The sequence below is a fragment of the Balaenoptera ricei genome, chromosome 4 (genome assembly GCF_028023285.1).
Source record: "Balaenoptera ricei isolate mBalRic1 chromosome 4, mBalRic1.hap2, whole genome shotgun sequence".
Lineage (NCBI taxonomy): Eukaryota > Metazoa > Chordata > Mammalia > Artiodactyla > Balaenopteridae > Balaenoptera > Balaenoptera ricei.
The window spans coordinates 62,392,281-62,644,767 of record NC_082642.1 but is presented as its reverse complement, the minus strand read 5'-3'; the positions used below and the strand labels follow the sequence as shown (position 1 = coordinate 62,644,767).

Here is a 252,487-nt window from a genome sequence, read left to right as displayed (position 1 = left end):
TCTTGTAGCACACCCATGAAACAAAGTGCAAGGGTGAAATGGGCCCACTCCCAACAATGTGGATTTTTCTGTTGCACATCCGGATGCCACCAGCCCGGAAGTGCTTTGTTCCTTTTCTCCCCAACCCCTCTGCTTGACTGTCCTCATCTGAAACTTGCAAGTTGCTGAGCTTAAACTCATTCTCATTTTACATACAAACACCACCTTCATTTTTGCCAGTGAGTTTAAGTTTAGTATTTAGAAAACCGCATAAGATTTTTCCCCCCAAAGGCTGCTGATTCAGCAGGGCATTTTTCCTTTTGAAAGGCAAAACCATTCTGAGTGAAAGTTCTCCTAAAGATGATTTGTTTTTTCTTAGCCTTATAAGTTCTGTCATCGTCTGCATTTTTCTCAGCATAAAAGGCTCCCTCCTGCCTTTCCCTTTTATTTATTGTCTGCTGTACTAACAATAGTTTTTTTGGTAGCAGGGCAATTTCTTACCTTCTGACTTCTTGCTGGTCAACACAACTCTCCACTTTGGCATGTTACATTTGGGAATGAAATATTAATATATGAGACTAGGCAGTGTTTCAAGGAAGATAAAGTAAGGAAATAACACGTATCTGATAATTTTCTCATGATATGGAAAAGGAAAAGTGTGTGTGTGTGTGCATGCGTGCACGTGTGCACTTATGTTGGAATGGGATGGGAGTAATTTATTTATTTTCATGGGTCATCCATACAGTATCTATGAGGTGACTTGTGTATCTTTGCAAGCCTGGGGCAGTGCTCTTCCTCAGTCAAATGAAACTTAGCAATTCAACTGGTGGCTGAAGAAAAAACCTGAAAAATGCAAAGAAATTGAAATGAGGGAAGTCAAGTGAGATGTAGAAGAAAGAGTTTGTGGAAAGGAGCCAGATTTCTACCACCAAGAATCTCTGTGCTTAACGAATATCTCAACATTTCTGCAGGCGAGTAGCTGAGTTCTTCATGTTTATAAATGAGATACTCAAGGATTTAATGATTAAGAAAGAGAAAAAAACAGGTAGGCAGTGCCATGCTTACCATATGAGACTAGGGCACATCGCCTTTCTCCCTGGTCTTTCCTCTCCAGTGACAACAACCAAATCTGACATTGTGGTGGTATTTTATTTAAGTCCTGCGAAAAGCAGAGACAAATCGTGATCGTTTAAGTTCTCTGAGGTCATTTTGATATATCTCAGTCTTCCTTACCCTTTGCTCTTCAAAAGAAAAGGGCACAAAAAATTTGCTAATGTAATTTTTCCAATTAAAGTGTTCATTGACAAAACTTTAAGACTTTAGTGTATCATGATCGTTGTGTTTATTTTGCAAGGACTTTGTCATTTGCACACTCTCAGTCATAAATCATAAATATTTATAACATGCCCAGGCATTCATGGCCTGTTTCAACAAAACAAAACAAAACAAAATGAGCTACTACTTCTTAAGATAGGTCCCATCTAGGTATAAAAATATAACAAAATTCTCTAGGTTTGTGAATCTCAATTTTACCTACCTTTTGAAAGTTATGAGTCCATTTGGATACCACTTTGATATATAAATAAATACACACACACACACACACACACACACACACACAATATTTCTTTTCTATACACATAAAACACATTTCAAATGTGACCTAATTAAGATTTTCATGGAACTTCCTAATGGCATATTTTTTCAAATTTTGGTTTGTGATCTATCTGCATCAGAATTATCTAGATCAGGGCTTCCTAAACTCTGTGTGATGAAGGTCCTTTTTTTCCTTAATCTGTGGAGGACTGACATTTTTGTTCTATGCTCTGCGCAATGAGACAAGTTCACTAATCGTGGGGATTGGGTGTTGCAGCAATGTCAGGTGGTTCAGAAAGTTTCTAGTCCCTTCCTCTCATTATCTGTGCTTCTTTCTTCCAGTACTGGTAACAAACAGTTTGCTAGTTCACACTGGTCCTTTGAGTCACACCGAATTAGCAGGTTTGGGAAAGTCCTAAGTAGTCAGGTCCTCATGAGATGAGCCTTAGAGAGTGACTAAGCCCCGGGTGATATGAATGCACTCTAAAGTTTAAGTACTATTGCATTCAGATAAATCTAGATATTGTCATTGCTCTTAATCACAAACCCAGGGAACCTAATAACAATTATAATAGTTTATAGAGCAAAAGGATTTGTAACAGGGAATTTGCTGCACAGCCAAGCACATGGTCTCTCTGCCGCAGCCACTTTAACTCTCTAACAGTGTCCAGGCACTGCATTTATCTTGTATCATCTGAAGACCCCTATTCTCTCTGTCCGTTAGACACATTTGGTCTTTTTTTTCTTCCTTGTCTTTCAAAGCATTGCATGGGATGATTCATCTGTCCCGTTTCTGCATTTCTTTTATTTATTTTTCCCTGCTAATTCTGGATATTAGCCTGGCTCTAAGTTCAACCTTATCTCTGTTGTATATTTTGACACATACTTTCTCCTTCAGTGATTTTATCCATCGTGGTGACTTCCCTGTATCCCCTCTATATGAACAATCTTAGTTTCTCCAATTTTTTTTTTTGAGGAGATTTAACTTTATTTTTTTTAATGTTTTAATTTTTATTATTTATTTCTTTATTTGGTTGCACTGGGTCTTAGTTGCAGCAGGCAGGCTCCTTAGTTGCAGCTCACCGGCTCCTTAGTTGTGGCATGTGAACTCTTAGTTGTGGCATGCATGTGGGATCTAGTTCCCTGACCAGGGATCGAACCCGGGCCCCCTGCACTGGGAGTGCGGAGTCTTAACCACTGTACCACCAGGGAAGTCCCACTAGTTTCTCCAATTTTAATCCAGTGTTCTTTCCACTATTTCACTCTACCTATAAGATTATCATCCTTAAAACTCTTTTTTTCCTCTCATTTCTATCTCTGCCAACGCTAACAGCCTTCTGCCTCATGCCTTGAAAATGGCCACATGAGCTACTTTCCATACAATTCCCTTACATGTCATTCAGGTACACTTTAAAGTGAATGTTGTCCCCTGGATTTGTGTACCGTAGTAGTCCCCGTTCTTTCAATCACTCAAGTTTACAGTCATGCAGACAGACTTTGTTTCCAGGGTCATTTATTTATTCATTCAACAAGAGAACCCAGTTGGGAGCAGCTGACGTGGACCGGGGAAATGCATCTGTAGCAGTCGGCTCCACTGCATTTAGTGGAGTGTAGAGAGCAAAGCTGGACCTGCGGGCAAGCAGGCCCAGGGTCAGCACACTACATGAGATACATTCAGAGACTGCAGTTTCTCATGGACTAAATTGGGCTCTATTAAGGAGAAATTTTGCCAGAAGAATAAGGAATTCTGTAATCATGCCGCGGCAACTATCTTCCTTTTCAGGTGATCCCTGACGAAGGTATGAAGGAGGCAAAGCAAAACAAAGAAATACCTTATTTTAATTGAGGTTTGGACTCAGGCCTTAAAGTAGAACTTTAATGAGAGTGAATCAAGCAATAAGGCTCCTTATATACCAAGTAAGCCAAACCCTCAAACCAAAGCAGGCCACGTGGCTTTCTCTCTTAATTCCATACTTTTGCCTTCGTGCCTCCAGACTGGTAATTTATGATGTGTGTGGGCCGAAAGGCAAAATGGGCCAGAATCAAATAGAGAGAGATATAAGGAAAAGGAAAAAAAGTGTGCACCCTGATATGGTGAAGCTGGTTTAAGTCGCCTCTTGGGTGAGCCTCAGGCCAGGCCAGTACATGTAGACTTCACAATTATGTGGGAAAGGCAGGATGAGAAGGATGGCAGGGCCATGGTGAGGGAGCAGACGCTGGTGCTCTCCTAGTGCAGCCTGTACTGAGTGGAGGAGAAGGGAGAAGGTGGGACCACGTAAAGCAAGCTGGTGATGTTTTAGCCATTTCAAAGCCTCTTAAAACATGACCCAAGTTGGTCTTCTATACGCTGGAGTTGGGAAAGGAGGTGCAGCTCTTTCTCCATCCCAGAGCAAAGGGGGCCGGGAGAAAAATGAGGCACGGTGCCTGCTCTGAGGAAGCTCAGGGCCACATGTGAATGGAAGAAACCAACACGTAATTTTTCCTATTTCTTTCTACAGTGTCTGGCATGGGTGTGGTATGAGCTCTAAAAATGCCACTCATAGGTTAATTGATGTTGTCATAAAAATAAGAAAGTACAAACCTTACTACTTTTGAACTTTTATTACTGTAGAAGCACATATGTCATGCTCTCCAGACCAAATGTTAACCTGGAATTGGATGCTTTTATTTTCTAGGTATGTCTTTGTCCACATTACTTCGAGCAAAGGTGTCCAGCACATAGCGTCAGTGTGTATCATCACAAAACTCACCAATTACAGTGCTTGCTGCTGTTTCATGTATGCGATCTTGTCTTTCCAACTCTTTGACTGAAAGACCAATGATAGAATACATTACCCTTTGAAACTGAGAAATGAAATATTTCCTGCCATATCAATAAACAAAGGATATCACAGTCATCAACGATTGCAGCCCTCCAATGTGAGGTGAGGAAACTCAGGGCTGAAAAGAATCCCTGCCATCTAGCAGCCATCAGACTGCAGCCACTCCCCCTGGTGAGCCCTGAGGAAACTCAGGATGTGTCAGGATACTGACCCCAGAGAGCTGAGGTGCATATCAGAGGAATGATTTCAGTGAGCCAAGACTCTTGCATCTTCCCATACATAGAAAAGCGCTAAATTCCTTAACTTGAGATAACTGGTTTTCTTCAATTAAGAATAATTTTTGACGTTCCCGACTACCTGTCCTTTGCTGAAAAACTCCTATATATCCTGGCTCCACGGCTCACCTCGAGCAGTTTCTCAGAGTTATCTGAAACGCTCTCTCCAGGGCTGCAGTCTTCATTTTGCCCCCAAAAAACTTAACTCGCAGCTCTCATGTAGTGCATGTATTTTTTTTTAAGTCAACAAAATGTTAAAGGGTATTGATTGTCTCAGCGATACTTAACATTGTATAGGAGTTTGGAGAAAAGTGGCTTAGAAACAGTTTCCTAGGTTTTTATTTCTGATCATAACAATATCCTTGTATTTATTACAGAATACAGATTCTCAGGTCACCTGGAGATTCTGATTCACTAGATCTGATGTGGGGCTAGGAAACTGGAGATTTTAACAAACACCCCAAGTGAGTCTTATGATCAAGAAACACACCTCTAAGGTGTCTCTCACTCTAATATTCTATAATTCTATTGTAATCACCTGCACCATGAGGAATGTATCTTTAATGGCTGTATCAGAGTTGACATTGCACTGAAAACAGAAAGGGTGTTCAGTGTTGATTTAATTGTTCATTGATGAACATTTTGACAGACTCCCAGCCTTCAATTCATATGCATAGTTTACAGCCAGTGGTCTTTTGGATAATGACTTGGAAGTGTGAATATGTTGTTAGAAACAAGGTTATTGTGATTTTCAAAACATTTCACAGCTTACAAAGTATTTTCATTATTTGCTCTCTTGAGAACTTCATCACAACCATCATGATGAAGTTGTTAAAGCACTATTATTGATATTTTACAAATGTGAAACTCATGGATGTCAAGAACCTGCCCCTTTTTTACTCAGCTACTACGTATGGAATTAAGATTCAAATTCAGATCTCAGGATTCTTTATGATCTTTCCATGGTGCCAGGCTGCTTTCTAACACTAGTAATCCTGCCTATACTTACTGTATACCCAGCAAAAGAAAATTCACAAACGTATTCCTGCATAAAAAGACCAGTACTACTGGTGAAATCAGCTAGGACCAAAATTGTTAACTATTATATACAAACTGTGAGAACAAAAGCAGAATATTCAAGAACATTATCTTTTCCTAAGAAAGAATTTAGTAATTCCTAACGAATCAAAGAAAATACTTATCTAGAACAGTATGTAAATTCCCATATCTCATCATTTTCCCACTACAATCTTGGCCTTCATTCTTCTAAATGGCATAAGTAGCTGGTGCATTTTTGAGAGGGTTGGGGAATGAACCCTAGGGAGTAAGTGAGAAAATTTTAGTTCTTCCTTCAGAAGATGAATGAATGGAATTGGAGGGATAATTGAGTCACAGGCCAGTTTTCATATGCCTCTATTTCCTCCCATGGCTCAAGACTGAGAACTAACTGAGGCCAAGTCCCCATCTTCTTTGTTCTTCCCTCAGGGTGGTGTTTTCACATGTGATCCTTGGACCATTGCAGGTACCTGTGAAATTCTTGAGATCCACCTCTTATGGCTGAATCAGAATTTCTAAGATTGGGTCCTTGATATTAATGCACACTTAAGTCCGAAATTCTGCCAGAGAGAGATTAACCTGATTGTGTATGCAGGTACAAAAGTTTTTTTGAGAGCTTGTTCCTCAAGAATACGTAAAACTTCTGGCAACTTTCTGTAGCATGTATTAGAATGGATGAACATTAATGAAACCTTGCATATTTGGTGCACGTAGCTCAGAGGATTTGGAATATCAGATGTTTACCTGTCTTTTTTGATGGCAGAAAAAATATGAGTTTGAGAGGTGAAAAGACAGAGCAGCATTTTTTTTTTTACCAAGCCAATTGTTATTTTCTATTTAATCTCATTAATCTGCATATTTTTTGGAAAATAGGCAACTATTTTCTTTGACAGGATTATTAAATTCTAAATTGCATGTGACTTGTATTAGACACAATCAGAAAAGAGAATAATGCCTAAACCAATAATCTCCAAACAATTTCCAGTTGGAATAAAATATTTTTTAGGTCTTCAAATAGCATATATTGCTTAGCCATAAGCTATATGAAGACTGGAGAAAAAGTTAAAAAGACACAGTTGAGAAATACTTCGAAATGTTAAGCTATAGTACAACTCCACCCAATGGATTTCTGCTGAATTTCACTTGTGCTGAGAAACACTATGTTTTTTAGATGCCATCTGAATTTATATTTGATCACAATTATGTGAAAATTAAATGATTAGTGATATGGATAGAGAAAGGGCTGGAAAAAATACATCCAGATATAAACAGATTTGATAAGTGTGGAAAATTTGGAGTGAATATATTTTCTATTTTTAAAAGTTTCTACATCCTCACCTATCTGTCTGTATCTATGTATATTTATGTAAACTTAATAGTGAAAAAGGTCAATAAAATTCACTAAAAGAAACATTTTACAAACTGCTAATGGGCAGTTTTTTGGGGCCCATAGTTTACATGATAAACAGGTTATACTGCTTAGCTCTTACATCATGATTTTAATTGGTTGTGACTTGTAATTCAATAGTTCAATAAAGACAGAAGTGAGGGAATTGCATTTTACTTCCACCTTCTCCATTAATTTGGTTTTCTCTTATAGATAAATAATTTAATATCTCTACTTCAGTTTCCTCTTCAGTGAAATGAGGACAACCACATTAGCTATCTTTTTTTTAACTCATTGCCTTTGACAAATTTTAATATTATTTATTAAACTTTAGCATCAAGAATTAATTGAGGCAATGACTGGAAAGGATTGCAAGTATATGAAGAAAATATTCATTAATATTCTGTAAGGTAGTATCTTTATTTCTTGGAGCAGTTTAGAAATACTAGCAACCTGATACTTTTTGAAAACTAAACCCAAATAAATGATGCTAAAAAAAACCCCCAAGATTGTGATAAAATCAATAAGAATGAATAAAATGAGTGTCAGTGGAGATTCATTTAGTTGAGCATAAGAAATACTTGGATATACTTCTTGAATCAGTTAAAACTTAAGCTGCTACAGTAATCTGATAGACCAGTTCCTGACTATTGTTACAGAAAAATAAATTTTCTACCCCAAGGACAAATCCTTACCACAAAGTTAGATTTAATTTACTTGAGGAGGGAGGAAAATAGTGCTCTATGTCCTTCTATAAAGTTGATTTTCAAAAATTTTATATCAAGTCAGTTATGGAACTTATTAAAATGAAGATTCTAGGAGAGAGATTCAATAAATCCAAGGTGGAGCCCCAAAATCTGTATTGGAAAAAATAAGAAGGACCTGTGGTGATCCTGATGTAAAAGGTCCTCAGAACTTAGTAAAAGAAACACCAGGTCTACAACTTCCTGACTTCATAGTGAATTTTTGTCAATATGCAAATTTTTTTACTCGTTGCCTTTGACAAATTTTAATATTATTTATTAAATCTGGCCATCTGATCCTGAAAATAAAAACTTAAGCTGCTAAAAATAAATTCAAATATAGTGGCTTAAATAGGAAAGAAGTTAGTTTTTCCTTTTATAGAAGAGTCTGTCTGGGGATGGGCATCCAGACTGGAGATTCACTCACATTCTGTTGGTAAGAATTTAGTCATACAGCCACATCTACCTTTTAGAGAGGCTGGGAAATGTAATCCTTAAGTAGTTTACTATATTACCAGGTAAAAGGATTTTTTGTTTTGTTTTGTTTTAGGCTAACTAGCATTCTGCTAGTGATAGTTATATTTAGCTTGGACTCTGAAAGCAGTTGGTGAAATCATTGCATCATCAGATAGAAACCATATCTTACACTTACTCCCTAGGGACTCTTATCTCATCCCATTGCTTTAAATTCCATCCATATGTTGATGACGCCCAAATTTATATTTTCAGCTTTAATCAGTGCTGGAAATATATCAGAGTGTTATAGTGAACAGTTTACTCATCCATCCACTTAAATGTCAAATCAGATAATGGCACCAACACCCATCCAAAATCTAGAAGCCAGATGAGATTTCTCTCCTTCACATGAAGACAATCCCTGACATTTCCATCTTGACTTTCTTCCATTGTAATAGAAACCCTGAGTTTTAGACAGATACCTGGTCTCCCAGATACAGACTATATTTCCAGGTTCCCTCACAGCCAGGTGTTGTCACATGACCAAGCCCTGTTTAATGGGATATAGACGGAAGGCATACATGCAATTTCCAGGTCATGCCCATAAAAGAAGTGGTGGTAAATTGAACTCTCATACTTTCACATAAGTATTTATAGTAACTTTATTTGTAAGAGACAAAAACTAGATACAATTAAATATCCATTAAAAGGTGAGTGTATAAACAAATTGTGGTATATCTATCCAGTGAAATAGTTCTCAGCAACAGAAGGGAACAAATTACTGATACACACATCAACATGGAAAAATTTCAAAACCATTATGCTGAGTGAAAGAAGATTTACACAAAAGAGTACAAACTTTATGTTTATAATAAATTCTAAAAAAGGAAAAATTATTCCACAGTGGAAGATAGCAGATCAGTGGTTGTTTGGGGGTATTAATTGCAAAGAGGCAAGCAGGAACTTTTTGGGGATGATATATATTTTCTCTATCTTGATTTTAGTGGTAATTACATGTACACATTTGTTAAAATTCATTGGCTGTAAACTTAAAATGTGTGTAATCTATTGTATTACATTTTAAGTATATATCTCAATAATTTGGGTGAAAGAAAAGATGACCTTATTTACAGTAGAGACCAAATGGTAACAATTAAAAATCAATCATGTTGAAAAGAAGCACTTAGCAGAACTAGAAATACAAATGGCCATTAGAAAATGTTAAAACTCACTATGAAGTAAATGCAAATTTAAGATTTGCAAATTTTTTTTTTTTTTTTAAGATTTGCAAATTTTTATGATTGTCTCATATGAACTATTAAAAAAACAAACAGACGATTCTGGTTTCTGGTCTGGTGAGCTTCTACTGGCAAGAAGGTTGGAAGTCACCATTCAGTCCTAACAACAAGTAAAAGGCTGAATAAACTGAAAAATCAACAGTGCTTCTTAGATCCACAAGAGAAGTGAGGTCGCAGGGCCAACCACTGCCTCCAAATTATAGAGACCCACAGGCAAAATACAGAGAATCACAACTTTCTGGACCAGAAACATCCTGGGGAACCAGTGCCAGGGTCAAGAAACCTGAACTGTAATTGAAGAATTGAAGGAGGTGCAGTGTAGACAACTTAGAAAGTCAAAAACTCCAGAAGGACCCAGTCATTGGAGGGACCACACACTTTTGTGTGTTTTGCCTCCTGAAATTCTACCACGTTCTCACAGTGAATATTGGAGGAAAACCCTTCATGCTTTTGGCAAGGGGAGGGGAAAATGTTGTTTTTAAATATACCAGAGCTTTCTGTTCTTCTTCAGAAGATCCACCCTTAGGAAAAATTATTTAATCAGAGTCTAACCTGCTGGGGTTTTAGCAGAGCCTAACTGGCCTGGGAGAAGGGAAACACCCAACTCCAGCTTGCTTTAGTCATTCTGTCCCAGCTGAAGGGGAGGTGGAACAACTGAGAAGTATATGGGAAGATCACAGTCCAGAGGCTCAGGCTCACTAAAGGACTGAGACCTAGTCATAAAATGAATATTTCCCCTCTTCCCACACCTTTCAGAACATTACTAAAGGCCTACTTACACCAGTTCCTTTTACCGAGTGCATCATGTCCAGCTATCAGGAAAAACATTACAAGACATACTAAAAGGCAAAAAGCATAGTTCAAGGAGACAAAGCAAGCATCAGAACCAGACCCAGATATGTCAGGGATGTTGGAATTATCAGTTCCGAGGATTTAAAGCATGACTGATATGCTGAGAGCTTTAATGGATAAAGAAGACATCATGCAAGAACAGATGGGCAATGTAAGCAGAGAGATGGATATTCTAAGAAAGAATCAAGGAGAAATGCTAGGAATCAAAAACACTGGGACAGAAATGAAGAATGCCTTTGATAGACTTATTAGTGGACTGCACATGGCTGAAGAAGGAGTCTCTGAACAGGAGGATATCTCAATAAGAACCTCCAAGATTGAAAAACAAATAGATTAAAGCCTAAAAAAACCCAGAATATCCAAGTGCTATGGGACAACTACAGAAGGTGTAACATACATGCACTGGGAATACCAAAAGGAGAAGAAAGAGAGAAATATTTGAAACAATAATGACTGAGAATTTGCCCAAATAAATGTCAGACACCAAACTACAGATCTAGGAAGGTCAGAGAAGATGAAGCAGAATAAATGCCAAAAACTTTACCTAGGCATATCATTCTCAAATTATAAAAAAATCAAATATAAAGAAGCCAGAGGGTGAAACACCTTACCTAGAGAGGAGTAAAGACTGATTTCTGCTTAGAAACCATGTGAGCCAGGAGAGAGTGCAATGAAATATTTAAAGTGTTGAGAAAAAAAAAATCCCACTGACCTAGAATTCTGTAACTTAAGAGTTAACATAGAATTATCCTTCAGGAGGGAAGGAGGAGTAAAGAATATTTCAGATAAACAAAAATTGAGGAATTTGTTTCTAGTAGACTTTCTTGAAAGAAATGTTTTTAAAAAGTTCTTTAGAGAGAAGGAAAATGGTATAGGTCAGAAACAGATCTACACAAAGAAAGGAAGAACACTGGAGAAAGAATAAGTGAAGATAAAAGAAAAACTTTTATGTTTCTTATTCGCAATTGAGCTAACACACAACAGTTTGTTCAAAATGATAATAGCAACAATGTATTCAATATTGTATATATATATATTCATATGTATATATAATGAAGTGAATGATAGCAGTGATATAATGGAGGTGAGGGGAGAATTAGGATTATTTTGTTATTATAAGGTACTCACACTATCTGTGAAGCAGTTTAGTGTTATTTGAAAGTGGACTTGGATTAGTTCTAAATGTATATGATAAATACTAGGACTACAACTAAAAAGCATTTTAAAAAAGGTAAACTAACATACTAAGAGAAGAGAGAAAATGGAATCATGTAAAGTGCTCAATTAAAACCAGAAAAAGTAGAAAAAAGTGGAAGATAAAAATAACAACAAAGAACAAGAGCAAAAAAAAAAAGAAAAAAGTAACAAATTTGTAGACATTAATTTAACTATATCAATAATTATTTGGAATACCAATAGTCTAAATGGACCAATTAAAAGAGTGTCAGCGTGGATCAAAAACCAAAATCCAACTATACATTGTCTAAAAGAAACTCACTTTAAAATAAAGACCCATATACAAAAAACTAAAAGGATGGAGAAATATAAACCATGCTAACACTAATCAAAAGAAAGCAGAAGTAATATTAATTTCAGACAGAGCAGACTTCAGAGCAAGGAAAGTTATCAGGAATAAAGAGGGACATTGCCTTATGATAAAGGGATCAGTTCTCCAAGAAGACATAACAATTCTTAATACTTATATATTATATTTAACAACAGTGTTCAAATATGTGAGGCAAAAACTGGAAGAATGGCAAGCAGAAATATATAAGTTCATTATTATAGTTGGAGACTTCAACACTCCTCTATCGGAAATGGACAAGTCCAAAAGGTAGAAAATCAGTAAGGACAGAGTTGAACTCATCAATGCCATCAATCAACTGGATATAAAGGACATCAATAGACTACTTTATCCAACAAGAGCAGAATATACATTCTTATAAAGCTTACATGGATTTTCACCAAGATAGACCACATTCTAGGCCATAAAACACACAGTAACAAAAAGAATAGAAATCATATAGTGTCTGCTCTCAGATCATAATGAAACTAAACTAGAAATCAATAACAGGATGATTGCTGGAAAGTCTCCAAATACTTGAAGATTAAACAACACACTTCTAAATAACACAAGGGTCAAAGAGGAAATATAAGAGAAATGATAAAATATTTTGAACGAAATAAAAAAGACACAATTTATCAATATTTGTGTGACAGTGAAAGCAGTGCTAAGGGGGAAAATTTATAGTATTGAATACATACATTAGAAGAAAAGATCTAAAATCAATCACCTAAGTTTCTACCTTAGAAAACTAGAAAAATAAGATAAAATTAAATCCAAAGTTAGCAGAAGAAAAGAAATAATAAGAATTAGAGCAGAAATCAATAATATTGAAAACAGGAAATCAATAGAGAAAATAAATGAAACCAATAGCTGGTTCTTTGAAATGATCAATAAAATCAATAAGCCTCTATCCAAGCCACCTAAGGCAAAATGAGAGAACAACTCTATGTCCACAGATTTGATAACCTAGATGAAACTGACTGATTTCTTGAAAGATACAATTTACCAACACATATGAAGAGATAGACTATCTGAACAGGCCTATATCTATTAAATAAACTGAACCAATAATTAATAACCTTTTAAAACAGAAAGCACCAGGCCCAAATGGATACACTGGTGAATTCCACCAAACATTTAAGGAAGGAATTATACCAATCATGTACAATTAATTTCAGAAGATAGAAGCAGAGGGAATACTTCCTAATTCATTCTATGAGGTCAGCATTGCTCTTATAACAAAACCAGAAAAAGACATTACAGGAAAAGAAAACTACAGACCAATATCTCTCATGAACATAGATACGAAAATCCTATCTTCAGGTCCATAAATACTAGGGATCACCCTTTATTCCTCAGCCTCTCATCTAATCAATTCCAAGTCCACTGATGAATTTTTCATATAACTATTGGATCCTTAAACTTTCTTTTAATCGTGCTATCTTGTCGTAGGCCACTAGTATCTGCCTGACTGTAGCAATGGGTTTTTATTCTCCCCTTTGCCAGAGTTGTGTGACTGTCACTTCTTTTCTCCCTCTTCCCCACTTCTCCTAAGTCCCTTTCAAGTTTCAGTAATGTTGGGCATTTTTAAATTCTCTAACTCATCGTGGGGATGTTTGCGTATGCTTTTTTTTCTACCCAGAATACTCCCTAATTTCACCCATTCCCCCAAACCAGTCTGGAGCTCCTACTCAACAATTGGGCCAAAACCAGATAGGGCATCACTTAGGCTAAGAAGCCTTTCTTGAACCTCAACTGTTGGGTTAGTTTCCTTCCTTTGTGCTTCTAGAGTATTATTTCTCATACAGATTTAGTAGTTAATATTCTGAGTTTCTTGTCTGTACCTCCCATCTAAACTGTCTTTTCTGCAAGGACAGAATACAAATCTGTCTTGTTCATCATTGTAGCCATTATTTGTCCAAGTAAATGGGACATAATAGGTCCTCAAGAAGTATTTGGCGAATGTCTACACCTTCATGAAAGCTGGCTACATTAGATGCATATGGTTTTCTGAATTAATGTGAAGATGGATACATAGGTCATGTTAACTCACAGTGGGCATAAGAATGGTAAATCTAGTATATTCTATAGTGGAGAGAGTTGTAACAGCTCCTTTGGAATGTTTTGGGAGCAACTTCTGCAAAAGGTAAGGCTATTATAAAATATTTCACAAAATATGATGAAAAATCTGCCCTTGGGGATCAGAGCTATAGAATAAAGTTGATGAAAGAAATTTACTGTTAGATATCTCATGTCAAACAAACCTTATAACTCTTGTTTTGTGCCTCCCAGCTTGACTGCATAAGAGAAAAAATGCAAATTTTCCGAATGAGGTACAGCTAACAGTGCATAAATCTCAAGAAGACAGTACGATACACTTATTAAAGCTTGGCAAGGATCAAAATGAATGTCTTTTTCTCTGAAATGCCAGCTTTTTTCTTTTTAAGGTTAGCTTTTCCCTAAAGCTACATCAATTATAAATAATTGTCTGCTAGCAAAACTGGCACAGCTACACTTAAAGTAAATAAACTAAGAAATTAAACTGATTCAAAAATAAACAAGAGATTTTACCTTTTTTTTGATAGAATGGCTTCAAAAGAATGCCAAATTACCTTCCTATCTTTGTATATGTAGGAATATTAATTTAAAATTATGAGAGACATAGATTAATGTTCAACCGTTGTTTAAAATAATTCTCTGGGGATCTAACTTTGGACTTGCCTTATACAGGAAGTTACTTTAGTATTACAATTCTGACAGTCATCTTAGTCAAGATTCTTTTTTCTGTACAACTGAAATCAAGCCATGCCCGTTGAAGTAACAAAGGGGAATTTATTTTAAGGATATAAGAGTATATCATGGAACCCAAAGGCTAGAATGTAGCTAGTCCTCAGGAAAGGGAAAGCTTCCATAAAATTCCCTCCCTTCTTCCTTTTTAAAATTCCTTTTGTCCTTTCTTCCGTTTATTTTTTTTTCTTTCTCTAGTTGACATGGCAGAATATTGTTAACCCAAGAATCACCCTCTCAGTTTCAAATATACATTCTCATGAGAAAGAATCTTGTTTGAATTTATTCACGTATTTATGGACCCTGTCCACTAAATCATTACAATGGTGGGCTGGGTAGTGCAGGAAAACATGGCTGCCAAAGCTCACAGATTGTTGCCAGGCAAAGGGAGGGAAATGAGGGGCAGATTATTGGTGCACTATAGGTGTTTATTAATCTCTGGATGGAACCAAGAAATACTAACCTCATATTAAATTAGAGAATGTAGTAAAAAAAAAAAGAAAGAACATAATGTTATATTCAAATAAAGTGTCTTTCTAGTTCACCTGAGTTCTATCTTCATCTACCCTGAACCTGTTTACCTAAGTTGTATGTAGGTGTATTTGTATTGGCAACACATGTTTCAGGGACCAATGCCAGTTCTTTTATTTTTACCACTTATGTAGTCCATGCTTCTCAGCGGTAAATATATGAATGACAGTGAGAATAACTGAGGATCACATTAATAAATTCATTCAGGGTGTCATGCTCATTTGTGAGGACCTTGCAATGAACACTGCTGGATAAAAAAGGCCAAGTATGAGTTTCATATCCATCTATTTTAGCAATGTCGGATGAATGTCTCTCTCAAAACCACTTCCTCCATAGTTTTTAGAAGGCTCCTGGGACGTTTTCAAAACTCCTCCTTTAGCTTTGGTTACTCTCTATATGCTGATGACACTCTAATATACATGGCCAACCCCATCACTTTCCCAACAACTTGACCTATATTTTACTTTTCATTATTTCCAATTGCTATCTCAAAAGTAAAAATTTCAAAACTGAACTCATTTCTGTGCCATCTCTTCAAACCTCACTCTGTGAACTGTTTCCTGTTCTTCGACAACCACGTTTCTTCAGTCTTCAAATCCTGTTGTAGTTTATGAAATCCCTTTGAATCTATTATCTTTGGCCTGTGCCCTCTGCATTGATTTATTCCAGACTCATCATTTCTATCTCAGACTAATATAACCATATTTTAAACGTGTCTCTTTGTCTCCATTTTCTCCTTTGGCTCTATTTTCACATTACCACCAGAATTATCTTTAAAAGATGCTGTTATAAGCATACTGAGATGATTAATTTCTGTTTTAAAAACAATTTTGTAATTTCCATTGTGAACAGTGTAATGTCGAGGTGCTTTTAAATTTGACCCCAGCACAGCTTTTTATCCTATCTCCCTGCCACACATGCTATGTTTGAACCACCCAGAACTTCTGGCCATGCCATACACGTCTTGTTCCCATACTTTGTGAATATAATACTTGCTATATTACATATTAATTATTTGTTATCTCTCACTTCCCTCAATAGACAATGGGTTACTCAAGGGCAGAGATACAGTCTTTGCTCCTATTTGTGTCCCTCTTAGGGCAGTGTCTGCAATAGAGCTGGTGTTGAATAAATGCTGGTTAAAAACACTATGCCCATCCAAAAAGCTTATACATTTATTTTTCAACTGGGAAAGGACTGCACATTGCAGGAAGCAGGAATTTATCATATGCCCTGATGATTTTCCTCCACTTTTGAAACATCAGTGATCATTGCCTTGTGTTATGAAAATTTATTTGCTGAAGAATTCTGTGTCATAGGTGACAGCCAGAAATTACAATGCTGAGAAAAATTATAAAAGGACAATCCCACCTCCTAACTACAAGTTTCTTCTTTTTCCTTTTTAAGTTTAGTCCTTAAGATATATTTAAATATATTTATATCATCCTAATTTACATTTTTGAGAAATCTTTTTGTTATTTTATGTTGCCTCTAAAGCTTGGCTACCCTTGACAATTTGAAAAATCCCATACGTATGTAATAGGACACATAGTCAGTGTCTGTCAGGGCATGAAGAAACTAGATGCTCCATTTCAAAGTAAAGCTAAATTTCAGGACGTGTAAAAGGGAGATGGTGGAAAACCTGTTTTACAATCCTGAACTGACAATCAACTTCTGCCTAAAAAAAAGTTTGAGGAGCCAAGAGTGGAGTGAAGATTGAAAGAGTACTTTTGGCCAGTTTCTGGTCTACCATGTGTCCCATCTCCCTTCAGAAGAGGAAGGCTTGGTACCTACTATCAAAATATAATTTCAATAGTTAAGAACATGATGTTCTATAAATATAGAATTTACATGTTTCTTTTATTCATTAAGGCGGGAACTACCAGGATGGTTTAAGCTGGTTCAAAAATCTAGATGCAAATGATGTGAAAATTGTAGATGAAAAAAACCCCTACCGATTAACATGTAACTTCACAGAAACAGAGCTTTATGATTAGTAAAAGATGATCACACAAAGGTACATTTTCCTAGAGGATAAGATAACCTTTGAGTGGACTCTTAGAGTGTATCTGAAAAGACATGTAGTTATTCCTTTAACTTATTTCCAGGTTTTGGATAATGTCTGTTGACAGTCCCTGACTGTCATTTCAAGCCTGGTAAGATGTACATCAATGGGTCCCTGCAGCTGGGGACACAGTTGGCTGGTTTTTTATTCCATCTGAGGAGTCAGAAGTACAATTGTTAGGCTGGCGGGTTGCTGGTGTTTGAGCCAAAGAGAGGTGACCACGTGGCTGTCCTGCATTCCCACAGCGTGGCAGGGCAAAGGGTGAAAGAGCGTTTCTACAGGTCTGACATGGGACATGCAAAAACGTAAGAGAAAGTGGGTCATTTAAAACTCTCTCCAGGAGGACCACTGATATCCTACAGAGAGAAGTGAGAATGATCACTTGATGCCTAGGGGCTCAATAAGCAAAGGTCTGAGAACGTGCCACCTGCATCCAGAGCAATGCAGGTAAGAAGTCCCCACTGGATGGAGTGGAGTGGTCTTTGGAGAATGGTCTGCTTTAAACACCCGGGAGGCTCATAACCAGGCAAGTTAAGACTGTTCTGTTTTAACCCTCATCCTTTCCTGTGACCCTAACACAGGCAATCAGTAAGACTGAAACATGAATGGATGATGAGGAATGGAAACCCAAGCTTTTCTTAATGTTTGCTTGACTCCAGGCTTCCCTGCATTCCGGAGGCCCAACCACTGTGAAAGAGAACAGCCTTAATGTTAAGTCACATGCAGAGTTTTGACAATTATGTGGGACTGGACATTTGTATTACTCATCTAAGAACTTTTATTACCTGTGAGTGACTAGAAAGTCCTGAGACCAGCCACAGTTTTCCTCCAGGTAGTGCCTACCAAGTACAAAATAAGGTTACTTGATGAGCTGGGCTTGCTTAATGGAAGTGTGTGTGTGTATGTGTGTGTGTGTGTGTGTGTGTATGAGAGAGAGAATGTATCTTTTTAAGCATGATGTTGCAGTTATTTTTTTGAATTCAGTAAGTCTGTGCTCTCAATTTCTTCATGCTTAATTTTTATCTCTTTAAATTGAATATTTCTAGTTCAGAAAACTTACATTCAGATCTTGTCTTCAGACTGACACAATGAAGCATGGATTTGCCCAAACTCTCAGGAATACTGTCCTCCTGATACAGATGTGGTAACCTATTTGCACAATTGCTGGTGTGCCAGTTAAATGCATTCTGCTTCAGCAGAAAGGATATTTTATCTCTAGAGGTGTAACTGTTTCTACATATTTCATTTCATTTTGTCACTAATCATGGTTTTGAAAGACAAGCACTTCCTATTTTTCACTTTAATATGTAACTTGGCATGGGATTATTTTCTGGCTGTGCTTTGTTTTGCATAAGTATGCATAAACTCAGATATTTCCCTAAATATAAGTATGATCATGTCCATTTAAGGCTTCTGAAAAGTGCCAGAATAATTTATACAATATTTTTATGAGTTTAATTTTCTGTTGCGCCAGTCCATGCATTGTAAAAATTCTTTTTGAAGTAAAAAAAGTGCTGTACAGAAGTGATCAGAGTTTTTATGCAGCATACTGCTATTGATTGAGTCAGAATTGAAGTTTGTTTACTGTTCCCTCTGTCTGGAATGTTCCTTGCTCTGACTGCCCCACGTCTTCCTCTACCCCTGCATTCAGAGACCTCTCTGACCATCTAACCTAAACTTGGGCTCAGTTATTTTCTATTTCTTGATCCTTATTCTTCAAAGCCCCTGACCTATAATTATATGTTTGTGTATTGTCTTTCTGCTGGCAGTAAAATATAAGATGGACAGCAGGAGGGGCTATGCTTTCTTCACTGCAGTATTTTCAGAACCTGAAACAGTGGACTCTCAATAAATATTTGTTGAATAAATGAATGAAGGGATGCATACTGGAAATACCATTCCTGATCATTCAAAGAGCACAGCTGTCTGAGAAACACAGTCTTGCACAAGAAACTTCTAGTAGTATTACACATCCACTTGAAAGTTGTCATTGTATTAGATTTAAAGGAAAGACTTGGTGAATTTATAGCATGAACAGTAAGATAACCACCATAGCCTCAAAACCACCATATTTTCCAAATATTTAGCACCTACTCTTGGCCTGGTTTAGTGCCAAAGACTTAACATACATTATTTCATTTACTCTTCCGTGTTACACCATGTGTGAACTAAACGTATCCTTACCTCATTTAACCAATTAAACTGGGTCTTACAGCTTACCTGAGGTCGCACAGTAGGTGAGTTGTGGCAGGACCAGGACTCAAACTCAGGTCTGCCTTCATTTCAAAGCCCAGTCATAACCACATGACTATCATTGTCTTTTCTTATCCATGCTGGTTATAATCTTATATAGCTGACTGCCAAGGGAAAATATTTGATGTGTTCTTAAATGAGTATTGGCAGGCACATTAATGTGGAAAGCAGTGGCGCAAGAGTTAGTGTCTTAACTATAATACTTGAGATTATTAGTCCAGTAACAAGATAGATTCAGTGTGGAGAAGCATAGAAATTTTTTTGACTGACTGATTGCAGAACCAACCAGACATCCTACTCGCAGCATATATAAAAACAGAGATTAAAAACTACAGCTTATTTAAGAAGCCAAAAATAAGTTCACCACAGGTGACACTCTGGAAAAGTTGGAGAAGTGTGAGTTGATATTCTCTCTCTCCCCCCTCTCTTTATCTCTCTCTCAACTCTTAAACTCACATATCCCCATGGGTCCTGTATTTGATACAAGGAAAAGAGAGTTCTAGGCTTGTCAAAGACTTAGATTCTAGTCCTGACTTTGCCTATTGTGACCTTTGATGAGTGACTGAACAGTATGTACGTGGGAGTTCTGAACTACTTGGGTTAATTCTTCTTGCGTCTGCCATTTGCTAGCTTTGTAATTTTGGGTTGTTATTCAAACTTTCTGAAATATGGTAGGGGCTCAGTAAGTGTTAGCCCAGTGTTACCCACTCCAGCACAAAGCTTCTGGCACCTGCCCTTTCCTTCTGTTCCTCTCCTCTCCCTCTTCCTACTTCTCTGCAGGGCTCCCTTGCTCCCTCTGCGGGCCGAGAGCCGCAGTACCAAGCCTTCTGGTTGCTATGGGTACCGAGGTAACGCGGTAACCAAGGAGACAAGGCGGAAGCTCCCGGCAGCTCGCTGCGGCGGGCGACGGTGACGCACACGTCTGGGGGCTCCAGGTGGGTCGTCTGGGGGCTCCAGGTGGGTCGGCTGGGTGCGGTGGCTGCGGGCCTCGCAGTCGGCGTAGCGGGCAGTGCGGCGGGTCTGGGTGGTGCGGGGAGCGGGCCGGAAGGCGGGAAAGGAGACGGGGCCCCAGGGGAGCTGGGGGCGCCGTCCCCGCGGGTGTTTGTTGAGCTCCTGCCTTGTGCCCGCCACAGTGCCAGGCGCTGCAGGAAGCGGCCTAGACTCCCGGAGTTGGGAGTCTTCTTTTTTGCCAAAGAAAAGACTTCCCAGCCCTTGATGCTAATGGAGACATGAACGAGGGTGAACCCTAAACAGTGAAACCTGGGCCTTCGTCACATCACTTGTACCCTTTCTGCAACCCAGCCTTTTCGAATCAAGTCTTTTTGAGTCTTATTTGAAAAATTTGGTGCCCTGACAAACCATCATCACACCTACTTTTGTAGCCTTCTTTCTGCCTGGGTGGCCACATGCATACGCTTCATTCTAGAAGTCCACTCCTCCCTAAAGGTCACGGTGAGGGGCGCCAGATTCCTGAGAAATCTGAAGCTGTGGAAGTTTTTTCTTCTTCCTCCCATCAGCATTCGAGGAGCTTAGATATATTGTGTAAGTTCAGTTATGTATTTTTTATTTGTGGAGTTATCAAGACTCATTAAAAAAAAATCCTATAAAGTTGATGCCTACCCAGGATTAAAAACTATGTAAACTGTATGTTTATGGAAGATGAGAAAACACACACAATGCACACACCTCTACTTCCCTCTAGCACCTTATCTTAGAGGCTACTAGAGGTCTGCCCTGACCTCCCATAATGTTGCCAGTTGTATTACAAATTAATTATTTGAAAGAATCTCAGTCCTTTATTTCCTTCAAAACATTTAATACTTCCTACAATTATTTTATTTACTTTTAATTTTTTTTCCTACTTCCTTCACCAGAGTGTAAGTTTAGTGAGGGTTAGTACTATACCTGTCTGGTTCACCTTGTTCCTCAGTGCTTAACCTGATACCTGGCACATGGAAAAAAGAAAACAAAAAGATTTGTTGAAGTGGGAAAGAGGGTGTGTTTGTTTTAAATTTGTTTTTCATGGAGTTGATTATACAGAAAATTCAAAGCAGTAGAAAAATATTAAATACTAAAACCTAGCACATTATTATTGACAGTACACTATGTGTAGACACTCTACTAATTGCTAGGGATTCAAAGATCAATGGTAGGACTACCCTCAAATATCTGGGATACTTGGGGAAATAACATCTATATAAGCAAAGCAGCAAAAATAACACAAGACAGAATATAGTAGCAAGTGAGTGTAATACACATTATGTCCTTAAAGGAGAGAAGCTCGTTTCTGATGGAAGAAACCTTCATGGTAGAGGTGGCCTTTGAACTGGGCACTGAATAGAATAAAACTCGGTGAGCTGAGAAGTGGAAAATAAAGCATAAGGCATAATGGATAATGGAGAATCTTAAGTACCAAGCTGAGTAGCTGGGTATTTTTTTTTTATAAATTTATTTATTTATTTTTTGTCTGTGTTGGGTCTTCGTTGCTGTGCACCGGCTTCCTCCAGTTGCGGTGAGCGGGGGCTACTCTTCATTGTGGTGCGCGGGCTTCTCATTGTCGTGGCTTCTCTTGTTGCCGAGCATGGGCTCTAGGCGCACAGGCTTCAGTAGTTGTGGCACGTGGGCTCAGTAGTTGTGGCTTGCAGGCTCTAGAGCGCAGGCTCAGTAGTTGTGGCACACGGGCTTAGTTGCTCCGTGGCATGTGGGATCTTCCTGGACCTGGGCTCGAACCTGTGTCCCTTGCATTGACAGGCAGATTCTTAACCACTGCGCCACCAGCGAAGTCCCTGGGTATTTTTTTTTCCTGTGTTTAGGGGGAACTATTTAGAGGCAAAATACAGAGCAATCTGACACTCAAAAGGGTTTCAATGGTGTTTAAATAAATTGCTGTAAAATTTAGAAAATAGTTTTGGTAAAACAGTTCTTACTCTAAATTTCCTTTTTATGATAGGTTAAGAGTATGAAGGGGGGGAGAATATGAATGATATGAATTAGTTATTTTAAGTATGTAGAACAATTTACATTTTAAATCCTAAGAGGAGCTAACAGGACTGAGAATAAAATTGTAATTTCTGGCTTTGTCACCAATCTTGGATGGGTGCCTTAATTTTCCCATGCCTAAAATATTCACAAGAGAGCACCTAGGATAACAGTAGATTGTATGAGAATGGATGGGAGAAATAAACTATAAATATATAAAAGGACTTAGGTTTCTAAAAGGTATGATTTATAAATTTAAAACTTATATTTTTTATAATCATATAAAGTTTTTAGTTGATACAGAATAATAATTATATATTACTTTATTATTGTGCCTTTAAAACTTTGTTAAACTCTAGAAGAGTTTCTTTGAGTCTGACCCAGAGGCTCATTATGTAAAAATAGATGAAATCAGGGCAGCTGTGGGTAAAGCAGAGCCTTGATGCTCCCCTCATTTGCTTCTCAAGGTAGTTTCTAAGGCTGCCCCCTTCTCTAACCCGGAACTCTCTGAAGCCCTTTATAGGCCACGAATCAGAGACCTTTTGTTCAGTATTCTGCAAATTAGGGAGGGGGAGATCCCTACCTTTTTATACTGGATAAACTGAAGCTCAGAGACCCTCTAACACAAAGGTCTTCTGAACTTAAACCCGGTATCTTTTAATATCACTTATCATTTTTATTTTATTTAAATCAATTGTTATTGAAATATAGTTCATTTACAATGTTGTGTTGGTTTCAAGTGTACAGCAAAGTAATTCAGTTATATATATATATATATATATATATATATATATATATATTCTTTTCCATTATAGGTTATTACAAGATATTGAGTAAAGTTCCCTGTGCTATACAGTAGGTCCTTGTTGGTTATCTATTTTGTATATAGTAGTGTGTATATTTTAATCCCAAACTCCTAATTTATCCCTTCCCCCACCCTTTCCCCTTTGGTAACCGCAAGTTTGTTTGCAATGTCTGTGAGTCTATTTCTGTTTTGTAAATAAGTTCATCTGTGTCATTTTTTTAGATTCCACATATAAGCGATATCATATGATATTTGTCTTTCTCTGACTTACTTCACTTAGCATGATAATCTCTAGGTCGATCCATGTTGCTACAAATGGCCTTATTTCATTTTTTTTCAGGGCTGAGTAATATTCCATTGTTATTCTTCATGGAACTACTTATCATTTTTAGTTGGAAATTATCTTAAAAGGATATCTTGCCCCTTGATATTTAAAGCCAAACTTTTTCAGTTGTTCTCAAGGGAACTGGCACATAGAAGGTGAAAAGTGAGTGACTTGGGTACCATTTAGTGCCCTGAAGCAGTGTTTAATTATCAAATATTTTAGTTGGTTGAAAGATTGAATGCAGCCTGGATGTTAATCTCTGATTTACTTTCAGGTTCTATGGTAGGAGAAAATGACATATATTTATTTAGTAGGGCACTCAAGCATAAGATGTTATGCTAAGGACCATGTGTTTACAGTTCTTTCCTTAGATTAAAAAAAAAAAAAAATATATATATATATATATATACACACACACATATATATTTAAAATAAGGATCATATCAGGCAGAGAAACTGTTAAAATTCTTTTATTAATTTAACTATTTTTAATTAAATTCATTTTCATTTAACATTTCTTGCTTAGGCCTTTGATTTCTAAGTACTATGGTAAATACCCATCCCCAAAAGCTTGCTTATTAGACCCCTTGAAAGTGCTAAAGTAAAGAAAAATCCTTATTTATTGGCTTTTAAGTTCTCATCTCTAAGATGATCTGGGTTGTTAGAAGAATCAACTAACCTTAGATAAGTTTTCAGTTATATGAAAACAGTGGTTTCCCAAATATCCCATTCTGCCAATGGTGTGATGGTAAATTCTCTGAGCCTAGGGCAGCTCTTGAATACTTGGAGTTTCTAGATTTATAGAGCATAAATTCCTTGTTTCCATTCTGTTGTGGCAGGCCTTGATGCTTGGGTTGCTTTCCCAAAATGGGAACTTATGTAGAAGGATCATTCAAACCATCATGGGCAGTTCTGGGTCGTATTGTGTGTATGTGTCTGGGGAAGAACAAGCTTGGGGACAAAAATGATGCAGTCTAATAAATCAGGTAACTAGAAAAATTTCCAAATAACTACTGAACTTTTGGTATTCAATTATAAGAAAAAAATTATTGATCAAAGGACACATGGAATTATGAGGTTTGCATAACAGAGAGTATATCTATTTCCATGGTTCCATTAAGTGACTAAAGTTTTGTGCCTTGCTGTTCTTCCTGCTGACATTGTTATATCCTTGCTGTCCCAAGAACGGTGACTAATTCTCTTTTGGTTTCAGGAAAGGAAACAGGCAGAAGAGCGTGACTCACAATTATAATCTTCCTTTTTTTCTTCATGCAAGAAAATTGGCCTTTGTTTGTGGCTTGATAAAACATTTAATTGAGAAGAAGCCTTACTAATTGCATTCAGTGAAGTGAAATGCCCCCTGAATAAGACTATTTATTGGCTAAGTCACATTATCTGCAGAGCTATAAATCTGAATCATCTCATCCTAATGAAATTTACAGATTTTTCTTTCATTCATTTCAGTCCTTGTGTATCAGTTCAGCTTTATGCATAATGTACATACACATATAAAATTGTGTATCTCAATGCATAAATGAAGTTAAGGCAATTTAAGTTATTTTAATTAATCAGACATATTAACTTTGGGGATTCTTTTATTTTATTTTTTGATGATAATGGTAATGATAACATTATGGAACTTTTCACGAAAAACTTACCGACAGTAGATGAGTGTCCAGCAGTTGGATTTCCTGATTTAGATCAAAAAGAGATACATAGACTCTCTGTTACTCTATGTCCTAGAAGTTTTTAAAAGAGGCTTTTTGTAGTCTCTGATAGAAATGAGACAAAGGTTTTACCTACAAAGAAGGGGTAGAAGCAAACCAAATTTTGTTTTTCATTCCTGTGGTATCTTTGGTTTTCTTTGACTCTGATTTTAGCTTTGAGAGACAGGACTTAGTGGTTGAGAAATGCATCTGAGTTAGACGTCTCTCCTAAGTACTTTCTTCTTTCAGAATGTCGCACGGTATTGTCTTTATTTGTGTGGTTTCCCCTTGATTGTGAGTCCTCTGAGGGAAAACACCATGTCTTATTTACCATTGTGACTTCAGTACCCACAATAGGGCTCACAAAGGAGCAGCTAAATAACTGTTGATTGAAGGCACAAATATACTTTGTCCTATGATGCAGCCATTACATTACTTACAGTATAAAATTATTTTGTATAATTCCATTTTGGAATTCTCTTCAGAGAATAAATTGCCTTAGAATTTCCTCTAAGGAATTAAAAATCTACCCTTTCAGGCTAAATCTGATTTCTGGAGGTAGAGTAATTTGAAACTAGATTTGAGTGAACAAAGTAGTTGCTCCTGCTGGCCACCATCATTTTTAGTTTTGAATGAGGTATAGCAAAGTAGATTTGTGTGTTTGTTGGATATATGATGGACTCTGCAGACAGTCTCAAAAGAGGCATTCCAAAAATGTTTTGATCAGTGGTTGCATCATTGGAATTGTAAAATAATCTCCCAGAGATTCGATTCATTCGATAGTGTTGACCTTAATGTCACAGTAGACTTACACTTGATTACTCCTGTTCTGATGTCTTCTCTGCTTAAGTCTTTGAGCATACCTTCTAGGCTTATTTCCTGTTCTTCCTTCTAAAAGTTTCAGTGATTCTCATTAGCTACAGAACACATTCCAAATGCTTTAACTTGGGATTTAATGTCGCCCATTATTGGGCCTCAGCCTACATTTCCAAGTTTACACCGACTTTTCCCCCTCCATTCAAGAGCTGTTTTCTTCTAGCAGTGAGGAAAGTTCATCCCATCCATATCTTTATATATTAGCCCCCCTTCACCTTAAAGCCCCACTTTAAATGCTAGCTAGCTTGAATTCTCTTCTTTTGCTCCCCTCTTATAGCTGTAAGTTTTATAGCCTTTGTGATTCCTACCTTGTTTTATGGCTTTTATATATAGGTCTTATATGCCCTATTTGACTCTACACTATTTGAGCCCAGAGAACAGATCTCCTTGGGCTTTGACTCCTTCATGTCTCTCAGTACAGTGCTGTGCATATAGCAGAGCCTTAATAAATATTTATAGGGGTTATGAGCACATGGGAGCACATATATAAAATGACGGTGTCAAATGGTTTGGGCATTTATGACTATGGACTCTATTATATTGCCTCATATTTAAGAGTGTTTGGAATTTGGAAATTTTTATTCATATAAAAATCTAATAGTTGTGCATGGGATTCAGCAGTTCAGCATTACAGAGTAAATTATTGTAGAACCGTGAGTAATTGGGATACTCAGGAAATAGGGTGTTCTGAATAATTTAATTTTCTGGCTAACTGGGAGTTAGGCAAAAAATCTTTTTTGTTTCATTTCATGTTGAAAAATTCTTTCTAAATATGGTAATTTTTGATCTTAGGCAAAGAGCATCATTAAATTTTTCTTTGATAAATGAGGATACTAGAATGCCTTTGGGTAATTATTGCATACCTTAATTCTCATTTTATATTATCGTATATGTAAAAAAAAAGGTTTTCAAGTTTGGATTGTGTTTCTTTTCACTACCTACCTAGCTTTGGATATTATTTTTGGCTGGGAACAAATACCTGATATATATTGTTATAATCTTAATCATAGAAAGAGCCAGAATATGTGCTCTATTTGTCTTAAGGAATTCATTCTTCACTTTCAATTTCCACAGTCTTTTGCTATATAATTATTGGTAAAATTTTAGTTCCGTCAGATATGTTATAGTTATAACTATATTAGCATATAAATATTTGTATAACAATAATATATTTATCATTTATAATAATTTCTTGTTGTTTTACCATTGATTCGATGTTTTCCCTCATAATGTTTTCTTGTTTAAAAATTTTCCTGAGTTATATGTATTTTCAAATTTGTAACGTTAACCACTTTATGTTGACATAATTCTTTTGCCTTTGTTACTTTTTCAGAAGTTTTCACAAATCACAATAATTTTTAGACAATACTAAGACAGTAATCATGAACACCAAAGATTTTGTGGTTCTTCCATGGGGAAAACCTGGAAATTCTGTAAAGCTAAAATATAAGTAAGTGCATATGTGTTTATTACTTAAATAGAATAGTTGCTAAAGTTTCTGTATCTTATAATTTAAAGTATTCTTTTCCTATGAGGCTGTTTAGAGTTGAAATAAAATATTGTGAATTCTCATCTCCATTTTCTTCACATTGCTCTATTTTAAGAGAGTAGGTTTGAAATATTATAAATCTATAATGGTTTAAAAATGAGGACTAAAAATACTTACGCCACAAGAATCTATGCGAATTGGGTTCATCAACTATTGAAGCAATACAACAGAAAGTTACAAATATTTTTGTAACACTTATACAAAATTAGAAAAGAATCACCCTGAAGAAACTGAAAGAAATTGAAATTTAGGGAGACTGTTAAAGTGAGAGACCTTTAAACAAGGAATAGAAATCACTAACTACCCTTGCACTTTGCATCGTTAAAGGACTTTATGTTGAATTCACCTTTCCCAGGACGGGTACCTTCTGTCCTAGATTGCCTTGGAGATGCATTCGGCCTGAGTCAAGCAATTCTGGGTATCCTAGAAATTTCAGGACATGGTAGGGGTACCAGAAGGTTCAATATACCATTTCCCTTTGAGATCATCTAGAGTCACTGGGAATTCCCAAGGCCTTCCTCTCAAATATGATTCAGGGCCAGCCATCATGGGTTGGGGGCAGACTGTCAATGTTTAATTTTAGTTTCTGAGTTCCCTGATCCAAGTAAATAGTCTTGTGGTTACTCAGTGTCTTCAGAGCTTTCCTAATTCTCCCTTTACTTTTGAGATACTGTGTGGAAAAGCATTTTGTCAACAGGAAAAAGTTATATGGCATTATCATTATTAGGTTTACTAGTTTTTGGTAGGGAGGGGAGCTATCCAATTGCTAGTATTACCAATTTTACTTTTTTAATGCAAAAAGAGAAGGGGCAATGCATTTTGGTGATATGTTTTAAGTCTGTGTGTATATACCTATAAACATTCATCCAACAAACATTTGTTAAGTACACATAGTCTATACACTGTGCTAAGGAACAATGGATACAAAAGAAGAAAGTCACAATCTTTGCCCTCAGGTAGCTTGTGGAGGATGTGAATAAGTAAAATTACACTTTACAAAGCAGTGTGAAACATGGTGTGATATTAAAACACAGGTAGCTATAAGAACATGGCCCAAACTGCTAGGCCAGGGGTGAGGAGGTCTCCAAGCTTTGCCTGAAAGATGCAGTTAGTTGGGTAGTTACTGGGTGAAACTTGTTCCAAGGCACACAGACACATAGTCTGGGGACTTTCAGACATATCCATTTCGCTAAGATTAATAGAACAAAATTGGTGAGAACGGCAATTCATGTAGCTAATAAATTAACTTCTATGCCACACTAAGGAGTTTGGGATTTATCTTGGAGATGAGGGGGAATCACTGTTCCCTGGCCTGCATATCTCCCTGGTCCACCCATGAACCACAACCCATAGAAACTAGGGCGGGAACACCCATTCTATGGTAATTGCTCTGGAGTTTCTTTTCTTGCCCTTTCCTTGTTCCACATCTTTCTTATTTGACGTTGTCTCAACAATTGTCTTAATGTTGTCTTATGTTTTGGTGTTCTCCAATTCCTCTCTACTCTTTTCCAGCCTCCACACTATTTCTGTGGGCTGTTTCTGCCTCTTGGATTTGTTGTGTTGACACGGTCCCTGTGGGATCAACTTTAGTTGCCCTTCTGGCTCTGTGTCTAAGGCTGTCTCCAGGAAGAATCTTTTATTTTGTTCCAGACCCACGGAATTGCACCATCAACTTGACCACTTGGTCAGTAGGCCAGTTGCTTTTTTTTCAGTCGCACCCCCTTCCTCTACCATAGTGGGGACTTTCAAAACATCAAAAGTTTTGTAAGCAAACAAGTGACACAATCACATGTGTGCTTTTGAACTCTTCCTCTGGAGGCCATGTGGAAAGTGTTGTGGGCCACTGAGTCTTTGGGCCACTAATCCTGAACTGTGTCCCCAGCCCACCCCAGAGTGAATTAGTTCAGGAAGTGGCATCACTGGCTTCCTGGTTGCTCCTGGGTTATCTCAGGTTCCTTCCTTGTCCCTTCCTTGGTCAGTCACCTACTTCTGGTCAGTCTCCAAGTCCAGTTAATTCTATTTTCTTATATTTCTCAAATGTTCCCATTTTTCTTTCCACTGTCTCCGTCCTGTCAGACCAGCACAGTCTCTCTGTTATTAGGATTACTGAGATAGTCTCCTAACTGGCTGCCTTGCTCTCAGCCTTACACCCTCTGATTAATATTCCATGATACAGCCAGAGTGATCTTTCTAAAGTGCAAGTATTATCAAGTCTCAGTTCTCTTAAAACCTTTTAAAAATTCTTGTTGCTCATAGAATACAAATCCCAATTCCTCATCATGGCCTACACAGCTCTTCATAATCTGGCCACTGTCCACCTCAGCAGTTCCATTTCTTGCCACTCTCCCCGTCCTGCACTCAATGCCTGGGCACATGGAACTTCTAGTTCCTGGACCCACACATCACTCTTTTCTACTGGTACCCACACTTTTCTTTCTTCCTGGAACACTGCTCTCACCACCTCCCTTTGACTGGCTAAGTCCTTTCATCCCTTGGGACTCAGCTTAGTCTTCACTTCCACCAGGAACTGTTCCTACGGCCCCAGGGGCTGGGTATGTGCCCTTTCTGTGTGCTCAGGTATCTCCCTATACTTCTCCAATGAAAACACCATTATACTATACTTCAATTACCTTCATCCTTGTCTACGTTCCTTTCTATAATGGAAGCTCCATTGGGTCTCACATCCTATCACTTACGACAGTGCTTGTTTGTAGTAGGGGCTGAATTACTCCTTGTGGAACAGATATAATGAAAATAATGCCTGTCTCTCTCAATATCTTCACCAGCTTCTCTGAACGCTCTAGACAGTTTTCGCCTCCTCTCACTTTCCATATATCTTCCTGGACTGTCCACTTGGGGACATATCTTTGGCCCGCTTGCTCTTTGGTGGATTGCTCACCACCTCTCAATTATTTCTCTCTCTTATCTTCATTATTCTTATTTTGGTTCCTTGCCATGGCACACATACCCAAGTAGCCCACACTACTTGATTATAATAAGACACTAATGAAATAACGAAGGAAGAGATTTAAACTCATGATAGAGAATGAAAGCTAGAGAACTAGGTTGGTTTACTTCTATGAAAGAGAGACTCAGTGACTAATGCTGACAAGGGACCAGAATTGTAGAATGAAGAAAATAGCTTGCGTCAAAAGCTTGATGAACTTCAGATATTATTACGAAAGCTCTTGTACAGGAATCTGTAAGGGGGCTCTGCTCTGTCCTCAGAAAGTTTTCTTCTTGTTGCTTTCCTTCAATGGAAACAATAGGTGGTGCTTGGCTCAGTTCCCATTTATCCCTTTGATGGCTCCTGTTCCAAAACCCTTGATAGGTGTTTTCTTCCTAATAGGCTCCAAGCAGGCCCGTCTCTCTCTTTCTCTCTCTCTCTTTCTCTTTTTGTATTATACATACATGGCATAAAGGTAGATATTTATCGAAGTTTTCCAAAGTGATTAATTTAGCAAAAATGTGTATTCTGCCCATACAGAATAGTTATTTTAAACACTATGATTCAAAGTATGAATACTTGAATCCTTTAAAGACAGTATGAAAATTAGAAAATTATTTTTATTTTCTATTTGTGTGTCATGGATATTTGTACATATATAAAGACATAGCTCATGTATAACGTGAATTATGATTTGAGACCTCTAACAATGTAATAAAACAAAAGTTTAAGATTTGAAACGATACCTTGCTTCAGGAGAATATTAATTAAAAGCAAATGCTAACTTTAGAAACCATATTTCAAAGACTACAAAGGAAGTATTTAAAATAGTTTTTCACATATTTATTATTCATAATTTTAATTAAGGGCAAACCATGATATAAACTTATTTTGCCTTTTTTTTTCTTTTTGGGGGGTTTGTTTGTTTACCCCAAATGAACACTTTGCATTTAAATCTTATTCAGAAATGCTCAAGAACTGAGAATGGAGAAAGTACAGTTAGAGTTGGAGAACCAAGAGATGGAAAAGAAACTACAAGAATTCCAAGCAACAAGGGGCAAAGAAAAGGATGAAAAAGGGTGGGTGACATTTTTAGAGGATTTTAGAGGAATAAAATGAATTTTATTATAAACTGAAGTCCTTATGTCAAGAACTATTTTATATATTATTGTCATTCCAATGACTATCTGTCCTGAATGAATCATTTCTGGCTTTTCCTGATGAACAAGCAATACTAAATTTCCCCTCCTTTTTCTATTTGTGTCCCTTTCCTCTGAACCTTATTTGGTCTTACATGTTCTTATTTCTTTTCTTACATTCCTCTTCTGAACCAGTTATAGTCTGGAATGTTGAGGACAGCAATGCAGAACTTGCCTTTTGCTCCCATAAAATTGCCATCAATAGCAGATTGCCAGTTTATGTGTAGGGCATTTTTATTTATTAAAAGACTTTTGGGGGGCGGGGGTTAACATGCACATAGAGAAGAATCATTCAGACCCTCATGTATGTTTGAAATATTTTTAGCAAATGTGCTTTAGCTGAAATTTTATTAATGAGACTTCTCTAATATTATGCTTGCGTATCTGTACTAATTTTACCGAGCATTTTGCTTTGTTGTAAAAATAATACATAAATATAATTAAAATCAAGTATAACTGATAGTTATATAATGAAAATTATCTCTTCTTCACTTTAGGCTAACTCCCAGCCCATTTTGTAGTACCACTTTTAACAATTAAAATGTTTCTTCCCACAAATGTCTTTGTACAAGCCTATGTATATATGTGTTTGAATGTGTGTGTGTGTGTGTGTGTGTGTGTCTGTATGTAGGTTTGTATCTGACATGTCTTTTACATTTTTAAAATGAGTTCATCTATAAAAGTCTGTGGATGGATTACATTCTACTTTTCTACTTGATATATCTTAGTGCTCTTGCCATGTCAGTGCACAGCGATCTCATTCTTTTAGTGGCTGCATAGTATTTCTTTGTGTGGCTATAATAGCATTTATTTTTCAGATCTTTATTAAGTTTTCAGTATTTTGTGATTATATATGCTGCCATGAATATGTTTCTACATATATTTTTGCTTACATATATAAGAGTACCTATGGGATAAATTCCCACCCATGTAATTTTAGGTCAAAGTATATGGCAGTTTACATTTTGGTAGACATTGGAGAATTTCTTTCAAATAGGCTTCAAAAGTGTATAACTTTCTCCTACAGAGAATGAGTGGGCGTATTTCATATGCTTTTGGTGGTACTAAATATTACCAGACTCTTTGTGTATTAAATTTGCTTTTGTTTAGTATTCAAAAATGATGATTATCAAATATCTATGAAGTACCTTCTGAACCATTAAAGAAAATTCAAAGGTTTATTATAGTTTTAGTAGTGTTTATCTTTAGAGATTAACTCTTTGAAAAAGTATTCATGAGCTGTACACACAACCTTTCTAATAACCAGAGTATTGGTTTAATCAAAGTCATCTCAATGTAGTACATCCCAGGTGACCAAGTTTATTCTGTATCTTGCTGCTCTTATCCTAATGATCCAATGGCCAGTTCTCTTTTTTTACTGTGGTTTTTTTGGTTTTTCCTTTTTTTTCTTATTTTTTTAAACCTTCACTAATTTGGATTTAGTTTGGGCTTCTCAGTGGATCATGAATATATCTGTGAATCAGAGTTCCTGAAATCAGCCCCCAAGAGTAAGTTTTCATTAGTTGAGGAACCTTTTCTAGATGTTTTCAAAAATGTTCTAAAGCTTGACTAGGTTTTCAGAATAGTTAAATGCTTTTCTAAGGTCACACAGATAGTAAATGTCACAGCCAGAATGAGAACCTGCCAGTTACTGGTCAGGAAGATGGAAAGTCTGGTTTTCCAATCTTGGTTTTATGATTTATTATTTCTGTGGCTTTGGGCAAGTTTTTCTCTCATTATTGTTTAAAATGGGAATTGGCCTCCCTGCTCTGCTGACTTCAAAAGATTTTGTGAGGCTCAAATAAAAGTGCTTTGAAAACTGTAAAACGAAACAGTTTGCCTTCTTTGCAAGCTCTGTTACCTTTTGCTGTGGGAGCTAATTTGAAGTCTTAATAAGGAATTCATCACATAGTAGATTTGCTGAACTTTGGGGGGTCTTGTTTTGCTTCCTTTTTCTCTTTACATTTGTGAACGCTTAGCTTTTAAAACTGCATGACCATCTGTAAAATTTCCTATAAATCAGTAAAGCTATCTTTAGTCATTGTAAATGTCTAAAAAAATGAAATTCTTCATCTGTGTTTGGACATTTCACTTTTATTCATTTCTTCTCAAAAGTTCCATATATAATAGAGCTATATTTTAGAATTACTGAGGATATTGTGGCATTATTGATATTTCATTTTTATTTTGTGGTGGTCTGTTAAATGTTAACAACTGAATTTCCATTTTCTGAAACAGGGGAAATATATTTGTTTTCATTAAAAGGAGAAATATATTTAGTAATTACATTTTGTCTTCTGTTCATATATATTGAAGGTCAAGTGGATGTCACTGGAAATCTGGACAAGTGGGCAGATTGGGTAATCAATCATGCATGATGTCACAAAATAAAGGAAATGTTATTAAGGTAAGAAAATACCATTTGATTCTTAGGCAGTTTGCTGAGAAGATATAAATTATTTTTTCAGATCTTGCATTCCCTTCCATACTTAAGAACCTCCTATTCTTGTTTTAACAACTTTGCATGTTATTGGATTTCGATTATATTTTATGGGCTAATATGCAACTTTCACTATTCGGATATGTTTTTGTTTTTCATCTGAAAGTTGATTTTTAAAAATTCATCTTCAGGTGAATTTTCTAAACTGAATTTTTCCATTCAGTTCAGTTCTGGTTTTAAGTATGTGAAATAGAACTATGTAGTTCTATATTAAGGTGAAAGCAAAATTATTTGATATAACAAAGGACAGACTTTTTTCTGCCTTTTTATTATATCACATTTATTTAATGTATTTATGTTCTGCTTGAATAATAATTATTCGTAAACTATTGATTCCATATGTGAAGATAGCCAAGGGAAAATGCTTTAAAATTTCCCAGCTATAGAATTGCTTTATCTTTACTGTGTATTGTAAAATATAACATTACATAATATTTAAGGTTAAAGGCAAATGAGTGTCCTTATGTAAAGAAAACTGTTTTGCTTCTGGATTCTTTAGTACAAAATCTGTGACTTTGTAAGTTTTAACTTATATAGCTTTTTCTTTTTTATATACCTATCATTAAACTTTCATTGGGTCAGTTGGCATCTACAGACATCTTGGCACTTCTAACCTTTTTGGCTTAGAAAAGGCATTTTATTCTTTAGTGTCATTCTCTTACTGAGACATGTTTCTTTAATTTTTGTATTAAAAGTTTTATAATCCACTTTGCATTTTTCATTATCTTTCTGAGACAGTGTTCCATACTTTAGATGTTGTTATAAATATAATATATTAAAAGTGCTGACTCTTTGTGATTATTGATTTATTTATTCAATAGCATTTATTAAGTGCCTTCTTTGTCTTATAGTGAATTATCCTTGTTCTCAAGGATATCCTTACCTAATGTAAAAGATGATGCACATATGAAAATATTTATAAGAAAAATCACTGTGTAATTTTTGCCATGTAGTGTATGAATCATTTGTGTTTGGGAAATAATAGTTTAGCTCTACAAATATTTGAGAGTGTACTAGATATATTTGTAAGGAAAAGTGATGAATAAGTCATAATGCCCATTCCCATAAACCTCATAATTGAGGATGAAAGCATGGGGGGTTGGGGAGTTACAGAAGGTGGGAGTAGAAATAAGATTGGGCAGGAGGGTAGGAGGCCTGAATACCAGACTCAGGAGTGTTGACTTTTTCACTGGGTGAATAGAATTCCCTGACAACTTTGAAGCAGGAGAGTAGCAAGTTTAAGATAATGATGTATGATGGTTGATCTTGTTAATATCCAGTGTATTTGAAGTTTATGTAAGTAGAGTATAGAGCAAATGATATTCAAACTCTTTCGATCATGTACCACAGCAATAAAAATAGATTTTGAGAATGGACTTTCTATCTATGAACTTTTAATTTATTTATAAATATAATTTATTTATATACATACTAATTTACTAATATATCATGTTTATTGTAAAACAAAATATGGAAATTAATCAAAGATGATATAAACATGAATAGATGCTTCTTTTCTTCTCTTTGATCTTTTCCTGAGCTCCCTCAGGCATGCATACACGCTACTTTGGAGACCACTGATACAGAAGCATAGAGACTATTTATAAGTCTATTAAAAGGTCAGATGAGAAGAGTCTGAATGAGAACGTAGCAGAAGAGATATAAAGGAAACATGGACCCAAAACACAGTGAGAAAGGAAAAGAAGAAGTCAAATATATAACTGATATTCCAGGATGAATTGCCTAGGAGATAGAATAAATAAAGGAGCTGGAAAAAAAAATTCCGGTGTTTAGATTTAGAGCTAGATAGTTGGCTTCCTCCTTCTCTCCCTCCCTTCTACCCTCCCTCTCTTACTTTCTTTTCCCAGCTTTATTGTATAATTGGCAAGTAAAATTGTAAGTTATTTAAAGTGTACAACACGATGATTTGATATACATATACATTGTGAGTAAATTCCCTCTATCGAGTTAATTAACACATCCATATTTACCTTTTTTTTTAAAATAAAAACATTGAAGTTCTACTCTCTTAGCAAATTTCAAAGATGTTAGAGTTTTGTTTGCATTCTCATGTGTTAGTTGAAGCTGAGAGAGTAAATGTGCTCCCTAAGAATTTATAAAAAGGATAAGAAAGGTGTAAAGGATAAAGGGCAGGTATGAAGGATAAAGCCCAGAGAATATGGAGGCAAAGAGAACTTGAATATTTATTCACTGTCTGCTTTATACCAGTCAACAGTGCTTTTCCTGTTTTATCTCATTAAGTGCTTGTATCACTCTTAAGAGGCAGTTGTTATTTTTTCCAGTTCCACAAATGAAGTAATTTAACATCAAAAAAGTTAAGTAACTTGCTCACGTCAAGGGTCAGGGCCAAGATTTGGAATGCAGGCTTTCAGGCTAGTTCTAAGATAATTTGCCAGCTCTCCAGTCAAGGGAGCCTGAGAAGAGAAATAATGGGAGAAATAGAGTCAAAGTAATGTAATTTCATAGGAGATGAAAGTAAAGGAGGACATTTTTAGAAAAAAAATGGAGAAGTCAACCTTGATTGACGTATTTGTAATGAAAAAGTTAGGTTTAGTTTTAGACCAGTGTTTCTCAACAGGGGGCAGTTTTGTTCCCCAGGAGGCATTTGGCAATGTCTGGACACATTTTTAGTTATCACCACTGAGAGGGATTTTTTTGGCTAATGGTGTGTAGTGGCTACAAGCCAGGGGTGCTGCTGAACATTCTACAATGCACTGGGCAGACCCCACAACAAAGAATTATTTGGCCTAAAATGTCAGTGGTACCAAGAACAAGAAACCCTTTGCTAGACTATATAGATTAAAATCCTGACTCATCTCATTAGCTTTGTGATTTTAGACAAATGATGTAACCTTTCTTGGGCTACTGTTACCGTATTTGTAAACATGCATAACAGTACTTGCTGACTACTTCACAGAGTTTTGAGCAAGGTGTGAGATAATATGTGTGAAACCAATTGTAATATTAACTGAAAATCACATTAAAATGTTTATTTACGGAGAATGAGAATTTTTAAAAACAATAAATTTGATGGTTGGATTGTTATCAGATGTAAAAATATATTTCAAGTGGTTGAAAAAGAAAGGCAGGTGGCAATGAGTAAAGGCTAAAGTTTCAGTAAACGTGAGAACAGAGGATGATCTCTCAAGGCTTTAATAGGATCAAGGAGACTTTATATATATATAATACAAAAATATATAAACAAATACTATATATATAAATACTGTATATATATATATATATATTTAGAATCAGGGGGAAGGTGTGAGCCAATTTGCAGCTGAGGGATAGATTCACTAGTGGAAGAAAGATTGAAGATACAAATGAGAGAGGTGCCAGTTGCTGAGGGCTTTGAAGAGGTAGCTCCTTGAGGAGGGCCTGACCAAGGGAAGGAGGGCACATTTTCTCTGAGACAAGAAAAATGGAAGAGAAAACAGGTGGCAGTAAAGGTACATTTTTAGAGGTTGCTTTTGACAGGCGGTGAGGCAGGAAGCTGTGGAAAAATATTAATAGGAAGACCTTGGCATTCTTAGTAAATTTGAAGGCAAGATCATCTGTTCAGATTAAGGAAAGGAAGTGGGGTGAATCTGAGTTTTTTGGAATGGAGAAGATTTGGAGTAGCCAAATCATGTGAGAATCATGTTTGAGGTTTAGTAGCAAATGAATGAATGGATTGCTGACGAGCCATGAGAGCCCACGGGGCTTATTCAGCATGGATTTGTAGGGGACCCAGTTGCTATTATTTCATCACAATGGTTGGTAGATAATGGGAGGTCTAAGAGGAAGGAGGTAAGGAGATTGTGGTTTGCACTGAGAAACTCTGAGTTTGGGATTTTGAAGGTATGGCCATTCAGATTGCTGCTTAGGCCCAAGGTTTGGTCATAATGGTCAGGTGGCTGAGGAGGCACTTAGACGTTCATAGTAGTCAGCATGTCGGAGGGTTTTCAGCATCAGGATGTCAGGTGAACATGGACAGTAAAGTCTCCACGATCATCACCCAGAAATGTGCTGGAGAGAAATACTGAACAGACTGCTGAGGTTCAGGTGGAAGAGGATCCTGGGTATTGATAAAGGCAATAAGTGGATGGTGGGGACCTTCAGTAGAGGCAGCTTCGCCTAATGGTGAGAGCGGAACAGTATTCTGGAAGCAGCACTGAGGGGCAAACAGGGAGAACATTTTCCTTCTCTCCTGGTGAGTGAAAGGGAGTAGAAGTGGAGCTATTTCCTCTGGAGAGTTCTGTGGAGAAGGTTGTGTGTGAGGAAAGGTGGGTCCAGTTACTGTGAACTTTTGGAAGAGATATTTTAAGGAAATTTTTAAGGCATAAGATAGTTAAAGGACTCTTTAATAAAGGGCTTCATGGAAGGGCAGAGCAGCCTGGACGGAAGGACAAGTAGTGGAGAATGGTAAAGGTTGAGTAGCTAATTGGATTAAGAATGAGGATATTTGAAAAGGTGGCTTGTGGAAGGAGTGTGGGCCCAGCACGGTGGATTAGGACGTTAGTGGCAGGATGGAGGCATTTGTGAATGCCAGGGAGGCCGATGAATACAACATAGTCTGACCCCAAGGGCCCAGATGATATGTCTGTGTGGTAGAGACACTAAGCTGCCCTGACTCCTGATAGGACCCCTTCAGCATCTCCTGGTGGAGTCATAAGTGGGTTAATAAGGTATAGGCTTCAGTATATTGAATTCCTGGTGTTTTATATATACACACATATGCATATCCATATATATGTATCTTTATGGTGTTTGCCTGTGTGTGTGTGTATCCCTGGGCCAGCGCTGCTCCACCCTCATCTCTTTCCCCAACAGATAAAAATCAGACTTAGGAGGAAATTCTATTTGCCTAAAAATAGTAAGCTAGCAGTTTGTTCATTGAAATATTTGTATGCGGTTTGATTCATTTGAAGTAAATATGGCTATATTCATAGAGCAGAAAAATATTATTCACAGTAACAAGAACAAAGTATAACATGTCCCTAATAATGAATTCGTTTTGCTTTGGTATATCCATTCTGCCCAGATAGCCTATAAACGCGTAGATCATGTTGCAATTCAGATGTATCATTAAGGTAATAGTATTGGATAATTTGGTTATAAAAAATAAGATTAAATTATCTGTAACTTGTACAACACTGCCAGTTTAAAAATAACAGTGTGGTTCACATAAAAATTGATTATTTCAATTCTATTTTCTTGTCTGCTGTGTTTGGTACATAGCATCTGAGCAGCTCCTTAAAGAATGGGAACAAACAAATGCCCTTTTGCAGCAAAACCACGAGATTCACTGAAAATAATTAGGCCTAAATTTTCAAAGATGACTGCAGTTGGTACAGCCATAGACATAGAGGCAACCATTGTTCTCATATTCTCATGTACAAATTGGGCAATTGAGCATGCAAATTGAAAATTGAAAATGAGGCATGAATTGACAGTGTGTGTGTAAGTGTGCGCCATGCTCCGTGAATGTCTGTGTACTTCAGATGTTGGTTTTAATAAGACCAAGGCAAGTATGTGCAATTGGCGAGTCTGTTTCTTTTCTTAAACTCTTAAGATCCAAGGATTTTAAGTGATTATTTATTTGAAATACCTATCCATAATTGTTACTTACTCAATTTTTTTGGCTACAACTTGGGAAAGTCAGGGATCACAAATAATATATTTGAAGGTTATGCCTATGACGCTTAAACATGTGGTCCTCTAATTTGGGCAATTAAGATAATAATATTAGCTTCTACAGTTATGTGAGCAGAATAGCTTAGTCAGAATTCAGCTTAGATTCAGTCTACACAAATATTAGGCTTTGTGTGTTTCAGAAAGATCAGAGATAGAAAAGGCTTACTGAGCCTTTACAATATTTGAATGCTAGTGCTTTCCTAAAATCATTTCATGGTGATATGTAATTTTTGTTTAAAGATAATTTGTGACATGTTTTTTTAAGAAACTGGTTTATATATATTTCCCAAATATATTTTTCTTTTATGAATTTTCTCTTGATTTAATTAAAATTCCTATATATGCATTAAAGATCTCCTATTATATTATTCTTTCAAAATGTTTGTTTTGTTCAAGATGCACCGAAATGTTATGGCTTTATAATATTTTTATTAGTAACTTAATTTGAGTTTGTATACCTGACATGCAATATCTCTTTTATTAATACAGCTTTCTGCTGGAAAAGTGAAATTAAAATTACTGAAGGAGCAGCTTCAAGGTAAACAGTTTACCATTATATTATTAGATGCTGAAGGTATAATTTCTTTTTTTTCACATTTGAATTACATAGAAAATTTAAGTGCTAGAACTGTTCACGCAGCATAAAGATTCTAAACCCAAAAATGGTGACTCTTTTTCTTTGATACTCAAAATATATTTTATCTGTATTTTGGGGAGGGGTGCTTATTTTATGTCACAAATCAACTTAGGATATGATCATAATAATAGTATTTTTGAAAAGTGAGAACTTTCATAGCATTGTTCCTTAAACTCTAGGAAGAAAATTTTAGCAGTATAAAATTATAGATTGAAATTTTACTCTGGGAAATTAAAAGAATATTGAAAACTGCTTTATATTTTAATACAGTATTTGAAAATAGCAAAAACCAAAAATAAAATTTGAATTTACAGTAATTCTAAAAGAAATAAGATTTTTAAAATAGAGGATAAACATTTAATTTGGATAGTTAAGATAATTTGATAGAACAAATTATAAAAATATATATAACATTTATTATAGAAGTTGTTCTGTGTGGGCTTTAGTTTGATCCAGAGATGGGGCAGAATGCTATGGGAATTCTATCCAAAGCATAGTTTTTAACATTCTGTAATTTTACATGTCCAGTTCAACTGAGTTTACAGCACAATGGATATGGGTGGATATGTGTGGCCCTGTGGTCACAGTGGGTGGGAGGGGGACTGTGGGCTCCCTAGTCTACTGGGAAGATTAGACTTGGCTACATGCCATTCTTATTGGGCAACTAACATTTATATACTGTTTGAGAATTTAGAAATGTGCATAATTTCCTTTATCAATCAGAAAACTGAACATCGTATTTTAACGTGATTGGTCTTTTTTTTCCCCTTCAGAGCCAGTGAAACAACCATCTAATTATAAAATGGCAAATTCTTCTGAACATGAAAAACCCAAGATAAAAGGGAAGGTTTGTGGGCAGTGTGAGAACAAAGCCGCTCTGCTAGTACGTACACGGGAAGAAGATCAGACTTTCACATGGGCTCATACACCTGTCCCGACTTAACCTGCTTGGTAACCATGTCTTTTCCTTCACGACCGTTACTAAGGGTGAAGTGTGCAGGCTGCCAGAAAAGGCCAATGCTACACGATGCCCTGAATCTCATCCTCTCGTTCTTGTTTAAAGACACCACCTAACTCTTGTCCTCTCTCCCTTGGGTCGTGCCTATCAGCACAAGAACATGCTGCAGTGTTTTCCGAACCAAAACTGGAACAGAAATTCTTCTCTGATCCCCACATCTCCCCCTGTACCCCTTTTAGTAACATTTCTAAAGAGCTGTCTACACTTGCTGTCATCACATTATCTCCTCCCGTTCTCTCTCTCTCTCTCTTTTTTTCTTTTATTGAGGTATAATTTACCTACTGCGAAATGGACAAATCTTAAATGTATACACCGCCATCAAGATAATAGAATACCCCAGAAGGTTCCCTTGTGCCTTTTCCAATTAACTCCCACTACAAAGCCAACTACTATTCTGATTTTTAGCAGCATACATGTAGTGGTGCTAAACCTATTGAAATTTATATAAATGGAATCGTATGGTATGTATTTTTCTGTGTAAGGCTTTGTTGTTTTTCTGTATTCTTGACCCCTTAACGCTGGAGTGCCACAGGGCTTAGTCCTCAGGCCTCTTTTCTAGTCTAAACTGTTTATACTTGTTCTTTAGGTAGTTTCATCTACTCTCTTGGCTTTAAAGCCCATCTTTATTTTGATGGTTCCCAAATTTACCTCTTTAACTCATATCTCTCCCCTGAACTTTCAACTCAGACTGCCTAATCAACACTTCTACTTGGATGTCTAAACAAAATCACTAATTTAATGTGTTCAAAATTCAACTATTAATATTTCCCCATCAAATTTTCTCCCCCCAAGGTCTCCTCATATCAATAAAGGTCAACTCAAACATTGCCTGTCCTGACAGCTCTTTATAAAATAGCAACAGCTGAGATGACTATAGTTTTGTGAAGCTGCCTCCTTCATCTACATAACATTTATCACCCTTTAGTTTATGTTTATTTGTTTATTTTCCACTCCCCTACAATGTAAATTTCATGAGAGTAGGGATTTACTTTTGTTCCCTGCTGTGTGCTCACCACCTTGAATTATGCCTGCAATTTAATAGGTACTCAACAAATGTTTGTTGAATGAGTCATTTCTTTAAAGCGTTTCTGTTATTGAAAACACTGTTATCATTGAAGCTAACTGAAAGGAAGATATCCAATATATTTTGCAATTAAAATATTATACATACCTAGGAAGCAGTTTTCCCCCAAAGAATTTAATGATTATAACTAATGTTTGTGGATCACTATAACTAAGATTTATTACGTTTCAGAGAATTTAGTTATAATCACTTCTGGTTTAAGATTGTATTACTAGCCTTATTTCATGGCAGTTTTAACTGAGCTCAGAGAGTTAGAGTGCTTTAAGTCTAATAAAGCACTAATAATATTAAATGTAAAACCCTGGCTCTTGGTATAATGCTCTTACTTTTACATCATACATCATACTATTTTTCTCCTTACTTGATATGATGGTGGAATTTTAACAAGTTATACCTATCCAGAAAAGTTTAGAAAATATAAACAAATGCTAATATTCCTGAAGTTTGAAGTATGAAAGCTAAAAGGGTCTTAAGGCAGAATTGAATTGTTGGAGTCCACTGTTGATCTGAGAAAGTATTTGCATAGGAGCTATGAGTCAATATTTCTTATTAATCCTCTTCTATGTTGAGCACTTTTTTTTTTTTTAAGTTTTTTTCCCCACAGTTGCATTTTTTTTTAAATTAATTAATTAATTAATTTATTTATTTATTTTTGGCTGTGTTGGGTCTTCGTTTCTGTGCGAGGGCTTTCTCCAGTTGCGGCGAGCAGGGGCCACTCTTCATCGCGGTGCGCGGGCCTCTCACTATTGCGGCCTCTCTTGTTGCGGAGCACAGGCTCCAGACGCGCAGGCTCAGTAGTTGTGGCTCACGGGCCCAGTTGCTCCGCGGCATGTGGGATCTTCCCAGACCAGGGCTCGAACCCGTGTGCCCTGCATTGGCAGGCAGATTCTCAACCACTGCGCCACCAGGGAAGCCCTGAGCACTTTTTAAAGGCCATGGAATTCAAACAATATGGCATATGTAGATAAGATCTGACTTGGAAATAAAGGCTCTGTTTTTCCAGAGAGAAGGAAAAGCAAGCAAATGACATTCCCGGACAGTATAAATGGCATGTGCCTTGGCTGGAAAGCAGATGAGAGTGACGAAGCGTGCAGTGATTACAAAACTGATTTGCCTGAAAACTGTTGTAAATAGAAGTCAGGGTTTAGGCCCTAACCATTCTTAAAGAATTTACGAAGAGTTTAAGAAAAGATGTTCTTTGATTTGAAATGAAAATAATATCCCATGATACTTGTTAAAAGCACAAAAAGTTATTTAAAAATTCAAGCTTGGTAGATGTAATGAACTCTATAGTGTTGAACTCTGAGGTTACCTGGTGTTCTTAGCTTCCATCATTCTAGATGGTCATGCTGACTGGATAATCAGAGTCAACCTTTCTATATCCTATGACAGGACCTTAATCAGGGAAAATTGTACAGGGATGGGAGGTGGGGAGTAAGAGCTTACATTTTGGGGGTTTGAATCTCAGCTTTACCTGTTGTTAGCCATGTGAACTTCAGCAAATGACGTAATTCTTTTGTTTCTGTCTTCTCATTTGTAAAATGGGATAAGACGGGTAACAGTAGTATAACGACCTCAAAGTTATTGAGGATAATGGTTAATGCATGTGAAGTATTTAGCATTGTGCCTAGCGCATTGAGAAGAGATAGTAAATTGTATGCCTTTTGTTTTTGGCACATTTTATATGTGTTGCATTCATATATGTTGGTGGTAAAAATAAAACCCCAAATTTGCAGATTTCTTATTTTTAAAAGAAATTCCAGTGGCTTTAGGCTGCTTCTACATAACAAAAGTGAAATGGATAGTTAAAAATTACATATTAATTTGGCAATTGTGGATAATTTAATTAAACTCAAATGGTTCTGAAGGCTTAGCATAAGTGATCTAGCCTTGAACAAATTAAAAAGATCTTTGCTAAAATAGCACTTTCGTATTCCATCGTCAAAGAAACATCTGTGGTGGAATGGCGTCCTTATCTACATTTTTAGTATGTTCCTGCCAGTTACACAAACTACCTAAAAAGATTTTCCAGTTGGCGGTCATTTTAACCCAATTTAAATCCAAATATGCTTGTATAACAAAATATATAAGCTTACTCTGTGACTCCAGCTTTGATCTTCCGGTATAACATCTGTTTGGCTACTTTCATTGAAAGTCTATTGTTAGCAAATATTTGGCTTAGAATTATATGCTGAAACTGACTCTCAGTCCTCTATATTACATTGTAAAAATGGTGCCGAACATTTATGAGAAATTCGTTAAAATATTAGCTGACATGTTGTAATACATTTTGAAGTCTACGTTAATACAATAATACTTCCATATGTGTATGTGAAATTATAGCTTTTAATTTTGCACTTAAAAATTATGGATTTAGATAATGTTTGTATCATCATTTCTCTAAGAGACTATAGCTCTTGAAACAGGAGTTGAAAGGCTAGGATTAGTTCCCACACTAGGGATAGTATTTATTTTTCTTCCACTAAAATTATAAATCCAGTTCTGTGTAGCTATAATCACATTTGAAAACTACATTTGGATTTTGATAAATACCAGACCATGCAATCATTTGACATTTTGGATTTATTTTATTGCAGATTTTATGAAGGTTTTCTAATAAATGATTAATACTGAAATTAATGGTCAATGATTATTAGTAATGTGGGTCATGGGTAAGAGCTTAAGCTTTGAACTAGACCCTGGGGTTGAAATCCTGGCTCCGTTAGCTGTATGACTGGACAAATTCTCAATCATTATGTTCCTTTGTTGCCTCATCTTCACAATGGAGGTACAATGGTCATGCTAACCTTATGGGGTTATTGTGAGGATTAAATGAGATGGAACATACGAAGCCCTTAGAACAATGAGTAAGTGCTCCCTGAATGTTGTGGATATTGTTATTGTTATTTGACCCTTCCTTTTTAGTTTCATTTTAGCTATATACAACTTCCTACTCTTTTAACCTATTTTTGGAGTATTGTCCTAATCGTTTCATATTTAATAAACATGGCTACATTATTGTAGGTAACTGCATCATCATGTGGGAACTTGCAATACAATTTTTAAAAATTAATGGACTCTTATTGAGTTTTATTTAATTTTTTTTATTGAAGTATAGTTGAGTTACAATGTTGTGTTAATTTCAGGTATACAGCAAAGTGATATATATATATTCTTTTTAAAAAAATTAATTTATTTATTTTTGGCTGTGTTGGGTCTTCGTTTCTGTGCAAGGGCTTTCTCTAGTTGCAGCAAGTGGGCTCCTCATTGCGGTGGCTTCTCTTTGTTGCAGAGCACGGGCTCTAGGTGCACGGGCTTCAGTAGTTGCAGCATGCGGGCTCAGTAGTTGTGGCTCACGGGCCTAGTTGCTCCGTGGCATGTGGGATCTTCCCAGACCAGGGCTCGAACCCGTGTCCCCTACACTGGCAGGCAGATTCTCAACCACTGCGCCACCAGGAAAGCCCTGTATATATATTCTTTTTCAGATTCTTTTCCCTTATAGGTTATTAAAAATATTGAGAATAGTTCTCTGTGCTATACAGTAGGTCCTTGTTGGTTATCTATTTTATATATAGTAGTGTGTATCTGTTAATCCCAAACTCCTAATTTATACCCCCCTAAGTTTAGTCTCCTTTTCTTCATCCAATACACTCTAGTGCCTTCTTACTCCCTGTGTGGTCTGCACCCAGCAGCTGCATGGGCATCACCTGGGAGCTTGTTAGAACGCAGGATCTTGGGTCCCATTCCAGACTTCCCAAACCAGCGTGTGCACTGTAAGGAAATCCCAGGAGATGTGTATGCGTGGTACAGTTTGAGAAGTGTCACTGAATTGCGCATCAGGTCACCAGTGACCCGTACAAGGCAGAAGAACCTGGTTTGTCTCTCCCCAGTCTGCCCCAGCTGCTTTATGCTTATTATACCTCGAGAGAGGGGAGAGGAAGGAGGAGAAGAAGGGTGGCGGGCACCCTAAAGGGAGAGGAAATGAAAGAGAGCTAAAGGGAGTGTGAGCTCCTTGGCACAGACTTTCTGACTGTCTCTCTCCAGGCCTCATGCTTTCTTATTTGTACTACTGGATGTCCTCAACCTAGGCCAGACTCAAGAAAATGGGGGCTACTAACCATTTGCACTAATTTTTATCATATTGTAAAGGGTGTTAGAGTGGCTGTACGTCTGCACAGTAGTAAATACTCTTGCAGTAAAAATTCCATTTCCTTTTCTCAGTTTCACTCTTGCTTGGCACCATCATAGGTAGAGGTATATCACATTTTCCAACTTATCCGCAAATTTAAAGAATGACATTTTAGCACCATAGAGAACTTGCATGACAAATATACACTTGTCTGTAATCATTTCGCCAGTCATAAACATTGCTGACATGTTGATGAAGATCCATCCAGTTTTTTTCTTATACTTTTTTTTCCTTTGAGGAATCTTCTAAGAATGCTTTTAAAATCACATTTTGAGAATCACCAGTGAAGTAGTGCCATTCAAAGAAGACTGTGGGAATTTTTGGAGACAAATAGTATACACATCCTTTGAAACTAATTGTGTCATGTAAATCCATACAGAAAGATAAAAGAACTCATAATGAAATAATTTTGACCCAGAGATATTGCTGTTAATTTTTACCAGGTTAAGAAGTTTGATCTGAGGTTGCCGTTTTTTTAATGATTTATTCAGAAATTGTACATACATACATGCACCTAACACATATATCTAAAACCTACTTACAGCTATTATATTTATTTTGCTATGAGAGTAATTAAAGTTTACAAGTTAATTTTTCTCAGAGTTACATCTTAACTGGGACAAATGTCCTGTTTCCTTGGGCTTCTCAATTCTGCTGACATCTAGGTGTGTAACTGGAGAAGTAAAGATGAGAGCAATGAATTTTTTATGCACATATTTTCTCGAAGTCATATTTTTTAAGATTGTATGATTTTTCAATATCTTTTAAGGTATGCCTTGAATGTGGAGAAGATTATTGTTCAGGATGCTTTGCTAAAATTCATCAGAAGGGGGCACTGAAACTCCATAGAACAACTCTTTTGCAGGTATGACTTTTTAGAACGCTTTACTTGTAGTGTATTTATAAAATGTTTCAACACAAAGACATATAAAACATGTTTAATTATCTAGAATTTAGGATGATTTGCATTAATTTGTAAAATTCTATTATCTACAATCTTTACATATAACTTAAAATTATTTTACTGAATGCTAATCTGGATTTTATTTTGCTGTTTAAACTGTGCTTTAATATAGCTCCTGAAACACTTAGCTTGATTAGAGTTTTTACATTATACATTCTATCTGTGAACTTGACATTTAAAAATTAGACAATATTTTTATCTATTGTGGTTTCAAATGAACACATGATTTAAGTATTATTTCTATCTAGTTTATAAATAGAAATCTCTTGTTTTCTTCTCATGTTTATTTAAAAAAAATTCGTCTTTTATTTGTCCTCCCCCACTATTTTTTAAATAAGCTTATCTCTCAGGTTTCTACTTTTCCTCCTACATATCACAAACTTTTATTTATCCTCATATAGTTGTTGTCTTTTGAAATGCCTAAACTCAAACCCTGTCAGATGGCTTTGAGATTCTAATACTTAAACAATAAATATGGTTAAATATTGATATAACATTATACCAGTTACGTTTGATGATGCATTGTTTTGTCATAGATTTCATTCATTGTGCAGGGTCAGTGCTAGGCAGTGACCCCACACAGATGAATAACCCTAGGATCCTCCTCTTAAGGACCTGGAAATAAAAGTGAGAATCGAGTACCTTGTATAATGGATTGAAGGATTAAATATTATCTTGTAAATTTTAATATTGATATTATCTGTATTTAGATCACTGGTAGACTTCAATCTTTACATGTTGCTTCAACATATACGAATATTGGTAGCTCTCACAGATGCTGATGACCCAAGTCATGATAACCACAAAGCATAAAACTGACCTTACTTTTATCAGTATTTACCGAAGCCTGTTAACTTTTTTTTTTTTAAACAACAGCTCCTGTTTATTTATTTATTTATTTTATTTATTTATTTAATTTATGGCTGTGTTGGGTCTTCGTTTCTGTGCGAGGGCTTTCTCTAGTTGCAGCAAGCGGGGGCCACTCTTCATCACGGTGCGCGGGCCTCTCACTATCGCGGCCTCTCTTGTTGCGGAGCACGGGCTCCAGACGCGCAGGCTCAGTAGTTGTGGCTCACGGGCCTAGTTGCTCCGCGGCATGTGGGATCTTCCCAGACCAGGGCTCGAACCCGTGTCCCCTGCATTGGCAGGCAGATTCTCAACCACTGCGCCACCAGGGAAGCCCAAGTCTGTTAACTTTTGAGTGGCTAGTCAGTGTTTAGAGCCTTCTGGCAGAAGTGATGGAGGGAAAACAAAAAGAAATCCACCAACTACTCCCCTGCCTCAGGAAGTATCCTAAGACCGGACAGTCATAGGAAATGAAAATTAATGTATACAAACGTGAGTGTAATTGCTAATATGCAAATAATATAGAATTTAACTAAAGGAACGCCACTGTAAGGGTAAAGAGTGTAATTATCCCACTGTGAATTCTTGTTAGAATTTTCCATTCAATGATTTATTCAGCACATTTTCTGAATTACTGCTCAGTGAATTTAGGCACTGTGCTAGCTGGTGTGGAGGGTACAAAGAAGAATCAGACATGGCTCCTTCCCTCAACTTCAGTATTTGACCTTCAAGATTTATCTAAGTCTGATTCTCTTTTCTCTCTCCCTTCCTTCCCCTCTCTCTTCCAGACCTCTGTCCCTTTCTGCTTCTCTCAGTCCTTCCCCCCGCCCACATTCAATTTCAAAACACAGTCAAACTTTGCCATGATATGGTTTATTGTAATCCAGAGGCAGATATGACATGGGTCAAATCATGCTTACTAAAAGTAATGTGACATAGCATATGTATAGTAAACATTGAGTGTTTTTCTATTCCATGTTAATGTCATTAAAATGGATATATTCAATATCTTAACATAGAAGAACATGATTTTTGTAAATTATATTCTTATAAAATTCTAAATGTGGAATTGATGCTGAAGTGAGAGAATTAATATTTACTGAGTATAAGCTTCATCTCATCCCAGCATCACATTTTCTAGTTTTGGTTGCAGGGGAGGAAAGGTTGGTAAGCCAGAAATAGTAGAATGGTATTTAAGTTCCTAGTGAATTTCTAATTGTAGAAGATGCATTCATCTCTAGAAATTAACATAAATGAATTTCATAATATGTATACAAATCAAAGAGCATAGCAAGTAATAATGAATCCTTGAGAGTTTTTTTCAAATAGGGGAATTCTCTTATGTATATATTTTAAAGTTAAATAATGATAAATAACTATATATCTTCTATATTTATGTTACTCCTCTGGATTGCCCTCTAGTCTGTGGAGACCAAAGTTGCTACTTGGTGCTATCTTGAGGATTTTCCTGGGAAGTTCATTGTCTGCTGGGGAGGTCAGATTGTGAGGCTGACCCTTAGAAAAGAGCAAACAGAGACCACCTGTATTGGGAGCTAAACATACATGGTTACTACTCTCTTTGTATATGACATCATTTTATGTACCCAGATTGCTAAATAATGAAATACTTTGAAGGAGCTATCTTTTTTTAGATAATTCAAGTAAATTTGACCCTTTATTTTATTCAACTAAAATTTTAAAATAAAAAGAAAGTTATTTTAAAGGTAGCTATTTCAGAATGTATAACCTACTCCTTCCGATCTTAGTAAAGCGTACAGTGGACAGAGTCTCACTATATATTGGTGACTCCTGCCCATTATGTTGACCAGTAGCTGTTAGAGCAGTTAATAGGAGGTCTCAACTAGCTGAAGTAATATGTGTCGCTACACATTCATCCTCAGAGATTTGCTCTTCCGGTTAGTACTTTATTTTTGCTCCTCTATCATGGCCTTATCCATTCTCTGCCATCCCATCTTGAATTTAATCAATTGTCCCATTAGCTATCTGCCATTTTCTTATTATTTCTGTGCACTGTTTAGCCCTTTGTGTTTTTTTTTTTTCAGTCATCTTGCTTTTTTTCTTCTTGTTTCCATCATTCTTCCCTGTGCATTAAGGTAAGGTTCTTGATGCTGTTGTGTCTTGGCCTGATGGCCATTGTTCAGCAGTGAGTGGATACGATACCTCTTTCTCTTTAGCCCTCATTAACCAGCCATAGCATTTTCAGTTTTCCACCACTTTGGTAACTGTCAAAGTCATGAGATTTTTTTTTGTACACCTGTAACTTATATAATATTGTACAGCAACTGTATCTCAATTTAAAAAATACGCAAACTGTGAGGACAAAGAAAAAGAAGTCATGAGATTTTTTTTTTGTTGACTGTTGAATTCATACCTAATCTGAGAAGTTAGAGCAGACATCTTATATCTGAGTATTAAGCATTACTATATAAAAAGCAAGCATTCTAGGCTAATGACTGTTATACTTTATATTATTTAACCTATGTTGGCATTTCTGGTTATTATGAAGAATAGCTTATTTTGAGGGTTGTTAATCATTTCAGCCCCCAGCCTACATACCAGTGAGTCTTTACAAAGTTCACAGTCAGTAGGGACCATTTTGTCCTGGCATATCTTGTTTCATTTAAGAGATAAATCCCTGAAAAATTGAAGACAAACTATTACCATTTCCATGTTGACTAACATAATTTCAAAGGGTCTTTCTTTTGATTTACGATTGATTAATACTTGGAAGTGATTTCAGCACAAGTTTTTGTTTTTGTTTTTAACCTTCTCTAACCTCTGTGAAATAGTTAATTATCTGCAAAATGATGTGTAAATTCGTGAGGGGAATTACTAAAGATGAAAATTCTACTTCTGTATTTAGAATGATTTTCAACACTAAGGGTTAAAACAAAAGGTTTTTTCATTTGGTAAGCCTCACATTGGTGAAAAATAAGGCCTCAATATATCAGGAATTCCTATTTCCTTTTAACAACAAAAGATCAAAGAAGAGACAAAGTTAATCAGAGATAAGGGAAAACGGGGGGTGGGGGGGCGGGGAACAAACAAAAGGCATTTCATTGTGAAGTATGACATGCGCAAGGGGAGACTGGATTAAGAAAATCAATAATAGATTCTGGTATATATATTTTCTTAATTAGAATGGAGATTTTCTTAACTGGAAAGGAGAGACCTTGGGAAGAGGGGTGGTTAGTAATGAGAGAAGAGATAACTAAGGTAGGATTTCTGTGTTTTCTAATATGAGGCATCTATATGCAGCCTCTTCACTTTTTTGTCTACGAAGTAAGGTATACCTACATAAATATGGATTATAAGTGGGAATATTTGTTTGCTTGAACATACCGACAGGAAAATAATTACCAGGCAGAACCTCAGTTATCATAATACTATTTATGCTTTCCGACTTTATGGTAGACTTTTTTCTTTCATTTGACAATGCCCAGTATCAGCTTTTAGGCTCACACTACCATTACTCTGTTAATGTTCAGGATAATACAGTAATTTTAGGCCATAGCTGGTCATTTGGTTAATATCGTGATTGCTTACTTGGATGATCCTAATGTACCCGTTTTAAATGCTGTGTACACACATAATGTAGATGCTATGTGTGCCACCCAGATCTTCCTCTTTAGAAATGAGACACTCACTACCCTAGCTGCCTGGAATGTTGCCTGCATTTGTATCATAGTTGAGTCTCTTCCCTGGAATTGCCTTTGCCCAAAGAGAACTGCCACCTCCAAGCCTACACTCCATCCCTGGAGGCAGCCCATCCTCTGGGCCAATATCTGGTCTATGTTAGGGTACAAATTCCCAGCTACTTCTTGCCTCAATTGGGGACAACTCCAATGGGCCATCACAGCTCCTCCCTTGGGATTGGCAATTGCATCAACTTCAACTCTCTTCTTTGCCCAGTTCTGCTTCCTTCACTCGCCCACAGGTGTTCTTCTCAGAGAACTCCCCAGTAAAAGTCAGGCAGGCAAATCTCAGAATTTGTTTCTTGGCCAACCTGACCTGTGACAATATGTAATTCAGAATGAGATTACAGTATAGATAATTGTTGGCCAGTTTTAGAGTGTACTGCAATTTTTGAAGGGCAATATATAACATCTCTTTCTTCACTTTCCATGTTCTAAACCAATTGAGAAATAGGTATTAGAGTCAGAAGGTAGAAATCAAAATATCAGTTTTATTATTGATACAATCAGAATTGGTGGTTGTAGCATGGGTGTTCAGACAGATCAGCTTCCTGATATTTCCTGGAACTGAACTTTCTGCCCTCCCCCCTGCCCCAATGTTATAGACTTTTCCCTTTGACAGGGCAGGACGTACCCAGAAAAACTCCTTAATGGAGATCTAGACTGGAATACATCCCTCTCTGGACAGGTAGCCCTCGGAGAACCCAGAAAGAGCAGAGGTCAGCACACTCACTTTCTTCTCCCAAAGTCTCACAAATAAGATAGAAATATAAGGATGGGGAGTAAATGTTCCCTCAAAAAGGAATTATCATAAATTCCCATGATTTTAGAGTCCAGGTAATGTCAATATCCTAAAAAATTTATAAATTTGCTATTTATAAATATTAGTGTTACACATAAGAAAAAATAAAATATTTAAAATATATATAAACAATTGAGTACTGGCATGCTTTTCTTTTCTTTCTTAAATATAAATAATTCTGTATGATTCAATATGATTATAACTTTGAACTTCTGTCAAAGGAGTTTTTTTTTTTTTTTTTTTAAAGATTTATTGATTGATTGCTATGTTGGGTCTTCGTTTCTGTGCTAGGGCTTTCTCTAGTTGCGGCAAGCGGGGGCCACTCTTCATCACGGTGCGCGGGCCTCTCACTATCGTGGCCTCTCTTGTTGCGGAGCACAGGCTCCAGACGCGCAGGCTCAGCAGTTGTGGCTCACGGGCCTAGTTGCTCCACGGCATGTGGGATCTTCCCAGACCAGGGCTCGAACCCGTGTCCCCTACATTAGCAGGCAGACTCTCAACCGCTGCGCCACCAGGGAAGCCCAAGGAGTTTTTAAACTATATTGTTATTGACTTTTTACTCTTTTATCTCTTCTGATAAATTTCAAATCTTGTAAGGAGAGGAACTATTTCTGTCATGTTCATCACTGTATTCTTAGTGTCTAACATTGTACCTGGCATGTAAAAATCTCATTTTTGAATGAGTGAAAACATGAATAAATCCTGAATGATATGATCAAGCTCGTGAAATAATTTAAAATTACATTTTAAATGGCAAAGTTTATTTCTCTCTAAATTTTGAAAACCAAAGGTTGGACAATTAAAAGAACATATGGTATGTTAATATGTTATGTTGGTGAGGGGTTAAGAAAAGCTTTTCCTCTTGTGTCTGAGAATTTGACCTTTAGTTAGCTTTCTAGCTCTTTTCCTGGGAAACAGATAAAGGTCCTAATGTCACCTATGTTCCTAGACAACATATTCACGGTAAACATGACTCCTCATTGGCAAATTGCATGTAACGGGAGGACTATAAATACTTGGGGTAAGCCACAGCTCCCTGAACATGGTGAGCTTTGTAGCTGGCACGTGGGCTGTGGGGCTCTGGAAACCTGCAGATGGGGATTGACTCTGGTGGGAAATAAGGCTTCTAAACCAGGTCTGTCCCTCATCTATCTGAGCTGTACTTCTGCGTGAACTATTGCAAGACTCCCAAGAATAATAACTGATGCCGTCCCATTGGTAAACTGTTGTTCCTGTTCTTATCCTTGTGAGCAGACTGTTGCCAAGAGGGGTTTGCTGACAGCCTGGTGAGTCTGAAAGTTTAGTTTACCCAGGTAGACTCCTTGGAGGGCATTGCAATTAAGTCTTTGATTAACCAGAATTTCTAAAGACAGAATGACGGGTTACCCAAAAGATAGATCAAGAGCACTTATAGAGGCATCATAGACAAGAATTTTTTAAAAACAATTTTATTAAGATATAACTCACATACTATACAACGTATCTATTTAAAGTTTATAATTCAATAGATTTTAGTACATTCACGGATATGTTCAACTATCACCACAGTTAATTGTAGAACATTTTTATCACTTCAAAAAGAAACCCTGTACCATTTTGCTACTATTCCCATCCCCCTCTACCATCCTCCCTGCAATCCCCTGGCAACGACTTATCTACTTTCTGTCTCTATGGATTAGCCCATTCTAGATATTTAATATAAATTGAATCATACAATATGTGGTCTTTTTGACTAGCTGCCTTTACTTAGTATAATGTTTTCAAGTTTCATCCATGTTGTGGCATGTATCTGTGCTTCATTTATTTATGGCCAAATAACATTCCATTGTATGGATATATCACATTTTGTTTATCCATTCATTGTCTGATGGACATTTGGCTGTTTCCACCTTTTGGCCATTATGAATAATGCTGCTGTGAATATTTATGGACAGCTTTTTGTGGGCATATGTTTTAATTTTTCGTTGCTATATCTCTAGTAGTGGACTTGCTGGGTTGTATGGTAACTCTAATATTTAATTGTTTGAGGAACTGCCAGAGTGTTTTCCAAAGTGGCTGCTCCATTTCACACCTGTCAACAGAATATGAAAGTTCTGATTTCTCTGTGCCCTAGCCAACAGTTATTAATCTCACTTTTTGACCTAGTGGGCGTGAAGTAGTATCTCATTACGGTTTTCATTTGCATTTTCCCGATTACTAATTATGTTGAACATCTTTTCATGTGCTTATGGCCATTTTATATCTTCCTTGGAGAAATGTTGATAAGGATTTTTGAGAAGACAGTTTCAAAATGTGAGACATATTTTAAATATGGGACATTTTAATAACCTGCACTTCAGTGAAACCATAACTGTGATGATGATATTTTTAGATGCCAGTACTAGGAAAAGCTAGGGAAAGGGAAAAGACTGCATTTGAAAAGTGTGTAGAAAAGTAAGAGCAGGGCTTCTGTTACCACCAGTGAAGAATTGGAAGAACATTAGTGGTTCAGGGAGTATATTACAGAATCAAGTGACAGAGTTACAGATGCAGTGGAGAAGGAAGATGCAGTGCTAGGGTTTAATGCAGAGGTGGCCTGAATTCATCTCAAAGGGAAAAGAGGGTGTTTCTGTAATATTTATGCTAAAAGAATCTTTAAGATAAAACTCATATATGCAAGCTCAGAAGCTTACAGAGATGTTGTGAGGATCTGATTAAATGACAACAAATATAAAAGTATTCTGCTCATAGCAGGTGCTCCATGCATTAGGTTTTATTAGTCAGGATATAGTATTTGTAAAAATTCAATACAGTTCTTAGACCATCTAAATTTAGAATTTAGAAAACAAAGTATTTTAATGATAATGACTCTAAAGAATTAATGAAATGGTTACTTTTGGTTTTAGGGATGTTTTAAAAAGTATTATAGTAATACATATTTTGGAAGACTTGTGAAAATACAGTGAGGTAAAATTTTAGAAAAATACAGACTTCTTCCTTATCCAAATAGAAAATAATAGAAGCTCAATATTAGAGGGGACCATAAAGATCATTAGTCTGAGAACCTGTGACTTGCCAATAGAATATGACAAAGGTCAAGAGGTTTTGCAGATGTAATTATGGTTCCAAATAAGTTGATTTTGAGTTATCAAAAAGGAGCTGATTCTGGGTGGACCTGGCTTAATCACATGACAGCTCTTAAAAGGGAGACCGAGGCCCTCCCTGAGGTCAGAGAGATCCTCTTTTTGGCCTTAAAGAAGTAACCTGCCCTGTAGTGAGAGGGCCTGGGAGAGGGAGAGGGCCACATAGCAAGAAAGTGTGGGCAGCCTCTAGGAACTGATAGCAGCCTCAGGCTGGCAGCAAGCAAGAAAACCAGAACTTCAGTCCTGTAGCCTCAGGAACTGCATTCTGTCAACAACCTTGTGAGCTTGAGAGAACCCCAAACTCAGGAAGGAATGCAGCCTGGCCCACACCTTGCCTGCAGCCTTCTAAGATCTTGAGCAGAGCATCCAGTTAAGCTGGAACTAGACTCTGACTCATGGCACTCATGAGATAATAAATGTGTGTTGTTTAAAAAAAAATCGTTAGTCTAACCACATGTCTGAACCTTTAATCAATCACATTGATGCTGATTATTTGAGGAGTCTTTATAATTTACAGGTGCTACCCATATTATCTTACAGGTTTTTCATGGAGTCTGACAAATTTTACAGTAGTTTTTTCTTTTTTTTTACTATATTTTATGTTCATTGGTATTTATGGGATAAAAATTGTCAATTGTGATGTACTACTTATACATAGTAGTAGCATTACCATGTATAAGAAAACGAATGACAAATTATTGTTATTTATTAGTGAGTTTATTCTGCTATGCCTAAAAATCTGTTATTCAAATCATTGCATATTAAATCATTTGTTCTTCATGTATCTCAAATATGCGTAATTGCTAAAAGCAGCTAACTCATCTGGATGCATTATACATGTAATATTAGTTGAAAACAATAGTAAGTACTTGCCAAGATAATTAATATAGTGCATAATTATATGGCATCAAAACTGCAAATAGAAAGCAGATTGCAGGTGTGAATTTCCTACGTTGTTTTCTTGTTGCTATTCTGGCTCACTTTTAAGATTGCTCTCTAAATAGAATTTTTAATGTTGTAATAAAATTTGAAAGGCTGAGAACACATTTTGTTATTTTTCTTAATATCAAGTGATTTAAAATTTTTGACAATATATTATTTTTTTAGCTATTACATTTATATGCTGTATTGTCTTATTTTTAAATAGTTTAATGGCATTAAGTGTGTTTTATTTTGTTACTCTCACGTTACTTTATGATAGTACTAAATATTGAGTCCAGATTACTTTTATTTGACATTTACTGTCTATTGAATAGTAAATTGCATTTATAATCCGAGGCCTGTGTCCAGGTACTTGCTTATTTTTTTTATTATCCCTTATGTGTCAAGGAGGAATAATAACACATAAATCTTTGATTAATAAAACCTGTGTTCTCCATTAGACCTTTAGAGGAAAGGTAAATCTAAGGGTCCTTTAAGTTCTACTTAAAGTTATACTGAAATGATGCTGGAATAAGCAATAAACTTTAGTCACATGAATTTCACACTTCCAGGATTTGATTCCTAACTAGCTTGCAATAAGTAGTTCTTCATACCATTGACATTTTTGTACTACTCATGCAAATTTCGTATCTGTTTTTAGAAATATAATGAGCAGAACTGGATTTGAAACATGATTCTGTTGTGAGTTTCTCTGCTGCAATTTTCTTTCATCCTATAAATATTTAGTTTTCTCCTGTTTCTTCATGTATTTATATGGGGACTTCTACTCAAACTCTGTTTTTCTTTCTGGTGTCTGCTATATGGAAATTCCTGTCCTTTGTTTCTTTACCTTTCAGCTGGCCTGAAGTTGACTTTTTTCTTTCTTTCTTTTGAGCCTAACAGTAGACAAAAACTTTGGTCAAGTCCTTTATTTATGGATACCTTTTACTTCAACTTTCATGGAAAATTCAGAGTTGGCCCTAAGGTAAAGCCTATTTTTAGGGAATAAATTTGTACTAAGACTATCTGTAAAGGTGGATTCATCAGAAAAGCAAAATAACAATTTGCTCTAAGAATAGAGTATATATTTTAATAATGTGAAAAAATTGAGAGATGAAGCTCCATCTTGATCTCAGAGAGACAGCAGCAGGGTCTTAGTTCCCTGCCCAGGAATCGAACCTGGGTAGCCTGAATGAAAGCCAGGAATCCTAGCCACCAGGGGCTAGAGGCTAGAAGCAAAGTTCCCCTGGCTCTTGCCCCATTTGAAAAATCAATTTCTTAAGGAGGCAAAAACTGTAAAAACAGGTACAAAGTTTATTGTTAGAGACACAGTGCGACATGTGGGGGAGAACACAGAGAAACTGTTTGTTTATTTAAGACAGAAGCAAGGGAGAAATACACACCTGGAGAGAAAGGGTGTGGGCGTCCTCCCTAATGAGGAGGAGTGTAGTAAAGAGATGGTTAAATCATTTGTACAGAGCAGTTTGTCCGGGTCTTTGTTTACCTTTGACCAATTATCTCACTTCTCTTCCCACATCTGACCTGTTCTAGGACACACCCCAACATGCCTGCGCATCGTTTTACCAAGATGGATTCCAGCACAGAGGCTAGTGGGAGGTTTGACAGCACCTATTATGGGGTGGCGCCCCTCCCTTTTGACCCCCAAGGAGCCTTTCTGCACATGTGCAGTCGGGGAGGTCTCCTTGACCTCAAGAGTGGTCATCTTATCTCTTTACTCCAGCAGAGCTCAGCTCCTGTCATTAACTTGGTCCTTGAAGTGTCTAGGGAAAACAAAGCTCCAATTTTACTCCGCTTGACAAATACCATCTGTCCAGCCCAGGGGCCCGTCCACCTCTTACCTCAGTCTTTTTCATTCTTGTTTATTGGGTTAGGATGTTCATAGTTATGTATTTTTATAAATAATTTTTACTCTGCAAAGATAGTTTTACTAGGTGGAAATTTCATGGGCTTATTGCATCTTATTGTAGATACATGATAATTCGAGAAAATTTATCTGCTTGGTATGTTTAGTATTCCTTCTTTTCTATGTAGCTTCCAGCTCAGAGAGATTTAGTCTGGTTTGTTATTGTTGATTTTAGTTAACAGGATCCTTACATTATCATCATGCACTGTATTTAATATATATATATAAATATAAATAGAAATATGCTAGCAAAATAATCTGTGGAGGTTTCTTTGGATAAATATACCTTGAGCAAATGTTTTGATGAGTTTTAATAAAAAAGTATATTTCACTATAAATTAAAGCACAGTTCTTTAGTGTACATGTATTACTGCCGTAACAATATACAATTTCTGAAAAACTTCCCATTCTGGATAATCCCCTACCTATCTAATAGGGCTCCAGGAAAAATTAGGGTTAGGGGAAGGCCACTCAAATCCCATGGCACTTTGTAATCAGAGCCCTAACAAAAACAGTTAACCATCCTTATAAAACCACTGGCACATGTTCCTTGAGGACTTGTGTTTCCTTCTCTATGATATAGGTCCTGGTAGTAATTCACTTCTAATGACATCATATTTGTCAAAATGAAAACTCTGAATCAAACTGTTGCCTCCTTTATTAATCCATTGTTTTAAATCAGAGAGTATCTTTATTACTTCTTTATCTGCACTCACATTTTTTCCAGATAGCTTAACTTAGTGGAATGCATGGTCATTAAAGTCATTAAAGTAGTCTGTACTTGCACTGTGGGGAGGCATTTTTATAGATTTTCAGCTTTTTTTCCCCCTAAGATCTTTATATATTACTAAGATTTTGGCTTTAATTGTGAAACAGCTTGCCCCTGATTGCCTCAAAACAGTAATGTGCTGGAAAAGAAAAACTTAAGAATCAATAAAACTCCATAGTTTTATACTGACATCATTCCCCTATTTACCAATTGCATATGAGTTAATTCACATCAAGGAAACCAGAAAAAACTGTACTTGGGAAAATATTCTCCATATGGGAAGGAAGTGTTTTCTCAAAAGTAAGGCCAAAAAACCTTATATACATAATACACATATATATTTTATATATATATATATATATATATATATATATATATATATACATATATATATATTCCTTTTAAAAAAATTCCATTAGTACATAATTTCATCTTCCTGAAATGATTTTTATAGTTAAAAGCTATCCAAATTCCAACTGTGTTCAACAGTCGTTGTAACCAGTGAATTCATAACGTTTCTTGGGTTCTGTGTATATGTAACACAATTTTTTCTGTGTATGTGTATATGTGTACACCTCTCTCTCTACCTCTATTATCTATTTGCCTAGCAAGTACCAATGAAATAACAAAACTCTTCTACAGGAATTAGAGTTTTCCATTTTTTAAAAAAAAAGTTTATTTATTTATTTATTTATTTTCTTATTAGTCATCCATTTTATACACATCAGTAGAGCTTTCCATTTTTAATACAAGGCTGTGGTTGCAGTAAATCTCTTCTAAAATTTTGCAACTGGAAAATCAGTGAAAGTTAGGACCATGAAAAGAGACATTTCAACATTTTTTTTCAAACTTAGGAAGTAACGTCGGTCTAAATCACGTGTGAACTTCTTTGAGCTGGAACTTCTGGATCGTATAAGGAGGCGTGGTTATGTCAACATGATTATTCATGTTGCTGGATAGCCAGGGTTTGGGATGATGATGATAGAGTTTTGAAGCACTGACACTACCATAAAGTATATCATTTTTCTAACTAAACTAAAACTTTTACTGTTGGACCTTAACTTCTATAAGGTGCCATCCATTCCAAAATGCTATAAAATATCAATCCTCTTTACTTTGATTAATGATACATTGTCAGAGTGATGAATTCTCCTAGAGTGTAATTTGCAAGATAATATCATTCTAGGGAGAAAAAAAAAGTTCAGGTGAGAAGTTAGAACAGTTACCAGATGAAATCCTACCATCATGCAGTGTAGTGAAGGCTGTGGGGGACTCTGGAAGTGCTGGCAGTAAATCACATTCTTTGGCTTTAGTTTAAGCCTCTCTCTTACAGTGAGATATATGATTTACTATGTGCCCTGAAGGCTGTTTTGTTTTGATTTTTAAACATTTTTGGCATGTAGAGAAGTTGCACAGGTAATTTTATTCAATTTTAGTCCCCTCCGCCTCCTATTAGTTGCTACCTATGAGTACTGCTATATGTAAATTTTCATGAAGATGGAAATAAAATTATCTTCGAGTTAAAAAAAATTTTTTTTTATTGTGGTAAAAGATAAAACATACTATTTTAACCATATTTAACTGTACAGTTCAGTGGCACTAAGTACATTCACATTGTTGTGCAACTCTCACCATCATCCATCTCCCGAATTTTTAACCTTCCTGAAAGTGAAACTCTGTCCCCTTTAAACACTAACTTCCCATTCTTCCTCCCCAACCCCACCCCACCCCCACCCCTCGGCCCCTGGCATCAACCAATGTACTTTCTGACTCTATGAATCTGACTATTCTAGGTACCTCGTATAAGTAGAATCAAACAGTATTTGTCTGCACCTAATGTATATTGAAATGTATTTCTAAGGTTAACTTAATAAATGTCCTGCAAACAGATTGTACCTTCTTTTTTTTTTTTTCCTGTGCTATACACATTTACCATTGCAACAAAAGAATAAAATACCTAGGGATAAACCTACCTAAGGAGGCAAAAGACCTGTATGCAGAAAACTACAAGACACTGATGAAAGAAATCAAATATGACACAGATAGATGGAGAGATATACCATGTTCTTTGATTGGAAGAATCAGTATTGTGAAAATGACTATACTACCCAAAGCAATCTACAGATTCAGTGCAATCCCTATCTAATTACCAATGGCATTTTTTACAGAACTAGAACAAAAAGTTTTACAATTTGTATGGAAACACAAAAGACCCCAAATGGCCAAAGCAATCTGGAGAAAGAAAAATGGAGCTGGAGGAATAAGGCTCCCTGACTTCAGACTATACTACAAAGCTACAGTAATCAAGACAGTATGGTACTGGCACAAAAACAGAAATATAGATCAATGGAACAGGATAGAAAGCCCAGAGATAAACCCATGCACCTATGGTCACCCAATCTGTGACAAAGGAAGCAAGAATATACAAGGAGAAAAGACAGTCTCTTCCCAGTGGTGTTGGGAAAACTGGACAGCTACATGTGAAAGAATGAAATTAGGACACTCCCTAACACCATACACAAAAATAAACTCAAAATGGATTAAAGACTTAAATGTAAGGCTGGACAATATAAAACTCTTATTGGAAAACATAGGCAGAACACTCTGACATAAATATTTGAGTTTTAAAATATCTTATAATACATATCAGACAGTGTTATGACACAACATTTATAGTTATCTATTTTAAATATTTTATAACAATAACCTTTACATTCTTGTTCATTGGTTACTTATTACTTAAAATGATAGTTGATATATTTTTAAGTGAAAGATAATGTGTTTTGTGTTGCAAATCTAGATGTGTTCTTCTAAACAAAGACAAAAGGCTGCAGGGATATACACCGAACTGTTAATAGTGGTTACCCCTGAGAAGTAGTATTCATGAATTGGAAGGAACCTCTATTTCTTACTTTTTAGTATGATGGCATGATGATTTATTTTCACTGGGTTTCTGTAATTTTTTTTTAACTGTTGCTAGTGTAAGTCTAGGTCTGTGATACTATTCCTCAATGGGAATCTCTTGAGTGTTTGGGGCAGGAACTTTTCTTGAGGTGGACCATTCCTCACATTTCAGAATATGTATTAAACCTGGTTATCATCCATTAAATGTCAGTAATGCTCTCCAATGCTTGTGAAAACCCAAAACACCTCCCCACATCTTCAGGTTTCCTTGCCTCAATTGGGAAGCACTGATCCTTGCATTAGTTAGGACTCTTTACACTAACTTGGTCAAAAAGAATTTTTTCTTGTTATTAAAGACCTCACAGATGTCTCACTGTATGAGAGTAGGGGTCATGTAGCTGAATCATGGTAAGAACCAGGACTGGATTTTGGAAATTGTTGAAAGACTAGGCAGACTCCTTCTTCCACTTTTATTATTTTTTCCTGTATATCTACCTTTTTTTTCTTGTAATTAACAAATTATGAAGATACATAATAGAGGATCAATGACAGAGAGACCAATGTTGCTTTCTTGATTTCAAATCTAAATCTTCATGAGCTCAACCTGGTGCTCACTTATTGTCCAGTGAACCGTGGCCCAGAGGGCAGAAATATGTTGAGCAGTTGTATTTTCCATGGTGGGGCTGGTGAGGATGAGCACTGCTGTGGGTCAGGAAGAAATTATGATAGAAGGGGACATGACAAGAGACTGTGCATTCACCCTAATACAAGTCTCTGCTGCAGTCAGCCTAGTCTTGTCTATTGTTTTATTTTTTAGTCTAAATTCCTTTTATTGAGGTTTAATTTACACACTCTGAAATTCACATTATAACTGTGCAATTTGATGATTTTTTTTAATAGATCTATTTATTTGTTTATTTTCTGGCTGTGTTGGGTTTGTTTTTCATTGCTGCACACGGGCTTTCTCTAGTTGCCATGAGCGAGGGCTACTCTTCATTGCAGTGCGCAGGCTTCTCATTGCGGTGGCTTCTCTTGTTGTGGAGCATGGGCTCTAGGCGTGTGGGCTTCAGTAGTTGTGGTATGCAGGCTCAGTAGTTGTGGCTTGCGGGCTCTAGAGCGCAGGCTCAGTAGTTGTGGTGCACGGGTTTAGTTGCTCCGCGGCATGTGGGATCTTCCTGGACCAAGGCTCGAACCCGTGTCCCCTGCATTGGCAGGCGGATTCTTAACCGCTGCACCACCAGGGAAATACCAATTCAATGATTTTTAAAGTAAATTTACAAACCTGTGCAATAATCACTACAATTGAGTTTTAGAACATTTCTATTACACCAAAAATTTCCTGGTACTTTTTTGCAATTAATCCTTGCTACCACTTACAGCCCCGGGCAACCACTCCTCCGTTATCTGTTGCTATAGATTTGTCTTTTCTAGAAATTTCATTTAAATGGAATCATTCCTATGCAATCTTTTGTGTCTGACTTCTTTCACTTAGCATAAGATTTCTGAGGTTCTTCCACAGTGTTGCATGTTCATTGTAGTGGTTCATTGCGTTCTAATGATGAATAATATTCCATTCTATGGATATATCATATTTTGTTTATTCAGTCATCAATTGATGGGCATATAGATTTTTTTTTAGACTTTTGGCTGTTAGGATAATGATGCTAGAGATATTTCTTTGTGTACAGGTCCTTGTGAAGACATATTTTTACTGCTCTTGTGTAGGTACCTAGGAGTGGAATTGTTGAGTCCCAAGGTTAGTACTTGTTAACTTTTCAAGAAACTATCAAACTATTTGCCAAAGTATCTGTGCCATTTAACATTTCTTTTTTGTTTTTTTTGGGGGGGCTGTGTTGGGATTTCATTGCTGCGCGCAGGCTTTCTCTAATTGCGGCGAGCGGGGGCTACTCTTCGTTGCGGTGAGTGGGCTTCTCATTGCAGTTGCTTTTCTTGTTGTGGAGCATGGGCTCTAGGGCACGCAGGCTTCAGTAGTTGTGGGACGTCGGCTCAGTAGTTGTGGCTTGCGGGCTCTAGAGCGCAGGCTCAGTAGTTGTGGTGTATGGGCTTAGTTGCTCCACGGCATGTGGGATCTTCCCGGACCACAGCTCGAACCCATGCCCCCTACATTGGCAGGTGGATTCTTAATCACTGCACCACCAGGGAAGTCTGCCATTTTACACTTCTTACCAGTAACATATGAGGGTTTTATTTTCTCCACATTTTTGCCAAAGCTTGGTACTGTCAGTATTTTGCATTATAGCTGTTCTACTATGTGTGTAATGATATCTTATTGTGGTTTTAATTTGCATTTCTCTAATGACTAATGATGTTGTACATCTTTTTATTTTCTTATTAGCCATTTATATATCTTTGGTGAAATGTTTATTCATATCTTTTGACCATTTTAAAATTGGGTTATTTGTCTTTGTGTTATTGAGGTTTGAGTTCTTTATGTATTCTAGATATATGTCTTTATCAGATATATGATTTTCAAATATATTCTCCTAGTCTGTGGCTCAACTTTATTTTTTAATGCAAATTAAAAAATTCAAATTCTAGGTCTTTTACATTTCCATATACATTTTAGAATAAGATTGTCAAGTTTAGGATAAGATTGTCAATTACTACAAAAACAAACAAACAAACACAAAACCTGATGGAATTTTGGTATAGAATATATGACATTCTCAGATCAAATTTCATTGATCAAGTTTCATAACAAAGTCTTCATTTATCTTTCTTTCATGGGTCATGTTTTAAGTGTCATCTTTAAAAATTTTGCCTGATCCAAGGTCCTAAAACTTTTCCCCTACATTTTGTTTCATAAGATTTATAATTTTAGCCCTTGGATTTAGAGCTACAATGCATTTTATTTTGTATATGGTGTGAGGTAAGTGTCTGTAAGTTCATATTTATGCATATTGCCCTCTAATTGGCCCAGTACTATTTGTTACAAAGACTATCATTTCCCACTGAATTTCCTTGGCATCTTTGTTAAAAGTCATTTGAACATAAGGTCTTATTCCTGGACTCTGTATTCTGTTCTTTTGATCTATTTACCTAGCCTTATGCCAATGCTACACTGTCTTGATTACTGTAGCTTTATAAGAAGTTTTGAGATCAGGTGGTATAAGTTCTCCAATTTTTTTCTTCTGTTTAAAATTATTTTGGGTATTCCAGATCATCTACATTCCATATACATTTAAAATTTTTAAATTGTGGTAAAACATACATAACATAAATTCTACCATCTTAATCATTTTTAAGTGTATAACTCAGTATGTTCACGTTATTGTGCAATCAGTCTCCAGAACTTTATCTTGCAAAGCTAAAACTTCATCCCCATTAAACAACATTGTACTTTGTTTCTATGACTTTGACTATTCTAGATACCTAATATAAGTGGAATCATACAATATTTGTCTTTTGGTGACTGACTTATTTCATTTAGCATAATTTTCTCAAGTTCATCCATGTTGTGGCATATCAGTTTTCCTTCTTTTCTAAGGTTGAATAATATTTCACTGTATCTATATACATTTTATTTATCCATTCATCCACTGATGGACACTTGCATTATTTCTACCTCTTGGCTACTGCCAAGAGGTAGAAACAATGCTGCTATAAACATGGGTATGAAAATATCTCTTCAAGATATTTTGGATATGTACCCAGAAATGGAATTGCTGGATCATATGGTAATTCTGTACTTAATTTTTTGAGAAACCCCCATTTTCCATAGCTGCTGCAACATTTTACATTCCAATTAATAGTGCACGAGTGTTCCAATTTCTCCACATCCTCACCAACACTTGTTATCCTCTGTTGTTTTGATAGTAGCTATCTTAACACGTATGAGATGATATCTCACTGTGTCCATATACATAATAGGATAAGTTTGTCAACTGCTACAAAGAAAAATCTTCATGGGATTTTGACAAGGATTTTATGGAGTCCACAAATCAATTTGGAGAAAATTGCCACTTAACAATATTGTCTTTCAGTCTATGAACATGATTTTGTTCCATTTATTTAGATCTTATTTAATTTCCTTTGTCAATGTTTTGTGGTTTTTAGTCTTAAGGTCTTATGCTTTTCTGTTAAATGTTTTCCCAAGTATTTTATTCTTTTTGAAGTTACTGTGTATGTAATTCTTTTCTTAATTTTATTTTCAGGTTGTTCATTGCTAGTATATAGAAATAAAATAGATTTTTGAATGTTGATCCTGAGTCCTGTGACCTTGATGAACTCACTTATTATAATAGTTATTTTTTTACCTTGGGATTTTCTACATAAAAGATTGTATCCTCTACAAATAAAAGTAGTTTTACTTTTTCCTTTCCAACCTAGATACCTTTAATTTCTTTTTCTTGTCTTAATGTGTTAGCTAGAGCTGCCAGTAAATGTTAAAAAGAAGTAGTAAGTGTTTACTTCCTGGCTTTGTTTCTGATTAAGGGCAAAGCATATAGTCTTTCACCGTTAATTCTGATGTTAGTTAATAGGTTTTATTTTAGATGCTCTTATCAGTTTGAGGAAGTTCCTTTGTATTCCCTGTTTGTTGTGTGTGTGTGTGTTTCCTGCTCTTACTGAAATAATCATGCTGTTTGTCCTTTATTAATATGGCTTATTACAGTACTTGATTTTCAGATGTTATGATTGCATTACTGGGGTATAATTTCACTTGGTCATGATGCATAATTTACATGTTGGTGGATTGAATTTGTTAATATTTTGGGAAGGAACTTTGTATCTACATTCATGTGGAATATTAAGCTGTAGATTTGTTTTCCTGAAATGTGGTTATCTACTTTGGTATCAGGGTTGTATTGGCCTTATAAAATTCATTTAGAGCTATTTCCTTCTCTATTTTCTGTAAGTGTTTGTATTGGATTGGTTTAATTTCTTCCTTAAATGTTGGATAGAATTTGCCAGTGAAGCAATCTGAGTCTGGGATTTTTTTCATGGGAAAATGTTCGATTACTAATTCAATTTCTTTACCTTATTATTCTACTTTTCTTCTTTTTCTTGAGTCAATTTTGGTAATTTATGTCTTTCATTGAATTTGTCCATTCAATCTAAGCTGTCCATTTGTTGGCATAAATGTTTCAAATTCCACTATAATCCAGAAATTACTGTAGGTCTATAGCGATGTTTCTTATTTCATTATTGATTTTGTTAATTTGTATTTTACTCTGTTTTTTTTCTTGGTCAGTTTAGCTAAAAGTTTATGAATTTTTAAGTCTTTCCAATTTTAGTTGCCTTGATTTCTTTGCAGTTGTTTTTATTTCATTGATTCTACTCTGATCCTTATTTTGTGAATTCTACCTCCTTTTGGACTTTTTTCTTTTCTTTTTCTACCTTCTTGAAGTGAAGCTTAGATTATGATTTTAGATTTTTCTTCCTTTCCAAAATAGCACTGAAAGCTATAACTGTCACTCTAACCACTGCTTTTACTGCATACCATACATTTCGATATGTTGTGTTTTTATTTCCAGTCAATTTTCTAATTTTCCTAGTGACTTATTTTTCATCCAAAAGTAATTTAGAAATGGGTTGTTCAACTTCTAAATATTTTATTATTTCCCAAAACGATTTGTTCCTGATTTATATATTTTTGTTGAGATCAGAGAACATACTTTCTATGATTTCAATTCTTATGAATTTATTAATACTTATTTTATGTGGAGCATATGTCTGTCTTGGAGAATGTTCCATGTGATCTTGGAAAGAATTCATAATCTGATGTTGTGAGATTGAGGGTTCTTTAAATGTTATTTAGGTCAAGTTACTTGATGTCGTTAAAGTTTTCCATGTCCTTACTGATTTTCTGCCTAGCTGTTTCATTAATTTCTGAGAAGGAGGTATTGAAATTTCTAATGGAACAGCTAGGCAGAAAATCAGTAAGGCCATAATGTTAATGATAGTGCTAATGATGTTGCTATATATGATTTTATGCTTTTAAAAGAAATTAAGAAAATAAAAGAGAAAATAAATACTTAAGCATCTTTTCTATTTACTCATATATTTATGCTTCCAGGCCTCTATCTTTCTTCTGGTAGATTTAATACCTTTCAGCCTTAAAACCTTTCTTTAGTATTTCTTGTAAAGCTGATATGCTAGCCTTAAAACCTTTCTTTAGTATTTCTTGTAAAGCTGATATGCTAGAAATGAATGATCCTCTTTCTGAATATAAAATTATCTTTGGCAGTTTTTCCTTTCAGCACTTTGTATCATTCCACTACCTTCTGGGTCTCCATTTTTTCAGATGTGAAATCAGCTTGTTATTCATACTGATGTAGCGAGTCATTTTTCCCTTTTTCCTTTCAAATTTTTCTATTTGTCTTTGGCTTTCAGTAATTTGATTATGATATGTCTTGGTGTGGATCTCTCTATGTTTATCTTTCTTGGGAGCTGTTGAGCTTTGTGGATTTTTGAAGTGATAATTTTTCATCAAATATGAATATTTGGGGCCCTCATTTCTTCATATTTTTTATGCTCATTTCTCTCCCTCTGATATTTCCACTAAATGTATGTTGGATGCTTGATGCTGTCCCATAAGTCTTTAAAGCTGTGTTCATTTTCTTTAATCTTTTACATTTTTCTTTTCAATTTAAATGATTTATCCTGGTCTGTCTTCAAGTTGATTGACTCTTCTTCCTTTCATTTCAAATCTATTGTTAGTTTATGTAAGTCGTACTTAAGAATTTTCACTTGGGGTTTTTTTGTGATTTCCATTTTTTAATCAGCGCTTATATAGATCTCATTTCCAGGATCATTCCATTAAGTGTTTGTCTGGTCCACTGCTCTTCCCAACTGGGACCAAAACCTCAGGCTGTCAGAACCGAAGGTTTTCCCCATTCATTTATAACCAAATTTTCTAGTTCACTGATAATGCCAGTGTAACTTCAAGACTCTGTCCTCCCTTGGGAATCAGGCACACTCCATGTTCAGCAAGGCCAGTCTTGCCTTAGTAATTGACAGACTTGGGAAGGGACATTTAATATAGGAGTAGCCCCATGCAGTGAAGCCTTACACTTTTACTGTTCTTCATTAATTTCAGCATAGTTTTTCTTGAATAAATATTTCTTAATTTGTTTGCTTTTGGTTGTTTTCCAGAGTTCTGAAATGGTTTTTAACAAATTTATCCAGTTTAGCATTTGTTTTATGGTGATAGAATTATTTACTGACCTCTTCATTATACCGTAGTCAGAGGTCTATTGAATTTGGCAGGAATTCTATTTTCTGGATATTTAAACTATTTATCTTATTTACAGAGAAATAGTATGCTATCGTGATCTAGATAAAATGATAGCAGTCATTTGAATGCAGTTCTTTATGTCATCACTCTGCTAGGTGTTTTTCATAAAAGATATGTATTCACAACAGCCCTGCAAGGTAGAGATTGTCTTCATTTTACAGGTGTAAACATTTAGGCTTAGAGAGGTAAATGATTTTCCCTTTTGTGCTGTTATTAATAGTGCCATTTATTTTGCCTGTGTTGACATTGACTCAGATAGCTTGGGTATAAGGAATGAATGTTCAAATGGAATTTTTAGTCATTTTTATCTCAGTAAGTCAGTTAAATTAGATTCAACCAATATTTCTCAAGTACTTACCAGCATCAAACAATGTTCTAGTTGCAAAGCATGAAGGACAGGGCTGCAGGGAGGAGAATTTTATATATATATGTGTGTGTACACATTTATATATATGACATGGTCCCCTCTCTCAAGGAATCAAGGAATTCATCATCACAAAAGAGAAGGTAGATATTTTCAAACAACTGTAACACAGTTGACTAAGTGTTCTGACATAGTGATTCTCAAACCTTAATGTATGTTAAATTACATATTAAATTGCAGATTCTGATTCAGTGAGTCTGAGTGGGACATAGATTTCATATTTTTAGCAAGTTTTCAGGTGATGGTGATACTGCTGATATATGGATCACACTGAAAAGCAAAGCTCCAGCATAGATGTAAGCTGGGAGTTATAAGAGCACCCAGAAGACGTGAGGTTTTTTTGCTGTGGTTAGTTAAGGAAGAAAACATCATCTCAAGAGGATAAACAATTTGCTCTTGGAGTGATGTCAACATCATGGTAGCATGAGATGCTCTGTTTGTCTCTCTCCTTCAGTCCACAACTAGTAAAACATCCATAACTCAGCAAAGCTTCCTCTGTCCAACACACTAGGATGCCAGAGAGTTCCACACATCTGTACATCTGGAGGTGAGTGGACTGGAACACAAAGAAGAGGCAGAACTGTTGGAACAGCGGAGGTGGTACCCATGATCCCAGCCTGTTGGCCATGGCAGGTGATCCCACAGCCCCAGAGAACCCAGTAGCAGAGCACATAACTCCAGAATCCCAACTGCAGTGGCACCCATGGCCACAGGGGACCAGGCAGCAGTGCTGGCGGCAAGGGCCCACAACCATGGGCCCTCCATCCATGGTGGGTGCCTGTGATTCTGGCCTCCCCCTACCTGTGGCAGTGGCATCCTTGAACCTGACAACCCCAGATGCAGCAGGGGTGCTCATGACCCATGCTACTCTCCCCACAATCCGGGTGACCTTGGATGCGGTGGGGTGCCCACTACCTTGGTGCCCCCAGTGGCAATGCTAGCAGCAGCAGTGACACTGGCACAGCAAGGCATAAGCAACCCCGGAAACCCAAGCAGTGACAACTTGGGTACTGAGGATACCTCTGACAGAGCAGTGGAGGGTGGAAAGTGCCCATTCTCAAACATAGCCAGAGGCAGCTCAGGTAAGAGAAACCAAAAACTTGTGCTGTAGTGCCACCTACTGAAAAACAAAAGAAAGGCTTCTAATATATACCAACTTGTTTAACTGTTAGAATCAAAGCTAAAAAGCTTTATCTAAATAAGACAGGTGTTTGCTACTTCAAATGCGCTGGCGGAGGAACAACTCCTCAAGCACCATGAAAAACCACGATAACACAGTATCACAAAAAGAAAATGACAATTCTCTAGAAATAGAACTTAAAGTCATAGGATAATGCAATCTAACTGATAGAGAATTCAAAATAGCTGTCATGAGGAAACTCAGTGAGTTACAAGAAAACTCAGACAGACCGTTCAAATGAGCTCAGGAATAAAATTAATGAACAGAGGGAATACTTCAGCAAAACTGAAACTCTGAAAAACAGAACAAACAGAAAATCTAGAGCTGAAGAACTCAATAAATGAGATGAAGAAGGCATTAGAAAGCACTGGAAATAGAGACCATATGGAAAAAAGAATTAGTGAACTCAAAGATATAAATATAGAAGTGATTCAGGTAGAAGAGGAGAGAGAACTAAGATCTTTTAAAAATGAAGAAATTCTATGAGAACTATCCAACTCCATTAGGAAAGGCAGCATAAGGATAATGGGTATCCTAGAAGGAGAAAAGAGGGAGAAGGGAGCAGAGAGTTTATTTAAAGAAATAATAGCTGAGAACTTCCCAAATCTGAAGAATCTGGAGATACCAGTCCAGGAAATTAAGAGAACACATTATTATCTCAGTGCAAAAAGACCTTCTCTAAGACACATTATATTAGAACTGTCAAAAGGCAATGATTAAGAATTTTTAAGGCAACCAGGAGAAAAAAGATAGTAACTTACAAAGGAACCCCCATCAGGTTATCAGCAGAAACTCTACATGCCAGAAGAGAGTGGAATGATATTCTCAAAATATTGAAAGATAAAAACTGTCAGCCAAGAATACTCTACCCAGCAAAGTTATTTTTCAGATATGAAGGAGAAATAAAGCATTTACCAGACAAACAAAAGCTGAGGAAGTTCATCACCATTAGACCTGCCTTACCAAAAATGTTGAACAGGGCTCTTCTACCTAAAATCGGAAGGCAAAAGTACACAAAACTTTGAGTAAAATGATAAATAGAATCAGAAAATTGCAACTCTGTTTCAGATTAGGTTGTTAAACAATTATAGCATAGAGGTTAAAGGGGAAAAAGCAGTAAAAATAAGTATAGACACTTCAATTTGGTTACAAACTCACAACATAAAAATGGATAATTTGAGACAACAAAAACATATAAAGGGGAAGAGGACAAGAATGGAACTTAAATAGGCAAATGAAGATAATATGCTATCAGCAGAAAAAGGACTATTTTATCTATGAGACTTTTATATAAACCTCATGGTAACCACAAAACATAAATCTAGAGCAGAGGCATAAAATATAAAACAAGAGGAAACAGTGAAAAACATTGTAGAAAACTACCAAAGTAAAGTGGCAGACAGAAACACAAGGAAAAGGAAACAATGGAGATATAGAGCAACCAGAAAACAAGATAAAATGGCAGTACTAAGTCCTATTCTGTCAATAATCATCCTAAATGTGAATAGATAGAACTCACCAGTCAAAAGACACAGAGTGGCTGGATGGATTAAAGAACAAGAACCAACTCCATGTCGCCTCAGGAGACTCAGCTCTAAAAGCAGACATAAGCTTAAAGTAAAGGGATGGGAGATGATATTCTAAGAAAATGGTAGCCACAGGAAAGTGATTGTAAACATATCAGTTAAAATAAACCTCAAGCTAAAGTAACAAGAGACAAATATGGACATTATATAATGATAAAGGGAACAATTTATCAAGAATATATAACATTTGTTAATATATTTGCACCTAACATAGGAGCACCAAAATATATAAAGCAATTATTAACAGACCTAAAGGGAGGAATTGACAGCAACACAAAAATAGTTAATAGTAGGGAACTTTAACACCCTGCTTACATCAGTGAATAGATCATCCCAGTCAGAAAGTCAACAAGGAAACAGCAACCTTAAATGAAACATTAGACCAGACAAATTTGATAAATTTGTACAGAACATTCCATCCAAATTCAGCACAGTACACATTCTTCTCAAATGCACATGGAACTTTCTCAAGAATAGACCATATGTTTCAGCACAAAACAAATATCAATAAATTTAAGATGATTGAAATCATATCAAGCACCTTTTCTGATGACAGTGGTATGAAAATAGAAATTAATTATAAGAAGAAAGCTGGAAAAGTCACAAATGTATGAAGACTAAACAGCTTGCCAATGAACAACTGTTGGGTCAATGAAGAAGTCAAAGGAGAAATAAAAAAATACCTGAAGACAAATAAAAATGAAAATACAACCTACCAAAATCTATGGGATGCAGCAAAAGTGGTACTATGAGAGAAGTTTGTAGCATTACAGGCCTAACTCGAGAAACAAAAAACCTCTCAAACATTCTAACCTTACACCTAAAGGAACTAGAAAAAGAAGAACAAATGAAGCCCAAAGTCAGTAGAAGAAAGGAAATAATAAAAATCAGAGTGGAAATAAATGAAATAGAGACTTTAGGCAATAGAAAAGATCAATTAAACAGAGCTCATTCTTTGAAAAGATAGAGTTGACAGACTTTAGCTAGATTCACTAAGAAAGAGAGGAGGTTCAGATAAATAAAATTAGAAACAAAAGACTAAAAATTACAATGGATACTACAGAAATACAAAGGATCGTAAGAGAATGTTACAAATAGATATACACCAACAATAGGACAACCTAGCAGAAATGGACAAATTCTTAGAATCTAACAGTCTTCCAAGACTGAATCATGAAAAAATAGAAAATCTGAATAGACCAATCACTAGTAAGGAGATTGTAACAGTAATCACAAACCCTCCAAAAAGCAAAAGTCCAGGGATAGACAGCTTCATGAGTGAATTCTACCAAACGTTCAAAGAAGGTTTAATACCTATCCTTCTCAAACTCTTCCAAAAATTTGAAGAGATGGGAATGTTTATTTCCCTTTGGTTACCTTGTTACCAAAAATCAAACAAGGACAGCACAAAAAAAGAAAATTACAGGCCAATATCTCTGATGAACATAGATGCAAAAATTCACAACAAAATATTAGCAAACCAGATATAATACATTTAAAGGATCATGCACAATGATCAGGTGGAATTTATTCCAGGGATGCAAAAATGATTCAACATTCACAAATCAATCAACATGATACACCACATTAACAAAATGAAAGAGAAAATCAAATAATCATCTCAAAAGATGCAGAAAAAGGACTTGACAATATTCAACACCCATTTATGATAGAAACTCTCAATAGAATGTGTATACAGGTAATATACTTCAAAGTAATAAAGGCCATATATGACAGATTGACAGCTAACATCATACTCAATGATGAAAACCTGAAAGCTATCCCTCTAAGATCAGGAACAAGACAAGGATGCCCACTCTTACTACTCTTATTTAATATAGTATTGGAAGTCCTAGCCGGAGCAATTAGGTAAGAAAAAGAAATAAAAAGCATCTAAATTGGAAAGGAAGAAGTTAAACTGTCACTATTTGTGGATGACATGATTTTATTTACAGAAAACCATAAAGACTTCACTGAAAAGCTATTAGAATAATAAACAAAAACCATAAATTTGCAATCAATATAAAAAAGGTTGTGTTTCTATACACTAGCAACAAATTAGAAGAGAGAAATATTAAAGAAACAATTCATTTACCATTGCAATAAAAAAATAAAATATCTAGGAATAAATTTAACCAAGGAGATGAAAGACCTGTGCATGAAAACTATTAACAATATTGCTGAAAGAAATTGAAGAAGACACAAACAAATGGAAAGATATTCTGCGATCATTGGAAGAATTAACATTGTTAAAAATAACATATGGGTGATATATTTTTCACATACGTAGGAACTTTTAAGTATTATAAAATAGCATGTTATAGTATTGTGGTGAATTTCTAATCTTAATGATTCTGTTAAATTTTACACCTCTTAGTTAGGGGATAGATGGCTTAAGTTTGTTGTATAATTCTATTCTTATAGAATACTTTTAACTTTGTTGCTCAAAAGTTTTGTTTTTTCAAAGTTCATATAGCCCTCCAATTCCCCTCTCTCCTGCAATATGTAGGTGAGATGAGTGAAAGGAGCATCTCTATTCCTCCCTTCAATGTGCTAGTGCTTGGTCAAACATGAAAATAAATAAGCACAATAAATGTAATTAAAAACAAGAACTCAACAATCTAATCTCTGCACACGCAATTGTATATATTAATGTTATATATGAAAGTTGTTAAGAGAGTAAATCCTAAGAGTTCTCATCATAAGGAAAATTTTTTTCCTATTTCTTTAATTTTGTATCTATATGAGATAATGGATGTTCACTAAACTTATTGTGGTAAACATTTCACGATGTATGTAGTTTTGTTTTGTTAAATGGAAGGAACAATGTTCATATCCATTATTAGAGATACAATTTAATAATTTTAAGTTTCAGAAAGTCAAAAGTAAAACACATTTTCTGTGTTAACATAATTCGGTAGGGAAAAGGGATTAGGCTGGAAGAAGGAAGACCTTGATTCTAACTCAGGCCGCAGCGTTTTGTATCCACTTGGCTTTGACCTAAGCTTTATGACCTTGGGTTTTCTTGTCTAAGTAATGGGGATCACAATTCTGTTCACTTTCCTTGTAAAATTCTTTTAAGAATGAGAAAGATAGAGTATACTTATACACTCTAACAACCAAGAAGAGTAATATTTAAATGTAAGGTGTCATGGGAAAAAAAATTCAAATTTATTGGCATTTTATTTATATTGAATTAATGGAATCTTAAGACATTTAGATATAGCATTCCAATTTATCAGTTATTCATGATATTTATCTTATTTTTTAGCACTAAATTTATTTATTTGTTTGTTTTTATTTTTGGCTGTGTTGGGTCCTTGTTGCTGAGCGCAGGCTTTCTCTAGTTGTGGTGAGCGGGGGCTACTCTTCCTTGCGGTGTGTGGGCTTCTCATTGTCGTGGCTTCTCTTGTTGCAGAGCATGGGCTCTAGGCACTCAGGCTTCAGTAGTTGTAGCACGTGGGCTCAGTAGTTGTGGCTTGCAGGCTCTTGAGCGCAGGCTCTGTAGTTGTGGCGCACGGGCTTAGTTGCTCCGCGACATGTGGGATCTTCCCGGGCCAGGGCTCGAACCCGTGTCCCTTACATTGGCAGGCAGATTCTTAACCACCGTGCCACCAGGGAAGCCCACTAAATTTAACTTAAGAATAAAATCATTTTTTTGGCCATTTAAGAGTCTCTTAATATGCTACCTAAAACTGTTATAAAAATTACTGAATCATTGATAGCAAGATTCATTTTAGGACAGAAATAATCTTTGTTCTGTGCTATTTAAATATGTATATATATATATTTGAATGATAATTCTATCTTGATAATTTTATATAAAATACTATTGTTTTTTGATATTTTTTAAAATATAAAATATAAACTGGAAATTTTAACCACCTTTGAAGTCAATAGTACTTTATTCTAGGGAATTTAAAATCAGGTTAAATTGGATTACTTCGCTTAAAAAAATATTTGTTAAAGTGCAGATGTTTCTGGAAAAATGAAACATTACCATTGGCTTAATTTCCTTTTTTTTCTTGATAAATCAAGTTTATTCAGGTTTAATTTATGAACAATAAAATCACACATTATTTCTGTGTCCACATTGTTTAAAAATTGTGGTAAAATACAAAAAATGTAAACATTACCATCTTAACCATTTTTAAGTTCAGCAATGATAAGTATGTTCACATTGTTTTGTAAAATGCACTCCTTTGAAGTGTGCAGCTTGATTAGTTCTGAAAATACATTTCAATACACTTGTGTACCTTCAGTATAAATAAATACGCAGTATTTCTGTCACTCCCCAAATGTTCCTTTGTGCCTCTTTATAATCTCCGCTAACCCCAAACCAAGTAATGTCCTCAAGAAGACAACAGGTGCTGGCAAGGATGTGGTGGAAAGTGAACCCTCATACACTGTTGGTGGGGATGTAAATTGGTGCAGCCACTATGGAAAATAATATGGAGTTTCCTCAAGAAATTAAAAATAGATCTACCATATGATTCAGCAGTTCCAGTTCTGGATATATAGCCAAAGGAAATTAAAACAGGATTTTGAAGAGATAGATACAATCCTGTATAGCATCATTGACAATATCTAAGATATGGAAACAACCTAAATGCCCGTCAATGGATGAATGGATAAAAAAGATGTGGTATATATGCACAATGAAATATCATTCAGCCATGAGAAAGGAGGATATCCTTTTGCCATTTGTGACATCATGGATCGACCTTGAACACATTATGCTAAGTGAGATATGTCAGACAGAGAAAGACAAATACTGTATGATATCCCTTATATGTGGAATCCAAAAAGTCAAACTCATAAAAAACAGCAAAATGGTGTTTACAGGGGATGGGGCCATGAAGGGGATAAGACTGATGTTGTTTAAGGGTACACACTTGCAACAAGTAGTAAATAAGCCATGGAGATCTAATGCACGGTATAATGAGTATAGACAACAATTTTGTATTATAAATATGAATTTCTTTTAAAAATAAGGGCTGCTTAAGTCTGTAGAGGCTTTTGAATGATCTTTGGGAAAATTTGGAGCAGATGCCATAGGTTTGTATATGGACAGCAATATGTGTGCATAGGTCATTTTAGTCATTTGTCATAGATAAATTTATTAATTCATTGTGAAGTAACACTAGTTAATTTGATGTTCACTGATTTATTCCAGAATCAGATTGCAGCGAATCTTAATAGATTTACTAAAGATCATAACTGGAAAATAGTCTTAGCCATTTAAATAGGTAGCTAGATGAAAATTTTAAAATAGGCACATTTTCATGGGAGAGTATAAAATAATCATTTCTGATCCCTGCTGAAGTTTTCCTCTATCTTGAGAACATTTGCTAAGAACATTTGTGGGAGAGTATAAAATAATCATTTCTGATCCCTGCTGAAGTTTTCCTCTATCTTGAGAACATTTGCTAAGAAGTAAGACCTATTACTTGTGTTCCTAATGTCAGGTTTTCATAGAGTCTCTGAAGTGCCTGCATCTTCCCTCTGGAGTTTGTTTGGTTCAAGCTCAGATGGGATCCAGAATCCTTCAGGGTCTCCTTGGGCAAACCAGGCTTATTGCCTATAGGAAGTCCTTTAGAAAATAGGGCCTTCCTGAGATTTGCCTGTTCTTTTCCTGCCACTCTGAAGGCACTTGAAAAGTCTTTTTGAATTCTTGTTTCCCAGTTATTTATTTTAATTCTGTGATTCTCCCTCTCCCATCCCCAACACCTTATTTTTATGTTATTTTGCCATGTGCTATTTGCCAGGCACTGTGGTAGCCATACAAAGATTGAAGAAGGCATGATGTTTTTCTTCTGTGAACTTTTATGGTGTAGACAGACATCAAAAGATGATATCAAATCAATACTGTGTGGGCTGGTAGGGATCTCCTCAGGGTAGGAAGAGGGTGCAGAGAATGGGTGCCTCATGCATCTGTGGGAGGGAGGCAGGGAGAGGTGCCTGGACCCATGGGAGTAACTTGGGGTGAATCTAGAAGGAGAGGTAGGAGTGTGCCCGACAAGGAAGATAATAGAGGAGGGAGGGCCTTCCTGGTAAGTGAAACTCATGAGCAAAGGCATGGCGAAGAGAACAACTGGGAGTTTGCTAGGGCACTTCTGGATGTGCACGTTTGAGTAGTTAATACTTTCTAAAGATGTTTTATCACCAACAAAATACTCATTACTGCTTATTCAGGCTCCCTCTAGATTATATTTAGTTCTTTAGCCATTATGTGCGCAAAATAGCACACTACCTATTTAGGGTCGATATAGTGGAAAGGCTAGGAGTCATTAGAATTATACACACCTGGGGTCACTTCCCAGCTCTGCCACCCACTCACCATGTGACCAAGGGCAAGTTATTTAAACCCTCAAAACTTTCCTTTCCTTATCCCTAAAGCAATGATAAAAAATAGTTATGCTTTAGAGTTGAGGATTAAATAACATGTTTTTAAGATACTTAGGATAGTATGAGCTCAAACTAGCCCTTCAGTAGATGGCAGCTGTCACTATTATATGGTTGATGTAAATGGCAATTTGTATTTTTAAATATTAAATAAAATGCATTGAAGTTTATTAGTCATAGAATAATGAAAACACGATTTAATATATCTAAATTACTTAGGCTGACATATTAGGCTTTTTATTCCTATTTTGTTTATTTATAGGCAAAATCTCAAATATTATCCAATGTATTGGATGTTGCCCATCGGTTTATAAAGAAAGTTGGTCCGGATGAACCCAGAGGGGAGAATTGTTCTACAAAAGGGATTAGTAAAAGTCAGCATAAAACCAAATCTCTTCTTCTTCAGGGGAGCAGCTCTGAGGTAAGCTGAGGAAAATATAGTAGACATTTTCTGTCATACATGATCATGGAAACTGTCATTCATATACTCAACTAGAGCTGTAGAGTTTTGGAGATTATTTGATCACATTGTTGGTTAATATGAATTTGTTTTTTTATTAATCAGAAACACTTTCACTGTAAAAATCCTTTTAAAGAGATTGCTTTGATTTCTCTGGCTACTAGTTTTTTGATGAATGATCCTTTGCTCATATTGCTTTCCAGGCATTTTCACCACATCAGGAAATGAATATTTGGGAGAAATATAGAAAAAAAACCCCACAATGCAATATAACAATTTTATGTTAATCAGGATCTCAGAGAGGCTAAAAATACAAAACCTTGCCAAGTGTTTTAGGTGACAGGCAATTTCACAGTTATTTAAAATCAGATTTATACCAAATTGTGTGGTCATTCAGATTGATTACTGATCCTATGATGTACTAGATAAGCTTTCATCAGCTCATGTTTGTGTTTTAATAATAGACTTGTTGTATTGATTCTTTAGCAAGAAAGAAACTTCCTCAAATTTTGATCCTTGTAATTAATAATCCTCATTCTTTTAGATGCCACTCGCCTTTTCACTGTAGTTCAGAAATAGTAACTTGGCCAGAGTCACACAGCTTGTTACTTTGTGACAGAATCAGTCTTGAACTTCAGTCCCGTGAGTTCCTAACCCTTGCTCAGAGAACATAAAAGGAAACATGCTCTATGGTAGTAGGACCTCTTTACAGCAGAGAAACTATACTTGTATTGTCCAGGAAGGTTAGCAGTTTGGCATGAATTTCACTAATAGACCTGCCAAGGGTGCTTGTGAATAATCACTGAATGAGTTACAGTCTTATTAGAATAATAATGTACTGAGGACCGACTATGTGCCAGACACCATCCTACATATTTTACGTGTATTATCTCTTTTTACCCTTTTAAATTTTTTTCTTTTTTTTTCAGATGAGAAAATAGTGGCAAAGTAGTTTTTTTAAATTGCCCAAGATATCATTGATAGTGGAACTTCAATTTGAACCCAGGCCTTATGACCCCAAATTACCTGCTTTTAACCATTACCCAGAGGCTGTGGTTTTAAAGGTTTCTCCTTCATGCCTGCCATTTTATCTAATTTATCCTACCAATAAAAATAGTGATAAATCAACAGCTAACATTTATTAAACACTGTATGCTAGGCTTAATCCTTTAATTGCTTTATCTTATCCAATAATCACAATAACCATATAAGTTTTACATTATCATTATCTCACTTAACAGATGAGAAAGCCAGAGAGGATTTAAGTAACGAGCTCTACTAGAAAGCTATAGAGCTACTCTTTTGCCTGCTCTTTTAATCCCTAAAATAAATGCTGCCTCTTGTTCCCATCGGTAACTGTGTATGCTGTATAGACCCTCCACCCCTGGTCTTAACGTAAAGCCATTAATTCAGTAGTTTCATCCAGGAATGCACATTAGAATCAACTGGAGAAACATTAGAGAAACACACATGACTGAGTTTAGCATCTCTCTGGGTGGGTCCAGACGTGTGGTTTTAACACCTGCTCAGTCATTCTGGTGAGTAGTCCTGGTTGGGCATGCCTGCTGTCGACCCTCAGGTGTGCACCTGTACACAGTGCACACACTAAAGAGGTACCCCCCTCATATGCTTCGTACTACTCTGTGCTGAGGAGCAGAGGTTCTCCAGCTGCAATAAGCATCAGAATCACTGGGTAAGTTTGTAAAAAATGTGCATTCCTGGCCTGCCACTCAAACTTCGATTTTTTTTTACATCTAGGTTGGGCCCAGGAATCTGATTTTTAATTGGCTTACCAAGCAATTTGAATGCCTGGAAGAGTCAAAATGGTGCTAAAGCCTGATATCTGTCTTAGGACTTTTCTTATGGATTCAAGCCAGTGGATATCCTTGGAAATGGGTGCAGTTCATGAAAGAACTTTCATTTTAGAGACTGAAACCTGGGTCTGAAATCCTGACTCTGGTTTTCTAGCTTTGTAACATCGGGTAGTTTACTTTAACCTTTTGATCCTCTGTTTCCTTTTCTGGACAGTGGGGATATTAAAACATATTTTGTGGGGTATCATGTAGCCTAGAGGGGTAATTGATGCACAGCATTGGATTCCATGTGCTTCTTCAAATTTCCTAGCCCCTGTAGAATCGGGCAGGGTCCTGATGGGCTCTGAGTGGAAGTGACATATGACAGTTCTGAGCTGAAACATTTAAGAGCCAATGTACTATCCTCTGGCTTTTCCCTTTCCTGCCACCGCTGTGTGGAAGCCAAGTATTCCATAGGCATAGCTGTAAAATGCGAATGTCTTATGTCTCTGATTCATTGCTTGGAAAGGAGCTGCCCTGGAAAGCTGCTAGAATCACCAGAATACTTAACTTCTTTTGTATTAAGCACTGAGTTTTCAGTGCATCTTCATGAGTGCAGCATACATATACACACGCATTCACATATTGCTTACTGAATACCTGTAAATACCTTCCCACATACTTCTAAGACTCAGTATTTCCGAACGAAATTCATCATGTCTTCTCCAAAACCTATGGATGTTACTGTTGGTGGCAGCCTCTCTTCTAGCTTTCCAAGCCAGCAGGAACATTTATTTTCTATAGTCATTTCTCTTTCTCCTTTGCATATCCAATCAGTTACCACATCTCATCTTAAAACCGTCTGAAAACTCTTGAATATTTGGTCACTTCTATTCTTATTGCTATTCCAAATACTGAAATTAGCTTTTGCTTAAAGTGCAAAAGGTCTATAAAGTGAAAAGTGCATTTTCTTCTCTCCCCTTCTAGAAGTTAATAATTATTCTACTTTTGTATGTAGGTATTTCTTAACACAAATATTAGTGTGTTGCATACTGCTCTGCAAACATGCTTTTTACACTTAACAGTAGTTTTGTTATCCATATAAGTGTATTCCACAGCCTTCTCATTCTATATAGTGGTTGTAAAATATTCCATTTATTGGCTATAAAATAACTTTTTAACTATGTTTTCTCTGATCAGCATTTATACTGTTTTAATCTTTTGCCAGTATAAACTATAGTAGAAAAAATAATTTTGAAAAATATTGTTTTGCATATATATGAGTATATCCATATGATAAAATCCTAAAATTCTTAGGTGAAGAGGGTTATGCATTTGTAATGTTGATAGATATTGAGAACTGGATATAAATTTTAATTGGTTTCCTTGCATCCAAACTCACTGTTCTCCAATTTCTTTCTCTCCCACACTACTGTGTGGGACTCTTCAGTAGCTACTGGGTGGGACTCTTCAGTAGGTTTGCATTTCCAAGATGTTTAAGTGTAATTTTCTCTGGATGGCAGGCAGGATCCTTTACAATCTGCCCCTACTTGTCTTTCCACCCTTTATATTTTCTCATATCCCACTTTTTACTATAGCAACACAACTGCATACAGTTCCATGCCACTGTGTTCTTTAACTCCATGCCTTAACATATATACCATTCTCTCACTCCGGAATACTGCCCCTGCCACTTTTTGTCCATAGGATCCTTGTTTATCTGAGTTAAATTCCTGCTCTTTGCTCCTATTTCTATTTCTGTGTTTCTGTGTCAACCACTAGCATAGTGTCTGTAGGTTCCAGATGCTTTTTGTTTATACTGAATTTTATATATGCACATATTTAACGATTTTCACTCAGTTGTCCTCTGACAATCTGCCTGGTTTTTCTGCAATTAAGGGCTGAACATAGAGGATTCTACTGTTGTATCTAGAAGATACACAATGGAGATTTAGCAATTTCATCAGTGTAGGTAATCCACATTTGATAATTCAGCATTGGTGCGGAACTTATTTTGCTTTAGATTCCTAATTTGGCTGTTTTCTCTGATTCACTGGATAACTGCCAAATCCTACCTTTATTTTCTTCTGTGTGTTCACAGTGGATCTATATTTTGTACGGAATTCATCCTTTCCCCCCATCATTACATTGAGAAGCAGGCAGTTTTTCATATGCATTCATTAATTTGTCCATTCATTCAGGTAACTTTTAATGAGCACCTACTTTGTGCCAGGCACTACTCTTGGCACTGAGGAAACAGACAACATTCCTGATCCCATTACATTCTAATGGGGAGAGACCAGCAATAAACAAACATGTAGAGTAAATTCACATGGAGATAAGTTATTGAGAGAAAAATAAAGCAGATAAGAGATTGGAAAGTGGAGGAGAAAGGGGCTTTGTTTTTAGGGTCATCAGTAGTGTCATCACCTATTCTCTGAGTAGGTGACATTTGAGCCAAGACCAAATTAAATGAGTGGAATGGCTGTGTGAAGATATGAAAAGGGACCATTCCAGGCATTGGATATAGCTTGCGCAAGGCCCTCGAGTGGAATATGCTTGATGGGTTCCTAGAACTGAAAGAAGATAAGTTTAGCTGGAGCAGGGTGAATGAAGGGGAGAATTAAAGGAAGTGAAGTGAAAGGCAGAGGGGTACAAAGTTGTGTACAGCCTTATAAGTCCTAATAGGAACTGAGGGTTTCACAGAGAGTCATCGGAGGGTTTGGAGCAGGAAGTGACATCAGATTTACATGTTAAGAAACTGTTCTTTCTGCTGTGGGGAGGTTGCAGGGAGCAGGAGACTGGAGAAGTAGAATTAGATACAAGGCTATCACTGCTTTCCAGGGAAAACGCTGGTGGATAACATAATGATAAACCCTCAGTCCTGTAGGCTCTAGTTTTAGTACTTTCTGAAGAGACCGTTTAAAACTGTCAATAGTTTTAAAGAAATCAGTAAAGCACATAAATAAGTTCAACTTAAAAACATTCTATTCTAAGTTTAAAAATAATGTGTGATTCACTATGCTCAGTAGTTAATGCTACCTGTATTGTAAGATACAGAACATTTAGTAAAGCACACTTAGATACACTGTTAATTGTTTTAGGTAGAACTTTCAACAACAAAGAAAGAAGAATGTGCAAATCCAAGAGATAGGCTCTTGTGTGAAGGGCCATTTGTTGAAGAAGCTTCTGCCCAATCCTTTCAAGAAGTTCTAAATCAGTGGAGAACTGGACATCATGATGACAATGAGAAACAGAAGTTACATGCAGCAAAACCAGGTACTGCTTTGTTTTTTTAAATAAAATGAATGCTTTAAAATAAAGCTGAATTTATTTTATCTCCATTCTCTGTGAATATAAATGCAGTGTTCAGAAACACTGAAACATTAGGATAGTAGTTTGATATAACTCTTCAAAGGAGTAGTCACTCTATGACCATTGGTTTAGTGTTTTAATATTTATAAACCCCAGAATTGGGCATTGGGGATATATTTGCCTTTGTTTCTTACGTAAATTCAGGCTGTCAAATGAATAGAGAATTAGATTCTCTCAGCTCCTCTTCTAGCAGAAAGTTTTGTCAGAACAACTATTCCTTTATTGAATTGTAATTACAAGATATAAAACAGGAGGATCTATGAGATGAGAGGAGTAGAGAATTTTCTTATATGTGTCTTGAGAAATATATTTCAAGGACTGCTGTGAAGTTCAGGGGGATAATTAATTTGTCTTTTGTTTTTCTTTCTTTTTGAAGAAATATTTGTTTTTATTTTTCCTTGGTAATTTTCACACCCATATTCTAAACATTAAAGATCTGGATGACCGAAGTGTATAGTGCCTTTTCTTTGTTTCCCAGTACCTTTTGAGGGAAATCATACCTTTAGAAGTATTCAATTTATAAATTTTATTACTCAGAATCTTGTTGAGGCTTCCAATTGCTTTTCATTAAAAATAAAATATTAGATAATAAACTTAAATCATGTAACTTAGTCGACAGCATTCAATTTTATGATTTTTATTTCATTTTTTTTCCAGTGAAGGAACCCTCCTGATTAGTCCTCTTTTGTAACATAGTGTAATTCCTAATGTCAAGATATCACACACCTTATTCCCAATTAAAATCTGATTTTTTACTAAATAATGTTCTCTCTTTCAAATATTTTTCCTACATTTGTTCATGATATGTCAATTTCGTTAACACTTCCAAGACTTTATTTGTATACCCTGTTTTAGTATGTACATCAATATAACTCTCATTGACTATGTTATTTTATGTGCTCTTTTATTTGTGCTTTCACATGTTGATGTATTTTTTACTTTTTTACTCTGAAAGGGATTAAGTGTTCTATAGAAATACCTTTTTGATTGTCCACTTTGAAGACATAGTATTTAAAAATAATAGAAGAACTGATGTGTTGTAGCTTTCCTCTATAGGCTGAAGATTGTGGATAAAGATGCTTAAATGGAATTGAACTGCCTGATTTCAAAGGAATCATGGAAACCTGGAGTGGTAGAGGCCAGATGTTGGCATATAATTATCAAAGTTATAGTGGAAAAATTACCAAAATAAGGGGCAAGGAAGACTAGTAATTAGATTGTTTCAATTCACAGAGATCTGTGGTACTAATTGGAGTACATAAGAATGAACAAGTTTGTATAGACTCCTGTTTTTCCTATCCGAGTAGAAAATTTCCATCCTGATGCACAGAGACCCAACTTGAGTTACCATATTGGGGATTCAGAGTTTATTATAAAGTTCTCAGCCCTAAGCCAGACCACAAACCTGAAGCCCCTTGAGGTAGAGGCTGGGTCCTTTTGCAGCATTTTGTAGTGTGGTCACAGGGTACACTATGAATCTTCCTCTAAGCTTTCACTACAGAACTTATGGCTATTTACCAGGATAAACATGCACTGAGGAAAGGCAATGCCCAGACCTTCAGAGGGGTTATTAGATTCTGGGTCTGAACTGACAGTTAGAGACCCTGGAGACCCTAAGTACCACCGTAATCCACCAGTCAGTCTTAGAGATTTATGGAAGTGGAATGATAGATAGACTCTTGTCTTTATTCTGTCTCATAGTGCATTGGGACTGTGGGACCATTATGTGGTTATTTTCCCAGTCTTGACTCTTGGGAACACATATACTCAGTAACAGGAATAATGCCTATATTGATGGTCTGACCTGTGGCATGAAGGTTGTTGTGGTAGTACGTAAGTAGAAGACCCTAGAACTGTCTCCCTTCCTTACCAATGTCCATGCTAATAAAATACCATGCCAGAAGCAATACCTGGGGATTGCAAAGATTAATGCCAACATCAAAGACCTGAAAGATGCAGGAATACTGCTTTTTATTATATTTCCATTTAACTTACTTATTTGGTACAAAAGCCAATGATCTTGGAAAATGACTACAGATTAAACTTGATCCGATGATGATGATACAGGTCACAGTTGCTTTTCTAGATGTAGTGTCTTTGCTGGAGAAAACCAACACATTCTCCATGACTGGAGGAGGGAGACAGCTATTGACCTAGCCTAGGGGTTGATTTTTCTGTAAAGTGACAGATAGTAAATATTTTAAGCTTTGAGGGCCATTCAGAAGGGCCATACAATTCTGCCACTGTATCATGAAAGACAATATATAAACAAACGAGTGTGACTATTTTCTAATAAAACCTTGTTTATGGATACAAGTTTGAATTTTACATAATTTTCACATGTCACAATATATTATCCTTCTTTTGATTTTTTTCAGCCATTAAAATATGTGGAAACCATTCTTAGCTTGAAAGCCATACAAAAGCAGTGGGCCAGATTTGGCCCAAGGGCTATAGTTTACTGCTCCTTGACATATCAAATGTATTCTTTTCTATTTCTATTAATAAATATAACCAGAGATAGTTTGATAACATATGGCAGAGGTTACAGTATACCCTCACAGTCTTGCTTCAGACCTACATTAACTCTCCAGCTTTCTAGCATTATATAGTCCCAAAGAACCTTGATTGTCTTGCTATTGCACAGAAGATAATGCTTGCCCATTAGATTGATGGCATGATGCTAAGTGGATTTTGTGAACAGGGAGTATCGGTTACAGAATGATTATATTGGTTCCTTTCCATCATGGGTAGGGCAGTAATTTGTCTTCATGGGAAAAGCTACATATTTCAGAAAAGGATTTGCCTTCTCTTCCTGTAGTATATCTGCCAGCAGAAGCTTTATTTGTCACTGTGGTGTCTTACACAATGAGTGTCTTAGATCAAGACACTCATTTTATTATGAAAAAGGTATAGGAATAGGCTCATACTCATGGAATTCACTCATCTTACCATGTGCAGCACTATCCAGCTAGCTTGATAGTTTTGTGGAATGGCCTACTGAAGGTTCAGTATGGGTTCCAGCTGAGAAACAACATCTTGTGAGTTTGGGGTGCTTTTCCTACAAGGGGCTCTGTATTACATGAAACTCCGGCAAAACTTCCATTAAACAGGAAGCTGAGACTACCCACTGCCATTTGGGGCTCATCAGCACTGAGTTAATAGTCAGGAAGGGTCACTGTACCGACCATGTTGTTTGAGCACAAGTATGAAGGAACAATTAGATTGTTATCATACAATAAAGAAAAGATAGACTTCATCTGCAAACCATTCAGTGACATACTTAAATTTTCTGTGTCCAGTAATAATGTTCATTGGAAAAATGTGGCAACCCAGTGAAAAGAGGGCTTCTATGGTCTTGAATCTTTTGAGAAAGATTTTAGTCCTCTACCAGGTAAAAGGGGTTGGCAGACAGTAAGGTAAACAGAATGGGTGATGAGAGAAGGAAACTATGGTAAACAAATCAAAGTAGGCTTCAAAACAAGCTACAAAATGAAGAACCATGGCAGCTATGTTGTATATTGAGTAATTGTTTTTTTTTTTTTCCTCTCTTTTTCCTGATACCTAATATGACACGTAGTACTGGTATCTAACATTTAAATTTAGTTGGGAGTATCACTAAATTGAAATCTCCCTGTGATACATAGTGGCTCTAGAACTTTGTGTTCCCTGTGCTTCAGACATGAGTTAGTTTTGTTTTGTTTTGTTTTGTTTTCAGAGGAAGAGACAGACAGACAAATGGATGCTTAGATGCAAACTAAGTAGACTCTGTCTCTCCAGATCCGTTCTTTCCCATTTCTGCCCTACTCTGTGCCCCTAGAGGTTGATCTTTAGAGGCTGCATCACGTGAACTCCCTTGTTCTCTGGCTTCTGGTTGGGTTTGACCAGTTGGAGACACTAGCAGAACATTGAAGGGTGAGAAGAAAGAGGTAGAGGTATTCACTCTCCCTCTCCTTTATGTGCTGAGATTTTGCAGTTACTGCTTTGTCTGCGTATATCATTAGCTCCACTCATATGACCTTTCATCCACAGCCATTGCTTTCCATGACTACTTACAGCACTTGCCTTACTTTGTCCTCTCAAGCCTAGGGTTGGTAACAGCTCTCCACTATTTTTAGTCTCTGAGTGCTTCAACATCACTTGTTCCCTTAACCTTACCATGATTAAAAATTAGTCCCTTCATTTGATCTTCTTCAAATTACCCCTTTGCGTTTTTTCTTTCCTGTCAGGACCCTGACTGATACAGATAATTAAAAAGGGATTTCTAAGAAGCCAAGGTTCAAGTTGAAGTCTAGAAAATGAGTTGGAGAGTGGAGACAAATTAGAATGTACAGAGGCTCCATGATGAAGAGAGCGTATTGTGTTAATGGAACTGAAGGTAGATGTGCACGGCTGGACCTCAGAGAGCAAGGTTGTAGCACAACAAGCTAGAGAGGAATTACATTTAGTGGCTTGGAAAGACAAGGCTACAAACAAGACAAAGAGTGGCATAGATATAGGAGGAAAGTTGGTAAAGTGTATTATCATCAAAACCCATGGAGGACTGCGTTTTTAAGTAAAGAAATGAGGTCAACAGTGTGGTTGCCATGGAGAAATCATTAAGATGAGGACTTCTGTTGATATAATATGTGATTTTATTTTGCCTCAGAGTATTATAAATGTGATTGTTTATGTGCGTGTATATTATATGTATGTGTGTGCAAACATTTTCCTTTCCCTAAGATATTAAGTAGATAAAAAGAACATTTATAAAATTTATATACCTTATGGAGAAAAACAAAACAATAAGAACTTGTTCTCTTCCTCTTCCCTCCCCTCTAAGTGATTATCACTAGCCTGGATTTGTGTTTTTTCATTCCCTTGATTTCCTTGCAGTTTACTGCATGTGTGTATCTCTAAACAATATATTGTTAAATTTGCATGTATTTAAACATTGTGTAAATGGAAAACTAGTATATGTACACTTTTCCAACTTGTTTAACTTATTCAACATAATTTACTGAGATTTACCCATAAAGATGTGCATAGTTGTATTTCATTCATTTTCCCTGCTTAAGAGTCTTCTGCTTAAAAGTCTTCTTTATATGATTACACCACTGTTTACCTGTTGAAATGTTGATGTTTGTTTAGGTTGATTCCCATTTGGGGTAGAAAGAGGTAGAGGTACTTACTTTTCCTCTCCTTGATGTGCTGAGATTTTGTAGTGACTGCATTCTCTACTCGTGTTACAGAGCTGCACTTAGATGACCTTTTGTCCACACCCCTTGCTTTCAATGACTTCTTACAAACTTCTCCAACTTTGTCCTCTCAAGCCTAGGGTTGGTAACGGCTTTCCATTATTTTTAGTTGCTGAGTGCTTCAACATCACTTATTCCCTTAGCCCTACCCAGCAAACACTGCTGTTTTGAATATTCTTGCATAAGTCTCCTAGTACACATGTGTACACATTTCTAGGTGTCTATTCCTGAGAGCAGAATAGCTGGGTCATAGGGTGTCTGTGTCTTTAACTATACTAGGTAAACCTGAATTTTTTTACCAAAGTATTTGTGTTAGTTTATATTCCTCTCTGCAGTATATAAATGGTTTGGCTGCTTCCCATTATCACCAACACTTTAACTGTCAGGTTTTAAAAATTTTTTCTTGTCTGATAGACATGAAATTGTATATTTCATTTGTGTACCTCATTACAAATGACACTGAGTATGTTTTCCTGTGTTTCTTGGCCATTAGCTTTGAATTTTCAAGTGTTCTAGTCATTTCTGTTATTGATTTCTAACTTGATTACGTTTTAGTGAACTGTAAAATTTCATTTCCTTCAGTGTGAAAGGCAAATACTTACAATGGCCTAGAAGGTTCAATGTAATCTGAAGTCCCTATCTCTGTGATCTCACTTCCTATTACTCTCTCCCTGGTTTGTTCTGTTTCAGCCACACTGGCCTCCTGGCTGTTCCTTAAACACCTTGGGCAAATTTACCTTAAGACTTTTAAAAGCATTGTCTATTAAGGAAAATACGCATCATCCCTTCAATATGAACAATGGGACGTCTTACACAACTTCACACAAAAGGTAGCTAGGGAACCATTAAACAAGGGAGCAAACCAAAACCTCAGTTCCATAGCTTGTGTGGCATTGTTCAGGGAGACGTGACTCATGAATCCATGCGTTCTAGATTTGTTTTCTGTAAGCAATTTGAAACAAAGCTTATCCTGCTGAATGCATTACATAGCTAAAGACTCTCTTTCTAGAAAATATCATTCATCTGTTTGCCAGAAAGTCTAGTTATTAGCATATTCACAAGCAAGTTAACCCAGGCCACCTGCCATCTTTATTTCCTGGGAATGTGCCATTGGTGATGGGAGAAGAGTGAGTCACAGGTCAGCTGCTTCATCTCCTTCCTCCTCATCACCCTTCTAGACTTGGGGGTTATCTCTCAAGCCACAAGTGGCTTTTCTCCATGACCTGGACAGAAAAAAAATTGAGTCCTCATTTTTTTTCCCTTTCAGCTTCCTTGCCGGGAAATATTTTGTTTCCTTATGAAAAGGAGGACTCACAGTGGAGGCCTCTCCTTTTTTCTATGACTTGCTCTTGTCCTTGACTCCTACTCTTTCAGTTCATGCGTTCTGATGGTGGTTCTCAGAACATCCTCCAGTTGCTTTCTTCAACACTGCTCTACACTTCGGGAAGAATACGAGTGGATGACTTACATTCTTTTGGTTTATTTCTATTGCTGGCATTTGGCTGTTTCTAAAAGCTATTTATTAAAGGCTGCAGTATGAGCTTGGGATTATTCTCTAGTTTCAGTCTATAAAAAAATAGTTGTTTCCCTCTTTACTACTTCTCCATCTTCTCCCACATTTTTCCTCCCGTTGTGGTCATTATGGAGAGAGGGCTAATATCTAGGAGGGTGGAGAGACTAGTAACTCTGTATTTATGCTGCTTTCTTTCCCAGAAATCTCCATCAGTTTTAAATATCTTTGAATGGTGGTTTTAATTTAGTAGTACTTCAGAAACATCTTAAGCATCTGGAAGTAAGTTGCCATGTAGATATAAATTCATGAGGACAGTTGGTGCCATGAGGACAGAGAGTGCCAAAATGGCACTCTCCTCCAGGTGCCATTTTGAGTTATTTATTTTCTGTTTCCCATAATGTGTAAATATTATTGTCAGTGGCTCTAACACATACCTTTATGTGTGTGTGCATTTATAGAATATATAATGAATCTATTTGTATTTATCTTTATCGTGTAAAATAATTAGTTGCTTTAAAAAACCTTGTGAATCATAAGATTTTTTTCATTTCAAGAAATTATTGAAGAAAACTATCTATACAGTAATAGAATAAATCACCAATATTTAACACTTTTGCATCATTTAAGCCTAGAACTATTGATTATACAGACAAATATCAAAGCATATTTGCCTCAAAAATGGTGAATTCTATATCTTGAGAGAAGATGTGGTAATTTGCAGACTAGGTTACCTTAATTATGCATATTATGTTTATTTTTATAGACTCATTGGAAGAATGTGAAGTACAAACTAATCTGAGAATTTGGACAGAACCACTTACGATTGAATTTAAAGAAGACAGTCTATCCTACATGGAAAAATTATGGCTTAAAAAACACAGAAGGTATTTTCTGATTTTTTGCATTATAAACAAGAAATGTAAAAGCTATTTACATTCCTTGTGTGACATGCTTTTTTGTAGCAGTGTTATTTATGCACTTCACATTTGCATAAATAATTTTAAAGCGATATTAAATCCCTGTGAAGCTTCTACCGTTCTGATAAGAATTTTAATTCTATTTATATATGTAATGTGTGATTGATTTAGGGTTTGCCTTGAGAAATGGAAATGTGTATGTGGGAAACAAGGCACAAATATGGTATAGAATTTTAAAATAATAGCAAAAATAATGTAATAAATGAAAGCTTACTTTGAAGAGGTAATTTTTGAGGCTGTACTCTTCAGAAACTTTTAAGTTACTTTTTAAGTTACTTTTAAGTTAAGCAGACCTTTGATTTTATAGTTTTATTAATAGTATTCAAATATATTTTATTCAAAGACTTTATCATTAGATGTAGCATTTCATAAATTGTTTAAAAGTTAAATATCAAACCAAAATGATGACTGAGTACATGTTGGAGTCATTCATAATTTTACCATGATGTAAGAACCACATTGGGAGGTACCTTTAAAGGCCATGGGCTCAGTTTGCCCTATAGCAGTGCTACTCACACTTCATTGTGCCTATGAATCAGCTAGAGACTATGGCAAAATACAGATTCTTCTTCAGTAGGCATAGGTGGAGCCTGAGATTTTGCATTTCTGAATTTCTGACAGCTCCCATGTGATACTGCCGTGGATAATGCTAGTCTCTGAACCACATTTTGAGGAGCAGGGTGTTAGAAAACCTGTCTAGAATGTACCTGAGGAGTGGTTTTCGAGCCCTTGCTTCACTTCCAGTCATACAAAACCATCTCCCGAGACGGCCCACTCCATCCTTGGAACATTCTGCCTCCCATGATATCTCCTAGTGAGCTGTAATTTTTTCTGACTAGTTGCTAACTTGGTCCTAATTCTACCAATTAAACCAATACTGAGCAAACTGAATTTCTCCTCTTCATGGTATCCCTTCATACTTTTAAAAATCAGCCCTCATGACTTCCCTGAAGCTTCTGTTTGACAGGTTACCATCTGCCCCCACGCCCCTTCAACTGTTTTTCATGGGCAGATTTCTTTTCTTTTAATTTTTTTTTTTAATTTTGAAATAAGACATGCAATCAAGAGTTACAAAACAAGACGAAGAATTTCCCATGCCGCTCATTCAGCTTTTCTAATGGTAACATCTTATATAATCATAGTGCATGTATTAACACCAAGAAATTAACATTAGTACAATATAACTCACTAAACTACACACTTTATTTGGATTTCACCAGTTTTTTTCACTAAAATCCTTATTCTGTTTCAGGATTCAACTCAGGATCTCACATTGCAGTTTTGTCCTATCTCCTTATCCATTGCAATTCCTCAGTCTTCCCTTGTCTTCATGACCTGGACATGAGTACCTGCTGGGTATTTCATAGAATATACTCAGTGTGGGTCTATCTGGTGTTTTTTCATAATTAGATTGAGGTTGTGCATTTTGAGGAAGAATGCCACAGAGAGGATATACCCTTCTCAGTGCATGATATCACCCGATCATACTATCAGTAGATCTCATCACGAGGATGTTAACCTTGAACACATGGTTAATGTGGTACTCACCAAGGTTCCCTGCTGCAAAACCACTCTTTTCCTTTCATAGTTAACATTGTGGTCTGTTCAAGCTGTCAGAATACCATAGACTGGGTGGCTTATAAACAACACACATTTATTTTTCACAGTTCTTAAGGGTGGGAAGTCCAAGATCAAGGTGCCAGCAGACTTGGTGACTGGAGAGACCCGGCTTCCTGGTTCATAGAGGGCTGTCTTCTCACTTTGTTCTCACGGGGCAGAAGGGGCGAGAGGTCTCTCTTGGGGAGAGACTAATCCCATTCAGAGACTAATCCCTCTGACCTAATCACCTCCCAAAGGCTCACCACCTAATACCATCACCTGGGAGGTTAGAATTTCAACATATGAATTTTGTGGGGACACAAACATTCAGAAGAGAGCTTTCTGCTCCTTGCCCTCTACCAGTTTATGTCCTGCTCACATGCAAAATATGTTCATTCTATCCAATAGCTCCAAAAGTCTTAACTCCTTCCATCATCAACTCAAAATTCTAAAGTCTTAATTCTAAACTCGTATGTAAGTATCATCTAAGTCAGATATGGGTGAAATTCAATGTATGATTCATTCTGAGACAAATTGCTCTCTAACTGTGAACGTATGAAATCAAACATGTTCTGTGCTTCCAAAATACAAAAGTGGGACAGGCATAGGATAGATATTCCCATTCTAAAAGGGAGAAATTGGAAATAAATAGAAGTAACAGGTCCTGAGCAAGTCTGAAACCTAACGAGCCAAATGCTATTAGACCTTAAATCTTGAGAGTATCCTCTGCTGTCCGGGCCCACTGGGATAGAAGCCCCACTTCTGGACACACTGAGGCAGCAGTTGTGCCCCGAGCTTTGCCTGGCAGGGGCTGGGCCCCCAAGGCTCTGGTTGGCTCTGCCCTGTGGCTTTGAGTGGCCCCATTCCTAAGATGGCTCTGAGCTCGGTGACATGCCTGTGACTCCCCTGGGCTTGAATTGTGTGGCTGTTCTAGTCTGGGGTCACAAGGGCAGCCCAGGGATTTACTGGGCTGTTGCTCTAACGGGGGCTCTCTGTGATGGGAGAGATAGCCCTGATGATTTCTGAATTGCCTTCAGGATCATTCTTCCATTGTCTTGGATAATAGGTCATATCTTCTGTTTAGATGGCTAACTGATCTCCCTGTGAGATGATCCTTTGGCCATATACTTCCTATTCTCTCCTGTATAGGTTGTGTCATACTTTTCAATATAAATATAAATAGGCTGAGAATGTTCCAAATCTTTAAGTTTTGCTTCTCTTTTGATTAATTCTGTCTTTAATTCATTTCTCTCTTCCTTGCATTTTGTTATGAGCAGTCATGAGAAACCAGGCCTCTCCAACACTTTGCTTAGAAATTGCCTCAGCCATATGTCTAATTTCATTACTCACAAGTTCTACCTTCCATAAAACACTAGGACAGGAATGCAATTCAGCTAAGTTCTTTGCCACTTTATTAGCAAGGATTGCCTTTCCTCCATTGGATGATAACTTGTTCCTTACTTCCATCTGATACCTCATCAAAATGGCATTTACCATCCATGTTACTAGTGACATTCTATTCAGGATTACTTTGGTATTCTTTAAGACTACTGAAGCTTTTTCTACAGCTCTCTCTTTTTTTTGAGCCCTTACCAGAATTGTCTTTAAAGGTCTATTAATAGCAGTGTAGCCTTTTCCTAGCATGAACTTCAGACCTCTTCCAGCCTTTACTAATTAGCCAGCTCCAAAGCTGCTTTCACATTTTAAGGAATTTTATAGCAGCACCCCACTTCTGGTACCAATCTCTGTCTTTGTCCATTTGGGATGTTATAACAGAATACCATAGACTGGGTGGCTTATAAAAAACAAACATTTATTTCTCAGTGTTCCTGCGGTTAGGAAGTCCCAGATCAAGACACCAGCAGATTCAGAGTCTAGTGATGGCCTGCTTCCTGGTTCGTAGGAGAAATCTTTTCATGGTGTCTTCACAGGGCTCTCATGGGCCTCTTCTATAAAGGTACTAATCCCATGTGGGGACTCTGCCTTCATGACCTAATCACCTCCCAAAGGCCTCATCTCTTAATACCATCACACTGAGTGTTAGAATTTCAACATATGAATTGGGTGGGGGGGGACTTAATCACATCATAGTAATAAATATTTTAGGGGAGATACTTTGAGATGATGCAAAATTCTCTTTTTCTTTAAACTTTCATCTACTAATTGTAGCATTTGTCAGTGGATTTTGCCTGTATCAGTTATTACTCTGCTGCTCTGTTGGGGATTTTCTGTTTCCTCTATTTCTTCTACATTTATTAATTGGAATTCTTCAAGGAAGAATATCTCTTTTCCCACTTTGGTTTATTTATTCAATTGTTTATTTATGTGGACTCATGGATATTTATTTTATTTTGGATTAATATCCAGTACGATTGTTATTTATTTTTTGACTCAAGTTCCTGCTTTGATCATTGAGAGCTCTTTCAGGTTGACTTCTCGCTCCTTTCAATACGTTCTTGCCCTTTTTTGTTTGTTGGTTGGTTTGCGTTGAACATCTCTTTATTTTTCTAGCACCTGAGATGCATTTTCCTGTCCTAACCCGAGAATCATTTTTCCAAGGAAACCTGATTCCTTTTACTGGAGACTGTTATTCAGAAACCAAGATCTCAACTTAGGTGTACACCTTGCTGCTCAGGAGTCACAGATCCTAGGTTTTCTCAGAGAACATCTAGGAGATACATGTATATATACTAACCCAGGATACACACACAACTAAATTTACTTCTGTACCTGTCTACCTGGATATCTATTAAAGTAAACGTGAGTTCATATTCATACATCCAAACCAACATGAAATGGTTCATTTACATTCTCGCTTTGCTTATTTGTGGTTTCTTTCACCTGCAGTGAGAATCCTGGCTCTCAGTATCTATAATATATTTATTAATTTATCACCCTTAATATATGTGTAAAGCAGTTTCAGAATCGCTAACTAATATCACTGTGAGAAACAAATTTACCAATTAGAGTACACTGTGTATAGTGCTTTCTACAGTATCCAGTCAAAATCTTGTTTTCCAAAGTTGCTTAGGCCATGGCACTCATTACTTTCCCATCTCCTTTAGAGTGGTTCTACCATTCTTTGGGGGTATGCCCATATCCTGAGTACTTTTTAAAATTTGAATAAACTTGTGTACAGTTCTATGGGCTTTTGCCAATGCCTAGAGCCATGTGTTCACCACAGTACTGAAGAATACAGTTCCATCACCCCATAATCCTTCATGCTTCCTCTTCTTTTAGTCAACCCTTCTTCCTCAACCCATGGCAACTATTGGTCTGTTTCCATCCTTATACATTTGCCTTTTTCTGAATGTCATGTAAATTAAATCATAAAATATGTAGCTTTTTGCATCCTTCATTTAACAAAATGCATTTAAGATTCAACCATGTTCTAGAGTGAATCAAAGTCTGTTCCTTTTTATGGTAGAGTAGTATTTCATCATCATGGTATATATTTTATCCATTCATCTGTTAAACAACATCCAGCTGGTTTCTAGTTTTGGGCAATTATGACTAAATCTATTATAAACATTTGCATATAGGTTTTTGTTTGAATATAAGTTTTTAATTCCCTGGGTAAATACCTGGACCAGGATGGCTGAGTTATATGGTAAATATATGTTTATCTTGATGAGAAACTGCCAAACTGTTTCCAAAGTGACTGCATAGTTTTGCATTTTTTTCTGCAATGTGTGAGAGTTCTAGTTACTCCACATCCTTGCCAGTGCCTGGTATTCTCAGGTTATTTTTTCTTTTGATGGTTGTTTTAATAGATGTGTAGTTATATCCCATTGTGGTTTACGTGGCAGGGTTTTAAGTTCATACATAGACTATTCTGGTTATTCCTATGTAACTATTGTCCAAGTTGTCTATATCTCTTTTAAAGTATGATGTCCATAACAGTCTTTCAGGTGTGAAACTTAGTAGTGTATATCTGTCAATTGCCTCTTTCTAGCTTAGGAATTAGTACATAAAAGTAATCCCAAGGTCACTTATCTTTTTTAGTGGCTGCCTTTCAAGGCCCTTCACACTGAGTTTCCTATACAGTAAAAGAAGAACACTTTTGTTAAATGACTGACTTCATTTCTGCCTATAATTGTCATATTTTATAAAAGGCTTAACAGGTTTATAAATACATGTTCTATTGCATTTTGTTTTTATATCACTTTTCTGATTTGGATAGTAATGATTTTTGTATTTTACCTGCCAATACGTAAGTGTTGATAGACCTTAATAGCAATCTTAATATCTCCAGTGGTTCTTTTTGTTGTAGTTGAGATAACATTGGTTTATAACATTATATATATGTTTCATGTGTGCAGATTATATTTCACACTGCAACCTGCTCACGACCAAAAGTTTAGTTTCCATTCGTTACTGTACAGTTGAACACCTTCACTCATTTCACCCTCTTCTACTCCCCTTCCCCTCTGGTAACTACTAATCTGTTCTCTGTATTAATGTGTTTGTTTTTGTTTTGTTTTGTTTTGTTTATTTTTGATTTTTTTATATTTCACTTATGAGTGAAATCATTTGTCTTTCTCTGACATTTTTCACTTATACTATCAAGGTCTATCTATGTTGTCACAAATGTCAAGATTTTATGTTTGCTTATAGCTAAGTAGTATTCCATAGTGTGTGTGTGTGTGTGTGTGTGTGTGTTTGTGTGTGTGCGTGTGTGTGTGTATAACCACATCTTTATCCATTCATCTGTTGCTGGGTACTTAGGTTGTTTCCATATCCTGGCTACTGTAAATAAAGCTGCAAAGGGGTACATACATCTTTTCAAATTATTATTTTCATTTTCTTCAGATAAATACCCAGAAATGGAATAGCTAGATCATATGGTAGTTCTATTCTTAATTTTTTGAGGAATCTCCATAATGTTTTCCATAGTGGCTACACCAAATTACATTCCCACCAACAGTGTATTAAGTTAACTTTTCTCCATATCTTCTCCAACATTTGCTATTTCTTATTTTTGTGATGATAGCCATTTCAGCAGGTGTGAGGTGATATCTCATTGTGGTTTTCATTTGCATTTCCCTGATGATTAATGATGTTGAACATCTTTTCATGTGCCTGTTGGTCATCTGTATGTCTTCTTTGGAAAAATGTCTATTCAGATCCTCTGCCGATTTTTAATTGGGTTCTTTGGGCTTTTTGTTGTTGATTTATATATCTTAGATATTATTTAGATATTAGTTCCTTATTAAATATATGATTTGCAAATATCTTCTCTCATTTGGTAGGCTGTCTTTTCATTTTGTTGATGGTCTCCTTTGCTGTGCAGATGCTTTTTAGTTTGATGTAGTCCCACTGGTTTTTTTTCTCTTTTGTTTCTAGTGGGTCTTTTAAATGCTAGGAAAGTTTCATGAAAGAGATCATACAATTTGGATTTAGAGTATTTTAAGGGCGGATATTAAAAATTAGCTGGTATTTCTACTCCAGTTCCCCTACTCTTTTTATTATATGTACTTCTCAGTTCTAGCTGATCATCAGAAGCATGGGGGGAGGTTTTTAGAATGCTGATTTCTCCTCCCAGCCCCAGACAGACCTAAAAATCAGTGTTTTTAAGGATGGGTATGAGACTCTGCATTCAAAAAGATCTTCTCTGGTGATTCTGATGCAAACAGCCTAACACTGATTCACAGAATCAGTTGGTTTCCCCAAATGAATTGGTCAATGCTCAATATATATTTGTTTAAATTTTAAAAGAGGAAAATCTGGTGAGGTAATCCTATTCTAAAGCATTTGTCATCTTTTATTTATGTGGCATGATCTTTTAACAAAGCAGTTGTGCTAGGGTCCCAATCTAGAATGTAGAGTTAGTTTATTGACTAACTAGTTGTTTGTTCATGGACAAATCACTTTAATTCTCTTGGTCCACATTTTATCACCTGAAAAACATTGAGTTTGGAATAAATAATCTAAGGGACCCCTTCAGCTCCAATGCTCTATTAACTGGACTCTCTAAGTCTTTGATTCAGGGCTTTCCTCCTAAAATTAGGTAAGTTTTCACTTCATGAAGGAGTATCTGGATACTAGTACATTTATGTGTATCAGTGATTGAATTTTTAGTACAGTATATCTATGTCAAACTGGAAAGAGGTTTCTGGTGGCCAGATGCCAGTTTGTCTTTGACCTTTACTCTTTAATATTTTCCATCATTTAATTAAATTATGGATGTTAGATGACATGCTCTTCAAAGCTGGATAATATATAAATATTTTGGAATGTTCTGATATATACATTACATATACTGGGGAAATGCACATAGTCACAGTTTGCTAGGAGATCATTAAATTTTTAGTACCTTTGCAAATTGTGAGAGAGGCAATATAGAGTAATGATTAAGAACATGGGCTTAGGGAGGCAGACTGCTTGAGTTCAAATTGTCTTTGCTGCATTTACTACCTGAATGACTGAACAAGCTGGATTACTTCTTTGTGCTTTAATTTTCTCATCAAACTTAGATAATATTAGTGCCTATTTAATATTCCTGTTAAGATTCAGTACCCCAAATTGTTTAGAACATAGCCTGGTACATTTTTTGTATTATTGTCACCAGCTAATATTATTAAGAAGGCCTTGACTTTCATATGGGGACTCCATGAGCATGCATAATCTAGAAGAGCTGTGCGGTTTAAGGGCAGTTAAAAAGTGACTCCCTTCCCCATTGTTTGGGACTATTCTTTGGAACCAAATGCACAAGACCTCTAAGAATTCCTGTGCTTCATTGCCTTGTATGTGAGACAGGCCACATCAGACCTCACTGTTAATTAGATAATAGATGCTACAGCCAGAACACCTCACATTCTTATTGTGGAAGCCTATTTTATCACCCGACTGGCTTGGTGGAAGTTCGGAAAAATGTCTTCAGTTCTCTTAGAACTTATCAACATAATGCCAAGTCTGTGAGATACAACACTCATTTGTAAATTAGCTTTTTAAACAGTGTGATATGTTTCATGGATTCCATGTGTTTTTTTTGCAAAAATACTGAATTCTGTCATAACTTTGATTTTCATCCTAAAGGAAAAACAATAAGATATGAAATTAAAAACCTTGTGTGATGTTAATTTGATTTACAAAATTATTTTAGTGGATTCAGATTATGTTATACAGTTGTACTTTTCTTCTGTGAATTAGAGGTATGGCTATGGTTTTCATTATTAATTTTGTAGACTCACTTGTTTGTGAAATTAATCAAGATCTTGTCTGGAGAAATTTCAGATAATGTACTTTAGGCTTTTAATTGCTACTTTCTTGTTTTGTAGAACTCCACAGGAGCAACTTCAAAACATGCTACTGGACACCTTTATACCTCAGTGTAAAACCAGTAGGAAGGCACAGTGTTCTCAGAATGAAAATGATGAAGATAGTGATGGTTAGTTCAGCCTTGATTAGATATTTTCAAATTTACTATTTCAAATTATATACACTGAGCGTTAATCAGCATCTGCTTTTGGTTTTCTTTACTGTATCGTTCTCAACTGCACTGTGTATACTTTATCTCCAGATCAAAATCATGCACACTCTCCTTGCCATTCTCTAGATTTACTTTGCCTTAGTTTAAATAGTTTCATTTAAAAATCGAATGTTAAGTAAATGTGTATTTTACTTGAACTGGGAAAATTGACAGTATTTATACCTTTGTGTGGATGCACAGGAGAACATTCTTCTTCTGTTGTTGCCTTTGTTATTTGGAGATGAATTATCAGGTAAGGTATATGCTTTGATGATATTATTTTTAATCTTATTTTCTAGTTGAAGATATCAAAATACAACCCCCAGCTCTTTTTCTGCCAGTAGAAGAATTAAACATAGAGAGACCTGAACCATCTCTAAAAATAGTCGAACTGGATGATGTAAGTGCATAATGACCACTCATATTACTTAACAAACAGGAAATTCATAACATACAGTTACAACTACATGTTATTTTCAACAAGATTTCTTGTTGAAATAAATTTACAAGTATATAACAAGTATTATAAATTTACAAGTATTTGAATTTAAATATGCTGACAGGAATACAACCGACTATTATTTTAATGTAGACAGTAAATTTGTGAGCTAAATTGATATTGTGTCATAGTATGGGAGATGAGAAGACGTTTCACTCTTTTAACTTGTAGGAATGTAGTTTAGTGTTTGTTTTATTTAGTTCTCTGTTATCAGGCTTTTTAACAAAGACTATTCTCATTATATGATATTTATTTAATAAAATTTGTATAAATTTAGTTTTTTGAATGTCATTTAATATTTTCTATTTAAAGGAAAAATAGTATTAGATTTAAGGGATTTAGTATAATAATAACTTGAATACAAACACCAGGTAGAATAAGCTGGAGCTAGAGCCAGTCAGAGCTAGAGCTCCAGCCTGGAGGGTTAAGTTGTGATAAACTCAGTGCATTTCTGACTTTCTAGTCCTCTAGTAGCTGAGTATACCCCCTGTCCTCAATGTTGCTCTTACTATGGTTGTCACAGAGAAGGACTACAATGAGGAAGTACCTTTTTAAGTACTACTTTCTTCTTGAGGTTAATAGCTTCTGCTGTGTGTGTGTGTGTGTGTGTGTGTGTGTGTGTGTGTGTCTGTGTGTGTGTATGCCTGGCAACATTTTTATTTCTGCTCTGGATAAATTGAAGATTCTGAACAAATAAGTACATACATGCATGTGTATTTGTGTGTGCTCTTCATTAAATTGTTGATGCATATGGTATGACATGCTGGCCAGAGAATGAAAAACATCTTAGTCACTGATCTACTTGGCACTTAGTAGTTACAAAATAAAACCTAAGTTGTTATATTTGGTTCTGGGTGTGATAGTAGTGATAAATGTACTGACACAGCAAAAGCCCTCAGCAATATCTGTTGAATTTGTTTAGTTCTCCTAGAACTAATGCTCTATGGCATATAGTCAGAGAGCTCATGACATTTCTTTATGAGAAAAAAAATTCTCTAAATATTATGCACAAATTAGCTGGTTAATATATTATAAATTTGTTGAACATACTAATATTATACAACATACGTTTAATAAGACTGATGAAGCAGAATTTGAAGAATCGGGAAATGTCGTGCCTTATAAAGTTGAGTTAGCAGATGCAGACAGTCAACAAAGGTAAGATCTTTCTAATTCATTTTTGATACTTATTAAAAACTCACAAAAAATTAACTATCTCTTGAGAAATTCACAACATAAAAAAAATGTGACTTTAATGTTAGAATATATTTTACTTAAGCCATGTTTAAATTTGGGTACAATATTGCTAATATTTATCAGCATTCAGTAATTAGAAAATTATCTATAATGATATGTTTATACTCTTACCTAATATCTGGATTATTTAATAGATGCTTCTGAATTTAGGAATTTTTATTATTTGAAATGGCCTCCCAAGTCATATATTTCATATGAACTTCCTTACTTTCTCCAAAGATACTCTTTGGATTTTTCTTCAGTTTGTTATGAACCCTAAATAAAAACAGGTACATTAATAAGTTGAGAGACAAGAAAAGCCCCCAAACTATAGATTACTTCCTAGGTAGATTTTACTGTGTGATAAATTAAATAAATGAATTATAATGATTCAGCTTGTAAATTTTTTTTAGAATTTTGTCATTTCCAAATGAAAACTAATATCTAGCTGTATCTGTTAGTAATGCTGAAAATTATTCTAAGTCCTCTTTGCTGTTGAAACTTTAGCTAGGATTTCACATGTTTTGACTACAAAGCATTAAGTTGGGTAAACAGCAGAATGAAGTTCCTGTTAAGTAGACCCTACACCGATTCTTTGTTTATATGTTCAGATCACCTTAGGCCCCTGTCAGCATTTTGGAACAGCAGTGGGCCTAAGTGATGCCCTCAGACCCGAAAAGCCCCACGTTTGGACACATAGACCCAGATATTTAGCAGCAAATGTGCTTTTGGCAGGGGACAACCTTCTGGTCAGTATATGAGGTTTATATGCACTACTATATCCCTAAGGAAATGGATTTCTACTCTCTAACTTGATTCTTTTATATATCTTATCACAAGTCTTTGCTTTGACCTCCATGTTAGACAAGGCAGAGAAAGTTACTGATTATGGTTTGGCAATAGTTTTGCATCTTGGGTTTGGAGGTGCCCATAGAGCTTCTTTTCTAAGAGTCATAAAGCATCGTAAGTGACACAAGAGGACCTTTTTGGTTAAGCATAATCCATGAGTTTTTATGGTGGTACTATGTAGAGCTTACATGAATATCAAGTATTATTAAATATATTATTCCATTCATAGAAAATGTTATTCAATTGTAATTATGCTTGTATATGGTAATCTTCATTAAAATTGAGATATAAAAACCACATAAGGCTTTTGAACTCATAAAGTTCATGATGAACAAATAAAAAGTTTATTTAAGCAATAAAACCTTGATTTCATGAGCTTGATGAGATTGAAAGATAACTCTCCATTTTTAGAAGAAAGACCATGAGAAACCAAACTTATTTCAGAATATTTTTAACAAGAAACTGTCAATTAAAAATTTGTAGTTAAATCAGGTTTGTCCCAGTTGCCTATTTCCTTTAAATTCATAATACTGTTTAGTTACTTGTGGTTTAGAATTTGTCCACAGAACGTTGAAGCAAATATTAAATTAATGTGAATAACCCTATTCGCTTAAATTTTTACTGTATTTATTTTAATAAGCTGGGTCTTTTACCTTTTTTATATATAATTTCTTTCAACTCTTTTCTTTTGCTTGTCCCTAAACATGAAAGTTGCACATTTCATGATTATCAGAATACTTTTCTATATGAAAATGACATCCATCAACATCATATTTTCACCAAGGGAAAAACACACCTCTTACATCTTCATCTGAGCAACAACACTTCTTATTGTAAAGGTAACTCAAAAGGTAACTTTTGTTGTTGTTGCTTAATATTATTAATGGTGAATGTTAGTAACTTAATAAAACCAATAGGTATTACAGTATATAAAAGCTTTGCCTATTTTGCTGTTCATTTTAAACCCAGAAGATTTAGTCCTCAGGAGAAAATTGATTGAAAATACATAATTTTCTATCAAATACTCTTTTTGGTCAATGGACAATGGTATTTGTATTCAGAGGAAAAAGCAGCCGGTATAGGACTACTCTAAAAGTTATTATGGACTAAGCTAGCATTTAAAGGATTACATAGATGGGCTTTTAGTGACAAAAGTCTGATTGGCACTCTTTTGTCCTCCCTCCCTTGCACTAAATCTTTTCCTAAAATATTTAAGTTTGTGTAAAGTTTCACATTAGTGATAAAACCAAAACAAATCATCTGTTTATATATCTACATTGTTATTACTAGTAGTACCCTTGGGATCTATAGATTAGATACTGTGTGCTAATGTCTGGTTTTCATTTCTAGATGCTGAGATCATCATTTAAAGACAGTCATAGCAAAGTATCCTGGCCTGCTAGTCAGATTTTGTTTTCATTTCTGCCTTAAATTGCTGTGTGACCTTGAACATGTCACTTCCTTTCTTAGATCTCACTTTCCGAAACTAAAATATGGGAACTAGATTATTTCTAATCTACTTTTATCTACTTAGGATTTTATTTTATCTACTTAGGATTTTCAGAAAAACCAATAAATATATCTTATGTGAAGAATTTGAGAGATGCCATAGATCATTATTTAAAGTGACTAGTTGTAAAACTGATGATTACCTTCTCATTGGGTAACAGATGGTAGAGAACAATGATTTGTAGTAATCATGCTGGTTTTAACATTTTCAGCTACGAAGCCTCTAAATCATATGACAATGAACTATACCCACATGGGAATTTAGGACTTTACAGAGCTCCAGGTCTAAGCCAGAAGGTATTTTTAACCTACCTGGAGCATGGAGTTCCAATTGCCTTTGGGAAAATGCTGAATACAAATGCCCATTAAGTGTTACTTTAAAGATACTTAATTTATTTGAATAGACTTTATTTTTTAGAGAGCAGTTTTAGGTTCATAGGAAAATTAAGCATGAGGTACAGAGTTCCCATATACCCTCAGACTCCACAAACTCATAGCTTCTTCCACTATCAGCATCCCAAACCAGAGTAGTACAAATTATTTAACAATAATTTGTTAAAATCGATGAACATAGACACATCATTTTTACCCAGAGTCCACAGTTTACATTAGGGTTCACTCTTGGTGTTGTACGTTCTCTGGGTTTGGACAAATGTATAATGACTTGTATCCAACATTATAGAATAATACAAAGTAGTTTCAGTGCCCGAAAAATCCTCTGTGCTCTGTCTTTTCACACAAACTTCCCTGCTAACCCTTGACAACCACCGATCTTTTTACTGTCTCCAGTTTTGCCTTTTCCAGAATGTCATATAGCTGAAATCATACAATAGTCATTTCAGATTGGCTTCTTTTACTTAATAATATGTATTTAAAGGTGCCCCCATGTGTTTTCATGGCTTGGATAGCTCACTTCTTTTTAGCGCTGAATAATATTCCATTGTCTGGATGTACCACAATTTATTTATACATTCACTTATTAAAAGACATCTTGGTTGCTTTCAAGTTTTGGCAATTATGAATAAAGCTGTTATAAAAATCCATGTTTGAGTTTTTGTTTGGACATAAGTTTTTAACTCATTTCAGTAAATACCAAGGAGCACAATTGTTGGTAAGAGTATGATTAATTTTGTAAGAAACCACCAAACTGTCTTTCAGATTGACTTTACTACTTTTCATTCCCACCAACAGCGAATGAGTCTTCCTGTTTTCCAAACCCTTGCCAATATTTGGCATTGTCAGTGCTTTGGATTTTTGCCATCCTAATAATTGTATAGTGGTATCTCGTTTTAATTTGAAATTCTCTAATGATGTATGATGTTGAGCATCTTTTCATATGCCTATTTGCCATCTATATCTTCTTTGATGAGGTATCTGTTAAGGCCTTTTGCCCATTTTTTAATTGGGTTGTCTGTTGAAAATTTTAGAGTTCTTTTGTATATTTTGGATAATAGTATTTTATGTATGTATTTTGCAAATATTTTCTCCAAATATGTGGCTTGTCTTCTCATTCTCTTAGCAGTGTCTTTCACAGAACAGAAGTTTTTAATTTTAATGAAGTCCAGCTTATCAATTATTTTTTTCACGGATCCTGCCTTTTGTGTTGTAATTTAAAATGTCATTACCATAACCAAGATTATCTGGATTTTCTCCTATCTTCTAGGATTTTTATAGTTTTGCATTTTACATTTAGGTTTATCATTCATTTTGAGTTAATTTTTGTGAAGAGTTTAAAGTCTGTGTCCAGATTTATTTGGGGATGTGTGGATGTCCACTTGTTCCAACACCATTTGTTGAAAAGACTATCTTTTCTCCACTGTATTGCTTTTACTTTTTTGTCAAGGATCAGTTGACTATATTTAAGTGAATCTGTTTATGGTTTCTCCATTCTGTTCCATTGATCTATTTTTATATTTTTGCTAATACCACTTTGTCTTGATTACTATAGCTGTGTGATAATTTTCAAAGTTGTATAGTGTCAATCCTCTGACTTTGTTCTTTTCCTTCAATATTGTGTTGCCTATTCTGGGTCTTTTACCTCTCCATATAAGTTTTAAAATCACTTTGTCAATATATACAAAATAACTTGCTGGGATTTTGATTGGAATTGCATTGAATCTTTAGATGAAATTGGGAAGAACTGACATCTTGACAAATTGAGTCTTCTTATCCATGAATGTGAACTAGCCCTTCACTTATTTAGTTTTTTGATTTCTTTCATCAGAGATGTCTAGTTTTCCTCATGTAGATCTTACATTTTTTTTAGATTTATACCTAAGTATTTCAATTTTTTGTGTGCTAATGTAAATGGTATTGTGTTATTAATTTTAAATTCCACTTGTTCATGTTGGTGTGTAGGAAAGCAATTGACTTTTGTATGTTGACCTTGTATCCTGCAACCGTTCAATAATCACTTAGTAATTCCAGAAGTTTTTGGTCAACTCTTTTGGATCTGTACATAGACAATCATCTAATCTGTGAACAAAATCAGATTTATTTCTTCCTTCCCAATCTGTATACCTTTTACTTCCTTTTCTTGTCTTATTGCATTAGCTAGGGCTTCCATTACAATGTTGAAAAGAAGTGGTAAGAGTGGACATCTTTATCTCATTCCTGATATTAGAGATAAAGCTTTTAGTTTCTTATCATTAATTATGATACTAACTGTAGTTTTTTTTTTTTTTTTAGGTAGACTTTATTAAGTTGAGGAAATTCCCCTTTATTTATAGTATGCTGAGAGTTTTTATCATGAATGAGTGTTGGATTTTGTTGAATGCTTTTTCTGTATCTATTGATATGATCCTGTGATTTTTCTTCTTTATCCTGTTGATGTGACAGGTTAGAATAATTGATTTTTGAATGTTGAACCAAGACATCTATTTTTTATGACTTAAAAGGGTTTCTAATGAGACTAAATTAAATCATATCTGTACTTTCTGCATTGCATTTTAAACATTATTAAGAGGCTGTGTTCTCATCTTTTTAGCAGCAATAAATCCTAATAATGGAATTTTACAATCTTGCAAAAATATTGTAGAGGTTCGTTGTAGACATTTATACATAGGAAATGGCAGATCTTTCCACAAAAATATTAGATTCAGATAATTTCTTTTCAAGTTCAGTAGGAAAGTACAGCATTACCATGAAAGTTTCATTAAATTGAATAGCTTTTATAAAGTTTTTCTATAAAATATTTCTCTGACATACAACTTATTGCATTTCTCACAGTACTTGTGCAATTTAAGAGGTGATATTGGAAGTGGAAGTTCTAAGTACTGTGTGCAATTGCTGAATTGTATAAACATTTGGTTGCAACAAGTAAGTCCTTTGGGCTGTAAGGCAGAGTTTGTATCACTGGAGACTATTTTAGTCATAGCCTCTACTATTTTCACAGTCTATTTATAGAGATAAGACATGTATATTGGAAAGAGAGTAAGGGATAATCAGATGAAGCTGTATTCAGTCTGGATAAATATATGTGTGTGTATGTGTGTGTGTGTGTGTGTGAGATAATGAAAGCAATATGGTACAAAGCTTTTTAAAGAAGTTTTATTCTTAAGAAAATCTAGAACAATGTTTCATAATCCTGGATGCACATTATAATCACCTGGAGAATTTGGTGGAGGGGGAAGAAAACAAAAAACAGTGCTTAAGTCCCGCTGTCAGTGTTTGATTTAATAGGTTTGGGGTCAGGCCCATACGCTGACAGTTTTAAAGAGTACCTTCAGATAATTCCATTGTACAGCCAGGTTGAAAACCAGTGATCTAAACCAAGTGATTTTTAAAAGCAGACATAATGAGGTGGGTGACTAATATAATCTTGCTCATTTTGTAGATTTTCAGAGGCAGGTGTCCCAACTTAAACATTTCTGTGCCCCTAAATGCTGCTGTTCTTTCATCTGGCAGATTTCCCTTTGCCCTCTCCTCATCACTAGTCATGCTAAGCAAAAGAGGTAAAATGTGGGAAATGAGGTTCCCTCTGTATTATTTCTCATAAATTGCTGATATAAAACTTGAGTGGGAGAGAGGGTAGGAAAGTGAGAATTGAACCACAGGCTGAAATGAAAATTTGCATCAATTTCAAGATTGCATTACAAAACAATATCTTGTCTCCCTTCATTACTCTAAATAATTTAGGCTTGAATATATATATATAATTATCATTTATGAACACAAGCCATGTAAAAGTATTTTAACACTGAGAACTCAGTAAAGAAACATTGGTTAAAAAAATAGTGTTTAATGATAAAGGTTTATAGCACAGAACTTTTGGTTAGTGAACAGTTTAATCAATTTATTTGTTTATATTTATTTATTTAACTTTTGTAAATATGTGTTTTCAACAGCAGGAGCTTCAAGTGCAGATTTTGGTGACATTGTGAATCCTGATGCTTTCTCTCCTGCTGTTGAAAAATTAGAGGAAAACAGCTTTTTTGAGAGAAATTTCAAAGAGGACAGCATAGATATAGAAAGTAGTCAAAAGTACGACGATTCCTGCATATTACTTGAGAGCAAGGATTCTTTGCCAAGTACAGATTTAGAAAAAGCCTCCATTAAGGGGAAATTATCTCAAGAGGACAAGGAATTCTTGGAATTTAGCAATCTGCATGAGAGGCCAAACTCTGAAGATTCTAAAACTACAAAGTCACCACTGGTAAATATCTATTACGTTTATTGTATTAAAAATTGTATAATAAACATAAAAAATTCATATTGACACAATATATTCTTAAATGTTACTTCCTATTGAATTTAAAATGTGCGACCTTATAGTTGAAGAGTAACTCACTTGGGAAAGAATATAAATGACTTGCAGAACAAATTCTAATATGGTAAATGCCATTGTAACGAATGATTTTCTATGACAAATACTTTAAGACCCACCTCATGCACCATAGTAAGAGTGCTGTTACTTTTCTAAATGAAATTCATTATTATGAATAATTTACTGTAATAAATCCTTTCTAGCTTTCTACTCTATAGTCACTGGTTAAAATGAAAAAAAAAAATGCAGTTTTGTAGATAAAACCAGTTTTTGTGGCTTAATGTAAATATAAGGTTGAAAAGGTAATTCTTCAGGAATATGGCTAATAAAGAAATAGGGGTGTAGTTTTTGTTTCTTCTTAGAGAAAAAAAGATAAAGCAGTTCATTATTGCATTATTGCCAAATTTAAAAACTATATTTGAATCTCTGTTCTAGGTACTAAAAATCTTAAGTAATTATGATTATTAATAATAAGTTATTTAGAAATTGGACAAGTCAAATGTTAAATTATTTGGAAATTGAGGAAGTCAAGCACTTTACCAAGACTTTACAGTCATTTGTAATGAATCTCCATGGTGCCTAAACTGAAGGTGGGACCAAAAAAGTTGAAGAATGAATATTGAGTTGCTGCTACTTCTGCTTAGGGGTTTGGATTTCTATGCCCACTTAGTGACAGGTCTTTTTCCTTTTCAAAGTGAGGAATTAGAACTGAGACCTCTGCAAAAACCTTAGATCCCTAAAAGTCTGCTCAGTCTCTGAAGGAATACACAAGGAGACTTACTCACAGGTACAACAAGATGAAAGGAAACTGATTTCTGCAGGGGATCTGGCCCAAGTCAATAAATATCTTATCTGAAAAATGGAAATCTTGGGCTTTAATCCAGCTTCGGTTTAGAGTTTGAATGTACATTTCTTACTTGGAATCTGCAAGCCAATAAATTAACACTAATGTTGATCCATGTCTATTGATGCCCTGATGTATCTGGCAAAAGTAAACCCCAATCCCTTCTAGAAAGACATTCCCACAATTTAGCCAATAACAGATTCCCCAAATCAACGCCCACGGCAGCTGAGCTTCTCCCTTTCCCCCAGTGAAGAAAACAATTAATCATAGAATGAAGTTCTGCAAACAGAACAAACAAGGACTCTGATTTTCCAGTTTCCACAGGGCATCATGCAGAGGGCTAGGTGACACCTGCACATGCTGTGTGCTGTGTTATAAGAGAGGAATTCTGAGCATATAGAACCCAGTTCTTTTATTCTGGGTGTCAGCCTGCCTGACCTCTGCCCTGGGGTGGACATTGTTTTCTGTAACCTAATAAAAGACATTTGGCAAAAGTCACCGATACATAATCTGTGGTAATTCACATAATGGAAAGCAATGTAACAATTAAAATGAATGAAACATAACTACTTTTATTAACGTGGATACATCTCAAAAATGTGATGTTAAAATTTAAATATGAAAGGATACATAGAGTATATATAAGTCTGATAGCATTTTTGGAAACATTTAAGATAATTGGAACTTTTTATGGATACACTCAGATGAAATAATAGTCAAAAACTTACATTGTAATAGTGTATGTCAACTTCAATACAATAATACAATAAATTCTACTTATAAATTCTAATATATATATTTTTGGTATAGATATTTGAAGCAAGTCTTTTAAATTACTGATATTGTGTGAGAAAGTTATATTATGTGTTGTACATATCTATATATTTAAAGTATTTCATCATTAAAATTGAAATGTTAAAAAACTACTAATAATTTTGATCTCTTATACTACTATTGTAAAAAAAATAAGTGGTAAATGATTATATCATAGAACCACAGTGCTTTACACTTAGTGGTAGAATCTACTTTCTTTTCATCCCTAATGACTCTACATGAACTGCTTTTACTCTTCTCCTGCCCTAGTAGAAACCATCCCCCTGAGCAGAAACTATTTAGAAATCAGTTATGCTCCAGTAGAAAATTCAGGAGTGGACACTAGGGGCAATTTTAAGCAGTGGCATTACTTGACTTCAAAATGGAATATAAGACAGTACATTTTGCACTTCAGTTTCCAGAAATTGAGTTCTTCATAAAGGTGTGGAATTGAGTACTAAGTTGTAGAGCAGCAGCAGTGAGGTAGGGGCATGTGCCAGGAAGAACATGGACTAGTCAGGGGCTCTGTGTTTTGAATCTGAAACTTCCGATAGTTAACTTGGTGACATTGGGCAAACAAGCAAATTCACTCTCATTGTTCTCTGTTAGCCTAGGCTTTAAAAGAAACTTCCATATTTTCAATTGTCTAATCCAAATATGAGCTCCACTAGAGCTGAAGGGGTCCTGTGAATTTTTTTTTTAAAATTATTTATTTATTTATTTATGGCTGTGTTAGGTCTTCATTTCTGTGCGAGGGCTTTCTCTAGTTGCGGCAAGCGGGGGCCACTCTTCATCGCGGTGCGCGGGCCTCTCACTGTCGCGGCCTCTCTTGTTGCGGAGCACAGGCTCCAGACGCGCAGGCTCAGTAGTTGTGGCTCACGGGCCTAGTTGCTCCGCGGCATGTGGGATCTTCCCAGACCAGGGCTCGAACCCGTGTTCCCCGCATTGGCAGGCAGACGCTCAACCACTGCGCCACCAGGGAAGCCTGTCCTGTGAATTTTTGATCAGTGTCTGGGAGAGCCAGTGAAGACGTCATGAGTAGGGTGGACTTGGACTTGTCTTTGAAGGAAATGCTTTATTGGTCACTAGCTTGGTTTTGTAATATCATTTATATGATTTATACATTTGAATAGAGTTATCGTAATTTTCTTTGTGTGATTACCACCTTGAAACAGACTGCATCTGGGCATTAGTTAGATACATTAGGGAACTGTTAAATACTGATAGCCACTCTGATTGTATTTTCAGTCCATCCAGAGCTCTCACTGGTACATCTCTAATCTGTTTCCTACTAGACCCATGTACTTTTTTAATCCCATGTTTATATTCTTCCATAGGATGAAAGCATATCAAAATATGAATTCATAGGGTGGTGGAGTAAGCCTAGGCTTCAGATCAGCCAGATCTATATAGTCAAAATCTAGGTCTGCTAGTTTCTACCTGTATAAACTTCACAAATTACTTAGCTCACCCTTGCCTCAGTTTCCTACTTGTATATTTTATTCATGGTGAATGTTTTGTTAACTTGGATTTTCTCTGTGACCATGATCAGATCAGATTTGTTTCCATCAGTATTTTACTTTCATCTCTGAATTTATTTTATGTATAGACAAAGATGCTACTAGTACAAAAGCACAGCATATGAGAGAGACTCTATTTTCCAGAGTAATTTATGTGCAAAGACACTGAGGGAAGAAAATAAAGGAAAGGAAAGAGAAAGGAAAGCTTTACTTTTTCTTCATGAACTTCTGTCCTCCTTAGATTTGTGGCAACTTTCAGATTATTACTGTAATTGTGGTTTATGCATTTTTCCGAATTTACTCTATATAAATGTTGTGTTATTACTTATGTCTCCACAACTAGAACCTAAACTTGATGTGGGCAAAATCCATGCCAAGAACATAGTAGGTGCTTGGTGAATGAACGTGCTGATTTGTGTGGATGAGATAAAATAAACTTAACTTTGTTGAATATTTTGTTTCCTAGTTATTACAAGAAATAGCCCTCAGAAGTAAGCCCATAACTGAACAATATCAAGGACTTGAAAGATTCTTTGTTTTTGATAAAAATGAAAGACTCAACTTACTTCCTTCTCATAGCTTAGAATGCAGCTACTCCAGTACTAGGATTACAAGTGCAGGTAAATTCAGACATAAAATCAGACGGCCTGTGGACCAAGCTAACAGTTTTCTGACACCTTTTTTTAAAACAGTTTGTCAACATCTTAGGAAATACTGGGCAATTCTGTTCAACAAATAAATCATTTTCTTCTTTTCTGGCTGGAATTATTAACCCTGTGTGAGTTGCCATATATTTATATTTAAGGCTACTGTCAGAAAACATGGCTATAATGAGACTGAGAGAGATTATTTTTGTATTTTAGAAGTGTGGCCCTTAATAAATTAATAGTAATTCTTCAAATCACTTGATTGACTGTTAAGTATTGTATGATAATTCTTAAATGCCACCTTAAAATCTTAGGACCTGTGAGATTTCTGAGACATATCCATAATTTCCTTTTAAAGCCATGTCTTGGTGTCGCCTGTATTCTTAAATTTCCTATGTATTCAAATATATTTTTTCACATACAAATGATTATATTTTATGTTATATTGCTGTATACTTTTAAAAATATTTGTTTCTATTCAAACTTGTATGTGTGTGTGTGTGTGCAATATCTTTGCAATTTAGAATTTATTCCTTTTGTTGTATAATTATGAGATTTTCTTTCATAATATACACCTCACTGTTATAAATGTTTTTTATTTAGCTAAATATTATCCGGTAAGGCAATACATATAATAAAGCAACGATATAGATGTCTCCTCTTTTTCAACTTTATATAATTTTACCATTTTTCCATTTTTAGGAGACAGAGAATGGATCCCAGACCATAGCCTAAGTGCCTATGCTGATAATGCAGTTGCCTTGGGTGTTCTGAAGAGAGCCCAGAACCCATCATCAAGGAGAACACAGCGAGAGACTGGTAACATTGGCTGTAAGGCTGCAGTGCCATATTGGTGGCTCACTTCATTTATTAGTTTGTCTCTTAGCAGTTTACTAGGCACCTGAAAATTAGTTTTTGCAGTTACTTAATTTAAACTTACTCATTTAAACTGTTCTGGACTTTTCTTCCAAAACCAAAAAACCACGAGTAGTCTTTATTCTTCTCAAAAACATAAATTTTACAGTCTTAGCTCCTTTCTGTAACAATGTAGTAGAGAATAATATTTTTAAAATGTAGCTCAGGATATGGCAATATTTTGAACAACGCTTATAAAATACATGCTGGGTTTCATTACACTTTCAGGAAAGAGTATATCTATACTAGATTTTGCATACTCCTCTGCTTGATTCGTGTTACGATCACACAAAGCCTCAAGATTGCTACTTGTTGCTGTGGTTAAGACACCTCTGCTTTAAACCTGATGCTTAATATGTTGGCCCTGGAATCTTGATTTCAGTTCATTAACTCTATTTTCTAGCCAAAATAATTTCAAGATTTTCTATAGGATAACTCTTTTGACATATTGAATGCTCACTGCAGTATTTTCCTAGTGAGGGTATGCAGAGAATTTTGGCATGATTAAAATCAATAGTATTATTACATCATTATTGTTATCCTAAAAAAATACCTCCTGAAGTAGGTTTGCTTTGTGCTGAATTTCATATGAAGTTGTAATAGATGACTGAGGAATTAAGGCAATTCAAAACACGTGTTGAGTATGACGGCACCGTGCCGGGCCCTGGGAGAAAATGGTTGCATAAGTCACGTTCCCTGATCTTCGGGAGCCCATGGTTTAGGAGAAACACTTGACAAAGGGGACTGTTTGCCTTTGTCTGAAGGCCATCTTCAAGCTAGAAATTTAATTACATATGATTTGTCCAAATATGTAAAGTTTATATGTCTCTCTTGCCCTAAATCCTGTGATTAAAACTACTTGGCTAGCTTAGATTCTTTCCATATGCATTTATGTTGAGAACCTGTCAGATTTTAAAAGGTCTTTTTTTAGTGGAAAATCCATTCATTTATGATAGATGTTTTTTGGCTCTATAATTAGATACCTATTCTCACATCAAAGTCTAGGGCAGCTTTAAATATTCTGGCTGCTTCCTTCTGAGGCAGTCAAAGATACTTTTTAAAGTCACTATATATTGATTAAAAACAAGTTCACATGCATGCTATGAGAATTTGTCACTAAGACAAATCTTTATATGTAAGTAGCCAAATGCCTTTAAGTATCAACTTAGAGTGATCAGTTGAAATCAATAATTTACTATAGAAAACATTTGAAGGAGCACCTACTCGAGGCCTGGTGCTGGTGATATAAAATAAGCCTTCTTCCCAGAAGCCCGAGAGTTTAGAGTCCAGTTCAAAGGCTCTGGAATGTCAGCATGAGCATAATCATCTGGGAAACCTGTTGCGATGGGGATTTTTCGGTGTCACTCTTAGAGATTCTGATTCATTAAGGCTGAGATAAGGTCCAGGAATTTGCGTTTATTTTATCAACAATTCCATGTCATGCTGATGTAGATAGTCCAAAAATCATACTTTGAGAACACTGCTGTATAGACATGTAAATACATAAATTGTACCATATGTATTAATAATAAAAGGTTTATGAAAGAACCATGAGTAACATGCTTCTGGAGACTGATAGGTAACTAATAATAGTACATAAGATCAGTTATAATAGAGGTAGATGCATGTGCAGTCTTTTAGGAATGGAGATAGTAAAATAATTGCTTTGCCATTGAAACATGTTGATATTTTAAGATGTTAGAGAGTAGGTGACATTTCAGCCAAATCTTAAAGCATTATTAAGACTTCCCAGTTAGAGGTGGAAAGAGATGGCTTTCTGGACAGAGATAGTGGCCTGAAATAAAAATGAAATTTTCCTGACTATGCCACAAGTTACAGAAATCTTATGTTCTGAACTGACGCCAGTATATAAAGGAACGCCTCTTTCTGTAAGATTTTTAAGTTTGTGAACGTAAAAACATGATAGCTATGAAATACATGTGTGTTGAGCAGGAAGTCCATTGCTTCTCCCCACCCGCTGCCCAAACTTACTGCTCCCCGACTCCGACTTCCTATCTCTGTAATCTGAGGAAATTATAGATTAACACTGATCACAGTTATACTGTAAATATAACAGAAGAAATTGTCCTTGGTATTAGCTCAAGAATATAGGCTATGATTACTAATAAGACCAGTGAAATATTGGGAAAATAATGTAAAATGGTGCTTTGGGTTACATTAATGGGCATAAGAATGCCGATATATAAAAAATATTAATCACTCACTGAAGAGTCTTTAATACAATAGTAATTATTACTATTCTAAATAAAACATTAGAATTGGATGAAACATAAGCAGAGCAACATGCTTTTTGCATACTGTTTCAATAAACAAGTAACATTCTGACCAAAGGGCTCAATATTTTTTCCCTGGATAAAGGTCGCAAAACATTATTGTCTTTTGATATTCCTGCTCCACTGTGTAAATTATTGAGAATTTATACATTAAAAAAAATGTATTTTCTAAGAGTCCCTGAAACATATATGGGAATATTATTTACATTGCCAGTGATAGCATAAGTTACTTCCAAAAGGAATTTCTTATGTTTTATAATCTGCAAATTGGACTTTTAAAAAAAATATGGGATGATCCCTTTAGTCGTGGCATTTTTCATTAGTGCCTGTCTTAACTGGTTCTCTAATCTTAACCCTAGCAATAGCATTAATAAGCTTATACAGGAAGCACTAGAGGAAATGACATACCTAAATGAACAAAATAAATAAAATCAAGGATCAACCTGAAGCCTCACTGTCTTTCTATGTTTTAGGTACTTTAAATTACACTTTGAGTATATGTGCAGTAAGAAAGATGGTCTGTCTCTTTGCTGTGTGCTAAGCATAAGTCTGATCCAACCCCAGTGTACTTTTTTTTCTCAACTGGGATCAGTTAACCTCTAATACTGTAGCAGCCAGATGTTGTTATAAGAGTTCAGCAAGCGTTTGTACTCTCCTGAATTTTCTGAAGGGCATCTACATTATGTTAAATTTTTCTCACCTCATGTTTGCCTGTGTTGGCAGAAGTCCAGTCCTTCCTAATAACTTCTTTTGTTTTTTATTTTTTAATATTTATTTATTTATTTTTTTATACAGCAGGTTCTTATTAGTCATCCATGTTATACACATCAGTGTATACATGTCAATCCCAATCTCCCAATTCATCCCACCACCACCACCCCCCGCCGATTTCCCCCCTTGGTGTCCTTGTTTGTTTATTTTAACGAGTTTTAAATTCCTTTTAATTTTAACTGAGACATAGCACAATACAAATAGAAGGGTGTGGTTTTCTCCGTAGATCTAGAAGTTTCTATTTATATAGCTGAATTACTGGTATACTCTCTGACCTTTACGTCCACCATTACTGTTCCTACTACTACCTCACCCTTGGGAATGGCAAGTTTGCTTTTCTTGATGGCTATAAATAAAATATTGATTCCTTACATATTACAGGTAAAATCATTTCCAAATTCTAGTCATTAAAATAAATCTTAGGGATATTTACATTTACTTTTTAAAAAACATACACACGTTTTTGTCAGTTATTTTTCTTCAGAATTGTCTCTGAGCACAAATAGACACAGAAAGGTCAGAATCTTAATTTATTCACAATTTCACTCCCACAAAAATTGTTTTCAAAATTGATTTCTGAAATGTTCATTAAAATTGGTGCCCTTTGGGACTTACCTTAGTCAGTTTTAATTGCTTAAATAATTACATACTGCATTAAGATTCTTCTTAGGGTACTAGCTACCTTCAAAGTAGATCTTTTAAGTTAAAAATAAAAGACAAACTCAATAATCATTAACCGTTTAATACATGACAATTGCCTGTAGCCACCCTTCTAAATCTTACAGTTTCCTTTGAGTCAATAGAGTGGGCATAATGTTATATGGCATATGTTAAGTCAAATCATGACTTTTATGATAATGACAATAGCACTTCTTTAAAGAATCCAATATTTTACACAAAGGCAATTTATATTAAAGGAATGCAAGATTATCTTATAAATTATTTATATTTAATATATATTTATCTAAATCAGAACAATGATTCAGGATATTAAAAATATACCTGCACTATGCATTTCCAAATTTATGCCTTGAATATTCATTGCCTTGGCCTTTTTTAAAGAACCTTGTGAGCAGTACCAAATGATATATATAGTTATGTTCTGTTAGTATGTTTTGAACGGATTATGTTTTCCTACTATGAAAGAAACACACATATTGAAGAAACCAACTAAGTCAACCTTTGGAATAGATCAAGATAAAGTGGTCACTACCCTACTGGAACAAAGTGATAACCTGACTCAGATCTGTGCTTCTGGAACTTTTCCACTGAAGCGCCCTATAAAGTGGCTGAGAGTGAACTCATATTTAGCAAAATTAGAGATGTGCTCTCAATTTCTTTAAAGCCTGTGTTTTTCTAAAAGATTTTGCATACTGGTCTATTTTGTCTCCATATCTGTTTTGATAGAAGAATGTTACACACCATCAAATAAAATTGGTTCACTAGGAAGTGGTACCATGTTTATCCTATCCTCTTACAAGGCACAGTGTGGCATTGTCCTAGAATTTAAGATACATGGCACAGTGGCTGGCTACGGGGTAGATGATAAGATTGGGGTGTTGAATTGTTGTGGAATTGACTGGGTTTACAGATGTTTTGTTTTAGTTAATATTAAAATTAGCTTGCCTTTCTCTGAATGTAGAAAAAATTAGGGAAGAATAACCCAGAAGTGCTCTTTATGACATAGGGAAAGTAATTTGGGATTCACAAATTGAGGTAAACCAAAATGGATGATAATCTAAAGTTCATTTTCTCATAAACTCTGTTGCATGAATTTAACTGTTCTAAGTTCAGGGGACTGGTATTTTGTATCTTTAAGCACTCATTCAGAATTTTAAAAACAGTTGATTTAAAATTTTTTAATTTTTTTTTTTAGGCTGGACATCACAGAGACCTTCAACAGCAAATTTACCACTTTGCAACTCTGTGAAAAGAAGTTCCAGCCGCCTTTCCTCTTCTCATCCCCGGTCAAGAAATACAGCTGCTCGATCACTCTCTAGCGCTGCTTCTGAAATTTCAGAAATTGAATATATTGATGATACTGACCATGACGAGCCTTTCTTAGACGACACTGCTGATCAACAAACCTTAGACAGTTTGGAAAAAGAATTAAATGCACTGAGAAATCCTGCAGGTAATGCTATTTTTTCACCGTAGACAACATTAACTCTGCCTTCCACCTGATTCTTCATATCATGCTCCAAGAAAACAAGCCTTTCCCTTCTCTTTTAACCATCAACCTTTGTGTCTGTTTTCTTGACTATCCCCCGATGTCACCCTGAAAATGTTATAAAACGTGTGGGTGCCCAGCCATATCAGAGATAGTCCCCTTAGCTCACATAATACACGGTTAAATTGTGGCTTAAGGACCTTCATCCTTCATGCGGACAGAACAAAATTTTTTTTTCTCCTTCCTACAAACTCAGTGAGTGGCTAATCTCTGTTGCTTTATAAAAGCCATTGCCCAACACACTTTGAGAAGTGAGCTGTTCGATCTTTTGAAGCAGTGTTTCTCAAGTTTCAATGTGTACGCAGATGCCCCAGGGGTCTTGTTAAAATGCAGATTCTGATTCTTATGTCTGGGATGGGGCCTGAGATTCTGCATTTTTATAAGACTTCCCAGTTTTGAACCTTTTATTTTGATTCATTTCTAGAAGTTTTGATTGTGGCATTCTGGAGAATGTCTGAGTTTTATCTTTATGGTCAATTGGCAAGTTATCTAGATTAATTGAGTGGATCACAGTTTTTTTCCCTCTGCACTCAGTAGACATTTCTCCAGTGTCTTCTGTCCCTGGATATGGTGCTAGTTAGTCCTTTGGCATGGCTTTTCCAGTTAACTTTTGTTTGGTTGAATTTAATTGTCAAATACTTTTCTTCCCCTCAGGTAGAGCTCATGGTAACTCTATTACTGAGGTCCTGTCATGTTTGAGAATGCCTGCTACCTTTGTATTTGAATGGCAAATTGACTGTGGGTAATTTCCTTGGGTCACTTTTCTCTTCAACCTTGAACATACTGATTCATTGTCTCCTGGGTCTGAATTTTCTGTGAAATAGTCTGAGGTCTCCGATTTTTTACTTCACCCTCTCTCTTGCATGTGACTTGCTTCTTTCCTGACTGGATGTTAGAAGAGTTTTTTTCTTAATCTTTGAAATTCAGTTACCGGACCAGGATTATGTTTCAGTGTCAGTAATTCAGCATTCTTAAAACGCTTAAATTCCTGCTTATTTTCAGAGAAATTGTCTGCTATTATATATTTGAGTTGCTTTTCTGTTCCATTTGGCTTTCTCCTGCTGAGACCTGTTTTGTTTATGTTGGATCTTCTTACATTTTCCTCAACTGTTTTAACCTGTTTTTATCTTCCTTTGCATTTACTGACATCTTCTATGTCAGAATTTCAATTTTCAGCTGGTTTTAGTCCTTTCTTTATTGATTGACTTAATAAATTAGCCCTTTACAGGTATTGCTTTGACTTTTTTTGGTAATTTTTACTTTGATATAATTTCAGATTTACAGATAATTTGCAAGAACGGAAGAATAGTACAAGGAACTCCCATATACACTTTACCCAGTTCACCATCTGTTTGTCTTTTACCTCATTTGCATATATGTACACACACACACACACACACACACACACACAAACACAACACTTTTCTGAACCATTTGAGAAGAAGTTATAAACATCATGACCCTTTTCCAAAAAATACTTCAGTGTATTTTCCACGAACAACAGCATTTTCTTATATAACCACGGTACAATGATCAAAATCAGGAAATTTAACAATGATACACTATAATTCTCTAATCCATAGTGTGTATCTAATTTTTTAAATTGTCTCAGTGATGTTCATTATAGCTTGTTTTTTTCTGGTGCAAGATCCAGTCCAGGAACAAGTGATCATTTAATTTATTTTCCTTTTTGATGTCTGACATGTTGTTGTTTGATCTTTGATATTAGTTTTATTCTTTTTAAAAATGTCATTTTCATTATTTCTTCTGTAGCCCAAGGACTTATGGGGGAATTTTGTTATGGTCTTGATCTGTTATCTACCAGGTTGGTCTTTCATTTAATCATTCTTTGTGTGCCATGGATTCTTGGATTCCAGTTTGTTTGCATAACTAGTTGCCGTCAGTTCCACGTATCTTACTTGCTCACCTGCATTGTGGGTGGCTTTGCTCATATCTTCTGTCTTTTCTGATATAGTGAGACCGCATTCTCCCTGAAACTCTCTCCACCTGTACTGAGATGTGTTAATCTTCTCTTTGGAGCTACTATTTGGGGGTTGGCTGTTGCACTCTTTTCTGTATCCTGCTGGCTCAAAGGCACAGGAAGGATACATGAAGGACTGGGGAGTTTAACCTCTTTTGTTGGAGGATCTGGGCTCTTTTGTCTTTTTTTATGGATTTTATTAAACACCAAACTTTACTGGACCTGATTTCAAGTGTGTTCTGTCCCTGGGGGGGGACACCTGCGAGTTTGCAATTTTCTTGCCTCTGCTGAGATCTTCTGGTGGATGTTTAGGGCTTAAAAATATTTAAAATGTTTTCTCCTTACTTCCCCTTCACCCACTTTTCTCTAAATTCGTGTGGTATTGGTGAGACTTGTCAGCACCTTAGGTGACTCTCCTTTTCCTGTTACTAGTTTGTGTGCGTACTGGGTGGGGAGGGGAGGGGGTGGACAGCAGTAGCCCCCAGCTATACGTTAATGAATCTTCTGTTTATTACTTTGGTTGTCCCTTGTCAAAGTTTATTATGTGAACTTATACCTCTTTCTTTGGTTCTTTTTATGATTTTATTTTATTTTTTTATTTTTCTGCTTTTTCCATTCATTTCATTAGGGATTGGGGGAGGAGAGATTGTGATCCATCTTTACCTGTCATTCATTTGCCTGACTCCACATTACTAAAAATCAAATGGAAATATCCTTGGAGGTAATTCTCACATTAGAAGCCAATTCTAAAATGAAACATGTCAGGTCTGAACTGGATCAAAAGGATAATCGTACAATTTTAAATCAGAAGGTGAAGGTTTTTTACTTTGATAAATTGATAAGTTCCATTATTTACAAATGAAATATTTTATAAACAGTAGTCTGTTTTTGTTTCTAACCTCTCAGCTTTTCCATTTCCTCTGTCAGGTTTGTCCTTCCATGCTTCACTTTTTCTCCGTGTCACTCATTTCCTCGTACTCCAACACCAATATTTTCACTAGAATACATAACTTTTCATATATAAAAGCAAGCACCCACTATGTAGCCTGTGAACTGCCAGGGCTTTCTGATAGTTCAGGAGCAGAATGCAATCACTTATACACACTCTACGCAGGAACAGCTCTCTTTCTATTTGGGAAGATTGGCCTTGGATGAGTGCACAGCTTTGGAGACACTCACCTGGAGCTGAGGAAGGAAGAGGACAGCACATCAGCTGAATCATCCCAACAGTCAGTGAGGGGACAGATGCTGTGGTGCAATCAGGCCTTATTCTAGAAAATTCACTGATTCAGCACAGGCTTTTGTGTTCTGTTCAGCATCACTGGGCAGAAAAATTCCGCCTACATGTCACTACTCATGGTGCATTCCGGAAAAACTTCATGAGGTCTGGTCTCACACAAACACAGCTACACAATTGAACTCTTAAGCAAATATAAATGAGTTTGCCTGTGAAACCTGCCTTTTTGTGAGCAGCAAACCTTCTGACTTGTTTTCTGTTAGCTCTAGGATAGATACATCCACTTCCTCTAAGCTCTAGGAAAAGAGCCAAGGAGCCTGGAGAAGAAAAGACAGAAAATAATTATAATACATTGAGTAGTTTCTCCTTTGACTCTGATTGCTGAAGCTGACAGTAGAGCCATTTCAAAAGGAGGTGGGGCCGGCAGGGGGCTAGGGGTGTGCATGCGCGCGCGCGTGTGTGTCTGTGTGTGTGTGTGTGTGTGTTTGCGTGCACGTGTATGCAGGTTGCAGATACAACTCCCTGCTGAATCAGGAGACAAGGGGCAGCAAGGCAGGGTGGTTGAGAATCAGGCTCTGGGGCCAGGGGTCCAGCTCTGAAACTTAGAACCACCAATTCCTAGCTTCTTGACATTGGGCAAATTACTTTCTTAAACTCACGCTGCATCAGTTTCCAGGTATGAAAGATGAGTATGATAATAGGCCCTATCATAAAATTGTTCAATGACTGAATTTCACTACAGGTATATATTAAATATTATATTTATAAAAAATTTCTCTCTCCACACACACACATGCACACACACGTGCATTTTAACATTTAAGTGCCCAGCACATAGTCTGTCCTGAAAACACTATTAAATTATATAAGAAACCAATGGGTGGTGCTTTTGACGTACAGTAAGGTATGGTGCACTTGACAAGTCCAATTTTTAGTCAAAAACATATAAAAGCTGTTTCCGTTCTAGAACTATGTTTTTTTCTGGGCACTTTGAGGATTATAGTTAGCTATAGTTCAGGCCGTATTTTTACTCCCTCTGCAAATATCTTTGTAAATAACACTATAGTCACTCCCTTAATGAACTCAACATATCAGTATCATTTACTTACCAAGGCACTTTTTCAGTTTTTGGATATTGTTATAGCCTGAAGAATTTGGAAATATCAGAAGATATGCATTACGAGAAAGTATCAGTAATAATACACAGTAAAGCATTCATCTCTTCAATAGTTAAAAATGATTCATTTGTTTTAAACTCATTCTGATTTGTGGTTTAAGAGTTTTTGTGGTCCTTACATTTCCATGGCAATCTTATGCTTGTACGAGCCCAAAGGTACTGAGCCAAGTAATTAAAGAGAGGAAAAGACTTTTTCTTAAACAAGAAAGAATAAAAATCTACCTGATATTAGCAGATGTAGCCATACTGCCTGTGAAGTAAAAGAGTGAGGCAGTAGTTTCCTGAGTAATTAGAAGGTTGACCAGCAAGTAAGATATTAAACTGTAAAAGGGCTAATCAGGATTTATAGTTAGCTAATTAACTAGATAACCCTTGTAAAGACAGTCAGGTTGAGTTGGGTTAGAATGGCAATCTGTTTGCTTTAGGGCATCTGAATTTCAGGGAAAAAAAATTGAGTGACACCTAAAAGTGAAAGTCGACATATTAAATACATTCTGATGTAAAGAATATGAAACCATTCAACGAGTAGTAATAATCACTGTTTAGTCTGCCATGAAATGTTGCTCCATTTGATCTTCACAGCTACCCCGTGAGGTTGATGGGGCCGGTGCTGCTTTTCATTCCCCCTGTGTGGCTACAGTAACTTGTGCTCTGGATGGCACAGTAACTGCCTCCCCTGGGTGCTCAGAAGCCCCCAGGCACAAACCCAGGCAAGTCTGCCCCACATTCCTTTGTCTTACCACCAGACCACAGTGCCACTTAAACAGTGTGAAATCCTTCCTTCAAATCACTATTGTGATCACTTGAGAGGGAGAGGGTGTGGGCAGAGTGAAGGCAAAGGAAAGAAGGGATGGAGGATAAAGAAGGCAAGACAGTGGGTGATGAGGAAGACGCTGGCGGGCTGGGCACGGGCTCACAGGTTACAGGGCGAGGGTCCTGGTGGTCACACCTCCCAAACATTGGGGTGTCCTTTGTATGTGTATCTAGTTCTTGTTTTTGTTGTTGGTGGTGAATTCCTTATTGGGAAATAGCCTGTCTGCTTTGTTTTTGTTCTTTGAAGTTTTTAACCTGTTTCTTTGGTCCTTCCTTTCTTCTTTACTTCATTTCTTTTTTTTTTTTTTTAACAGCTTTATTGGAGTATAATTGCTTTACAATGGTGTGTTTGTTTCTGCTGTATAACAAAGTGAATCAGCTATACGTATACATATATCCCCATATTCATATGTGTTTATTTCCCCATAGAATAAAGTTTTATGTACATGTTTTAAATGACCTGAGTTTTAGAAATACACTGTAGAACTTTGTATTTAGTCAGTTTTCCTCCTTGGCCATTCTTTATTATTGCATTTAAGAGATTCTTCAGTGATCAGAGAACATACACTCTTACTCCAGGGATAGAAAAGATTTAACTTCAGTCCACTCCTCAACAATCAGCTGACTTGACAGTTTTAAAGTAAAATCTCCAATGTAAACATCAATGCAGTCTTCCTTGGTCGTATATGAGAAAAATCAGAAGACTTAGGTTTTTGTACGGTTGACCTCTTAGGTTTTAACGCTAACCTGCAGTAGGGTTTTTGTTAGCAGTTTTATTTTTCTCTGCCTTGAAAGTCAAGTGATGTCACCTTTGTTCCTGCTAACTTCACAAGGTATTCTGAAATACAATTTTGAGAATGAATAATTAAACAAAAATAGTCTCATCCTATTTGCACAATTTGGATTAGCTCTGCACTCATTCAGTTAGGACTCAAATGCCTAACAGAGGTTGAATATCTCTCCTGGTGGGATTCCTTAGATCTAAGTATCACCACTGGGTTTTAGCACTGTGGTTCTACCAATTCCAAATTCTGAATTGACTGCTTTCCCACGGGTAACATTCTCTATCACCGGGGTATGTGAAGGGACCTTGCCTGCCTGTTTTCTTTCATCTTGTGGAAAAACAGGAGAGAAGATAGTAGCCTAATGCTAAAGAATTAGATTCTGGAACATAGTGATTTATTGTTTCGGTGAGCTAAAAGAGCTTAGGTTGAGTTCCAGTTCTTCTGTTATGTAGTTGCATGACTTTGAATAAGTTATCAATCCCCGGTGGGCCGTCAATTTCCTAATCTCCAGCAAGTGGGGATGGGACAAAAATTTTAGCTGAGGAATCTTTTGTTTTTCTCAAAATTAATCTTATAGAGAGTTCCCAAACATAAACGAGACCAGGGAAAGCTGTCCTGCTTGCTTTGGGGTGGTGGTGGGAGCCTTATCCCTCAGCCTACTGAATTTCTCCATGTATCATAATTAAGAAGTCACTGGGATTTTAAGGACACTTCCAGTTGTAAATGTATTGAGCTCTATCTTGTGGGAGGAATAATCTAAGTTACCTTCTGTAGGGGAAGCTCTGCTTGCTTAAAAACTTCAAGTTATTTCTAACCAGCCCCCCACCACAAAAGTATCTTTTGTCAAGTGTATTAATACTCGCAGTTTGGTGTTTGGTCCTTCTGATCTTGGCGCTTTCATAGGAGTGAAGGGAGGAACAGCAGCCAGTAGTTTTAACAGTTTTAAAAGTCTCCATAACATAACCTCATGTATAAGTTAGATGGCTCTTACAACTTTATCAATGACAAAACGAGGGCATTATGACCTAACATAGCAATTGTATTTATTTCTATACTTGACTTTTGGGTAGTTCATGTAAAGATGTGTTTGCTTATACATTTGCTTATTTAGCTTGCACTATTTGTCCTTACTCAGGCTGAATCACCGGCCAGCTTCATGCAAAGGAAAAAGAATTAAGGCTTCAACCCTTTCACATACACGTGGCTATTATCTACCCAAACAAAGCAAGGAAGTCTAAAAAGAAAGGGTAGCTTTCAAGACTAACCATTGCCTCAGACTGTGTGTGGGCAAAACTTTTAATTCTTAGAAGATAAAAAGATATAGTAAAGTATTTAACATTCAGGCAAGTTTAGGAGTTGCCCAGTATTGTAACTTTAAAGAGGCTCGCTTGATTTTCTTTGGAATTTTGGGAATTTTTAGGGCATTTGACACTTAAAATATCAAACAATCAAAATTTGTATATTAAAAAATCAATGTGGCTGGGTAAAGTAAGTCAGATAGAGGAAGACAAATACTGTCTATACTACACTATACAAATACTAATCAAATATCACTTCTATGTGGACTCTGAAAAAACCAAAATCATAGAAACAGAGAAAAGTGGTGGTTGCCGGGAGAGGAGAGTGGGAGAAATGGGGAGATGTTAGTCAAACAGGATAAACTTATAAGATGAATAAGTTATAAGATGAATAACTTCTGGGGATCTAATGTACAGCATAGTAATTATAATTAGTAATACTGTATTGTATACTTGAAAGTTGCTAGGAGAGAAGATCTTAAATGTTCTCACCACAAAAAAGAAATGGTAGTTATGTGGAATAATGGAGGTATAAACTAACACTATGGTGGTAATCATTTTACAATATATGTGTCTCTAATCAACACATTGTACACCTTAAACTTACACAGTGTTACATGTGAATTGTATCTCAACAAAGCTGAAGAAAATTGGGGAATTTGCTAAAAATAAATCAGTGTGATTAAAGTGACTTGATACCCATGCCCTCATTTGGAATCTCAGATCAAACGTACCTCACATTCAGCCCACCTCTCCAGCACTAAAAAATTGAGATGATTGAAAATCTATACTGACCATCTTTGTACTGCTTGTAATTTACTTTGAGTAAACTTCCAGCACCATATGCTGCACATTTGTTTCTTGAATTTATGTGCTGACAATGCATGAAATAAAATATTTCAGATCCTTCAGAAAAACTTTACAGCCTAACCTCAGAAGAGTTACCAGCCTTCAACAACCATTCGCTGAATATAAGTCAGACTACTCGGAATTTCCGTAAGACCTCACGTGCAAGGGGCCCATGTGGAGTTGAGGAACAGAGGTAGGTTAAATCTGCAGCTTATGTGTACAGACAGTGCATAGTAAAATTTTTGACAAGCCCCAACTAGTTATCTTTACTACAAAAAGAAAGATTGTCCTCATGTGTGTACTTTATATGGCCACTGTTTGTAAAATGTTCAGGTCCTTTGCTGACCTATTATCAGGATTTAGTGAAAGGCTTATGAAGTTGTTACTTTAACGTGAAGAGATAATTCTCTGCTGCACAATGTGTGTCAGGAAAATGAAAAAACATTTGGAATTTAATAATCCTTCAGCATTTCTTCTTATACTGAAAAACAATTGCCTTGCTTGCATTCATTAACTTACTAAATTTCAACACTTTGCATTAATAGCCTCTTACTCAATGTATAGAACAGAATATTGAGAAGTCTCCTTGAAATCAAGTCTAGATCATTAATGATAGCATATTTTAATTTGTATAACTTCATTGTTTCCTTAATAAGATAAGAACATTTATTTAGAGATGGTGATCTGTTTATAAGGAACATGGGTTATACTAATAAATCTTCAGAAAAGTAGTCTATCATGTCAGGCTACTATTGACATACTGGAATTCCCTGAAAAAGGAAGAGGGATTCTTCTAAAAAGACTGAGATAAATGTAAAATAAAAGTCCCTTGAATTGTAAATTCCTTTGATTGGTTGAAGTCTAATATTGCACTAAAAGGGAATCAAGAGTCCACTACTCTGTCTTTCTGAAGGAGGAAATCATTTAGCTGTGGTCCAAGGATTTTTGCATTTCTGACGCCACGAATATTTTTTTTAAAGGGATCAATATAAAGTTGCTATTTTTTAAAAAAATTATTTATTTATTTATTTATTTATTTATTTATTTATTTATTTATTTTTGGCTGTGTTGGGTCTTCGTTTCTGTGCAAGGGCTTTCTCCAGTTGTGGCAAGCGGGGGCCACTCTTCATCGCGGTGAGCGGGCCTCTCACTATCGTGGCCTCCCTTGTTGTGGAGCACAGGCTCCAGCCGCGCAGGCTCAGTAGTTGTGGCTCACGGGCCCAGCTGCTCCGCGGCATGTGGGATCTTCCCAGACCAGGGCTCGAACCCGTGTCCCCTGCATCAGCAGGCAGGTTCTCAACCACTGCACCACCAGGGAAGCCCAAAGTTGCTATTTTTTCCCTAAAAAAGTCATTAAGAACAAAGTAACTAAACCAACTTCATGCTCTCACCATCATTTCATAAAAGGAAAGACATTTGTACTAAATATAAGGAGAATATACTAGTAGAATAAAGCACATTTCTTTAAAATTAAAAATTTCATGAAAAAGTTATTACCTTGTCCTTCTTTTCTCAGACCAGTGAAAACTTTTTTTTTTTTTTAATCACAGTTAGATATGAACTGGTCCACCGACAAGAGTTTAGGAAATGCTGGTTTAGCCTGTGTTGGGCATAAAATCCAAAGAAGAGTTCTATCTGTCACAGGGTGAACTATTGTATATTATTTAGTAGCATACATTGGCTGAAATTCTAGATAACTTGGAGCAAAATATCTGAACTATGCAGGCTCCTCTCTTTTCCCCCATTCTGCGTCTTTCCCCAAATCTCAGACAGCAACACACTAGAGTTTCCACGAGTTCCTTTCCACCATAAAATGCAACAAAATAAAATAACTATATAATTGCTGTTCTTAATTTTGGCTTTGCTATATCTTGACTGGCTATCCACATAGTCCTAATTTACTGTACACAAAAGAGATGATTTATCTGGCAGTCTATTCACTGGGATTCTGTTAAAGAGCCCATGTAATGATGAGTGTTCTTAACGATGACCCGGAGGCTCTGTAAGTTTGTGAAATACCTTCTGAACCATCAATGAACGACACAACAAGAGACCATAAAATCTTCTCTCCTTGGTTCCACTGTGGCTTTATTTCTTGGGAGAGGGAGAATGATGGGGATCTCTCACTACAAGGAGGCTTGGTGTATTGGGCACATTGAAAATTATGGTCTCAGTCTAAGACAGCCCCCTCACGTCTGCCTGCCTCCGATGACTTCAGCGTGTGTAGTATTGATCAGAAGATAAATGGAGAGTTGAAGCCTGGTTCTGTATATTGTGTATTGATCTTTTAATGTATTTCCAGCTCTTCTGAAAAAGATACTGAAATCCAGTCCTTGCTGACAGTTTCTGAAAGCAGTACGGATGAGGAGGAGGAAGATTTTCTTGACGAGCAACATGTCATTACACTCCCATGGTCAAAGAGTACCTAATGATCATTTGTCCATTACTTTTTCCATTTTGTACCCAGAATAAAGCAAACAACTGAAAAAAGTAATCAAATGATTACGTGTCCAGGTGCTGGAGATTTTGATTATTGTCTCTGATACTTCAAGGTTTGCAGACTAATATAAGTTAGTGAAATTACAAGTTTAAGGGCTTTTTCTTCCAAATGGTATATTGTATGTCAAATACTAATCTATATTGCAGATCATATTAGTAAAATTTAGTGAAATTTAAAAAGTAAGTGGCAGGGTGGTGGTGGTGTGATGAATTGGGAGATTGGGGTTGACATATATACACTAATATGTATAAAATAGATAACTAATAAGAACCTGCTGTATAAAAAAATAAATAAAATAAAATTTAAAAGAAAGGAAATTGATAAAAAGTAAGCTATAACTATGTCTCTAAGAACTTATCATAAGATGGTACATGATTATCTTTTTTAAATTAATTAATTTATTTTTATTGAAGTACATTTGATGTATAATATTATATAAATTAGTACATGATTATCTTTAAAGTAACACTAATTGTTAAATTACATTTTAAATAATTATGTCATCAATGTACATCTGATGGCCAAGTTATACTTGGCAGTATCATTTATTGAGCCTGTAATCCATTTTTTACTTTGGTGATTACAGCTTTTTTTTTTTTTTTTTCTATTGGTGTTTTTGACATTTATAGACGTTCTGGTAACATCAAAAGTTTCTGCTGGAAGAGAAAAAGGGGACCTAAAATAAAGTGGACATAATACTTGCCATTCTCTGTTCTAGTAAAAACACAGAAAAGATCCCCTAAGTATCTTATTTGGGGAGGGTCAGTGTAATGGTTAATTTTTTGTGTCAACTTGGCCAGGCTAAGGTACTCAGATATTTGGTCACACTTTATTTTAGATGTTTCTATGAAGGTAATTTTTAGATGATTAACATTTAAATCAATAGATTTTGAGTAAAGCAGATTACCATCCATAGTGTGTGTGGGTCTCATCCAATCGTTTGAAAGTCTTAAGAGAAAGAAGACTGAGGTCCTCTAAGGAAGAGAGAATTCTGCCTTCAGACTGACTCAGGTTCAAGCTGCAACATCAGCTCTTCCCTGGCCTCCAGCCTGCCGGCCTGCCCTATAGATTTTGAATTTGCTAGCCATCACAATTGGTTCTGTTTATCTGGAGAACCCTGACTAATTCAAACATAGTCAGTTTGAAGGACTGTTGTGGTAGCCAAAGAAAAGAACACATTTGGAAGTGTTTTGCTAGTCTTGAGTGGTAGTGGATCTTGGGGTTGGTAGGTGTTCAAGGTTTTACGTAATTTTATAATGCAAGGGCTTAAAAAAGAGCAGAAGACGACATGGGAGGATAGTTTTATGGATGTCCCTTTGTGACATTTTAGGACACTTTCCCATTAAGGAGTTTGTTGACCTATCAGAAGAACATCCCTACAGGTTGGTTATGCTATCACCACAGCATAGTCGTATCTCGGGGTTCAAACCCTTCTTCTGAGTAGTATTCCAAGATTCTAAATTCTGAGATTCTGGGTAGAAACCCCTTACACAAGACTGATGTTTGTTTAGTGTAAATCGATCTTGGATACTTTTTTCACAGCATCAAAAAATTATACTGGCATTCACACACATCATCTACTGACAGGATAGAAAATGATGGTGAAGAGAACCTATAGCCATTTCTATGTCTTTTAGCATAAAAATGCCATTTGTTAAAAGTGATTAACATAAGTGAACAATAAGTAATCAAGGAAGCCAATCATAGTAACAGAATAAAATTTTTCAGAAGAAATATCTTAAAATTAAGAGCGTGACGCCTCTGTAATTGTTACTGTTCTCTTAGTACTTCTACTGCAATCCCATAGAGAGACAGCAGTGAGTCACCCTTGAATCTTTGTCATTTGTGTCAAAAGCCCTTCTGGCATCTTATCCTGAGGCTGCTAGCTTTCTGAATTTTAGTATCTATAGCTTAAATGGAGATTTCCTCTTCATCTGTTCAGATAGGAAAAGATACTGTTTTTCTTTTTAACATGTCTGCTCAGGTTTAAAGTTTCTTGGCTTTCCCTCTCCTCCTTTGCTCTAAGACATCTTCCTTCCCCCCGCCCCCCCCCTTTTTTTTTTCCTTTTCCCTTTTGATGGAAAAGAAAATTGTTCCTCTGGGTGCAATTTATAAAACTCCAATGTTTTTTCTCAGACAAAATGGCAGGAGATGTTGTCTTATTCTCATTAGGAAAGTAGAACCACTACTATTCCTTCTGTGTATTTGGCCATAGCTTGAGTTTTTTATAAACTAGCTCAGAAGGAGATTTTATAAGATGCCATTACCTTTTACAATATAAGAATTTTGAAATAAAAATTAAGCTGGTAATTGGTTGTCGTCAGTACATTTCTGGCCAGAATTTGAAATAAGGAGTGTACCATTGACTTTGTCATTTGACTTCTAATACGACATTGAAATTAAACATGAGGGTTCTCTGGGGCAGAGAAGACCCCCTTCTGCCTTTATTTGCTTCCCATAACCACACATTTAGAAAAGTTCCTTAATTCATTTGTCATTAGTCTAATGAGGAAATAAAAACTAAGTAAGATTAGGGCCTTTGCCCAAAGCAGCTTCAATGTGTTCTCTCATCTTGGAGATCAAGCTTAAAAATCACTGTTAAAGGCATGCACCTAGTTCTGACTGTGGAATTGAGAGAGTTACAGACATTCTAGAAGAATCACAACCATATTCTTAATTCTAGAGTTAGTATAGTGTGCTTCTAGCAACTATTGGACAAATGATCATATGATTTTGCATGCATGTTAGGATTTAGCAGTTTATATGCAGATTTGTCTCTGGTGTATAGCCATAGGAAATTCTGTAATTTTATAACTCTGGCCATACACATGATGGAAACAAATTGAAATTAAATTATATTTGATAGTTTTAATATGTTGTTTGATATTCATTGAAGTCATTCACATCTGGTGCACTCTGAGTGTGTCACACAACACAGGCCAGTGGCACACCCCACCCTTAAGACCACCTAATTCTGTGTTTTATATGTGAGGTACGCAGAAAATTTTTCTTGAACACATGAATGTTACACAATGGCTCCATCTCTGAAATAAGGTGCTCAAATATTTTAAATGATGCCTTGATTCAGAAAAAACAGTTCTCTTTGTCCCTATGATTCAGTTGTTGGAAAGATCTTGAGCAATGATTAGCTCATCTTGGTTTTGGGCACATGCAATTTCTCATCTCCAAGGTCTCAAAATGTACCTTCTCAAGAGACTCTCTAACGTCTATCTAAATTAATTCCCCTTGTTCCTTTTATTCTTTCTCACAGCATCCTACTTTTTCCTTTGTAGCACTTATAATTATTAATTTATTTGTGTGTTTTTTTTTGATGTATGTCTCTCAACTAGATGATACAGCTCTATAGAACATGGATTATATCTGTTTTGTTCACCACTCTATTAGCTTAGCCCCTATCATGTGCCTGGCTGAGATTAGGCGGTCATTAGTAACGAATGAATGAATGAATGAATGTGCAGGATCCAACTGATAAGCTGTTTCAGTCCCTAACTTTTCCCGAAGGGAGACAGCATGATATATGTAGTGCGAGAAACACAGGTTATCAGGTTACACTGTTTACTAGATGGCAGATCACTTATTTGAATGTGTTTCTTCATGAATTGGAGAAAAAGACTGACTTGACTTAGCTCAAAAGATGGTGTGGGGACTTCCCTGGCGGTCCAGTGGTTAAGACTCCATGCTTCCATTGCAGGGGGCACAGGTTCGATCCCCGGTCAGAAAACTAGGCTTCCACATGCCGCTTGGCACAGCTAAAAAAAAAAAAAAAAAAGATGGCTTGAGTATAAAATGCAGTAATGAGTGCAAAATCCCTTTGGGAACTGGAAAGGGCTCTGCCATGCTTATTAGCATCATTTCTCATGAGTTTACCCTACAATCATGGAATATACGGACAAATTAAAGGATGGATTAGTGAATTTAGAACCAAGTTGACATAAACGATCCATAAAAATCACTCACTATCCAAAGTGAAGAATGCATTCAGTGAGTTGGACAATTAGATTGAATATTGTATAAAGCTGGTGTTTTTGTTGAAATTGAAATATCTAATTTTGTTAACAATCTTTCTGAAACATTATTTCCCTGTGTTTATAGATTTCTTCTATCATGTAAATTCAGAGTTTTTGAGTATTATAATTGCACTGGTACTTTATAAACACCTTGTGCATCATACGTCCAGAAAGGAGAAATTTTAAAAACATACTATTTATACCTCCCCAAATCTGTTTTTATAGAGTATTCTGTTTCATCATAATTTTCATCCCTGGTTATTGATTACTAGCCACATTTGCATGAAAACAATCTTTATTTCCTCAGAGTTCATCTGTGCCTGTAGTTTATCCCCTACCTAAAGTCATAATTCTTTGTTAGTGACACCCTGATTGTTTGCTGGGTAAATGATTATGATGTTGCAAACAGGATTATGGCTTTAGCTGGGGAATAACCAGCAGGCATAGATGAACTCTAAGGAAATAAAGATCCTCTCCTTTTAATGCAAATGTCTTTCATAGTTAAGGAAAAGGAGAGAATCTTCTTAATATTCTCCATGAGGTGACAGTTATGTTTAAAATGAAAAGAATTAATTGATTAATGGGATTATCTTGTGTGTTTTTTTTTTTTTTCAGATACATATACTATACAATAACAGTTATGGAAACATCGGTGTGAAAGTGCTCTCTATATGCCCTTATTTCTTCCAGAAGGAAGCAATATGTGAATTGTTTTCTATCCATAAAACAAATACCCATTATTCTACATACAAATGCTTAGAAAGATTTCTAAGAGGGGAAATGTATTTCATCCCTATTTACAATTAACTAAACCTTATATATTCAAGATTAGTTAAGTATGAAAAAGATGTTTTAAGGTAAGTTTGGATATAATTTCACATTATTTAAGTAATTTTAATACTTTTATAGGATAACGTTTTGTTGTTTATTCAAACGATGGCAGAGTTCTTAAACAGCTTCTGTACTTAAAAAAAGAGCTGCAAGTGGAGGCATGAGATAAACAGATGCACGTTTTATTCTTCAAAAGTAATCATCACATCTACTTTCTCCTCTGACCTCCTATGCTGTAGCCCTGGAAGAATATCTTGTAAGTTAGACTACTGAATCAATTAGGATTTGGTTTAATTTTATATTATAGGAAACATCAAAGAACAGTGGAATAACACGGAGCGTTCCCCTTGTATGTCAAGTGTGGGATTAGGCAGTCAAGAGCTCCTCGGGTGGTACATCTCACTACGTTGTTTCCGTCCTCAGGGTCCTCTCGTCATAGGAGAAGGCTGTAGATCTTTGGCCATCACAATCTGAGTTTGAGGCACCGAGAGGGGCGGCAGTGGGGAGAGAAAGATAGGCACCTCGCTGAGGCAGCTTCCATGAAACCAGCCTTTCTGGAAATCTCACACAACACTTCTGCTTACATCTTATTGGCCAGAACTTAGCCACGTCTGGACGCAAGGGAGCTTGGAAACGTAGCTGCTTAAGTGGTCACATTGCTGCTCAAAATAAAACTGGGGCTGTGTCGCTAGGGAAGATGGGGAGAGTGGATACTGAGGCAACTGGCCTCTCTGTTAGAGAATGTTATTCTCATCACTGATGCACAGCTTCTTGCTTTCAGAATATATGGATTTTGGAGTTAATGTGGTTTGAAAGATGTGGTAGAAACCACCTTTTGAGATTTAAATAAGTCAAATTTAAGAGACACTGCTCTGCTTATATCATTCAATTTCTTACAGAAACCGTACCTCTTTTTTAGCCTGAAAGACATACTTGAGTTACACAAACAGAGATGTCATCATTGTTCAGCTTCAAGTTTTCACCTCAGGACTTCTTGAAACACGTTCCACATTTCTTAAAAGTTCTTGAAAGCTGGTGCCCAAATCCAATCTGCTTTAGCAAAGACTTTCAGTGCATTCTGTTAAAAATACTGTGATAGGAAATATTTGTCTCAGATGAATGTTCCAATATTAGGCTATTTTGAAGCCTATGATGTTGGAAATTTTCACAAGAACACATAGAGAACAAATATACAATAATTTCTTCTTATAGGACTGCTGAATATTCGTACAGTAGAGCCAGAGATTACAGATGGTTTCAGAGGTAAAGCCTTGTGGTTATGTTTCCGTAGGGCAGTGCTTAAATCCTTTATAGTCCACATATACAATGAGAGGTTAATTGCTTTCCAACTGAGATCTGGGGACTGTTAGGGTTTCTTGATCTGGTGGGGGGAGTATAAAGGGGATGCCCAACAAAAGCATCTGTAGTTGGATATTTTTTTTATATAAAGAGGTTCTTTGTAAAACTGAAGAAAGAATTCTGTGAGAAAAGTTAGAGATCCTTGGCCTAGTGTCCTAGAAGGTCTCTGAGCCCTCTCTCAGGCTGGTATTCTGAGATTTATGTTGTCAGAGAATGTTAAATGTTGTTAAGATATGTGACTGGATTTTTATATCTTTGGTTTGAGACCAGACCCCAGAGGACCACAGAGAGAAGATAGTTTCTCCTCCTCAGTTCTTTGTAAGGTATCCAAACATTATCCAACCTTAGCTGCCTGTATTGCCAACTGACTTCTAGTTAGAATTTTTTCCTCATGTTTGGAAACCCACTCAAAATACTTAAAGTGGGCTTATTTTAATGAGAAGTGGAATTGTATGGAAATCCAAGAACAGGAACTAGAGAAGAGTTGGCCTCACAGGGATTTAGGGCTCCTGGACCTGAGACCGTTCTCCACCAGGATGGTCGTGGACACACATGGGTCCTTGATTTTTGGGGGCACGTTAGTTCTCTTTCTCCCTACTGACTGACGTCTTACGTTCACTCGTCCTTTCTGCTTACGCCCAGGGATTTAATTTATTACTGTTCATGCAGGCCTCTCATTCAGCTCACAGCCTCCCTCTCAGCACTACTCAGACAGCTAACAGTCTCAGTCTCTTGAGTTGGTTTTTCAGTTCCAATTCTAGAGAGAGAAGCTAGATTGGTCCAGTTTATATTTTCAAACCAGGTAACGTGGTTGCCTAAGGAGGGCCCAGGGCTGGGTTAGGCTCAAACAATTGTTGCCAGGCCATGGTGAGGGAGTGGAGAGAGGGAAGGGCAACTTGTCACATGGCCTTTGCATCTCAACAGGCCAAGGGCTATGATTTAAGGCAGTTTTAAAAAGTGAAGTGGGTCTGGTACGCCACAGACCCCCCTGAAAGACCCTCAGGGAAGGAACACAAAGTCAAGGAGAGGAGGTTTGTAGGACCGAGCTGTAAAAAAGTTGGGGTGGGTGTGAGGAGAGGGACAGTAAAGGAGAGGGTATGAAGGGCTGGTGGCATGTCAGGATCACCCTGATGTGTGGGGACAGTGCAGGTGGTACCTCGTCTCAGACGGCATCAACCTGAAGTGCAGGTGGCTCTTACTAGACCTCCTCCAGGCCATCCTCCCACGCGTGACTGGAGTGTAAATATTACTCTATTCTCAAAAAGCCATTGCTGGAAATGAGTAACCTGGAGCTTCATTCTAATTTTGTTCCCTAATGTCCTCATCACAGACAATTTTTCATTTCCAGGACGGATCTACTTGACAACTATGAAGGGAAATTTCACACCAAATTGCCCTTGGGACAGAGTAGTCTCTGGGGGTCCCAGCGGACTCTCAAAAGCAATGGTACAAATGTGGCAGGCGCCTCCCCTTGGCTTGCCTGCCATCCAGCGCCAGATGAGTCTGACAGCCGGTCTCACACAGATTCCCCTTTATTGGTTTTCTAAATGGCCCCATTTTCTTTATAGAGGAGGAACGAAACCTCAACCAGATGCTTGTGATTAAAATAAGGAATGATGATGACAGAACTTTTACCAAGGATATGTCTCCTCCTGCTATCAGCTAAATACCAAGGTGAAAATGAGCCATTTCTCCACAAGTAAACATTGCACTAGGGGTAAATGGTTTATTTTCCAAGTTTGAAACAATTATATTTTGACAGCATCACTCTCCTCTCAAGATTTTAGGTTTATTATAACATCATTAAAAACACATTTAGTTGGTATTAGTGAAACGGTTCATTGCACTGTTATGTAAAAGACAAATTTGACACAAAGCTAGTGAAAAAGGCCTCAATTTAATTTTTCATATTTCCAAAAAATTTTCCCCATCTTTTCGTAAATTAAAGTATCTGACTCACTGAGACTTCTTTGAATAGATAAAATTTTATTTTATTTTTCTATAAACGAGAACGATAGATTACAATCGTACCAAATGGTCAATTTTTCACTGTATGGTATTTTCTGTTCTAGAAATAGAAGTGCTTCAATTTTTCAATTAGATTTAGAGAAATTATTCTACTTGATTATACAACATCAGTCAACATAAATGGTACTTCAGAAGAAGTGTTTTTGCATTGTCTCCAACTGTACAAAGTTTAAGTCCAGTTTAAGCATCTATTTTTTTTTTTTGGAATGAATACCCTTTTCAATACCCACCACAGATTTGGTGCGAGATTTGTTAATAAAGGAGATAGAATTCATCCCATCTCTTGCTCAATCCAAAAAGTTCTTTTTAGAGAGGGGACAGCATATTGTTATGAGTTCCACTGAAAAATAGATTTCTTTGAACCCATATCCTCATTAGCCATTCCCCTCACAATCACTTTTGCTCCCTCTGTAGTAAAATTTCTCGAGAGAGATGTCTATACACACTTCCATTTCCTCATGCCCTGTGTTCTCTTTGACCCATGAAATTAGGCTTTTGTTCTCACCATCTGATCATAGTCTTCTCGTCCATAGCAACCTCCATCTCTCTCAGAGCTCATCTTGGCCTCTCAGCATCGTTTGATGTGGTTGACTCCTACTCGTCCATCCTCTATGAAACTCTTCTTCACATATCCTTGGGGACACAACATTCTCATGATTTTTCTTTTCAGACTGCAGCTTTACAGTGTTGTCTGAAATTCCTTCTCCTTTGCTCAGTTTCTGAATATCGATGTGCTCAGGGAACAATCTTTTTTTTTTTTTTTTTTTTTTAACATCTTTATTGAAGTATAATTGCTTTACAGTGGTGTGTTAGTTTCTGCTTTAGAACAAAGTGAATCAGTTATACCTATACATATGTTCCCATATCTCTTCCCTCTTGCATCTCCCTCCCTCCCACCCTCCCTACCCCACCCCTCTAGGTGGTCACAAAGCACCGAGCTGATCTCCCTGTGCTATGCGGCTGCTTCCCACTAGCTATCTATTTTACATTTGGTAGTGTATATATGTGACCTCCTATATCGATACTCTCGCTAAGTGATCCTTTCCAACTGGAAATACATAACTTCACCTTAAAAATCACCCCTTAACTCCAGATTAGGATACTGGTAGGTCCAAAACAGAACTGTTGATTTTTCTTTGCAAACTGGCTCCTCCTCTGGTCTTCTTCATTTATTTTTCAGTGACAGCACTGTTTACTTAATTGCTTGGGCCAAAGACACTAGGAGCTTTACCTTTGAATCTTCCTTTTCCTTGCAGGTGAACACCTATTCTGCAGTAATTTCTGTTAACTCTGTCTTGAAATATACCCTGAAAATGGCCCCATCCAACTGCTTCCACCACTCCCACCCCATTCACTCCTCTCACACTTGAGCCAAAATCTCTACTTCACAAAACAGCCAGCATTATTTTTCAAAAATGAAGACAAGATCACATGCCTCCCCGGTTCAAATTCTTCCCACATTACAGTTAGAACTAAAGCCAGAGTTTCCCAGTGTCCACCAAGGCTTCATATGATCAGACCCCCGCCTCACTTGAGGGCCTCACTGCCCGCCCTTCTTCCTTGAGCTCCCCCTGCTCTGACCACACCGATCTGATTGCTGTTTTTTGAACTTAAGAAGGTTCTAGCTTTAGGACCATTATACTCACTCTCCCTTCTGTAACACTCTCCCCTTAGATCCTTGCAAAGCTCCCTCTTCAGGTTCAGATCTCACCTCAAATATCTCTCAGAGAAGTTTCACTGGTCTCTGTATACAAAGGAGCCATATACCTCTTCACTCTATCTCCTTGTACATTAAATTTCTTCTCATTATTACCACAAAGAGCATTGGTTCACCTTTTTACTGGTGTCCTCAGAATGTAAGTTCCCTGAAAGCTGTCTCATTCATAACCATGTCATCAGCATGTATCTGGCACAAAGAGCATTAATTAGTGAATATTATCATTCATTAGTGACTATTGATTGAATAAAATTTTTTTTTTTTTGCAAAGATCTGTAGAGAAGGAAGTTGATAGGAGAAACCTTCTATAGCAACTTCCTAACACGTTGAGCATCGTGATGTATTGTAAGCATTTTCATGGCCTCACGACAACCATGCATGGTAAGTATTACTGTTAATCCCCGTTTTGCATATGAAACAATGGAGTCTCAGAATGATTAAATAACATGCCCCAAGGCTACTGGGCTAGTGAGAGTGTTGGATTACAAATATAGCCCTTCTGATTCCAGAGTCTACACTTGCCAACATGTACAATACTTCGTTTGTACTTCTTTCCACTTTAGTAAACTTTTAAAAGATAGTTTATTATTGATTTATGGAACAGATCTTAACTTCAGGTTCTGGGATTGGATTTAGGGTTTTCTTAGTAAAATATATGAATATAGCTGTATTATATGTCAGTTGTAGTTTAATTCTTTAAAATGTGCTTCCTTGGAAAAAAAATAAAATAAAATCTCCTACACTTCCTTGAACCTAGTAAATACTCAATAGGTCTTAGCTGAATAAAATATCAATAGCAAAATTTAGATGTGTGGAAATATTTACTCTTAGTATCATAGTGGTCATTTTTCTTCCAGTGGTGGGGTATGTAGTTTTGTCAGTGGATAGGAAGTGGCTGGTGGGAAGGATAAAGCTGGTGTGTGGCCTTTTTGTCCTTGGCTGTAGGTTCAGGTACCACTTGGATCTTCAGATTCGTAGTATGGCTGCCTACAAAACAATTCTGTGAGACACCTCATTTATATCAGTAGGCAGTATTATCCACTTAGCAAACATTTTTGTCTATCCATTATGTGCTAAGCCCTGAAGTAGGCTCTGGGGCTAAATAAATAAAGTGTGAATCCTGCCTCAAGGAATGTATGGTCTGATCAGGAGGATACACACATGAATAATTGCACTAATGAATGCAGCTTGACCTCACCTCTCTGAGATTTGCGTTAAGGACATCTTCACAGATGAAGTGATCTTCAGTTTGGGTCTTGAGAATGATTTAGGTTTTGTCATCTCAACCAAGATAGTTGGGTAGAGGTTGAAAAGCAGTCTTGGGCAAACTTGTGTGACAGAAATAGCCCCCATAGAGAGGGCAACAGTTTCCTTTTGGGGTTTCTTATTAATAAGTTCAGTAATTATCATTCTGTATTCAGACAATTTATAGCTTAAAGATGGAAGATTCTGAATTTTCATGTGCTAAGGTTATCTTAAGTTTTTTTTAAACCCCACATTTGTTTATTTATTTACTTATTGGCTGTGTTGGGTCTTCGTTTCTGTGCGAGGGCTTTCTCCAGTTGCGGCAAGCGGGGACCACTCTTCATCGCGGTGCGCAGGCCTCTCACCGTCGCGGCCTCTCTCGTTGCGGAGCACAGGCTCCAGACGCGCAGGCTCAGTAGTTGTGGCTCACGGGCCTAGTTGCTCTGCGGCATGTGGGATCCTCCCAGACCAGGGCTCGAACCCGTGTCCCCTGCATTGGCAGGCAGATTCTCAACCACTGCGCCACCAGGGAAGCCCCTCCCTATCACTTTTTTGTGTAAGATTTTTCTCCACCAAAGATTTCTCATCTAAAATATTTAAATAGCACTGTTCTAATGCTACGTGTGCTGTAATGAGAAAGGAGCCCTTCTTATGGGTGCTATTCTAATTGAGTGGAATAGTACGGTGTACATGCTTAGGGCAGCATAATGCACAAATCCATAAGACAGACTGCAGAGCACCTTGTTTTGGAAAAACTCAGCTTGACTCAGAAGCTGAGTCATTGTTCTGATGATGTACTTTTATCAATTTAAGAAGCACTTTAACTCTGTAGCCTCTGGTTCTGCTAAAAGGAGTTTAAGAGATAACCTCTTAATGTGTGAAGTGACTCTACAACTTATTTTTATTCACTTATAGTTGTAAGGAACTGAACAAATAAGAGAGATTTTAAAAGTCTTTTCATTTAAGAGATATTCAATATCAGAGGATTTTTTTCCCCTACTTTTATAGTGTTTGAAAGTGTTTTTGGGATGGACCTGAAGAGATCGGAAGGGTCCAGGACCTAGACCAAAAACATATTCCCTCGGTGGGACATGCACTGGGTCTCAGGGAAGGTACCATTATCCATCTATAGGCAAGGAGAATGGTCCAGCCTTACAGCAGACACACTGGAAATAAAGGGGAGGAGCAATTAGCCGAGCCCCTGCCACCCACCTGGTATCCAGGAGAGTAAACAGAGTAAGATCAAGGCAGAACCCCAGCAAGAGAAGATGCAGCGTGTTGAACAGATCATCAAAACAGAGCTCAGAAACAATGGGATACATGGAGGCTTGATCAGATTGAAGTCCATTTCTTACCTTGAGGTCTCTGGAAATATGGGGGAAGGAGTCCGTGAAGAAGCTTCAGGGAGTTTGTGAACCCTATGAAATCGTAAACTTGCATGATTTTGTACTGTGTAAAGAGTCCATGGCTTTCATCCGGGTTTTAAAGGAGTCTACATGTGAAAAAGTTTGTATGGTGTATGGTACCCAAGGGTAGATTGGACTGAGGTAAAGGTAGACTTGAGGATGAGATATCTGAATAACAAACTGCTTCCCAAAAGGACAGGGAAGGACCCAGAATGTGTGTAGGAGTCAGCCTACCAAAAGAGTTAGCTGGCCTCTGCTTTGAGAGGAGGTAGGGGAAATTAGGCAAAGTGCAGCTCTGTCTTTCCTGAAGATTCTCTCTAGCCAGATTTAGGGCAATTAACAAAGACTGCCACTCCCAGCTCATCAGGGGAGAGATCTGTATGCTTCCTTTCCAGTGAGCAGCACGTCCCAGGACCTAGGTTCTCTCCTGCATTCATCAAATGCTTATTTAGCACTACAATGTAATCCACCCTGTGTAGGCATATAACGGGTTCCAGCTCTCATGAAACTTATATTCTAGTAGGGTAGTCCAACTATAAAGATAATAATTAATTATAGATTGTGGTTAGAGAGATAAAGGAAATAAACAGGGTTCTGAGATTGCATTAGTTAGGACAGACTGAGTTAAGCAGCAATAGCAAACATCCCCTTAAAATGAGTGGATTAATACAACTCATGCCACGTATCCATCACTGGTTCACTGAGGCTTTACTCTACGTCACTGTGGTTTGAAGAGTAAGCTGATGACATCTCTCCCATCTGGGACATTATCAGTTACTATGGCACAGGGAAAGAGGATGAGGCAATCAGATATTCCCTCTTTAAACTTTTGACCAGAAGTGACACATGTCACTTCCATTCATATTTCCTTGGTTAAAGAAACATAAAGAATGATTTGGGGGGGGATACTTTAGATTAAGTAGTCAAGAAAGTCCTTTATGATGAGGTGATATCCTTCGGATCTCTGAAGAGTTGAGATCTGAAGGATAAGGAAAAAGCTAGCTATTTGTATAAGACAATGAAACGAGGAAGGGAAGTAAGTTCTAGTCAGAGAGAACAACGTACATGGATAAGAGTGAGCTTGGAGTTTTCTAGTGTCACCTACAAATTGGCACTTGCCATCTACCTCTACAGTATCAAATTATGAGCCGCTGCAGCTGCTGACCTTCAGCACCCCCTGAAAGGTGCTCAGGGTGGAGATCAGGAAGGAGGCACTCTGTGCTCTGGGAAAAACTGGCAGAACAGGTCTTCAGATAGATATTTTCAGGAGAAGATTTTATGAACCCAATTTTTGCCCCTACTCATATCTAGAAAAGCACTAAAATCCTTCATGGTGACGTCTGCTCCTCATGACTAGAAGTAGCCTTCTGCGAAAAATATGTGCTTGATTGCATATAATCCTTCTTCACCAAAATCAGATATATACTGACCTTCCGCCCTTTCTCTTTGGAGCAATTTCTCAGAGCTATCTGAAATGCTGTCTCCTGGGCTATAGTCCTCATTTTGCCCCAAATAAAATTTAACATACAACTCTCACGTTGTACTTTTTTTTTTTTTCAGTTGACACTAGGGACATACAGAAGATTGGTGTCACCAGAAAATAACAGAGAGTAGAGGAGAGTGGTTGAAAATGAGACTGAAAAAGTGGGCTGGTAGTTGCCTTTCATTCTGATTGCAGTAGGAGGCCACTGGATGGCTTTAAGGAGTCAAGTGACATGATTGAATTTAGGGTTCAAAAAGCTCACTCTTGCTTCTCTGTGGAGAATTTATTATCGTGGGGTAAGACTAAGTGACGAAGAGTGGTTTAGAGTCTTTTTCCTGAGCTAGTTTAGGTATATAGACTCTAAACCACTTGACTTCTTAAAACCCTCTGTGGGGCAAGAAGGGGGATAGAAGTTTTATGGAGGATGTTATAACTCTGGTGGTGGAAAGAAGGGAATATTAGGCTGGACTGGCAATAACATGGATGTCATGGATAAGAGAAAGTAATGGAAGGTGGCTCTCAAGTTTTAAGTCAAATTGGGAGATGGTGCTGACATTTACAGGAATGTTATGACAAGTGACAAACTTCAAAAGGAACATTTCATATAATTATGTATTTCTATATTTAATCTACTATATATTTAATCTATACCATAACATTTCTCAAATATATATTTTTGGTCAGAGTTAGAACTACCTACTCCCACATTTAATGATGATTTTTAACTTTTATAAACTATGAAATTAGATTAATTTGAGATTCACACTGTTTTCTTCTGTGGTTTGATAGCATTCAAAAGTGATATCTATCATATCTACAGAACAGCAAGACCTTTGGTATGCCAGTTGATCAAAAATACATTGAATTAAACAAATATGAATCAATTTACTTATGAGAAGTCTGAAAATAATATAGTAAATATCTTCAATTGATTTACATGGAATGTGATGGCTGGTTAATTCAGAGGCTTGTTGGGAAACCAATCTAGCCCTGATGTGGAGATAATGGACTGCTAATTGCCATACATTTGAGCCTGTTAATATCTTGTTTCCCACCCGCTATGTTCCCTCCTGTTGGCATGTCTGCCAAAGCAGATTAACCTGAGCGGCTGGATAAGGTTAAAGTGCTTAAGGCATTAAAATCTCCAGCCATTTCACTCTCATCTACTGCTGAAATTTTTTTTAGTACTTCATAAAAGAAATGTTGGAACAATTAGCTATCATAGAGAAATCATTCTCTTTTAATGCCACATAGTTTAGGTAGAGTTACTAGTTATAAGGATATACAAATTTGATCATGGGGCTAGCTAAGAACACATTTGGCAAGAATAACAGAAGAGAAGTTGTGAATTCTCAAGGGCTGTAAATATTTGATCTTGGACCAAGAAAATATACAATAATGATTTAAAGGCAGACATTTTGCCTGAATTTTCAAGTTGACCTATTTTCAATAAGTTATAAGGTGTGTTTGGTCATTAATCATATTTCTGACAGAGGAGAAAGAGAGTTAATAGAAAGTTAAAGCTAAAATTGACCTGAAAGATCAATTTAACCCAAACCAATGATTCTATAAGGGAAACTTGAAGACCAGAAAAGGTTAAGTAACTTGCCCAAAGTCATAGAGCAAGTTAGAATCAGAGCTAAAACTAAATTTTATCTCTGGATTCTCATACAAAATCTCTTCCAGGGTGTATGACTTATGGTTTCCTAACATATCTCTCCCAAGAAAAATCCATTTGGTTTTTTTATTCCTTCATTGAAAAAACCTTTTTATTGAGGACCTACTGTTTTCCTAGCATTTTGCTGGACATTTTGGAATTAGGATCCAATAAGCTCTTGGCTTCAAGGGGCTTACATACAAGCAGGGCTGGGAGGATGGTATAGAGTGTGGTGAACTCAAGCAGAATGCCAGCTTTGGGCATGCAGTGAGGAGTCTGAGGGGAAGGCCATATTAGGGGTGGAGAGGGAGTCTATGATGAGTAGATGATTGTTAGGTTGAGAAGAGGAGGAAGTGGGACCTACTCTGGATGACAAGCACCTTTGTGTGAAGTTTCAGGTGTCCTCTTTGGGAAGATACAGCCCAATGGGCACATGGTTTGAATAATGGCTAGAGGACTGGATTTCAGCCCCAGTTCGTACTTGTGCCTAAATTCTTATGTCAGGCACAATCTCCACAACATAAGCAGAAGAATGTTCCATGCTGAGGGATCATACTAGGAAAAACTCTATGACCTCACATCTGTGAGGGCGTTATTAATTTAAGAGAGATGGGATAAATCCTACACACTTTTCCCACTCTTTCCTTTCCTAACTCTAACTCCCCAATCTGTCTAAATGCCAGAGAGTGATACCTTGTATTGCTTGCAATATACTTTAATTTACATAAATTATTATTCTGGGCTATAATAGTGTATTTATTACAGGTTTTGAATCCTGGCTCCACCAATTACTTATTAGCTCTGTGAACTAGGGCAAGTTACTTCTGTCCTATAAAATGCAGACAAAGCTTGCAGTAGGAACTTTCTGCCATTCTTGTGAGTGCTTAAAAGGTAAAAATATCTAGAGTGCTCCTCAAAGTGCTTGGCATACAGTAAGTTGTGTATAAATGTTAACTATTATCATCTTATTTGATTAATACAGTAATTCTACAAAGTCAGCAGTAGCACATGATTATCCCATTTAACATATGACCCACATATCACTTGAGATCTCAAAACCACTTCAGATCTTCATGAGATTGATCATGGGCTGCTGAAGCCCAACACTCTTAAAGTTTTTTTGCAGTCATCATGGCTTGCCTTCTCATGGTTGCCTTCGCTCCTTCACTCTACTCTTGAGGAGGACTCACCTTTTCTCATTGAGTCACCCCTTCTCCCTCCGTGTCCCCTACTATTTACCATCAACTATCAATATACTGTAACTGTATTACTCTTCAGTGTAATAGAACTTCTACTGAAATTTGAAAATTTTGACGAGTGGTCAAATTGGACCTTACACAGCTAACAACTTAAAATTGTATATTATTCCATGCTCCTGCCTCACTGCAGACATTTCCCATGCTTGTGATATCTTATATTGTGCCCCCAGACTCTTGCCATCTTGCTGTCATCTTTCTCTCTTTCTATTTCCTCCTTGATTTTTCTTCCTCTTCTCACTGTCCCTTCAAAAGTAATAACCAAATATATCTCATCTTCTCATGTAAAGAAACAACTAAGCAGTCTTCTTTTTTTTTTTTGTCTTGGTTCCTGTTCTCAGGACCTTATTTCTATTGCAAGTGCCTCATCACAGACTTTTTCTAAATAAAGGCAATTCTCTCTCTGGACCTAGACCAGCTATTAAGAAAATTGATTTCTCTTCTGCGTTACCACCACATGAGGAAACCAAAACTCAGAGAACTTATGTGGATTGATGAAAGTTACCCATATGATATGCAGCAGAACAAGGACTTGAGCAGAATTGCTTGCACTTAAATCCAATACATTTTCTGTTGTCTTCTTATTTAAGAAATAGCTATGAGATATTTCAGTGTCTTGTCTTTTGACATATTCATTGAATATGTGTTCAGTTGAAGGCACTATGCTAGGGATTAAAAGTTTCAAAGATGAATAAGATTTAGTCTATTCTCTTAAAGTACTTAAAAATTTACTGTGGGCAACAGAATTCTTTATAGGTTACAAAGAAAATGGCCTTGCGTTAACTAGAGTAATTTTGCTTTTTCCAATATTACACTTTGGGTGACTGTCTAAAACTTTTACTGAAGAAATAATTTATAGTTTAAAAAGAGGAAAAGGGAAAAAAAGAAAAGGAAAAAAGATAATCACTGACATAGATAGATTGGCGTAGAAGTCCTTTGGTTCACCACTGTAATACTTCCTTAAGGAGATGCCCTGATATTTCATGACTAATAATTTGGTTCCTTTCTCTTTAAATAAACATGCATTGTTTTAAAATTTAGAAGAATATAAGGATGAAAATAAAATTAACCTCATTTACCCTACTCATTTATTTCTGTTAACGTTTTGTTGTATTTCCTTTTTGTTTTTGTCATAACATACACATACATATAGTCAGAGGAAAATCGTTCTGCATATGATTGGTGTAATGGACTAAATTATGTCCCCTCAAAATTCATATGATGAAGTCCCAAACCCCAGTATCTCAGTATGTGACCTTATTTAGAGATAGCTTTTAAAGAGGTGATTAAGTAAAAAATGAAGCTGTTAGAATGGGGCCCTAATTCAACATGACTGGTGTCCTTATAAGCAGAGGAAGAGACACCAGGAGCCAGCATGCACAGAAGAAAGGCCAGGTGAGGAGGTAGCCGTCTGCAATCACAGGAGAGGGGCCCCAGGAGAAACCAACTGCCAACATCTTGATCTTGGACTTCTACCCTCTAGAACAGAGAGAAAATTAATTTCTGTTGTTTAAGCCACCCAGCCTGTGGTATTTTGTTAAGGCAGCCCTCACAAGCTAACTCAATTGATATCACATCTTTTCCACAATTAATATTAGATCATAAGCATTTTGCCATATCAATAAAAATTCTTGATGAGCTAATATGCCACTATAGGGAAACGTCATATTTTAATTAACTGTTCCCTATTGTTAGATATTCAGCTTTTGTTCCTGTTTGCTAAGGAAATTTCAAAGTTCAGAATTAATGAAACCATGGGTCCCTTAAGATGATCTGAATAGGAAGTTATTGGGTTGATTTTCTGGGGTATAATAACACCGACAGTTTATTTCAACTAAGAATGGTAAAATAAGCATCCCACTTTCCACCACAAATAATGTTGCTTGATTACAGAGGCACCTCGTTATTGCTAAAACAGTTAAAGGCCTGTCATATGAACCTCCATTTTCAGGGTTTTAATGGCTATTAAGACTTTATTTGAAATGAAACTCTGCAGAATCAATTTTCACATTTTCTTTTTTAAACCCTTCATTTCTGAGCTTTCATTGTGACTTGGTTTGAATTTCATTAAAATGATAAAGGGGATTACGAGCAGAAGTTTACTAGTTTCAGATTTTATCTTTGGATTCTTTAATCTAACAGCTTTGCTTTAAAATAGAATTTCATAGACCATTACTTGATCATGTTGATTAGTTCAGCTTACTAAGTTATTTTAAAACAAAACCACAGAGACATTAAATCCTAATAAAATTTGCATATCTCCAATAGCTGCTTCTCAGCTATTTAACCCACATCCTGATAATACTTCTCACAAATCTGAGTCGAAGAGAACAGTTGCCCATTCTCTGCTCTGGTACATTACTTCATGAGGATAAGCTTTTCCTGAAACAGTTTGGAACATCATAGCATGATAGGAAGACCACTAGACTGTTGTCAGGGTTGTGAATCAGGTTCAACCCTGCTTCTCTCACTAAGAAGCCATGCAACCTTGGCTATCTCCAGGACATCCTTAAGCCTCACACTGATTACCTGTATGATAGATGTAGCGCTGACAGTAGCCCTTGTTCCTCCTCACCCACCACAACTGTTAGGGACCAAATGTCACCAAGCAAGCCCAGGTGCTTCACAAATCACAAATATCATTTATAATTGTTAACTGGTATGTAGATGAGAACTATGTTGACCTTTTCAAAGAGGTAATACATAATTTGTGCTTGGTGCTTAAAATGGGAGGCCTTCCTAAAACAAGGAGAACCAGACATTTCCTCGTTAAACACCTTAAGCATTTTTCATACTGTCAGGGAACATCTCTCTAGAAGTTCGCGTTCCTATGTGGAGAATTGCATATTTTTTCTGTTTTGATAAGTTTTTTTTTTTTAATTATACACATTATTTGAAATGCAGAGACACAGCAAGCTACAGTCTACATTTCCTGGAGTTTGACTCACACTGTTATTTTTAGTTATTTAAACTGTTATTTTCAGACAACTATTTTGGTGGTTTACATGGAAAATTAGCCATTTCCTCTATTTTAGTGCAATTTTTATCTTAGGATCTCCTGACTCGTTTATACAATAACGTAAAATAAATCACCAATTAGTATAGTTTTGTTCATGTTTAGAACTGAGAACATCCAGTCTTCATTTTATGTTACTAATTGGAAATCATTAGTAATGGGGCATTTACAAGTTAGTTTGGGATGTGAATTATTCTTTGACTTTGTTTAATGAGGAATGAGTAACATTTCAGAATGGGTGGGATAGCAATGAGTTCAAGTTCCTTCCACTTTGCTCATACATCTTTGACGGTACATGCCCTATTGTTACGTGGGAGGTGTCTTTCTCATCAGTAGAACCAACTTGTAGGTTCTCTGAGGGCAGGGAACACATCTTACTTCTCTTCCTCAATTATGAGAAGAATGTTTTAGTATATGTGAAAGGAAGGAAAGAAGGGACTTGTATTAATGAAAAATCTTCTTGGCTATAAAATTCTCTACTCAAACTACTGAGTAGATCTAAAATTAACTTCTGCTTTGGAAATACAAAATAGTTTTCCCCTTTCAATCTACTTTTACCAAACCCAACCCTAGTCTACCACATGGACCTTGGACTGTTATGTGAACCAAATATATACTTAGGTTGTGTTTGAGCTATTGCACATTAGGGTCTATATTGTACATTGTGATTCCTAGGGACCTTTTAAAAAAATTGAACCATCCTGGGCCTACTGAATCAGCACCCTTTGGGATGAACTACATACGCGCAGAACACAGGGGATTCTGACAGACAATGAAGTTAGGGACCACTGAATTAGATGACTCATCCTTAAACAGGCTAATGACTCCTTCCTTTGGTCAAGTTATTCTCTCTACCTAGGACACTCTCTCCAGCTTTTCCATCTTCTAAGGCCCAGTTCCAAAGCTACCTTTGCATGAAATCTGACCTGAACCTTCCAGAATCGGTGGGATAGCAATGAGTTCAAGTTCCTTCCACTTTGCTTACATATCTTAGGCGGTACATGCTCTGTCTTGCAGCACTTATGGGGGAGGTGTCTTCTCATCACTAGAACTAACTTGTAGGTTTTCTGGGGACAAGAAGCACATATTAATTCTCTTCTTCTATCATCTGACTGAGGGCCCATACTCATTTTTCACATGTATTCTTATATATTGTGAATAACTCAATAGATATTTATTAGGAAGCATTCATCAAGAATTTAGACTTCAAGAGAAAATGTGACAAAAGAAGAGGAAGGTTACTTATGCAAATATGTAGATAAAGTGGATTAAAATTCAAGTGCAGCTGAGTCTCTTCAAAAGACTGGTAGAAATCAGGTGATGCTGAAGAGCCTGAATACCCTCCAGGAGTATTTTTTCCAGATAAAATATAGAACATCCAATTAAATTTTAATTTCAAGTAGACAAGTAATTTTTAGTGTGAGTATGCTTCCTGCAATATTTTGGGGCAATATTCATTGTTTATCTGAAATTCAACTTTAACTGGGTGCACTGAGTTGAATTGTGTCCCCCCAAAATTTGTGCCACCTGGAACCCGTGAATATGATCTTGTTTGGAAATAGGGTCATTGCAGGTGTAATCAAGTCAAGATGAGGTCCTATTGGAGGAGGGTGGACCTTAAATCCAATCACTGATATCCTTATAAGGAGAAACACAGACACACAGACACAGAGGGAAGAAGGCCAAGTGAAGAAGGAGGCAGAGATTGGACTGATATATCTACAAGCCAAGGAACACCAAGGAGTACCGGCAACCACTAGAAGCTGGAAGAATCAAGAAAGGATCCTTCCCTAGAGCCTGCAGAGGTAGCCTGGCCCTGCTGATACTGTGTTTATAAACTTCTAGTCTCCTAACTGTGAGACAATACATTTTGGTTGTTTGAAGGTGCCCAGGTTGTGGCACTTTGTTATGGCTGCTGAGAAAGCAAATACACTGGATGTCCCATATTTTTATTTGCCAAATCTTGCAACCCTGTGGAGGATCTCTTCAGCATCCTAAGAATATTCATTTGGTCATATTACCCATCTCATGATAGCAGGATGTGTTGTGATTATAGCTATATATTTGTAAAACATATATAATAGACCATAGTTTCAATGGAAATTTGAATTGATTATAGGAAAAGATGACTTTTTGATAAACCCTAACACATCAAAAAATCCACTGGTTTCATCCATAGTCATAATCATATGCATATAACAAAACCTTTTAGAAATTTTACTGCTAGCATTCCTCTACTCACTGTGAGAGGCATGATGAAAGAATGTGTCTCTACATTTGATTCCCTGGGTCAAAGGGCATAGCAGAGGGCATCAGTGCCCCACTCTTGTCCTCTTTTGCCTACCCAGGAGGTCACCTGCATACAATTCCTATACAGCCTGATGGTTTCCTGAGTTCTTCTGCTTCAAAGTATTCTCTGAATGCTGCAGTTAGCCTACTTAGGCAACATAAGGCCAGATGAACCAGAAAGTTCATGTCCTTGAAGTGACCTTCAATCAACAAAGGATGAGAGTATGAGGTGTGTTTTATAGTCTCTCAGATGGTCCCCAGTCGGTTTGGGACCAAGTTATCCACAGAGGTAACCTGCTCATCAACTCACCCTTCATTGGCTTCCCCTGCTTCCCTGTCCTGCTTCCCCTGAAATCACATGCCAATTTATTTGCTTTTTCTTTCTCTTTCTGCTTTTAGAAAACTCCAAATAAAAACAAAGTGAATGAACATGTTAAAAGGTTTATGTTTTAAAATAAATACCATTAAATTGCTTTCCAGAAGGATTAAATCTGCATGCACTCCTACTAAATGGGCTTTACTTTCATTTTTTTAAAACCAAATTAAAGACTTGTCCAAACTTCTGAATCCTGTGTAACAAAGATAACCCTTGGCTGCCTGACAGGTGTAGGGCACTTTTGAAGGTACATTATGTCATTAACAAGTCCAGCAGCTGAAATTTTAATGAGTTGCTCAAAATGCCTAAGTCAAAAACCAGTTATGCTTTTGCCCAGTGGTTTTTAAAGCTTTGTGTTTCCATTCAGACCTGATAAGTATTTTTATCTCTATCATGTGGCTGGAAAGCTGACATAATTATAAACTGGACCATTTACATAAGACCCTTTCCATTTAATCTTTCAACTCCAAAAACACAGCCTCACTATTTTATGGCTTTCATTTTTTTAAACTTTCTTTTGTAATAGTCACAGGATCTATGCTAACAACTTTTTAATTGACCTTTAAAAGAGCTATGCCACCTTCAAATATAGTACTGTTGATTTTCTTGTCTTCACCACACTAAATATGTTTCAAGAGTATTATAAATAAATTTTTACTTTATTATATTAGATACCCATGTGTCTGTGACAATAAAATAGAAAAGGAAACAGAGGCCTTTTTAGGGTTAATAAAGCCCTTATACAAACTCTACCCACATTCATTGACACATGTAAAAAATACAGCAAACCAAAAGGGGAAAGTATAAGGATGATTCTGAGAAATCATTTCTGTAATGCTAGATATAGACTACTAGGACATTCCTCTTCAAATAACTAAGATACCTGGAGAGGGTTATTATGTTTTCCTTCCCTCTTGGGTCTTGGCTAATTCTCAAATAATATGATAGAAAAATCAATGTCAATCTTCTAGAAGAGATCTTTCAAATGGCCCTGTTTTTATCAAGCAATGAATCCTGGGAATAATTCCTTCAGTGTTGATTAATGAGATTTTTCTAAAAGAGCCTGTAAGTACAATGGTAATTATGTGGTACTTACAGACTGAGCTGTGAGACTTGTATCATGAACACACACATTTACCTTGGTCCAGCTCCAGCAGTCTTGGAGAATGAGAAAAGATTAACTCTTGTAAAAATGACAATGACAAAGAGGTAAAGGCAGAGAAACATCTAGTTTATATGTGTGTTTGTGTGTGTATGAGCAAGGGTGCATATTTATATATATCTTGTAAAGCCAGCTCAGTCTGGGTAAAGATGATGGAGACAAATATTGAGATACCATTTGATTAGTAATTCAGTAGGACTGATTAGGGTAACTGAACAAAGAATGACATGTGAGAGATGGAAAGATGAAAATTTTTATTACTTATTTCATCCAACAATGTACCTTGCCTTTGTAGACTGCTTTGGATAAATGAGCCTTGACCGTGATAGCTCAGGCAAGATTTCTTCTGTTAAAAATGTCTTTATTTTAATTGTGGTAAAAGCAGTTCTATTAGAAACAATGATGTGTAGAAAACCATAACATACTTATAAGACTAAAGAATTTTTTTTTTAAAAAGAAATCAAGGGCTTCCCTGGTGGCGCAGTGGTTGAGAATCTGCCTGCCAATGCAGGGGACACGGGTTCGAGCCCTGGTCTGGGAAGATCCCACATGCCGCAGAGCAACTAGGCCCGTGAGCCACAACTACTGAGCCTGCGCGTCTGGAGCCAGTGCTCCGCAACAAGAGAGGCCGCGATAGTGAGAGGCCCGCGCACCGCAATGAAGAGTGGCCCCCGCTTGCCACAACTAGAGAAAGCCCTCGCACAGAAACGAAGACCCAACACAGCCAAAAATAAATAAATTAATTAATTTAAAAAAAAAAAAAAAAAAAAGAGATCAGATTTGTGGTTACCAGAGGTGGGGATGTGGGATGGGGGAATTGGATGAAGGTGGTCAAAAGGTGGAAACTTCCAGTTATGAAATAACTATGTACTAGGCGTGTAACATACAACATGATGACTATTGTTAACATTGCTGTATGGTATATTTGAAAGTTGCTAAGAGAGTAGATCCTAAAAATTCTCATCACAAGGAAAAAAAATTTTTTTTCTTTTTCTTGTATCTATATGATGGATGTTAACTAAAGTTATTGTGGTAATCATTTTACGATATGTGTAAGTCAAGTCATTGTGCTGTCATTAGATGTATACAGTGTTATATGTTAATTATATCTCATTAAAAACTGAAAGAAAAAAGTTTTTAAATAAAAATATAGTGGAAAATAAATTTAAAAAAAGATGGAAAACAGACAGCTAGCTAGAATGATGGTTTAAGATCAAGAAATGAAATTAATCATGATTAAAAATATTTCCCTACACATATACTAAAAGAATTAACCATTTCATAGACGTGGCTGAGATAAACTTGAAAATAGCAGCTCACATAAAAAAACAAAAACTCTAGTGATATTACTTGACTCCCTTGTATAACATGAGGCTGTCAAAGAAAATAATGGCATAAAAAAAGAGATTTTTGGAGGAGTCCACGATGGCAACAAAGGAAGACCTTGTAACCACTTCCTCCCATGGACACACTGGATCTACACTTACATACAGAGCAGTTTTTCCTGAAGGAGAACTGAGGGCTGATTGAACAGCTTCTGAACATAGAGGGACCACACAGAAATGAATAGGAAAGATGTAGACATGGTATCCACAGGAAACCCACCCCTGCCACAGTGTCCTGCAGTAAGAGGAGTATAACTGAAGGGTCCAAGTGCAGACTTGCCTACTCTGGGATATAGTGAAAAAATAGCAGTTGAAAGGGCACCTAGACTATATGGAGAGGAAATCCAATTACTAAGCTGAAAATATCTGTCAAAATGCACGGGGAACTGCTGGGACTCTCTCCAAGGTTGGAGGCACCAGGCAAGTGCCGTTGTTTGAGTACCCCTAGGACTGATCCCATCCTGTGCCCACCTCGGCTCCAGCCATCCTGCCAAACTGGCCTAGGTGTAGCACACCTTGGACTCCCTCTGGCCACACCCACTCTAGCTCCAGTCATCCTGACAAGGTGACCACAGCAAGGAGCACCCCAAGACTCTCCTGCAGCCCAGGCCCACTCTAGTACTAGCTGGCTGGCCAAAGCCACCCACTACACGCATGCAGTCTACACAGGGGAGGCTCCCAAAGAAGGCTACTCTTTTAAGACTGGGAGAGTTAGCTGTTTCACCTAATTCACAGAAACTAAACAGAAAGTCTAACAAAGGAATACGTTCCAAACAAAAAAACAAAATAAAACTCCAGAAAAAAATCCAAATGAAATGGAGATGAGTAATTTACCTAATAAAGGGTTCAGAGCAATGGTCATAAGGAGACTCAGCAAACTTAGGAGAAGAATGGGTGAACTCCATGAGTACTCTGAGTTAGAAACTGTAAGAAAGAACCCATCAGAGCTGAAGAATACAGTAATTGACGTCGTGGGGAAGAATGTATAGCAGCCATAGTAACTTTAACAACAATGGGATGAGAAACGATTGCAGATGGCTTTACTGCTTTCAGACAAACCACAAGAGTTGCAGTGTGCATGTATCATTTTTTACTGATTGCATATACTCTGCAATCCCAAAATGAGCTAATCTAGAGAGAGTGAAACTCCTGAACTTCAATGTTAAGTGAAGACTTGGGTTTATGGGATAGCAGATGGTGTAAACTCCTGTGACAGCTCTTCATTAGTTTATATTGGAAAACACTGCTTTAGATTCTTCGAAATGTAGAGATAGCTTGAGGCTTTCTGTAGGCCATTATAAACATCAGAATTGATGTATTTAAAGGGTACCAATGTGGCTTCAATTTTAACAGCATACATGGTGATTTTGTTCTCTAAGAAATCCCCCAAATATTATTGTCACAACAGATGGTATGACTCTCAATATAAGAATTACTACATATATCAGGAAGAAAATTTGTTTTATTAAGTTTCAGTCTGATTAAGACTGATGCTGATTAAATGTATACTTTCAACAGTACCATGTGACTTGAATTTCTATGTAAAGTATTATTTGGAAAAGGATTAGTTTGGGATGTGTTTTGTCTCCAGGTTATTTAGGATATTCATGATTCTTTTGAGGATTCTTCATATTATTTTATTCTAGATAGGAAGGAAAGCTCTCAGTTCATAGTTACTCAAAAGCAGATTGACTAACACCAGTCTCTTATTGCCAGGCTCCATGTCAATTTGAATGATTAACCTGAGAGTTAATAATGAATTTGTGTTCAATGATATTGATGAACTTTATTCTTAACAGATTTCTTTTCTCATTAGGAAAATAATGCTCTGTTAGACAGGAAAAATAGATGGGAGGAGGGAAAGGAGTTGTCAGATTGTCCTTTAGCATAGGGAAATACACTCTGATTTAATCCATCCCAAGATTACCCAATTTCAGGCAGAATTCAAAGGCAAATGTACAAAAAAGGAAAACCATTCACCTAAGAGCCACTGACCTCACATAACAACTACCATCTGGGGCTTTAATGGTAAATTTTGGGAATCTGGTACTCCATATTCTTGTATGGTGGATTAAAAATGTCTACAAATTATTTGTCACTCTTTCTATTGAGAGGTTGACTAGATTTCCCCTTCCAATATGGCAGAAGTGGTGCTGTGCTAGTTCTAGGCCTAGCCCTTATGAAGACTGGACATTTCTGCTTTCTTAATCTTAGAATGTCACTTTCAGCACGCTCCTTAGACTCTGAACACCACACTGAGAACTCGGAACACACAGAGAGCCTTCGTGAAGGAGCTCTGGTTGATAAGCCAGCCGGGTGAGCTGCTAGTTGGTGCCCATGGGATGAGCCATCTCAATGGTCCAGTCTAAGCAAGCCCTCCTAGGACTAGAGTCCAGCCCACATTTCCTGGCACAAAAGAATCACTCAGTTGGGCACAGTAAACCCACAGAAAAGTGAAAGATAAAATGATTATTAAGCCATGAAAAAATAAATCAAAGCAAACTATAAATTTTAAAAGGTTGACAAAATCACAACTGCCACAAATCAGTAAAATGACATATTTATTAACTACTTGGTACATCTCTAAAATATAATTTTTACACTATTTGACATATATATGATTGCCTCTTCATCTGACAATGCTTTTTTAAAATATTGTTTTCAATATTGAGAAGAGAAGTAAATTTATTATTGCTTGGTTAATCAAAATGTGTTTTTTATCATTTTCACATCTCATTATTGGTAATCCCACGTTTGTAACTTCTGTAGTTGGTTGCTGGGGGTTCTTGACCAGGGCAAACCCTCAGGAAACTTCAGGCCCTCACTATTCCTTGGAACTACCTCTGATTCTACAACTGGTCCAGCTCAGCCAGGTCCTTGTTGCTGGTCACTCTCTCAACACCATCACCTCCTCATCTTGGGTCATTCTTTAGGGAGGAGGTTGCCATGGAACAAACAGCATCTAATTCACATTCTATTCCTTGGGGTCAAAGATAGAATCTGGTTTTCTCAAAGAGGTCTGCAGAGACAGGTTGTTGCTGGGGACTGAGTAGAGATAATGCTAGAAGCTCGTTGACCCTTCCTATTGCCCAGTACCTTAAAGGATAATCTCCAGGAAAGCAGGAGTGTCCCATACTTCTGGTGCTTGGCCAGGGTCATTGGTTCCTCCCAGTGTTTCAGAAAGAGAAGCCACTGAAACCTTGGGAAGTTCCTGTGCAAGGGAATGAGCTTCATTAGCTCCACAGTGAACTTGCCTCTAGTCTTAAAGGTTAGACTCAGGTTCCTTTAAATCTTTCCCACCTAAGATCAGTCCTGGTTGCTCTGTGGAGCCCAAGCCAACAGTCAAAATAGTAAAAAATGTCCACCTGAAGGAAATGAGTGCTGGAGGCTACATGGAAACCAGTCAAGTCTGATAATGATGTCATTGCTTTTCTTTGGCTTCACCTTAAACAATGTGGTCATTGACAGCTCCCCGGCTGATCATTGCCACACGCTTTGTGTTTGTTCAGTTTCATACACATCTCACTCATTTCCAAATTCTGAACCAAATGAGAAATTACACACAAGAGTCGAAGACCAAAACATCCCTTTTATTCTACCAAGTATTTTGGGGAAGCAACCTTGGACTTGAGATCAAAAGGGGTCCTGTTTCCTTTTCCATGAAATGATTCACTCACACAGTCATAGGCAGAGAAGGGAGAGAACGCAGGTCTCTCTCCCACTGCTGCACAAGCTACTCACAGTGTGGAGGAGTGAACAATACATGTGGCCTGTGGACCGACTGGATCTTAAGGAAAGGCAGTGCGGACTGGGCTTGTACTGCCCTGCGCTCCACGTGCCGGTTTCACCAATCAAAAGACCACACCTTCTCTGGGGAGAGGTAAATGCAGACCTTCACAACAAGATCACAAGATATCTTCCCAATATTGCTGAGATGGAGGAGTGTGGTGATGGGGAAGGAGAGGTTCCCCTAGAGTGGCAAACCCATACAGGGTCCTAATTTATGAACTTTCTATCTCCTCTGCAGGAATCACACACATAGACTGAATTAGTATGTGTTTTCTTGTCAGCAAAAGCAGCCTCTTTCTCTTTATTCTTCAGAGACTGGATGTGACAAAATCTGTTTGAGCTCCCCCTACCCCTTACTTCTAGGGGAGCCACTTCTAGATCTCTGGATTGGGTTTTCTATTTTAATAACTTAGTTGAAAAAAGACATCAGCAGACCTCTTTAAGGCTCCTGCCTTTCAGGATTTGTCACATTGGAGCCACCATATTTATTTTGGCAGCCACTGCTTCTAGGACAATGCTGAGAGCTGTCTAATGCTTCCTGTTGCCTACTCTGCTTTCAAACTGAGCCATGCCTTCATGAAGAGAAGCACAGTTCCCGATTCCTGTAACTCATCTAGGAACCTCCAGTAGACTCTTTGCACCGGGATGTTCTGAAGTTCACTTCAAAGGCTGACCAGCTCACTGGCATCCTCCTTTCCCTGTTCTGCATCCCCACCCCAAATCTTTTTGGTGTGAATTTCAATGAATAGCCTTGCTTCAGATAAGTGATAACAACTGACAAGTTGGTATTCTCACAACTGCACAAAACCTCTAGCAATAAAACCATGTGCATTATTTTTAGTTTCAAAAATAAACTTTATATACGTCATTCTAGCTTCAGAATCCTGTAAAGAGATCATCATTACCACCAATTTATTGATGATGAAACTATAGTTTCACTTGGTCAAAGTTGTTCAAATTGCAAATAATGTAACTGTAATTGAAAGCAAAATATTTGTGGTTCCAAAGACAATGATCCTTTTACTGTACTACCTAGACATTATACATGTGATCTCCAGAACTTTGTACATGAAATGGTAATATATACGAGCAAGAATATTTATTGTACCCTTTTTGTGATAAAAAATGTAGACCAAAAAACTAAATGTTTATCAACAAAGTATTTCTAATTAAAGTACAGATGAAATTCTATAATGTTATCAAAATGTAAGGTGGATCTATATGGACCTAAACAGATATTTAGTGAAAAAGGAAATTACAGATGACTATGTAAAATAAGAAAATATCTTTTAAATGTATCTGTCTGTTATAATGATGGACACATGTCATTATACATTTGTCTAAACTCATAGCATGTACAAGCGTGAACTCTAATGTAAACCATGGACTTTGGAGTACCTGGGAACTCTCTATACCTTATGCTCAATTTTTCTGTGAACCTAAAACTGCTCTAAAATATAAAGTCTTCTTTTTAAAAAAGTGCTTTCAAATATTTATATATCATATATCATTACATATATATCTATATAAAATGGACAATATTCTGGAAAGATTTGTACCTATTTATAGTTATTATTCTGGGATGTAGAATTTGGGGGGATTTGGTATGGGTGTGTGTGTGGTTGGCATTCGCTTATTAGTATACTTCAAAATTGTGGTAAAAAAAAAAGAAACAAATTGTGGTGAAGTAATGGATGGTTTTTACTTTTGGAAACTTTTGAAGAATATGGCGCATTCCTCCTGGGCTTGTTGACATCTTTCAATATAGAAGGCTGAACGGGGGTGAGCATAAGGAAGGGTCTCTAGATGTCAAAATGGAGAGAGAAATTTTTGCAAGTGGCTGCCTTATGTTCAGATCCCAGGAATCTGTTTTCTTCTCTAAAACCTGAGGCCTTTCTATGACTTCCGGTCTTCTGGAATAATGTGATCTGAGAATATAGGGGACAGGGACTTTGCCCTGCCAGAAATTCTGGCAACTTAATTGGATTTACAATGTGACATTTGCATATCAGATTGTATCCTAGACCAAACTGAATTCTAAGAAACAGACATTCTAAATATCTTATAATCGCCCCAATTGTAATTTTCTAATTGTAATTTTACTCCCATTCTCCAACACATCTCTCAATCTAAACATGGAACAATCACCTTCATAAGATTGAGGGAGTAAAGTATGAAAATCACTTTTGTCCAGCAAATTCTTAATTTGTCCTTTAAAATTTCAAGGCGTTCTTCAACAACTTCTTTTGGGGCCTTTTGCCAAAAATCAGCAGCCCTGACCTTATACACCTGATAGCAAAAAGCACACACACATTACCTTTTCCACCACTGTCTTGTTTAACCTGGTGACTCTAACCTGGGCCATGGCAGTGAAAGCACCAACTGGACCTCCAGGCAATTCCTGAGAATCAGACTTGTTTACACGGGTATTCTAACTCAAAGAGCCGGGCAGTAAATGAGCAAAGGAAAACCATGTTGGAGATGAAAGGTTAAAGTCATCAGGTCTTCAGAGTCAACATAAGGACGAGGAAATAGTTTGTATTCTTAATATCTCTTATCATAAATATTAGATGTGTGTCTGACTGTCAGTATCATAATAATGAACATTTAAAATTACACTGTGGATCTTTTTTTCTTGAGCTGATCACATAACATTTATTCATCCTTTAAGATTTAGTTTAGGGGGCTTCCCTGGTGGTGCAGTGGTTAAGAATCTGCCTGCCAATGCAGGGGACACGTGTTAGAGCCCTGGCCTGGGAAGATCCCACAGGCCGCGGAGCAACTAAGCCTGTGTGCCACAACTACTGAGCCTGCACTCTACAGCCCACAAGCCACAACTATTGAGCCCATGTGCCACAACTACTGAAGCCCGTGCACCTAGAGCCTGTGCTCCACAACAAGAGAAGCCACCGCAATAAGACTGCTCACCACAACGAAGAGTAGCCCCTGCTCGCTGCACCTAGAGAAAGCCCTCACGCAGCAATGAAGACTCAATAAATAAATAAATTAATTAATTAATTAATTAAAAAAAAAGATTTAGTTTAGGCATCACAGTCGACCAGAAGAGGTTAGAGCTGCTCTTAATAATGATTTCCTTGTACATAATTCCCTTGAAGGACTTTCACATTGTTTTACTCTCTCTCTCCATGTTGTCTTCCCCACTGATTTACGAAATCTTTTTAAAATGCATATTTTATATTTACCTGTTTATTTCTAGATTTTACCAGACAGATCAGAAGCATTAGATACTGAAGAAATATTTTGATAAATGAATCTGTGAGTAAATAAATAAACTAAATCTTCCCCAATACCACCCTACTTTCTTGTGTCAAAAAATTCTTTGGTCTCTTCCCACAAGGTTTTCCTCCAAATAATTGCTTTTATAGTAGTTCCACTGATCCCACAGAGTTTAACCACACTGTCTTTAACCTCAGTCATGTTTTTTCTCTATTATTTTTTTACTATAATCCCAAATTGTCTTCTCTGTCTTTGAGGTAAAGTTTGGAAAGTATGTCATTCTGGAGATCCCTGGGATTCTCTCATGCTAGTTTTCTATTTTGAGACATTCTACCGGTTTTTATAACAATGAAATATATTGTCAATATTAACTCATTTCTTTGAAAAGTTCCTGCTCTGTGATTCAATGCAAGAAATGGAAATCATAAATCAGTTGCAAATTTTCGTAAATATTGATGAATGAAATACTGGACAGTTTTATGCTGAACTCCAACATTCATTTGTATCCCTTGCGACCTTGGATGGTAATATCCTTAAGAATATATTTTCCACTATTAGTCTGCTGCAGACTTGGTATTTGTTGGGCTCATTTCAATTTATTATTCAAATGCAAATTGGAGCTGAAGAATTTTGCATGACTTATAGCTAATGTTCCAAATAATGTTTGCTTTCATTTTACTAAGCCACAGCACAAGGGGATTTAGTGTGACAGTCGAACGCAAAGCTCCATCATTCATAGTAAAAAGAGAGATGTTCTTTGATTCTGGCCTTTCTGAAAACCTTCAATGTCAGTCACCAATTACCATTTTCTAACTTGCCAGGATTATTCCAGCTTTGCTCTGATGCACACACCATCCTCCTGCATTTAGCAGAATTGGCTCTGAGCACTCCAGATGGACCACCAATATCCCAGGAGCTATTCTTCTGGGGGTGGGGTGGGAGAAGATGTTTCTGTGTAGTACAGTTCTCACGTGTGACCACCAATCTGTGATTTTGCTACTCCTTGTCAAAGACAGCTTTCTCACTATTTCCACCCTTCTGCCGGAAATGTATTTGTTACTTTTGTCATCTCACTTGGCAAACAAAAATGTCTCATCTGAATAAGACTGGTATCATATACAATATAATGGCAAGAGAGTGGAAGTTAAAACACAAAACGCAACAAAACTGAACATTTTGGGTCTAGTAGCAAACCTCCCCTACTTTTAACACCTTTTCCTCTTTACAAAATAAACAATGAAAACCCCGAAAGCCAAATACCTGGAGTTGTTACTTTTTGCTGAACAGAAATGTAGCATTCCAGTTAGAGATGACACTTCTTGCTCACCTTACCAGAAAAAATACATTTTAAAGTTGAATAGGTCAACATTTAAAAGGGTGAAAATATGGCATCCTAATTCCTCTAATGAAAAGAAAGCTCAAATCAGCAACATATGGTAAGCTAGAGGAAGTTTTGTGACTATGGCAACCTGCTTAATGTGACTTTACTCCTCAATCTGTATCAGCAATATATTTGAAGGTGGGTACTACTTTTTGATTCTTCAGTTCCAAATTATCTGCTTCATTTTATTGATATTGTTGGCTGAGAAACACTTTTGTATATAGTTCACTGTTAGAATGAAAATTTACTGAGGTCAGTAATTTATATTAAGTCTGTGCTTCTCTTTGTAATTGTTCCTCCGAAGCAGAGAAAAGCAGCAATATAGTTGTAGCTACATAATAGAAATATTATGGGCTTCAAGCCAAAGGGACTCATGAGAGAATAAGGACCACATAACTTTCAATGTTAGGGATTATCTCAGAAAGAGTTCTCCCAGACCTGCCTGTTAAGATGATTGGTACTTGTTTATAATTGCTTTTTTCCTTGAGTCCTTCTTTCCTTCCTTCTTTCCTATCTTCTTTCCTCCCTTCTTTCCTTCCTTCCTTTCAACAAATATTTTTTGAGCATCTGGTATATGGCAGCCACTATGCAAGTAACTTATGAACAACACATGGCCCTTAGCTTAATTTTACTTAGTAGAGTTTCCCAGTGTAATTTGACCAAAACCCAGAAGGGAACATTTAGGGAAAGACTACTGATTCGTGGCAAAATTGTTATGCTTATATATTAAAAATGTATATGGACAAAGGACATGGATAGACTATACTTCAAATGGATAAAAGTTTGAATCAAACTTTTGACATAATTTGATCAGTAATACACAAGAAAAATGAAAATTAAAGCAAAATAACCCATTTCACACATATTAAGTTTAAAATGCTATATATAAATCTATGCTATATAAAATACATAATGTGTCATCTATATCTATAAAACATCTATATACCCCAATGAATATGAGAGATTATAAAATTGTTCAATTTCCACTGTGGATGGAAAAATAAGTAAAAATCTTTTGTGAAAAATGGGCAACATTCATGAAGAAAAATTAAGGGCTCATTGATATAATTCCATGCACTGAAATTTACCCCAAGGGGAAAAAAATCTAAAGAAAAATTGGCTATGTATATCAAGATGTTCAATGGATTTTTGCTTATAATACTAAAAAAAATTTAATGCAGACCAAATGTCCACTGCTGAGGAAAGGTTAAGTCAATTATATTTTAACTAGATGGAATAATGTACAGATGGAAAATGATGATTATAAATATTGATTATATTTGTATTGAAAAATGCTTATTTCTATGTGGGAAAAGCAGAATATCTGTTGAATTCAGTTAAAGAATTATAGTAAACATAGGTGATACATGGAAAAATGAAAGAATGTGACATCCTGGGATGGCAGGATTGTGGGTGATTTTAAAGAATGCTACGATTGCAGTTTTAATGTTTTTATAGGCTTCATAATGGGACCACATTTTATGATCACAATCAGTATTGCATATTCAGGGGAAACTAATGTGGCTTCTTTGTTCCATTTTCTTTACTTAAGGTAAAGTTTACATACAACAAAATCTACCCTTACAGCAAACAGTTCAGAAAGTTAAAAAATAAAATAAAATTAAATAAAATTAAAAAAGGAAAAGAAAGGAAATAAAATAAAGTTCTATCCCCCGAAATTCTATCATACCCTTAAGAGTCAACCGCTACTCCCATGCCCATCTTTGGATTTTATTCCCCCATAGTTTTGCTTCTGAAAGGACGTTATATAGGTGGCATTATAGAATATGTAGCTTTTTGAGTCTTGCTTATTTCACTCAGCATAATGCATTTGTGATTTTAAAATGCTATTGTGTGTATTGGTAGTTCTTTCCTTCTTATTGCTTATTGGTTTCCCATTGTATAAATGTACCACCATTATTTTATCCATTCTCCGGGGGAGGGTCATTTGGGTTGGATGTAGTTTAGGACAATTACAAATAAAGTTGCTATAAAAACATTTATGTATAGATTTTCTTTTTGTATTTTAATTGTTTTGAGATATTATTAAATTCACATGAATTTGTAGGAAATATGACGAGATCTTGAGTTTTCCCTAATGGTAACATTTTGCAAAACTATAGTACAATAGCACAACCAATATTTTGACAATGACTTGGGGTCCTATTTAAATCTTTTAACAGGCAGTTACCCTGTTGTGTTTAACATGTTAAGTCCTGGCCTATTGTGGGCTGTGTTTCCAAAGACAGTGCAATTTATAGAGCCTTTTACATGTTGTTTTGGTCTGCTTGGTTTATTTATTGCCACTGGGACTCCTACTAATTCTTGTTGGTGCTTCTTCCAGAGACAGAAGGGCTTTCTCCAGGCAAGGGCAGTGGATGTTTCTGGATGGGCAAGAGGGATCTCATGCCAATGGAGGCCTCCAGGACCTGGCTGCTTGATGTGACTGGTACCTTCTTGATTATTCTGCCCATCCACTCCATTATGTATAGGTTTTTTTGTGAAAAAATTGTTTTCATTTCACTTGGGTAAATACCAAGGAGTAAGATTGCTAGGTCATATGGTAAATGTATGCTTAATTTTATAAGAAACTACCACAATATTTTCAAAAGTGATTTACCATTATTGCATTCCTACCAGGAAGATATGAGAGTTCTAGTGGCTCTGCATCCTCACCAGCATTTTATATCTATTATAGTTTAGCCATTATAATATGAGTGTAGTGGTATCACAGTTTGGTTTTAATTTGCCTTTTTCTATTTACTAATGATACTGAGCATCATTTAAAGTGTTTATTTCTCATCCTTATATCTTCTTTGGTGAAATTTGTATTCAAATTTTTTACCGATTTTGTTTCTTATTATTGACTTTTAAGAGTTCTTAATCTATTTTGGGTATAAGCCCTTTATCAGTTTTTATCAGTGGTTTGCAAATATTTTCTCTAGTTTATGGCCTGTCTTTTTATTGTTTAACCTTGTCTTTTGAAGAGCAGATGTTTTAAAGTTTGATGAAGTTCAATTTATCAATCTGTTCTTTAATGGGTCTTTTCTATGATCAATTTTTATTTGATTTTTTATATAAGGTAAGATGCTTAAATGAAGGTTCTATACTGTTTTGCCTATGGATAGGCTATTTTTCCAGCACCATTTATTGAAAAAACTATTCCTTCTCCATTGAATTTCCTTGCATGCTTACTGATAATTAATTGAACATATATGTGTAAATCTATTTCTATTTCTGAACTCTCCATTCAATTCCATTGGTCCATAGGTTTATCTTTATTCTAACACAAAACTATTCTGACCGCTGTTATACAGTTAGAAATCAGTTATTGTAAACCTCAAACTTTGTTTTGTTTTTTTAAGTTTTTTGGCTAATTTAGCTTATTTGTTTTTAAAAATCATCTTGTCAATTTCTACAACAACAAAAAAGCCTGCTGAGATATCTCATGGTATTGTCCAAGGACACACACAGCCCCAGGATTAGAGGATTATTTTTTTGTTTCCTTTCCCCAGCTGCAGTGGTTCTTCAGCTCTAAAGGCAACAGGCTTTGCTGCCCTAAACCCAGATGTCTAAGTCTTTTTCCATAGGAGAGAGAGATGAGAAGAGTCTGGGGAAGGACTTTGTGCTTTTTCTACAGCACTGCTCTTATCTTCTTTAACACCCTCACAGTGAAGGAGGTTTTCTCAGGCCTTGTCATTGCTACCCAGTTTCCCTTGTGAACATCATTTGAAGTCTTTGGAGAATCTTTGAACTGATGTGAACTCTCCCTTGTGTTTTGGCCCCCAGGGATTCTGTATTCTCATTCCTGCCTACAGTTGGCCTTTAGAAATGGGTTAACTATTTTACCTGAATTCTTCTTACCATCTTCTTTGGCAACAGGTAGTTTGTCCCCTGGGTAAACAAGTGTTCCTATACTGTTTCTTCTTGGAGGTCACTTTTCTCCTTAGATTTCAGGTCAGTTGTTTGTTCTGAGACCACAGCTCTCTGATGGGTTCAAGAAAGTTGCGGGTTTGTTGATTACCTGGGTTTTTGGTTATTTTTGTTATAACAGTAGAAGCAATGCACTTTTCAGCTTTCTGCATCTTAAACAGAAGTCACAAATCTCTCTGGTTTGTTCTAGAATATGGCAAAATGTTTGAGTAGAATTTCAGCTTTCACTTGAATGTGATTCTGGGGTTAATCTGTCTAGCCAGATTGATTTGAATCATGGACAAAATCATAGCCGCACACAATTTGTCCATAGCTTTATAATACTAATGGCAAGAGTGAGTCATATCTTTAGTTGCTTTGGTCAGTTGTGCATAAACATATGGTCAAAGTGAAACTACCTATAGACAGGGTTAGAGGATACTATTACTGACAATTACAGGGTGAGAAACTACTATTTCCTTAATCTCCTACAGGCTAACATTTTGCATACATTAGCTCTAATTTTTGCAACACTGCTTTCGGGTAAGGGTTATGGTCTGCCTTCTACAGATGAGAAAACTCAATCTAAGGAAGATTAAATTATATCCTCAGGTTCCAGAGGCAGTAAGAGGCAGAGTCATAATTTAACTGTAAGTTTAGCTCCAAAGCAAGTCTTTTTTTCTTTCTCTTCAACATTTGTGTAACCTCAGATTTCACTGTATTATCATACATTTTTTTGACACTTGGAGGGGCCATTGGAGTTTAATTTCTTTGGCTATATTTAAAAGAAAACAAAACAAACAACAACAAATAAGTTGCCATTCAGTCTCTCAGAACCCAGAACCTAAGGATTCCAAAGGGGGAGGTGATGGTTAGAGTTCTGTAATGATCAGGTTTTACCTTAATGCTCAGGGATTTTTTTGTTCATAATAAAGATTTATTTTTCAGCATGATATTTATCTCTGGCAGCACTTGGCCTATTTTCCACATTGGAATTGGTTTTAATCCTTAATTTTCAATCTGTTGAAATGTGATAGAAGATTAATATGGATTAGGTGATTTTACCAGTTTAAAATAAGTATATAGATATGCTTTTAGTGAATAGTCAGAGTGAGTTTGCCATGAAGTTAATAAATAGGAAGCTGTAGGGCTCCTTACTAGCTCCTTCCTTGGCCTAATTCTGTGTCTGTAATATTGTATTTATTAGAGCCGACCCCCAGCCCCAATTGTATAAATTTTAGGCTCTACAAAACTTATTCCTTCTTCCTTGGGCACAATTTTTAATCTTTCAAAGTTTTAGGTGTTTGCTACAGTTTGGCTGAGAAAGGTTTGAGACATGGTTTTATTTTGCTTCTGCTAATTATAAAATCTCACAGAAATCAGACTGCTCTTTAATTAAAAGGAGACAGTATTCCAACAGGCTATCGTTTGCAACAACAAAGCACTTCTGAAAAATGAATTTTGGCAAATAAATGCAAATATATTTTTTAGATAATTACCTATCTTGGTTCCACATTGCAAGTTTTGTGTTGAAAAAATTAAGTCAAACATCAAGAAATGTTCCGGTATATTGCTTTAGAGATAATATAGGAAATGAGGTCAAGAAAATCATCTGAATATAGAGGAATAAAAAACATAAATGAGCATCTTTTTAAGATTCTGAGTAAATGTGAATGCAGTAAACTATTGTTAGGTTTCATCTTTGCTGAAGGCTTTTCTTTATGACTGATAATTTTGGGAAAATATGCTGTACAATTGATCAAAACCTATCATAAATGTAATTGTTGCACATTAATTTGGGTAATTCTCAAGCGCATTTCTGACAATTTAAAAGACAGTTATGATGTTCAAGACTTCAAGTTACAATCTTGTTTGCAAGTATAATTCATTTTAAAATACAAATTAAAATTCTCCTAACTGCATCAGATAACAATCACCAACTTAAATTTTATATGCTGAATGAAATGTGTCTGTTTTGAAAGTCAAAATCACTTTATTCACTATGCATTTTGAATGATGAGTTTTCTCTTCCTGAGACATACTTGGTTCTATAATTTTAATGATGTTGACCATATTTAGATGATTTTTTTGATTTATTAAGCATACCATTCCAGCTATTTGTACATATAAATCATCATACTATTCATTACACTCTTGGACTTCAGGATGAAAAAGAAAAAAAAAAAAAAAAGAAATAGGGAGTCCATAAAGCAAAAACATTCTTTTTAAAAAAAAATTATTTATTTTTGGCTGCGTTGGGTCTTTGTTGCTCTGCGTGGGCGTTCTCTAATTGCGGTGAGCGAGCTGGGGGGCTACTCTTCATTGTGGTGTGCGGGCTTCTCATCGGTGGCTTCTCTTGTTGTGGAGCACGGGCTCTGTGCATGCAGGCTTTAGTAGTTGTGGTGTGCGGGCTCAGTAGTTGTGGCGCACGGGCTTAGTCGCTCAGCAGCATGTGGGATCTTCCCGGATCACAGCTCGAACCCGTGTCCCCTGAACTGGCAGGCAGATTCTTAACCACTGCACCACCAGGGAAGTCCCTGCAAAAACGTTCTGAATTAAAAAGTATATTGTTACTCTCATTATTTATCACCATAGTTTTATTTGTGATAGATAATGAGAGTAATTACCCTCAAAGGAGAAGTTGGAGGATTATTCTAGTTTGGGATTTTACCCAAACATATATGACTTTATTTATAATTGGTTTTATTTAAAAATTAATTAAACAAGATTATCTTATGCATTTTTAAGTGACATTATAAGTAATAATTGACGGGTTCTTGATAATGACTGTAAGATGGAAATTTAAGGAACCATATTAATGCATTTCCACTTGCTCGACAGAGGTGTATGAGTGTGTGCATGCACGTATGTGTATATATGTGTGTGTGTGTCATGTGTTTCAGTCATTCAGATGAGAGTCTTTGTCTTGCTGACTCTTTAAGAGTTGGGTTTCAGTTTTTAAGAAAAAAGCATGCAGATTTATGAATTACCTCCCTTAATTAAGTGACTACATTTCAACAAAACTAGAAAGTTAGTTTAACATACTTAATTTTCACTCTTAATCCTTTTTATAGGTGGTTTAATATTGGAGCTATATAAACCTCCACGTGCTTTGATTGTTTTCAAAATATGGATATTCCAATGAAAAAACAAACTATTTTATGGCTCTGTGTCCTCTATCTCTGAAATTGTAGAGAGTAACACTCTTGTTAGCTCACCCAGCTCAGCTATAGAAAGTGTCTGGCTAAAAAAGCTAATTTCCAGAATTTTCAGTATCTGCATCTTAGCTTTATTGAATGCTCTCTCTAAAATGTAGGATGTACTTTTAATGAACAACACACAGCATGCAAAATCATAGCTTCATGATGATTTTTTTTAAATGTGATACATATATTTTTATGAAGTTATGTATTTTTTATTTGGAGAATTAATTTTTCCTAGTCATGTTGATGGTGTGTCTTTTTGAATTACAGTTTTATGGTGTCATGTCTTATATTTAGGTTTTAAACCATTTTGAATTTATTTCTGTATATGTTGTGAGGGAGTGTTCTAATTCTTATTGATTTACAGTTAGCTGACCAGCTTTCCCAATACCACTTGCTGAAGGACTGCCTTTTCTCCACTGTATATTCTTGCCTCTTTTGTCATAGATTAATTGACCAAAAGTGTGGGTATTTCTGTTCCAGTGACCTCTATGTCTGTTTTTGTGCCAGTATCACGCTGTTTTGACTACTGTAGCTTTGCAGTATTGTCTGAAGTCTGGAAGGGTTACGGCTTCAGTTTTCTTCTTTTTCCTCAGGATTGCTTTGGCAATTCTGGGTCTTTTATTGTTCTATATAAATTTTAGGATTAATTTGTTCTAGTTCTGTGAAAAATGTCATGGATATTTTGATAGGGATCACACTAAATCCGTAGATTGGCTTAAGAAGATTTGGTTTGTATATACAATGGAATATTACTCAGCCATAAAAAGAATGATATGTTGCTTTTTGCAACAACATAGACCTAGAGGTTATCATACTAAGTGAAGTAAGTCAGACAGAGAAAGACAACTATCATATGATATCGCTTATATGTGAAATCTAGAAAATATTACAAATGAATCTATATACAAAACAGAAACAGACTCACAGACATAGAAAACAGATTTATGTTTATCAAAGGGGAAATGGAGGTGGGGAGTGATAAATTAGGAGTATGGGATTAATAGAAGCAAACTACTATACATAAAATAGATAAGCAAAAAAGATTTACAATATAGCATAGGGAATTATATTCAATATCTTGTAACAAACTATAATGGAATATAATCTGAAAATATATATATATATAACTGAAAAAAATCTACTAATGTAATTATAGGGTATTAATCCTTTAAAAAAATCAAGCCCATTGTCATTGGCTAGCTGTTGATTAATGTTAATATCTGAGAGATGGATGTGTTCAGTTTTAGCAGAAAGCTGGTCAAACGTCATAAAGTATGTATTAGAAATCAAATGACAATTTATAGCTGATAGGTAAGGCATATGTCAATAGAGAAGATAAAAAGATATAAACACAGCATTTTAGATTTAAAAGGTGATGATAGTGCAACATAAATCTAGTACTTAGATTTAAAATTAATAAGCAAATAATGAAAAAATTATTCAAAAGCCTTGGGCATTTGGTAAAGTGAAAGAAACTGAGTCAGTATAATGGTCTTTACTTACTGCTTAGTAAATAAACTAGATGCTGAGGTTTTATAAATAGGTCCCTCCATCTGCTTTTCCATTGTTATGAAGGCTGAAACCCTGGGAAACATCTCTGCAGGTTTAGTAATAGTGGATAAAGTAAAACTCAGTGGGCTGGTCATTAGCACATGTAAAATGGACCAATTCTAAAAAGACCTTTATAAATTACTATGGTATAATCACTATCTAGCTCCTAAATCCATCTTCTCAGGGATGTGAATTGGAAATAACGATGAGTTTCACATAGTGAGGAGGCTTAGTAGATAATGGTGACAGAAAAGAATTGGCTGAGCATGTGGAGAAATAGCAGAATCTGGGAATATGGTACTGAATTTTAAAGATGAGACTCTAAAATAATAATTTAAAATGTTCCTATGAGGATTGCTTCATATCTCAAGACACAATAATAGTACATTTAGATTGGCTTATAAAAAAATTTACATGGGAAAACTTTAGCAATTTTCTGATTTCTAAGTGACATTTATAACTGTGCAAAATGATTATTTTTTCTCTGCCCTGAATGTGACACCACTGCTATTTCAGGTGGCTTAGTAAATAAGGTATAATATTTTGTTTTTTTTAAAAAAAAAATGCTATTTTTTTTTTTTTTTTACTGGCTAGATAACCTGTTTTCAAGTTTTGGATTTTGGTTCTTTAAAAATAAGGTCAACAGAAATAGACCCACAGACATAGAAAACAACCTTATGGTTACCAAAGGGGAAAGGTGGGGGAGGGATAAATTAGGAGTTTGGAATTAACAAATACACACTACTATATATAAAATAGATAACCAACAAGGACCTACTGTATAGCACAGGGAACTATAATCAATATTTTGTAATAACCTATGTGGGAGAAGAATATGAAAAAAATCACTTATATATACTATACTATATACATATTAATATATATCTGAATCACTTTACTATACACCTGAAACTAACACAACATTGTAAATCAACTATACTTCAATTTAAAAAACTGAAAGAAAAAGAAATAAAAATAAGACTGTTCTCTACTTCTCTAACAGTGTTGGATGGCTGCTTCTCCTATGTTGATTAGTGGATTTATGGAGGTACTTGGACAATCTAGAATCTTAGAGTTGGAATAAATTCTACAGGCTTTCAGTTCACATGGTATCATCACGTGGCCATTTTCTCCTGTGTGGCTGATGTGTGAACAGGCAGAGGTTCTGTTTGACGACACTTAACCAGTGAACGTGGAAAAATGACCCCTCCCCCCTTCTTCTTGGCCTTCAGTATTTCCATGAAAGCATATGATTCTTGGGGTCGTTTTGCACCTATGAGTGGAAAATTTAAAACAATCATAGAGATCTGGCGAAGTATCTCATCCTGAAAATGACTACCAGGGGCTATCTTGTTATTGATATATTGGACGTTTGTTTATGCAAGTAGTCTGATGCTTTCTAGCTAAACACATCTTAAACGATAGAACCTTCTCTTGTTCAGTGTAAATATTCTCAGAGCTGAAAGTTTTTCATATCCCATGGCTTCTATATCCTCATTGTATTAGTCAGGGTTCTCTAGAGAAACAGACCAGTAAGATACATATGTAGAGATATACAGAAAGATATTTATTGTGAGGGATTGGCACACAGTTATGGAGGCAGAGAAGTCCCACCATCTGCTGTCTGCAAGCTGGAGGCCCAGGAAAGGTGGCGTCGTAGCTGTAGTCCAAATCTGAGGACCTGAGAACCAAGAAGGCCAATGGTGTATGTCCCAATCTGAGTCCAATGGCCTAAGAACCAGGAATATCTGACAGCAGGAGAAGATGGATGTTCTAGCTTAAGCAGAGAGCAAATTTGCCCTTCCTCTGCCTTTTGTTTCCTATTCAGAGCCTAAGTGGATTGGATGAAGCCCAGGTGCATTGGTGAATAGGATCTCTTCTACTTAGTCTAACAATTCAAATGCTAAGTTCCTTTGGAAACACCCTGACAGATATACCCAGAAATAATATTTTACCACCTATCTGGGCATCCATTTGTCCAGTCAAGTTGATATGTAAAATTAACTTCCACATTGATTATTCTATTTTAGAGCCACACTGGTTATTAATTTTCCTCATGAAATGTGGTACCCAAAATTGAAGATTATACCCTAGACAGGAGGACCAGTGCTGCTTGAGAGGATCTTTCTGTTTTTGCCAGTGCCCTATCAAATTAAATTAGCCTTCTAGGTAATTCCAATAAGCTGTTTGCTCTGATGTGGTTGTTTAGTAACAAAAAAACAAACATAAAAAATAACACAACAGGTCTCCATTTTTCATCCACTGTGAGGCCAGACATTTGCCTTCCTATATACTGTTTAAAATAAATGCACAGCACTTGAATAATTTTCTCTGAAATAGTTCAAACAAATAATTCAAATAAAGGTAAACTGACTACAAAAGAAAGTGTCCTTTTATTCCCATTGCTCAAACATACATCGTTCTCAAGAAGTAAAAATTTATGGCAAATTCTTTCAGAATGTTTTCAAAGCATTTGTTTTCATTAAGAATTATTTACATGGTATGTGTTTTTTGCAACTTTTATTTTTCACTTGCAATTTATATTGATAAATTTTTCATATTGATGATTGCCATTTAGATCTAGACATATTTTTAACCGCTGCTAGTATTCCATAAGAATGTTTCAAAATACATTTAACTACTTCATTATTAATAGGTATTTCAATGTTTTCTAATTTTTGTGATTACAGTGAAACATTGAACAATGCTATCCATTTTATTTGTGTACCTGAATGGGTATTTTTTGTAATAGGTAAATTAAAAAATAATTGAGTCAAAGGATCTGTGCTTTTAAACTTTGGATTTGTATCAGTCATAGTTCAGTCAGGAAAACACAAGTATCACAATCATTATGAAAATAAGGGGTTTATTATAGTGATAACAGCTTATATCAATGTGGGTTGGAATTTTATTTTATGGCCAGTTAAGATTTGTTCTTCAGGAAAATGAACTTTGTTAGCAGTGTGTAAAGTTAATGTGATGGAGAACATATATAGGAATAATTAAAGGTGCTTGAAAAACAGAACTAGGACTTGATATGTTAAATTTAAAATTATGAAAGAAAATATATATCACAATGGCTAGCTGTGGCTAAAACATTGATTTCGAACAAAGAATTACATAAAAATATATTAAGTGGATTAATCATGAACAAAAGCACAGAGCCTGGAATGCAGTGGGTATAATCAGGAATTAGACATTATTCCACTTTGGATGGAGCATTGATCGTTTAGATGGAAACAGTAGAATATAAATCTGAAAATGAGCTCACATCATGAAGGATGAGGTAGAAGGCTAATTCTGTTTTCAGGCATAAGAAACAGGGTGCAGAAGGGTGGCAGTAATGGCAATGAAAAGGCTGGAGCCAATTTGAGATTGCAGAGGTGGAATCTACAGAGTTTAGCATGTGAAGGAAGTTAGAGTGTGAAAGAAGAGTCACTTTTTTCTGTGCATCTGTTGATGCAAATTTGCCTTAGCCAATAGTGGTTAGCCCTTAAGTGAGCATCTTAAAACATTACAAACCATTGCCTTCTGTTTATAAGTCTGCAGGTGCTATCAAAATAGTTGAGCAGAAACCAAATCAGGAATAAGTGTTAAGAACTTTATCTGTTGTCCAGACATCTGTACCCTCATCAAGCTGTCAGAGGAAATGCTACCTTGAAAGCCAAAGTCACCCAGGGGGCTAATCAGCTTAAACACATGACAAAAGTCATAGACAGTTCCAAAGTGCTAACGACATTAACTAATAGTGCCGCCTGCCAAGGAGCTGCACATCACTGCCAAAATAAAAAGAATGGTTCCCTCTGGCGAGCTCTTGGAATTCTTTTCCTTTTTTTTTTTTTTTTTTTTTTTGCCTTTTTCAATTATACCTGGAGAAGATAGTAGTAGAGAGGAACTTACGAACACTCCATCTGGTGAGAAAGCCGAGTTCACAAAGTTTGGCTGGTTTAGGTACCAAGGAAAGATGGTTAAAAAGCAAGTCAATGAGTATTTGGGGATATAATGCTGCTTCACAAATGTTTTCCCAGCCCCAGCTCACTTTTTTAGTTTGCCTTCTTTTCCATGGCTGGCAGTGTGAAGAATTAATGATCATTCAAAAATTATTTAAGGATCACTCTTCTCTCTGACCTCTGATCTCTCTGATGTTCATATGACAAGCTTATAGAGGTCTTGTGTGGCTGGATTTCCCTCTTATCTTTCTCTGTCAGGTTTTAAGGTGAAACTGGTCAAAAGCAAGCACAAATTGACGTGTGTGTGAGTCATTACTGTGGAGCTATTATTCCCTTGTCTTCTCGTCAGTCTGTTCACTAGTGTCTCTGGTTAAATTTTACTTAATTTCCTACACTTCTCAGTTGACAGGAACAATGAAGTCATGACACTATAATCTCGATTTTTCCGAACATGACATTTTGTGTTGGTAACTTTATTAGTTGCTCCGTTTGCAGCACTTTCTATTTGCAGTATCTGCATGGTTCATCTTATGGCTTTGTTCTTCTGTGAACTCTCAATTTGGCCATTTAACGACTTTAGAATGTGCTCTTGAGAGATCTTTCTGTCCTTTTTAATTTAAAATTACCTTAAGGTTAGTCTTTATTTTTACATAGGTTTGTAGATCATATTTCCCGTTTACAGTTGAAATACATGTTTTTCCAGTTTGCTAATAGAATATAGTCAAGAATGGTATTATAATGTGCCTTGTGGTCTTGTGAACACCATTCATTCATTTATTCTCTTCTATTTATTTAACAAGAATTCATTTAGTGCCTAATATGTGTCGTGGACCGTTCTAGGCACTCGAGATTTGGACAGCAAACAAAATAGACCAAAAATAAGCCCTTCTCTTGGAGATCTCAGTTCTCATGGAGAGAGAGATGGTAAGTGAAATATAATACATCAGATGGTTGTAAGTGCTGTGGAAGGGGTTCAGTGAATGCCAAGAGAAGTCAGAAGGGGATTGTGATTTTAAAAAGGTAGTCGGAGAAGGTCTCATTTAGAAAATTGTATTTGAGCAAAAACCTCAAGGAGCTGAAAGATCAAGCCATGTGATCACAAGCTAAGAGCATTTCAATCTGAAGTAATAGCAAATGCAGGGGCCCTGAGGAGGGAGAGTGTGTGCAGGGGACCAGGGGGAGGTGAGTATAGCTCTGTGGAGGGAAGGAGGGAGGGGTAGAAATGAGATCGGGGAGAGAAGGGGTAGAAGGTGTGGAGCAGACTGGGTAGAGCTTTTATTCTGCCTTTTAGTATGAGGGAGAAAACATTCGAGGTATTCAAGCCAGAGGAGTGACATGATTAGAGTTATGTTTCAAAGGATCATTTTGGCTGCTGAGTTGACAGTAGCTATAGATTTGCAATGGTGAAAGCAGGGAGAGCAATTAGAATGATCTCTGTGCTCTCGTTCTAACACGGCACCTCCTCTGGATTCACAAAATTAGTCTGGCTCTAAAATTTTTGGAAGTGTCATAAAATTTGAATGTATATTTTACTCAGAAGAAAGTATAGCAGAGCAACTTAGGAGTTAAAATCAGAAAGCCAGAGATTGAATCATAATTCCATAAAGAGCTGTGTTTTTGACCTTGGGCAAGTTATCTAACTTCTCAATCGGGTTTCTTCTGGTAACATTTCCTTTTTACATTATGGAGACTGAATGAGATCACAGATGTAAAGTTCTTTGCATGGTGCCTGCAAATAATAAGCACTCATTAAATGATGTCTGTCATTATTGCTTTTTATTTTACTATTACATTTTCACATCATCATTTATGAAAGAATGCACAATATTACATTGTTGCTAGTTATTGAAGAGGAAATCATGAGCCCCCATTTCAGTCAGTTTCGTAAATAGTGCACTTTTCCCTTAAAGGATATTGAAGGACACGAAGGAATCTCCTTGGCTGGAAGTTTCAAGAGTAGGATAGATTCTCATCTGTCAGCTGGTGGCCGTACCCCATTCTTAAAGCTCTGATTCTGCTTGAAAACAGCCTAACGCACCAGATTAGCCCTACAAAGCCATTTTACCTTCTTGCTGAGAGTGGATAATAAGCTGAGTCAAGTGCCTCTGAACGTCAGTTTCACTCATCCCTCTCTCTGCGCTTGGCCACAACAGGGATGCGTGGGGAAAAACATGTGCTTAGACAGGAAACATTTTTGTATATATTAACATACCTTAAACATTTGACTGTTTAAGATCCATACCAGCCTGAGAACATTTGGGAGAAATAAGGTTCAGATTCAAATGCTATGTTTTTAAAGCAAGATGAAGGGGAGAAATGAATCTATCTGAGTAATGCAGACACAATTTTAAATGTCTGGAACTATCAAGAAAATCAGGCAGTCTTATTCTGCCATTCCAATGTGTGGATTTAGAAAAGGTAGAGAGACAATGGATCCCTTGGAAAAGGAGGAAGAAACTCATGGTGTTTAGATCTAGTGCATGCTATTATCCTAGCCCAAAGTACTTCCATTCAAAAGTAAGCTACCAGAGAGACCCAGGACTTTTAAAATTTTTGTGAGAATTATTTTCTTGGGGTCTTTTGAGCTCTTTTGGTTGAGAGCAGTAATTTGTGGGATGCCCATTTGGAGAACTAGGACTGCATTCTCTTTTAGAGTAGGGTTTGACACTAGACAGTTAAGAGGCTAAAATAAGGCCTGGAAGAAAAGCTGGGAACCATTTTGTCTTTTTACAAGACTTGCTTAGGTCAGAGGCTCTGCAGGAGAAAGATGAGAGTATAAAAATTTATGTCTTGGATTATTCTGGAGAGTCATAATTTCAGCTACTCCACCACATTGTTTTAGAATAGGTGTGGTTTAAGTTTGGAGGATGTAGTCATGTTAGGTCGAATTGCTGATTCCATTATGGTACCAGGTCAGAAGGAAAGGGTGCCCATAGGCTGCAGTGGTGTTTGGGTCTGTATGTGGCAGCGGTGACGGTACAGAATGGGATTAAGAACATTGGTTCTGGTGTTAACCACAATGGGCTCAGGTTCTGCCCAGCCACTTCCTAGCAGTCTGATCCTGGGCAATTTTCTTCCTTTTTCTAAGTTGTAGACATAAAGTGGAGAAGTGATGGTACTTCTTATTTTTAATAGGGTTTAAATAAGATAGCACATTTTGCAGACAGAATAATGTCTGGCATGGGATAGGTGCTGATGGTGTCACCGTATCATCATCACCATCACCATCATCAGGGAGTAAGGATTCATAAATTCTACAGGAGCAATGGAATTTTACTGGGAGATTAATCTGAGAAGAAAGGGAATCTGAACTCTTTACAGTATGAAATCCATGAAATATTTGAAATATTCCATTGCAATTGGAATCTTTCAGTGACAAGAGTCATTGTGAGCTTTATTAGTTTCTTAACTAGCTTTTATTTTCTACATGGATTGACCTACCAATCTGTGTTGCTATTTTTAAATTTAGTAAATGGTGTACTCTGTTGTTTGAACTTGACGTGGAATTTGTAAAATATCTAAGTTGTAGTATTCCCCAAATTTTGTTGATCAGATATAAAGTGCTTTCCAAATTCATCATACGTTTTGCTATGGAAATACAAAGAGTAAGTTAGGCCCTCTGCTCATACGGGGCTTACCATCTAGAAGAGATACAGATATAAACAATACCACAAATACCACTTCAGGGTATTAAGTGCTAAAATAGATGTATGAGCAAACTTTGGGATCGCATAGAGGATACATCAAGTAACTGTGCTTGGGTGAGTCAGAAATAGAAATACAAAATTACCTGCGCCATTCTATGAGTTTGCACTTCATTCTTTAGGTAAGAAAGGCGTGGCAGTATGGTGAGTGAGAGGAGTTCTAACTGACACATCCTTACAGCAAAGTGTAAAAGAAAAGAACACAAGTTTTGAGGTCAAAAGTCCTCAATGTGCATAGGTTTTGATATAACTTGCTTTATTACCTTGAAAAAAATTACCTAATCTCTGAGTCTATTCTCTTAGCTGCATTTGGGAAATGTCTTGCCTAGTTTATGTTATAGATTATTGCCATAGGGGTCAAATTAAATACATGCTATATTAGTCGCAATATCAAAATGCCCTGCAATCTCAGTGGTACATATCCAGCTCTGCTCCACAGGGTCACTGGGGAATCAAGCTGAGGGTTCCTATTTTGTCTTATAGATAAACGTTTTGGTAGGTGTGGCAGGCAGCTTCTAAGATGGCCTACTAGAATACCCATTTTCTGATATTCATGGCCATGTGAAATCTCCCCCGCCTTGATTAACTTCCCTCTAACCAGTAGACGATAACAATGTGGAAGGCATGACACTTTGATTATTGGGTTACAAAGAGTTGTGGCTTTTGTATTACCAGTAGACTCTCTCTCTTCCTGGCTTTGATGAAGCCAGAGGCCCTGTTGAGAGATCCACATGGGTGGATCCACATGGGTGGCCTCCAGCCAATGCGCAGAAAGAGACTGAGGCTTCATTTCAACAACCCTCAAGGAACGGATTTCTTGCCAGCAACCACATAAGTGAGATTAGTAGTGGATCCATCACAATTTGAGCTTTCAATTGGGATCCCAGCCCTAGTTGATATCTTTACTGTAGTCTTGTGAACAACCGTGAAACAGAAGACCCAGCATCAGGGGGGATTCCTGACCCACAGAGACTGGGAGATAAAGAAATGTGTGTTGTTTAATGCCACTACATCTTGGGGTGATTTGTTATATAGCAATAAATAACTAATACAGTAAGGGAAGAGGTTACTAGGAATATTGAGTTCTAGGACTTAAATCTTTCCACCTGGACGTGACATGGGTCCTGTCTACTGAAAGCCCTTTTCCAGAGCTAATCACAAAGACCTACCTGACTGCAAGAAACTAGAGAATGTGGGAGAGTCCATAGAATGTTTGATGTGCAATGCTTTCTCTGTCACAGAGAACAGGAAAGCCACACACACACACTGAATTTTTAATGAGCATATCCTGGGCCCCATCTTACTCTATATGTAACCATTTAAGTAGGAAGCTGATATAATCACTAGCCAATGATCTTTTTCCTTCTCTATTTTCAGCAACATCATAAGCTTAATCCAATGTAATGACTGCCATTATCTGCATATGATATTTAAAGTATTTCTATGTTTATTAGCAAACTGCCATTTAAATTTTATTCTCTCATAACACACTTTGAGTTACATAAGTACTTTCACCCATTTTAAAGACACTGAACATGCCTCAAGGGGTTAAAGATTCTGCTCAGATCATAGAGTCAGGTAGTGAAAAAACTGAGTCCTAAACTTAGACCTTCTTCCACAAAATCTTGTACTTTCTTCTTCATGAAGGATATATTTTTATTTGCTGGTCATTTTTTTAGTGGTAGATTGTATAGTGTAGTCTTGCAAACAGGATGTATGCTTACCAAAGGAAGCCACGCTGCTGAATATTAAAATTGCTAACTTGGACGTGTGATGTGACAGATGCTCTAAAATGCTGGCTATTATGACTGCAAACTTTAGTCAAAAGTGCAATTTTAACAGAAGCAGGGCTGCAGTAATCCATGTTTAAATATAGAATTAGTAAAACAATATCCATATATAAAGAAGGCTCATGGTCCACTGCTTGCAAGGAGAATTCTTGGATTTTATTGCTGGACCAGACTCTAGCTTGCTGTGAGACATTTGGCTTCACACTTGATTGACTTGTACCTCATCAATCCAGATGGAAAAATGGGGAAAATGCCAGAACTCACTGAAAACCAGATGCTGCATCTGAGCTGTGATTTCCTAAGTAAATGAATTACAAAACATCGTAGAAAAAAGTATGCTTTTGAAATATTTTGGCAAGACTCAGTCTTGTCCCATGTTAAAAAAAATTAAATTTAAATTAAAACAAATGTATATATTTGAGAGTGAGAAGTTGTAAATCCTATATGGCAATAATTTGAACATAATGGCAATTGCAATTCAGAAATGAAGTGACTTTTTCATTGTTCTTGAGCTCCTTAGTGAGACAAGTGTTTATTTAACATTTGCTTTGGCGGGGAGGGGTAAACTTACTGCTAGAAACTGCCTTTGTGGAGGTACTTAGCAGGTGCTAACATATATAGAAAAAAATGACAATTAAGGCACTTAACATGAATTATGTACTATTAATCATTAGTAAATGTATTTCCTAACCAGGAAAAAAATGAGCAAATCTAATTCAGAGAAAAAAGGAAATCTATTATTTTCAACAATAGAACTTTAAGAAAATTTTGCACTTAGAGATCACACAGAGGATAAGAACAAACACAATGCCAGTGTAGAAAAGTCCATCATCAACAAGTGACATTAAAATCTAGCTGCTCTTATCTTTCTCGTAATTACACCGGGAACACTGGAATGTCTAGTAAATGGAATTAGAGGAAAATTGTTGCACGTAATGGAAATTCAAACCACATGAGTTCCAGGCCTAGAGGCGTGATGATCGTGACATGCCAGATCGGACAAAAATAGTAATACCACCTACAGTTTGAATTACATGATACCAGCCAGAGATTCTGTGAGGAAAAAAAGTAGGAGAAAATTTTGTTCTCAGGGCAGCTGCATTGGGCTCAGAGTTCCAGAGCGAGCTGATATGGAAATGGGAAGCTGGTGACGGCTCAGGAATATTTCCAGAGTTCCTAAGAGATCATAATATACTAGTTTAGAGTAACATGCTATAGAAATGCATAAATCACCGAAACACAATTCTTTTTGATTTCCATTCTCTTTTCATGTGAAGAACCAATCTCGTTCAAGCCACAGTTCTCCGTGATCTACCCTGTTCTATACCTAACTTATACTGTACATGAGACAAATTAAATTTTGAAAATGCAGATCTGATATGTCATTCACGTGCTTCCCATGGGGTAAACTGAACCCCGTTTATCACGGCTTTTGAAGCCCAGTCTGGTCTCCTCTTACCTTCTCCGTTCTCATCTGTGACAAGACTGTCCCGGCCACATCCTCTTTCTTTCCAGTCACTCTGACTTCCCCATCCATCTTCCATAATTTCTCAGCCTTCTCTCCTCCACTGGAAACGCTTCATTCCCTGCTCTTGCACAACACAAGGTGAAGGCTTCTTCTGGCCTCCTAAATAAGGTTAATCTCTTTTCTCAAAATCTCTTGTAACACTTGAAAGTACTTGTCATAGATGTGAATTGAAATTCATTTGCACTATTTAAGTAACATCTTTAAGCCTCCTCTAGATTCTGGCTCTATGAGATCTGTGTCTTTACCGCCTACTCAATGTTACTCAAAAATATTGGTTGAAAAATGAATAAATGAGTCGATATAACCATATATAATATGGTATGCTTGAATAAAATGTGAAAGGGATCATAGGACAGTAATTATACAGGTGATTCAATAAACACGATTTGGGAAGAATCTCTTTAAGAATAATCATATTTTCCAGTTGATGTATAGTTAATTAGGTAGCACAAAGGAGGAAGCTAAATTATTTGCTTATCAGTTAAAATCTATAGGCAGCGTTAGAGAACTGCTTTAGAAAAAAACCCTTTCTCCCTTCAAATGCTTTATGTAGGTGTAGTGACAAGATTGCAGCCCATTTTCATCTTCTTTCCAGACTGTGTCATATAGTGGAAATAGAAAATGCTTCATGTTTGGTGTTATGTCTTGTGGGAATTGTATTGCTGATTATATCTAAAACACACATGACAATTCAGACACCAACTGTGCAAGACATAATAAATACCTTCCCTCAGTGGAAGATGTAGCTTGCTGTCAAAATATATATACCCCTCCATTGTTAGGCCAAAAGAAATGTGGGGTCCCTTTGTTACAGAGACCAGATGGCACTGATTTCCTTCCTATCCCTTGCCTTACTTTACAAAGCAAAAATGTCACCAGTGGTAACCAGAGTCCTGGTCTCGGAGAGAGAGAAGTTATTTGGAAGAATCGTTTACCTCAGCTTGTGTGCTCCTAAACCCTTGTGGCCAACCTAGTCTGAAGCATGCAAGGATGCTTAAACTTACTGAATAATTATTTTTCTCATGCCTTTTAAAAAGGAGTGTATCTCTTGAGAAGACTTCTGGGATCCTGACAGCCATAATGAAGTTCAATTTTATTTTTCAGAGGATGCATTTCCTTTCTTTCCCGAGAACTTCTCTCTTCACTGGTCCTAATCATAGAACACAATAGCCAGCTGCCCTGTCCCAAGAAGTCTTCCTCATCAATAAGCCTGTCCTCTGTTTTATACCTGACATTCACACAAGTGGGTCCTAAACAAATCCCTAGGTCTCACACATGTTCCTGCTATATTAAATTCTAAGTGTGTATCTCACGATTAATGGTAGAGAGAGGAGCATGGTGTGGTAGTAAGAACACTGAGTTGACCATCAGAAAATGTGGGTTCCAGTTCTGCCTGTGGTAAGTTCACCAGATAAAGTACTTATTTCAGCTCCTGACACAAAGTAAGAAATGAATTATCATTAGCTAATGTAAGTATCACTTTATTTGTCTATAAAATTACCAGTTTTACTTCAATGACTAAAACACTGTAAGTCTTGCCAATAAATCAAGGAACCTGTGGGAGATAAGTGAATAGTGCCAGCTACTGACAACTAGAGAACTTGTAGATTACTATCAAGTGGTAAACAGAGGGGAACATCTTTCAGTCAGTTCAAGGTGATTTTGGAAATCAACAAAATGAATAAGAGAAAATTATTTTGCTCATAAACAAATTAAATTAGGTGACATAATTTAACCTGGGGTTAAGTATTAGGAAAGCTATAAACAAATTTAGTAACTATATATAGACAGTCACTAGTTGTATACAACCTGTACATCTTCTCTCACAGGTTTTCATAGCCACGGTGACCGAGAATTTGTATCCCTTATGAGACAGCCTCTTCCCCTTGAGTGTTTTGGCCACCCTGGTCTTCTTTAAATTTCTCAAAGGCATATAGCTTCTTTGATGCCTTTCCACATGCGAATCTCCCCTGCCAGGAAGATCTCTCTCCTACTCACAATCATTCTCCCTACTTAATTAAATCCTACTTACCTTTCAAATCTCAGCAAAAATGTCACTTTCCCTAGAAAGCCTTTTCAAATGACCTCAGACAAAATCAGGTCCTCTCACTCTGGGTTTATGGCTTCTTATAATTTTCCTTCATAGTAATTACTTTTACTTTAAAATGTACACCTGATGATCATTTTATCGCAGTCTATTTTCCACTCCTCTGTGCAAGACAGAAAGCTCCATTAAGGCAGGGCCCCTGTCTGTCACGCTCACCTTGTCATCCCAGGATGCCTCGTCACGGGGCCTGGTGGATAAAAGGCGCTGAATATGTATTTGCTGAGTAGCTGTATGGATGAGTTTCAGAAGTCAAGATAATAATATCTGAGTACCTTCATATGCTAGTGTTTTGTATAACTGCACACTGTCACATAGTACTTATATATTTTAATTCTCAAACTGAAGAATAACTAAGTGAAGTCAGAGGCCATAACCATTCTATAAACCAAACATGGACTCTCTAGTTCAGCAGTGGCTTTCCATACAATGTGTACAGGTGGTAACTCGCATTGGCTTTTATGTCTTTTGAAGCTCTTATGTTTTGAATATTTATGAAATATCAGTAAAATGGGATTTTTTGGATCACAACTGAAGATCTGACACTCAGAGGGATTCGCTGACTTTGCCAGATAAAACTGCAATGTACGGGGTAGAAGGGAGAGGACATTCCGATTCCCCAATGCCAGTTCGTATTGCTGACTTATGCAGTCCCCAGCAGAGAGAAGCCTGCCTGTCAAAGCACGACCACTTAGGCCTGAGCCAGGATTGGAGTAGAGCCCAGAAAGCAGGCCTTTGACTGGAGAAATGCAGGAGGAGGCAGTTCACAGAAGGGGGCCCCAGGTAACCCCTGAGGAAGCAAAATCTAAGCATGAGCAAGGATGCAGGATCAGTAACATACTAGAAATGAAATAGGAGGTTCAAGTATCAGAATAACTGTTGAACCAGGGTGCCAGAGGAAATAGAAGTGGGAAAATAAGGGGTGTAAATAGAGTCAGTGGGGAAAAGGCAGGCACAAGTAGGTTTTGGAAAGTTTGTAAATTTAAAATTTTGATTTTGCTTGTTTCCTTGGGTCATATCTGTTGGATTTTCCTAGCTCTTGACCTGCCACATACTTGTGCCAAGCCCGGCTCCAAGGATCCCAGTCATGTCCTAGAAGCCATTTTCTGTGTTATATGTGATAGCCATTGAAAAAAGAGAAGCTGAATCACATAGATAACTCCTAATTGCTGCATGATTTACCAGGTCCTATCTCACAGGTATAAACCTTGCATAGAATCTTAGATTGGATTTATTATCTAGTGATCTTTGAAAGGGAAGTTATACAAATTCACTGCAAACAGGTTTTAAATTTTATAGTGAACAGTGAGGTAGATCAGTTGTCATAGAGTCAGGATCTTAGTCACTGTTGTGAAGTTAATGTTCCTTTAATAAATTTCAATAATGAGATGCATACTGTAATATCACAAACCCCTCATGAATCCAACCCTAACATCAACATTTATCAGCATTCCATCATTTGTGCTTCACTGACTATTTTCTTTAGCACTTTCTTTGGGATTGCCCTGGGATCTTTGCTATGACCAGTGCTAAATGTGAGTGGAGCAGCCCTGTGAAAGGGGACTTCCTTCTATATTGTGCAGAATGCTCCAGCGGGGTTTACTGGAGTGAGCACAGTGTCTCTTAGATGAAGGCAGGACTAAGGGATTTTCTTCAAAAGAAAGAGCCTCTGACATATTGAATCATGTACTTCTGAAATGTGTGATGCCAGGAGCAGAAAAAAGCAAGGGTGTTGCTTTTGGTGAAGCAATATCCTCTCTAATAAACACCAATTCTGTGTATTTAAAATAATACAACAGGAGGAATCATACCTGCTTCTAAGAATTAAATCTGTTCCTGCAAAGCTAAACACAAAATCCAAATTCCAAAAGTAATGCCTTCTGTGGAGGGAAAATGTTTCTTCTATCTGTCTATCAACTATCTATCAATCTATTATCTATCTATCATCTATTTAATCTATCATCTATCTATCTATCTATCTATCTATCTATCTATCTATCTACGTATCTATCTATATCTAGTTATCTACGTCTAGCTATTTTTAAGACAAATCTCTACTGAGCCCTTTAGGACATCACCATTCCAAGGAATAATTTCCATGTTTTTGGATATCTCACTTCTACTTTCCTTTGTGCCTTTGCCAGTGAACACAGAGCATGGTACATAGCAGGTGTTTTGTAAGTGTCAGGTGAAATAATTTAATTTGTTTTCTTGAACTGAAATTCTTTTCTTTCTCAAATGATTCCCCCAACACTTGCTAGACTCCTTACTACCCTATCAAACATGACCATAGCATGCAGTTACATTCTCCCCCATACAAAACAACATGATGGTGATGGTGGTGGTGGTGATGATGATGATGACGATGACAATGACAATGTCATAATCCCCTTTCCCCTTGATCTGTTTTGTAAGGGAAGTACAGTCAATGAGAAAGTATTCATAACACAGGATCTTTGAAAGATTCCTTTCCACTAATACAAAAACTTTTGTTGTACTGCTTTACATAACTTTACTACCTCTTCGAAGTTACACTGAGATCTGTCATTGTGGGACATGTTGAAGCCCTGTAGGAAAGGGGGCTGTTTCAATAAGTTCCGCTCAAAATGACATTTTTCTCTTGAACATTGCTGCATGGTAGTGACCCTGACAAAAAAGGAGAATTATTTCCATTCGTGTTCTTTTTAATGAGGTGTAGGTGGAATAACTTATGGACGCTAGAACATAGAAATTAAGATCTTTTTCCTCTCCATCACTCTTTATAGTCAGAGAAGATAGATATTTGGTTGAATGAGAAATAAAAGAAGGTCTCATTTATAATTTATTTGATATGGAGATCAGGACTTATATTGTCCCTGCTCTCCCCCCAGCTCTAAGCCCAAAGTGTTACTTGTTCAAATTATTTTAAAGTGGACAGGGAATTAAAATAAAAAAAACAAAAACCTATAGTAATCTGTAGTAATGGATTGCAACATGTAGAATGAGACATTTTGAAAAAAGCTGTGAAGACAAGTGATTATTTATACTTGATTACAAATGCTGATCTTCTAAAAATTCAAGTATTCACTGATCCTCATGAAGGAAATAATTACTTCTATTTGCAATTAACATGACTAACTTTGCTTGGAAAATTGCTATTAGCTATATTTTTCAGGAAGCACAAGTTACAAGCTTCTATAAATTAGGCCCACTGAGATTTTTAGGGTACTTATCAAAAAGATTTTGTATTGGAAACATTAAACTTATTTCTTAAAGCTGGGAATTTTAATGTACTTTACGTTAGAGTATTAAGAAAAAAAGAAAGAAAGCTCTTTCCTTTCGATTTTTCTTTCTGTAGATGTCACTGTAGCACAGCAAAACGAAAGAACACTTTTCTTCTGAAAAGGTATTACTTCTACATGCAAATGAAAGAAAGTGGTAATTTGATTTATTATGCTATAGTTGTCATATCAACAGTAAGGTTTCCAAGCCACTAGCAGAATAAATTCTTTTATAGATTTATTTGCTTAGCCTCATAAAATGGACCAAATAGAAGATACTTTTTTTCACCCGTGATTATGTGGTAATTAAAAAATGTCATTACAAAGAAATTATGCATTAAATTCACGTTATTAAGAAGAGTTCAAAATGAATCATGTGAAAGTAATCAATGCCAAAAGACTTAATGAGGATTTGCTGCTTACAAGGAACCATTGTTGCTTTAAGTTTATGTATTTTCGATAATTGGTTTCCAGGGTCTGTACCATGATTTGTGTAAAGTTGTTCCAAATTTACTCTTCAAAGGGGCTAAGACTTGCGGCGGTCACTCTTTCTGTGTGCCCTTTAAACACTCTTCAGAATGACCTCCTCACAGAATCCTGGAGCTCCTGCTAATAGACATAGTGTCTTAGAATCCTCTGCATATGCAAACAGCTTGTGCCATTCTTAAAAAGACTTCCAAAAAGTAACTTGAACATATTAGAAAATGAAGCATTGCCGTGGGGATGTTAGAAACTTGTTAGACATTCACAATCGCTATTCCCAAAATATCATTGTGTAGTTTAATTTTCATTGCTATTTTTGAGCTGCTTAGGTATCTACTTGGGATAAGCCTGTCCTGAATGTGACAGATCTGGTTTTCCCCCAGTCTCTTTACTTTTATTAAAACTTTATCCAAAATTTTTGATTTGCTCAAATTGCTGATGTCATGAAAAAAAGACATACCAAACTTCTCAGCTTAGGCAAGGGAAGCAAAAACCTACCATGCAGTCCCAGGATAAAGTATTTTGTATCCATCTACCACAGACACATTTGTTGATGGAGAACATTATCGGTGCTTATAAAAAGCACCCTTTTTCCTCTGCTTTACTGAGAATGGGTTTCCTCTCACTTTGTTTGGAGTCCTCTGGCAATGTTATTTCTTTCAAAAACCCATAGGCTGTATACAGCCAAAAAATGGGGCAAGAAAAACCAAACTTACACTGAAAAATTACTAAGCAAACCACAGCATTCAACTGGATTTTCTTATTTGAAACATTTGAGGAAAATATAGCTCTAATTTTCTGAGCTATGTGCGGTGGGGCATTTTCTCTGACAAATTCAGATGTACCTGCTCCATTATTACTCAGGTTTTATACCCTTACAGACATTTCAGAGAGTCAGCAAGTGGAAAGGGCATATTTCTCCCTTCAAATGATATTGTCCTGATATCATTAAGCAACACGGTTGCCAAGTAGTGCTGCTTTTGCATCTCAGTCCAGCTTTAGACTATGAGTGTTCTCTTCTTTTTTATTTTGTTTTATGCAAGTTACCATTGCCTCAGAAGAAAGGAAAATCGACTTTGGGATTCATGACAGTGTTACATATACCCAGGCATTACAATAAACATCCTTCCTATACTGTGCTTGTTTTCTTGTTACCTGTCAATGCTCTCCTTTATTGCATCTGTATCTTATTTTCAATAGCATGCTCTTAGGCAAATTTTCCCTATTATCTTTCTGGAGAAGTCAATCTATTTTCATCTTCTCCTTTCACAGAAAAAAGATGGGCAAATTTTCAAAGAACCTTACTCAGTCTTGCTTTTTTTTTTTCTTTATGTTTTCTATACAATTTTGGATTATAAAACCATGTCTTTTAATTCTTAATTGAACTCACAAGTGGCCACATGTGCTTTCCCAGAGACAGACAACCTGGGGCTATAATTATTTCTGTGAAATAGGTGGGAGATTTTAAAATGCAGAGGGAAAGTTTCCATCTATTTTTTTGTTTTGTTTTCAGTACGGTTTCCTTCAGGTCTTGGGGAAAAACTGTCGTGATCAATGCTTGTCAAACTGGAATGTACCAAACAATCACCTGGGGATCTTATTACAAGATATGCTCTGATTCTGAAAGTCTCTGGAGGGTGGAGCCCTGAATGTCCCTGTTTCCAACCAGCTTCCAGGTAATGCCCATGGTGCTGATTTGCAGACTGCACATTGGGTAGCTGGCTCCTGGAACATTCCTATCCTGCAGGTCAGGAAGCTGAAGCCTACCAGCTGAACAGATGTACCAAATGTCTTTTTTTGGTTTGGTACTTGATTTGCTTAGAATTTCAGTGTCCCAAAGCAAGAAAAGAAATGAATTTTCCCATGCAGGTTACATAAGAGATGGATGTCAACTTTCCTGTGCTCGGAACCCATTCTTTTTTCCCTTCTCTCTATCAGTGGTTTAGGATTCTTTCCTCATCATGAATGTTTCCATGTTTATTCATCAATAAAATTGACATAGAAGAAAATCAAAATACAATATCTTTGACACTCAATACTATCATTTTTTTTTAATCTGAGAGACAGACGCTTGGGAAAAATAAGCAAATTTATCTTCCAGTAATCACAAACCACTTGATAGCAAAGGCAGGAATATTTTAACACCAAGAATTCATCATTATGTTTTAGTATAAGCTGTTTATTTTTTTTAAAATATGAGCTTTCCAATAGTAAAATAAATGAAATAAGACATTGATGGTGCAGCAATTAATTTTCTTTGATGATTCATTTTGCTATCAGGGAAAAACTGGTAATTTAAAGGCATGAATGTTGTTTTCAGTGTCAATTAAAGGAAACGATGTCCTTTTGAAAATAAAAAAAAGGAGGAGCTTCAAGATGGCGGAAGAGTAAGACGCGGAGATCACCTTCCTTCCCACAAATACATCCGAAATACATCTACAGGTGGAACTGCTCCTATAGAACACCTACTGAATGCTGACAGAAGACGTCAGACCTCCCAAAAGGCAAGAAACTCCCCCCGTACCTGGGTAGGGCAAAAGAAAAAAGAAATAACAGAGACAAAAGAATAGGGACGGGACCTGCACCAGTGGGAGGGAGCCGTGAAGGAGGAAAGGTTTCCACACACTAGGAAGGCCCTTCGCGGCGGAGACTGCGGGTGGCGGAGGAGGGAAGCTTCGGAGCCAGGGAGGAGAGCGCAGCCACAGGGGTGCGGAGGGCAAAGCGGAGAGGTTCCCGCACAGAGGCTCGGCGCCGAGCAGCACTCACCAGCCCGAGAGGCTTGTCTGCTCCCCCGCCGGGGCGGGCGGGGCTGGGAGCTGAGGCTCAGCTTCGGTCGGATCGCAGGGAGAGGACTGGGGTTGGCGGCGTGAACACAGCCTGAAGGGGGCTAGTGCACCACAGCTGGCCGGGAGGGAGTCCGGGAAAAAGTCTGCAGCTGCTGAATAGGCAAGAGACTTTTTCTTACCTCTGTTTCCTGGTGCGCGAGGAGAGGGGATTCAGAGCGCTGCTTAAACGAGCTCCAGAGACCGGCGCGAGCCGCAGCCATCAGCGCAGACCCCAGAGACGGGTGTGAGACGCTGGGGCTGCTGCTGCCGCCACCAAGAAGCCTGTGTGTGAGCACAGGTCACTCTCCACACCGCCCCTCCCGGGAGCCCGTGCAGCCCGCCACTGCCAGGGTCCCGTGATCCAGGGACAACATCCCCCGGGAGAACGCACTGCGCGCCTCAGGCTGCTGCAACGTCACGCCGGCCGCTGCCGCCGCAGGCTCGCCCCGCCTCCTCCGTACCCCTCCCTCCCCCCGCCTGAGTGAGCCAGAGCCCCCGAAGCAGCTGCTCCTTTAACCCCGTCCTGTGTGAGCGAAGAACAGACGCCCTCAGGCGACGTACACGCAGAGGCGGGTCCAAATCCAAAGCTGAGCCCCAGGAGCTGTGCAAACAAAGAAGAGAAAGGGAAATCTCTCCCAGCAGAATCTGGAGCAGCGGATTAAATCTCCACAATCAATTTGATGTACGCTGCATCTGTGGAATACCTGAATAGAAAACAAATCATCCCAAATTGAGGCGGTGGACTTTGGGACCAAAGATATATTTTTCCCCCCTTATTCTCTTTTTGTGAGGGTGTATGTGTATGCTTCTGTGTGTGATTTTGTCTGTATAGCTTTGCTTTTACCATTTGTCCTAGGCTTCTGTCCATCAGTGTTTTGTATTTTTTGTTTTTTTTCACTTTAAAAAATTTTTTCATAATAATTATTTTTTATTTTAATAACTTTATTTTATTTTATTTTACTTTACTTTATTTTATTTTATCTTCTTTCTTTCTATTTTTCTCCCTTTTATTCTGAGCTGTGTGGATGACAGGCTCTTGGTGCTCCAGCCAGGCGTCAGGGCTGTGCCTCTGAGGTGGGAGAGCCAAGTTCAGGACACTGGTCCACAAAAGACCTCCCAGCTCCACGTAATATCAAATGGCGAAAATCTCCCAGAGATCTCCATCTCATCAACAAGACCCAGCTCCACTCAACGACCAGCAAGCTACAGTGCTGGACATCCTATGCCAAACAACTAGCAAGACAGGAACACAACACCATCCATTAGCAGAGAGGCTGCCTAAAATCATAATAAGGCCACAGACACCCCCAAACACACCACCAGACGTGGACCTGCCCACCAGAAAGACAAGATCCAGCCTCATCCACCAGAACACAGACACTAGTCCCCTACACCAGGAAGCCTACACAACCCACTGAACCAACCTTAGCCACTGGGGACAGACACCAAAAACAACGGGAACTACGAACCTGCAGTCTGCGAAAAGGAGACCTCAAACACAGCAAGTTAAGCAAAATGAGAAGACAGAAAAACACACAACAGTTGAAGGAGCAAGGCAGAAACCCACCAGACCTAACAAATGAAGAGGAAATAAGCAGTCTACCTGAAAAAGAATTCAGAATAATGATAGTAAAGATGATCCAAAATCTTGGAAATAGAATAGAGAAAATACAAGAAACGTTTAACAAGGACCTAGAAGAACTAAAGAGCAAACAAACAGTGATGAACAACACAATAAATGAAATTAAAAATTCTCTAGAAGGGATCAATAGCAGAATAACTGATGCAGAAGAACGGATACGTGACCTGGAAGATAAAATAGTGGAAATAACTACTGCAGAGCAGAATAAAGAAAAAAGAATGAAAAGAACTGAGGACAGTCTCAGAGACCTCTGGGACAACACTAAACGCATCAACATTCGAATTATAGGGGTCCCAGAAGAAGAAGAGAAAAAGAAAGGGACTGAGAAAATATTTGAAGAGATTATAGTTGAGAATTTCCCTAATTTGGGAAAGGAAATAGTTAATCAAGTCCAGGAAGCACAGAGCGTCCCATACAGGATAAATCCAAGAAGAAACACACCAAGACATATATTAATCAAACTATCAAAAATTAAATACAAAGAAAAAATATTAAATGCAGCAAGGGAAAAACAACAAATAACACATAAGGGAATCCCCATAAGGTTAACAGCTGATCTTTCAGCAGAAATTCTGCAAGCCAAAAGGGAGTGGCAGAACATATTTAAAGTGATGAAGGAGAAAAACCTACAACCAAGATTACTCTACCCAGCAAGGATCTCATTCAGATGTGATGGAGAAATTAAAACCTTTACAGACAAGCAAAAGCTAAGAGAAATGAGCACCACCAAACCAGCTTACAACAAATGCTAAAGGAACTTCTCTAGGCAGGAAACACAAGAGAAGGAAAAAACCTACAATAACAAACCCAAAACAATTAAGAAAATGGTAATAGGAACATACATATAGATAATTACCTTAAATGTAAATGAATTAAATGCTCCAACCAAAAGACATAGACTGGCTGAATGGGTACAAAACCAAGACCCTTATATATGCTGTCTACAAGAGACCCACTTCAGACCTAGGGACACATACAGACTGAAAGTGAGGGGATGGAAAAAGATATTCTATGCAAATGGAAAACAAAAGAAAGCTGCAGTAGTAATTCTCATATCTGACAAAATAGACTTTAAAATAAAGACTATTACAAGAGACAAAGAAGGACACTATATAATGATCAAGGGATTGATCCAAGAAGATATAACAGTTGTATATATTTATGCACCCAACATAGGAGCACCTCAATACATAAGGCAAATACTAACAGCCATAAAAGGGGAAATCGATGATAACACAATCAAAGTAGGGGACTTTAACACCCCACTTTCACCAATGGACAGATCATCCAAAATGAAAATAAATAAGGAAACAGAAGCTTTAAATGACACATTAAACAAGATGGACTTAATTGATATTTATAGGACATTCCATCCAAAAACAACAGAATACACATTCTTCTCAAATGCTCATGGAACATTCTCCAGGATAGATCATATTTTGGGTCACAAATCAAGCCTTGGTAAATTTAAGAATATTGAAATTGCATCAAGTATTTTTTCCGACCACAACGCTATGAGACTAGATATCAATTACAGGAAAAAATCTGTAAAAAATATAAACATATGGAGGCTAAACAATACACTACTTAATAACCAAGAAATCACTGAAGAAATCAAAGAGGAAATCAAAAAATACCTAGAAACAAATGACAATGAAAACACGATGGCCCAAAACCTATGGATGCAACAAAAGCAGTTCTAAGAGGGAAGTTTATAGCAATACAATCCTACGTTAAGAAACAAGAAACATCTCAAATAAACAACCTAACCTTACACCTAAAGCAATTAGAGGAAGAACAAAAGAACCCCAAAGTTAGCAGAAGGAAAGAAATCATAAAGATCAGATCAGAAATAAATGAAAAAGAAATGAAGGAAACAATAGCAAAGATCAATAAAACTAAAAGCTGGTTCTTTGAGAAGATAAACAAAATTAATAAACCATTAGCCAGACTCATCAAAAAAAAAAAAAAAGGGAGAAGACTCAAATCAATAGAATTAGAAATGAAAAAGGAGAAGTAACAACTGCCACTGCTGAAATACAAAGGATCATGAGGGATTACTACAATCAACTCTATGCCAATAAAATGGACAACCTGGAAGAAATGCACAAATTTTAGAAATGCACAACCTTCTGAGACTGAACCAGGAAGAAATAGAAAATATGAAAAGTCCATTCACAAGCACTGAAATTGAAACTGTGATTAAAAATCTTCCAACAAACAAAAGCCCAGGACCAAATGGCTTCACAGGTGAATTCTATCAAACATTTAGAGAAGAGCTAACACTCATCCTTCTCAAACTCTTCCAAAAAATTGCAGAGGAAGGAACACTCCCAAACTCATTCTGTGAGGCCACCATCACCCTGATACCAAAACCAGACAAAGATACTACAAAAAAAGAAAATTACAGACCAATATCACTGATGAATACAGATGCAAAAATCCTCAACCAAATACTAGCAAACAGAATCCAACAAAACATTAAAAGGATCACACACCATGATCAAGTGGGATTTATCCCAGGGATGCAAGGATTCTTCAATATACGTAAATCAATCAATGTGATAAACCATATTAACAAATTTAAGAATAAAAACCATATGATCATCTTAATAGATGGAGAAAAAGCTTTTGACAAAATTCAACACCAATTTATGATAAAAACTCTCCAGAAAGTGGACATAGAAGGAACCTACCTCAACATAATAAAGGCCATATAAGACAAACCCACAGCAAACATCATTCTCAATGGTAAAAAATTGAAAGCATTTCCTCTAAGATCAGGAACAAGACAAGGATGTCCACTGTCACCACTATTATTTAACATAGTTTTGGAAGTCCTAGCCACGGCAATCAGAGAAGAAAAAGAAATAAAAGGAATGCAAATTGGAAAAGAAGAAGTAAAGAGGTCACTCTTTGCAGATAACATGATACTGTACATAGAGAATCCTAAAGATGCCACCAGAAAACTACTAGAGCTAATCAATGAATTTGGTACAGTTGCAGGATACAAAATTAATGCACAGAAATCTCTTGCATTCCTATACACTAATGATGAAAAATCTGAAAGTGAAATTGAGGAAACACTCCCATTTACCATTGCAAAAAGAAGAATAAAATACCTAGGAATAAATCTACGTAGGGAGATAAAAGACCTGTATGCAGAAAACTATAAGACAGTGATGAAAGAAATTAATGATGATCCCAACAGATAGAGAGATATACCATGTTCTTGGATTGGAAGGATCAATATTGTGAAAATGACTATACTACCCAAAGCAATCTACAGATTCAATGAAATTCCTATCAAATTACCAGTGGCGTTTTTTATGGAACTAGAACAAAAATCTTAAAATTTGTATGGAGACACAAAAGACCCTGAATAGCCAAATCAGTCTTGAGGGAAAAAAACGGAGCTGAAGGAATCTGACTCCCTGCCTTCAGACTATACTACAAAGCTACAGTAATCAAGACAATATGGTACTGGCACAAAAACAGAAACATAGATCAATGGAACAAGATAGAAAGCCCAGAGATAAACCCATGCACCTATGGTCAACTAATCTATGACAAAGGAGGCAAGGATATACAATGGAGAAAAGACAGTGTCTTCAATAAGTGGTGCTAGGAAAACTGGACAGCTACATGTAAAAGAATGAAATTAGAACACTCCCTAACACCATACAGAAAAATAAACTCAAAATGGATTCGAGACCTAAATGTAAGACTGGACACTATAAAACTCTTAGAGGAAAACATAGGAAGAACACTCTTTGACATAAATCACAGCAAGATCTTTTTTGATCCACCTCCTAGAGTAATGGAAATAAAAACAAAAATAAACAAATGGGACCTAATGAAACTTAAAAGCTTTTGCAAAGCAAAGGAGACTACAAACAAGATGAAAAGACAACCCTCAGAATGGGAGAAAATATTTTCAAATGAATCAACGGACAAAGGATTAATCTCCAAAATATATAAAGAGCTCATGCAGCTCAATATTAAAAAACAAACAACCCAATCCAAAAATGGGCAGAAGACCTAAATAGACATTTCTCCAAAGAAGACATACAGATGACCAAGAAGCACATGAAAAGCTGCTCAACATCACTAATGATTAGATAAATGCATATCAAAACTACAATGAGGTATCACCTCACACCAGTTAGAATGGGAATCATCAGGAAATCTACAAACAACAAATGCTGGAGAGGGTGTGGAGAAAAGGGAACCCTCCTGCACTGTTGGTGGGAATGTAAATTGATACAGCCACTATGGAGAACAGTATGGAGGTTCCTTAAAAACTAAAAATAGAATTACCATATGATCCAGCAATCCCACTACTGGGCATATACCCGGAGAAAACCAAAATTCAAAAAGACATATGCACCCCAATGTTCATTGCATCATTATTTACAATAGCCAGGTCATGGAAGCAACCTAAATGCCCATCGACAGACGAATGGATAAAGAAGTTGTGGTACATATATACAATGGAGTATTACTCAGCCATAAAAAGGAAAGAAATTGGGTCACTTGTTGAGACGTGGATGGATCTGGAGACTATCATACAGAGTGAAGTAAGTCAGAAAGAGAAAAACAAATATCGCATATCAATGCATATATGTGAAACCTAGAAAAATGGTACAGATGAACCGGTTTGCAGGGCAGAAATAGAGACACAGATGTAGAGAACAAACGTATGGACACCAACGGGGGAAAGTGGAGGGGGATGGGGGTGGTGCTGTGATGAATTGGGAGATTGAGATTGACATGTATACACTGATGTGTATAAAATGGATGACTAATAATAATAAAAAAAAAAGAAATTGCCAAAATGTTTTCCAAAGCAGTTGTGTCAATTTACATTCTCAGGAGAAGTTGGGCATGAGAGTTTCAGTTGCTTCACAAACTTGCCAGTGTTTTTAATGTTAGTCTTTTAACAGAAATATGTAGTGACATCTGTAATAAGTATGTAGTGATATTTCATTATGGTTTTAATTTGCCCTTCCCTAATAATTAATGTTTTTGAGCATTTTTGAGCATTTTTTATGTGTGTATTTGTCACCAGTATACCTTCTTTTGTGAGATGTCTAATTTTTTATTTTATGGTCCATTTTTTTTTTTTTAAAGTTAGGTTGTCTTTTCTTAGGATTGAGTTCTTAAACTTCTTTATATACTCTAGAAAGAAATCATTTTTTTAGATATAGGCTTTGAAAGTATTGTTTCCCTCTCTGTGGGACACAAGAGTCTCTTAATAGTGTCTTTTGAAGAGCAGAAATTTTAAATTTGTTGTAATACTATTTAACAATTATTTTCTTTTATAGATTGTGTTTGTTGTATCTAACCCAAGTTCACAAGGATTTTATCTTATATTTTCCTTTCGAAGTTGTGTGGTTTCATTTTTTATTTAAGATTATGGTCAATTTTGAGTTAAATTTTTTTATGCAGGGTGAGGTATGAATCAAAGTCATTTTTTGGCATATGCAGATACAATTATTCCAGCACCATTTGTTAAAAAGAAAAAACTCTACCTTTTCTTCACTGAATTGCCTCTCTTTGTTGGTCAGAAATTGGTTGATTGCATATGTTTAGATCTATCTCTAGACACTCTATTTTGTTTCTTTGATCTGTTGGATGCCAAACATCTATCTTTATGCCAATAGAGCACTTCTTGATTTTTTTATTGGGAATATAACAAATCTATAGTTAATTTGGGGAAAAGTGACTCAAATATTGATTATATCAATGTAATTAATATTAACATTAACATTGAGATAAACCCTATGAACAGATATGTCTCTCCATTTACTTAAGTTTTTAATTTCTCTCAGCGATATTTTGTAGTTTTTACTATACAGATCTTTATCTCTAACTATTTCATATTTTTGGTGCTATTTTTACTGGCATTATTTTTGCTTTTAACTTCAGTTTCCAATTGTTCATTATTAGTATATAGAAATGCAGGTAAATTTTGTATATTGATCTTATATCTGGAAGCAAGAAGTTCAATGAACCTTGCTAAATAACTATTACTAAACTCACTTATTAGTTGGAATAGCGTTTTTGGGTAGTTTTTATCAATTTTTCCACATACATGATCACGTTGTCTATGAATAAAGACATCCTAAATTCTGTCTTTATTATATAAATAGGGTCTTTTATTTTTATTTCTTGCCCTATTATACTGGCTAGACCCCTTAGCACAATGTGAACTAGAAGTGTGATAGTAGGTATCTTTACTGTGTTCCTAATCTTAGGGGGAAAGTTTTCATGGTGTGATGTTAGTATTACGTTGATCACGGATGAATTTTATTGATATTAGATGGAGGAAGTTTTCTCCTCTTCCTAGTTTTCTGTCTGTTTTTTAACAGGAATGAATGTTAGATTTTGTCAAGTGCATTTTCTAGTGGTAGCTTTAGGATTTATGGTATGCATCTTTAACTTATCACAGACTACTTTGGAGTGATATAATATTTCACATGTAGTGTAAGAACTGTATTTTATTTCCCAGGGCTGTTGTAACAGTACCATAGTCTGTTTGACTTTAAACAACAGAAATTTCTTCTTTCGCAGTTCTAGAAGCTAGAAGTCCAAAATTAAGGTGTCAGTAGGGTCATGCTCCCTCTGAGACTCCAGGTAGGATCTTTCCTTGCCTGTCCTTGGCTTCTGGTGGTGGCTGGCAGTCCTTGGTGTTCCTTGCTTATAGCTGTCTCATTCCAGTTTCTGCCTCTGTTGTCACATGCATTTTTCTTGTTTGTCTATCTCTGTGGCTCTTCTCCTCTTCTGGTGAAGACAGAAGTCATACTAAGTTAAGATCCCACCTACCCTACTTACTCCAGTATGATCTCGTCTTATTTTAACTAATTAAATGTGTAACAGCCTTATTTCCAAACATGGTCATATTCTGAGGCTCCAGGAAGAACATGAAAACTTGGGGAACACTATCCAACCCAATACAGGAACCTGTCAACAGTGTACTTCCATTTCTTCCCTATAGAACTATATAGTGCTATTGTTTACATACAGGCCACTCAAGATGGCTGCTCTCTTGCTCTTGGTACATCCCCTGCTGACCAGTCCCTGCCTTGCCCACACCTTACTCAGCTGACTGACCTTTCCTCTTAATCATAGAACCTAATCAGTAAATGCCTACATACTTGCCCTGGGCCCCAGCTATTGATTGTTCTAATCTTTAGGTCAGAACTATCTCTACGATGATATTTTATCAAAGGGGCATGCCCCTCTGCTTGTTTCCCTGGTAACGGATGAGCCAACCAGATGTCAGTTCCCTCTATAACTGGTACCCTTCCCCTCCCCCTCATCCTGCTAGCCATCTGCACTGTGGGGTATTGCTCCAGAACCTTGCCTCAGACATGTAAGATCCCCCTATCCATTAAGCCATTGATGTCTCTGTTACTGACTCAGGCTTTTCCTTGTGTCTTGAAGATGGACAAGTACAGGGCTTGCAAGCCTGCAGGGTGCAGCCCAACACCCATTTTATTGGATTATCTGCCATTTAAAAAAAAATTGACTTGTAAGAGCTTTTTTTCCCCTATATATGTATACATATATACTATATACAAGCCCTTTGTTACTTATATGTGTTGCAAATGTTTTCTCCACTCTGTGGCTTGCATTTTCTCTTTCTTAAAAATAATGTTTTTAGTTGAACAGATGTTCTCGCAATGTAATCCAATTATCAATTTTTTCTACTATGGTTAGTGATAATGAAAAATGTGATTCTTACCTATCTCGAGTTCATGAAATTATTCTTCTCTCCTAACTTCTGTAAGATTTAATGTTTTGTACATTACATTTAGAGTACCAATCCACCTGGAATTAATTTTTGAGCATGTTTGAAAGTAGGAGTCAATTTTATTTTTTTCTTTTACATGTGGGTGTATAATTGACACAATACCATCTTTTGAAAAGGTCATTTTTTGTCATATCCTTTTCAATCAAGTATAGTCTTTGTCATTAATCATCTATCTATATATGTGTGTCAGTTGTTGGACCTTCTTTATTGTTCCACTGGCCTATTTATCTATTTTGCAACAATGCCACACATATTACTTTAGCTTTATAATAAATCTTAATAGCTGGTGGAGTAAGTCCTCTGTTTCTTCTTAATGTTAGTGGTTTACAACCAAGTCATTATTTTTTACAAAAGCATCTCATAGATTGTATAGCACTTGCTGAAGATAAGCTATAACATTTAAACACATATAGAAAAATTTTTTGTTTCTTCTTAAAATATTTTTCTAAACTTCTGAAGGTTAATCATTGTTTCTTTTCTCATCAAGAATATATCAATAAAATTAAAGCATTAAAGATTGAAGAATTATCTATTTTTGTCTCATGTTGCTCATGGCATATTATAAGTAATTAATCTTCTCAACAATTTTTAGCTTTAGCAGTTGCTATTAGCATAATTTCTTATTAGAATATTCATAAGAAATATCTATTCAAGTACCTTTTGTGGGTTTAAAAATCCATTATTTCAAAACTAAATGGGCTCTAAAATTCTTAATCTTTGGCAGTAAGTTATGTATTAGGAGGATAATTAAATCTTTTAGATGACTATACAATTAGTATAGGAGTAATAATAATAGCGATCTCTGCGCCCTCATGCAAACGAGGCCATACACGGATTTATAAGTTCACATTAATATGTGGAAGTTACTTAGAGACAGGTTTGGTGACCTTTTTCTCAGACTCTGACATACTCCAGTGGATTCATAAGAAATACTAGCTATGAGGAAAAGGAGTGCCACATGTCTGAGAAAATAAACAGAGGTGATGCCAAGTCACCGTACATCCTCAAACTCTGCCTGATAGGCTCTGCTCACTCCCTCGTGAGTGAGTTAACATATAAAACAGAGGAGAAATTGAATAAGGACATATCTGGTAAGTTCGAAAACAGAACTGCCTAAAGACAAGAAAGCCTGGAATGTATGCTAAATAGTGAATCAAGACTAACATCCATGAATGGAAAAGGGATTTTGAGTATGTTCCTTTACAAACACAAAGATGGAGCCGCCTTTTAAGACATATTCCCAAGCTATAAATTGCCCTATGGTGGCTTTCTTTTTCCTTCAAAGTTTTGTGTGTGTCTCTGTGTGTGTGTTTGTGTGTATGTTTGTTCACTATAACCTGTTTCTGTCTGCATGTGTTTGGCTAGAGCCTTGCGGTGTGATCTATGTTTCCAGGTGGCCCTTGCTCCATCATTTACTAGAGAAGGCCCTGCCAGATTCCCAAATATCATGCAGATTGTTGTTAACCACTTATCCAAATCTTCCAATCAAATTATTTATGTCATATTCAACATTCCATAAATAAAAAGGAACTATATAGGAATTCAAATATGTATGTAGGAAGATCTATAAATGTGTACAAAACATTTTGGGCTACAAAGAGTTATTGTTTTAAAGTCAAGGAGGATGTGATCTCAGAAACATATTTATGACCATTGAATGATTTCTTATACATGGAAAATATGGCTATTATAATCTTATATATACCAGTTTTAAATAAGACTTTGTGACAAATATCATTTTCCTTTGTAAATCATTTGCTCAATAAATCCATATATAACATGTTTAAAATGAAGCGTTTAATTTACATAATATACAATAAAGGTAATTAATTCCAAAGTAAACAGCATTAATTTTTAAACATGTAGTCTTAAAATAGCCAAGCAGATGTTCATATTTTTGTTCCTTTATAAGTAAACAAATTTTATATTTATCATTTTTGAAAGTGCTGCTGATGAAATCACATCAATGGCTTTAAGGCTACTTTAGGTTTGAAAAATAACTGATAGGATAATATGAGTACACAAAATCTTATTAAGGAATAGCCTATATATTTCCAGATTTTTTTATATTATAGAGTAGTATGATTTTAATTAAAAATTGATTTATACAACATATAACCACACTTAAAATTTTGCCCAGGGAAATAAAGAGAACATATAGGCATTGAAAGGGAAAAATAAAGTATCATTTGTTCTCACTATAATTTCATAAGAAAGATGATATTTTAATATCAAAAATACAAGACAGAGATAATTTCAAATTATAGTTCTTGAATCCAATTTTTATAAATCTCACACAAGTATGAAATTATCATTTTTTTTCTTCTTTTGCCACGTACTGGTAAAAACTTAGTTCTAGACCAGAACTCATCTATAAAACAACATCTGGGAATTGATGCCATAGGGAGAGTCTTTGCATTTGGTGGCAGAATACGTACAAAACTCTTCTCACTTTTGGGAAAATAAGACTGTCTGCTAAACCAGTCATGTGTTTAAAATGCTTGAGTATTCTCAACTCAAATGAATTGTAACATATTTATTCAACATTAGTCCCATGTTACCTGGTAGAAATAAAGAGCAAGATATAGGTTCTGCTTACAAGGAATGTTATAATTTAGCTGGGAGTTCATAGCAGAATCCCACACATATGTCCTTAGCACAACCATTTCTGTACTTTGCAGGTCCAACTCCCAATGGAAACCACAGAAACCTGCCCTGTTTGCAGGGCCAACTGGAAATGCCAAGTAATAAACATCTCCAACCTATCTCCACCCTTCCCACCACCCACCCCCAGGAGCATTTAGTAATTAAATACTCAGACTTCTTTGCCCATTGATGGAGTACTCTGAGGTGTGTATTTCACACTCTTTCCTGGGTCCCCAAGGAACCCACTCCAGTTTTCTGCAGTGGTAACTTGCTGGTTAACACATCTTTTATTTTCTTGATTCTTTCCCCCATCTCAGCACTGCTCCACAGTACTACTGTTTTCTGATATTTCCTCTCTAAGAAACTACTTGTACTTGAATCCTTGTCTCAGAATCTGGTTCTGGGGGAACCTGAATAAGACAGAGTTATTACAAACTATGTTGTAAATTTAAAAAAAAACAACAAAAACAAAACAACTCACTTAAATGGCACTTAGTTGGATTAATATTAAAATTGCAAAAAATAATTGACATCAGGAGACTTCAGCCTTGTCATTTAATAGCTGTGTGACTTTGAGCAAGTCAAAGATTTTTTTCTCTAATCTTTTTCCCCATGTCTTTATTCTCCTTTTTATTTATTGTTATTATTATTATTTTTGTTGTGGTAAGAACACAAAGTGAGATTTACCCTCTTAAATTTTTACGTAACAATACAGTGTTGTTAACTATAGGCACAGTGTTGAACGGCAGATCTCTAGAATTTATTCATCTTCCATAACTGAAACTATATATATATATATATACATATTTTAATAAATTTATTTATTTTATTTATTTTTGGCCTCAGTGGGTCTTCGTTGCTGCACGCGGGCTTTCTCTAGTTGCGGCGAGTGGGGGCTACTCTTCGTTGCGGTGTGCGGGCTCCTCATTGCGGTGGCTTCTCTTGTGGAGCACAGGCTCTAGGTGCGCGGGCTTCAGTAGTTGTGGCTCGTGGCCCTAGAGCGCAGGCTCAGTAGTTGTGGCACATGGACTTAGCTGCTCCGCGGCATGTGGGATCTTCCCGGACCAGGGCTTGAACCCGTGTCCCTTCCATTGGCAGTCGGATTCTTAACCACTGTGCCACCAGGGAAGTGCAAAACTGTATTTTTTGAACAACAACTCCCATTTCCCCCTCCCCACAGCTCTCAGTAACTGCCATTCTCTGTTACTGTTGAGTAATGAGTTTACTCATTACTATATTACTATGTTACTATGAGTTTGACTATTTTAGCTTCCTCATATAAGTGGAATCATGCAGTATTTGTTCTTCTGTATCGGACTTATTTCACTTAGCATAGTGTCCTATAGATTCATCCATGTTGTTGTATATAGCAGGTTTTCTTTCTTTTTTAAGGCCGAATAGTATTCTATTGTGCTTATAGACCACACTTGGTTTATCCATCCATCCCTTGCTGTTTCCATGCCTTGGCTATTGTGAATAATGCTGCTGTGAATATGAGACTGCACATATATCTTTGAGATACTTATTTCAGTTCCTTTGGATGTATACCCAGGGATGAGATTGCTGGATCATACAGCTGCATCATTTTACATTCCCATCAGCAGTCTACAAGTGTTCCAATTTCTCCATATCTTCACTAACAATTGTTATCTTTTTTTTTTCCTTCAATCTTATGTAAGAATAACAGAATCTTTCTTTGACAATGTGATTTATAATAATATATTTGTGTATTTGGTTTTTTGTCTCTGTTTCTGGTTCAGAGCTCCTAAAAGTCTTGGAACTTCCTGTGCTGAGAGCAATAAAGGTGTCTTTTGTTATGTTAATGAGTTGACTGGGAAAGCACCTAAGGGTGGGAGCTGGTTGCCAGGGGAACCGACCTTGAATAGAAGGTTGGAACTTTCAGTGCCACCCCTGCTTTCAGGATGGGGAAGAAGGGCTGGAAGTTGAATCAGTCACCAATGGCCGATTATTTCATCAATAGTGCCCATGTATAATAAAGGTTCCAGAAAAACCCAAAAGGAGGGGGTTTGGAGAGCTTCCAAACCAGTGTGCTTCCGTGTACCACTGTGCCAGGTCCCAAACCCCAGGAGGACAGAAGCTCCTTTGTTCGGGACCTTGCCTTCTGTATCTCTTCATCTAGCTGTTGATTTGTGTCCTTGGCTGTTCATCTAGTGACTAAACTGGTTTCCTGAGTTGTGTGAGCTGCTCTAGAAAATTAATCAAACCAAGGAGGGAGTCACTGGAATCTTCTATCTGTAGCTGCACAAGTGACAACTTGGATTTGTAATTGGTGGCTGAAGTGGGGGAGGAGGAGTCCTGTAGCTCCGAGCCCTAGACTGAGGTATCTGATGCTGTCTCTGGGTACAGTGTGTCAGAATTGAGTTGAATTGTAAGACAGCCAACTGGTGTTAAAGAGAATTGCTTGGTGGTGTAGGGAAAACCCACACACACTGGAATTAGTGACCAGAATCTTACTTTCTTAAGGATTGTTAGACACAGATAAGACAATTCAAAAGAATATATTTTTTATAAACTAAGTAATTCACCAATATAAGCTATCAATATTATCTACATCACTTTAGACTTTTTCTATAACAAGGTATTCATGAAAAATACTATGAAATAATGTATGTTAAAGAAATATCAAGTGATATAAAGTTGTATAAATGAAAATGATCTCACTCCCCACTGTCCCACTCACGAGTCCTCTTCCCCAGTGCCCAGAGGCAACCACTGAGGATTTCTGAATTTGGTTTCTCTGGTGATTATTGTTAATTTGGCACTATACCTACACCTAAATTGATCAACTGCCATCATATCTATTGACTCCTCATCATGAAGTATAAGAAATTTGGTATCATTATTTTATATCCTGTACTCTTCTTCATTACATAATTTTTAATAATTATATTTTTAGTTTTAGGGTTTTTTTTTTGTGGTTGTTTACCTGAACTTTCTTAAATCTATGTTTCTTGACAACAAATTTAGGCAGTATTTATTGACTCCTGTTCTGAAACAAGGAAATTAGCACATCTACCTTTTTTTCTGCCTCTTCTGCTTCCCATTCTTGTTTCTGTTATTATTTTTACATAGAGCTGAAGACAATGCATTATGTTTTGTAATTCTAACTCATCATCCATTCCTTTGTCAATAGGTAGATTCTAAACACAGAAAACCCCAATACCTCCTTTGCAATTTATGATTATATAAATATTATAACACTGTAGTAGAACAATTAGACACAGATGTAAGAAAATAAATTCTTGTGCTATTAATTCTTTTTCTTCAAAATAATATTCTAAGCGTTGTTCTAATAGAATCTGTTGATCAGGAAAAAGAAAATCCCAAAGAAATGAAACTTTCTACAGTTCTTCAGTGTCATATTGCCACTGCTTCTTAGGTCTTATGGCATTCCAATTTCTAGATTCCTTGCTCTTATTCTGGAACAACTCTTTGAACAATTTATTTTATAAGGAATTTTAGGATTATTTTTGCATGCTTGAAAATGCCCTCATGCATACTTGATAATTTCCCTGGTATAGAATTCTAGTGACATAAGATGATTTTATGTATCATTTTGAATGTTATTAATGGGATATCCAATAAAGTCAGTTAATTATTTTTTTAAAAAAACTTTTTTGTACTTTGAATTATGAAATTTTACCAGAAAATTTCCTGGTATAATTTTGTTTTTATTGTTGTTTTCCTCATTTATTCTGCCTGGTACTAGGTGGGTTTAATCAGTCTGAACACTTTTGTCCTTTTTTTGGCTCTGAACATTTTTCTTAAATTATTTAATTAACATTTATTGAATGTTTACTTATTTCCCATTATAGATTAAATTTTTGCTGCATGCTGGGGTTAGAGATAGAAGATGAGGTAAAACAATGTCTGGGAAAACCCCTGGACATTGATATCAAGTAAGGATTTAAGACACATTTACCAAATATTCAAAACAGGTAGAAAAGAATTAGTTTGGGGAGTGGGGGTGTGGAAGAGAGGGAGAAAGTGATTCTCTTCTTTAATAAATTTTTTCTTTTATATATAATATCCTTTTAAAAATTTTATGCTTTTGTCATCAGAATATTACCTCTAGTATCTTTAAGTCCATTAAACTAAAATTCATGAAAATCTTCTTCTGCTCCCTAAATTAGCATTGTTTCCTTCAGTGTCATGAATTGTGTTGTTTGTTCATCTTAGCCTTTCACTAACATGATACAGATTTTCTTCAAATGTCCAATGATCTCTTTGTGGTCTGTTATGATTATGATGAATCAGTTTGAATAGTATGTGTGAGATTTTCCTCTGCAGCGTGATGATTTGTTTCTCTATTGGGCCTTTCCACCAAATGTGAGGGAGACTGTAGGCTTGGTGTGAGTGAATGGCATGTATTGATAGGTAGATTTTCTGAAGTGTACATAGATGAAGAGCAGACTGGTTGCTCTTTCTCACTTGTTAAAATAGCTAGAATTCTTTGGTCTTGTTTATGCCTAGAAACATCATCTGTTTCTGCTTCATCAATTTTTTAACTGCTAGCATTTTAGATAACAAAAAGAACTTCAGTTCAATCTCCTTATTTTACATGTCAGGAAACAGTGCTGGAAGGAAGAATGACTTGCATAAACTCAGAGAATAAATGGTGGCAAAGGTGAGTCTAAAAATGAAGAACTCCTGATTATAAATCCTAATATTTCCAATAATCTCAAGACTTCAACTCCATTTGGGAAGTATATGTTCTCATTCATACATAACCTTCTAGGGAAGCTTGACAATAGCAGAATTATTGCTCTGATGGCAGTTAGGTATTATTCAAAGCTATTTAAGGAGTGAAACCCTCTGTATGGGATAAGGAGATATTAAAATGTATTTGACTAGGGACCTAAGAGGCTGAATGTCAGTCTTATTCTACACCAATTTTTTATCAGTCTGAGAAGTCCCAGAGGGAAACACATAGACAGAGTATAGTCTATTTTGAATAGTCATTCAAAAGTAAAATATTTAGTAAGGACAGTAACCTTCTGAAAGGCATTATATGTGGGCATGCTCAAAGCCTGAGAAAAACTGGGGAAAGCTCAGAAAAGCAACAACATCCGATATAAACACCGAATAGACAGAAGAGGCATTTTATAGTCATTTGCTAAATGCATTTTAGACGTTATGCCAAGTTATACCATCTTCAGGCAGCCTTATATAATCTTCACCTCAAAGAACTTCAAAAAGAGCAATCTAATGAACTTTTCACTGCTCATCGTGTCTTCTTACCCACAGGTAAGACTAATTTGCTATTTGGCATGCTGAAGTTAAAAAGAGTTTTGGGAATAAGAAAACTTCTGTTTGCCTTTGAAAATAAAACTAATTCAGGGCAGTTCTGCAAATTGTAAAATGATGCTCTTGGTAGACTGTGAAAAATGTCTCTAATACCATGAGAGAATAAAATCTACTGATTTTCAAGAAAATTTAATTCAGTTGTCAAGTCAATTCTTTAGCTATGTTTAACTTAAAAGTAAGGAAATTAAATTAAAATTAACTTTTAACATGTCTTTATAGTTAAATATGGTTATACTGTAGTTGCTGCTAATGAGATGCATAGAGAAAGAGTCAGACACTTTTGGTGGACCACCGTGGGTCCACAAACTGTCTCCCAAAGAAACAGGATCAAAAAAAAAAAAAACCAAAAACTATTTTGTTTAAGTATCCTAGGTAGTATCAATTTCTGAATGACTTACACAACAGAAACCCCCTAACGGTACTGATTTATAAATTAGAGCATCAAATTATTATTGTAATGGGAGATATATCTTAGGAGATTACCAATATTTGACATTTGCTGAGGAAGTCTCCCTTCTGTTGGGGCGGTATACTCAGGACTCCATGAGCCCAAGAGTTTATATGGACAAAAAACAAATTAGGATTTCTTTTTAAGGGATGTTTCTCTCAAACTACAGTAGCTGCAAATAAATCATTCTTTATGCTAGTGATATTATAATTAATAATGAATATTGGTTCTTTAGAATCCACTCCCTTTTTCACATGGAGAAAGTAACATGTAGGAACTTCTTAAATGTTTACTGATTGCACAAAAGTGAGGGAGAGAAATGAAAAAGATCAAATGTTTACTTTCCTTTTTTTTTTTTGGTCTCTAAGTTCTTTGGCTGTGATCACCCTTTGTTTCAGAATGTTATGATGTGCTTGAGCAGAATAGAACTTTATTTCCTTCAGTTACATTTCAGTCACCTTTTCATTGTGTTGTTTTTGTTTTTGTTTTGAGACTATAGAGACAGTCTGATCCCAGAAGCAGCATGTTGAGCTTGGAGTCAGAGTGCTTGGATTCAAATCCCCTTTGTATTTCTTGCTAATTGCCTATGTCTTGTTTTTTCTCATCTGCAAAATAGAGATAAGGCAAAGGAGACTGTGGTGAAATGGGATAACATATGTAAAAACAAGGGACATTACTCCTGGCACATAACCTGCATTCAGTAAAGTGTTGATTGAATCTGAGTGCATGCAGATCACCTTTACAGGATGTGGGAAACATCCTGTTTTATCTTTAATATATTTAAGAAAACATCTCCCTTTGATAGATTCAGTATCTCAACTGCAACACACATTCATACCTTCTCAGTTCCTTAGTGTTACCTGTGTAGATGTCTAGGTTCAACTAAGTCTATATTGAATATTATTTACTTCAGTTTTACAGGGCAATGTTTGCTTCCTTTGTCCCTAAATTACAGATATGTCTTCTTTTAGAGTTTATAGAGTGTACTAGACATGGTGTATAATGGTTGAGAGTCAATTCTGCTCATATTTTCCCAAGTCCCAATTTAGTAACTTCATGTTAAGAGCTTGAAATCAACCATGTTGGGAATATTCACACCAAGGAAATTAGCAAATCCTATAAATCAAGATTTCAGGCTGATGAAAGTTCTACCATTTTGTATCTGTGTCATGGTACCTTACCCATGGCAGAGAAAGAACAGTTGGAAGGTTGTGTATTACTTTTCTATGTATTGGCTTCCACTCACAGCCATTGTCCGGAATTAAGTAAATGGCTGAGCTTAAATGCAAGAAAGCAAGGGAATAATGAGGATCACATGGTATGTTTTGTGAGCACCAAAGTTTATGCCATGCATAATGGTTAAATGTTAAATTTAATAACCCTTAATTCTTATTTATAGATTCTATTGCTTTTGAGAAAATCACTTTGCTAATAATCAATAATGATTATTCTGATGCAGTGAAATTACCTGCACTCTAATTCATAGCTACTTCTTGGATGAAGATGGCTAGTCATACACCCTGAACTGATGAGCTAGGTCCACTGAGATAATGTTTTCCAGCGGAGCTTTGAGTCTTGTGACAAAGAACTTATCCTATGGGAAGAAGGAATAAGTCCTCGAATTTGGCCAAATATAGAAATCCTTGATCTCAAAAAGGAGCTTTTAGAGGAAGAACAGGGAGTTTGTTCCTCAGATATGACTGTCATCTCAGGCCTGCCTGCACTCATATTTATGGTTTGCAGGAAGGAAGAAGAAGAATAAATAAAAGCCAATAAAAGCTTTTTTGTATCAACATTGTATAAAATATTGGAGCACAAGCTATGATGCCTTAGATTCCTACTAAGGGAGTAAAATGCAGAACAGGAGAAAAGAATTTTACCTACTTTGTGACATACCTCTGTAATAATTCTTAACCTTTGGTAAAAGTAATAAACTTATGCCAGAGTCATATATATGCAGATATATTTAGACACACATTCAACACAAGAATTCCAGCAGTCCATGTTGTCCCATGTGACATATCCCTGCTAACGCTCTAATGGAACCAGCAGTGCCAACACAGGGGTGCTGGTGCCTGGCAGAGGTGATAGTCTTAGTGGAAGTAACTGTAAGCAGGACAAGTAGAACTTGACTGAGAGTGATGCATAGAAGGTGAGCATAGCAGCCAGTGGAATTAGCCGTTAGCTAGTAGGAAATAGCACTGCTGTGGCCCAAGGTCGAGTGGTACCTTCTCAGAACTGCAGAGCCATTTGAAGTCTCTATTGTAGGCATTGCTTTGAGTAGTGAGATTGTGGAAGAAATAGCGGACCCTATGTTGTGAGTTCTCAACGGTTTCACAAAGAATGAAATTTGAACAGGAAACTCTATAAAGATCTGTAGTACCAACCTTATAGGAGTAAATCAGTTAATATATGTAAAAGGCTTATTTATTTATTTATATATTTTTTAACATCTTTATTGGAGTATAATTGCTTTACAATGTTGTGTTAGTTTCTGCTGTATAACAAAGTGAATCAGCTATACATATAAATATATCCCCATATCTCCTCCTTCTTGCGTCTCCCTCCCACCCTCCCTATCCCACCCCTCTAGGTGGTCACAGAGCACAGAGCTGATCTCCCTGTGCTATGCGGCTGCTTCCCACTAGCTATCTATTCTACATTTGGTAGTGTATATATGTCAGTGCTACTCTCTCACTTCATCCCAGCTTACCCTTGCCCCTCCCCGTGTCAAGTCCATTCTCTATGTCTGAGTCTTTATTCCTGTCCTGACCGTAATCAAGACAGTATGGTACTGGCACAAAAACAGAACTATAGATGAATGGAACAGGATAGAAAGCCCAGAGATAAACCCATGCACCTATGGTCACCTTATCTTTGATAAAGGAGGCAAGAATATACAATGCAGAAAAGACAGCCTCTTCAATAAGTGATTCTGGGAAAACTGGACAGCTACATGTAAAAGAATGAAATCAAAACACTTCCTAACACCATACACAAAAAGAAACTCAAAATGGATTCAAGACCTAAATGTAAGGCCAGACATTATAAAACTCTTAGAGGAAAACATAGGCAGAACACTTTATGACATAAGTCACAGCAAGATACTTTTTGACCCACCTCCTAGAGAAATGGAAATAAAAACAAAAATAAACAAATAGGACCCAATGAAAGTTAAAAGCTTTTGCACAGCAAAGGAAACCATAAACAAGATGAAAAGACAGCCCTCAGAATGGGAGAAAATATTTGTCAGTGAAGCAAATGACAAAGGATTTATTTCCAAAATATACAAGCAGTTCACGCAGCTCAATATCAAAAAAACAAACCACCCAATCCAAAAATGGGTGGAAGACCTAAATAGACATTTCTCCAGAGAAGACATACAGATTGCCAATAAAAGGCTTATTTAAATGCTTGGCACATAGCAAATGCTGTATAACTGTTAGTGGCTATATTGTTATTATTACTGATATTATTATTGTTATAGTTCCTGTACCATAATCATCTTATTTCTACATACTCTAAAATTAAGTTTAGGGCTTCCCTGGTGGTGCAGTGGTTGAGAATCTGCCTGCCAATGCAGGGGACACGGGTTCGAGCCCTGGTCTGGGAGGATCCCACATGCCGCGGAGCAACTAGGCCCGTGAGCCACAACTGCTGAGCCTGCGCGTCTGGAGCCTGTGCTCCGCAACAAGAGAGGCCACTACAGTGAGAGGCCCGCGCACCGCGATGAAGAGTGGCCCCCGCTTGCCGCAACTAGAGAAAGCCCTCGCACAGAAACGAAGACCCAACACAGCCATAAATGAATGAATAAATAAATAAGTGAATAAAAAAAGAATAACTAGCATCACAGGCCCACATGACAATACCAGAAAACTTTATAAAAAAAAAAAAATTAAGTGTAGCATTCTAAGTAAAAGAAAGGCAAAGTGAATAGGTTTTGGGGTTTAGGGCACTGTGGGTGGGCATGAATGTCTACTAGTAATAAGGAAATTAGTAGAGAGAAGTGATACTGAGGTCATTTTTCTTCATTGAAGTGTAAAGTAGAAGATAAGGATATACATTTTACATCTCAGTTCTTTAAATCTAACTTTATACCTTATCTATATGAGAGTTAGATTTCTATAAAAACTTAAGCTATAATCAAGTTATCCACAGGAGGAGAATTTAGAAAATATAGACATTATGCTTCACTACAACAACAAGGTTGGAGACAGTACAAGGCACACACCATTAAGCACTGAGCATGGAAGGACACGGGAGGGCTTATTTCAATCATCTTGAATAGCTCATGCTATTAAATATAGTGCATCCTTTCTCCACAGATGTCACTTGTACAAGGGAATATCAAAAGCACTTGCACTTAAGTAAAGCATTTCTGCTTCTTTGGAATATATTTCTAATATTAAGTCATTAATGGTGTAGCATAATGCAATTACATTTTAATGCACTTTGCATTGTCAAAGGTGGTGTGACCATAAAAACAAGAGAAAATTTCATCAAGGTCTTTTTTTGTGTGTGTGGTAATAAGCATGTTATTTCACGTCTGAAAGATAAAACTGGCTTCTGACTATACATTCTTATCCACTACAGAATGGCCACAGAATGCCGTGGTTTATAAACTTAAAAAAATCTTGCAAAGGAGCAAATTGAAAACAGAAAATTAGAATCAGAAATTTAAACTCAAAAGAGATAAAAAAAATTAGGAAAAACTTGAAAATGTAATAGGAATAAAAAGCTAAATAGCAAAATAACAGAAATCAAGCACTGTTATCCTGGCATTAAATGTTAATTTGCCAGATTTATTCACATTATATATTTATAAGTTCAGAGTAAAGATAAAATGGGTAATGAAGAGGGGTGATTCCCTTTTCTTTTCTTCCCCATATTGTCCCTAGGGATAATATGAACATTCTCATATACTACATTAAGCTAGGAACTAAAGTTCAAAAATAATGCAAAATGATTTTTCTTTCATATTTCAATTTGATATTAAAGTCATGTATTAGTATGCATGGACTTTTATTGAGTATATTTATAACATTTTATTTTAAGGTGTTATTTAATTGTATATCAAATTCCTAATTCTAGAACAGTTTATCTAGTTGGAATTATTTACTTGGAGAGGAAGAGGAAGGTGAGAGATCTTTCATGTGTGATCTAAGGTTTTTTGTTCTTTGAAAATGACTTAGTCTTTTATTTTAATCTTTTGTACATACATAGATGATTGGATTATAGCTGGCTGTTTGTAAAAGAGTCTGCGGAGGGAGTCTTCCACTGTCTGCTGAGTTCAGCTATTCTGGGTAATTGGAGGGAGTTGTGGCTCTCTCATCTTGTCCCTTTAGAATCAGCAAACTAGCATAAATGCCAATATGTCACTTCCAGTGGGAAAGGAAGGAGCAACTCTTGAGGTCTTCTGTTATACATACAGGGAACAGATAGGCCTACAGGAGGCTGGGGTGGCTGATCTTGCTGACTTCTGGTTAACTTTCTCTCTTAAGGGTAGAAGGAGAGCACTCAGGCTTTTCTCCTGAGAAATGCTGGCACAAATCAGACTAGCATCAACCCATTTAGGAAAGTGGTGGTGATTTCTCCTAGGGAAGAGATGTAGGGGAAATTGAGAAGCAGGTGAGTTGTCTTTCATGGCTATAGTGTTTCCATTTCAAATGCCTTGGCTTGCTAATTTGCAGACCCTCTCTTTAGAAGTTCAGAACTCTTGTTTCCTCCCTCTTTCCCTTCCTTTCTTCTTCTAACCATATGAACAACTTAGCTGGTACTATAGTAGAAATGCACAAACCAGCTACATGAACACAGAAAAGGAAGGGGTGACTCTCTCCAGAAGTTCAGTCTTTCCAAGAAGATACTGGTTGGCTAGAAATTTGCTAGTTAAACTCCTTGGCAAGTTGTGTAGGTTGAGAATTACAGGCCAAGGGAGCAGTCTGTGAAAAGGCACAGAGACACGTAGTTTGTTGTTGTATCACAGGTAATGAGCACAGAAATGCTAAAGGATAAGACTCTATCTGACCTTGTCCCCTTACTAGAAGGAGTAGGATAGTCCTAACAGTGGAGTATTTAGATGTATAGAGATTCCAAGGGAGAGTTCTAATTTTTTTTTTTTTTAAAGACAGTGCCACAGATTAAAAACAACTATAATAAAATCTCATGTTAGATCTAGTTGTACATGGGGATAGGAGTGAGGAATTCCAACCAGGAGTCCTAGACCTGGATAATATGCAGGGGGAGACTGAGAGAAGAGGAAAAGCAATAAAGGGAGAACATCTGGGATTTCTGAGCCTCTCTCCATCCAGCTGCCATCCTCTTTCCCTCCTCAGAACTGTCCAGGGCTCTATCTATTGCCTGGAATGTTCTTTCCCCTGTTCTTCTCTGCTAACTCCTACTCATGGTTCTGTTCATTTCTTTTTTTTTTTTCATATTTAAGCAACTTTATTATTTTTTTAAATATTTATTGGAATGTAGTTGCTTTACAACGTTGTATTAGTTTCTACTGTACAGCAAAATGAATCGGCTATACATATACATATAGGCTCTGTTCATTTCTAAGGAGACACTTTCCCTAAAATACTTGTCACAGTAAGGTTCTTGGGTTGGGATGCTGAAGGCCTGAACCATGAAAGTTGGGTAAAGAGCTGGCAGGTTTTTAGGTTAGCTTAAGAGGTAGAATGGACCGGATGGTGGCTAATTTCATATGACAAATGAAAGGCAAAGGCTGGCTAAATAATTTGTGGGGCCCAGTGTGAAATGAAAACACAGGGCACATTGTTAACGAATGATTAAGAAATTCAAATGGTGACATTGAAGCATTTGATCAAGTGTGAGGCCCTTCACTGAACGGGGTCCAGTGTACCTGCACAGATCACATACTCCTGAAGCTAGCCCTGACGAAGGGAGGGTGTGGAGATGAGGGTTATTTTCTGCATAAGGGTAAGATGGTGGGAGGTACCTATGGTGGAGAAAACTAATCGAGAGAGAGGAGAAGAGTTAGGTAAATGTTGGAACTGCTAAAATTTAGTTATTTGTGACACTTTGATCAGGTAGTGTCCAGCGGGCATTTGAATATCTGCCTGTAAAAAAATCTTTTATTTTCTTCATTACCTACCTGTTCCTTCTCAGGTCCCACATCCACAATCCCTAGTAACTTTTATATTTTAGGATGAATCAAAATTTTAAACCAAAGAATAACTGAATCTGCTTAAAAGTAACAAAGAGAAGGCTTTTGTCTCCATCAGGATTATAGGATATATTGTGCTAAACACTGGGAAAGAGAATCCAGTTGATTATTTTAAGGCACTGAAGACAGTAACTGTTCTCCCAAGCTGAATCCTGGAGACTTGAAAGCTATAATAATCTTCCAAAGGTACCTTATTGATTGATCTACCCAACTCAGGGATTTTTATTGATTTTTACTTTATACTCCTTGTGGCTGACTTCCTTTTAGCAAGCCATTTATTTCCATAACAGTCTTAATGGCATTTTTCTCTGAAATTACATGAAAGCCAATTATGTGGGCTACAATGTAAAACCATCCTAGGCAACCCAGCTTCCTGATTCCTGACATGGGTCTTTGTGGAAAAAAGGTGACTGGTGTTTAGCTATTGCGTTAAGTCTATTGAAAGATGACACGGATGATGGTGCTGCTGAGTGCTCTCCCATGACTCATAGACGGAGTTGCCTAGTAACTAACCCAAAATAACACTGCTGGTGCACATCAAACCGGAGAGCCCTGAGCTGCTGCGAATCAGGACAAAGGTGCCCCAGTCAGCGGCTAACTTTTCTTCTCATTCATGGTTTTAATTTGGAAATTTTGTGGCCTTTGGTCAGTGATCCATAGAGTGAATAAGAACTTCTGGGTATATGACATCAAATCTAGTGGCTTTCTCTTTTTTCTTTACTGACTGTGTAGGCTTCTTTGAAAGATCGATCCAGTAATGAAAGACGTGGGGGTCGGCTCAAACTAAATAGAGTAATAAACCAGCTCAGCCTTCAAAGGACAACATGAGTTTATCATACTTTTCTGGGCTTTGTTATCTGTTTGGTTTTTATTTTATTTTTTTTAAATATCAGAATTAAGACATACTTCACAATTTAATTTAAATGTCTCCTTGTTATATGTTCTTCCAAAAAATACATGTATATATTTTAATGCAATTGATTTTAATTATGTTATATTCAGTCATTTTTACCATGTATAACTAAATAAAGGCTCGAATGTCAACTGTAAAAACAACAACAACAAAAATTCCAAACTCTATGTATGTATGCAGGTATGTGTGTATATGTGTGTTTACATATACATTCACAGTGTTGAATTCAATAAAAGGTAAAATGCGATGAAAGTGGAGAAAAGTTCATTGGACTTGAAAGTTAGGTCAGCATCGGTGATCTTTGTCTCAACAGCTTCAGTGAGCTTTGTCTGAACAGGCTCTGAGAGGGACTGAGAGAAACTATGCATTGCTAATGAAATATGGGTGTCATTGTGAATATTATTCTTAGAAGAGGTTGAAAAATAAAAGATGTATCTCTTGTCCTTATTTAAAAATTTGAGAGTATCATGTCAGCTCTGATCTCAGTGCTTTAAAAAATCTGCACACTCATTCTGCTTCCCCAAATTCCCTTGCTGCAGTTTACTGCACTCCCTGTCATTAGTAGCCGTCTTTACATGTAGACTCTAAGGAGTGTCCCTTTGTCCTACAGCACTTACTGTCAGGGCAACCGACTGTTCATTTCTTCTTCGTGGAGGAATGTGTATGTGTATTGGGGAAAGGGCTTTGTTCATTCCCACTGTCTTTTGCACAATCATTTAGAAACAATTTTCTGCATTTTTGGTTTTTAGGTATGGCTGGCTTAAGATATGTGAGTGGTAGTAATTCTACTTAAATCCTAATTACATTTGTTTCAATGGGGAACAGCAATAATAATGATAATAAATAATTATCAAAATAGCATATTTATTTATACATTTTCAGAAAATATTTCAGCACAGAAAATAAATTCAGAAGAAACTTTGAAATTTTAATCTATTTCTGTAATTTAAATGTAACACCAACTATTGTAGAAAATCTCTTGTAGACAGCAATAATGAGATATGTGATATTAATGAGACTGACCAAAGGACAAGGATATTTGACTTTCTCAAGTGCTCTTTGAAAGCTTGAGTTCTCATTCTATATTTATAGAATTCCTAAGACAAGAGGAAATCTGAAAAATCCATGTTATTAACAATCTACATCCTGAAGTCAACACAAGTGATTATGAACAAATTGTTTCTTCTATTTTCACTTTAATTTTTTTGTTTGTGTTGGAAATCGTGATTAAAGTGTGTAGGGTTTCAGGATGATCATCTTTAGCATTTATCCCCATTTTAAATTTAGAATTTGGCTTTCATTAATGTCACGCTAGGAACAATTTTAAATCACAATAACTACTAAAATAAAGAAGTTCTGGTAAGATGTAAGGACGATTGGGATGCTCTACCCAGGAGCCCCTTTGGCACCTAGGTACCCAATTCTTCCGCTCCGGCTAGTATTGACAGCTAATGACTCAAAGGTAAATCCTTTACCAGGAATTACCTCACTGGAAGGCAGCTGCTTCACCCAGGCATGTGTCTCCCCAGGGACAGCCAATATTCAAAGACTTGACCATATGGGGACAAAAAAACTTGGCCTCTCGCCTCCATTATGGAAAACTTTGAAGGCACTTCCAGCTTCAAAACTCACTGTAGGATTGGCCAAGGTTCTGATGCAACAGCTTCACAGATTGACCTCTTCCTCTGCCTAATTCATCCTTCACAGGTATTATTTCCCCATCCCTGATAACTTCTGCATGAAAGTCTTAGCGTCACAAAATATATTTCATATGACCCATAACACAGGGATAATATTCGCATATATTGAGTCAACATCTTTTTTTACACAATTCGTTTGCTAGACAGATAAGCCAATTAAGAGTGACATTTCCCTCAAGCAACGGGGCCTGTAGGCATAGGCAGAGCCCAGAAGATAATGTACAACATATAAGATACCTGTGTTTTAGACAGCAAGCTCCCCAATACCTCTGAATAATTTTAAAGAGGAAGTAACAGAATATGATTTTAGAAAAATTATTGTGGCTACTAAGGGTATGGGGGATTAGGGAAATACAGAAGTACCAGTTCAGAGGCTGTTTTTGCCCGGGTGAGAAATATTTGGGTTTGAAAGACAGTTGATGCAGTGGTGGTTGTGCCACTCTCCAGAGCCATGCAGGAGAGAGAACCACTGGACTTAGTTGGTGATTGGATATGACACGTGAAGGAGAGAGAGGAATCAGAGAGGAAGTGGAGTTCTCCAAATCTGTTGGCTGTCTGAGTGAATGGTGATGTTCTTCACCGGATTGGGATAACTGGAGGGGAAGTAGGCTAGAGAGAAAAGATAAATCAGTTCTAGACCAGCTGAATTTCAACAAAAGGTGCTTAGAGAGAATGGAGTGATTTTGAATAAGAAAGGAGAGATTACTTGGACTCGTGTATTAGAAACAACAAGGTATTTTGTTTATTTTCTTTTGTAAAAATTAAGTAGTATTACTCAGACTTGATATAATATCTTTTCTATCTTTCTCTTTCTTTGTTCCCACTCTCTATGGTTGCCAAACTTGTTGTCTTCAAACCAGTCAACTCAGATGGGAACTTTATTTGAGCACATGTATCAATTTTCTACAGCAAAAAGATTCTGGTCTAAAATGGGTCCCCAGAAAAGCATTGGGAAGACCTGATTATCTGGTTACTGACTGTCACATTTAGTAGCGTAACTAATTTCAGTTCCAAATAGGAACTGAAGCAGTAAGAAAGTTAGGCAATAAGGAAAAAGGTATTTGGGGATATTGACTGCTCTGCCTCAAAGAAAACATCATTCAGGCTTGGCTTAAATTCTCTTTAGTTTACCAAGGGAAGCACTGAACAAGATTCTCTTTCTTTCTCTCTCTTTTACATTCTATATCTCTATATAATGTATTATCTATTATATATAATATATTTTATATTATATATTACAAATGCATATATATGTATTTCATAACTTCACATCTGTCTATTTGACAAGTATGGGCAATGTATCGTTCTTTCATCATTTTATAACTTGGCATATAAATACCGAATGAATTAAAAGAAATTTTTTTTGGCAAATATCACACTTTAAGGGTGTATACAGAGGGAAAGTCTACAGAATATGGATTACTACAAGCAGAGACTTGTGCATCTGCCCTAAGAGTGCTCTTCTCAACTTCTGAACCTCAGAGGGACTCTCTTCCTTGTTTCATAAAAGCAAGTCCTACATGCCCTGATAATGAATTGAGTCAATTACTTTGGTATTTATAAATGAACTGTCAGCATGTGAATGCATCCCTTCATTGGGGTAGAAGGCCATGGAACCAGGAATTCTTCTCTTAACCACCTTTCACACTAGAAAAATCATACCAATAATTAAACCAGCTTGCTTTGGATGAGATAAACTGCACATCACTATTAATTTATGCAAAAACAATAATTGCAGCCAAAAAAATCAATTTTACCATATTAGACACATTTTTTCAAAAGGGTTTAAACCAGATCATCCAGAAGTTATATATTTTGATCACCTCTGCTTTAGATTTTCTGCCATTTGTGTGTGTTGACTGTGTGTTTTTTTCTTTCTTTCTTTCTTTCTTTCTTTCTTTCTTTCTTTCTTTCTTTCTTTTTTTAACACAAGTAGGCTCTGTAAATGCTGGAAAAATATTAAAAATCATGGAGCAACAAGAAAATTGTCTTTGTTACCCTGTGAGTTATATATTCTAAGTGTAATTATAAAGAGGTGGCCTGAATGACCTTGCTTGTGGACTGATGCCATCTGCTTACTTGTGGATTTCTGTTTCGTGGCGTAATGCCTACTTGCAGATGCATGCTGGAGCTGTAGAACATGACACACTCCTACCTGCTCCTACTCCTTCACTGCCCTTCTGTTCCCAGGAATATTTATTTATGCAGAATTAGGAGTAACTGGGAATAACATGAAAAGGAAAACACTGTTACTTGTAATTATTCATCGCCTCAGCCTCTACAGAATTCATTTTTCTGCAGAAGCATTATAAATCCCCCTGGATCATATGTCAAAAAAGAAGAAAAAATTCTACTTATGGAGCACTGAAGTATCACTTTAGTTTTAGCTGAAGAAACATGAAGTAATTTCATTCAAACTCTTTCAAAAGTTTCATAGATGACTTCTTTCAATTTTGACCTACTACCAGGGCAAAACCCATATCCATTTCATGAAAAGTCATGAGGTTTATTTATTTAGTTTTTTTGGTGTAAAGTAAAATAAATGTCAAAGTGTAATTAAAAGTGACTTTTCCAAGAGAGGGTGCTGAGTGCCATCAAAGGAACTTCTATTAGATGAAGAATCGTTTCATCTTCCTGAGTCCTGGACCCTACTGCTGGACATCTAAGCAAAGGCAATGAAGTTAGTTATTGAACATATGAAGCTTAGAAGGGGATAAGTACAGGGCCGCCAAACCTGGAAAGTATTGTTTTTTAATACATTTGGGATTTCACATCAGGTTCTAAAGTAGAGAACTGGTTCTTAAACTCAACCCATGAAAAGGGTAATCAGAGATTTAACTTCCTCCTAGGGGGCAGCAGTAAGTAGAGGAGAGTTGGATCTAGGTTGGAACACCAGATTCCTGACTTAGTAGCTGAGAATAATTGCACATGTAAAAGAATTCTTTATGTCTTGTTAATTTTATAAGGAGTTGGGAATGATTCTACCTACCTCACATGGTAGTTAGTATAGGGAAGTAACATAGGGAAAGCTCCTGGCACATGGTAAGTTAATATTCACTTCCCCTTGCATTTTTAAATCACACCTGTTATTTGGAGAAATGTATTGCTAAGTACATATTTTTGTTTGTTAGTTCTTTTAACACTCTTTTTGAGCTAAAGCAAAGGATTTTATTTTTGAATCTGACTCACATGAACCAAAAATATTGCCTGTTATTAATCTGAAAGGTATTTGGGAGGCTCAGACAAAGTAGGGAGAAGTCTGGGACATGAAGGGCAGCTTCCTAGGTCCTTTTTGTTCCTGCATAAGACATGTGCTCTCTGACCAGAGTTGACATGGTCTCCAAGTGAGAGATTATCCCCTCACACAGCAGAAGGATTTTAGTTCTCTCTGTTTTATACTATAACTTATGTAATACTGTCCAAGCTTCGTAAATCTGTAGATTCCAGGTTTATTAACTACAAGCAATCCTAAGCCATGGGCTTCCTGTAAAGAATATTCCATGAATAAAGGCCTTCTTTTTACTAAATATTATTATTCTATTTACCTAGAGGTCCAGAAAATTGTTGGCAAGGACATTAGACTAGATGTCCTGCCTTCTTTTATTTCTCTCAGGAGTATCCCACCGGTTAAGGGAGTCGGTGGATCACAGCTGATTTGACTCCTTCTTCCCCAGATCTCCTCTCTGTTTAACAAAATGTTAACACAGCAACTGGTACCTGGACATGTCAGTTTCCTCTGTTCTTCTCACTGCACTTTCATGTAAACTTCTGATAAACTGATCCTTGTGAAATAATGGAAAAAGTATTGGACGAGCATTAAGGAACAGGAATCCTTGTGTTTGTCCTGACCTTGTGCATGTTACTAAAAGCTTTTGAGGTTCTTTTGAGGATTACATAAGAAAGTGTAATCTAAATATTTCTCAGTCCTTTCTTTATCTGTTACATTGAGATTATACTTATCCTGGGTATTCAGAAGGATTTGGGGAGTTATATAGCAGAAATATATGAAAAATAATAGAAGGTGTGTTATATATTGTACACTTATCATCTCGTTTACTGTTCAATTTTCAGAGAGAAGTATACTAAATAAAAATTTACTTTTTCCACAATGAAAAAAGCATTGTATTTTTTGGTATATGAACCGTGCTTGTTGTAAACAGTTATAAGACTATAAAAAAGAAAGTACAAATATTTCTTAGTTCTATTCCCAGAGATAGCCAGTTAAAATCTACAGCATATCTTTTTAGACTGCATATATATACATGCAGACTTGCATCATCTCTTACTCTTTCTCAGTATAATTTTCTATATGTATATAAATATTATTATATTATCATTATAATTGGCAACTTGCTTTTTTCCTCTAATATTTTGTCTATATGTCAATATAAATTGATCTACATCCTAATTTTTCATTCCCAGGGAGTCTAAATTTATATTCATATGTAAACTTAAGTATTAACACAATGTCCGCACTAAATCTTTGGAGTTTATAGTTATACTAATTTTACACATGATAATTTTTAGTACAAACTGCATTTTTATTATAGCAGTGTTAGGAGACTTTGTTTCCCATAACTATCAATAGCAAAATGATTATGATGCTATATCCATAACACATTTTATATACATGACAACAATAGCTAATAATGATTGAAAAGAGACTATATTGTATGCCAGACAACATGATAAGAGCTGTATATACATTATCACATTTAATCTTCACAATAATCCTATAAAATAGGTACTATTAATGTTTTCAGTTTACAAGGAGGAAAAGTGATACATAGAAGGGTTTAATATCTTACTCAAGGTCAAACAGCTAGTTAAAGATCTGATTGAGTCCAAAGTCCAAGCTTAAATACTATGCTAAACATCAAGAAAATCAACGTTCCTCCAAACTATATTGTGATGGGAAGTTAAGTTTCAATTTCTCCCTTTGCCAGAGTTCCCAAGCATACTCAAATGGGTGCTTAGAGTCTCTGGTTTCTCTTGGTACAAAAGACTTCAGCTTGCCCCTTAATCATCTTTCTTCTTAAATTAACTGAACTTGGGATAAAGGGTGACAGAGGGAGAGAGGGGCTCTAACCAGTAAGCCAGTCATATTTTCATTTGATTTCCAGCAATATTGCTGCTGCTTGCAACTCAACCACACAAACTGCCAATATTTTCAGTTTACTCACAGCTCTATATGGAGCAGCAAGGTTTTTTATTACTTTGGGGACCCTTTGACTCAGCAGCCAAAGTCACATTGCTTTCTGGCTGGGGCTCTGGGCTTTGTCACATTTGGCTGTCATGGGTTTGATTGGCACAGTGGTTATTTTTTTTTAACGCAGTCCACCTTAAAATCTCAGGTGTTTTCTTTCCTATTGTCATGAGAACAACTCTTCAGTTATTGCCTAGTTTTTACAGAAGGGCAAGCTAAGATTTCCAGGGTGGTGAGACTGACAGCAAAATTTTATCTGCATTTCTTTGAGTCAGTTTCTCACTCTCTAGTGGGTCATCTTCATCTACGGTTAAACTCAAACCGGAGCAGTACGAACTTAGTATTCAGTGCCTCATCTATGGTTTACCATGGGGGTTTTTCTCAGGGAAATCTGAAGGGCAAAGGTTTCTTAAAGCAGCCAACATCTACTGCAAAAGTGTTGGAGAACTTTTGCTGACTTCTGCAAGTGGATTGAAGGTTAACATGATAGATTGCAGGAGGGGTTGAATACTAAAATAGCCTAGCTGTTACCTTCTTTATTTTACAGGTTCCACTCCCTCATCTTCCAGGCAAACCAACCAAAATTCTAATGATTCACCTGGCTTCGGCCAGTAATGGTCATAGATTTCCCTTCTTGCACTCTTGGTTTAGGTGTGTTTCTCTGTAACTGTTTTCTGAGGGGCGTCAGAAACTGCTGTCCGCCCCCCGACCCCCAGGACAAATGTTAGTACTAGTTGTTACAATGTGGTGGTCCTGAGACTGACCACCATATTGGTGAGGAAACACTGCCACCTGGAGGAGAGTTACAACAATGAATTGGAAAAACGGTTATTGTCTGGTTGACAGTACAATTTGGTCAACATATGTGTTGGGTTAGCCAAAAGGTTCCTTAGGTTTTTTAGTGAAAATAAAAGACACATTTTTCATTTCCACCAAGAACTTTATTGAACAACGTATTCACCATTTTGTTCACTACCTTCTGCCATTTTCCAGGCAACTTCATAATTCCATCTTCCCAAAACTTTTTTTTTTAACATCTTTTATTGGAGTATAATTGCTTTACAATGGTGTGTTAGTTTCTGCTTTGTAACTAAGTGAATCAGCTATACGTATACATATATCTCCATATCTCTTCCCTCTTGCGTCTCCCTCCCACCCTCCCTATCCCACCCCTCTAGGTGGTCACTAAGCACAGAGCTGATCTCCCTATGCTATGTGACTGCTTCCCACTAGCTATTGGTTTTTCAAAACTTTTTGTCTTTTTGAGCAAAGAACTGTTCTAGGTGCCTTTTACAGTCTTTCAGGGAATTGAAAAATTTTCCATTAAGAGAATTTTGTAAAGAGCGAAATAAATGGAAATCCGAAGGTTGCAATGTCTGGTGAATATGGTGGATGAATCAGAACTGCCCAGCCAAGTTGTAACAGTTTTTGCTTAGTCATCAAAGAAACATTCGGTCTTGCGCTATCCTGATGGAAGATTATGCATTTTCCGTTGACTAATTCTGGACGTTTTTCATCAAGTGCTGCTTTCAGTCTAATTGGGAGCAGTATTTGTTGGAATTAATCGTTTGGCTTTCCGGAAGGAGCTCATAATAGAAGACTCCCTTCCAATCCCACCATATACACAGAATCACTTTCTTTGGATGAAGACCAGGCTTTGGTGTGGTTGGTAGTGGTTCATTTCACTTGCCCCACGGTCTCTTCCGTTCCACATTATTGTACAGTATCCACTTTTCATCACCTGGCACAATTTGTTTTAAAAACGGAACATTTTCATTATGTTTAAGTAGAGATCGCATGCAGAAATATGGTCAAGAAGATTTTTTCCCCCTTAACTTATGTGGAACCCAAACATCAAAGCGATTCACATAACCAAGCTGGAGCAAATTATTTTCAACGCTTGATTTGGATATTTTGAATATGTTGGCTATCTCCCGCGTGGTATAACATTGATTGGTCTCAATTAATGTCTCGATTCAATGGCTGTCAACTTCAACTGGTCTACCCAACCGTGGAGCATTGTCCAGCAAGAAATCTCAAGCACGAAACTTCGCAAACCACTTTTGACACGTTGGATCAGTCACGGCACCTTCTCCATACACTGCACAAATCTTTTTTTGTGTTTCAGTTACTTTTTTACCTTTCTTGAAATAATAAAGAATAATATGCTGAAAATATTGCTTTTTTTCTTCCACCTTCAATATTAAAATGGCTACACAAAAATTCAACAATTTTTATTTTTATTTTTTTTAATGCAAGCTAGTATGACAGCTGTCACAATACAATCTAACAAAATTGTTTTGAATGAAGTTAAAGACAACTAAGCGCTACTAGAGCCATCTTATGGAAAACACTGAACGAACCTTTTGGCCAACCCAATATTACCAATTCCCATGGGCTTGCCTCAAATCCCATTTATTGACCTGAAAGATCTTCATTTTTCCCCTTCTAGAAAGCCATACCTCTATCAGCATCTCATCTTTGTTGATAAAATTATCTAGAACTGGTAACTGTCAGAGATTTTACCTCACTTACAAGCTAACAAGTTTGCCTGCCAATGGAGGTGGGCAGAAGACAGGAGATTCCTGTGTCAGGAACAAAAGGCTTTATTACTCACAACAATAGCAATAATCAGAGTATTAACATTTTCTTGTTCTAGTCCCCTGGTGATGGGAAGAGGAACAAATGGTACATGTTCAAGCAGTGGTTTGAGGCATAGGAGAAGAACTGTGAGTTCAGAGAACCCAAATCATTCACAGCAGCAAACCTGCTTGCCTTTTGCTCTAGCAGGAGACATTAACTTTATCATATAAGATAGTAAGTATTCCTGCCTTTTTCTCCAAAAGGAAACACTATCTATATCTTCCAAGGCTGTTCACTATACATATATCCATTGAAAAATAATCTGGAACAAAGGTACTCAGTGTCTCTGCTCATAAGGCATGTGGAAATGCAAGAGAATGATGGAAAATTGTCTCCTGACAGGGTGGTTGGTTATACCCCAACTGGCAAGGGAGCTTCAAGATTTATAATTTCGAAGTTTTCAGCCTTGTCTATGACTGCCCACATGTTTTTATCCATGTCTCAGCATTCCATTCATTCCCTATCAGTGCCTTAGCTGGCTGGACTGAGCATTTAATTACTACAGCAACTCCAACCGTTATGATCAGGTGTCGGACTTGGTTCTCAGCCGTGCCTGTTTCTGGCTATAAGAGATGAAAGGTCTACAAAGCTCCCAAAGAAGCTTTCTAATTGTCCACTTGCGTTTCCTGTTGAGTCACACATCTCAATTTCTCCTTTACCTCTTGTATACTCTCCAGGACTTCAAAAGTTAAATTATGCCACCATCTTTTATAATCAATATTTGGTTATGATTATTGCAACTGCAATTGTGATATCAGTGCCACAGTTATTTGATCGCTTCTTACCTTCATTCTGCATTTCACTGAATGTTATGGGCTAAATATTTTTTTTTAATGTTTTTTTATTGTGGTAAAAGTCACATAATATAAAACATACTATTTCAACCATATTTAACTGTACAGTTCAGTGGCACTAAGTACACTCACATTGCCGTGCAACTCTCACCATCATCCATCTCCCAAATTTTTCACCTTCCTAAACTGAAACTCTGTCCCCTTTAAACACTAACTCCCCATTCCCCCTCCGCCCCACCGGCCCCTGGAATTGACCAGTGTACTTTCTGATTCTATGAATTTGACTGTTCTAGGTACCTCGTATAAGTGGAATCAAACAGTATTTGTCTGCACCTAATATATATTGGAATGCATTTTTAAGGTTAAATTAATATATATGGACTAAATGTCTATAAAAAAGGAAAAACTCAATTTTCCTCCTATGGGGAAAAACCCAGTTCTTCCCTACTGTGTTACTTCCCTGTGAGTGTCCTTTGCTATTCACACAGAACACTTCACTCTGGTCAAATGTGTGGAGATTTTTCTCCACAACAACCAATTCTGTGCGAAAACCAGCTGGGTGTTTAACTCACAATTTAGCTCACAATTTAACTCAATTCTGACACTACCTGGAAATAGAGTCAGATCCCACTGGGTAAGGGCTCAGTCCCACAAGACTCCACCCCCTCATCGTCCCCACCCCTCTCCCCCCACTCCAGATGCATTTACAAGCCCAGATTATCACCTGTGCTTCTGACCAACTGGCTACAGATCAGAGCTTCCAATGACCTCTCCCTGAGGTTCAATTAATTTGCTGGAGTGGCTCACAGAACTCAGGGAAGCACATACTTACATGTATCAGTTTATTAAATGATATGATGAAGGATACTGATAAAAAAGTCAGATGAAGAGAGACATAGGGTGAAGCCTAGGAAGGTCCTGAGTGAAGAGTTTTGCCCTGTGGGCTTGGGATGTGTCACTCTCCCGGTGTGTATGTGTTTGCCAACCTAGAAGCTCTCACAACCCTGTACTTTGGGGATTTTACGGAGGCATCCTCATGTAGACACGATCAATTGTTTCCAGCTCCTCTCACATCTCCAGAGGATGGAGGTCGGGGATGATAATTTCAAACTTCTAATCATGGCTTGGTCTTTCTGGTGACCAGTCCTCAGGCAGGAGCCCACCCAGTCTCCTCAATAGAACAAAAGATGCTCCTAGTGTTCTTATCACTTAGTAAATTACAAGCATTTTGGGGGCTCTGTGCCAGAAACCAGTGGCAGAAATATACATACATACATACATACATATATATATAATACCTATATATGTATATATATAAAATATTATGTAATATATATATTTTCCTATTATCTCACAGTTGTGTCCTCCCAAAATTCATATGTTGAAGCCATAACCCTCAATGTGACTATATTTGGAGATAGGGCCTGTGAGGAGGCAATAAAGGTTATTTGAGGTCATAAACTTTCACTCTATAGACTGGTGCTCTTATAAGAAGAGGAAAACACACCAGAACTCTCTCTTTCCACATGTACCTGCTAAGGAAAGGCCATGTGAGCACACGGTGAGAAGATGGCTGTCTACAAGCCAGGAAGAGAGCTCTCACCAGAAATTGACCATGCTGGCACCTTGATCATGAATTTCCAGTTTCTAGAACTGAGAAGATAAATTTCTGTTGTTGAAACCTTAACATCCAGCCTGTGGTATTTTGTTATGGCAGCAGAGCCGACTAAGATACCAAGCCACCAGCAACAGTAATTTGAATTACTGTCACACCACTACCTGCCATGGATTACCCATTCTTCATTTCCTTCTGCCAAAGGGATTATTCCTCTACTCCTCAAATAAGCAGCTCCTTATATAAGCAACTCAATCCCAGAGTTCCATTTTTAACAATATCTTTCCTGAGGCCACTGCTGATTCTAGTTTTTCTATCAGTCAGTACTAGAAAATACATCAGATAAACTCCAACTGGGTAACTTGAGAAGAGTTTAGTAAAAGGTCTGTTTACTGTCATGTGAGTAGGGTGTTCAGAGACCCACAAGAGATAGTGCATGTCATCACTAGGGCTGAGGATGTAAGAAGAGAAAACGGTTACTGGAGGCTGGGAACTGAGTGTGCTGAGTAGATAGGACTGCCTGACTGGACCTGAGGCCTTGGGAGGCAAGGCCTGAACCAGCCCCAGTCCTGCTGGGAGTGTCAGGGACCTCACTCCTCTCCTTCCCTCAGACCCCCTTCTGGCTTATTTTCCAACTTTTTTTTTTTTTTTTTTTTTTTTAAGAACAACTGGTGGCACTTTGATTGAACCTTTCCATCATTTCAGGAATGGATACGTATTTCAGGTATGAAATTATCTTTTCTGTCTATAAGGTTTCTTCCAGTTTAAACATTTACAAACTTTCAGAGTAACTTATCTTTCACCTTGGATTTCAAACAATGAATCTCATGTGGATAAAGTAGTTGATGGGACTTTGTGCCATCCCTTGGTTGGGACACACATTTTCACCGGTTGAAGGATGAAAGTGGATGCAAAAGAGCAAAGAAAATGAATTATAGAATAACTTCCCTCTCCGCCCCCCCACCAGGGCTCCCTTTCACTTTTCTTCATCCTGATGTCCACTCTGGGAGGCAGCTCTATATGGCTATACGGATGGAAGGAAAACAGTGTTACTGGGGTACTTATATTCTGGTTTCTTTTCTGTTGGGTTACTATGTCCTGGCTGCCATGCTCCGCAGAAGGTCAAAATTGCTGGGGACCAAATGTCTTCACACAGATGTCTCTGCTTCTGGGATTTAGAAACTGCCCTCTCATATCCAGGAGAAATACTTGCACCCTGATTTTTACTAGTCCTGCATAACTCCCCTTTCCTTTGTGTTTTCTTATACCCTTGCAGCATTTTGGTAAATAGTTCCTTTATCAAATTATCTCCAATTACCCAATTTGAAAGTGCTGTCTGTTTCCTGTTATGACCCTGAAGATACATTCACTCCACCATATTGCCTCCCTGGCTCCTTTAATTCTCTCAGCAGCCTGATGAAATATGTTATTATAACACTTTAAAGGTAAGGATACCGAGGGTATACACGAGATTGGTACATTTCTTTCTAGCTTTTTATTAATTTCTCTTTAAACAAGTTGAAATCACATAGTTTGCACAAATTTCATGTTTTCTTTTTCTCTTATCATTTTCTCTTTGCTCGTGTCATGAAGTTTTCTTCATAAATATAATTTTAAGGACTACATGATAATCTATTTTGTGGGTGTGACATGATTTACAAACTCATTCTCTTATGCCAAACATTTGGATCATTTTATGTTTTTCACTACCCTGAATAAAACTGTGATAAACATTTTTGAGGGTAGCACTATCTAATCGGATTTGCTCATTCAGATACATATATACAAATATATATCTTATATATATAAATATATATTCATAGGTAACATGTAAAAATATATACATACATATATGAAAATATATAAATATATACATACTAAATAATAGATACATATATTCCATTTGAAATATTCTCTCTCTCTCTCTCTCTCTCTCTCTCTCTCTCTATATATATATATATATATATATATATAATGTAGTCAGCTCCAAGAATAGTTTAGTCTAGGAGTGCACTCATTGCCTGGACCCAGAATAAGAAACTCTCTGTATAATAAAACATGTATATAATATATTATATACAAACATATATATATGTTTAGATATCTATATGTCTATATATAGAGATTTATTTATTCACTTATTTGGAGCACATATATGTATATATGTGTGTGTTTTGTTGTACAGAGAGTTTCTTATTCTAGCTTTTTTGGTCCAATTTTTTCTCTCTAAATCTTGCCAAAGATACAGGGAAACTAGTACTGTTTCCAGGCAATGAGTTCAGTCCTAGAATAAACTATTCTTGGAGCTGGCTTTATGTAATTATTTTGAGCAGATTAGAAAGAGTGGTAATGATAATGTCTTATATTTGAACAGAACTGTAGAACTTATAAAGAAAATCTCATATGGCCAGCCAAACTTCCCCATGTACTAGACTGGACACGTGGAGAAGAAAAAAAGCCACAGGTCTAAGATTTGCCACAATGTCAGTTTGGTCACTCATATACTGACACTGAGTCTGGAGAATTCTGACAACTCCAAAGTGATTCTGATGAACGCTAGCATCCCATGAATTGTATTTTTCATGACCGAGAATGAGTCAAGTAGTATAAGGTTGGGATCTGCACACCCAGCCCCTGCTCTGCTACTTACCAGCTGTACAAGAGATTTGATTTCTCCGAACTTCTGATTTTTCATCTGTAAATGGGGCTAAAAATACCTTCCTGACATGGCTGTTGTCAAAATGTAATGTGCATTCATATTTAAAAATTATTTGAGGGACTTCCCTGGTGGTCCAGTGGTTAAGACTCCATGCTCCCAATGCAGGGGGCCCAGATTCGATCCCTGGTTGGTGAACTAAGATCCCACATGCCACACAGCACAGCCAAATAATAATAATAATAATAATAATAATAATAATAATAATAAAGATAAATAAATTATTTAAAAAAATTATTTGATAAAATGTTGTTGAGTATTAATGGGCTAGAAACATAGTTACTGGATATAGCAAGGGCTCTATCTTTGGATTATATTACCGGGTCGTTTATTATTTTTCATTGACTTTATATAATGTAGAAGAAAGAGAAAATATGTTCCAGCTGTATTATGTAATTAGTACTGAAACAATTGTCATACAGAGTATTCCCTGTGCTTATTCTTTATGATCCTAGATGCCACTGCTCAACCTTGACTCTGCTGTTACTCTGCTCTTACCTGACTCTGCAAGTAGGCTGTTGCTTCTTGCTTAGTCTTGAAATTCCACAGTTACAGTCAACTCTTTGTATAAAAATTGCTCTTACTTGCAAGAAAAACATGGCATGGGATCTTATAACACAGAATAGTTGCCTTGGAAAGGATCTGAGAAAACCTCCATTCCTGGAATTATAAATTCAAATTTCTAGGGAGGCATGAGTGAAGAATGATGAATATAGAGTCCTGTGACCCTCTTGCCTTTAATTTTCTCATATGTGATACAGACTTGAGTACAGATATTTTAATTTTATTTTTTTACTATGAGGAAAACAAGAGTGGGAGAGTGTTGATAAGTAGAAATGGAACTTTAGTTTCTATAACTAGGAAAAGTTAGTGTGTGGTGGCAAGTTGGGCAAATTGGAGATGCGTGCCTTACATTGGATCCCTGGAAACAGACTCTGAGGAAGAGAATGACATGTAGGCTCACAGGGGTGTGCTCTTAAGAGATGCATTTGTAAGAAAATGAGGAAGGCAGGGTTGAGCAAAGGTCTCATCTGATTTCATGGAGAGCTCTGAGGGGCTGGGATGGCCCCTTAGAGTTGTCCTCAGCTAATGTAAAGGAGCCAGTCAATGGCTAAGGGTCCTTACTAGGAGGGAATACAGTCTTGAGTTAGATAGTTCCTTGCAGCTGGTCAAGGGCAATTCTGAATATGGGACACAACTATGAGCTGTCAGCAGTTGACATTCCCAGTGGAGACTGAATGCAGGGTGAAGAGGTATGAGGGTTATGTCAACTGTGAAGAGGGACTCTGAATAGTGCATCATCATAACCCTTCTGTGCTGCTACCCAATTTCAGCTGGTTGTTGTCATATGGAGAAATGAAGCCAATAACACCGTATCTTCCAATGTTTCAAGAAAATTGTCTAATTTATATTATTGAGTTAAATCTACCAATTTAAAATCTTTGTCAAATGTAAAATATTATAAGTTGACATCCATGTGATCTCAGGGTTCCCAATTTGCTCCCAGTTTGCTAATATCTAGTTCAATCCCCTCATTTTACAGATGAGAACACTGAATCTTTGAGAAAAAAATAAAAAAGTCTGTAGTCATAGAATTAAGCTGACGCCTTTGATTTCCTAGTTCCCAGTGCAGAGTTTCTTGTTCCTTTTTCTAAATCAAGCCAATGGATATCAATGAAAATGTGCTTTTTCTTAAACTAACTTAGTGCTCATCAGGTCTTCATAGGAACACTACAGATAATATCTTGTTCATTAAAATTTATTTGTAGACAGCCCCAAGGGAAACACTTGGTACTAAACACTTGCTCAGGGCAGGCACTCCAAAAAACCTAGCAGCACATTGCTGCCTCCTAATTAGCAGATTAGGACAGGTTTGTGAGTCTCTGGGGATCCATAAAAGAGTATAATTAGTTGAGAAAGTCAAATTGTAAAGTACTTTCTATAAGGAGAGTTCAAACGGAATTGCTGTCTTTTTATGCTCTTCTACTTAATGCTAACTAGGTGCCATTAGAGTTACAAAATATTTTTTATTGAACTTTTAATTTCTTATAGAGACACTTGTTCAGTGTCCTCATTTTCAGGACAGTGAAAGAAAATTTGAAGTTTCAGGGAGTTTGGAATAGACCTTTGATGACCAAGGCCAATAGACTTGGTGAATCTTCCTTATCCCCACCTCTTAACGCTCACTTCCACTTCCTGCACATGGCAAAGCCCTAGGGAAAAGTCTGGACTTGGGATAAACTATACCTATTTTTAAAATTATCTTAATTTTAGAACAATTTTAGGCCTATAGAATTATTGCAAAGATAGTTCAAAGAGTTCTTTAAATCCCACACCAAATTTTCCCTGTTATTAACTCTTATGTTAATATAGTACATGTGTCACAATTAACGGAAAATATTAATACATTGTCATTAACTTAACTCTATACTTTATTCAAATTGCGTCAGTTTTGCCATAACTTTTTTCTATTTGAAGACTCTATCCAGGATACCACATTACATTTATTAATCATGTCTCCTTGAGCTCATCTTGGTTGTGACAGTTTTTCAGATGTTCTTTGTTTTTGATGACCTTGACAGTTTTGAGGATTACTAGTCAGGAATTTTGAAGACTATCCCTCAATTGGGAATTTTCTAGTGTTTTTCTCATAATATGACGAGAGTATATGTTTTTGGGAGGGAGACCACAAAGGTGAAGTTCCATCTCGTGCTATCATATCAAGGTTGCACACTGTCAATATGACCATTGATATCAACCTTAGTCAGCTGGCTAGACACATTTGCCAGTTTCTCTGCTGCAAAATTACTTTCTCCCAACCCCGTTTCCATACTGTACTTTTTGGAAGAAAGTCACTATGCAAAACCCACACTTAGAGTGGGCAGTTATGTTCTTTCTCTAAGGATCGAGTATGTACATACATTATTTGTAATTTTTCTCCATGGGAGACTTAAAGTGCTTTTGCTCTGAAGGAGAAGAGTAAGTTTAATCTACCCCTGACTTACATTAGAGGCATATCAACATTTAAACATTATAATTTATCTCATATTATTAAAGTTCTGCTATGACAGAAGAAGTAAAAATTAAGGACTTTGATATCCTGCTGTGGTTGTGACATGGATTACCTAAAAGCAGTATTATTTTTCACAACTGTGGAAGGAAATTGAGATAAGGATAAGTTTTTATGGGCACTATATTTTATTCTCTGATGGTACTGATTTTAAATACATATAAAATTACTTATTTTTAAGCAGTAATACTTGGGGTGTTCTGAGCAAGGAAAGGACCAATTAAATAATATCCACATACTTTAATTTTTGTAATCTTCTAGCTATTGTTGAATATGTGGTTTCTGGAGGAATAAATATCATATGGATTATATCCTATTGTGACAATCACACTTCCTGCTTCAAAAAGGACTGTCTAACAAAACACTTGACTCTCTTGCTTCGCTCCAGCTACTTTTCTATCGATTACACCATTTAGATCATACCAATATGTTATGCAGATCATTTCAGGGAAGACTCAGGGAAACTATTCTGTATTTAAAATATAGGCACAGCATTTACAAAAAATAGTTTGTGTGGAAGGTGTGGGTCAGTGTAGGGGGTAGGCACAGAAAACTTGGACTCAGCTGGGTTAGTTGCTCTACAGGATGGCACATTGCAGGCCCACCACAAATTTTTCTTTGAAAAGTTCCTTTTTAAGGGAGAATAGCGATTTCATCATCATAACAAAACAGAATTATAACATCTGTTTCACAATGTAGCTCATATCTTTTTTGACAGTTCTAACACATTTCTGAATATAACATTTTTCCCCATCTGATGCCACACTTGTGGCTAAGATCACAAGATACAGACTTTCATGTACTTCAAGAATATGTTTTCCTTCTTTCCTTCCTTCCTTTCTTCCTCTTCTCTTCATTTTTCTTCTCTCCAAGAAAACAAGAACCTTACTCTCATGATGACCTGGGCATTGCTAATGGTCTTTTAAATAGGCTGCTATTCTTGGTCTCCACAACATATAATTGCCTTTCATAAAATATTCCAATGGATCCTCACATTCTCCTTCACAAATAATTATTTGAGATGGGGGACAAAACATGTATAAAAGAGCTTACAAAAGAAAAATGTTGTTACAAGACATGTAACTAAGTTGTAAACAACAAGCTTGTAATCAACATCAGCTCAAAAATTTTAAATGTATCTGCATGTCAGAAGTCTCCCTCTTGCAAACTTGCAATCTCTACTCCCAATTCCCACCTATAAAGGTGATTACTATTTTGACTTTTACAGTTATTATTTCACTGATTGCATTCCTAAATACTATGATTTAGTTTTGCCTGCTTGTTTGAAGATTCAAAAAATAGAATAATACAGAATGTGTTCTTTTGTGACTATTTTTCTCAGTCAGCATTGTCGACTTCATCCCGGTTGTTGCACTTTTCTGTAATTCATTTATTTTCAGTACTACATAATAGTCCATTTTATCACTCTAGAGAATTTGTTTCTCCACTATACTCTAAATATATATTAGGGATGTTTGTAGTTTGAGGTCAGTATAAATAATACTGCTATGTAGATTCTTTTATATGTCTCTTTGTGTACACGTATTCTGTTGGGTATATAAGAATAGCAGATTTGAGGTCACTGGGTTGCATATATACAACTTGAGTGGATAATCCCAAATTTTTCTAAAGTAGTTACAGCAGTCTGCTCTCCCAGGCAGCATGTGTGAAAGTTGTTATTTTGCACATTCTTGTCAATGCTTTTACTTTTGACCTTTAAAGGTAGGCCAAATTAAATGTGGCAATTCATTGTGCTTTTAGTTTTCCCATTGGCAAATTGAATAATTTCTTTTGCGATTTGGCTATTCTAGTTCCTTGCCCAGAGCATTTCTACCCACCTTGGCAGGCCTTATACACCTTTTCCAGTTGGCTTAGTCCCATGACTAGATAAGAAGCTGCCCAGCTTCTTGACATATCAGCTTCACCCTCCTGAATTACCATACGCCCCCAGGGAGAAATGGAGATCTAACCCTCTGGCTCAATTCCCTGGTACTCCGTTAGTACTCTCCTGCTTTTAATTTGACTTTTAAAAAAAGTTTTTTTTTCTTGCTTTCCTTTTTGGACATCTTTTCTAATTGTCCTTAGTGGGGATGTTGGTCTCAATTACACAGTCAGCCATTAGAAATAATAGAAACTCCACATTCCTTACTTTCTACAAGATAATTCAACAAATACTTTTGAGGTACTTATGTGTTTGGTATAATGCCAAGCACCAGAGATTAATATGCAAAATCCTTAACAGTACCAACATAAAGTTATTGAGTAATGCGGGGAAATGTAAGAATGATGTAACTAGGTATGAAGCATTGTTTTTTGCAATGGAATTGGGCAATAAAGGATCAAGTACATTCTGAGTAACAAACAAGCAAAAGACCTGTGATGATAATGAAATGTAGTAGTGTCCAGTGTTTTAGAAAAGATGAGTAGAGTCCCTTAGGCAAAGGTTGTATCAAGGATAATAAGAAAGTATGTACAGGGATATATGGTTTCAAATTAAAAAGAGAAAAATTAGTGCTACAGTATCATGCAATTATAAGAGATGTTTGAGATGGTAAATTAAATTCATGGTAAAATTCTTATAGTTGGCAATGAAAGAAAGCAAAGCCTCTAGATACAGTATAGTTGGCAGTGAAAGAAAGAAGAAACCTCTAGACAGGGTGCAATGGGGCCAAAAGAGAGTGGGACACACTGAAGACAAATGACAAGAAAAGGAAGGAAGGAAAGAAGGAAGAGAATAGAAATTTTCCTCAGCCACATTTCCATCAATTTCTTATAATTAATATCAGAACTGCACTGTATAGCAAAAATAGTTGTTTATAACTGCATAAAAATAACTGTTTATGCAGTTAGCTATATAGTATTATAGAGAACTTTCGTTCCATAATAACAATCTCACCTAAACTTGTATTGCATATAAACAATTAAAGAACAGATTAGGGTAACACTATATATAGTTAACTAGACCAGATAGAGTTTCCTAATGGATACATTAGGTATTCTGGTGTATTCTGGTATATTCTGATGTCAAACTTGGTAAAAATATCTTTCCAGGATGGTGTCTTAGATAAGTCTTATTTCTGTCCTGAAGTGCCAAAAGGAATTTGGATTTAATCCACTGGGAAATAGGAAACAAATGAAAGACTTTATGAATGTGAGTGACACGGACACATTTTTCTTTTAGAAATAAAAAACTTTGGTAGTTTAATGGTAGTTGAAAAAAAGAAGCTTGGAGACAATCTTAGGAGTGAGAAATGATGAAAGCACAAGAAATGTAGCGGCATGGGTAGTTTTGTAAGATACGAAATCTTAGTTCTTTAGCCTGGTAGTAAAGACCCTTTCTAACCTGTTATAATGCTAGCCTTTTACTATTCACTTTTTTTTCATTCACTCATTCATTCATTTATTCAACAGAGAATGTTTATTATATTGCCAGATTCTGTAAGAGGTACTGAGGATATGGCAGGAGAAAAAACCAGGTAATCTTCCTTCCATTGTGATGCTTACATTCCAACTGGGAAGAAAGAGACAATAAATTTAATAAATAATAAGATATTATGTCAATGGTGGTAAAATTTATGGAGAAAATAAATAGCAGGGAAGTGGATTAGGGAGTGCTAGGAGAGTAGAATTTCAGATTGCTGGTAAGGAAGGTCTCATTGACAAGAAGTGGAGATATCCTCAGGAGATTTTTGTGCAGATACCTGAAACAGATGTAGGAGTGAGATATGTGACTACCTGGAAAGTAGTGTTTCAGGTCAAAAAATAGCAAGTCCAAAGGCCCTGAGGCAGAAATGGGCTTGGCATGGTTGGGGAACAGCAATGAGTTCACTATGGCTGAAATGGAGTGGGCAGGGGACTAGAGTTGATTAGGTTATATAAATAATAGGGGGCCATTAAATTTAAGGCCCTGTAGGCCTTTGTAAAAATTTTGGCTTTCATTCTGAGTGAAACAGAAAAAAAATGGATTTTTAAAAGTAGAGGAATAGCGTGATCTGTCTTAAATTTTGAAAGAATCATTCTGGATATTAGTTTATAGAGCAGTGAAAGCGGGGCTGGGGCACCACTTAGGAAATATTTGAGTAATTCAGGAAAAAAATGTTGTCTTAGACCGAGATGGTAGTAACAGAGAAACATAGTTTTTGTAATATAAATAATATGGTTTGAATGTGAAGTTCAGTATCTTGAATGTGGAGCTTGAAAGAAAGAGAAGAATCAAAAATAACTGCACTGTTTTTGGCCTGAGTAACCAGAAGGATGTGATTGACATTTATTAACATAGGAAACACTGGAGGAGAAGAGCTACATTAAAAAAAATATATATATTAGGAATCTTGCTCTGGACATGTTGACGTTGAGATGTCTATTAGACTTTCATGTAAACATGTCAAGACTCTTGGATATTTGATTCTAGAGTTTGGAGTAGTACTAAAAACTGTGAGATTGGATGAAGTCACCAGGGAAGTAAGCGTAGAGAGACAAGATAATATATATGTGGACCAAGCTCTGCGCAAGTAGATAAGGATTAATCAGAAAAGACACTGAGAAGGATTAGACAGTAACGGAAGAGAAAATGGGATGATGGAAATTGAGACTATGAAAGAATTAACTTGTTCTTAATGACAAAGTGTAGGATATGGTAATGGAGGTGAGAAGCTAAGAGAAAAGGAAAGATTCAATTTATCAGAAGAGACCAGTGAGCTGAGAACACAGCATATTGGAAATATAATGTATATGAATATTAGAATCACTAATAATTATAAGAACTATGTCAAATAAACCATGATATTGGAGCTAAAATCTTCATAGATGGGACCCAAGGTATCTGTAGGTGACTGCAACAAGGAGAGGTTGTAGTAATATGTAAAAACATTAGATTGAATGCTTTTTTTTTTTTTTTTAATCCTAGAAGAAGGTTTGGAAGTAGCAATGAGGAGCAAAGATGATTTTTATCCCATCTCTAAGTTTGACAGTATGAGTGATGAAGGGAGAAAATCAGGAGACACTTAGGAGGGTTTCTGGGTAATAATATCTTCAGGGGAGAGCCAGGTAAGTTAGAGCAAGGATGTGAAGGGAACATCCAGAGAAGCTGATAATGATATAAGGGATTTGTCTGTGAATTCCAGGGAGTGCATTGGAAAGTTCAGGAAATGGGAAGTGGGAGCAATGGGGTCAGAAAAGAGGATATTCAGAATTTCGCTGTGGTAAGAGGCTGAGTAGTGACAACTTCACTGGCTGACATAAATAGCGGTAGAAACACTTCACCATCTCCTAGTACTCTGAAATAATTTCTACTTGAAATGCATTTTGCCATTTTGCACCTAGACAAATACTATTTGTGTGTCTTATCTTCTCCATGTAGTATTTTTTGACTTCAACTCATATAACTATCTCCTTTTTTCTTTCTTTGTAGAACACATACTCCTTTGGTTATGACATTTGTATATTTACTCATTCAAAATCCTTACTCTTTACTATGTGTCAGGCACTGTGTAAGGAAGTAGTGAACAAAAAATGAACAAAAATTGTCCCTGCAGCCAACATGAGTGAGTGTGTCTGTTTGTATTTTCTCTCCATGTATATTGTATATTCTCAAATGGTAAAGGTCATATTTTATAACTTTGCTTTTAGCCCCTATATGATACAGTCCTATAAGTGTTCCATAACTATATCTTGAAAAGATTGAATGAATAGTTTTTAGCTCTCTGCTGAAATGGATATATAGCAAACATAATATGCTTAGATAAAGAATATGACCATATATTTAGATAGATAGGTCTTTGATAATTTGCGAATCAGCCTTTCATCATCTGTCTGCACTCCCAAATTATTTTACTGCTAATAAGGGAAAATGTTTTATATAGTATGCATTTTTATTAATTTTTCAAATTGTTATTGCCATCTTGCATAAAAGGCCTAAGGAAAATGATAATAATAGAGGCAGTGGAATCAATTTAAAAAGCTCTTGATCCAGGAAAAGTGTTCTGAAAAACACTTTTGACTTTTTGACAGTAGGAAAAAAATTGAGGCAGAAAAAACATGACAGGTTAAAAGAGATTCACTGTTAGGGAACAATAAAATGTAATTTAAGAGATTATCTGATTAATTGTTTATATCAATGTTTACTAATTTCTTCTTAAACAATTAACTGGTGAACCCATGCTTCAGAAAAAGCCTGAACAGGGAAATATTTAAAGATCTCAGATCTTAATGTTTGAGTGAGACCTCAAATTCTATATTCTCAAACACAGGATGAAAAAAAGAAAACTGGGCAAAACCACATTCCTAATAAATAAAATGTAAACCAAATATCATTTAACACTGTCGGTCAATTCTATTGAAATTATTTTTCTTTTAAGCAGAAGTAGTGAGACAGATAATGAGTGGAATGTCTTCAGAATTTATGAATGCTTTAACTTTTCCTTCAGTATTAACTCAAGAACAGACCTATATCAAAGAATGATGAAGATATAAGAGGAGGGTAGAAAAAGACAAATGGAGATGCAGAATCACTGCTGGGTTGTAAATCCCAACTCAGTTTTTAAGTATACTTGTTATTTCCTTAATATGCTAGGGAATATATTCCAGGGAACAGCTCAGTGAGTATCACACAAATCTCAGAACTGATGTTTTGGGGTAGAATCACTATTTTGGAACCATCGAAGTTAACTGACTTATCATCTCCCTGACAAGTACTATAAAGACAGACCAGCAGTGTGTGAACAGAAGATAAACAGGATCAGATCCATGGATGAGGAAATTCAATTCCCAATGAACTGAATAGAGTAGAGGTGACCTTGGCTGTCATTTCTGGAACATGTGGCATATGATTACTCTCCAGTGATCCACAAAAATGTGGTAACTACCCAGCATCAGTATTAATAACTTGCATTTTTTATGTGCTTGAAATATAAAGTGCTTTGGGATAAATTATCCTATTTGAGCGCCATATTCTTCCTGTGATGTAGGGAAGAATATATTTTCTAAGAAGGAAACAGATACTCCTGACTGTGGAAAGACTGCTCAAGGTGATTCAGCTATTAAATGGCAAAGCTGGCACTTGGACCAGGGTGCCCAGCCCTTCATCTCGCGCCTCCTCTGATAAATGCCATCATGGCCGAGGCCTGATGCAGGCTGCTGATGTCTTCAGACTTCATAAAATACACAGTCTAGTTTATCCTAATCATGTCCTCTCGAATTCAGTAAATTATTAAAAAACGAATCAATCTTAAACAAATATATACATAAATGAATGGTTTGTAACTTGTGTTCTTGTTTCTTGACGTTTTCAGAAAAACAATATTACCTATGCAGATTTTATGCATTTGTCTTACAGCCACTAACTGCTGAATGGACATATCAGGTGGGCATAACTAAACATTATAACATGAAAAATGTATCAAAGAAAGCATCTTTTAAGTACAAAATAACAGGTCCCACACACTTATTTCCATAAGTGATGTAAAAATATTATATGGTAAATAAGATTTTCACATTTTTATAAAGATGAAGTTCTCGATTATATCCGTTGACTGTTGGCTCTCTTTAAATGTTACCTCACAGAATGTCGTAGGGTTAGAAATGATGAAGCGCTTTGAAAAGCATAAGTTTGCCCTGTAAGTGGCAAGTATTGCAATTAAAATTAATATTTATCCTCAAGTTCATTTGATGTCCTTCAGAAATGATGAGATTGGCAGTCAATCTGAATCAGTGTGTACGGTCTATTGACCTTAATGTATAAACTAATTGTTCTCTAATTATTTAAACCCACAACAGACAACTTAGTAAGGGCATAGGCAGTGCTATATCGATACGAGTGACTTTGTGACCCATGGTCTGTGTGTAAAATGAGCAACTTAGGTAGCTATAAAAAAGTTTACAAAAAAGTTTACCGAAAGCTTCCCAAACCAACTGGTACGTGAACCTTTAAAATGTTAGAAGAGTTCAGGGAACCAAAGTTGGTATTTTTATGGAATGTTTAAAGCCAGAAATAAATATTTTAGTGAACTGAACTGCTCAGTCATCTGGAGTTTATGACTTGGTTCAAAACCATTTATCTAGTCAGAAGCTAGTCCTAAACTATAGTTTAATATTTCTGTTATACAATTGCAGCCACGAAGTATTACTGATACTTCTGTATAGCTAAGATAGTTAAAGAATGTGAAAATTGTTGGAGATGATTAGTAAAACCAGTAAAAACCAATAAAACCAATATAAACATCTGCATTTTACTGAAGAATAATCATTTACTTTTCAACAATCTCAGAATTATATGCCTTGAAATATTTTTTTCCCATGACCAAAATAAGGACCTTTGCTGAAACCTCATGAAACAAAGAAATAAGGTAATAAATATTAATAGAGCTGTTTACATGGCCCTGTAGCTGAATTTATGCTTGCAATAATACACGTACACACTCCAAATTGCTAGCAAGGGGAAGAAATGGGTTTTATTAATGTCTACAATTTCAAAGTACTGCTCCAGATTTTACTCAGGGCATTATTGCTTAAAATCTGTGGAATGTGTACGACTGTTTTCCCTTAATTTCTGTCCTTCACCTTACTTCTATTACTCTTTCAACTTGAAAATTTCAAGGTTAAGCAACTAGCTCCTTCATGGTATGACACAATCAAAATGAAATTATATTAAAAAAGTAAAATTTGGGCTAAGGTATTGGATAATGTGAAGGTATCAATGCAATTACCGTGCTACCCTAACAATGAAGAATTCTGTAAAAGGAAGTTACCTTCTTCATGTCCTAGAAGAGAGATAAATGTGCTTTTTACTAGAATGAGCCTTCTTGAGGACGAGGACACTGCTGTATACCAAAGGCCCCAAATGATGTCTGGAATAAAGTAGACACTTAAGAAAAACTTTTGAATGAATTAATGAATAATTATAGTAAATCAACTACAAACTAAGTTTATACCATGCAAAAGTATAAGACTGTGATATTTGCTTTACATTTTCACCAGGATACTAAGCCAGCACACCAAACTCAACATCTCTAGAATCAAACTTAATATTTTCTTCAACAGTACCTTCATTACTGTTAATTTCCTGTTCTAATGAATGTTATTATATGTTCCCTGACACTCCAAGTAAAGTCTCAGTCATATATCACTCCATAGTATCATCTTAGCCCCTTAAAAGTTCAATGCCTTGCCTGTTTACTCTACCTTTGCAATATTTTTCATTTAGCCACGTACTCTCCAATCCCATCGCCACTGTTCCGATTTGTGTATTTAGGATATTTTGTCCTAACAAGTGTAAGAGTCTCTTTTCTGGCCTCTTTGCCTTCAATTTCTGTTCTTTTAAAATCACCTGAGATTATCGGAGTTGTAAGTTGTATTACTTTATACTAGGTTGTGCTGAATGTATAGGGACAAAGAAACAAACAAGAGTGTGCAAAATAAAGACAGAAGTTTTTATTACTTGCACATAGGAGGAGTCCAGGAGTAGGGCGTAAAACATCATGATTACAGAGAACTAGATTCATTCTCTACTGCTGCTTTACCATTCTTGGTAAGCCACAGCATGAGCCAAGATGGCTGCTTGAGCTATACCCAACATGGGTACAGTCAAGACACCAGGAGGTGAGAAGAAAAAGAGGAGTGTACCACTTGGAAGGCTATTTTCCTTTAACCACACATAGCATTTCTAATTAACTTAATTGCTCGGAAGATAGGCTTGTGGCCACATCTTACTCCACAGAAGTCTGGGAAATATAGCATGCCCAGAACAAAATGGCTGCTATAATAAGTCACAATCTCTGCCAAGACAAATGTTTTACAAACATTATCATCTTTAACCCTCAAACACACCCTGTAAAGTTGATGTTAATACCCTCATTTTTACAACATGAAACAAACAACCTGAGAGAGGTTAAATAACTCCATAACTTCACTGTTCTCAGCCTGCATTTGATGCTTTCTGCTACTTTATTCTTCCTTTTGAACACATGCTGCTTCTTCTGGTAGGGACTACCTTTTAAACTTTTTAGATGCTCAAAAAAAGGTTGATAAATGGATGAATCATTAGTCAGGTGTGAAGGGGGATGGTTTAATTGTATTTGAGAATCTCATAGTTCTAGCCTAGCATCAGGAAATAACCAGTTTTCAGAAATAATGTTTACCTATTCACTTATACATCATTACCATGAAAGGAACACATTTACTAGCCAAATCTTTCAATTGCCAAGTCAGAAACCAAAAGATTTAGGATATAGGAGGATGACAAGGAAGAAAGGATTGGTAATATAAAACATAATTTCCAGCAAAAAGTTATACATTAAACCTCTTGATCAACTTTGATCAACTTTGGTCTTTGATCAACTGCACATTTTGTGCTACTAAGAAAGGGGGAAATATTGCTAGGCATGAAGAGGACAAACATATACAAAACAGAAGAAAGATTAACTGAGCAAGCATCACTGAAGAAATCTCACGGTTCAGATATCAATATATTTGTCACCTGGAGTAAAGTTAGTATTCCCGTTTGATCACTAATTATAGTATCATTGAAAACCTGGGAGGATGTATATTCAGTTGCAGCAAAAAATCATACAAGTAAACTAAATTTAGTTGAGTATTTGTTAGTTTCCTTCACTGTCTACCTCCTGCCAAAGTATATGATAGCCTACATTTGGGGTGTTAATTTGTGGAAGTCACTAGTTCAAGAGCCCTTTTACCTAAAATTACTTATTTCTCAGTTCATGCTCTAGATGCTCCTGAATGCCACTTTGCTCATCCAAAAGGAAGCAGTTTTATCTTCTTCACTAATTAACTACTCACTTTCCTTGTCCAGAAGGAGTGATGCTTTACAGCCATATTTTTTTCACATAAAGGAGATAGATAATTGGTAATGCTTAAGGACACAGGTAATTAAACAGCATGGTTGAATACCCAAGTTGCTTAATTTACCAGAAATCATTAATGTATAGCACTGCTTTAATTGGTTATATTTCAAAATTATAAAATTGTGGCATTTAGAGTAATTGTTCCTGGGCTTTTGTGATTATTCATTCCCCTTGACTTTATATTTAATTGACAGTAGAATAGTTTGTTCTTTGTAATCAGATAACCAACTTGCAGTTGTGTACTTAATTAACTTATCAACTCATGCTATTAATTTGTTCAACAAATATTTATTGGTGAGGGAAGAGTTCTGTCTTATTTTCCAACTATCTTCTGCAAGACATCATTTTAGATAGATTTAGAAAATGAAGAAAACAAGTTTCCTGTCTATAGCTGGAGAGTTGGGGGAAGACATAGAAATAATTAAATATGTACAACATGGTAAGTAGAATTAAAGGAATTTGACAAACTGCTTGGGGAACACAGAGAAATAATGAACTTTTCCTGATAGTTCCTAAAACAGTTTCATCAAACAGATAAAATTTGATTTGGCATTGAGGATGAGTAAATGTTTATTAGGTGGAGGATTTGTTTAAAACATTCTACTCAGAGACTGCTTAAAGGTGAACCCGTGATGCATTATATACTTAGGGGAGAGGTCAAAATGGCCGGAATGCAGGATATGTGACAGAATAGACTTTACACTCTAAATAGCTTACCTTTTATTATACCTTGTGATACATACCAGCCATCAGAATAACCAAGTGCTTAAATATCACAAATGTTGTTACTTTATATCACTCAGTGCTATTACTGTTATGGAAAATGCCCTGATCCATTTGCTTTTCAGTGGCCCTGCAATGGCTTTTCCACAACCATTATTGTTCTGAACCAATACCCTGGCTGGCTCTCTTACTATTGTCACCACAACTAATGCCCAAATTCTGCCCCTTGCTTCCAAGTCCCCGATCCTAGATTTGAAATTACATCCTCCACCCCCCTTAATTAATTGAGCTCTTTTGACCTACTACAGAAAATCTGGCCTCTAAGTAATTGGAGAAATCCCCTAAAAATTAGATTAATTCTTTCCACATTACAATCTTTTGCAGCAGAACATGAATATACGCCTGAGGTAGTCAGTATTAAAATCAAAATTGCTTCTTCAAATTGACTCAAATAAGTGTCCCCAAATAGGACATGTCCTTTTGATCTCAAGTGTGTTCCTTGAATTTGCAGACTTCTATTCTCACAGTCTCCAACTGGTACATGTCTTGCTTTCTCCAAACTTATTACATATATTTACTGTCAAAGAAACAAACCTTTTCATCAACATTTGTTTCTTCTCATATTCCTCTTTAGCTATGTGGCATCATTTACTAAGCACTCTCATAGCCCTTTTGTCTGTCCTTCTAATGGTGTCTTCCTTGGGAGGTAGAATGATATAATTTGGAATCAGATAGAACTGGACTTCAGTATTAACCCTGCCACTTACTTGTTTCATGATTTTGTGCAAATCATTTAAATCTGTGAGTCTCATTTTCCTCACCTGTGGAGTAGAGATAGTGACCCTACTTTGCGGCACTTTTGTGAAGATTTAATAAACATAGAACTCTTAGCCCAATGTCAGCCATCAGTAGACATGTAACAGTGTAGCTCCTGTTTTGAAATTATGATTATTACTGTATGCCTCCTGCTCTACATTCAAAAAACCTACCACTGTCTTGTTATTTTCCATTAATAATCTCTTTACAACGTCAACTTAACTAAAATCTAGTCTCTCCTTTACATCAGACAGGTTTTTGACAAGAAAATAAAAACCACACTCGACATTTCAACAAAGGTCTTTGATAGAAGGAACTATAGGAACATAGGTATGGAGAGCTGAAAAAGTAAAAAGGAAATGTTGAGGTATTAATAGCAGGAAGCAGCTGTTACCCCCAGAGAACAGATTGGACTGCACAGAACCTGGACTCTTGGGGGAAAGGCCAGTGAAGCTGGGACTCAGACCTTTGAGGAAGGGTGCTGCCACTGCCGCTGCTGCTACGTCCCAGCATAGGCAGTGAGGCTGGTTCTGAGAGTTTAAAAGAAGCTGGAGGATGCAATCAAGTACAGCTGTTGCTTTCTCATTTCCCTCTAGTGCCCTCGGCAGTAGGAACCTTACTGAAAACTAGCAGTCCAAAGAAAAATAGAGTTGGCAGAGTCCTGTCACCAACCTTACAAAGCACAGTCTAGATGGGTGGATTTAGAACTGAGAAATAATAGATTAATGGCCACTATGGCCAAATATCTGGCTACAGAGCATCCTTAAATACCCCTTTATAGATATTTAAACTTTAATATAACAGGAATTATAACACTAAGCTCTTGCCTGACAAGATGTAACTCTCCTATGGCAAATAAAGATACGTTTACTCTCCCTTTAAAGGGAAATACAAAGTCCCAGAGGTCATGAATCTACATGGGATTTAGTAAGAGATAATTTAGCAAAACATAATAAGGTGGATCTGGAATCACTGGAACCCCAGATGCAGCTTATGTAATAAAAGGTGAAAAGTTCATAGACCAGAGCAGATTTCTTTGAAGGAAATCTTTGGGAGCAGAGAGTGCTCTGGGGAATGGGATAGGGTACTTTTCCTGTACCCAGACCCACATGAGGGGGAGTTCAGACAGAAAATGCTTTTCTTCTAAATTCCAGTTCAGACACACTCCTTATTATTGTCAGTGCATGTCTAGAGATTTTTTGGAAGAGCTCAGCTTGTATACCTGTAGTCTGAGTTCCTGTGTCTGAATCTTGCAGGCAGGCTGAAACAGTCTTGCAATGAATGGTAGCCTGAAATGAGAGGGAAATAGTGGGAGAAACCTGCACTTCCACAGGTTGCAGTGGCAAAGACTGAGAATTTTCCTAAGGTCGAAGTGAATGTTATGGAGAGTCCCCAGGACTGAGCTTCTTTGGATGACTCTACTAAGCAAATAAACAAATAAATAAATAGTTAAGGAGGAAAAAGGGAACTGTGTCAATAGTTCATGCACAACAAATGAAATCGACTTTTCAGTGATTAGGAAATAAGTGTAGAGATTCTACCTCAGGCACTTTGGCATATGAAATAACCTGGAAAAAAACACAGGAACAAAAATATTCCCTCTGCAAAATACATAGAAAGCCTAGAGAAAATGTCACTAATGTCCTTTAAACACAGAGCTGAATTTGTAGGGAAGTAAAAGGAATCTGGAAACCAAAAAGGTATGAGTTAGAATCCAAGCTGTAGCTCCCAGGAGGGTGTGTCCTGATTCCAGGAACCTTGAGATAGATGGAGTAAAACTTAAGAAGTAGAATCCTCAGATGTGGTGATCAACTGGGGTGAAGGAGTTTAAGGATTAAGGCATGATGGAATAAAGGAGTAACATTTCCAATTCAAGAAAGCAGAGGGAGGTGTTTTGGGAGGTATGGATATACAATCTTTCAGTCTTAGATAGAGTCTTTTTTTTTGGCGGTGCCATGTGGCTTGTGGGTTCTTCGTTCCTCCACCAGGGATTGAACCCAGGCTTGGTGTTGAAAGTGCCAAGTCCTAACTACTGGACCACCAGGGAAGTCCCAGTCCTAGATAGAACTTGATGTCTTTGTGGGACATTTTGGTCTGGTGTTTGGGAGCATCGGGACTGAAGATCAGAATTTTCAAGTCACTAGTAGATAAAAGGATAATGATGGAATCTGTGTGGAGTAGATGAGATCGCTAAGGAAGAATGAAATACATAGAAGATCTGGGATGGAAGTAACATGGAGAAACACCACTGCTTAAGGGCTGGATAGTGAAAGAGGGGTTCACTGTAGGGTTTACAAATGAGTTTCTAAGGTTGTAGGAAGAAGAAACATAGAAGATGAAGCCTTAGACTCCAAGAAAAGAGTGCTTTCCAAGGATGAAAGGCCAATCAGCGAAGACAAAGGCTGCCTAGAGCTCAGACAAGGATTGGAAACAAACACTGGATTTAGCA

The 252,487-nt window shown here is 36.5% G+C and overlaps 1 protein-coding gene across 2 annotated transcripts; it reads left to right on the top strand.

Annotated features, from left to right (window-relative positions):
• Positions 1–27,732: 27,732 nt before the first annotated feature.
• On the top strand, positions 27,733–131,899 carry ZBBX (zinc finger B-box domain containing). 2 transcript variants are annotated; one of them, XM_059921978.1, is made up of 19 exons: positions 27,733–27,808; positions 31,820–31,933; positions 34,370–34,460; positions 40,740–40,788; positions 41,661–41,770; positions 47,948–48,043; positions 80,262–80,420; positions 85,357–85,531; positions 93,141–93,261; positions 102,234–102,343; positions 102,724–102,824; positions 104,002–104,081; positions 105,720–105,859; positions 110,864–111,171; positions 114,926–115,079; positions 115,809–115,925; positions 120,963–121,220; positions 129,511–129,649; positions 131,759–131,899. In XM_059921978.1, exons 1-19 carry the CDS (start codon positions 27,741–27,743, stop codon positions 131,883–131,885), a joined length of 2,517 nt encoding a protein of 838 aa, XP_059777961.1. In that variant the 5' UTR covers positions 27,733–27,740; the 3' UTR covers positions 131,886–131,899. The 2 variants fall into 2 exon arrangements, with proteins under 2 accessions (XP_059777961.1, XP_059777962.1); XM_059921979.1 differs by lacking the exon at positions 115,809–115,925.
• Positions 131,900–252,487: the final 120,588 nt, after the last annotated feature.

Excerpts from the sequence above, each read along its gene's own strand:
- ZBBX (XM_059921978.1), top strand. The coding sequence starts at position 27,741 with ATGAACACCAAAGATTTTGTGGTTCTTCCATGGGGAAAACCTGGAAAT. Across the intron at positions 31,934-34,369 it reads AAAGAAAAGGATGAAAAAGG|GTCAAGTGGATGTCACTGGA; the intron begins GTGGGTGACATT and ends TATATATTGAAG. Across the intron at positions 115,080-115,808 it reads TACTAGGATTACAAGTGCAG|GAGACAGAGAATGGATCCCA; the intron begins GTAAATTCAGAC and ends TTCCATTTTTAG.